Source organism: Somniosus microcephalus, chromosome 19 (assembly GCF_052327205.1).
Source record: "Somniosus microcephalus isolate GS21.2 chromosome 19, FLI_Smic_1.0, whole genome shotgun sequence".
Taxonomy (NCBI): domain Eukaryota; kingdom Metazoa; phylum Chordata; class Chondrichthyes; order Squaliformes; family Somniosidae; genus Somniosus; species Somniosus microcephalus.
The window spans coordinates 64,411,780-64,700,137 of NC_141005.1; the positions used below are offsets into that span (position 1 = coordinate 64,411,780).

General features: G+C 45.2%; 4 protein-coding genes and 1 pseudogene across 9 annotated transcripts; 3 read left to right on the forward strand and 2 right to left on the reverse strand.

The window, feature by feature from the left end:
* Positions 1 to 57,118: 57,118 nt before the first annotated feature.
* Positions 57,119 to 139,495, forward strand: lztr1 (leucine zipper like post translational regulator 1). Its single transcript, XM_085961919.1, has 21 exons — positions 57,119 to 57,403; positions 61,338 to 61,400; positions 64,816 to 64,872; positions 66,913 to 66,992; positions 68,861 to 68,969; positions 70,000 to 70,083; positions 79,958 to 80,015; positions 85,574 to 85,713; positions 91,077 to 91,278; positions 93,048 to 93,092; positions 103,923 to 104,033; positions 111,874 to 111,966; positions 112,237 to 112,332; positions 112,903 to 113,068; positions 116,351 to 116,520; positions 116,968 to 117,124; positions 118,358 to 118,484; positions 126,061 to 126,210; positions 127,401 to 127,506; positions 130,114 to 130,194; positions 137,553 to 139,495. Exons 1-21 carry the CDS (start codon positions 57,255 to 57,257, stop codon positions 137,667 to 137,669), a joined length of 2,361 nt encoding a protein of 786 aa, XP_085818045.1. The 5' UTR covers positions 57,119 to 57,254; the 3' UTR covers positions 137,670 to 139,495.
* Positions 139,496 to 153,580: 14,085 nt separating this feature from the next.
* LOC147104533 (uncharacterized) lies at positions 153,581 to 205,077 on the forward strand (annotated as a pseudogene). The gene is made up of 7 exons (XR_015072359.1): positions 153,581 to 154,105; positions 156,433 to 156,661; positions 157,327 to 157,450; positions 197,816 to 198,021; positions 198,415 to 198,491; positions 202,677 to 202,793; positions 204,198 to 205,077. The product of XR_015072359.1 is annotated as an uncharacterized LOC147104533 (transcript).
* Positions 156,637 to 192,961, reverse strand: LOC147104534 (hydroxysteroid 11-beta-dehydrogenase 1-like protein A). Its single transcript, XM_085961920.1, has 6 exons — positions 192,771 to 192,961; positions 176,952 to 177,082; positions 172,970 to 173,081; positions 168,772 to 168,960; positions 161,332 to 161,475; positions 156,637 to 159,768 (listed from the first exon to the last, which is right to left on the reverse strand). Exons 1-6 carry the CDS (start codon positions 192,853 to 192,855, stop codon positions 159,554 to 159,556), a joined length of 876 nt encoding a protein of 291 aa, XP_085818046.1. The 5' UTR covers positions 192,856 to 192,961; the 3' UTR covers positions 156,637 to 159,553.
* A 31,321-nt stretch (positions 205,078 to 236,398) lies between the features above and the next one.
* Positions 236,399 to 245,110, reverse strand: sirt4 (sirtuin 4). Its single transcript, XM_085961926.1, has 3 exons — positions 245,015 to 245,110; positions 241,450 to 242,244; positions 236,399 to 239,630 (listed from the first exon to the last, which is right to left on the reverse strand). Exons 2-3 carry the CDS (start codon positions 242,242 to 242,244, stop codon positions 239,478 to 239,480), a joined length of 948 nt encoding a protein of 315 aa, XP_085818052.1. The 5' UTR covers positions 245,015 to 245,110; the 3' UTR covers positions 236,399 to 239,477.
* Positions 245,111 to 245,170: 60 nt separating this feature from the next.
* On the forward strand, positions 245,171 to 265,211 carry ctu1 (cytosolic thiouridylase subunit 1 homolog (S. pombe)). Of its 5 annotated transcripts, none has more exons than XM_085961925.1 (4): positions 245,171 to 245,262; positions 254,373 to 254,537; positions 256,188 to 256,695; positions 260,688 to 265,211. In XM_085961925.1, the coding sequence occupies exons 3-4, from the start codon at positions 256,200 to 256,202 to the stop codon at positions 261,215 to 261,217; spliced, it is 1,026 nt and encodes a 341-aa protein (XP_085818051.1). In that variant the 5' UTR covers positions 245,171 to 245,262; positions 254,373 to 254,537; positions 256,188 to 256,199; the 3' UTR covers positions 261,218 to 265,211. The 5 variants fall into 5 exon arrangements, with proteins under 5 accessions (XP_085818051.1, XP_085818049.1, XP_085818048.1 ...); XM_085961923.1 differs by having other exon boundaries at positions 245,172 to 245,262; positions 254,373 to 254,453; XM_085961922.1 differs by lacking the exon at positions 245,171 to 245,262 and adding an exon at positions 245,271 to 245,478 and having other exon boundaries at positions 254,373 to 254,453.
* The last annotated feature ends 23,147 nt before the right edge of the window (positions 265,212 to 288,358 follow it).

Below are 288,358 nucleotides of genomic sequence, written 5' to 3' on the forward strand. Positions count from 1 at the left end.
TGCTAGCACCACAAAGGATGAACACCTCAAGCATCTCTGTGTCCTTTTTCGACGACTTCAGCAGCACGGCCTCATTGTGAACCCGGACAAATGCCGTTTCGGCCTGGCGCAGCTCGATTTTCTCGGCCACCACATAACTTCCGCAGGGGCAACGCCGCTTCGAGCTAAGGTGGAGGCGATCACGGCGTTCCCGAAGCCGCAATCCGTGAAAGCCTTACAGGAGTTCCTGGGGATGGTTAATTTTTACCACCGGTTCGTCCCCAGGGCCGCACAGCTCATGCGGCCGCTCTACGAGGCCCTCAGGGGCAAGACGGGAAAGGAGCCTGTGGTTTGGTCGCAAGAAATGGGTCACACCTTCGAGGATACGAAGACCGCGCTCGCGAACGCGACAATGTTGGCACATCCCCTGCCAGGAGCTATCATCACCCTCACGCCGGACACGTCGGATTACGCTGTGGGGGCCGTCCAGGAGCAATGGGTCGACAGCGCATGGCAGACTCTGGCATTTTTTAGCCGCCAGCTGCAACGGCACGAATGTCGATACAGTACTTTCGGCACGGAGCTGTTAGCTTTGTTTTTGGCCATCCGCCACCTCCGATTCCTCCTCGAAAGGCGCCGCTTCACTGTGTTTGTTGACCACAAACCATTGACGCTCATGATGGCCAAGACAGCTGAGCCGTGGTCGGCTCTGCAACAACGGCAGCTGACTTACATCTCTGAGTTCACCACCAACGTCAGGCACGTGGCCGGCAAGGACAACGTCGTCACTGATTGCCTCTCCCGCGCCGCCGTCCAGGCCATTCAATTAGGCATTGATTTCGCAAGAATGACAGCCAACCAGGCTGCCGACCCGGAGACTCAGGCCTTTCGTTCTGTCCCCGCCAGCCTCCAGCTGAGAGATGTACCGTTCCATGCGGCAGGTACCACTCTACTCTGCGACGTTTCGTTGGGTGCACCCTGTCCGATTGTGCCGTCCACCTGGCGCCGAGGCGTTTTCGACGCCATACACGGGCTGTCGCATCCTGGAGTGCGGGCGTCACAGAAGCTGCTAGTCTCCAAATTCGTATGGAGAGGAATACGCAAAGACGTCCACGACTGGGTGAACACTTGTGTGGTTTGTCAACAGGCCAAGGTGCAACGGCACGTCAGGGCCCCTCTGGCCACCTTCGAGGTACCGCAGCGGCGTTTCGACCACATTCACGTTGACCTAGTCGGCCCACTTCCACCATCCCGTGGTTTTACGCACCTTCTGACAATGGTGGATCGCACCATGAGGTGGCCGGAGGCGGTTCCCCTGACGTCCACCACCTCTGCAGATGTCGCGCGAGCCTTCATTTCATCATGGGTAGCCCGGTTTGGTGTCCCTGTGGATATTTCGTCGGATCGCGGACCGCAATTTTCATCGGAACTATGGAATGAGGCGGCCTCAGTATTGGGCACTAAACTACACTGCACTATGGCTTATCACCCGCAAGCGAACGGCTTGTGCGAGCGGTTCCACCGTTCATTGAAGGCGTCGCTCAGGGCCAGCCTTCTGGATGCAGCATGGGTCGATAAACTGCCGTGGGTGATGCTGGGACTGCGCACGGTGCCGAAGGAGGATCTACAGTCGACGGCCGCGGAAATGGTTTACGGTCAGCCACTTCGAGTTCCGGGCGAGTTCCTGCCGTCCCCTACGCAGCCGTGGTCTGCAGCCAGTCAGCGAGAGGCCCATCGGGACGTGGCTCAGTGTTTCCGCCCAGTTCCGACCTCGCAGCACAGTTTGCCTTCTTCCAACATCCCTGGGGAGCTGTCAAAGGCCAAGTTCGTCTTTGTGCGCCAAGACGGCCATCGTACCCCGCTCGCACCTCCTTATGCAGGTCCGTTCTGTAAAGTCTGTAGGTATTATGGCGAATTAATACACAGACTACAAGAGTAACTTTAACAGGACTTTACTATTCGAAGGTCAGGGCGAATCTGCCCAATAAATCCTGACACAGCACTTATATACCGGTGTGGTCACCGTCGGTATTACAGTATACAGCAGCCAAGATAAAGTAGTGCCACACCTAAAATAGTTCTCTTAAAGGTGGACGGTTACATACAATAGTTCTCTTAAAGGTAGAACAGTTACATACACTACAATCCTCCCTTTTTAGCTTACAACATACTTATTCCCCATTAACATAACATCATAACATATATACAACTTATGCAAAACAGTTCACAGATTCAGTCTCTCTGGAGGCTTCCTGACTCTGTCCGGATAACGCCTCGGTGGTGTAGTAGTTTTCGGCGGGGTAGTAGGTTCTTCTGGCAAGGTCGATTCGGCTTGAAGGACAGTGTCAGGTTCATCTGATTCCAGTATTACCAGATCGGAGGTAGGTGCTCTGGGTATCTCTGCTTCAACATTAGCCAGATTGGAGGTAGGTGCTCTGGGTATCTCTGCTTCAACATTAGCCGTGTAAGGTTGTGGAGTAGGTTGGTCCTTTGTGGATGACCCTATGATCTGGTCAACATGGCGCCTTATTATGCTGTCACCAATGTCCACGGTATACATCAGCGGCCCTAGCCTTTTCCCAATAGTTCCAGGCTGCCATTTCTCGGTACGGTAGTCCCGGGCCAAAACTTGTTGACCTATCTGAAAGGATCTAGTTGGCCTTTCATTCATGCCCTGAAATTGCCGGTTCTCTACGTCCCTTCTGACGTTTGGCTTAATCAAATCCAGCCGGCATCTTAGTCTTCTATTGAAAAACATCATGGCGGGAGTTTGGTTTGTGACCGCATGTGTTGCATTCCTGTACGCCAACAAGAAGTTATCTACCTTATGTTGTAGGTTGATGTCTTCATTACCCATGGCCTTTATGGCCTTCTTGAAGGTCTGGACAAACCTTTCAGCTAATCCATTGGTGGCGGGATGGTATGGGGCTGACGTGTAGTGCTTGACCCCATTCCTTTTTAAGAACTTCCTGAATTCTTCGGACACAAATTGCGGTCCATTATCAGAACAGATCTGTTCCGGCAGCCCATTCCTGGCAAATATGGTCCTTAATACTGTGATGGTTTTTTCCGTGGTGGTGGAGGACATCTTTATTACCTCCGGCCACTTGGAGTGTGCATCCACCGCGATTAGAAACATTGAGTCCATAAATGGACCAGCAAAGTCGACGTGTACCCTTTGCCAAGGAGATGAGGGCCACTCCCATGGATGCAGAGGAGCTTGTGGTGGCGCGTTTTGGACCTTCTGGCATCCTAGACAGCTCTTGGTTATTTCTTCGATGTCTCCATCAATACCTGGCCACCACACAAACGCTCTTGCTAGGTTCTTCATTTTCACTCCACCCAGATGCCCCTCGTGAAGCTCCTTTAGCACCTTATGCTGAAGTTTGGGTGGAATCACCACTCTAGATCCACACATCAAGGTTCCTCGGCACACTGACAGCTGTTCTTTTCTTTGCGAAAATGCGGGCAGCGTTGGTTTGCCATGTGCTGGCCATCCCTCCACTGTTAAATCGTAGACTCGTGAGAGAGTCGGGTCATTTCTTGTTTCATTTTCGATCATCGAATTTGTTACTGGTAGACATTCCACTATGGATGAGTGGAACATCTCTACCGGGTCCACTGTAGCCGCCTCTTCTACTACTGGCAACGGTAGGCGCGATAACCCATCAGCATTTCCATGCTGTTTGGACCTTTTGTATTCGATGTCATATTGGTGTGCCCCAAGTAACACGGACCACCTCTGTAGCCTTTGCGCTGTCATAGTGGAAACGGCCTTGTTAGGGTTGAATATGGACACCAACGGCTGGTGGTCTGTCAGTAATGTGAACTTCTTGCCCTGCAGGTAATGATTGAATTTCTTTACTCCCCACACAAGGCAGAGGGCCTCCCTATCTATCTGAGCATAATTTCGCTCAGCGGAGGTCAATGATCGGGACGCAAATGCGACTGGCCTTTCCGAGCCATTTGGTAACTTGTGTGAAAGTACTGCTCCAATTCCATAAGGGGAAGCATCACAAGCTAGACGAAGAGGTAACGTTGGGTTGAAATGAGCGAACACTTCCTCAGAGGTAATCAACGCCTTGCTTCTGCGAAAGGCCTTCTTACAGTCCTCGCTCCACTTCCATGGTACTTCTTTCCGCAACAGAGCATTCAGCGGATGCAGCACCGTGGATAGATTTGGCAGAAACTTGTGGTAATAATTAATCAACCCCAGAAACGATCTCAACTGTGATACATTTTCCGGAGCAGGGGCCTTCACGACAGCTTCTATCTTGTCAGGTGACTTGTACAGCCCCTCTTGGTCAATGACATGACCGCAGTACGAGATCCGTTTCTGGAAGAACTCGCATTTCTGGCGATTAACTCGAAGGCCATATTCCTTCAACCTGGTGAGCACCAGTTTCAAATTTGTGAGGTGTTCCTCCTCGTCTTCTCCCGTAATCAGGATATCATCCAAGTAACACTGCGTGCTTGGAATACCCTGTAAGACCTGCTCCATGGCCCTCTGCCAAATTGCTGGAGCCGAAGCTACTCCAAAAACCAGTCTATTATAACGATACAAGCCTCTGTGCGTGTTGATTGTGAGATACTGGCGCGACTCTTCCTCGACTTCCATTTGTAAGTATGCTTGTGCCAGGTCTATCTTGGTGAAGTGTTTCCCGCCAGACAATGAAGCAAAGATATCCTCAATCCACGGGAGCGGGTGCTGTACCGTGTGAAGCACCGGATTAACTGTGATCTTGAAGTCTCCGCAGATGCGGACCTTTCCCGGTCCCCCTGGCTTGTTACTTGATGAAGACTTCATGACGGGAACAATGGGCGTGGCCCACTCACTCCAGTCCACCTTAGACAGTACCCCTGAACGTGCAAGCTCTTCCAGTTCTGCCTCCACAGCAGGTCGTATCGCGTAAGGTACCGATCTGGCTTTGAAAAATTTTGGGCTTGCATGTTCTGCAATCTTGATTTTTGCTTTAATTCCTCTCAGTGTTCCCAGTCCTTGCTGGAATACCTCTTTAGCTTCGTCCAATATTCTGGACAACCGTTCAGGTTTGACATCTTCCTTTCCGGAATCTACCGTCATTGTGTTTAGTGAATGCCAGTCTATCTTTATTTTCCTGATCCACTCCCGTCCCAGAAGTGGTGGACCTCCCTTGGGCAGCACATACATGTCCATCCCTTGGTGATCTTTGTCCTTGTATCTCACCTTGACTTTTATCTTTCCGATGGGGTATACTTTGTGCCCCGTGTATGTCTGCAATACTATCTCCGTATCCCGTAGGGGAATATGTTTGAATAACTTTTTGTAATCTTGCTTATTCATGACCGTCAACGCCGATCCGGTGTCCACTTCCATCTTCACTTGGACTTTTGCAATCTGTAGTGTGACCCAGATAGTTTGTCGGTCAGCTTCTTTACTCACATTGTGAATCCTCAGACTACCCAGTTCCTTGCTGTTGGAGTCTGAGTCTGAATTCTGTTCATCTGGACTCTTCCCAGTCACCTTATGTACCTTTCTGTACTTCTTCTGCGGTGACTTATTATTGCTGGTCTTCTTTCCTGACCGGCATACCTTAGCTATGTGACCAAGCTTGCCACATTTTCTACATTCCTGGTTTTTAAACCAGCATTGGTTCTGGTCGTGTGTTGTCTTCCCACAACGATAACATTTCGTTGTACCCGAAGTCATTTGATCCACACTGAGTACCGCTGTCTTCCGCTGCATTTCCGCCGTGCCTCTCGCTGCGGCTTCGTGCGATGCTGCAATAAGGACAGCCTTATCAAGTGTAAGATCGTTCTCTTCGAGCAGTCGTTTTTGTGTTCCTTCCTTCGACATCCCGCACACGAACTTGTCTCTCAGTGCCTCTGTCAGATTTACCCCAAACTGACAGTATTTTGCTAGCCTACGCAGTTCAACCAGGTACTCCGCGTTGCTTTCCTCTTTTCGTTGCGTTCTCACGTAAAATTTTGATCGTTCCGCTAACATCAGCGGTGCGGGGTTAAAATGATCCTTCAGGACAGCAACAATATTAGTGAAAGACTGATCCGCCGGTTTAGCTGGTGATAGAAGATGCTTCAATAACCCGTATGTCTTCGCACCCATTGAGTTTAGTAAGGTTAGAGCTTTGTCATAATTTGCTATCTTATTGACCTTACAATATATCTCGATGCGTTCTACATACGTGGCCCAATCTTCCACATTGGAATCGAAACCATTGATGTTACTACGCTTAGGCATCTTCACACTCTTCCTGAGAAACAACAACGAAATATTTCTTTAACTTTTTTTTTCAAAATGGCGGTTTCCCGCGCTTGTCTTCTTTCCCCGCCCACTTTCAAAATGGCGGTTTCCTGCTTCTGTCTTCTTCCCCGCCTACTGGCGGCTTCCCGCGTTTCTTCCCCTGGCGGGAGGGGTAAGCTTTTCCCTCGGGCGACGACCGCTGGCTTTCGGGGTTCGCAGCCTGCGCGTCGGCTTCAGTGCGTTCCTTGTTCCCTTTTCTCGGCAGGGCAACCGGCGCTGGGTACAACCCGTTGACAGCGAACAGTTTCAGCCGCTGGGCTGGATCTCGCTCAGTCTCCCTCGCTCGGGCTCTGTCTCTCCCGCTCGCTCGGGCTCTGTCTCTCCCTCAGCGGCTTCCAATCGTGCCTCCCAGCCCTCTCGCAGTCCGGTGCTTTCCTCCCCGGCTGCGGCTGAGTTCTCCGCGATTTATTTATTTTTATATCTTCCCGCGCCTTACGATCCCGGTCGCAGCGCTTCGTGGCCTCGGTCGCTGCCCGGCCTTTTTCACCCCAATCGCGCCTCCCAGCCCTCTCGCAGTCCGGTGCTTTCCTCCCCGGCTGCAGCTGAGTTCACCGCGGTTTATTTATTTTTATATCTTCCCGCGCCTTACGATCCCGGTCGCAGCGCCTCGTGGCCTCGGTAGCTGCCCGGCCTTTTTCGCCGGTCGCGGTCTAGCTGTCTCACGACGCTGTTGCGTCTCCCAGCCCGCTTGTACCGCGGCTTCCGTGCTCCACGCTGCCCCAGTCTCAGCGCCTCTGGGCCCGACTTCTGTCCGGCTCCTTTCCCCCGACCGTGGTCGAGTTCACCGCCCTTATCCTCCATTTATTTTTTTTATTTTCCCTTTACTCACAGTCACCGTGGCCGACTTGCTTCTCGTGCTGATCGACTCACTCACCACCATGGCAGAAGGGACAATCAGTGCCTGTTTCTGATGGAAGGCTTCGTGTCTGAATTCTTCCTTCTTCCTTGCTCTGCAGACTCGAGTTTTCTCTCAGCAGAACGACGAGGGCGGGTGCCTCTTCTCGACACTCGTTAACTGCTTCGGAAGTATTGTTGCCGCAGGGTAAGATCGAACTCGTCGCCACTGTAAAGTCTGTAGGTATTATGGCGAATTAATACACAGACTACAAGAGTAACTTTAACAGGACTTTACTATTCAAAGGTCAGGGTGAATCTGCCCAATAAATCCTGACACAGCACTTATATACCGGTGTGGTCACCGTCGGTATTACAGTATACAGCAGCCAAGATAAAGTAGTGCCACACCTAAAATAGTTCTCTTAAAGGTGGACGGTTACATACAATAGTTCTCTTAAAGGTAGAACAGTTACATACACTACACGTTCCAGGTTCTACAGACCGGGGACAAGAGTTTTGTGATCGACGTCGGGGGCAAGCCTGATCACATCTCTGTTGATCACCTCAAACCTACGCACCTGGACCTCGAACAGCCGGTCGAACTGGCGCAGCCTCCGCGCCGGGGCCGGCCGCCGCTACGCCTAACCGCACCGTGCTACCTGCCAGCTCGCCACCTGCTCAGCGTTTTCCTCTCTGGGAATTTAGGAGTCGGTCAAACAGGCTTGTCCGACCTCCTCGGCGATTGACTTTCCTCATTAAAGACAATTCTGGGGGGGCGTATGTGGCAAAGCCACCAAAGAGACTCTCACAGTAACTTGTACAATTGTCTTTAATCATTATTGTTACCTTTTAATGTTTGCCCTGCTTAAACAGTGCGGGATCGATAAAATCGCGATCTGACGCGATGACATCATCACGTGGGTCACGTGACGTTCCTAACGGCGGGAAACGTGATGACGTCATGACGTCAGGGTTCGAGGACGTTTCCAGTTAGTCCTCGTGGAGTGAGCTAGTGTACAGACCTGTTTGGAGTTTCTCCTGCATTTTTGTTTTGTAATACTTTCACTGCATTAAAGTAAGTTTGTTAACTACCAGTTTAGTTCACAGTGTTTTTGTTAGGAGTACACAGACTCCTACATTACCCTCATTCCCATGAGCCCTAATCTTGTGTAACAACCTCTGTGTGGCACCTTATCAAATGCCTTTTGAAATTCTAAATATACTACATCCACTGGTTCCCCCTTATCCACCCTGCTAGTTACACCCTCAAAAAACTCTAATAGATTTGTCAAGCACGATTTCTCTTTCATAAAACTATGCTGACTCTGCCTAATCATATTGGCCCAGAAATTCAGGTCTCCACGGGTGAGTACGCATGGGGTACTCACCCTTAGGCCCAACGGAAGTGCCGGTTTCGTGCATGCACTGCACATGTGCGGTAAACCGTAACTTCCGTTCCCTTAAAGGAAGGGGTTCCGAGGTCGAACGCGTGCACTGGAGAAGCAGCGCGTGCGCATTGAACTTACGTTTTTTTTGCAGGTTTCTCCGGGAGGGTACGTCTCCAGGAGTTACACATGTAAAAAGCAGGCACAAGGCCTGCTTTTAACAAGGTAAGTGGTGAATTAATTAAAATTAAAACATTTTTTCCACAGGTTTATTATTTTTAATTACTTTAAAGAAAGGTAAGTTTATTTTTAGCCCCGTTAGAAAATGTAATTAATTTTTTCAAAAATTTAAATTATTGTTTAAAATAGTTATTTTAGGTAATTTATTGTTATTTTTAAAATGTGATGTTTTTTAAAAATTTATTTGAAGTTTTAGTGATGTTTTGGGGCTTATAGTATTTATAGTTTTGACAGTTCTTCCTGTCAAATTTATGAATGGGCATTCCCTGCTACCATTGGCTCTCCATGGCCCACGTGATCCCAGGGGACGCATCGAACTAACTGCGCCCCTGGGATACACAAGCATTGCGCGCCGGCAGTTGGAGCAGGCCCAGGATCGGTATCCCACGCGGGCCCACAGCTCAATGGCCAGCGCGCTAGGTAAGTGCAGGTCGGGGGCTTGCACCCGCGGGAAGCCTCCGATCCGAATTTCTGGGCCATTATGATTTTCTCTAAGTGCCCTGTTACCATGTCGCGAATAATAGATTCTAGCATTCAGGATAATACACAAGTTTATGCTCCCAGCCGGAAAAGCAATGCCTCTGTGCAGTAGTGGACACTACTTTAAACTCAAGGAAGCTTGAGGAACAAGCACCAAATCTCTCCAGTAGGAACTTTACAGCCATCTGGCATTAACATTGACTTTAACGACTTCAGGCCTTAACCACCGCTCACATTTTCTCTCCCACAGCAGGTGTTGGTAATGTAGGACAGGTACACCAGAGCAACTGGGAATGGGAGAGGTTGTGGGCTAGTGGTAGGGATGGAGATCCCCTATCTATACATGGCCAGTGGGTGGTCCGCACTCCTGGGGTCCATCTATCTTTCTTCCGCCACATTCCTGGGCCACATTGTCAGATTTTCCCTGCTTCCCTCCACCATTCTGCTGTAACCATTCACACATCCCCTGGACACATCTTTTTTGTTCCCCATAAATTCTGTAATTATCACCTTTTGCCTTGCATCATCATCACTTCTGTCACTTAGTCATCACCTGCTCTCCACCCAATCACAGACCTCTTCTTTTTTCTTTCCCTGCCCCCTTTTCCCTGGCTCAGTTCCTCTTCATAAGCCGTTCATCTCTAACATCTTCTAGTTTTGACAGAAAGGTCATGGACCTGAACTGTTAACCTTGCCTTCTCCTCGCTGCCTGACCTGCTGTGTGTTTCCAGTATTTTCTCTTTGTATTTCAGATTTCCAGTGTTTTGCTTGCTGTCTACTACTTTACAGGGGAATCTCGCTGGATTGGAGACAGCGGAGGCTCTGCACATCTATGAGCAGAGCGGTGACACCACCAGATCTTCTGTTGTCAGGCTCATTCAAATATTTTGGGCAGGCCCCCAGGAATATTTCTGCTGTGCTAGGGTGGTGTAGGGGGGTGGGAGAAGAGCAGCGGCACCTGTTGCCATGTAGCACGGCCACAGGAAGACCCCGCCCAATGTGATTTTTTTAAATGTTTTTTAATTGGACCTTGCCGAGTCCAATCAATCATTCTGAAACTGATTTCCAATTGCAAATTGGCTCTTTAACTTTCAATCACCCTCCCCCGCCACCTGAGCAACGCTGGATGCCAGGAGGGCAAACGGTACCAGCCTGCAGATGCCAGGTGGCCAATCTGCATCTCCAGGCTAGTGCCCATTATTTGCTGCTATTTTCTTCCCCCAACCCCTACCAATTCAATGAGTTTCTCCACATTCAGGTTAAAATGCTGATGCTGGAAAATACATTGGATGACGTATCATTTGAAGGCAGCCGCTGAAATAGGGCCAGATGTATACAATATCCACTATCACTTCCGGCGGTGGTCTTCGGAAGGGTCAGCAGAATGACTCCCTGTTACTATTCCCTCTCCTGACCGTCCTGCTACTGCCCAAAATTGGGTGAAAAGTCCAGACCTTAAAGTATTCAATGTGAAAGAAAGCCTGGCACTGATATGAGGGGAAATTTTCTGTGAGAGCCACAACAGAAGTGAACCAGTGCAACTCGTGCCACAGGTGCAAGGAGAGGATCTCCTGGTCTTTCCCAAGTTCCCCTCATTTAATTAATTATGCAGTGCTCTCAATGCTGATTGGGCCATGTGCTGGGAGTATGAAAGCCACGAGGGGGCCACAGCAAAAAACAGCAAATCTGCTCCCTTGTCTGCAAAGATAGGTGAGACAAAGGAGTTCTGCCATCTTTAGCTCAGAGAGCACACTCCTTAGAAGGCAGCTGTCCAGGCTTCTCAGGTCGAGTTGGCAGAGCAGGTCAATGCGTTCATGAGGTCGACAACCCATGGTGTGAAAAATGTTCAACACCTTGAAGAAGTTTTCCAAGGTGCTGAGGTTCTCTCTTTCCAGTCTTCTGGAATAGCATGGTAGCAACAGACGCTTTCACCTCCATCACCTGCATACTCACATGGGAGGCTTGCTTATCTTTAGGTAACCCTTTGACCTGTCAAGCACCATCACTAAGCAATTCACATTCATGCATGACACACCTTTCACATTCCAAGCAAACCTTTCAGCGATGGTGGGTAGGGCAAAAAGACACCCATCAACAACTACTTGCATGTTGTATTTTTTTTTGCATTACTATTTCAGGAGGCACAGAAGCCAACTGCAGAGCAATGGCAGGGCTCAGGAAACAGTCAACATTCAACAAGCTCTTTATGATTGCAGAGAAAGAGCTTCCTGAAGGGAGAGACTAATAAAAGAAAGAACCTTTCACATCTTCAGGACATCCCAAAGCCCTTCACAGCCAATGTAGTACTTTTGAAGTGCAGTCACTATTGCAAAGTAGGCAAATGCAGTAACCAATTTGTGCACAGCAAGGACCTGCAAACAGCAATGAGGTACATGACCAGAAAATCTATTTTAATGATGTTAGTTGAGGGATAAATGTTGGCTAGGACAACTCAACAACAAAAACTTGCATTTATATAGCGCCTTTAACGTAGTAAAACATCTCAAGGTGCTTCACAAGAGAGTTATCAAACAAAATTTGACACCAAGCCACAGAAAGAGATATTAGGACAGGTGACCAACAGCTCGGTCAAAGAGGTAGGTTTTAAGGAGCGTCTTAAAGAAGGAGAGAGAGGTACAAAGGTGCAGAGGTTTAGGGAGGGAATTTCAGAGCTTAGGGCCTAGGCCATCAATGGTGGAGCAAAGAAAATTTGGGACGCTCAAGAGGCCAGAATAGGAGGAGCGCAGCAATCTCAGAGCGTCGTAGGACTGGATGAGGTTACAGAGATAAGGAGTAACTCCTTTGCTGTTCTTCAAATAGTGCCATGGGATCGTTTACTCCCACCTGAGAGGGCAGATAGAGCCTCTGTTTAATTGCTCTTCCAAAGGATGGCACCTCATACAACTCCCTCAGTATTGCACTGAAGTGTCAGCCTATATATGGTCAAGTTCTGGATAAGAGCTGTTGAGCAGTGATTCAGCTCTTTTTTTCCCCAACTGTTAATTCATTAATTGATTAGCTAAGTAGTTCTGTATATATCAAATAGCGAATCACTGTGAGGGACCTGCAGCTTCCTCAAGTAGCACTCGCCACTTAACTTATGAGTATTGTGAGTTATGATGGCAGACAGGCCATTTGTTTTGCCCAAAACACTGGTGATTCTATTTATACAAAATGTTTGATTTATTTTTGTCGAGATCTAGGTCCTGAAATTCTACGCGACGTTCAGTCAGTCTGACCAGAAAATTGTGATGGAAACAGTTCCTGTTGGCTTTCTACCTACAAATCGATTCCCCCCCGAACCTCCTACTGCAACTTAGGCCTTCATGCTGAAGCCCCGTGCACTGAATTAAAATAAGTGAGGCCCAATGGTGCTGCAGCCCCCAATTTCCTGAATTTAAACTCGCAATGCACTAGGGATAAGTCAGGATGATAAATATAAAGGCACAGCTGTTGCCAGGTTCAGCTGAGACTGGCAGAAGTGAGGAGTTTTGCACCAGATGGCTACAGTGGGAATGCTAGTAGCAATTTACTTGGCGTTCAGTCTAGACAGCCTTGGACTTGTTTCTGACTGCCTGTGGGAGTGCGAGGCCACTGGGTGACCTTGACCCACCCCCCAATCCCCCGACCCTCGCCACCTCACCCACAGTGAGGGCATCTCAGGAGAAGGTATGGCATTTCCTATGGGCCCAGCTTTGTATGCCATCATGGCAGAGGAGCAGGAGAAGATGGACAAAAGAAGAGTGCGGCATCATTAAAGGAGGATGCACCCTACCAGATATTACCCCTCCATCAAAACAATGTATTGGAAGAATGCGCTTCACCAAGGAGGCAATAGGGGACCTCTGCCATCAACTGCATGAGGACCTGCAGCCATGGTCAATCTGACCAAACTTCTCTACCCTGTGGCTATGAAGACAATGACCACATGCAACTTTCATGGCACTGGGTCATTTTAGGCAGCCACAGGGGATCTCTGTAATATCAACCAGGGTGCAGTATGGGCATTTGCTCATCAGTTGATGGACCTTTCAGGGCATATGAGTGTAATGTATATACCTTTAAGGGGGGAACTATGTTTTACAGCTCATGTATACTGCAGTACCGGCAGTGACCACACCTGTATATAACACTGAGTAGTAATCTGTACAGATCAGTTGCAGTGTGAGCCACGTTGAGTAAACACCTGTTGTACCATTCTCCGCAGTCTGTGTCTCATTATACACGGACATAACATTGGCGACGAGGCAGGTTCGAACCTACCTGCAACTCTGCATCACCTCCCGGGGATTCGTTCCTGGCGATCAGTGGATTGGAGGTCAAGGCCAGAGACTCGGGCGTCGACCACGGGCAACCGCCCAGTCATCCAGCAGAGACTTGAGAATTGCGGGGGAGGCTGTTGAGAGCCAGGCTTGGCTTTCCAGTCGAGGTGGTCCAGCGAAACGGGCTTGCAACAGGTAGTGCGCAGACCCTTCCCGGACAGCGGCGGGCTAGAGCCCGACCGAGCGGCACAGCAAAGGGCCGAGCAGCGTCGACGGGGGAGAGAGAGAGAGGGCAGAGTGCACAGGGCGCAGCCGGTGTTCAGGGGCCGAGCAGCGTCGGAGAGAGGGAGAGGGAGACGCGCAGAAACCCGCGAGGCGCCGCCATTGCCACGAGGACCGCCGAGAGCGGCATTGGCAGCAGCGCAGGAGAAGCGTGCGAAACCTACAGGGCGCCGCCATTGCCACGAGAACCGCCGGGAGCGGCATCGGCAGCAGCGGGGGAGAAGGAAAGCGTGGGAGACGCCATTTTAAGCAATTGGGAGACGCCATTTTAAACCACACCCAAAATGCCGAAGAGTGGCAGTATCACCGCATTTGACAATGAAGTCAAAGATTGGACTACACATGTCGAACGAATAGAGGTGCACTGCAAGGCAAATGGGGTGTCAGATGACAAGAAAGCGTCGGTATTGTTAAATTTAATGGGTGCAAAGACGTATGGTTTATTACGAAATCTAGTAACCCCAACGAAGCCAATGGAAAAGAGTTTTGAAGATATAGTAACGATACTAAAGGAACATTTAAACCCCACACCGCTGCTGATAGCAGAAAGATTCAAGTTTCACAAACGGAACCAGCATAAGGATGAAAGCAATGCTGATTATTTAACAGAACTGCGCAAACTATCGAAACACTGCCAGTTTGGAGCGGGACGGCGCAGACACGATGGGCCGAAGGGCCTCTTTCTGTGCTGAAAAACTCTATGACTCTATGACTGGCAGATACCTTAAGGGACAAGTTTGTGTATGGGCTTCAAAGTGAAGGAACCCAGAAACGGCTTTTATCTGAAAAGGACCTTACGCTGGAAAAGGCTTTCAGCATTGCGGTATCATGTGAAGCAGCAGCACGGGACGCTGCAGAGATACAACAGAGACCGCAAGAATATGGCACAAACGAAGTGTCATATGGAACAGAGAAGTGCTATCGCTGCGGCAGAACAACACACGACCAGAATGATTGCTGGTTCAAAGACAAAGTGTGCAGACAGTGTGGAAAAGTAGGACACATAGCATGAGTCTGCAGGTCGGGAAAGAAAACCAGCAATAAGAAACCGACCAAAGGAAAGTACAAGAAGGTACATAAGATAATGGAGAATAGTTCAGACGAACAAAAGAGTGATAACGACTCCGAAAGCAGGGAACTGAGTTGTCTGAAACTACATAATGTGATCACAACGGAGGATCACCGAACCATTTGGGTCACTCTCAAGATAGCAGGAGTCCAGGTAAAGATGGAATTGGACACAGGATCAGCCCTAACAGTCATAAACCGACGGGACTACGAGCGGCTATTCTCACACATACCCTTGAGAGACACAAAAATTATTTTGAAGATGTACACGGGGCAAAAAGTCTACCCCAAAGGAAAAATAAGGGTGACCGTTATATATAACGGTAAGGAAACACCAAAACTAGACCTGTATGTATTGCAAGATGGAGGACCACCATTACTGGGACGTGAATGGATCTGGAAAATACAACTGGATTGGCATTCCATACAGGCACTGACTGTGGCTGACAAAAAGGATGATGACGTCACACCTGGGCGACTGTCAAAGATCCTAACTGACATGAAAGAAGTGTTCCAGCAAGGACTCGGAACACTAAAAGGCATGACAGCAACGATTAAAATTGAAGAAAATGCAAGCCCAAAATGTGTTAAGGCCAGACCAGTACCTTATGCGATCCGCCCAGCCGTCGAAGCAGAGCTGGAGGGTCTGGAATGTTCAGGTGTACTGTCCAAGGTAGACTGGAGCGAGATGAAAAAGTCGTTGAGCAGCACGCCTGGGGAACCAAGGAAGGTTCGCATCTGTGGGGACTTTAAGGTAACAGTGAACCCGGTCCTTCACACCATACAATATCCACTTCCGCGGATTGAAGATATTTTCGCCTCGCTATCTGGAGGGAAACGCTTCACTAAGATTGATCTGGCCCAGGCGTATCTGCAAATGGAGGTAGAAGAAGCATCAAAAAAATACCTCACAATCAACACCCATAAAGGTCTCTACCAATACAATCGGCTGGTATTCGGGGTAGCATCAGCTCCGGCTATTTGGCAGAGGGCAATGGAACAAGTCCTGCAAGGGATCCCAGGGACCCAGTGTTATTTGGACAACATCCTGGTCATGGGCAAAAATGACAGTGATCACCTTGCCAACCTGGAGCAGGTGCTCACTAGATTGCAGGAATATGGGCTCCGAGCTAACCGCCCCAAATGCAAGTTTTTTAGAAAACAGATCTCGTATTGTGGCCACGTTATCGATAAAGAGGGGTTACATAAGTCCCCAGAGAAGATTGAGGCAGTAGTCAAGGCTCCAGCACCGGAAAATGTGTCACAACTGAGGTCATTCCTCGGGCTGGTAAACTACTACCATAAGTTCTTGCCAAATTTGTCTACAATATTACACCCACTGAACACCTTACTGCAAACTGGGTTGCCATGGAAGTGGAGTGACGAATGTAGGCGAGCTTTCCAGAAGAGCAAAACACTAATCACATCGGAAGAAGTATTGGCCCATTACAACCCAGCATTACCAATTCGGTTGGCATGTGATGCGTCACCCTACGGCATTGGAGCGGTGCTGTCGCACAAATTCTCGGACGGCTCAGAGAGGCCAATAGCCTTTGCGTCACGATCACTAACCTCAGCCGAGCGTAACTACGCCCAGATTGACAGGGAGGCCCTCAGCCTAGTGTGGGGAGTGAAAAAGTTCAATCACTATCTGCACGGGCAGAAATTCACCTTGCTGACTGATCACCAGCCTCTTGTCTCCATTTTTAATCCGAAGAAGGGCGTTCCGGTGATGACTGCGCAACGACTACAAAGATGGTCACTTTTTCTAGGGGCGCACCACTATGAGATTGAATATAAGGGCACGAAACAGCATGGAAATGCTGATGGGCTATCACGCCTGCCACTGCCTACTGCGGAGGAAGCACCAGCAGTGGATCCTGTCCAAATATTCCATTCGACTATAGTTGAATACCTACCGGTAACTAATGCTTGTATCAAAAAGGAAACCCGAAATGACCCGACACTGTCTCGGGTATATGATTTGACGGTGAAGGGATGGCCAGCACATGGCGACTCACTGTTGCCAGCATTCTCGACAAGGAGAGAACAGCTGTCAGTGTGTCGGGGGACCTTGATGTGTGGATCCCGAGTGGTAATTCCACCCAAGTTAAGGTATAGAGTGCTCAATGAGCTTCATGAGGGTCATCTGGGAGGGGTAAAAATGAAAAGCTTAGCCAGGGCTTATGTGTGGTGGCCGGGAATCGATAAACAAATCGAGGACCTGACCAAGAGTTGCTCAGGATGCCAGAAAGTCCAAAATGCGCCACCACAGGCCCCTCTACACCCATGGGAGTGGCCCTCATCTCCATGGCAACGGGTGCATATTGATTTTGCTGGTCCATTCATGGACTCAATGTTTTTAATAGCCGTGGATGCGCACTCGAAATGGCCTGAGGTGATCAAAATGTCCTCCACCACCACGGAGAAAACTATTGCAGTCCTACGGACCATTTTTGCCAGGAATGGCTTGCCAGAACAGATTTGCTCCGACAACGGACCACAGTTTGTGTCCAAAGAGTTCCGGAGGTTCTTGAAAAAGAATGGGGTAAGGCATTACACATCCGCCCCGTATCATCCAGCCACAAATGGATTGGCTGAGAGGTTTGTACAAACCTTTAAGAAGGCAATAAAGGCTATGTACAATGACAACATTCTGCTGCAGCACAAGGTGGACAATTTCCTGTTCGCCTACCGGAATGCGACACATGCAGTCACCAACCAGGCCCCAGCCATGATGTTCTTTAACCGAAGGTTAAGATCTCGCCTGGATTTGCTCAGACCAAACGTACGAAGAGATGTTGAGAGTAAGCAATTCCAGCACATCCATGAGAAGCCAACAAGGAGCTTCAATGTAGGGCAACCAGTCTTGGCCCGCGACTACCGAACAGAAAAATGGCAGCCAGGAACGATATGCACACGGCAGGGCCCACTAATGTACACAGTGGACGTTGGGGAGAGCATCGTGAGACGCCATGCTGACCAGATCCTAGAGTCACAGGAACAAGTCAACCCCATGCCTCGCCCATACGTACCTGGTGATGAACCCGACGTACAGGTCGCATCTACCCCAGAAACAGTAGCATCGGAAGCTGATGAACCAACCGACGACAGGGGGCCAGAATCGCCTCCGCACCAAGAGCAAGACACTCGGGAAAGGCGCTATCCAGAAAGGATCAGGAAGCCTCTCCAAAGACTGAATATATAAATAGACTATTTTCAGCTAATGTTGCATGTTAAAAGTATTAATTGTAATTAGTTTGATATTTAATTGTTAAATGAGTGTTATGGTACTGTTAATCTAAAAGGAGAGGAATTGTAATGTATATACCTTTAAGGAGGGAACTATGTTTTACAGCTCATGTATACTGCAGTTCCGGCAGTAACCACACCTGTATATAACACTGAGTAGTAATCTGTACAGATCAGTTGCAGTGTGAGCCACGTTGAGTAAACACCTGTTGTACCGTTCTCCGCAGTCTGTGTCACATTATACACGGACGTAACAATGAGGAATTCACCCAGTTTGGCATCACAGCAAGACAGCAGCGAGATAGGGGCCATCCATTTTCATGAGGTTGCTGGCTCTCCCACGGTCCAGGGTGCAACAGATAACATCCATGTTGCTTTACGAACTCCTACCATTAACAACTTCAGCTTGCTTAACAGGAAGGGCTTAGTGTACGGATTGTGTGTGACAATATGTAAATGATCTGGCACGCCAATACAAGATTAGCTGAAAGTTGTCATGACACAGTCATCCTTTGCTGTCCAGAGTGTCGAGGCAAGAAAACGGAGTGGCTAGTGTATTACCTTGCCTGCCCTGGTCAGGTTATTGCACGTTTTGTGGTACTAGTCCATAGTTTTGAGGGTGACAGAGGTAGCACTCAATGCCAGTACCATTTCCCTCCACACGGCATGAGAACACTTTTAGTAGGTTCCTCCCATGGAGATCATGCGCTCTTACTCTCATTTGCTCAGTGTCCCCAAGGAAGGTTTGGAGATTGGTCTCACTGAAGTTGTGAGCTTTAATCCCACCAGATCCTGCAATGGAAGACATTCTTGAAAAGTGGGACAAAAATCACACACGAGCCATCGAGTGCAGCTACCCGACAGCAAACTCAGTGATCCAAACACGTTCCTCTTTACCCCAGCCTGCTGCTGCAATCTTCAGCCAGACTTAGCTTTTCTAAAGGCTGCACTCTAATTTCCAAGCACTCCCACGGACTTATTATTCTTGTTTTAGACTTGGAACCTGCCAATGGATCTGTAAATCAGCTGACCAATGAAAATCTGACACTGCATCAGAAGGTGCAATTCTAGACTCATTGGAGCAAATCTGACACAACTCACCATGTAGAATTTCGGAGCTTTGAATTTTAGAGAGTTTCATTTAGTTGCTAACTTAGATTTTCATTGATTTAGGGCAAATCTATTGCGGGGGGCTGCACGGCAAGCTTGGTGAGGTCGCTTGAAGCTGTCTGAACCTACTGAAATAGCATTATTCATTTAAACTGTCTTGGAAGTTTTATTTGTGGTCATTTACTTCTTAAAAAGGGCTAAACGGGTTAAATTATGAGGACAGGTTGCATAGACTAGGCTTTTATTCCCTTGAGTACAGAAGAATTTGGGGTGACTAATTGAGGTGTTTGAGATGATTAAAGGAATTGATAAGGTAGATCGAGAGAAACTATTTCCTCTGGTGGGGGGAGTCCAGAACAAGGGGGCAGAACCTTAAAATTAGAGCTAGGCCATTCGGGGGTGACGTCAGGAAGCACTTCTTCACACAAAAAGAGTATTGGAAATCTGGAACTTACGGCCCAAAAAATTGCTGAGGCTGGAGGTCAATTGAAAATTTCAAAACTGAGATTGATAGATGTTTGTTAGGCAAGGGTAATGGAACCAAAGCGGGTAGATGGAGGTAAGATACAGATCAGCAATGATCGAATTGAATGGTGGAACAGGCTGGGTGGTGGGGGGGCTGAATGGCCTATTCCTGTTCCTATGGGAGATCTAACAGGTTTGACAGAATTAAGAGCAATGATACACTGTGTGAAGGTGCTGCTAAATGGTCAACTGGAATTATCTTGTTCCATACTTTCCAATGACCTTGCTTAAAATATTTTCTCATGGTTATGAAGCCACAGAAATATCATCCTGCTAAATGTTGGTCAGTGATCATGAAGAGCTATCAGGCAGAATCAAATACCCTCTTTCACTCTGCTTGGCCCTGAGGGGGCAGTGTATTTTACAACTAAATCACAAAGTCTAGGCCCTAAAGGCGAACAGACAGTATTCTACCACAACACAGAGAATCTCTTTCAGCACTCAATGTATCATAATGTTTTTTCTCTTTAGAACAAACCATGTTGCTTCCAGATAAACACCTCATTTGTTTGTCGAAGAATGTTTCGCTTCAGATAAAAATGCTTCAGATAAAAAAAGTTAGTAAATTATTTTTCGACTGCCATTGAAACATTCATTCAGCAATTCAGTCAAAACAAGCTGAGAGCACACTTAGCAAAAACATCTATTTTACACAACCCCACTTCGACTCTAACATTTGCTGCTGCCTCAAGGCTATTTCCACAGTCTTGTGAGATGCTCAGGCTATCGTTAAAGAATGTTCAACATGTCACATAAATGTAGCTGTTTAATAACCTTCAGCTCACAGATTAGATCATTTGTCAATATTTTTTGACATTTGCTATAAATACTGTATCAAATTCTGACAGATATAAAAAAGAACTATGCTTCCTATGTGTGGCTTACACTCATCTCCTAGCAGCCAGTAGGGATAAGTACTGCCCTGGGAACAGGTTCTTAAGTATGTGGTGGTGCAAGGGGGAAAATCCTATAAGAAGGGAGTGATTGGGAAGAGGTTTTGTCCACTTAGATTCGAAGCAATGCAAGTGAATGGAAGGCGTTTGTTGCAATAGGATTCTGTAGAAAGGAGTACACGTTGTTCACAAAAAGAACTGGGAGGGGTTTTGTCCGTTGGACATATAATCAATGGGGATAGAGTTGAAGAGGTTTGGTTCACTGGAAATGTGTACAGAGGGATTGACTGGGAAGTGCTGAGTCCACTGGAAATGCATACAATGGAAATGGAGGGAAGAGGTTTGATCTCGAAATTGCAATTCTATCCTTCGATCAGAAGAACTACAATATTAGCCCAAGTTTATGACAGTTGTTACAGGCCAAATAGAATTGTTGCTGTACCCTTTACGCTTATGCCATCTTGTGGTCAACATTTGATAGCTTCGGTGTGATCCACCTCTCATTCTCAAAGAGTTTTATCGTGTTTATGACAAAGTGGCGAATGACCCCATTTGTTTCAGAAGTGTTAATGAGGTGGTGTTTCCATATTAAAGAAACAATGTGACCATACCAATGGAGCCACATTAAAAGTGCGATACTGTCCGATCATCTTGAGCGTGTTTTTCGTACTCCGTCAATGGTTTATTAAAATTGTGGGGTCAAAATAATACAGCTTTAGCATCAGACAGACCTGGTAATATAATAGAAACATAGAAACATAGAAGATAGGAGCAGGAGTAGGCCATTCGGCCCCTCGAGCCTGCTCCGCCATTCAATGAGATCATGGCTGATCATCCAAACTCAGTACCCTGTCCCTGCTTTCTCCCCATATCCCCTGATCCCTTTAGCCTTAAGAAATATATCTAACTCCTTCTTGAATATATTTAATGATTTGGCCTCAACTGCCTTGTGTGGTAGAGAATGATGCGGTGCTGTCTGCAATTGTGTCAATCTCAGTGATTAAAGTCCCTTTTATGGTTTGTTGTTTTAGTGAACATCAAGAGCACTCTTTAACTGGTGGAGAGAGAAAGGAAGAGAAGACAGGAGAAGGGAGAGGGAGACGAGAAGGGAGAGAGAGACGAGAAGGGAGAGAGAGATGAGAAGGGAGAGGGAGACGAGAAGGGAGAGGGGGACGAGAAGGGAGAGAGAAAAAGAGAGAAGAAAAGAGAAAATAAGAGAGAAACAGCGAAAGAAAGAGAGAGAGGGAGGGAGGGAGGAAGGGAGGGAGAGAGAGAGAAAAAGAGAAAGAGAGACAGAAAGAAAGAGAGAGACAGAAAGAAAGAGAGAGACAGAAAGAGAGACAGAAAGAAAGAGAGAGACAGAAAGAAAGAGAGAGACAGAAAGAAAGAGAGAAAGAAAGAAAGAAAGAAAAAGATACAGAAAGAAAGAAAGAAAGAAAGAAAGTTTGCTAAGGCACTGCTGTTCAGTCAATGCTGGCTGGAACAGTAGACCCTATGGGTAACATAGCACTAAGGCCAAACTGCATAATTTTTATGCAACTTGAAATTCTTTCTCCTGAAGTAGCAAAAGCACAAAAGAAGTATGAAATGATGGTACACAGGAAGGGAGAAGATTCAGGGTGGGTCTTATTGAGGTAATTTAATTGATAAAGACATTCAATGGGGTAGATACAGAGAAGCTATTTCTGCTAGTGGGGCAATCCAGAACAAGGGGGAATAATCTTAAAATTAGAGCCCGGCCATTTAGGAGTGAAATCAGGAAGCACTTTTCCACACAAAGGGTAACGGAAACATAGAACTCTAGTCCCCAAAAGGTTGTGGCTGCTGGGTCAATTGAAATTTTAAAGACTGAGATGGATGGATTTTTGTTGGGTAAGGGTATCAAGGGATATGGAGCAAACACGGGAAATGGAGTTCGGGTGCAGGTCAGCCATGATCTAAGTGAATGGCGGAGCCAGGTCGAGGTGTTGAATGGCCTACTCCTGTTCCTATGTACAGAATTAGTAAACTTCCCTAGCCTTCATAGAGTCCTCCCCCACGATCACTCTATGATCGCACTGAGTTACACAGAAGATGAAACATAGAAGATAGGAGCAGGAGTAGGCCATTCGGCCACTCGAGCCTGCTCCGCCAGTCAATGCGATCATGGCTGATCATCCACATTCAGTACCCTGTCCCTGCTTTCTCCCCATACCCCTTGATCCCTTTAGCCTTAAGAAATATATCCAATTCCTTCTTGAATATATTTAATGAACTGGCCTCCACCGCCTTCTGTGGTAGAGAATTCCACAGGTTCACCACTCTCTGGGTGAAGAAATTCCTCCTCATTTCTGTCCTAAATGGCTTACCCTTTATCCTTAGACTGTGTCCCCTGGTTCTGGACTCCCCGACCATCGGGAACATCCTCTCTGCATCTAGTCTGTCCAGTCTTGTCAGAATTTTATAAGTTTCAATGAGATCACCTCTCATTCTTCTAAATTCCAGCGAGTACAAGTCCAATCGACCCAATCTCTCCTCATACGTCATTCCTGCCATCCCAGGTATCAGCCTGGTGCATCTTCACTGAATTCCTTCCATGGCAAGAACATCCTTCCTCAGATAAGGCGACCAAAACTGCACACAATACTCAAGATGTGATCTCACCAAGGCCCTGTACAACTGCAGCAAGACACCCTTGTTCCTGTACTCAAACCCTCTCGCTACGAAGGCCAACATACCATTTGCCTTCTTAACCGCCTGCTGCACCTGCATGCTTACCTTCAGCGACTGGTGCACAAGGACACCCAGGTCTCGTTGCACTTCCCCTTCTCGCAATCTATTGCCATTTAGATAATAATCTGCCTTCCTGTTTTTGCCACCAAAGTGGATAACCTCACATTTATCCACATTATATTGCATCTGCCATGTTTCTGCCCAATCACCCAACATGTCCAAATCATCCTGGAGTTTCTCGACATCCTCTTCACAGCACAGACGCCCACCCAGCTTTGTGTCGTCTGCAAATTTGGAGATATTACATCTCGTTCCCTTGTCCAGATCATTTATATATATTGTGAATAGCTGGGGTCCAAGGACCGATCCCTGCAGTACCCGACTAGTCACTGCCTGCCATTCAGAAAAAGACCCGTTTATTCCAACGCTTTGCATTCTGTCTGCCAACCAGTTCTCTATCCAAGTCAATACCTTGCCCCCAATCCCATGTGCCTTAACTTTACACGCTAATCTCTTATGCGGGACCTTATCGACGGCCTTCTGAAAGTCCAGATACACCACATCCACTGGTTTTCCCTTATCTATTTTACCAGTTACATCCTCAAAAAATTCCAGGAGATTAGTCAAGCACGATTTACCTTTTGTGAATCCATGTTGACTTTATCCGATCCTGTCACTGTTTTCCAAGTGCTCTGCTATTACATCTTTTATCACTACCGATGTCAGGCTTACCGGTCTGTAATTCCCCGTTTTCTCTCTACCACCTTTTTTGAATAGTGGGGTAACATTAGCTACCCTCCAATCCATGGATACTGTTCCAGATTCCATCGAATGTTGGAAGATGATCAGCAATGCATCTACTATTTCTAGGGCCACTTCCTTAAGTACCCTAGGATGTAGATTATCAGGCCCTGGGGATTTATCGGCCTTCAGTCCCATCAATTTCCCTAACACCATTTCCCTACAAATACTGATTTCTTTCAGTTCCACCCTTTCATCAGACCCTATGTTCCCCGGCATCTCTGGGAGGTTATTTGTGTCCTCCTTTGTGAAGACAGAACCAAAATATGTATTTAGTTAATCTGCCATTTCTTTGTTCCCCATTATAAATTCCCCTGATTCTGACTGCAAGGGACCTACGCTTGACTTCACCAATCTTTTTCTCTTCACATATCTATAAAAGCTTTTACAGTCAGTTTTTATGTTCCCAGCAAGCTTACTCTCATATTCTATTTTCCCCTTCTTAATTAATCCCTTTGTCCTCCTTTGTTGAATCCTAAACTGCTCTCAATCTTCAGGATTATTGCTTTTTCTGGCCAATTTGTATGTCCTCTCCTTGGATCTTATGCTATCCCTAATTTCCCTTGTTAGCCACGGTTGAGTCACCTTTTTTGTTTTATTTTTATGCCAAACTGGGATGAACAAATTCTGTAGTTCATCCATGCGGTCTTTGAATGTTTGCCATTGCCTATCCACCGTCAACCCTTTGAGTGACATTCCCCAATCAATCCTACCCAACTCGCGCCTCAGACCATCATAGTTTCCTTTATTTAAATTTAGGACCCTAGTCTCTGAGTCAACTACTTCATTCTCCATCTTAATGAAGAATTTGATCATATTATGATTGCTCCGACCCAAGGGGTCTCATACAACAAGATTGCTAATTAATCCTTTCTCGTTACGTAATACCCAGTCTAAGATGGCCTGATCTCTGGTTGGTTCCTCGACATATTGGTCCAGGAAACCATCCCATAAACACTCCAGGAATTCCTCCTCCACAGTATTGTTACTAATTTGGTTAGCCCAATCTATATGTAGATTAAAGTCACCCATGATGACTACTGTGCCCTTATTGCATGCTTCTTTAATTTCCCTTTTAATGCCATCCCCAACCTCCGCCTTACTGTTTGGAGGTCTATATACCACTCCCACTAACGTTTTCTGCCCCTTGGTATTTCTCAATTCTACCCATACAGATTCCACATCATCAGAGCTAATATCCTTCCTTACAATTGTGTTAATCCCTTCTTTAACCAGTAATGCTACACCACCTCCCTTTCCTTTTTGCCTATCTTTCCTGAATATCGAATACCCCTGGATGCTGAGTTCCCAGCCTTGGCCATCCTTGAGCCACGTTTCCGTAATCCCAACCAAATCATATTTGTTTACCTCTATTTGCGCAGCCAATTCATCCACCTTATTACGAATGCTCCTCGCATTAAGACACAAAGCCTTCAGGCTTGTTTTTTTAACGCTCTTAGACCTATTAGAATTATTATTTACTGTGGCCACGTTTGATTTAAACCGTTGATTTCTCTGACTGCCACTTTTGTTTTTCTCCTTTCTATCTTTTGCTTTTATCCTTGTTTCCCTTTCCTCTGTCTCTCTGCTCAGGTTCCCAACCCCCTGCCATTTTAGTTTAAACCCTCCCCCAGAGCACTAGCAAACACTCCCCCTAGGACATCGGTTCCAGCCCTGCCCAAAGTGTCAAAAATATATTAAAAGAGTGAAAGAAAGTTGGTCTTTTCATGCTGGTTTTTCTGACCTTGATAATCTGGTCTCTTCTCAAGGGTAAAAACTGGAGATTTACAAGCAGTTGCAATCTATTAAAACTTTCCCCAGCAGTTAGTGTTTATTTGACTGCAGGATATGGCCATTTAGAACACTTCCCTACAGGGATAGCTGAGCAGTAACCTTAAGGGGGCAGGCCAGGTTAAACATATATGTATTTTGACAACTAAACATCGTAACTGTGCTGCAGACTACCCATGGCAAATGTCATGGGAGATCAGCTAATTCACAACATGAACAGAACTCCGTGTGTTTCAATGCGTTTGCAACCAGTCCCACTTTTTTCACTCATATAAATCTCACTCCAAACAGTTTTCTGATCTTGACAGCTATGTTCAAGTTGGGTTGACAACTTTTCCATTTTGTGTGTTTAGGGAATGAACATATTCATCTTGAGTTATTTTAGCTTCCAAAGCATTGGGGAGAGTGTGTCCACCTTATATCAAAATAGTGTGGCAGAGCCACCAAAGGACTCAGAGCGGTTGTACATAATCCCTTTAACAGCAATATAGTTACAGCCTGTGTCTGTACCTTTAATTACACTGTTTAACTGTACTATGTCTAGTTACCTTTACAGCGCAGTTTTAACGTGATGACGTCATACTGTTCGTCACGTGATCCCCCAATGGCAGGAAGAACGTGATGACTGTGGTAAACCACTGTTATAGTTATCACTGTATATTGTTCTCACTGTTCTCACTGTCACATCACTACACGAGGTCGCCTCTTGTCGCACTGTTATACCTGGGCTGACCACCTCCGACTCCGCCCATTACCTGCCCAGGTATAAAGGTAGCTGACTGGCTAGTATTCCTCCCTGTTGGATCGGATCACCCACGAGGGTGGGCTCTGTTATTTAGCCAATAAAAACCTTCAGTTACGTTCTTAACTCGTCGCCTTTTATTGGACTAATTGATAGGCATATCAATTTTATTGACTAAATTTTAAAGATGTCTGATAATGAACAGCAACAGCAAGGAGCTCACCCAGCAGCACAGCAACAGCAGCCTCCAGACAACGGGCCACACCAGCCGGCTTGGCTGCAAGCCTTGAAACCACCATACCTGGATCTAAACCCACAGGCACCAAACTCAGCCAACGACTTCAAACACTGGCTGGACTGCTTTGAATCGTACCTGGAGGAAGCCGTCGTCCCTCAGAGATCCAAACTAAGAGTCCTGAAAGCCCAAGCGAGCCCGAGAGTATATACACTCATCCAGGACATGACTACGTACGACGACGCCATCAACCTACTGAAACAGCAGTACCGGAGCCCGGTAAACTACATGTACACTAGGCATCTCTTAAGATCTCGCCAGCAACAGCCAGGAGAATCGATAGCTGAATTTTCACGAGCGCTGAGACAACTCGGCAGGAACTGTGACTTTAAAGCGGTGACGGCTACTGCGAACATGGAAGACAATGTCCGCGACGCCTTGGTGAGAGGCCTACGTTCCGACTACACACGGCAAAGACTGCTTGAAGCTAAGGACATAGACCTGGACAAGGCCGAAGCCCTCGCCCTCACCCTAGAGGCCACCCAGCAAGACCAGGAAGCGTTTGCCAGGTACTATTCGCGACCCTGGGACTCGGGCCCGACCCCCACCCCACCACCCTTCACAGCGCTGCCCCCGGGACCTACCTCAGCGTCTGCATCACGGATCCGACCGGGCCCGCTAGCCCCGGTACCGGCCCCGACATCAGGCAACCCCGATCGGGCCGCTGGCTGCTTCTTTTGCGGCCAGGAGAAGCATCCGAGGTCGCGCTGCCCAGCCAAAAACTCGACCTGCAAAACCTGCCTCAAGAAAGGCCACTTCTCCAAGGCCTGCAGAAGCAAATCCTCAGAAGCCAGCAGTGCCTCATGCGAACCCTGGGGGCGGCCATCTTTGTGCGGGGCAGCCGAAGCCTGCAGAGCCTCATGGGAAAACCAGGGGCGGCCATCTTTGTACGGGGCAGCCGAAGCCTGCAGAGCCTCATGGGAAAACCAGGGGCGGCCATCTTTGTGCGGGGCAGCCGAAGCCTGCAGAGCCTCATGGGAACAGCAGGGGCGGCCATCTTTGTGCGGGGCAAACGATTTAAACAGAGCCTCATGTGAACTACGGGGGCCGCCATCTTCACCGCCATCTTGTCATGACAACGACGCGCTCATCTACACCCTAGCTTCCGTGACCCTGGATCAAGCCCGCCCGCACCACCTGGCCAGCTCAATGATGGACATCAAAGTCAACGGCCACGCCACGACCTGCCTGTTCGACAGCGGAAGCACGGAGAGCTTCATCCACCCAGACACGGTGAGCCACTACTCCCTCCCCGTCCTGCCAACGCGCAGCCGCATCTCGATGGCATCGAGGTCGCACGCCACAGACATCAGCGGCTACTGTGTCGTGACATTGTCGGTTAAAGGGACAGAGTATAAAAATTTTAAACTCCTCGTACTCCCCCAGCTGTGCGCTGCCGTCATACTAGGGCTGGACTTCCAATCCCACCTCCAAAGTGTAACCCTAGCATACGGTGGACCCCTCCCCCCACTCACAGTCGACAACCAGCGAAAGTTAAACCGCCCACCGCGTAACACCTGCAGCCTATCCACCCTCAAGGTACCGCCACCTTCCCTGTTCGCTAACCTCACCCCCGACTGCAAACCTGTCGCTACTAAGAGCAGGCGGTACAGCGCTGGGGACAGAGCCTTCATTAGCTCTGAGGTGCAGCGACTCCTGAAAGAGGGCATTATTGAGGGGAGCAGCAGCCCCTGGCGTGCCCAGGTGGTGGTAGTCAAGACCGGCGACAAAAATCGCCTGGTTATCGACTACAGCCAGACCATAAACAGATACACCCAGCTGGACGCATACCCCCTCCCCCGCATATCGGACATGGTCAATGAGATTGCACAATACCGCGTATTCTCGACCATCGACCTCAAGTCGGCCTACCACCAACTCCCCATCAGCCCGGAGGACAGCCAGTACACCGCCTTCGAGGCGAATGGCCGCCTCTACCAATTCCTTAGGGTCCCCTTTGGTGTCACCAACGGGGTCTCAGTTTTCCAACGGGAGATGGACCGGATGGTTGACCAGAACGGACTACAGGCCACTTTCCCCTATCTCGATAACGTCACCATCTGCGGCCGCAACCGGCAGGACCATGACGTGAATCTGGAGAAATTCCTCCGTACGGCCCAACGGCTGAACCTCACCTACAATAAGGAGAAATGCGTGTTTAACACAGCGCGCCTTGCCATCCTTGGCTGTGTAGTAGAGAACGGAGTCATCGGCCCCGACCCCGAAAGAATGCGCCCCCTCATGGAGCTACCCCTCCCCCACTGTCCAAAAGCACTTAGGAGAACCCTGGGGCTTTTCGCCTACTATGCCCAATGGGTACCCAATTATGCGGACAAAGCCAGACCCCTCCTGAAAACCACATCCTTCCCCCTCACGGAAGAGGCATGCGCGGCCTTCTCCCTCATTAAGGGAGACATAGCCAAGGCCACAATGCACGCAGTGGATGAGTCAATCCCCTTCCAAGTGGAGAGCGATGCATCCGACTTCGCCCTAGCCGCTACCCTTAACCAGGAGGGTAGGCCGGTAGCCTTCTTCTCAAGGACCCTACAGGGCCCCGAGACCCGACACTCGTCGGTCGAGAAGGAAGCCCAGGCAATTGTGGAGGCAGTACGGCGCTGGAGGCACTACTTGGCAGGCAAACGATTTACCCTCCTCACCGACCAACGCTCGGTTGCCTTCATGTTTAATAACAAGCTGAGGGGCAAGATCAAGAACGACAAAATCTTGAGGTGGAGAATCGAGCTTTCCACCTATGATTATGAGATCTTGTACCGGCCCGGTAAACTGAATGACCCCCCTGATGCTCTTTCACGCATTACATGCGCCAGCGCGCAAAGTGATAGACTTCAGACCCTCCACAATGACCTCTGCCACCCCGGAGTCACCAGACTCTACCATTTCATTAAGGCCCGCAACCTGCCATACTCCATCGAGGAGGTCAGGACCATGACCAGGAACTGCCAGATCTGTGCTGAGTGCAAACCGCACTTCTATAAGCCGGACAGAGCAAGCCTGATCAAGGCCACCCGCCCCTTCGAGCGTCTGAGCATCGACTTCAAGGGGCCCCTACCGTCATCCGACCGTAATGTGTACTTCCTCAACATCGTTGATGAGTACTCCCGTTTCCCCTTTGCCTTCCCCTGCCCAGACATGACCAGTAACACGGTCATTAAATGCCTGAACAAACTCTTCGCCTTGTTCGGGTTCCCGAACTATATACATAGTGACCGGGGCGCCTCCTTCATGAGCGAGGAACTCCGTCAGTTCCTATTGGAGAGGGGTATTGCAGCAAGCAGGACCACCAGCTACAACCCCCGAGGGAACGGCCAGGTGGAAAGAGAGAACGCGACGGTATGGAAGGCCACCCTCTTAGCCTTAAAGTCTAAGGGCCTCCCAACCTCCCGCTGGCAAGAGGTCCTCCCGATTGCGCTGCACTCCATCCGGTCACTACTTTGCACTGCCATTAACACCACCCCCCATGCTCGAATGTTTGTCTTCCCCAGGAAGTCGACTACGGGAACCACCCTACCAACCTGGCTGACCTCTCCGGGACCCGTCTTGCTGCGAAAGCACGTGAGGGCCCATAAAACGGACCCCCTGGTCGAGAAGGTGAACCTCCTGCACGCCAACCCCCAGTACGCCTATGTGGCTTACCCAGACGGACGGGAGGACACTGTCTCCTTACGAGACCTCGCACCCTCACCCCCCCCTCCCAACCCCCCGAGTCCAGCCGAGGTAGACGGCATGCCGGAACCCCACGAGCCTTTGCCGACTACGCAGACACCAGCTTTAACACCGGATAATGTAACACCGCCGCTGCGACGATCGGAGAGGCTAACGAAGCCTCCGGACAGACTGACATACCAGAGCTGGTAATACACTTCACCCCGCCGGACTCTAATCTAAACAAGGGGTGAATGTGGTAAACCACTGTTATAGTTATCACTGTATATTGTTCTCACTGTTCTCACTGTCACATCACTACACGAGGTCGCCTCTTGTCGCACTGTTATACCTGGGCTGACCACCTCCGACTCCGCCCATTACCTGCCCAGGTATAAAGGTAGCTGACTGGCTAGTATTCCTCCCTGTTGGATCGGATCACCCACGAGGGTGGGCTCTGTTATTTAGCCAATAAAAACCTTCAGTTACGTTCTTAACTCGTCGCCTTTTATTGGACTAATTGATAGGTTAAGTCATGGCGTCAGCCATCGGACCAGCCCAGCAGTCCTCGTGGAGCCGTCAGAGAGAACAGACCTGTATTCGATGTATTCCAGCAGTTTCCAGTTAAAACCTGTTTTGTTCCATTAAAGTTCGTTGTTTTAATTGCCTGAGTCGAACTCAGTCTTTTCGTTAGGAACCTCCATTCCTACAATAGGTTATATTTTAAAACCAAGCTGAGAGAGGGTCACTCCAAATGAGTGAGAATTAACAAGTATGTTAAAGATGGCAAGGGAAACATGCACCTAGAGGGCTCCGAAAAGGTTAAGTAATTGCGAAGCATTTATAAATAACTAGATAAATAAATATCTGGTTAGCAGTGGGATTATAAGAAGTTGTACAGGTGGCATATTTGTGTGTAATATGATTGTTCCTTAAGTACTTTGGAAATGTCCAACTTACTCTTTTCCTAAGTACTGTACATCTGTACTAAAGCTGCACTGAATTGTGTATTATTGCCTTAACGTATCGTAAAGTAATGCTCTAGGTTTATTTTCTCAATTCTATTAAGTATCTTAGGTGTCAGCCACGGCTCAGTGGGTAGCACTCTCGCCTCTGAGTCAGAAGATCGTGGGTTCGAATCCCACTCCAGAGATTTCAGCACAAAATACAGGCTGGCACTCCAGTGCAGTGCTGAGGGAGTGCTGTGCTGCACTGTTGGAGGTGCTGTCTTTTGGATGAGACTCCCCTCTCAGGTGCACGTAGAAGATCTCATGTCACTCTTCGAAGAAGAGAAATTGGAGTTTTCCCCGGTGTCCTGGTCAATATCTATCCCTCAATCAACATCACTAAAAAAACAAATTATCTGGTCATTACTTCATTGCGGTTTGTGGGACCTTGCTCAGTGCAAATTGGCTGCCGTGTTTTCTACATTATAACAGTGACTCCTCTTCAAAAATGCGACATTGGCTGTAAAGTGTTTTGGGATGTCCTGAGGTTGTGAAAGGCGCTATATAAAAGCAAGTCTTTCTTTCTTTTTATCTCTATAAACTCCCCTCTGAGATCTCTCTTTTTGAGGCTGAAGTGCTTTAGCTTATCAAGTCATTTCTCATTGCTCATCCTTCTAACAATATGGATAAGTCCTGTTGCTTTTCTTTGCTTTGGCTGGGTGGCCCCCTTACCATGTGGCAACCAGATAATACACAGTTAACCAGGTGCAGCCTGACTAGAACACATAGGTGTCGATTTTCATTGACCCGTGGAGTCGGGATTGGAGGCATGCGGGGGGGTTAAAGTCCTGAATTCGGGGGTCCCGACACCATCCCACCCCCAACCCACCTCCATGTAAGTTTCAAAGGAGGTGGGTACCTGCCCCGCACTGGGAGCCGCCTACCCGAGGCGGGAAGGGATTAGTGCCAATTAACTGCCGGTTAACAGGTAGTTAACAGGCAGTTTTTAGCCTAATCCCTATTTTGAATGTTGAAGTGTGGGATTTCTGACGGCTCCAAACCACGCCAAGTTAGAGGAGTCGGGCCGTCGGGTTGAAGGACTTGGAAGGGTCGAGATGTCGGTGTTCAGGTGAGTGATAGGTGCATGAGTGCAAAGGTAAGTGTGTTTGGTGTGTCTAAAGTGTGTAAAGAAGTTTAAATTACCTGTACTTACCTTTACAGCTTTCCTTCCTTTAGGTTTCAGGAGTCCATCATCTAACCGGCACAGAAAGCAGAATGGCTACGATCTGTCAAAAGTGACAGCCTGTAGCTTTCTGTGCTGGTGAGATTTCTAACTGAGTCTGTGTAGAAGGACTCAGGTTAGAAGTAAGACTGTCGGGGGAAGAAATTGGGTGAGTAGCGCCACCTGTTAGCGCCTAAAGAGGCAGTCAGTGGCTGTAGCGCCACTGGCTGCGTCTCCCGCGCTATTGAGCAGGGGCGCTAATGGTGGCGTTTGGCATTTGCGCTGCGCCGCCACCGATGATGTCATCGGTGTGTGCAGCGCCCCATTCGTGCCCCGTTCGCGATATTTGGTAGCGAACGGCGCAGTTGCGCCGTTCGCTACCCGCGCCTGGTTCACGGGGCCTTACTGTGCCGGCAGCGGCGCAAGTTAAGGTGGAGGTGCGGGGCGGCCGCTTTTTCGGCGGCCGCCTGCCAGCACCTCCGTCCCCGGCCTCCTAACCCCCCCCCCCCCGCGGCATTGCCGGCTGTTTCCCGAGAGCCCGGCACTTATCCTTGGTGCCGGGCTCATTTGCCGGCACTCGCGATTGGGGATCGCGCTGTTGCAGGCACCTCCCCCTTAACAGTGGGAGGAAGGCCTGCAGTACCGCAGCGTGCCATGCCGCAGCATGTGGCGCTGCGGCACGCTGCGCTGCGATAATCAGTTTCAGCGCCCTAAGAGGGACGCAGAGCGCCTCGAGCCTCGCCCCGTCTCCCTCGAGGGGCACTGAAACTGAATTTCTGGCGATCGGTATCACTCCGATCGCTGCGCTAAATCCTGCGCTCAGCCGACTTTTGCGCCACTTTGGCGCCCCAACCCAATTTCTAGGCCTCAGTGTTTGACAGCTTCAAACAGCTGTGAAACACTGATATTTCATCTGTCAAAACGTCTTGACAGATGAAATTTCAGTCTGTGATGTCACCTGTTGCTGGGTGGCCCTTAATTGGCCTGCTGAGCCTGCTGGGTGGGCTCAACAAGGTCAATCAAATTAAAATCGTGTGGATTGGCCGCATCTCGATGGAGACGGGACTACAACCCCAAAAGTTGTAGTCCCGCCTCCTTCCCGACTTCTGAATGAAAATCACCCCCATAGTTTCAGCATGATTTCTAGGGGTTTCAACTCAATTGCTTTGGCACTGAAACCCTGTTCACCTGAGGCTGTGGACATGGTGAGCAACAATTCAGCCAACATCCCTCATGGCTTCCCTCATGGCAAATCCCATTCCACCGATAGAGTATACATACCTCCAACGTTTGGTTTCAATATATCACAGTACCTTACATTTGTCCATAATCGAACGTCATTTACAACCAATCAGTTCTGTCAAGCTCTTCGCTTTCTCTTCCACGACATTTACTTCCTATATGCGTTGAGAATGCAAATCCAGCTTAAGTAAGGGGACCTCTGGAGGATGAATTAAGTGGGATGGAAGGTAAAAAGGATATTCTGTAGTTTTGTTTTTGATTTAACTTTGGGAGAAAAAGAAGACATTTTCATAACAAGTTACACTTATAGGGTGCCTTCAATGTAGCAAAACATGTCAAGGTGCTGCTCAGAAAGGAGGGGTGGAAATTGGACAATGAGTAGGAATTGGGAGAAGGTGGGAGAGAAAGACTTAGGTTTTGATAGGATTGTCAACTCTAGTTGGAGGCATTCCTGGAGGTTTGATCACGTGACATTCTGACCACATGACATCTACAAATGTTATTGCATTTACCTTACAAAGGTTGGGTCCCCTGTAGTTGGGTAGTTTTGTTTATGTCTTTGTGTCAGTAGCTGTTGTGTGAAATGTTCCAAGAACCAGGAAGCCACCCGTGAGCAGGCAAAGAAGGAAACCAGAGGTGGGAGTAACTAATGGTAATTCACTGAAATGACACTGATAACTAATAGTCATACAGGTACTCAGACACTCCTCTTAACCAAAAACGCACTGATAGACTATAGCCCAGAAATTCGGGTCCCCACGCGTGAGTACGCACTGGGCACTCACATGTAGGCCCAGGGAAAGTGCCGGTTTCGTGCATGCACTGCGCATGCGCGGGAAACCGGAACTTCCGTTCCCTTGAAAGAAGGGGTTGGCAGGTGAAACGCATGCGCTGGAGAGGCAGCGCGTGCGCATCGAACTTACGTTTTTTTTGCAGGTTTCTCCGGGAGGGTAAGTCTCCAGCAGTTACAAGGTAAGTGGTGAATTAATTAAAATTAAAACACTTTTTCCACAGGTTTATTATTTTTAAATACTTTAAAGAAAGGTAAGTTCATTTTTAGCCCTGTTAGAAAATGTAATTAATTTTTTCAAAAATTTAAATTATTGTTTAAAATAGTTATTTCATGTAAGTTATAATTTATTTTAAAAATGTGATTTAAAAAAAAAAAAATATTTGAGGTTTTAGTGATTTTTGGGGCTTATAGTATTTATAGGTTTGACAGCTCTTCCTGTCAAACTTATGAATGAAGCATTCCCTGCTACCATTGGCTCTACATGGCCCACGTGATCCCAGGGGACGCTTCGAACTAACTGCGCCCCTGGGATACGCAAGCACTGCGCGCCGGCAGTTGCAGGAGGCCCAGGATCAGAATACCACGCGGGCCCACAGCTCAACAGCCGGCGTGCAAGGTAAGTGCAGGTCGGGGGCTTGCACCCGCGGGAAGCCCCCGACCCGAATTTCTGGGCCAATATATAACTGGTGGTAACGGCCTGACATCCTACCTATAAGGATGCTGGAGCACTCAAAGACCCCGCTAAGAAAGCCCTATTCAGCCTGCGCCTCACAAACAACTTGACGACTCCCAGTGATGCAGAGAAACAGAGTGCCCACAGCACCTGGTCTGCACTCAAGGCCTCCATAATCAGCACCTGTGAAGAGACGGTCGGTCACTCGACCAAGAAACACCAAGACTGGTTCGACGAGAACGACCAGGAGATCCAGGAGCTAATAAGCCGCAAGTGCAAGGCGTTCCTGATCTGGAAACAGCAACAGAACTTGAGAGCAAGAAAGCAGCTCTACAGATGCCTGAAGGCCGAGGTCCAACAAAAAACTCGCGACCTAAAGAACAGATGGTGGGTGAAGAAAGCGCAGGAGATCCAGCAGCTAGCTGACAACCAGGACGTGCGTGGATTCTTTAGCGCAGTCAAGACCATCTACGGCCCAAGCACCCAAGGCCCTACCCCTCTGCGGGCAGAGAGGCACTCATCAAGAACAGAGAGGCAGTCAGCGCCCGCTGGAAGGAGCACTTCGAAGATCTCTTTAACCGCGACTCTGTCTTCAATGCAAGTGTCCTCAACTCCATCCCGCAGCATGCTACCCGGCACCATCCCAGCACGACCCCAGCCCGGCATGAGGTTGAAAAGGCCATCCGACAACTGAAGAACAACAAAGCCTCAGGAGCAGATGGAATCCCGCCGAGGCACTAAAGCATGGCGGAGAAGCACTACTGGTGCGAATTCATGAACTCATCTCTCTTATCTGGAAGGAGGAGAGCATGCCAGGGGATCTCAGAGATGCCGTAATTGTGACCATCTTCAAGAAAGGTGAAAAGTCCGATTGTGGTAATTACAGAGGAGTTTCCCTGCTGTTTGCCACAGGGAAAGTCATCGCAAGAATCCTCCTCAATCACCTTCTCCCAGTGGCCGAAGAGCTCCTCCCAGAGTCACAATGTGGATTCCGCCCACTAAGGGGCACAATGGGCACGATCTTCACCGCACGTCAATTACAAGAGAAATGAAGGGAACAGCACAAAGGCCTTCGACACTATCAACCGTGAGGGATTATGGAGTGTCCTCCTCAAATTCGGCTGCCCTCAAAAGTTTGTCACCATCCTCCGCCTGCTTCACGACGACATGCAAGCCGTGATCCTGACCAACGGTTCCACCACAGACCCAATTCACGTACGAACCGGGGTCAAGCAAGGCTGTGTCATCGCACCAACGCTCTTCTCGATCTTCCTTGCTGCAATGCTCCATCTCACCCTCAGTAAGCTCCCCACTGGAGTGGAGCTAATTTACAGAACAAACGGGAAACTGTACAACCTCCGTTGCCTCCAGTCCAGATCCAAGGTCGTCCCATCCTCTGTCGTCGAATTACAGTATGCAGACGACGCATGCGTCTGCGCTCACTCGGAGGTCGAACTCCAAACCATTGTCAACACCTTCACCGAAGCATATGAGAGCATGGGCCTTACACTAAACATCCATAAGACAAAGGTCCTCTACCAATCTGCCCCCACCACACAGTACTGCTCCCCGATTATCAAAATCCACGACAAGGCCTTGGACAACGTGGACCACTTTCCATACCTCGGGAGCCTACTGTCAACAAGGGCAGACGTCGACGACGAAGTCCAACACCACCTTCAGTGTGCCAGTGCAGCCTTTGGTTGCCTGAGGAAGAGAGTGTTTGAAGACCAGGACATCAAACCCGGCACTAAGCTCATGGTCTACAGAGCAGCAGTGATACCCACCCTGCTGTATGCCTCAGAGACATGGCCCATGTACAGCAGGCACCTCAAAGCACTGGCGAGGTACCACCAACGCTGCCTCCGCAAGATCCTGCAAATCCATTGGCAGGATAGGCGCACCAACATCAGTGTACTTGCTCAGGCCAACATTCCCAGGATCAAAGCTTTGACCACGCCCGATCGGCTCCGATGGACGGGTCACATTTTCCGCATGCCCAATACGAGACTCCCAAAACAAGCGCTCTACTCGGAGCTCCGGCACGGCAAGAGAACCCGAGGTAGGCAGAGGAAACGCTTCAAGGACACCCTCAAAGCCTCCTTTAAAAAGTGTAACATCCCCACCGACACCTGGGAATCCCTGGCCCAAGACCGCACAAAGTGAAGGAGAAGCATCCGGGAAGGCGCCGAACACCTCGAGTCTCTTCGCCGGGAGCAAGCGGAAGCCATGCGCAGGCAGCGCAAGGAGCGCTCGTCAACCCAAGCACCCCACCCACCTGCCCCTTCAACCACCGTCTGCCCCATCTGTGACAGAGACTGTAGGTCCCGCATTGGACTCATCAGTCACCTGAGAACTCATTTTTAATGTGGAAGCAATTCATCCTCGGTTCCGAGGGACTGCCTAAGAGAGAACTAGTAGTAATCCTATAATCCACTGATAGTCACCCTGAAACAACAACCAGAATACCTCTGCGCTGCACAAGGTGCGGTCAGGCTCCCCAATCAATGCTACTTTTCATAGGCCCCATCTCTCTCCCTATGTCTGTGGACTTGGGTTCCGTGTGAAGGTGACAACTTTCAACTGGGAGCCTCAATCAGAGCCGATCTGTACTTGGACTTTACACATCAAAACCAACCGGCACAGACCAACCAGAACCAAATGGAGAGATCGCACAAAGGGCAGTGGGTTTGGTGTTTGGGGCACTTCTCACAGGGCACATCATCCTAAATTTAGCTCAGGACCAACATTACTAAATCACTTTTTGGGCTCGGACTCAAGAAGGGAGAGTTTTCATAGAATGATATAAATTATAGCACAGGAGGAGGCCATTCGGCCCGTGCTGGTACTGGCGATCTCTCCTGCAACCGCATTTCCCCTCATATCTTTTTATATTCCTCCTTTTTAAATATTTATCCCATTGGCTTTTAAATGTTGTTGTAGTCTCTACTTCAATAGACACTAGTGGTGAAGGGTTCCACGGTCTGATAGCCTTCAGTTCAAGAACCTTCCTCCTTGGTTCTTCCAATCAGAATCCTTGGTTTCCATCTGTTCCCATGTTCCCCACTTGCCCACCAATGGAAGCCACCTTTTACCCACAGTAAAGTCCCCAGGTTTCCCTCAGCCCTTTACTGGCTCCTCCTCTATTGGTACTGCTCCCACTTATCCCATTGCTGCTGCTCCCAGCTCTGCAAGGAATGCTCACCTTCACACCCACCTCATTCCACAGTCTCCCTCTCATCACCCTCCACCGACCCCCAGTCTTCCTCTCTCTCCCCACCCATGCCCTGCGACCCACAGTCTCCCCCTGCCAGAGCACTCAATCACACTCCCCCCACCACCGGAGTCCGACCCCATCTCCCTCTTTCTCCCTGCCCGAGCACTCAATTTCCCAACCCCGGGTCTCCCTCGTTCCCCCTGTCCGAGCACCCAATCCCCCCTGACCGCCAGTCTCCCACTCCCTTTTTCCTCTTAGAGCCCTAGACCCTTTCTCTTCACCGACCCCCATCCTCCAGTCTGCCATATTGCCGTTCAGCCAAGGTGGGGGACCCCAATGGGAGGCTCTCTATGCAGGAGTCCTTCCCTGTACCATTGGGATAGAATCTTAAAAATTTACGGCACAGAAGGACACCATTTGGCCCATCGTGTCTGTGTCGGCCGAAAAAGGGCTATCCAGCCTAATCCCACTTTCCAGCTCTTGGTCCGTAGCCATGTAGGCTACGGCACTTCAAGTGCATATCCAAGTACTTTTTAAATGTGATGAGGGTTTCTGCCTCTACCACCCTTTCAGGCAGTGAGTTCCAGACACCCACCACCCTCTGGCTGAAAAAAGTTCTCCTCAACTCCCCTCTAATCCTTTTACCAATTACAGGGTGAAGAGTGTTGCAGTAGGTTTTTAAGCACCTTCACGGACTCCCAAGTCGCGTGTGATTTTTGCAGCCCATGGAGTCTACGGCCCATGTCTACGTGCAGTGTGAGAGGGTGCAGCTCCTGTAATGTTGCATGAAGGGGCTGCTTCTCAACTTTTGGTCACACTTCAGCCCGGTGCGGAGGGGGGATGGGTAAGTCACAGCATCATCTCATGGGCTTGTCCCTGGGTTTGGCTAAAATTGAAATTTGTAGGTCCAGGACTTGCGGGGGCCTCTTGAGATCTGGCGGTGGGTGGGGGGGGGGGGGGTGCCTTGGTGGTGGTGGAGGAGGGGGAGTGGAGGTGGGTTGCCATGGTCTGATCCATGCCCGGGTGGCCCTGTAGAGGGAGCATGCGGATGCGATGTCCACTGGTGCGCTTGATGCTTTCTGCGACCAGTGGGCACCGCAGGGTATAGAGTTGCCAACCCCACCACCTCATAAATCAGGAGACAAACTCTTAAAAATCATGAGATTTGGTACAGAAATCATGAGTTGCTATTTTTTTCAAACATAAACCAATATAGATTGACAGTTCGTTTATAAACCTCATTAATAGCTTTATTAAACCTCTAACAGGTCACAGCTCTTTACAGAAGCTATATTACTGCATCAGAAAATGCTTTATAAAACACTTTTTTAAAAATCCTACCCGTTATCACCACATTGCCATGTTTGGGTGCTCCTCTTGAGGTTCGGGCGGGTGATTTTTCAGCATCAGGTAAGCATGAAATTATTGTATTCTAAAGAAAAATCAAGACTTTGTTACGCCCGTTTTTTCAAAGATTCAGCGACGCATGTGACAGTGCTAATGATATTGATGTGGGGTCTGACAGTGGGTGATATTTGGGCTCAGGCCGCTGTGGGCTCGGTACACAGGCCTGTCCCTGGAGCGACAGCCACAGTCCTGCTCCGCAGCTCACTGTCTGCCCTATCGGCTGTTTACCATTCCTATCGCAGCACCAACAGCTGCCTGTGCCGTCTTCAATGAATGAAGTAATACTGTGTAAGATGCTCACTGACCTGCTGTGCATGCTCAATATTTCCTGAGCGCCTCAGACCATGTGCTCCGAAGCTGCAGAATAAGTTCGACAAAGCCGCCAAGGAGTTCCTGAAACAGTCCAACGTGGTGAGCTCTCGGTTATTATAGTTACGTATTTCTACCATTTTTGATTCACATTCCTGATGTTCACAGTGTCTCCTTTGTGTCTCCTTAATGTAGGCAAATGTAAGGTCATCCACTTTGGACCTAAAAAGAATAGAACAGGGTACTTTCTATATGGTGAAAAGCTAAAAACAGTGGAGGTCTAAAGAGACTTGAGGGTCCAGGTACATAGTTCATTAAAATGTCATGAACAGGTACGGAAAATAATTTAAAAGGCTAATGGAATGCTGGCCTTTATATCGAGAGGACTAGTATACAAGGGGGTAGAAGTTATGCTGCAGGTATACAAAACCCTGGTTAGATCACACCTGGAGTACTGTGAGCAGTTCTGGGCACCACACCTTAGGAAGGATATATTGGCCTTGGAGGGAGTGTAGCATAGGTTTACTAGAATGATACCATGAATGATTCAAGGGTTAAGTTACAAGGAGAGATTACACAAATTAGGGTTGTATTCCCTAGAATTTAGAAACTTAAGGGGTGATCTGATCGAAGTTTTCAAGATATTAAGGGGAACAGATAGGGTAGATAGAGGAAAACTATTTCCGCTGGTTGGGGATTCTAGGACTGGGGCCATAGTCTAAAAATTAGAGCCAGACCTTTCAGGAGTAAAATTAGGAAACACTTCTACACACAAAGGGTGGTAGAAGTTTGGAACTCTCTTCCGCAAATGGCAATTGATGCTAGATCAATTGTTAATTTTAAATCTGAGATAGCTTTTTGTTAACTAAAGGTATTAAGAAATATGGGGCAAAAGCGGGTATATGGAGTTAGGTCATAGATCAGCCACAATCTCATTAAATGGCGGAACAGGCTCTCGACTGGCTCAGTGGCCTACTCCTGTTTCTATGTTCCTTTCATCTCTGAACGAGTGGCAGTTCCCACTCGCATCATCTCACTCGTGATAATGCTTGCAGCCCTGGAACCACACCCCACGCTCTTTCATTTGCATGATTTGTATTGAAGTGCTATGGGAAAGCAGCCCACCACATGCGGCCTCTGGCCAGGTCCCCGGCAACACGAGCCACGAGTCGGGGTGCGCGCGAAGAGAGCGCGGGCTGCACGCAGTGCAGGAATGGAACACCCATTACCGAAGGTTCCATTCCCTGTGTGCATGCCCCCCGGGGAGCGTTCCAATCTCCGTGGCTCATGCTGAGTGCACCACCGGACACTGGCCAATCGGAGTATAGCCGTGCTGTTCAACTCCCGCCCCAGCGTCATTGTATGAATCCCCAAGAGGGAAAAATCGCAAGATCTCGCTGCTGGATCATGTGCTGGGTTAAATTGTGTTGCGCAATTTAATTCGCGAGAGTTGGCATTTTGATTTAGTTGGGGAAAGAAAGAAAGACTTGCATTGAGTGTATTAGGGATGGGTTTCTTGAGCAGTATGTAACTGAACCGACCAGGGGGCAAGCAACCTTAGATCTGGTCCTGTGTAACGAGACAGGATTAATTAAAAATGTCCTAGTAAAGGATCCCCTTGGAATGAGTGACCATAACATGGTTGAATTCCATATTCAATTAGGGGGTGAGAAGGTTGGATCTCAAACAAGCGTGCTAAGCTTGAATAAAGGAGACTATGAAGGTATGAGAGCGGAATTGAGTAGAGTGGATTGGGAAAATAGATTAAAGGGTAAGACGATACATGATCAGTGGTGTACATTTAAGGAGTTATTTTACAACTTCCAAAAAAAATATATTCCACTGAGAAGAAAAGGGTGTAAAAGAAAAGACAGCCATCCGTGGCTAAGTAAAGAAATTAAGGATAGTATTCGACTAAAAACAAGGGCATATAAGGTAGCCAAATCTAGTGGGAGGATAGAGGATTGGGAAAACTTTAAAAGACAGCAAAAAATAACAAAAAGATTGATTAAGAAAGGGAAGATAGATTATGAAAGTAAATTAGCAAAAAATATAAAAACAGATAGTAAGAGTTTTTATAGTTATATAAAAAGAAAAAGGGTGGCTAAAGTAAATGTTGGTCCCTTAGAGGATGAGACCGGGAAATTAATGGTGGGAAATATGGAGATGGCAAAAACACTGAATGAATATTTTGTATCAGTCTTTACAGTAGAAGACACTAAGAATATCCCAACACTGGACAAACAGGGGGCTATAGGGGGGGAGGAGCTAAACACGATCAAAATCACTAAGGAAGTGGTACTCGGTAAAATAATGGGACTCAAGGCGGATAAATCACCTGGACCTGATGGCTTACATCCTAGGGTCTTGAGGGAAGTGACGGTAGGGATTGTGGATGCATTGGTAATAATTTTCCAAAACTCCCTGGACTCAGCAAAGGTCCCGGCAGACTGGAAAACTGCTAATGTAACACCCTTATTTAAAAAGGGCAGTAGACAGAAGGCTGGAAACTATAGACCGGTTAGCCTAACATCTGTGGTAGGTAAAATTTTGGAGTCCATTATTAAGGAGACAGTAACAGGACATTTGGATAATCATCATTTAATAGGACAAAGTCAGCATGGTTTTATGAAGGGGAAGTCATGTTTGACAAATTTGCTGGAGTTCTTTGAGGAAGTAACATATAGGGTGGATAAAGGGGAACCAGTGGACGTAGTGTATTTAGACTTCCAAAAGGCATTTGACAAGGTGCCACACAAAAGATTATTGCTTAAGATAAAAAAATCACGGGATTGGGGGTAATATTCTGGCATGGATAGAGGATTGGCTATCTAACAGAAGGCAGAGAGTTGGGATAAATGGTTCATTCTCAGAATGGCAATCAGTAACTAGTGGTGTTCCGCAGGGGTCGGTGCTGGGTCCCCAACTCTTTACAATCTATATTAATGATTTGGAGGAGGGGACCGAGTGTAACATATCAAAGTTTGCAGATGATACTAAGATGGGAGGGAAAGTAGTGAGTGAGGAGGACATAAAAAACCTGCAAGGGGACATAGACAGGCTAAGTAAGTGGGCAGAGATTTGGCAGATGGAATACAATACTGGAAAGTGTGAGGTTATGCACTTTGGCAGGAAAAATTGTAGAGCAAGTTATTATCTTAATGGCAAGAAACTGGAAAGTACTGAAGTACAAAGGGATCTGGGGGTCCTGGTGCATGAAACTCAAAAGGTTAGTATGCAGGTGCAGCAAGTGATTAAGAAGGCCAATGGAATGTTGGCTTTCATTGCTAGGGGGATAGAATATAAAAATAGGGAGGTATTGCTTCAGTTGTACAAGGTATTGGTGAGACCGCACCTGGAATACTGCATACAGTTTTGGTGTCCATACTTAAGAAAAGACATACTTGCTCTCGAGTCAGTACAAAGAAGGTTCACTCGGTTAATCCCGGGGATGAGGGGATGGACATATGAGGAGAGGTTGAGTAGATTGGGACTCTACTCATTGGAGTTCAGAAGAATGAGAGGCTGTGGGAGACTACAGTCTCCCGCATAAAGTAATAGACAACACAGCGAGCTACAAGAAATAGGTCTTTACTCCAACTCTCACAATACAGTACTGAATTCGTAAAGCCCGCGAGCCTGTGATGACTCACGGATTGGTCACCTGCTGGAACCTGATTGGTTTTCCTTCTCTCAGCAGCAGGCAAGTCTGAACATGCCTTATTCCTCTCAGCTTGCAACTGCCTTGCGGGGGGAGGGGAATACAGCAGTTAAAAGGGGATTATACAGGTTTATCTACATACACACAGTGTTTCCCCAATGTGGCAACGCCACATACGCCCCCCCAGAATCCTCGTTAACTGTAAAAGTCAGTCTCTGCGGAGGTTTGACCAAACGGCCGTAGCGGCTGTAGCAGCCATCTGGTGTGTGAGGAGGGCTGTCTGGGAGGTCGGCCGGTTGGTTCGTCGGCTGGTCTGGCGGCTGGTCTGCCGGTGGGCTGGCTGGACAGGCTGCCGGCGAAGGTGGGGCGGCGGCCGGGAAGTAAGGTTCTGGCGTGTCTTGGTCCTCTTGTGGGGCCGCCGCCAACGCGGGAGGTCTGTCCCGCCGTGGGGGAAGAGCCGGACGAACCAGGAAGCTGAGGTCCAGGTGCGCCAGTTTGAGGCGGTCTACTGAAATAAGGCCCGGCTTCCTGCCGACGTCGATAAGAAAAGCTTTGTCCCCCGTCTCCAATACTGAGAAGGGGCCGGTGTATGGTGCCTGCAGCGGGCCTCTGTGCGCGTCCCGGCGCACAAAGACGAACTCCGCATGTCGTAAGTCCCGAGGCACGTAGGACGGCTGCGGGCCGTGTTGCGAAGTGGGCACTGGACGGAATTGCTGGGCCGCGTCCTGGTGCAGGGAAAGCTGTCTGGCAGCCGACCACGGCTCCGTTGTCAGGGGGAGGAAGTCGCCTGGTACTCTGAGCGGTTGGCCGTAGACCATCTCGGCCGCGGAGGCGTGGAGGTCCTCTTTGGGCGTGGTGCGCAATCCCAGGAGGACCCAGGGTAGTTTGTCGATCCAGCTGGTGTCGGCCAGGCTGGCGCAGAGGGAGGCTTTCAAGGAACGATGAAAGCGCTCGCAGAGCCCGTTGGCCTGCGGGTGGTAGGCTGTTGTCCTGTGCAACTTGGTGCCGAGGCCGGCGGTGATGGCATTCCACAAGTGGGAGGTGAACTGGGGGCCTCTGTCCGAGGATATATCGGTCGGCACGCCGAACCGGACCACCCATGTCAAGACGAATGCTCACGCGATGTCGGTCGTGTTGGTGGAGGCGAGGGGAACCGCCTCAGGCCATCTGGTGGTGTGGTCGACGATCGTGAGCAGGTGTGTGAAACCATGCGACGGCGGCAAGGGGCCTACCAGATCGACGTGGACGTGGTCGAAACGCCTCTCGGGCACCGGGAAACACTCCAATGGCGCCTTGGTGTGCTGCTGGACCTTAGTGCACTGACACGCCACGCATGTGTTGGTCCAGTCTCTCACATCCTTGTGGAGTCCAGGCCAGACGAACTTGGCGGACATGAGTTTCTGAGACGCACACATCCCTGGATGTGAGTGGCCGTGGATGATGTCGAAAACTCGCTTGCGCCAGGCGGATGGGACGACCGGCCTAGGCGAAGGGACTGAGACGTCGCACAGGAGGGTTGTGCCGGCTGCGTGGAAGTGGATGTCGGCCAGAGTGAGGCTGGTGGTTGACGTCCTGAGGGCCTGGATCTCCGCGTCGGCGGCCTGGTCTCTCGCCATGCTGGCGTAGTCGACGCCCAGGTGCACTGCGTGGAGCGAGGGTCTTGAGAGGCAGTCGGCCACCAAATTGTCCTTGCCGGCGACGTGGCGGATGTCCGTGGTGAACTCCGAGATGAAGTTGAGTTGGCGCTGTTGGCGCGCGGACCACGGTTCGGTTACTTTCGCCATGACGAAAGTGAGCGGCTTGTGGTCCACGAATGCGGTGAACGGCCGGCCTTCCAGGAGGAAACGGAAGTGCCGGATTGCCAGGAACAGGGCCAGGAGCTCTGTCGAACGTGCTGTAGGCCTGCTCATTCTTGCGCAGCTGTCGGCTGAAAAATGCCAGTGGCTGCCACGCGCCTTCGACCCACTGTTGCTGGACAGCGCCGACGGCGTAATCCGAGGCATCCGTGGTGAGGGCGGTCTTGGCGCCCGGGATGGGGTGGGCCAGTAGTGTGGCGTTGGCCAAGGCGCTTTTGATCTGGTGGAAGGCTGTCGCCATCTCGCTGGACCAGGTGAGTTGCTCTTTGCCCGTTTTGCCCCTGGTGGCTTCGTAGAGGGGGCGCATGAGTGAGGCGACCTTGGGCACGAAACGGTGATAGAAATTGACCATCCCCAAAAATTCCTGCAGCGCCTTGACCGAGGTGGGCTGGGGAAAGTCCGCCACCGCCTGCACCTTGGAAGGTAGGGGAATGGCTCCCCTTGGCGAGATTCTGTGGCCAAGAAAGTCAATTTGGGCTGCTCCGAACTGGCATTTGGCCGGGTTGACAATTAGCCCGTGTTGGCTGAGGCGCTGGAAAAGAGAGCACAAATGCGCGATGTGCTCGGCCTTGCTGGTGCTGGCCACGAGGATATCGTCCAGATAGACGAACAGGAAGCTCAGGTCCCGTAGGACGGAATCCATGAGCTGTTGGAAGGCCTGTGCGGCGTTCTTGAGCCCGAAGGGCATGCGCAGGAACTCGAACAGTCTGAAGGGGGTGATGACCGCCGTCTTCTGGACGTCTGCGTGGTGGACGGGGACCTGATGGTAGCCGCAAATCAGGTCGACCTTGGAAAAGACGGACTTTCCTGCTAGGTGTGCCGAAAAGTCTTGGATGTGCGGAATGGGGTATCTATCGGGCGTGGTGGCGTCGTTGAGCCGTCTGTAGTCGCCGCAGGGGCGCCAGCCACCGCCCGGCTTGGGCACAATGTGGAGGGGGGATGACCAGGGGCTGTTCGAGCGGCGGATGATGCCCAGTTTCTCCATCGTGGTGAATTCTTCCTTGGCCACCGCCATCTTGGCTGGGTCCAGGCGTCTGACTCGGGCGAACACTGGTGGCCCCGTAGTGGCGATGTGGTGCTCGACAACATGCTTGGCTGCCGCGGCTGAGAAGGTCGGTTGTGTGAGCCTCGGGAAATCCGCGAGTAGCCGGGCGTAGTCGTCATCCGCCGGGGCAGAGCAGCACCCGACAAGGGCCGGGCTGTTGCTCTGCTGGCAGGCCAGTGAAGCGAAAATTGCTGCGTCGATCAGGCGCCTGTCGCGGACGTCGACCAGGAGTCCGTGGGCGCAAAGAAAATCGGCGCCCAGCAAGGGATGTGCCACCGAGGCCGTCATGAAATCCCACGTAAATCGCTGGCCGTTGAAACAAACCTCGGCCCGTCGCTTTCCAAAAGTAGCGATGGCTGCGCCATTTGCCGCCACGAGGGGTGGGCCGCTGCAGCCTGCCTGGATGTCGAGCTGGGAGGCAGGAATTATGCTGCATTGGGCTCCGGTGTCGCAAAGGAATCTGCGCCCTGAAAGGGAGTCGGTTATGTACAGCAGTTTACCTGCGGTGCCGATGGCCATTGTGGCGGCAGAGGTGCGGTCGAGCGGGCCTAGACGGCGGCGCGGGGCTGGCGCGTTGGGCCGGGCGGCCATCTTGGTTTGATCGAAAGAGCAGGGTGCTCTGCAGCGTTGGGCCTTGTGGCCGAAACGCGCGTGGTAGTAGCATAGTTCTGCGGCCTGGCGTGGTGGCGCGCGCTCGGTGGTGTCGGGGGGCCTCGCGGCTGCACAGCCGAGTTGGGCGACGGCAAAAACTTTGTCTGCGGCGGCTGCCAGTTGTACGCAGTCCGTGATCGGGGACCCTGCGAGGGCAGTCTGTACCTGCTGAGGAAGCAGGCTGAGGAAAAGGGCCCGAAACAAGAAGCACTGCGGTTCAGAGCCCAGGAGCGCAAGCATCCGGCTCATCAACTGGGTCGGGGTAGAGTCGCCGAGGCCTGGTAGTGAAAGAAGCCTACGGGCCCTCTCCTCCCCGGACAGGCCGTAAGCCTGCAGCAAGCGGCCCTTAATAGTTGAGTACTTGCCGGTCTGTGGTGGGTTCCCCAGCAGGTCGAGAACTTCGGCGGCGGTGGAGCTTGCTAGTGCTGAGACTACGTGGAGGTACCTTTCTTCATCGTCTTGAACCCTGCGAAGGGTGAATTGGGCCTCCGTGTGCGCGAACCAAGCTGGTGCTTGGTGTTCCCAGAAGGTGGGGAGCTTCAAGGACGCGGCGCCGGCCGACATCGGGCTGCTGCTGGTTGCCGTCGGGTCGTTGCTGGCCTCTGTAGGGCTACGTGAGTCGGGGGCTTCGGCCACCGACATTCGGGGTCACCAATGTGGGAGACTACAGTCTCCCGCATAAAGAAATAGGCAACACAGCGAGCTACAAGAAATAGGTTTTTACTCCAACTCTCACAATACAGTACTGAATTCGTAAAGCCCACGAGCCTGTGATGACTCACGGATTGGTCACCTGCTGGAACCTGATTGGTTTTCCTTCTCTCAGCAGCAGGCAAGTCTGAACATGCCTTATTCCTCTCAGCTTGCAACTGTCTTGCGGGGGGAGGGGAATACAGCAGTTAAAAGGGGATTATACAGGTTTATCTATATACACACAGTGTTTCCCCAATAAGGCGATCTTATTGAAACATATAAGATTGTGAAGGGGTTGGACCGGGTGGATGCGGGGAGGATGTTCCCGATGATGGGTGAAACTAGAACTAGGGGGCATAGTCTTAGAATAAGGGGCTGCTCTTTCAAAACTGAGATGAGGAGGAACTACTTCACTCAGAGGGTGGTAGGTCCATGGAATATGCTGCCCCAAAAAGCTGTAGAAGCAACATCATTACATAAATTTAAAACAGAAATAGACAGTTTCCTAGAAGTAAAGGGAATTAAGGGTTACGGGGAGCGGGCAGGAATTTGGACATGAGTCTAGGTTCGGATCGGACATGGCCCTGTGGGTAGCGGAGCGGGCCCAGGGGCCGTGTAGCCTGATCCTGCTCCTATTTCTTATGTTCTTATGTTCTTATTTATATAGCACCTTTCATGACCACCTCACGTCTCAAAGCACTTTACAGCCAATGAAGTCCTTTTTGAAGTGGAGTCACTGTTGTAATGTGGGAAACACAACAGCCAATTTACGCACAGCAAGCTCCCACAAACGGCAATGTGATAATGACCAGATAATTTGTTTTTGTTATGTTAGTTGAGGGATAAATATTGGCCAGGACACCGGGGATAATTCCCCTGCTCTTCTTTGAAATAGTGCCATGGGATCTTTTACGTCCATCTGAGAGAACAGACGGGGCCTCATCTGAAAGACAGCACCTCCGACAGTACAGCACTCCCTCAGCACTGTACTGGAGTGTCAGCCTAGATTTCTGTGCTCAAGTCCCTGAAGTGGAGGCAGCCCTTTGTGTTTGGTGGGACTGGATGCTTATTTTGGCATGCTTTAGTTTGAATGGACCATTCTCTAATTAGTGGTGCCCTGAAAGGGGCACTTGCTGTAATGATTCTGGTTTGGTGAACCTGGGGCAACCCAGTGTCGCCCTTATTAGTCCATCAAAAAAGGCCCATCCTCCAATTTCTCTCTCACCTTGCTCCCGAGCCCCCTGCAGACTGTTCCCGGTACAGCAGCAGCCTGGGCTCTGTGGCCGGTAATGTCATCGAGCCGCTGGCTTGGAAGCAGCGGTTCGGAGACGTCATGGAGCTGGGGCGGGGGGTGGGGCTGCTGAGGCGGGAAATTCAAAGTGCCAACACCTCCCGGGCTGCGAGCAGCAGCGCCTGCGAGGTCCAGGCTTCATTCCGGGAGACTCACAGGCCATCCTAGGTGTTCAGAAAGCATCTGAAGATGGGGAGAGAGATAAAGCTAGATAGTGAGGTGTTAAAGAGAGAAATTCCAGCCTGCAAGGCTCTGATGGCTGAAAGTTTTTATACTAGACTAAATCGGTATGACCTACATTGAAGTAGACCAGAAATGGTGTTAATGGTGGAAACTTGGGCCGCCCTAGTTTATTCATTTCTATGTGACACTATCTGATGTATTTTTGTGGGAGAATGGGTGATGTAATAGGGATAGTAATAGTGTAAAGGGCAGAGAGAGGGAAGAATTTCTGAAGTGTGTTCAGGAGAACTTTCTTGATCAGTATGTTTCCGGCCCAACGAGGAAGGAGGCATTGCTGAATCTGGTTCTGGAGAATGATGTGGGGCAAGTGTCAGCAGGGGAACATTTAGGGAACAGTGATCATAGTATCATAAGGTTTAGGTTAGCTATGGAAAAGGACAAGGAACAATCTTGAGTCCAAATACTTAACTGAGGAAGGCCAATTTCAGTGGGTTGAGAACGGAGCTGGACGGTTAAATTGGAATCAAAGATTTGCAGGAAAAACTGTAATCGAACAATGGGCTGACTTTAAAGAGATGGTTCGGGTACAGTTGAGGTACATTCCCACGAGGGGGAAAGGTAGGGCAACCAGCTCCCTGGATGACGAAAGAGATAGAGAGCAAGATAAAGCAGAAAAAAGGGGCGTATGACAGATATCAGGTTGAGAACACAAGTGAGAACCAGGCTGAATACAGAAAGTTCAGAGGGGAAGTGAAAAAGAAAATAAGAGGGGCAAAGAGGGACTATGAGAATAAACTGGCAGCTAACATAAAAAGGAATCCAAAAGTCTTTTATAGGCATATAAATAGTAAACTGGTAGTAGGAGGAGGGGTGGGGTCGATTAGGGACCAAATGTTCCCAATGATGGGTGAAACTAGAACTAGGGGGCATAATCTTAGAATAAGGGGCTGCTCTTTCAAAACTGAGATGAGGAGAAACTTCTTCACTCAGAAGGTAGTAGGTCTGTGGAATTTGCTGCCCCAGAAAGCTGTGGAAGCTACATCATTAAATAAATTTAAAACAGAAATAGACAGTTTCCTAGAAGTAAAGGGAATTAGGGGTTACGGGGAGCGGGCAGGAAATTGGACATGATTCTAGGTTCGGATCGGTCATGGCCCTGTGGGTAACGGAGCGGGCCCAGGGGCCGTGTAGCCTGGTCCTGCTCCTACTTCTTGTGTTCTAATTCTGTGTTAGATTTCAGGAGATGGTTCTATTCACAGGGATTAATGGAGACCTCGGGAACAGGCTACCAGCTAGGAGTCCTTCAAGAGTAAATTGGCCTGTTCCTGGCTGGGGTGGAGATCACCTTTTACAGAAGGTAAGTACTGCAGGAAATACAGGGGCAGAGTGATCTCCTGGACGAGTTTCGATCGCCTAGATGGGTCAGAGAGGAATTTCCCAGATTTTTTCTCCCAAATTGGCCATTGGGTTTTTTATCTGGTTTTTCGCCTCTCCCGGGAGATCACATGGGTTCGGGTGGGATGGAGAGTGGAAGTAGATTTGAGGTTAGGATCAGATCAGCCATGATCTTATTGAATGGCGGAGCAGGCTCGAGGGGCCGATTGGCCTACTCCTGCTCCTATTTCTTATGTTCTTATGTTCTTATTAGACCAATGCATGAAGGCAGAGGGCATGGCAGAGGTACTAAATGAGTACTTTGCATCTGTCTTTACCAAGGAAGAAGATGCTGCCAAAGTCATAGTGAAAGAGGAGGCAGTTGCGATATTGGATGTGATAAGAATTGATAAAGAGGAGGTACTAGAAAGGCAGGCTGTACTTAAAGTAGATAAGTCACCAGGACTGGATGGAATGCAAACTAGAACATAAGAAATAGGAGCAGGAATAGGCCACTTGGCCCCTCGAGCCTGCTCCACCATTCAATAAGATCATGGCTGATCTTGGGCTCAAAGCCACTTCCCCGCCCGCTCCCCATAACCCTTCACTCCCTTATCTTGCAACAATTTGTTTATCTCCACCTTAAATGTATTTAATGAACCAGCCTCCACAGCTCACTGGGGCAGAGAATTCCACAGATTTACGACCCTCTGAGAGAAGAAATTCCTCCTCATCTCAGTTCTAAAAGGGCGACCATTTACTCTAAAACTGTGCCCCCAGGTTCTAGATTTCCCCACAAGGGGAAACATCCTCTCTGCATTTACCTTGTCGTGCCCCCTCAGTATCTTATATGTTTCAATAAGATCACCTCTCATTCTTCTAAATTCCAATGAGTATAGGCCCAGCCTGCTCAACCTTTCCTCATAAGTCAATCCCCTCATCTCTGGAATTAGGCTAGTGAATCATCTCTGAACTGCCTCCAATGCAAGTATATCCTTCGTTAAATAAGGAGACCAAAACTGTACGCAGTACTCAAGGTGTGGTCTCACCAATACCCTGTACAGTTGTAACAGACTTCCCTGCTTTTATACTCCAATCCCTTTGAAATAAAGGCCAACATTCCATTTGCCTTTTTGATTACTTGCTGTACTTGCATGCTAACTTTTTGGGGTTGATTTTCATCGACCCGTGGAGTCGGGATTGGAGGCGTGCGGGGGGTTAAATCCCGAATTCGGGAGTCCCGACACCATCCCGCCCCCAACCCGCCTCCATGTAAGTTTCAAAGGAGGCGGGTACCCGCCCTACACGGGGACCTGCCTACCCGAGGCAGGAAGGGATTAGTGTCAATTAACTGCCTGTTAACAGGCAGTTTTTAGCCTAATCCCTATTTTAAAGCTTGAAGTGTGGGATTCCCGACGGCTCCAAACCACGCCAAGTTAGAGGAGTCGGGCCGTCGGGTTGAAGGACTTGGAGGGGTCGAGATGTCAGTGTTCAGGTGAGTGATGGGTGCATGAGTGCAAAGGTAAATGTGTTTGGTGTGTCTAAAGTGTGTAAAGAAGTTTAAATTACCTGTACTTACCTTTTCAGCCTTCCTTCCTCTAGGTTTCGGGAGTCCATCATCTAACCGGCACAGAAAGCAGAATGGCTGCGATCTGTCAAAAGTGACAGCCTGCAGCTTTCTGTGCCGGTGAGATTTCTAACTGAGTCTGTGTAGAAGGACTCAGGTTAGAAGTAAGACTGTCAGTGTTTGACAGCTTCAAACAGCTGTGAAACTGATATTTCATCTGTCAAAACGTCTTGACAGATGAAATTTCAGTCTGTGACATCACCTGTTGCCGGGTGGCCCTTAATTGGCCTGCTGAGCCCGCTGGGCGGGCTCAACAAGGTCAATCAAGTTGAAATCGCGTGGATTGGCCGCATCTTGATGGAGGCGGGACTACAACCCCGAAAGTTGTAGTCCCACCTCCTTCCCGACTTCTGAATGAAAATCACCCCCTTTGTGTTGCATGCACAAGGCCCCCCAGGTCCCTCTGAACTATGGCATTTTGTAATCTCTCTCCATTTAAATAATAATTTGCTTTTTTATTTTTCCTGTCAAAGTATATAACCTCGCACTTTCCCACGTTATACTCCATCAGCCAAATGTTTGCCCATTCACTTAACCTGTCTATATCCCTTTGCAGGTTCTTTGAGTCCTCCGCACAACTTGCTTTCCTACCCATCTTTGTATCATCCGCAAACTTGGCTACATTACACTCGGTCCCTTCATCCAAGTCATTAATGTAGATTGTAAATAGTTGAGGCCCCAGCACTGATCCCTGTGGCACCCCACTAGTTACCGTTTGCCAACCGGAAAATTATCCATTTATCCTGACTCTCTGCTTTCTGTTAGTTAGCCAATTCTCTATCCATGCTAATATATTACCCCCAATTCTGTGAGTTCTTATCTTATGCAGTAACCTTTTATGTGGCACCTTATTGAATGCCTTCTGGAAATCTAAATCCACCACATCCACTCGTTACCTGCTCAAAGAACTCCAGCAAGTTTGTTAAACATGATTTCCCTTTCATAAAACCATGCTGACTCTGCTTGACTACATTATGATTTTCCAATTGCCCTGCCACTGCTTCCTTAATGAAGGACTCCAGCATTTTCCCAACGACAGATGTTAGGTTAACTGGTCTACAGTTTCCTGCTTTCTGTCTCCCTCCTTTTTTAATAGGGCTGTTACATTTACAGTTTTCCAATCCACTGGGATCTCTCCAGAGTCCAGGGAATTTTGGTATATTGCAACCAATGCATCCACTATCTCTGCAGCCACTTCTTTTAAGACCCTGGGCTGCAGGCCATCTGGTCCAGGGGACTTGTCGTCTTTTAGTCCCATTATTTTACCAAGTACTATTTCCTTAGTGGTAGTGATTGTCTTTAGTTCCCCCCCTCCCTGTGGCCCCTTGATTATCCATTATTGGGATGTTGTTAGTGTCTTCTACCATGAAGACAGATACAAAATATTTGTTCAGAGTCTCGGCCATTTCCCCGTTCCCCATTATTAATTCCCCAGTCTCATCTTCTAAGGGACCAACGTTTACTTTAGCTACCCTCTTCCTTTTTATATACCTGTAGAAGTTCGTACTATCTGTTTTAATGTTTCTTGCCAGTTTACTCTCATAATTCATCTTCTCTCTCTTTATTATTTTTTTAGTCATCTTTTGCTGTTTTTTAAAAAAAATTCCCAATCCTCTGGTCTCCCACCAATCTTGGCAACTTTGGATGCCTTCGTTTTCAATTTGATACCATCCTTTACTTCCTTAGTTAGGTACAGGTGGTGTTCCCTTCTCCTAAACTCTTTCTTTCTCACTGGAATATATTTTTGTTGAGAGTTATGAAATATCTCCTTAAATGTCTGACACTGCATTTCAACTGTCTTACCCTTTAATTTATTTTTCCAGTCCACTTTAGCCAGTTCTGCCCTCATGCCACTGTAATTGCCTTTGTTTAAGATCAGGACACTGGTTTGAGATACAAATTTCTCACCCTCCAACTGAATTTGAAATTCAACCATGCTATGATCACTCTTTCCTAGAGGATCCTTTACTATGAGATCATTTATTAATTCTGTCTCATTACATAGTACCAGATCCAAGATAGCCTGCTCCCTGGTTGGTTCCACTACATACTGTTCTAGGAAACTATCCCGGATGCACTCTATGAACTCCTCCTCAAGGCTACCATGGCCAATTTGATTTGTCCAATCAATATGGAGATTAAAATCACCCATGATTGTTACCGTACCTTTTTTACAGGCCTCCATTATTTGTTGATTTATACCCTGTCCAACAGTATTACTACTGTTCGGGGGCCTGTCGACTACGCCCACCAGAGACTTTTTCCCTTTATTATGTTTTATCTCCACCCAAACCGATTCTACATCTTGATCTTCTGAGCCAATATCACTTCTCACCACTGCACTGATCCCATCCTTTACCAACAAAGCCACCCCACCTTCCTTTCCTTTCTGTCTATCCTTCTGAATTGTCAAATACCCTGGAATATTCCGTTTCCAGCCCTGATCACCTTGCAACCACGTCTCTGTAATGGTGATCAGATCATACTCATTTGTATCTATTTGTGCCGTCAACTCATCTATCTTGTTATGAATGCTGCGTGCATTCAGATATAGAGCTTTTAACTTATGATAAAGTTATGATGAATCTTTATAAAATACTAGTTCAGCCACAACTGTAGTATTATGTCCAATTCTGGGCACCGCACTTTAGGAAGAATATGAAAGCTTTAGAGCGGGTGCAGAAAAGATTTACAAGAATGGTTCCAGGGATGAGGGACTTCAGTTATATGGATAGACTGGAGAAGCTGGGGTTGTTCTCTTTAGAGCAGAGAAGGTTGAGAGGAGATTTCATAGAAGTGTTCAAAATCATGAGGGGTCTGGACAGAGAACCAGATGACACACATTTAAGGTGATAGGCAGAAGGTCCAAAGGGGACATGAGGAAAAACTTTTTTACTGCAGGGAGTGGTTATGATCTGGAATAGAAACATAGACATAGAAGATAGGAGCAGGAGTAGGCCATTCGGCCCCTCGCGCCTGTTCTACCATTTAATGAGATCATGGCTGATCATCCAAATTCACTACCCTGTCCCTGCTTTCTCCCCATGTCCCTTGATCTCTTTAGCCGTAAAAATTTATCTAACTCTTTCTTGAATATATTTAATGAATTGGCCTCAACTGCCTTCTGTGGTAGAGAATTCCACAGGTTCACCACTATCTGGGTGAAGAAATTCCTCCTCATCTCAGTCCTAAATGGCTTACCCCTTATCCTTAGACTGTGACCTCTGGTTCTGGACTCCCCCGCCATCAGGAACATCCTTCCTGCATCTAGTCTGTCTAGTCCTGTTAGAATTTTATAAGTTTCAATGAGATCCCCTCTCATTCTTCTAAACTCTAGCGAATATAAGCCTAATCGACCCAATCTCTTTTCAGATGTCATTCCTGCCATCCCAGGTATCAGTCTGGTGAATCTTCGCTGCACTCCCTCCATGGCAAGAACATCCTTCCTCAGATAAGGCGACCAAAACTGCACACAATACTCAAGGTGTGGTCTCACCAAGACCCTGTACAACTGCAGCAAGACATCCTTGCTCCTGTACTCAAATCCTCTCGCTATGAAGGCCAACATATCATTTGCCTTCTTAACCGCCTGCTGCACCTGCATGCTTTCCTTCAGCGACTGGTGCACAAGGACACCCAGGTGTCATTGCACTTCCCCTTCTCCCAATCTATTGCCGTTCAGATAATAATCTGCCTTCCTGTTTTTGCCACCAAAGTGGATAACCTCGCATTTATCCACATTATACTGCATCTGCCATGCTTCTGCCCAATCACCCAACCTGTCCAAATCATACTGGAGTTTCGCTGCATCCACCTCACAGCACACACGCCCACCCAGCTTTGTGTCGTCTGCAAACTTGGACATATTACATCTAGTCCCCTTGTCTAGATCATTAATATATATTGTGAATAGCTGGGGTCCTCTCACCGATCTCTGCCAACCAGTTCTCTATATGCACTGCCTGAAAGGGTGGTGGAGGCAGATTCAATCATGGCTTTCAAAAGGAAATTAGATAAACTTGAAAGACAAAAAATTGCAGGGCTACAAGGAAATGCCCGGGGAGTGGGACGAGGTGAAGTGCTCTTGCAGAGTGCATGGGCTCGACGGGCCGAATGTAACCATTCTCTGATCCTGTGTCACCGAGACGCCGCGGTAGATTGTGGGAGTTGTAGTTCCCCTTCTCACCAGGGAGAGCGTCCGATCCCGACCGCCCGCGCGGCGCGCGGGGAACTATGGGTGTTGTAGTCCTTTACCATACTCTCCCCATTGGTTTACGGCGCGCTTGGCCCAATGGGAACTCCATCTCCCGGCCAGCCCTGCACTCCGGCCGCTTGAGCTGGCCGGTGGTGATGATGGCGGCGTGATTCTTGCTGCGGGCCTCGGTGTTTCTCAGAGGAAATCGGAAGTGGCGGGGACAGAGTTTGTTGCCGTTGTCTCCGGGGCCATGGAGGGGAAGTCGAAGGTGGCCCCAAGCGTGGATTTCGATCACAGTTGCTCGGACAGTGTCGAATATTTGACCCTGAACTTCGGGCCTTTCGAGACAGTGCACCGCTGGAGGAGGCTGCCGCCCTGCGATGAGTTTGTGGGTGCCAGGTAACGAGAGCCGACGGCAGCGGCTTTAATCCACCATTCCGGAGCTTCTTCCACCTACTCGTCCCCTTTCCCCCAAACCCCCACCCCCTTCAGTAACTGCATAAAGCCCTCTCGCCGCAAACTCCTCCGATCCCACATAAACCCCTTACTGCACACAAATCCCTCAATAACCCCGCATAAATTCAATACTACACACCTACTGAGGAACAATAGAGGAGTTATGTTGCTGGGAGCAAATTTGCAGGCAAATTTCAGAAAAATACAAGAACTATGGAGTAGGGATAATGAGGGACCTCAATTATCTTAATATGGTCTAGAAAAATAACAATGCAAAGGTCAAAGATGAGTAGGAATTCTTGATGTGTACACGAGAACATTCTTGATCAAGATATTTCCGGCCCAACGAGGAAGGATGCAGTGTTAGATCTGCTTCTGGGCAATAAAGTGGGGAGTGGATCATGTTTCAGTGGGGGAGCTTTTGGGAAACAGTGATCATGATAACATTAGGTTTACAGTAGTTATGGAAAAGGACAAGGAGCAAAAAAATCTGAATGGCAATAGATTGGGAGAAGGGGAAGTGCAACGAGACCTGGGTGTCCTTGTGCAACAGTCGCTGAAGGTAAGCATGCAGGTGCAGTAGGCGGTTAAGAAGGCAAAAAGTATGTTGGCCTTCGTAGCGAGAGGGTTTGAGTACAGGAATAAGGATGTCTTGCTGCAGCTGTATAGGGCCTTGGTGAGACCACATCTTGAGTATTGTGTGCAGTTTTGGTCGCCTTTGGAAGGATGTTCTTGCCATGGAGGGAGTTCAGTGAAGATTCACCAGGCTGATACCTGGGATGGCAGGAATGACGTATGAGGAGAGATTGGGTCGATTGGGCTTATACTCGCTGGAGTTTAGAAGAATGAGAGGGGATCTCATTGAAACTTATAAAATTCTGACAGGACTAGACAGACTAGATGCAGAAAGGATGTTCCCGATGGTCGGGGAGTCCAGAACCAGGGGTCACAGTCTAAGGATAGGGGGTAAGCCATTTAGGACAGAAATGAGGAGGAATTTCTTCACCCAGAGAGTGGTGAAGCTGTGGAATTCTCTACCACAGAAGGCAGTAGAGGCCAATTCATTAAATATATTCAAGAAGGAGTTGGATATATTTCTTAAGGCTAAAGGGATCAAGGGATGTGGGGAGAAGGCAGGGACAGGGTACTGAATTTGGATGATCAGCCATGATCTCATTGAATGGCGGAGCACGCTCGAAGGGCCGAATGGCCTACTCCTGCTCCTATCTTCTATGTTTCTAGGAGTGCGTTGGAAGGGGCTCTGGCCCAGGTGGATTGGAATCTAAGATTGGCAGGTAAAACATTAAATAAGCATTATGAGGCCTTCAAAGAGGAGATAGTTCGGGTACAAGCTAGACATGTTCCCATGAGTGGGAAAGGAAGGACGTCCAAAGCTAGAACTCCCTGGTATAGAGAATAAATGAAACAGAAAAAGGAGGCTTATGATAAATGTCAGGATTATAATACAGTAGCGAGCCAAGCTGAATACAAAGTACGTACAGAGGAGAACTTGAAAAGGTAATAAAGGGCAAAGAAAGTATGAGAATAGATTAGTGGGTAACATAAAAGGGAACCCGAAAGTCTTTTATAACATATAAGTAGTCAAAGGGATTAGGGACCAAAAAGGAGATCTTACTGTGGAGGCAGAGGGCATGGCTGAGGTACTAAATGATTACTTTGTATCTGTCTTCACTGAAGGTAAGGATGCTGCCAACGTAACAGTAAAGGAGGAGGTAGTAGAGAAATTGGATATGCTAAAGAGCAGGTACTTAAAACGTTGGCAATCCTCAAAGTGGCATGCATCTTAGGTTGCTGAGGGATGTAAGGGTGGAGATAGTGGAGGCTCTGGGCACAATCTTCCAATCCTCCTTAGATATAGATGTGGTGACAGATGAGTGGAGGATTGCAAATGTTATATCCTGTTCAAAAAAGGACAGAGGGATTAAACCCAGCAACTACAGGCCAGTCAGCCTGACATCGGTTGTGGGTAAATTTTAGAGACAATAACCCGAGCCAAAATTAATTATCACTTGGAAAAAATATGGGTTAATAAATAACAGCAAGCATGGATTTGTTAAAGGCAAATCGTGTTTGACTAACTTGATTGAGTTCTTTTGATGAAGTGATGGAGAGGTTTATGACGGTAGTGCGGTTGATACGTATATGGACTTTTAAAAGGTGTTTGATAAAGTACCACATAATAAACTTGTTAGCAAAATTGAAGCCCATGAGATTAAAGGGACAGTGGCAGCGTGGATACAAAATTGGCTAAGAGATAGAAACCAGAGAGTAGCGGTGAACGGTTGTTTTTCAGACTGGAGGGAAGTGTGCAGTGGTGTTCCCCAGAGGTCAGAATTAGGACCTCTGCTCTTTTTGATATATATTAAGATAGTTACAGACTTCAGGGGAACATAGACAGACTGGTAAAATGGGCAGACATGTGGCAGATGCAAATTAATGGAGAAATGTGTGAAGTGACGCATTTTGATAGGAAGAATGAGGAGAGGCAGTATAAACTAAACGGTACAATTTTAAAGGGGGTGCAGGGACAGAGAGACCCGGGGCGGGGGGGGGGGCGTAGGCGGTGTGTACACAAATCTTTGATGGTGGTAGGACAAGTTGGGAAGACAGTTAAAAAAGCGTATGGGTTCCTTGGCTTTATTAATAGAGACATAGAGTACAAAAGCAAGGAAGTTATGCTAAACCTTTATAAACACTGGTTAGACCTCAGCTGTATTGTGTTCAATTCTGGGCACCTTTAGGAACGATATCAAGGCCCTGGAGAGGGTGCAGAAGAGATTTACTGGAATGGTACCAGGGATGACAGGCTTTAGTTATGTTGAATGGCTGGAGAAGCTGGGGTTGTTATCCTTAGAGCAGCGAAGGTTAAGGGGAGATTTGATAGAGGTGTTCAAAATCATGAATGATTTTGATAGAGTAAATAAGACGAAACTGCATCCAGTGGCAGAAGGGTCGGTAACCAGAGGACAGATTTAAGGTGATTGGCAAAAGAACCAGAGACGACTGAGGAAACTTTTTTTTTTACACTGTGAGTTGTTGTGATCTGGAATGCACTGCCTGAAAGGGTGATGGAAGCAGCTTCAATAATAACGTTCAAATGGGAATTGGATAAATACTTGAAGGGAAAAAATCACAGAGCTATGGGGAAAGAGCAGGGGAGTGGGATTAATTTCTTAGTAATTTCAAAGAGCTGGCCCAGGCATGATGGGCTACATGGCCTCTTGTGCTGTATCATTCATGATAATCCCTCAATAAACTCACATAAACCCCATACTGTATACAAATCCATCAATATCCCTGTATAAACCCTTTACTGCATGCAAATCCCTCACATAAACCCCATACTACATATAACTCCCTTAATAACCCCACACAAACACGTCAGTAACTCTACACTAAACCTTCAGTAACCCCAAACTGTTCAGTGCCTTCTCTCGTCTACAAATCCTTCAGTAACCCCCCTCCTACATTACGCGTTGACTATACTTCAAAAGTACTTTATTGGCTGTAAAACCCTTTGGGTCATCCTGAGGCCGTGAAAAGTGCTATGTAAATAAAAGTTCCTCAGTAATCCCATGGGCTTCCTTAGTAACCAGTTCCCCAATAAATGTTCTTGTAACCTACTTCCCTTCACTGGCATTAATAAATAAACTCCATTTCAGATCTAAGAGGTGAAAGGAGAGCGTTCTAACTCACTGTTTCAGCTGGTCCCCCTCAAAGTGATGTTCAATATCTGTTAGCTCAGTACATAGGGGCAATTATCTATGATCTCTTTTTGTTGTATATGAAGTGTGTGAAAATATTGAGACAGATACCCTGTAGAATTGTTATTGATGCTCGTGTTCTCTCTCTTCAGACGAAGCAAGCATACTGTTGTGGCCTATAAGGATGCAATCTATGTGTTTGGAGGGGACAACGGGTATGTACTGAACTAATCCCATTGAGGAACGTGAGCCAGTAGTATAAAAAATGCATCATGTAGATATAGGAACAATTCTACAACCAAAGCTGATCTTTAAGTGTGTATGTATGTTCAGTCAACCCGATATAATGTACCACAATTATAGACCCAGTGAGCAGGGTAGCGTTTGGTGCAGTGATATGGGTTGTGCCTATCACTGTACCTTACAGAGATAGATAGGGCTGGCTGAGTTTCAGGGTTGCTGTTGCAACCATTTTCAGAATAGATGATTTGAATGTAAACAATTGAGCAGAGATACATGGAAGGAAGTACTCTCCTAGCGAAGGTCTTTAGCAGTTCTAACATATTCAATTTATAATGTAAACATTTTAGTGTACACATGAACAAAGGCAACCACTTGGAATGTACAGACAAACTCCAACAAAACAGAAAATATTGGAGCCACAATATCTACTGTCTCTTAATTGACCTGTGTATGATCTCATCCAGTGTTTTCTCAGCATCCGTTTTTAGTCTTAGACTCACATTTATCCTGCTGCTACAGCATATAACGTTGTTTTACAAGGTGTTTATATAAAACAGTGCGTACTTTGACTAATCTTGATCAGTGCCACAGGAGATTCACTAAAATATAAGCACACGTCCATCATACTTGAGATGTCAACACTTTGTTACAAATGCAAAGCAATCTTAAAAGAGAAATAAAAGCTAGTCATTTCACAATATGTTTTTCTGACCTGTGGGACGGGTGAGCGATTTGCAACCTGTTAACCTCAAGAAAGCTATCACTTGCCTTCTAATTGACCCCAGGATGCCTCTCAAGAGGAATTGATCTCTGGATAATGTTCCTGTCCTTGTACAGCAATTTCCTTTGACTTGTGGTGAGCAGCGCCACGGGAGATCCACTAGTTTTTTTGTGAATCTACAGTGAATATTGTGCAGTGACATGCCAGGGAGTTTACACTTATTCCATCGCAGCGGATAATGTAAATGGCAGCATCGAAACCAACAGTAGTTGCAAGTTTAATCTTGTATTTTTGGGGATGCTCATGCTGAGAAATGGAACACTTTTCCCCCTTTTTGCCCCAGGTGTCCATATTCATCCCTTTCAGCTTGGGTATACCATGGGTTTCATGCAGAGTAAATAGGCCGCCACACTGACCCATAGTCCAGTGGTTAAAGTACATAAGATTGCCTGAGTTGTGTACTTTATAAGAGTAAAAATCATGAAACTTGGGTAAATATGTGCCGAGTTGCGTGCTTTTGTTCAGGTATGTTATGAACATTAACTGCTGGGCTATCATCCGATACTTGCAAGCCAGTTATCGTATCGGTTGTATGTAGGATAAAGCTTCCCATCACTTCCAGGAGAGCAATAGTTTGGGCTAGTTGGATGATAAGCTCCCTCAACACTGCGCGAAGTGATCTTCTGTTCTTTCTGAAAGAGGTTGTACATTTTTGATGAATTGTCCTATGGGTTTGCACCTACTCGGAATTGCTGAGTTGAGTGTATCCCAAACTCACAGGGGACCTTTATAGCAAGCAAAGAACATTTCACCCCATCAGTTTGGCTTGTATTCAAGCCTAGCAATAAATTAGCTTTTAGAAACTTTGGGCTGGAAATTCAGTTGGCTTTGCGCCCAGTTTTCGCCCAAAGAGGGCTTTTGCGCCAGTAGGGGTGGTAGCGCTGATATTGAGCGCCGCGGTAATGACGGCGGTAGCCGGTAGCGCTGCACCGGCACCGATGATGTCATCGGTGTGCGCAGTGCCCCGGTTCCGCCCCGCTACCGCCCCGACCCCCATATTTAGTTGCGGCCGCCTCCTCCGTGGCGGCTGCTACTAACATCCGGAGACCAGGGCCTTCCTGCAGCCTTAGTGGGGCGCATAAAGGTGGAGGTGCGGCCGGCCGCTTTTTCGGCGGCCGCCTGCCCGCACCTCCTTCCCCGGCCTCCTCCACCACCCCCCCCCCGCGGCATTGCCGGCTGCTTTCCGCGAGCCCGGCACTTCTCCGTGGTGCCGGGCTCATTTGCCGGCACAATCCAGCGGCGATCTCCCCGTTGCAGGCACCTCCACCTTAAGAGAAGGAGGAGGCCTGCAGTACCGCAGCCTGCCGCACTGCATCGGGTGGCGCAGCGGCACCTAGAGCGCTGAAATTCAGTTTCAGCGCCCCAAGCGGAGGCGGGCACACCCTGGAACAGCGCCCGGTTCCGACTTGGGGCGCTAAAACTGAATATCTCACGGGCGCAACTGGCACCGCGCGCAGCGCTAACTTTTGGGCGCCCGCCAGCTGGCGGGCCCAAACTGAATTTCTAGGCCTTTGAGTGCTGATGATTGTTCCATTGGCGCAAATAATCTGTCAAATTTTGGCTACAGGAAGTAAATAGAATAGCCCCATTCTGTTGAGATGAAATGTAACCATTTGTTTTCCAGTCTAATATAGCTGTAAAATACAGGACAAGAATATGATCCGAGTGTTCTTGTGCACTCGGACATAATTGAATATTACAGGATTTGAAGGACTCCAGAACACTGCGAACAATTTTTTTGGGCATCATTTTGAAATTCTTTGAGCATTGGAAATCAAGTACTTGCCAATAAAAAAAGCTAAGTTGGTAAGTATATAAAATAACAACAGAAAATGCTGGAAAAACTCAGCAGGTCAGGCAACATCCGTGGAGAGAAATTTGAGTTGACGTTTCGGGTTGGACCCTTCTTCAAAACTGGAAAGAAAAGAAACTAGATCGGAGGCAGGGCTGCGATCGGACAAAAGAATAAAAGAAACAAAAGAACTAAAAGAGATTAGAAGCTAGACGAGATAGTAATAGGCTGGGATTAGGTGTAAAGTGTACTGGCAGGGCAAAAGATAGCTGCCAGGTGTGAGAGAGAAACAAAAGGAAAGGGGGGGGGGGGGGAAAGGAGTGGAACAATTACAGGAGAAAATGAAATGGGGGCCGAGCTTATGATCTGAAATTGTTGAACTCGATATTGAGTCCGGAAGGCTGCAGACTGCCTAATCAGAAGATGAGGTGCTGTTCCTCGAGTTTACGTTGAGCTTCCGTGGAACAATACAAGAGGCCAAGGACGGTGAGGTCCGAGTGGGAATGGAGCGGTGAATTAAAATGACAGGCGACCGGAAGCTCGGGGTCACCCTTACGGACTGAACGGAGGTGTTCCGCAAAGCGGTCACCCAATCTGGTAAGTATATAGTTTGTTAAAGATACCAATCGGCATTTGCAGACTGCTGCACTGCTGTCTGGCAGAATTCAACATTGATTTTAGTACAGTTGCAGCACAGGCGTAGGTGAATACTTCAGATACACAAAAAATATATTGCTTAAAGGCGGGGGGAACCCAGTGAAACCAAATTGACCTTCCATGTTGAGTGATCTTTCAATTCTTTGTTTTTTTGCAGAAAGAACATGTTAAATGACCTGTTAAGATTTGATGTGAAGGACTGCTCTTGGTGCAGGTTTGTACAACAACCATATGCATTTATATAACACCTTGAATGGAAAAGAAAAGGCCAAGGTGCTTCACAAATAGGCATGAGGAAATGGATTCTGACCCAGAAAGAAAGCCATAAGGAGGGCTGGCCAATGGATTTAGTAGAATAGATGAGTTTTGGAAGGGAGGTCCAGATACTAAGACCAAGGTGGTTGAGTGCTCCGCCATCAGTGGTGCGGAAAAGTGTGGGGGGATACATAATAGGACAGTAGAAGATCCGCTGTATCCTATGATCTGGGATTGACTAATGAGCACCAGACACCCAGGTGTTGATTAGGTCTTTCACTTTCTTTCTCGCTCGCTCTCTTTGTCATTCGCTTGCTTTCTCTCTTCCCCAAACATCTATGATTTTGTCTTTACCTCTGGTCCAATGTTAAGGGATCACTATTTTCTCTTGCTCTCTTTTGATGTCCTGAGCGATGTCCAGAGGATATCAGTGAAAGGTGGTGATAATCCTTCTCTGAAATAAGATCTTCACCAATACACAGATTGTTACTGGATTAGGACATTTTGGCTATCTGAAATCTGTATTCAGTCCAGCATTTAAGGACTGTAATATACCTTAAGTGTGCATTTGGTGAAAAAAATCTTACTACCAATGGGATCAGGTGAACCTTAATTGGCCACTACCAATGGGCACTTTAATGGTAACCAATTATCTGCAAATAATCAGGACTCTGGTTTATGGTGGTTGAATAAATCAAATTTCATAGAATGGCTACGGCACAGAAGGAGGCTATTCGGCCCGTCGAGCCTGTGCTGGCTCTCTGCAAGAGCACTTCAGCTAGCCCCACTTTGTTTTTTATCATTTATGGGATGTGGGTGTCGCTGACAAGGCCAGCATTTATTGTCCATCCCTAATTGCCCTTGAGAAGGTGGTGGTGAGCCACTTTCTTGAACCGCTGTAGTCCGTGTGGCGAAGATACTCCCACAGTGCTGTTAGGGAGAGAGTTCCAGGATTTTGACCCAGTGACGATGAAGGAACGGCGATACACTTCTAAGTCAGGATGGTGTGTGACTTGGAGGTGGCACAGCCCTGCAAATTTTTTTCCTTCAGGAACTTACCCAATTCCCTTTTGAAAGCCACGATTGAATCTACCTCCACCACCCTTTCAGGCAGTGCATTCCAGATCCTAACTGCTCGCTGTGTAAAAAAGTTTTTCCTCACGCCGCCTTTGGTTCTTCTGCCAGCCACCTTAAATCTGTGTGCTCTGGTTCTTGACCCATCTGCCAATGGGAACAGTTTCTCTCTATCTACTCTGTCTAGACCCCTCATGATTTTGAAAACCTCCATCAAATCTCCTCTCAACCTTCTCTGCTCTAAGGAGAACAACCCCAGCTTCTCCAGTCTATCCACGTAACTGAAGTCCCGCATCCCTGAAACCATTCTTGTAAATCTTTTCTGAACCCTCTCTAAGGCCTTCACATCCTTCCTAAAGTGCGGTGCCCAGAATTGGACACAATACTCCAGTTGAGGTCAACAACGACAAAAACTTGTATTTATATAGCGCCTTTAACATAGTAAAACATCCCAAGGCGCTTCACAGGTGTGTTATAAGACAAAAAAATTGACACCGAGCCACATAAGGAGAAATTAGAGCAGGTGATCAAAAGCTTGGTCAAAGAGGTAGGTTTTAAGGAGAGTCTTAAAGGAGGAATGAGAGGTAGAGAAGCGGAGAGGTTTATGCAGGGAATTCCAGAGCTTAGGGCCTCGGCAACAGAAGGCGCAGCCCCCAATGGTTATTGCATAGGATTCAAAGACTTTTACCAGTCTTTTCAATTTTGTAGTTCTGTCAATTTTTGGTGAATATTACACATCATTGGTCTTGAAAATAATCAATACCTGCCAACTTATTAGTGTGTTTCCAATGTTTACTCCACGGTATGTAATATAAGAGCTTCGCTGTTATACAGCTAACTTTTTTTCTCTGTTAATTTTATTTTAAAGAGTAGTTCTTAGTAACATTGAAAACAATGTTGATGTGTTTCTGGCTTTCTTGGTCAGGGCTTTCACAACAGGGACTCCACCTGCACCTAGATACCATCACTCAGCCGTTGTGTATGGAAGCAGCATGTTTGTGTTTGGTAAGTCATGCTAATGGGCAGGGTCCTGGGGATACTTCATGGATTTCTGCTCTCGGGTGACTTATTTCATCCTTAAGTTTAGATTCTGACAGTTGAATATATCTGGTTACTGTTCTAAAGCTAGAGAAAATGATCACATTAGTCTGATCTTGAGGCCTTTTTTTAAAAATTCATCCCTCTTCCCTTTCCCCCTCATGCCCCACCCAGCTTTAGAGAATGAGAGTTCTGACTGATCAGTGGAAAGTAACTGGTGCATGCTTATTATTGTCATTAAAATATTCTACACTGGCGGTGCTCTGAGACCATGTCTTTTCCTGCAGACTACTGGTTTTTTTTCTGTATATTTTTCCTGTATGTGCGAATTCTGATCTAAATGTTCTGTACAGTTTCACAACCAGAAGGATTCCAGAAATGTTGCAGTTCTAGCCCTCTGTTGATTAGTAATAATGAAAAATATGTCATAAGCAATTTACTACAGGCACCAATAAAAACAGAAAATGCTGGAAATACTCAGCAGGTCAGGAAGCATCTGTGGAGAGAGAAACAGAGTTAACGTTTCAGGTCGATGACCCTTCGTCAGGTCATCAACCTGAAACGTTAACTCTGTTTCTCTCTCTACAGATGCTGAGTATTTCCAGCATTTTCTGTTTTTATTTCAGATTTCCAGCTTCTGCTGTACTTTGCTTTTGTACTAAAGGCTCCACATTGAAACATGTAGCCAAAGTAAGAGTTTGCAACCTGACCCCTTTTCTGGCAAAATATTTTTTTAGGTAACTGGGACTGGATTTTTGATAGACCTATAATGCAGGACAGCAGTGAATTGAAAAGAGCAGGACTTTAGACAGATTAAGTTAAGAAACAGTATTTAGCGTCTACCATGCTTGGGTTTCACATGCCTGTAGATGGTAGGAAGGAAAGATTGGTAGAAGGAAGGAGTTTCAGTTTTGAGGTCCTGTATAAGAAAGCTAGACTAACAGGAGATTGCAACATAAGGATGCAGGAAGACCATATAAGATGCTGTAATTTGTTCTAAACAAAAGCAACTACCAATGGCACAATGAAGGTGCTCTGAATCTTGCCTTCATTTAATGCTAACTTCCTGAAGTCGTGATTTCTGATGGTAGATAAATTGTTTGTGCACTTGAGTAAGTATAGTAGCCTTAATGTGAGGCAGTGGGCTGATTCATTGGCATTACGAGCAGATTTACTCACTGGGAAGTTTACAGGTACTTGCTGTGTTGAGCTTTTTATCAAATTAACATCAGATCTTGCAAAACCTAGAAATAACCTGCTGCCAAAAAAAACCCAAACTTAAATTATGTTATTTTAATACAGTTATAATGACTCTTTGTAAAGGAGATAAGGATTTGTAAAATTAAAGAACTTGCATTTATATAGCTCCTTTCAGGATGTCCTGATCAATGGAGTACTATAGAACTGTAGTCACTGTTGTAATGTAGGGAGAACACTGTAGGGGTAAATATTGGCCAGGACACCAGGAGAGCTCCCCTGCTGTTCTTCGAAAAGTGCCATGGGATCTTTTACATCCACTTGAGAGGGCAGATAGAGCCTCGGCTTAATGTTTCATCTGAAAGGTGGCACCTCCAACAGTGCAGTACTCCCTCCGTGCTACACTGAAGTATCAGCCGAGATTATGCGCTCAAGGCTTTGGAATTGGTCTTGGCCCACAACCTTCTGACTCCGGCGAGAGTGCTACCACTGAGCCAAAATGGTTAGATTCTGCAAATCTTGTTGAAAAAGTAAAGTGTAGCTCAAAGCAGGAAGCGATGTTCTGGTACAGGTGGAAGGGGCCTGGGTTATGATGCCTACAGTTCAACAATGATCTTGAGTTCTCTTTCCCTGTATAGGTGGCTACACTGGAGACATTTATTCCAATTCCAACCTGCAGAACAAGAATGACCTCTTTGAGTACAAGTTTGCCACAGGCCAGTGGACAGAATGGAAAGTAGAGGGCAGGTGAGGTTTGTCAGTTATTGTGCAGAGTGTTGATGTTGATCATTCTGAAGGAGAACATTTAGCACTGTGATGTGAGATTTGGGGGGGGTGGGGATAGGTGCGGTAAGGTGTTATAATGAAGCTCCTCCATCATGTGCTGCAAGGATTTCTGTTCTGGGTAAACTTCAAATCGCCTTTAATTGATTGAGACTGTTTGTCACCTGTTGGAAACCAGATATGTAGGTGCATGTTTTACCACTCCAGCAACTTAATGACATGTGGCGTGACTTTAACCACATTTTGTAGATGACTTAATTTCATTAGACAGGTTTTTTTTTAATGGCAAAGCCAGTGTATATATGATTTAAAATTCCCATTTCTTAATTGTCCCCCACTGCATGCACGTTTGTCTGCAAGAAGGCTGGCACACAACCCTCCCCAAGGCTATTTTACTATAATCAGGAATGGGGAAGAATGTTAATGTGCCATGGGGTGATTTATCCTTTGAATCCTTCACCCCCATCTCCACCCTTGAGGTAGTGCACTCATGCATAGAATGCAAACTCAAACCTGCAAAATTTACCTAAATATATATTTGATCATTTAACTGTGGGTTATTACCCAATAAGTGTGCATTTTATAGTAATCATTCATCCCTTCAATATGGATATCATTCTGCATCAAATATATGGAACAGACTAGTCATTAATGTCTGCCAGGGCACTGTCAAAACAGAACATAGCAACCCTCAAGCAGCTATGTATGAGTGATTTCTTTCAGATGATTGCTATAATCCATTCAACCTTCATGCCATCATCTGCGCTTCTTAATTAGAATCCTAGTTTGTAGCCTACTCTTCAGGCACCTCTTTCACATGTAAACCATCTGAACTCCTCAACTGGATCGATGCTGTAACTCCTTGACGATGGCCCATTGCTAGATGAATATATGTCTCCTGCTCTGTAGAATACTGCTGCATGTCTATAACAGTGAGCCATTTACTGATTTGCTATATCAAAATTTTCAGCTGCAAAATGTATTTTTAATGCAGGTTGCCAGTTGCAAGGTCAGCTCATGGAGCCACGGTTTATAGCGACAAACTCTGGATCTTTGCGGGCTACGATGGTAATGCAAGGTAAGGTGGCCATTAAATGAGAGCAGTTTCTTAAAGTGCGAGCTTGTTAGTTTAAATTACAACATTGACCAGCAATTGGCACTCAAATAACCAATTATACTGGATTCTTGTCAGGCATTAGGACAAGATGGACTAAACCATTATACAGAACCAGTCTCCATGTACTGTAATAAGGCTAACTGTGTGAGGACCATACCCAGCCTGGTTTCCCTTGTTACTGTTTGTGGACTGTAACCATATTTATTTAACAATTTGATTGCTTTCTATTTCTAGACCGACTGTTCGTTGCAGATTTAAGAAAGAAAATTGGGACTTGGTAAAAAATTTATGTGACATGGCTTTGCCAGGAATTTGCTTGCATCAGGATTGCGTATGTTGCTTGAGGCAGAAGGGTAACAGCCAGTCCCTGGAAGTACTGAAGTGATGGGTTATTAGGCTGATCCCTAGTGTCAGAGAGCTGAGTTATGTAAAAAGTAAGAAAAAATTGGACTTTTTAGCCTTGAAAAGGGATGAATGAGCAGGTACCTTTTATAGAAGTATGTAAAATACTCACTTGTTTACAGGACAGTTGCAAACTGGTAAGAGGCACGTTCAGGGCTGATGTCAGGAAGCACTTCTCACAAAGAGCGATCAATACCTGGAATGGTCTTCCAGGAAGGGTATCAGAGTCAAAACTCTGGAGTTATTCAGGCTGCAATTGGTGTTGGGAATCATTTTATGGAAGAATGAGCTAGATGGGCCAAATGGCCTACCTCGCCTTTAGTGATTCAACAGCCCCCTATTTTACTGTATTTATTCCTTTTTTGCAGCTGCTCTTCTCTAGGCTAGAGACCAGGATAGGCAGAATGTGAGAAACTCGAAAGATTCTGTTTCAGCTGCTGTTCCTTGCAGCTTCAGGAGCCACACCTGTGTGGAGTGTCTTGGTCTGAGCGCAGTGTTACACTGACCTATACTGTTGTATCTATGCTTTAATGCGTTCAATCAAGCATGTAGATACGTCGAATTAAATCAGAGTCAGGCAGACAGGCTTATAACTGCGATGTTCACTTTATTGCGTAAAATGGCCGACTGCCGTTTTCCCGGGTAATTCCCATAATGCAATGCACATTACATTACCGTATTGACTGGTGTCAAACTCGCAATCAATACACGACATCCCCCTTTTCCTTGGAAACAAACTTGCAGTTTACAAACAGTTGCTTACAATAACACTGCATAACTTATTTGGTTTATAAACTTTTTACAAACTTGTGTCTTACCACACAACTAAATAATTCCCAGGTTTAAACATTTCACATCACCCATGCAGTTCTCTCACAGTTTATGTTGTGACATAATCAGACAGTCTTTGGGGTTTTCTTTTAACCCTTTGAGGTCTGGCTGTATTGGGTATGTCTGACATGTTGGTGTCAGTGGGTATTGCCTGTGTCACAGTGGTATGTGTGTCGGTCTACTATACTGTCCTCAGTCCCTTGTGTTTCCGCCTGCTCATGGAGTGTCTCCTTTGGTCCATTGGTTCTGTATTTCTTCGCAAACGTAGTGTTTCTTGAGTAGCGTGCTCCGTCTGGAGATTCTACTACTACTTGACTCCCTGTTTTACTCTTAACTTTGTGGGGTGTGGCATTAAAAGGAGTGGTGAACTTGTCCACTTTGTCCTGCCGTACCAGCACCGTGTCGCCAACTTCCACCTCTGAGTATTGTGTTCTCCGCTGTTCATCTGCGTACAGTTTGGACTTGCCTTTTTGTTCTGCGTCCCGGTCACGTACTTCCATGTCTGCGTGCGACTCTGTGATGTCTGGCAGCTTTCCTCTCATTTTCCGTTTAAAGAGCAGCTCTGCCGGGCTCTTTCCTGTCGTGGCATGGTCAATGCTCCTGTACACAGTCACATATTTTCTAAGTTCACGTTTCCAATCTAGTCCTTCTGACTGAGCAATTCTGATTCTCTTCATCAGCGATGCATTCTGGCACTCGACTTCTCCGTTAGCCTGAGCCCATTTTGCTGTCGTTTTCAGGTGTCTGATCCCATTGTTTTCACAGTATTCTTTGAATAATTCAGATCTGAATTGGGGACCATTATCAGATTTGCAGGTGATTGGCAAACCATGACGGCTGAAGATTGACTCTAAAATATCAATAACCTTCTCTGTTGTTGTGGAGGTCATGATGTCGTATTCATAGTAGCGACTATAATAATCAACTACCACAAGAATGGAGTGGCTGGATGGCAAGGGTCCCAGTAAGTCTATAGCTACATCCTGCCTGGGGCCCTCCGGTAATGGTGTTGGTCTCAACGGTTCAGGTGGGTCGGGTCTGGCTACTATCTGACAGCCGTGGCACGCTTTACAGTGTTTTTCAGCTGCCTTGTCCATGCCGGGCCACCAAACCTTGGTTCTGATGATGTTGCTTTGTTCCAACTATTCCCAAGTGTCCTTCATGTGCTAACACCAGGGCTCGTGCGTGTAACACTGTGGGTAGCACGATGCGTGTTCCCCGAAGAACTAGGTACCCCACTACGCACAGCTGCATAAGCTTTACAGTTCTCAAAACGTACCTCAATCAGCTCTGGGTCGGTAGCAGAGGCTTCCTCCACCTCTCTAGTAGTGAGTGCTTTTGGTGTCGCACTCACAGCTACAAATCTCACGTATTCATCTGAGCCATGAGAATGTCTCTCCTGTTTTGCTGTCTCCCCCAGCAATCGTGACAGTGGGTCTGAAATGTTTTGCTTGCCTGGAATGTGTATCACCTTAAAATCGTACGGCTGTAATCTAAGTACCCATCTCTCTATATGGGCACAGGGTTTAGAGTGTGGGCCATATATCACTTGTAATGGCTTATGGTCAGTTACCAAGTTAAATTTTTGGCCATACACATATGGATGCAGCCTCTCACAAGCCCATACAAGAGCTAAGGCCTCTCTCTCTGTTTGGGAGTATTTCCTCTCTCAGTCTGTTAAACTACGACTTACATAGCATATTGGCACCCCTTGTCCCTGTTGGTCCTGAACTAGTACTGCGCCTAAACCTACAGGACTGGCATCTGCTATCACCTTGGTTGGTGCGTCCTCATCAAAATATGCTAAAGTGCCGGCTCTGGCCAACTCTTCCTTGAGTGCACTGAATGACTGTCTCTGTTGTGATCCAAATTTAAATGGTGTGTCTTTTCTCGTCAGGCGTCGCAGTGGCTCTGATAGCGTTGCAAACTGCGGGATGAATCTGCTACTGTACCCAACGAGTTCTAAGAAACTCCTCACCTCTGTAGCATTCTCTGGTTCCCGAGCTTCTGCCACCGCTCGCACTCTCTCTGCTGTTGGTCCGATACCCTTTTCAGTCAACAGGATTCCCATGAAAATCAATCGGTCCATGTTGAATTGGCACTTCTGAGTTTAGTGTCAGTCCACTTTCTATTAGTCTGGTCATGACAGCGTGCAGGCATCTGTCGTGCGTTTCCTGGTCGTGTGCATGCACGATCATGTCGTCTGAGATGTTTTCAACACCCTCTATTCCAGCTAAGGCATTAGCTATCTCGTGCTGATATTGCTCACTAGCTGAAGATACACCGAATATCAGCCTCTTGTACCTGTATACTCCGTTATGTACTGCAAACGTTGTGATTTCTCGTGACTCGGGTCAGTTCTAGCTGGTGATAACCCCATTTCGGGTCTAGCTTACTAAACACCGTCGAGCCGTTCATACATTGGAGTATCTCATCAATGGTGGGGATTGGATATCGTTCCCTCACTATTGCCTGGTTTGCTCGTCTCATGACTAGGCATAACCTTACATCCTTATCCGCTTTTGGTACAATAACCACAGGATTTACCCATGGGGTGGGACCAGTTACAGGTTCGATAATGTCCATGTCCCTCAATTGTTTTATTTTGGCCTCTACTGCCTCCCTTAAGTTGAATGGTATATGCCTGAGTGGCTGGGCAACAGGCTTCACTTGTGGGTCGATATACAAACTGATCTGTTTTGTGTTCAGCCTTCCTACTCCCTGGAACACCTTTGGATACCGCTGTTCTAGTAGCTGTCTTACATCTACCACAGCTGAGACATCTGCGCCTATTTTTAAAACTCCCAGTTTCATGGCTGTCTCCCTTCCTAGCAACGGCTCTCCATGGCCTTTAACCACAATGAACTCCGCCTGCTCAGTTCTCTTACTTATTATAATCCCACATGTGAATACACCTTTAACTGACAGTGGTCGGCTAGAAGCATAAGAGAATAACTTTCTCTCTCTTAGGGACATGTGACTGACACTTAATGTGTTCTGACTTTAATCCTTCCCATGTATTCTCATCTATCACATTACTAGTTGCACCCGAATCAATTAACATTCTCAGGTTTACTCCCCCCACACAAAAGGTAAGTCTCTCTGTCACGTTATTTCCAGTAACAGCAAATGCAAAGTCATTTTGTTCCTCTACATTGTTCACACTGTGTTTCTTTGTACCCTTTGTGCGGCATACTTTGGAGAAATGATCCTTTCCCTTGCACTTATGACACGTTTGTCCGCGTGCTGGGCATTTCGGATCTCTGCCCATGTGGTCTGTGTGTCCACATCTGTAACATTTCCTTTCGTTCCTATCGCCATTTCCCTTTGGTTTCTCTGTCGAGTTTTTCGCATAATACCCTCTTTTCTGTGTAACACGACGAACAGTATCTGTCTCCGCCTTCTCTGTACATGACATGGCTGACATCTGCTCCTCGACGTTTTCACATTGTGAGGCCAATTGTAACGTGCGGGCGAGCGTTAGACCTTGCCCTTCCTCTAGCAATTTCCTCCGCACATAGGCTGACGTGCACCTACTCAGGATAGCGTCTCTTATTTGATTATCTGCATCCCCCCCCCAAAAGCACAGTCTTTAGCAGCCTGCCGCAAGTGAGTAGCAAATTGTTGCACAGTCTCACCTGTCTTCTGGGACAACTTATGAAAAGTCTGTCTAGCAAATGCTGCGTTGACCTGGGGCACGAAGTAGTGATTCAAAGCACTAACCGCCGCCGTGTAGTCTGCTGGCTCTCCTGTGTCCGGTAGAGTCGAAAAGATATCCTGGACATCTGGTCCTGCTAGGTGTAGAAATAGAGCTCTTCTCCTCTGCTTTGTGGCACCTGTAGAGGTATCGTCGATAATGAGTCCTTCGCCGTCGGCATAAAGCTCAAAAGACGTTAACCATCTTGGACCCAACGTGGCTGGCTCGGCGAAGCATGCAAAATTTTGAATGCTGGTCTTCTCCATCCTAGCTAACTAAAACTTGGGCAACTACCTATCTAAAATGATTCCGTTCGTTATCCTCGTCGCCAATGTTGTATCTATGCTTTAATGCGTTCAATCAAGCATGTAGATACGTCGAATTAAATCAGAGTCAGGCAGACAGGCTTATAACTGCGATGTTCACTTTATTGCGTAAAATGGCCGACTGCCGTTTTCCCGGGTAATTCCCATAATGCAATGCACATTACATTACCGTATTGACTGGTGTCAAACTCGCAATCAATACACGACATATACAAGTACTAGTATTCATGCAACTGTTCTGTTCTTCCCATCCCTCCCCAGCAGTGGAGAATCCAAAGCTCAGAAGATGTAGTAAAGTAGAAAATAATAGAGGAAGTGCAGCACACTAATGCTGCAGTAGCTGTTTGGAAGCTGGACCTGTCTTTTTTGTTTAAAAAAAGAATAGTTTTTTAGTAGATGGATAACTTTTGGTTTTCTTGAACATATTGATACACAGCAGAGCATAAAAGAACCAAAAGTTAATGTATTTACCTCCTGATTCTCCCCCCCCCCCCCCCTCCCCATTATGACTGCTCCCTTATGTTGCCAGTGAGGACTGTGGGGTAGTCTGGACTGTCCTTCAAGCAGTCTTACTTCATGTTTGGGAGTCTACGGGCCCCTGAAAATCTGTGGTGTTCTGTGTACGCAGGAAGAAAAGTCAAGTAGAAGGAAAATTCACCCTTCTAATACCCAATCTCCTTGGTATCCCAACTGCTTTTTGAACATCCTGAATGTTTTTTTCCCCTCTGGTATCCTACCTAGAAGACTATTCCAAACCTATATCTGTCTGAGTAAAGAAGTTCTACCTGATGTATCTGTTTTGCATTTACTTGTTGCTAATTTTAATTCTCTAGTCCAACTTTCCTGTCTGTCTTTGAAGTAATATTCTGGCTTTATTTTGCTGATCACTTAATATTTCATATACCTTGAGATTCCTCCTGCCCCCTTAACCACCTTTTTAGCTCATCTAATCTTCCTCATACCCTTTCCCTCGCATTTAGAATGAATCTTCTCAATGCCTGTACTTTTTTTGGCATGGTGACCAGAACTGAATGCAATGATCCCATGTATGATCTGACCAGTGCAGTGTGGAGCTTTAGCATAACCTCTGTCGACTGCTACTGCACAAACTTACACTCTACTCTTCTGGCTATATATATCTAAAAATTCTAATCGATCTTTACCTGTACCCAACCTGCACAATAAACCACAGATCATCATTGGAGACTTTAATAGCCACAGTACCCAATGGAGAAGCAGTCGAAGAATGGATGGACGCTAACCAGTTTCGTCTCATCCACGATCCTAAATTGCCAGCCTCCTTCCACAGTGCCCGCTGGAAGTGTAGATATAATCCAGATCTTGCCATTGCCAGCAACGACATCGCTGGCCTCTGCAAGAAGCTTGTCACAGACCCAATACCACAGACACAACACCATCCTATTGGCATCCAGGTAAATGCAGCAGTGTTACCAACCGTCGTACCATTCAAAAGGCGCTTCAACTTGAAGACGGCCGATTGGAACGGTTTTACACGAGCACTTGACCGCAAGGTTAAACGCATTAAACTACTACCTGAGCACTACAACCTCTTTGCAAAAGCTGTCCAAAAAACAGCTAGAAGGAAGATCCCCCGAGGTTGCAGAGTACACTACATCCCTGGTCTCACCAAGGAGAATGCTGAACTCTACTGGGAGTATGTCTCAATGTTTGAATCTGACCCCTTCTCAGAGGAAACAATGTCTACCGGTGAGAGGGTGATGTTAAGTATCTCTCAAGAACGTCAAAACACCTGGAACACCTTGATAGAGACAACAGATCATACAAAAAACAGCAAGAAGGCATGGTCTCTCATACGCAAACTTGGAGGTGATCCCAAGAAAGCTGCCCAACATCCAAATGTGTCTGCTAACCAAGTTGCACACCAGTTGCTCCTAAATGGAAAAATCAACAAGAAACAACCAAGAGCACAACTAGATAGGAAGAAGTACAGCGATGATCCTGGCTTCACTAGACCATTCACCATGGAAGAGCTGGAAACTGGTACATCTAATCTAAAACACGGTAAAGCAATTGGTCTTGACAACATAGCAACGGAGCAGATAAAGCATTTTGGACAGCAAGCAAAGAAATGGCTCCTACAATTGTTCAACCACTGTCTGGCAACACACAAGCTACCTAATATCTGGCAGAAGGCACATGTAATAGCACTATTAAAGCCTGGAAAAGATCCCTCAGATCCTAAGAGTTTTCGGCCAGTTTCACTGCTTTGCCACACCTATAAGCTGTTTGAACGGCTGATACTCAATAGGATAGCACCAACTGTAGATGAGAAGATCATTCCAGAGCAAGCAGGTTTCCGCCCCGGCAAATCAACAACAAGCCAACTGCTCAACCTCCCACAACACATCGAAGATGGTTTTGAGCAAGGGATGGTAACAGGTGCTGTTTTTGTAGACCTGTCAGCAGCATACGATACAGTGAACCATAGACGTCTCCTCTGCAAGATTCTAGAGATGACAAAAGAGATTCACTTAACAGAGCTGTTAGAAAGCATGCTTCAGAATCGCCGGTTCTATGTTGAACTAGGTGGGAAGCGCAGCAGGTGGCGTATTCAGAAGAATGGTCTCCCTCAGGGAAGTGTGCTTGCACCGCTGCTGTACAACATCTACACGAATGACCAACCTATAGACGGTGTTACACGCCGTTTTATATATGCTGATGACTTATGTGTCACTGCCCAAAGCACTGATTTTAACACCGTGGAGAAAACGCTTTCTGAGGCCTTGGAGAGACTAAAATCCTACTATGAAGAAAACCACCTTCGCGCAAACCCATCAAAGACGCAAGTTTGTGCATTCCACCTCAGAAACCGTGAAGCCAAATGCCAGCTGAAAGTAACCTGGTGTGGAGCAACACTGACGCATTGCGAGCACCCTATCTACTTAGGAGTCACCCTTGACCGATGCCTCACCTTCAAGAACCACATCGAGAAGACAAAGGCAAAAGTGAGCGCACGAAACAACATCCTGAATAAGCTCACTAACACAAGATGGGGAGCAAGCCCGAAAACATTGCGAACCAGTGCACTTGCTCTTTGCTATTCCACTGCCGAATACGCCTGCCCTGCATGGGAAAGATCCACACATGCCAAGAAGATGGATGCCGTCCTGAATGCAAGCTGCCGATTTATCATGGGTTGCTTAAAACCAACAAACACCAACAGCCTATATATTCTGGCAGGTATCGCTCCCCCTGATATAAGAACAGTAGCCAGCAAGAAAGAGCGACTCCATCAAACATCAGATGAGAGGCACCCTCTGCATTGTCACACACCTACACCCAGCCGCCTAAAGTCAAGGAAGAGCTTCATGAACAGTGTTGTTCCATTACAATCAACCTCATCTGAAGCCCGCATCGCCTTGTGGAAAGACCGGCTCGCCAGTCTTGAACAACCCCCAGCAATGGAAATTTTACCTGATGAAAGCCTTCCCCCAGGAGCTAATTGCAACTGGGCAACCTGGAAGTGCCTTAACAGACTTAGGACCGGTGTAGGTTGCTCAAAGGTGTCACTAAACAAATGGGGATATTCAACCAGCCCGACAACTTGTGAATGTGGAACTGAGGCACAGACTATGCAACATCTCCTGCAATGCCCATCGTTAGAGGAACCCTGCACTGTTGCAGATCTTGCCGAATTCAACAACAAGGCGCAAAAATGTGTCCAGTTCTGGCTGGGCTATGTATAGACTGTCCGTGGACACGATAAGAAGAAGAAGAATAGATCTTTTGATCAACGTCCTCACCAGCAAATTTGATGATACAGAAAGCAAAATAACTGCAAATGCTGGAAATCTGTTACAAAAACAGAAAATGCTGGGAACACTTAGCAGGTCAGGTAGCATCTGTGGAGAGAGGAAGGTAGGGTTAGCGTTTCAGGTCAATGACCATTCGTCGGGGGTTAACCCTACCTTCCTTTCTCCATAAACGCTCCCTGACCCGCTGAGTGTTTCCAGCATTCTTTGTTTTTATATCGATAATATTACAGTTGCTTTCAGTATGCAGATCATTTTTGTTAGAAACAGGGCTCCAAGCATCGACTGTAGGATTCGAGTCCATAGCGATATTCCACATCTTGCAAGTATTCTTCATTTTTAAACCAACCTCTTTTGCTATATTCAGCTCTTAGGTACTTTTGTGCCTCTAAAACACTTTTTACCTGTTTTGGCAGCCCTATGCTTCACCCACAGTTTGCCACTCCTTCTCCCCCCCCCCCCCCCCCCCCAATATACTTCGTTCAGTTTATTTTTCTTCTTCCCATTTTAATTGCTCCATTCATTCATTCATTCTGGGGACTTCATTGTCTTGGGTATCATTTGCATTTATTCAGCACTAATTGCAGCAGAACTTCTCAGTTAATTTCTTTTAGTTCATCCCTAAGAAATGTGTCTTTTTTAAATCATCTAAGTTGTATTCCTGACTTCATACTCAAGCTGAGAACAATTGATGCTGTGATGTTTGAAACTAATTTTAGATTAACAAGGTACTGCACATCAACAGGACTGTCAACACTGAAATCTACTTATTTTTCTTCCACCAGGCTGAATGACATCTGGACCATTGGCCTCCAGGATAGAGAGATGGCATGCTGGGATGAGGTAAGAAGTTACAAACATAGTAATTAAATGGAATTAAAACCATTAAAAAAGTTTGAGAACAAAAGACAAAATACAATGAGCCCCATAGAATATTGTTTTCTGTTTGATTTTTGAAATACATTTCCTGCCTTTTTGTATCAGGGAACTCTCTGGGTGGGGTGGGGAGAAGGATTGTGGCATACATGGTATCTTTGTATGGGAGTACACAGATGCTGTGTATCGTATGTGGAAGCAAATGTACATGTATTGTTTTACCACAGGGCTGACTGAGAACTAAGGATTAATCTAGCAGGCTTCCTTTGGTGAGACCCGTCATAAGTAAACTTTCTTTATATAAAAAAAACCCCACATACAGGAAACTTTGGTTTATCTGGAGGTTAACTGTCCGGAATGCTCGAGCCACCGGCAAAAATCAGGAGCCGTTTCGTTAGGTTTTTTTCCTTTTCGTTGCTTTTTTTTCACCGGTCAGGCTCTGCAAGCTCTCGCTGAAGCTGTTACTAAGCTACAGAGACGCTTGCAAGGTACAGCCGACTGTTTAGAAGCTGTTGCTAAGCAACAGGGTTTGCTGCCAGATACGGAGCTCAAAATCTCCGTATGTTTCAACATTAGCGCTGGTTTGTCTGGCAGTTTTGATGGGACGGCAACAGCTCGGTCCCGTCGGTGCCAGATAGCACAAAGTTTCCTGTACATTACTTCCTCCCCTCCCTCGCACATGGAGAAGCAGATGTTTGTTGGCATTTGGTTCCACTAGCTGCTCTCGAGTACCTTTACCATGTGACACTTTTCCGTGTATTAGCTGAGAGTGTGCATTTAATCCCAGGGAGCATCACCTGGACCCTGATCCACTCCACAGTTGCAATCTTTTACTTTCCAACAGGCTGCAAAACCCTGTTTGTTTTTTTCACTTCCTAGCTATCAAGCACTAAAACCACCAAGCTGGCTTGAGAGAAACTGTGTCCAAACGTTGTTGGGGAACACATTCATACAGTCCAGCCGAAATCTATAACAATAGCATTAGGTATAAAAAGAAAAACAACTAGAATCATAGAATGATACAGCACAGAAGGGGGCCATTCAGCTGGGTCTTTGAAAGAGCTATCCAATTAGCACCACTCATCTGTTCCCATAGTCCTGTAAATTTTTTCCCTTCAATTATTTATCCAATTCCCATTTGAATGTTACTATTGAATCTGCTTCCACCACCCTTTCAGGCAGTGCATTCCAGATCACAACTCAACTGCGTTTATATAATAAAATTCCTCGCGTCGTCGCCTCTAGTTCTTTTACCTATCACTTTAAATCTGTGTCCTCTGGTTACTGACCCTTCTGCCACTGGGAAAAATTTCTCCTCATCTACTCTATCCAAACCGTTCATGAATTTGAACACCTCTATCAAATCTCTTAACCTTCTCTGCTCTAAAAGAACAACCACAGCTTCTCGAGTCTCTCCACATAACTGAAGTCACTCATTCCTGGTACCATTCTAGTAAATCTCTTCTGCACCCTCGCTGAGGTCTTGACATCCTTCCTAAAGAGTGGTGCCCACAATTGGCCACAATACTCCAGCTGAGACCTATCCAGTGCTTTATGAAGGTTTAGCATAACTTCCTTGCTTTTGTACTCTATGCCTCTATTAATAAAGCCAAGGATCCCATATGCTTTTTTGACGGCCTTCCTAACTTGTCCTGCCACCTTCAAAGATTTGTGTACCTACACCTCCAGGTCTCTCTGTTCCTGCACCTCTTTTAAAATTGTACCATTTAGTTTATATTGCCTCTCCTCAGTCTTCTGACAAAAATGCATCAATTCACACTTCTCTGCATTAAATTCCATCTGCCATGTGTTTGCCCATTTCACCAGTCTATGTCCTCCTGAAGTCTGTTACTATCCTCCTCATTTCTGATTACATTTGAGTTTCATGTCATCTGCAAACTTTGAAACTATGCCCTGTATACCCCAGTCCAGGTCAATAATATATATCAAAAAAGCGCAGAGGTCCTAATACTTCCCTCCAGTCTGAAAAGCAACTGTTTACTACTACTCTCTGCTTTCGATTCCTTAGCTAATTTCGCATCCACGCTGCCACTGTCCCTTTAATCCCATGGGTTTTAATTTTGCAAACCAGTCTATTATGTGGTACTTTGTCAAATGCATTTTGTAAGTCCATATATGCATCAACTGCACTGTCCTCATCAGCGCTCTCTGTTACTTCATCAAAGAGCTCAATCAAGTTAGTCAAACACGATTTGCCATTAACAAATCCGTGCTGACTTTCATTAATTAGCCTGTTAACTATTAATTAAATTAATTAGCCCATACTCTTCCAAGTGGCAATTTTGTCCCGGATTTTTGTCTCTCAAAGTTTCCCCACCACCAAAGTTAGGCTGACTGGCCTGTAGGTGCTGGGTTTATCCCTCTCGGGGTTGTAACATTTCCAATCCTGTGGCACCACCCCAATATCCAAGGAGGATTGGAAGGTTGTGGCCAGACCCGCCACAATTTCCACCCTTCCCTCAGTAACCTAGGATGCATCCCATCTGGACCGGTGACTTTTCTACTTTGAGCATGGTCAACCTTTTAAGTACCTCCTCTTTATCTATGTTTATCCTATCCAATATCGCTACTGCCAAAATGCACCTTTACTGCTACATTGGCAGCATTCTCTTCTCTAGTGAAGACAGATGCAAAGTACTCATTCAGTACTTAAGCCATGCCCTCTGCCTCCATAAGAAGATCTCCTTTTTGGTCCCTAATCGGCCCCACCCTTTCTTTGATTACCTTTTTACTATTTATGTGTTTATAAAAGACTTTTGGGTTCTCTTTTATGTTAATCGATTCTCATACTCTCTCTTTGCACCTCTTATTCCCTTTTTTTAGTTCTCCTCTGTACTTTCTACATTCATTTTGGTTCTCTACTGTTTTATCAACCTTACATTTGTCATAAGCCTCCTTTTTTCTGTTTCATTTTAATCTCTATATCTTTAGTCATACAAGGAGCCATATCTTTGGATGCACTTCCTTTCATCCTTGTAGGAATATGACTACTCTGTACCCAAACTATCTCTTTAAAGGCCTCCCATTGTTCAATTACTGTTTTGCCTACCAACTTTTGATTCCAATCCACCTAGGCCAGATCCCTTTTTAACTCACTGAAATTACCCCTCCTTTTTGTTTAATTAGCTTGATTGTCTCGTTCCTTCTCCATAACTATTCTAAACCTGATATTATGATCATTGTTCCCCAAATGCTCCCCGACTGAAACATGCACCACTTGCCCCATTTCATTCCCCAGAACTAGATCCATCACTCTTTCCTTCCTCGTTGGGCTAGAAACACACTGATCAAGAAAGTTCTCTTGTACACTTCACAAATTCCTCCCCTTCTTTGCCCTTTACACTGTTACTATCCCAATCTATATTAGGATAATTGAAGTCCCCCCCGCTTATCACTACTCTACAGTTCTTGCATCTTTCTGAAATTTGCTCCTCTATCTCCTTCCCACTATTTGGTGGCCTAAAGTATACACCCAGTAGCGTAATAGCTTCTCTATTGTTCCTTAATTCTAACCAAATAAATTTTGTCTTTGACGCCTCAACCACACCATCCCTCTCCAGTGTTATAATAGTTTCTTTGATCAATACTGCCATCCTCACCTCCTTTTTTCCTTCTCTATCTTTCCTGGATACCGTGTAGCCAGGAATATTACGTTCCAATTCGCTCCTCTTTTGAGCCAGTTCTCTTGTTATTGCCACGATATCATAGTCCCATGTGGCAACTTGTGCCTGCAGCTCACCAACCTTATTTACCAAACTACGTGCATTTCAGCACATGCACGCCAAACCCATCTTAAAGTGCCGCTGTCTGATACCTCCTATTTCTGAACTATTCTTTACTGTAGTGCCACTCGTGTCTCCCAGTCCTCTGTGCACCTTGTTTCCCCTCTCAAATGTCTCATCCTGGTGCCCACCCCCCTGTCAAATTAATTTAATTTAAACCCTTCCTCACAGCACTAGTTAACCTCCCTCCAAGGACATTGATCCCAGCCCTGTTGAGGTGCAACCTGTCCATCTTGAACAGGTCCCTCCTGCCCCAGATCTGGTCCCATTGCCCCAGAAGCCCTCTTCCTGCATCATGTCTCCAGCCATGCGTTAACCGGTTTTATCCTACTATTCCTATATTCACTATCGCATGGCACTGGGAGTAATCCAGAGATTAATAACTTTCTTAGGTCCTGCTTTTTAACTTCCTCCCTAGCTCCTGAAACTTTGCCTGCAGGACCTCGACCCTTTTTCTTCCTATGTCATTGATTCCCGCGTGGACCACGACTTCTGGCTATTCTACTTTCCCGCCCCCCCCCCCCCTCAATGTTTTGCACCCTCTCAGTGACGTCCTTTACCTTGGCACTAGGGAGGCAATACACAATGCGGGACTCGCATGAACTGCTAGTACAATAACTATAGTGGCAATGGGAAAAGTCCTCTTCAAAGCACTACAGTGATATAATTATCTTGCAGAGGAAACCTCCTTACTTAGCACTGGTGTTCCATTTTGTATATAGGTTAGGAAAATAAGCAAGTCTGAAAACGACTTGATAATGAAGGAAGGGATTCATTCAAACCCATCACAAGTAATCAAGCTCCTGTTACAATTGGAACTGAGGATCAAACTACTGTGGAATTGGTGGAGTTCTTCCTCTCCTCGGAGATTGAGGACCTTGATTGAGACTAAAGGAAAGTGTTTTTTCCCCCACTTTTTCCACAACATTTTATTCCAAGTGCAGTAGAAACCACCTCAGTGTGATTTCCCTTAATGTGTTTGAGGGCACACCTGATGGCTTATTAGGACAGCCAAATCCCATCTATCCAGTTGGGTGAGATGATTGCTGTGGCGTCTATTTAGGTGCTGTTTGTGTGCCAGTTGTGACTTTGTTAGGTGGGTCAGTCAGTTCATTGTAAAGAATTGGTTTCCACCTAGGTGTACTGACCAAATGGATTCAAGTCCAGCATTTCTTGGCAGAGCAGCCTGGTGTACATGAGAATCCAGTACAGAGCTGAAAATATTGAGTAATCAATGAGGTAATCAGCTCCATGGTCCATGGGAACTTCCTAAGGAGACTCTTGTTATTGAGGATATCCTTGACCCAGTGGCCAACTGAGGCCTATGTCCTTTTATCAAATAAGAAAACCCATAATAACAACAGAAAATGCTGGAAATACTCAGCAGGCCATGCAGCATCCGTGGAGAGAGAAACAGAGTTAACGAAGAGCAGAACTTCTTCAAGGTGGAAAATAAGAAAATCCATAACTTGTAGAAGATATAGTTAACAGCACCCCCACCCCCAATAAAATAATCAGAGGTGGCAGGTTACTCACGTCAAGTTTGTAAAGAAGGCAATAGTGTTTACCTTTATAATTGGAGTAGGTTGCCTGAAAGTCCTTAAGAGGAAAGTGGAAAAAGTCCAATAGAGAGGCAAAGGTTTACAGTGCTAGAAGAATTTGGGTTTGCAAAATAGTTCAGTAGGCTGTAATCTCATAAAATCTGCTGTGTCTGTTTTTTAGATTGAGCAGAGTGGAGAGATCCCTCCTTCATGCTGTAACTTCCCTGTGGCTGTCTGCAAGGACAAGATGTTTGTTTTCTCAGGACAAAGCGGAGCAAAGATCACCAATAATCTTTTTCAATTTGAATTCAAGGAAAAAGTGTACGTGCTCAATAATTATTCTTTCTAATCACTCTTATCCTTAATAAACTAGTGAAATGGTTATTACATTGCCAGAGGTCCTAAGGAAAGGAAACTGGGGACAGGAAAGATGTGATTTAGGGGAGGAACTCTCTTGTTTTCTCATCAAACCTTGATGTAGAAGTTCTCGGCCTTACTCAGCAACACATTTACTGCAATGCTGGTCACTTGGGAGCTGTAAAAATGTCTTTATTGAATATAAGGAATGGTGATTATATTTAGAAAAAAGATCTTTCATAACAACATTAATGTATGATATAACTTCTGAGTAAAGAGTCCATTTCTTAATAACAGAAAATGCTGGAAAAACTCAGCAGACCAGACAACATCCATGGAGAGAGAAATAGAGTCAACGTTTCGGGTCAAAACCCTTCGACAGAACTGAGAGGAAAGGCAGGAAATGAAACAAAAGGGAGTTTTGGGGCTGGGAAATGGGGGAGGGGATGAAAGAAGAGACATTAAGAGATATTCAAGGTGAGACGAGATCGTAATAGGATAGGCAAAGCAACAAACAATGTCTCTAGATGAAGTGTGAAACGCGCTGGCAGAGTGACAGACAGCTGCCGTGTGGGAGAGAGAGGAAAAAAGGAAAAGTCACAAACCAAAAGTGTGGATAAAAAATATAAAAATATAACAGGGGCCGAGGTTATGATCTGAAGTTGTTGAACTCGATATTGAGTCCGGAAGGCTGTAAAGTGCCTAATCGGAAGATGAGGTGCTGTTTCTCGAGTTTACGGTGAACTTCCGTGGAACAATGCAAGAGGCCGCAGACGGTGCGGTCTGAGTGGGAATGGGGCGGTGAATTAAAATGACAGGCGACCGGAAGCTCGGGGACATCCTTACGGACTGAATGGAGCTGTTCCGCAAAGCGGTCACCCAATCTGCGTTTGGTCTCCCCAATGTAGAGGAGACAACATCGTGAGCAGCGAATACAGTATAATAAATTGCAAGAAGTACAAGTAAATCGCTGTTTCACCTGGAAGGGGTGTTTGGGGCCCTGGACAGTGGGAAGGGGGGAGGTATATGGGCAGGAAGGTGCCGGACGAAGGGGAAGGGGTGCTGGGGGTGATAGAGGAGTGGACTAGGGTATCTCGGAGGGAGCGGTCCCTACGGAATGCTGAAAGGGGAGGGAAAGATGCGTTTGCTGGTGGGATCACGTTGGAGGTGGCAGAAATGGCAGAGGATGATCCGTTGAATGTGGAGGCTGGTGGGGTGAAAGGTGAGGACAAGGGGGAACCCTATCGTGGTTCCGGGAGGGAGGGGCAGAGGCGAAGGCTGAAGTGTGGGAGATAGAACGGACCCGGTCGAGGGCTGTGTCAGCCACGGCAGAGGGGAATCCTCGGTTGAGGAAAAAGGAAGACATGTCGGAAGCACTGGTGTGGAAGGTGGCATCATCGGAGCAGATGCGGCGGAGACGGAGAAATTGGGAGAATGGAATAGAGTCCTTACAGGAGGCGGGGTGGGAGGAAGTGTAGTCCAGGTAGCTGTGGGAGTCAGTGGGCTTGTAGTGAATGTTGGTCAATAACCTATCCCCAGAGATGGAGACGGAGAAGTCGAGGAAGGGAAGAGTCGGAGATGGACCATTTAAAGGTGAGGGAAGGGTGGAAATTGGAGGCAAAGTGAATGAAATTGTCTAGTTCAGGACGAGAGCAGGAAACAGCACCGATACAGTCATCAATGTACCGGAAAAAGAGGTGAGGGAGGGGACCCGAGTAGGACTGGAGCAAAGAATGTTCCACATATCCCACGAAAAGGAAGGCATAGCTAGGACCCATGCGGGTCCCCATAGCAACACCTTTATTTTGGAGGAAATGAGTGGAGTCAAAGGAGTAGTTGTTCAATGTGAGAACAAGTTCAGCCAGGCGGAGGAGGGTGGTGGTGGATGGGGATTGGTTGGGCCTCTGTTCAAGGAAGAAGCGGAGCGCCCTCAGGCCATCCTGGTGGGGAATGGAGGTGTAGAGGGATTGTACGTCCATGGTGAAAAGGAGGCGGTTGGGGCCTGGAAACTGTTAAAGTGGCGGAGAGCGTCAGAAGAGTCGCGGATGTAGGTGGGAAGAGACTGGACAAGGGGAGCAAAGATAGAGTCGAGATAGGAAGAGATAAGTTCGGTGGGGCAAGAACAGGCTGAAACGATGGGTCTCCTAGGGCAGTCCATTTCTTAATGTAGGCCCTTTGCCTACTCGCTATTGAATTGATTCGTGTGTGAGCTGCAGTCTAAATTGTGTGTTCCTTAAAGACCAGAATATCTGTTTGCACAGTACCAGTGTGAACAAGAGTGTGTTCACTACAGTACACATCAGTGCCACAAAGTAATAGCTTTCTAATGTCCCAGTTCTCCTCCTCCCCTCTGAAATGTGTCGTTAATTGCAAGATGACCCGGACCAGGTGCCCCGGACCACTTACCATGCTCATGAGTTGCAGTGTAACTGAAGTTATTAACATTACCAGAACACAGGCAGAAAGGCAGGAAGCTGGAGCTCTTTGGAACATTTATCTGTGGTTCAGGAGAGTAAAAGGTTCTACTTTGATAGAACAAATGTTCTTATTTGTGGCTATTCTACAAAAGGGCTCACAAATTTTAATTGCAAACACAAAGCCAGTCGAGTCCAACAAAAGGGTAAGGAATTAATTATGGTCTAACTTTGATTTTATTAATAAGGTGGTGTGCCTAATGCTGCTCAGTGCTGAAGGGACTTTAACTGGTTGCTGATACTGACCTGCAGATTGATACTTGTGATTTATGACCATTGGCCCAGAAATTCGGGGCGGGGGCTTCCCGCGGGTGTAAGGCCCCGACCTGCACTTACCCAGCGCGCCGGCCGTTGAGCTGTGAGCCCCCGTGGAATAGCGATCCTGGGCCGCCTCCAACTGCCGGTGCGCAGTGCTTGCGTATCCCAGGGGCGCAGTTAGTTCGATGCATCCCCTGGGATCACGTGGGCCATGGAGCGCCAATGGTAGCAGGGAATGCTTCATTCATAAGTTTGACAGGAAGACCTGTCAAACCTATAAATACTATAAGCCCCAAAACATCACTAAATCTTCAAATAAATTTTTTTTTTAAATCACATTTTTAAAATAACAATAAATTACATGAAATAACTATTTTAAACAATAATTTAAATTTTTGAAAAAATTAATTACATTTTCTAACGGGGCTAAAAATAAACTTACCTTCTTTAAAGTATTTAAAGATAATAAACCTGTGGAAAAAATGTTTTAATTTTAATTAATTCGCCACTTACCTTGTAAAAAGCAGGCCTTGCAACTGCTTTGTAAAAGTGTAACTCCTGGAGACACCTGCAAAAAAAAACGTAAGTTCGATGCGCATGTGCTGCCTCTCCTGCACACGCGTTCCACCTCTGAACCCCTTCTTTCAAGGGAACGGAAGTGCTGGTTTCCTGCGCATGCACGAAACCGGCACTTCCATTGGGCTTGAGTACCCCATGCGTACTCGCCCGTGGAGACCTGAATTTCTGGGCCATTAAGTAATCCTGCGGTTGCAAAAGGCTTGGTAAAATGCAGAAAGGAAACCGTTTTAGAAATAAGTTGCACAAAATATAAGGAAATAGCCAATGCAGAACAATATGTTACTTTGCTATTTGTTTTAAAAAGCTGCACAGCAAACTGAGAAATACAAATATGAAGGTTTATCTGGTCCTTTCTTGCTGCATCTGTACATTCTGCTGAACTTGCCTTTTACATTTAAGTGAACTGATGGAGCACACACACAATACTTAAGAACAATGATGGATGATTCCCTTGTTAGGAGAACCGTAGCTGATGAATAAAGTGATCAGTGACCACACAGCAAGTCTGCCTTCCTGTTCACATCGAGTCTCGTTGTAGGCCTATCCTCCCTATTGCTCCCATTTACAATGTATGATGCCAAGCTCCCTACAGATTTGGTGGCGTGAATGGGACTGCAGATCATACGATCTGTAAACTGCTGCACCTCCCCTCATACAAAGTGGTACACCGTGTACTGTCTCTCCATACCTGTCCAGGCACAATAGCAATACCACATTAAGACAAATATCTTGTTTCTAGGGATAGGAGCTTAAAAAAAAAAACCTGAAGATGTTGGTGCAGATGAAGATAGTACTCTTGGTCCAAAGTGTTTTGGCAAAGTACAGTACTTCCACAATCATTCCTAATTCAGATTGTTCGCAGCAATGAACATGAAATGCAGGGAAGCAAGGTTTTTCGTTCCTGTCTGACCTGCTGTGCCATTGTAGCTGTCAGTTTTCGATGTTATTTTATGTTCCTATTAATCACCCTCTGCATTTTTATTGTCCCTCTGCATTTTTATTGTCACTCTGCTGAGTAATATACCTCCATTATTTATTAATGGCAAGAAGTTCTGCTCAACACATTGATGGCTTCATCCAGTATGTGCAAATGGCTCTTGTTATTTTCAATTATGATGTTACCAGACTAGTAATCCAGAGGCCTGGACTAATAATCAAGAGAACATGAGTTCAAATCCCACCATGGTAGTTTGAGAATTTGATTTCAGTTTTGAAAATCTGGAAATAAAAAGCTGGTATAAGTAAAAGTGCCCATGAAGCAATCGGATTGTCGTAAAAACCCAACTGGTTCACCAATGTGGTTTCAGTGACTTCATCAGAATTTCTGGGATAAATGTTGATCAAGTGTTAGTGAAGTTTTGACAGTGTCCCAGAAAGCCTCCCGATGTGTTTCAAAAGTCCTCTTCAAACCTCCAGCATTAAGTGAATGGTAAAAGGTGATATACTTTTAAGTAGCGCTCGAAATCCTCAGCAACGACTTGTTTGCACCCAATCAGCTGGTCGCTGCTAGGAGAGCACGTTGGGTCAAGCGCTAACCACCAAAATGTCGTGCAGCCTCATTATTGAGCGCTAGCGGGCAATTTAAGTGGCGATCAGCCCGTTAACGATCCCCCGGACTGTCGTTCCGAGCACAAGCTTCAACTCCTTCACCAAGATGGCGTCTTGCACTAAACGCAGGCTAAACCGGTCTTTCGGCTCAAGACTCCATCTTGACTACCTCGGAGGGTCTTTAACATCTAAACGAGCTGGCGAAAATCACCCCCGAGGTCTTTTTTAGATAAGCAAGTGAGCTTTCTTTAAAAGTAGAATATTTTTAAATGCACATTGGAGTATTTTGAACAAAAGTACTCTAGACTTTCCTTACCCCTTAAGGTGGCATACACTCAATAAAATAAAATCACTGGGGGAATTTGTTGGCTTGAAGTTGCATCATGACTGATATAACCTGTGGTACTTAGATTTTTTTAGTTGTTATTAATTGCAAATAATTTAAATTTGTTTTGCGTTCTTATGCAGCTGGGCAAGAATTCCCACTGAGCACTTACTCCGAGGCTCCCCTCCCCCACCTCAAAGGCGGTATGGTCACACCATGGTGGCATTTGACCGACATCTCTACGTGTTTGGTGGTGCTGCAGATAACACATTGCCGAATGAGCTACATTGCTACGATGTGGACTCTCAGACATGGGAGGTGATCCAGCCCAGCCCAGACAGTGAGGTGAGTTGAATTGTGTACTCTACTCAAAATACATGTAGAAGAAATTGTCCCATTTTCATTGTGTTTTGAAATATTTTGATTGGTACACCATGATCTCATTTTTTCAATTGTTCTTTACAAACCATGGGTAATTCGAGCAATTTTAAGTTGCAAAAGATGCTCTTCGAAAGATCTCTGGTATGCCGTGTGACTTCTCATAGCAGTGATCTTTATATGGAATCCCTCCTTCCCCTATCTGTCCCCCTCCCTTAACTCGCCTCCCCTACCCATGGTCAGTGTTGAGTTCGTTCTTCTTGCCATTGGTTGCTTTCATGCCTTCGCTGCATGCTGATTACCAAAAGATACAGTAAGATGCATGAATGTTTGTGCTTTGGTGTTGGTTTTGCAGTACAATTTCCCACCACATGCTCTGTTCAGTTCTCTGGTTGCCTAAGTTATTTGTAGCTAAAGGATATTCTCATTTTGCAAATGAGGAGCACAGGACCTAAATTGAGTTATCTTGATAGGTACATTTGTAAACGACCAATGCATTGTTTGAACCTCACACACAGTATCGCTTCTTGGATTCCATGTTATACCAGAACATACTGGCAGTGATGTATTTTAATGTAGCAGTGGAAATTTTGTCTTGTATATTTCAGAACACACATCTGCGCAAAGAACATTTTGTTTTCCAAAGATTACTTTTGTATTTAACATATGAAAACGACCCTTCATTTATTTCCCCCTCTCAAAAGTCTGTTCTTCACGCATGTAAAAATGTATCCCAGCTTCTAAATAATTTCATGTTTTCCTGACCCAAACAATTGTTCACATCTATACAAGTATGACACAGTACAGATACCAAACACTCCTCCGTGTTACTAAAGGGGATGTAATTTACTCTTGAAATGCATATTTCACGTGTGCCTGACTATATTGGTCGATAGAAAGTGCTTGCAGTTACATGTTCAGTAGGAATGTTTTGTTTCAAAATGCTTTACTGAGTGTGTAAGTGAGGGGGATTTCTCCTATCTGACTGGCCAAGTTAGTGGAGGAGAGTGAGAATTGTGCAAATGGACCAAACAAGATTGTTATTTTGGGATAAAAACAGAAAATGCAGGAAGTACACAAGTAGTTGACATCCATGAAGAGAAAAGACAGCTCACGACCTTTCAGGTGTGTGCCTTTCATCAGAGGACAGGTGGACACCCGAAACGTCACAACCTGTTTTTCTCTTTGCAGTTGGTGGTTGACCGGTGTGTTTCCAGCATTTACCGGTGTTCTTTAATTTGAATGTTATTTTGGGACTTTCAGCACGCTCATGATGGGCCCAGGGTCTTCTCCATCTCAATTTCACAGCACACCACTCAGTGGTGTAATTGTTGAAACAGCAAAACTGAACATCACACAGCGTTCCGCTCAGCAGAATGTTTCCTTTGTTCTGTAAAGTAGAAACTCTTCGCTGTGATCGGAAGTCTGAGCACTTGTGTGTGTTGTGTTACAAGGCTGAAAAGATGTGAATTGCAGTAAAAAAACAACTTTCTACAGCCTTGTATTGGAAAACAGCTGATCATAATATTACATAAAACTTCATAGAATATACAGCACAGAAACAGGCCAGCTATTCTGTGCTGGTGTTTATAGTCCACACGACTCTCCTCCCATTTTATCTATCTGTAATATTCTATCTAATATGTTCCTGTATCTCATGCCATTTTTTTATGTGCCATAATATTCCAGTGTATCAGTCTCGCATTCATGTATGTTTTACTATCTTCAAAATCTAGGGGAGCAACTTGTACACAGAGGCAACTTATGATCCAGATTTTATGGTAAGTTGCTTATTCTATCAGTGCTACACTTGTATGTGTACAACACTAAATTTGTGGAGTTGACTCATAGTTTCTAAGGAAATTAATGCAAGGTTTGTGGGGGGAGGGGAGTTATTGTGTACGACCAGTTTGCAAAGTGCCCCAAGATTTAAACCAGTACAGTGTGAAAGGTTCGACTTTTCATAATATATTACCTGTTTCCCATGGGTTAAGGAAGCTTCTTTATTCACTCAGGTGCAAGTATTGTCGTCTTTTCACCCGGTATTTCCTCTGGAAGAGGAAGAGAAGCTATTATCTGTACAGTATACAGAGCTTTAAAGTCATTGTTTCGTGTTACCACTCTCATTAACAATGCACCTTCCCTTGTAAGTGGAGAGACAGCAGTCTTGCAAATTTGTTTGTTTTGGCATTAAGTCGGGTACAGCATTTAGTCACAGTACAAAATGTTTCTTCAGAGCCTTTGGGTTTAAGATAATGATTTCTTCCATCAGTTGCTGTATTGTGGTGAGGCCAATGCAGTGTTATTCTGCCAGACTATTAATGAGTCTGACACTTTTTATAAGTGACTTCAGTGTTTTTAGGAACATGCAGAGTTTGGCACGGTGTGCCAATTGGAGGAGGGAAACTGAAGGTGCATGTGGGGGGGGATACAAGCAGGCAATGATTCAGGGTGTTTGCGTCAAAAAGATGTGATCTATTTCCGCACTTGAGGCCAAAATGTTTATTGCTACAATGCGTTTGTCTGCTTTTTTTTTTACTGCATTTAATGTTTCTGTTCTGGTAAGTTAAAGATACCTCTGTATCAGAACTTGAGCTAGGGAGCCTGTCACAGTAACGTTAGCTCAAAAGCAAAAGCCGAGGTGGAACACGCAATGACTTTGGAAACCCCAGTCACAGACCACAAATAGGTGTCGTCAGTACTGCAGGGATCGATTTTTTCCATAGACCGAGTCTTGACACAGGGATTTCAATGCAATCTGAAATGGGGATATTTCGGCATGTTTAATATATAACAGGTGGACCTCCTGAGGCATTGCACAAGAAGGCAACAGTCCAGTTACTCTTGTGGTGTTCTCCATGCAAATATGGGTACATTCAATCATTGCAGTGATTAAGTTATAATGCAGATTTCAATGGTATGGCATTTTCCCTGTTGTAGATCTACACTAGCTTATTTTAAGCATCTAAAGTAGAAGCAGGAAGACTCAAACTTGCAAGACATTGTTTTTTTAGCTTATCATTGTCTTCTCACACAGTTCAAGGTTAATCTCTAAATGTAGCTGCCAAAGACAACAGTTAGTAATGGGTTTCATAACATTTTACTCTAAATGTTGAGGCTGAACAAACTGCTTTATGACCATCTCTGGGAATAACATTGCTGTGCTAATATGATTCATTCAGATTTGATTTACTTGTTTTGACGCATTAAAGCTTCACTTTACAAAACCTCGGACAACTGCCCCAGCTGTTAGCAACACTGATTTCTGATGAATTTGTAACTTCCATAATGGAACGACAGAAGTAATTAATGGGTCATTAATATCCCCTGAAACCGCTTCCCCCTTTTGCCACAAATCCACCTTGCAGCTTCGTCCTGGACCTGGCACGTGGGTCAGAGAAATCCTTTACATTGCATGCTCATAAGTTCTGAACCATCTGTTTGGAGACTAGTCTTAATAAATCTTGAGCTTAACCTCTATTGGGATTTTGCTGTAATTGCAGAAAGACCTAAGCATATATCATCCCTGTTCCACTTGGTCTTCGGAGACTAAGTCCAGGCTGAAGTTGCCATTCACCAGTTACTGATACGGAATTGGGACAGATACCCCTTGAATTTTCCAATCAATACCTTGAGATCTCCTGTTGAGCCGTACAATGCTATAATGCTGCATTTGGGGCAGTAATATTCTACCAATTAGCTCATTGCTGAAGATGGTGAGTAGGGTGCCAGCAGCACTGTATATGATGCAAGTCAACATAATTGAATAGGATGGGTGGCAGTAAGGCATCTCTGCATTATTCGTCTTTTAAGAGAGATGGGTTCAGTGGGTCTGTCATCTACGCTGTACTGGATCTTCGATCTGGAGTATGCATCCTGGATAAAATGCAACACTTGGCTTCCAGTACTGCTTTAAAGGACCTCTGCTTTCGCCTGACTGCTCTCCTTCTCTTTGCAGTTATCTTAACACTGTTTAATTGAATGACTGAACATGTACAATGTTTGCACATGTACATTTGCTCAGAAATGACTGATACCAGGATTAAGATGGAGGACCAGGAGCAAGTGCTGCCAACGACACTTTGCCTTGTCACCCAGGAAAACTACCTCCTGGGGAAAGATTCAGTACCTCTTGACAGCACTGGTGCCAGATTGTTTACACTATTGGGTTACCTCTGGCAATTTTGCTTTCAATCCAGGGTATTTGAACTGCAAACTGTCAAATGTGTGTGTGTATATATAAACAGTAATATAATTTCACTGGTATGCAGCAAGCTAGGAATAAGGGCTGCATATTTGTTACTTGGAGCTTTTCTTGTCTTCATCTTTATCTCCTCCCCGCTTCATTTCTCTACCTGTTCTATATAATATCCTCTTGCTTCCCTCTCATTTTTATCTTTGGTTTCTGGTCATTTTCCTGATCTGCCATAGTATCTGGGTGGTGGTGGGGGGGTATGGTTTACATATTTTAGACAGGTATTTGCATATTACTCTGATTTTGCTTGAAAGTTTCCATATAACAAATAATTTTATACAGGCAGGATGGTGCTGCAGCCCAATGGAGTGCGAACATGTTTACCGTGGAGTGGTGGGGAACAGGACAACATCTTTCATTCTCTACGTGCTGAATTTCTGACCTTAACTCTGCTTTCGTGGGAGATTGAGGGTAGATGCTAGATGCTTTCCCACAGGACGATGGTCACATCAGGGGCAGTCGAGTGCTGCTGCATCTCGCAATGCTTTCTTTTTGAGTCACCTGATGCCTCTGCGTCCACAATGAGAAAGAAAACAAAATCAGCGTGGGATACAATCTGCTGCCTGGCCTCTGGGCTGAGGGGTGCTTCATGATGCTGTTGCACGGGGGCTTGAAGGGGGAAAACAATTCTAAATGGATAAGTGCTTCTAGTTTGTTGTCTGGTATCGTTGAACAGCCATTCTGTTTAACTGAGACGTTAGAAGCCTGTTGGACTTTTTCTAGGAATGAGATACCCTTATCAAAGTAAAGTGAACTTGACTAGGACATAAAACTAATCATGCTTGGGTATGCTCAACTTTCTGTTTCATTCCCCACATTCCCTCCCCCGCATGACAGTTGGAAGTGAAAGGGTAAAATTATTGGTTGTGTTAGTGAAGATGATCTAGTCTCCGTTGTTTTGGTTAAGATCAAGTGTACAGTCCATGTGGGATTAAATGAGCTAGCTGTACATCAGTGGGTTATACGTTCAATCCCTTAAAGAAAGGCTAGTTGTTCTCCAGAGCGCAATTGTAATACTGTTCAGTACTTATCTGTGGAGGTGATTCATAATAACAGCCCCTCAACGTTCAGTATGAAGCTTGCTAGCACTATCCAATGGCAGGAAACTAGTACTGCATTCACATCACGAGGAGTAATCCATGTTTCAGCATTGTGCAGCTTCCATGCCATAATGGGCAAAGGTTTTGACTCGAGCACACCTGAGGCGTTGTTGGATGCTGTGCTTGGTAGTTTAGCTAAGCAAGCATAAAGGTTCAGCTACTGTCGGAGCAAATTCGACAGATTAAAAAATAATGCCATTTTTTTTCTTCCCTTTTTGATATCCTGGGGCTGTAAATAATTTCCTGGGTGAGAGGGCAGACAGACCTGCGATAATGCTGCTTTGAAATTTACCTACCAATGTAGAGCAAAAGCAATCTGAAGTGATGCTATCGCCCACATTTTCTCTCAATCGTTCTGGGCAAATGCTAAGTCTCCGAACAAAAGCCGGTTGAGATCAATACTTGGGCAGGCAATTGTGATCAGATGCTAACGGCCTTATACCACGTTGCTCCAACCCATTGCGACTGTGCCTGTTTTTGTTTGCATTCGCTGCAACGTGTAACCTTAACAGCTGTGGATTGGAGAACAGAATAAAAAAGTAAATCACATTCTTGTAGCTCAGCAAGTGCACAGGTTTGTAAGAATAGATCATTATAATTATTATGGATATAAGTCGCTACTTTTGCAGATTGAGAATGAGTTAAAAGGAGGATAAAACCAACAGAGATGGACCGTTGCCCTGGTGGGATAAAAAGAAACAAAGCTTTGCTCGCAGAAGATCATTGCGTTTTTACTCCATTACTAAAATGTGTACACATATATCTTTTCATTATTTTATTTTCTCTCTTGTGGGTCACGTGGCTTCCATAGTTGAGAAAATGGACACGCAGGTTATTTGTTCCAAAGTTCTTTGCCTGTCTGAATTTTGAGGAAGTGCGGAATACAAATCTAAGGTGACTCACCAGCTTGTCTCCATTTCTGTTCCTGCGTTTTCCCTTGCCATAGCAACATAGAAGATAGGAGCAGGAGTAGGCCATTCGGCCCCTCGAGCCTGCTCCGCCATTCAATGAGATCATGGCCGATCGTCCAAATTCAGTACCCTGTTCCTGCCTTCTCCCCATATCCCTTGATCCCTTTAGCCTTAAGAAATATATCTAACTCCTTCTTGAATATATTTAATGAATTGACCTCAACTGTCTTCTGTGGTAGAGAATTCCACGGGTTCACCACTCTCTGGGTGAAGAAATTCCTCCTCATTTCAATCCTAAATGGCTTGCCCCTTATCCTTAGACTGTGACCCCTGGTTCTGGACCGCCCCCCCCCCCCGCCATCGGGAACAGCCTTCCTGCATCTAGTCTGTCTAGTCCTGTTAGAATTTTATAAGTTTCAATGAGATCCCCTCTCATTCTTCTAAACTCTAGCGAATATAAGCCTAATCGACCCAATCTCTCTTCATACGTCATTCCTGCCATCCCAGGTATCAGTCTGGTGAATCTTCGCTGCACTCCCTCCATGGCAAGAACATCCTTCCTCAGATAAGGCGACCAAAACTGCACACAATACTCAAGGTGTGGTCTCACCAAGGCCCTGTACAACTGCAGCAAAACATCCTTGTTCCTGTACTCGAATCCTCTCGCTATGAAGGCTAGTATACCATTTGCCTTCTTAACCGCCTGGTGCACCTGCATGCTTACCTTCAGCGACTGGTGCACAAGGACACCCAGGTCTCATTGCACTTCCCCTTTTCCCAATCTATTGCCGTTCAGATAATAATCTGCCTTCCTGTTTTTTGCCACCAAAGTGGATAACCTCGCATTTATCCACATTATACTGCATCTGCCATGCATCTGCCCAATCACCCAACCTGTCCAAATCGTACTGGAGTTTCTCTGCATCCTCCTCACAGCACAGACGCCCACCCAGCTTTGTGTCGTCTGCAAACCTGGAGATATTACATCTAGTTCCCTCGTCTAGATTATTAATATATATTGTGAATAACTGGGGTCCTAGCACCGATCCCTGCAGTACCCCACTGGCCACTGCCTTCCACTCGGAAAAAGACCCGTTTATTCCAACTCTTTGCTTCCTGTCTACCAACCAGTTTTCTATCCAAGTCAGTACCTTACCCCCAATCCCATGTGCTTTAACTTTGCACGCTAGTCTCTTATGTGGGACCTTATCGAAAGCCTTCTGAAAGTCCAAATACACAACAGCCACTGGTTTTCCCTTATCTATTCTACCAGTTACATCCTCAAAAAATTCCAGATTAGTCAAGCATGATTTACCTTTTGTAAATCCATGTTGACTTTGTCTGATCCTGTCACTGTTTTCCAAGTGCTCTGCTATTACATCTTTTATAATGGACTCTAGCATTTTCCCCACTACCGATGTCAGGCTTGCCGGTCTATAATTCCCCGTTTTCTCTCTACCACCTTTTTTGAATTGTAGGGTTACATTAGCTACCCTCCAATCCATGGGAACTGTTCCAGAGTGTATTGAATTTTGGAATATGACCAGCTATGCAGCTACTATTTCTAGGGCCACTTCCTTAAGTACCCTAGGATATAGATGATGAGGTCCTGGGGATTTATCGGCCTTCAATCCCGTCAATTTCCCTAACACCATTTCCCTACTAATACTGATTTCATTCAGTTCCTTCCTCTCATTAGACCCTATGTTCCCCAACATCTTTGGGAGGTTATTTGTGTCCTCCTTTGTGAAGACAGAACCAAAGTATGTATTTAATTGGTCTGCCATGTCTTTGTTCCCCATTATAAATTCCCCTGATTCTGACTGCAAGGGACCTATGCTTGACTTTACCAATCTTTTTCTCTTCACACATCTATAGAAGCTTTTACAGTTAGTTTTTATGTTCCCTGCAAGCTTACTCTCATATTCTATTTTCCCCCCTCTTAATTAATCCCTTTGTCCTCCTTTGCTGAATCCTAAACTGCTCCCAATCCTCAGGTTTGTTGCTTTTTCTGGCCAATTTATATGTCCTCTCCTTGGATCTTATGCTATCCCTAATTTCCCTTGTTAGCCACGGTTGAGTCACCTTTTTTGTTTTATTTTTATGCCAAACAGGGATGGACAAATTCTGCAGTTCATCCATGCAATCTTTAAATGTTTGCCATTGCCTATTCACCATCAACCCTTTGAGTAACATTCCCCAATCTATCCTAGCCAACTCGCGCCTCATGCCATCGTAGTTTCCTTTATTTAAATTCAGTACCCAAGTCTCTGAATCAACTACTTCACTCTCCATCTTAATGAAGAATTCTATCATATTATGATCGCTCCTCCCCAAGGGGCCCCTCACAACAAGATTGCTAATTAATCCTTTCTCATTACATAATACCCAGTCTAAGATGGCCTGGGGTGGGCAGAGATCCAGGTCAGGGGATGGGAAATGGTCAGGTTCGTGGTTCCTCGACATATTGGTCCAGGAAACCATCCCGTATACACTCTAGGAATTCCTCTTCCACAGTATTGTTACTAATTTGGTTAGACCAATCTATATGTAGATTAAAGTCACCCATGATAACTGCTGTGCCCTTATTGCACGCATCTCTAATTTCCCGTTTAACGGCATCCCCAACCTCAGCATTACTGTTTGGGGGTCTGTATACAACTCCCACTAATGTTTTCTGCCCCATGGTATTTCTCAGCTCTACCCATACAGATTCCAGATCATCAGAGCTAATATCCTTCTTTACTATTGTGTTAATCTCCTTTTTAACCAGCAATGCTACCCCACAGCCTTTTCCTTTTTGCCTCTCCTTCCTGAATATTGAATACCCCTGGATGTTGAATTCCCAGTCTTGGTCACCCTGGAGCCATGTCTCTGTAATCCCAATTATATCATATATCCGTTTACACCTATTTGCGCAGCTAATTCATCCACCTTATTACGAATGCTCCTCGCATTAAGACACAAAGCCTTCAGGCTTGTTTTTTTAACTCTTAGACCTTTTGGAATTATTGTTTACTGCGGCCATGTTTGATTTACACCCTTGATTTATCTGACTTCCACTTGTGCTTTTCTCCTTCCTGTCTTTTGCTTCTATCCTTGCTTCCCTTTCCTCTGTCTCCCTGCCATTTTAGTTTAAACCCTCCCCAACAGCACTAGCAAACACTCCCCCTCGGACATCGGTCCCGGTCCTGCCCAGGTGCAAACCGTCCACTTTGTACTGGTCCTACCTCCCCCAGAGCCGGTTCCAATGTCCCAGCAATTTGAATCCCTCCCCCTTGCACCATTCCCCTAGCCACGTATTCATCTGAAATATCCTTCTATTTCTACTCTGACTAGCACGTGGCACTGGTAGCAATCCTAAGATTACTACCTTTTGAGGTCCTATTTTTTAATTTTCCTCCTAACTCCCTATATTCAGCTTTTAGGACCTCATCCTGTTTTTTACCTATATCGTTGGTACCTATATGCACCACGACAACTGGCTGTTCACCACCACCCCCCCCCCCCCCTCCAGAATGCCCTCAAATGCACAATTGCAGTCAGAGAACTGTGTGGGGCATTGATGGTGCAAATCCAAAACCTACTGCTCTGTGGCACGCGTTTGGGCATACCAATGCACTGCCCCACCATGCTGTCCTGCTGTTATAATTGTGCCCGTAGCCCCAGACTCTGATATGGTACTAACTTTTCACTTTTGGGGGCGAGCGAAAGAGTTCTTGCATGTGCAGTTGAGTGTTGAAGTTGTTTTTTGCTTCTGTGCTTGTGCAGCCACCTCTCCTCATTTGTGTACAGCCTATAACATATGAACCGGGATCAGGCAAGGCTGTGTCATCGCACCAACGCTCTTCTCGATCTTCCTTGCTGCAGTGCTCCATCTCACCCTCAGTAAGCTCCCCACTGGAGTGGAGCTAATTTACAGAACAAACGGGAAACTGGTCAACCTCCGTCGCCTCCAGTCCAGATCCAAGGTCGCCCCATCCTCTGTCGTCGAATTACAGTATGCAGACGACGCTTGCGTCTGCGCACACTCGGAGGTCGAACTCCAAACCATCGTCAACCCCTTCACCGAAGCGTACGAAAGCATGGGCCTTACTCTAAACATTCGTAAGACAAAGGTCCTCTACCAACCTGCCCCCGCCACACAGTACTGCCCCCCGATTATCAAAATCCACGACAAGGCCTTGGACAACGTGGACCACTTTCCATACCTCGGGAGCCTACTGTCAACAAGGGCAGAGGCCGACGACGAAGTCCAACACCGCCTTCAGTGTGCCAGTGCAGCCTTCGGTCACCTGAAGAAGAGAGTGTTTGAAGACCAGGACCTCAAACCGGGCACTAAGCTCATGGTCTACAGAGCAGCAGTGATACCCGCCCTGCTGTATGCCTCAGAGACATGGACCATGTACAGCAGGCACCTCAAAGCACTGGAGAGGTACCACCAACGCTGCCTCCGCAAGATCCTGCAAATCCATTGGCAGGATAGGTACACCAACGTCAGTGTTCTTGCTCAGGCCAACATCCCCAGCATCGAAGCTTTGACCACACTCGATCAGCTCCGATGGACGGGTCACATTGTCTGCATGCCCGATACGAGACTCCCAAAACAAGCGCTCTACTTGGAGCTCCGGCACGGCAAGAGAGCCCCAGGTGGGCAGAGGAAACGCTTCAAGGACACCCTCAAAGCCTCCTTGAAAAAGTATAACATCTCCACCAACACCTGGGAATCCCTGGCCCAAGACCGCACAAAGTGGAGAAGTATCTGGGAAGGCGCCGAACACCTCGAGTCTCTTTGCCGGGAGCAAGCGGAAGCCAAGCGCAGGCAGCGCAAGGAGCGCACGTCAACCCAAGCACCCCACCCACCTGCCCCTTCAACCACCGTCTGCCCCACCTGTGACAGAGACTGTAGGTCCCACATTGGACTAATCAGTCACCTGCAAACTCATTTTTAATGTGGAAGCAAGTCATCCTCGGTTCCGAGGGACTGCCTAAGAAGGGAGAAGGATAAACTCCTTTATCCTGTAATTTGGAAGTCTTCACATCACATCAAGTGCGGCAAGCTGAAAGTTAAGAAAACTCAGCCATACATCAAGAGCTAATTAAATAATTCCACCCCCCACCCCCCCCCACTCCTCCCGCCGGCAGAAATCCCCCCCATTCCCTCTTTTTTTTTTAAAAAAAAAAAACCTCCTTTGGGTACTTTCAATTCCTGTGCTCGCTGCTAGGGGAAATGTGAAGTAGACTTTGGGGATCAATCCTTGTTTGAATTTTCCTTTTCCCTGTGGGAAATGCTCTTTCTCCAAAAGCACAACTGAGATTGATAACTGGGGCCACAAGCTTATTATCCACAGCTTGATGGCTGAGAGCCCACACACTGTCATCTCACTGCCTTATTTGTGATTACTTTTGTAAACATTCCCACAATTAGCAACCTCAGTTTGCTACTTTTGTAGCTATTCGTATTAGCTAATCAAAGCGCTGCTTCAGAAAATGACTTTCTCACAGAGCATGAGAGCCATGCTCTTAATGTTCCCATTTAATTCTCTGCTCCTGAGCTCTAGTGATCTATTAGAAGTGGTTCCAGCCTGCAGTGATGACCATGTTGTGTTTCACCACTGGTGCGAGTGCTGCGTAGCTTTTTTTTTGGAAGGGCTTCCCCTAATTTTTGTTTGAAACAATAGGATTTTTTTTGTTCTGTGAAGCTGCCATAATTTTAATATTGATGATCAATAAATGGATGAGGACATCCATTAGCTGGGCATGCTGTTAGGAAAAAGAAGTAGGGGTGGGTTGCTGGAATTTCTGTCTACCTGTTCTCTCTTTCTCCTCCCACCCCTCTCCCTCTGTCACTCCCCAACGGGATCAAGCACTAGAGGTAGCATACTGTGGGGATTAGAAATAGTGATAGAATGAGGGGAGAGAGGAAAATGATTGTTTGTCATTGATGCAATGATGTGAAAGACGAAACGTTGCACTTGTGCAGTGGGGAACTCCTGAAATTGGGGTTGATGCACACTTATGGAGCAGAATAGAGAGATTTCTAAAATGCATTCAGTTTGTGCTATATCCAACTGACTTGAGTGCTTGATGTGATTGAATAGAGGAAGCTTTGCCTTTAACCAAACTCTTGTTCACCTGACTTGAGACAGTGGGTGCATAAAATTAAAGTTCTTCCGATTCCATTTGCAGCAACGATATCACTCTCTTATCTTCTCTAATTTCCTCCTGCACCCCCTCCCCCCCGACCCCAGTAAAAGATTTTTCACCAACAGTGAAAGGAAGAGTAGACAAGTGATCTTAAAAGTTACTTCAGCCCTGAAATGCTTTCATCCTTTCATTTTTCAGATGCCCAGTGGAAGACTTTTTCATGCTGCAGCAGTTATTTCTGACGCTATGTATATCTTTGGTGGGACAGTGGACAACAATGTGAGGAGTGGCGAGATGTATCGGTTTCAGGTAGGCAATGAGCCAAATGCTTATATATGCACACACACACTTAGTGCATTAGGCCCTATTTTATAAAACAAAGGGTGCCTGATGCGAATGATAGGCACTAAATCTCAAAGAATGGATAGTTAGGAATGTGCGACAAGACTAAAGCACTGAAGTTAAATCGTATCCTAAATTATAAAAGTGAAGCTGAAGCTGGCTAGGCATGTTCACTGAACTTCAATGTATATCACTGCTTTCAAGCACACTTTAAGTAGTTATTCCTTGTAGTATTAAACGTGTGAAGAAACTTAGAGGTTCTGGACATTCGCATGGCTCACTGTAGTTATACTGCACTGTGGGACTTCGGCAAAATTACTGTGCTGCATGATTTGCACTGCCAGTATTGTATATTTTTTATTCAGTTTCAAAAGATTAATCGCTGCAGTATTAAAGAACAAAAAAATACATAAGAACATGAGCCATTGCTGCATCATAGTGTAATAGGTTATGGACAGTTGTGGCATCACGCAAGCATCATGGCTTGATTTGTTTCTTTGTAGTTATATGAAAGTATTTTAATCAAATCATTTGCAATATTTCTTAATTTTTTGTGCAACTTTATTTTCAACAAGTTTTTTTTAAGTTTCTTGCCTAATGTTTAGTTTCTAGTTGCTGAGGAAGCTGATGCTAGATGATGCACTTTGGTAGGAAAAATAGAAACATCACCTATACCTTAGAAAATAAGGAACTGAATGGGGTAGAAGAGCAAAGGGATCTAGGGATACAGGTGAACAAATCATCATTAAGAGGAGCATCACAGGTCAGAAAAACAATTAAAAATGCTAACAAAGCACTGGGATTTATCTCTAGGGGTATAACATTCAAAATTAGTGAAGTTATGTTAAACTTTTATTGAACCCTGGTCTGGTCAGGCCACACTCCGAGTGCTGTGCACAGTTCTGGTCTCCATACTTTAAAAATGATATAGAAGCACTGGAGAAAGTGCAAAATAGATTTACAAGGATGGTACCAGAACTGAGAGATTATAACTACCAGGAAAGATTGAACAGGGCTTTTTTCTTTAGAAAAGAGAAGACTTGGAGGTGACCTGATCGAGGTCTTTAAAATTATGGGCCGGATTTTCCGACCCTCATGGGTGTGTACGAGGTGTTTAAGCACCCGTAGGGGCCTCACAAGTGCTGGTTTTAGGCATGTGGAGCACATGCGCTGAAATCCAGCATTTGCGATCTGTCAAGAATTCTCTTGTCAGATTCTCCGCCTGCCCGAGAGAAGGGCCTCCACAGGCAGGGAGTTCCGCTTTCTGCACAACTTCCACCCGCTGAAAACCTTTAAAAAAATTTACACCTGGTAAAAGCAACGTAAGTCCTGCTTTTACCAGCATAAGAGTTTAAAAAACTAAATTTTTTCACTCATTTATAATTTAAAACTACTTTTAAAAAAGGTAAATTCATTTTTAGCCCTGTTTTTAAAAAAAAAAAAAAACTTTTTTCAAAAAGTTTAGTTTTTGTTTAAAATATTTAATTGAATGTAATTTTAACTAATTTTAAATGTGATTTAAAAAAAAATTGATTTAATGTTAACTATATTTTTAAATGTGATCCCTATTATGTCCGTGTATAATTGAGACACGGACTGCAGGAGTTGATTATAACAAGTCTTTACTGAATGGAGACAACCTGGAAACAAACTACAGAAGCCTGCTAGGGCCTTTTATACAGGGGTGGTCACTGCCGGTACTGCAGTCTGAGACCAGTTATTCCCTTAAAGGTACATACACAACAATTCCTCCCCTTTTTAGATAAACAGTACATAACATTCATTTAACAACTAAATAATAACTAATTACAATTACGGTTGCTAGATACATTGGTTGAAGTTAAGCAATTATAAGTTCAGTCTTTGAGGAGGCTTCCTGATTCTGTCTTGATAACGCCTCTGGGATATCAGGTTCTTCTGGCAAGGTTGAGTCGGGATCAATGTCGTTGTTTGGTTCGTCTGCTTCCAATATCACCGATTCTGCGGTAGATGCAATTGGTACTTCGGTTTCATCGCCAGGTGTATCAGATCGTGGTGTGGAGTTGACGTTTTCCAGTGACTCTAGAATCTGGTCAGCATGGCGTCTTGCAATGCTCTCTCCAATGTCCACGGTATACATTAGAGGTCCTTGCCGTGTACAGATCGTTCCTGGCTGCCATTTCTCTGTGCGGTAGTCCCGGGCCAAAACTGGTTGACCTATCTTAAAACTCCTGGTCGGCCTTTCATTCATATTCTGAAACTGCCTGTTCTCCACATCTCTTCTGACGTTTGGCTTAACCAGATCCAAGCGGCATCGTAGTCTTCGATGGAAGAACATCATGGCTGGAGTTTGGTTGGTAACCGCATGTGTCGCATTCCGGTAGGCAAACAAGAAGTTATCCACCTTGTGTTGTAGGGGTATATCTTCATTACACATTGCCTTGATAGCCTTCTTGAATGTTTGAACAAATCTCTCGGCCAATCCATTAGTGGCTGGATGATACGGGGCGGATGTGTAATGCTTAACACCATTGTTCTTTAAGAACCTCCGGAACTCTTCAGACACAAACTGTGGTCCATTGTCAGAGCAAATCTGTTCAGGCAGCCCATTCCTGGCGAATATGGTTCGTAAGACTGTGATAGTTTTTTCTGTGGTGGTTGAGGACATTTTTATTACCTCTGGCCACTTTGAATGTGCATCCACCGCAATTAAAAACATCGAGTCCATAAAGGGACCAGCAAAATCAATGTGCACCCTTTGCCATGGAGATGAGGGCCACTCCCATGGATGTAGAGGGGCTTGTGGTGGGGCGTTTTGGACCTTCTGGCATCCTGTACAGCTCTTGGTCATCTCTTCGATTTCTCTATCAATTCCCGGCCACCACACAAACGCTCTGGCTAAGTTCTTCATTTTTACCCCTCCCAGATGACCCTCATGAAGCTCATTGAGCACTCTATCCTTCAATTTGGGTGGAATTACTACTCTGGATCCTCACATCAAGGTTCCTCTGCACACTGACAGCTGTTCTCTTCTCGGCGAGAATGCTGGCAGCAGTGGTTCGCCATGTGCTGGCCATCCCTTCACCGTTAAATCATAGACCCAGGAGAGTGTCGGGTCATTTCGTGTTTCCTTTTCTATGTTTGCATTCGTCACAGGGAGACATTCGACTATAGTCGAGTGAAATAACTCCACTGGATCCACTGCCAGTTCTTCTTCCACCGTCGGCAACGGTAGGCACGACAATCCATCAGCATTCCCATGCTGTTTAGTTCCTTTGTACTCGATGTCATATTGGTGTGCCCCTAGGAAAAGGGACCACCTCTGTAGCCATTGTGCCGTCATTATCGGTACGCCCTTCTGAGGGTTGAAAATGGAGACGAGAGGTTGATGATCAGTTAGTAGAGTAAATTTCTGACTGTGCAGGTAGTGATTGAACTTCTTCACCCCCCACACCAGGCTGAGGGCCTCTCTGTCAATCTGGGCGTAATTACGCTCGGCTGAAGTTAACGAGCGTGACGCAAAAGCTATCGGCCTCTCTGAACCATCAAGGAATTTACGTGACAGTACCGCCCCAATGCCGTAGGGAGACGCATCACACGCCAGTCTTATCGGTAGTGATGGGTTGTAGTGAGCCAATACTTCTCTTGAAGTGATTAGGTCCTTACTCTTCTGAAAGGCCCGCTTACATTCATCGCTCCATTTCCATGCTACTCCCGTTCGTAGTAGGGCGTTCAGTGGATGCAGAATTGTGGACAAATTCGGCAAAAACTTATGGTAGTAATTCACCAATCCGAGGAATGACCTCAGTTGCGACACACTTTCAGGCGCTGGAGCCTTAACTACCGCTTCAATTTTGTCAGGGGACTTATGCAACCCCTCTTCATCAATCACGTGGCCACAATACGATATCTGTTTCTTAAAAAACTCGCACTTGGGGCGATTGGCTCGTAGCCCATGTTCACGTAGTCTAGTGAGCACCTGCTCTAGGTTGGCAAGGTGTTCACTGTCATCTTCACCTGTCACTAGGATGTCGTCCAAGTAACACTGAGTCCCCGGAATCCCTTGCAGGACTTGTTCCATCGCTCTTTACCATATCGCCGGAGCTGATGCTACTCCGAATACCAGTCGATTATACTGGTAAAGACCTTTGTGAGTGTTTATTGTGAGATACTTCCTAGAGGATTCTTCAACCTCCATCTGCAAATATGCTTGTGCTAGGTCAATTTTTGTAAAACGCTTCCCTCCAGATAGTGAGGCGAAGATATCTTCTATCCTTGGAAGAGGATATTGTACTGTGTGAAGGACTGGGTTCATCGTCACCTTGAAGTCCCCACAGATGCGAACCTTCCTTGGCTCCTCAGACTTATTGTTTAACGGTTTCTTCATGACAGGAACGATGGGTGTCGCCCACTCGCTCCAGTCTGCCTTAGATAACACGCCTGCATTCTCCAGATTCTCCAGCTCTGCCTCGACGGCTGGGCGAATTGCATATGGTACCGGTCTTGCTTTGAAAAACTTGGGAATTGCATTCTCCTCTATTTTTATCGAGGCGGTTATGCCTTTAAGAGTTCCCAGTTCTTGTTGAAATACCTCTTTGGCGTCAGCTAAGATTGTTGACAATCGTCCAGGGGTGACGTCGTCATCCTTTTTACCAGCCACCGTCAGTGCCTGAATGGAGTGTCAGTCTAAACTTATCTTTCTGATCCATTCATGTCCCAATAACGGTGGTCCACCATCTTGCAGAATGTAGAGATACAATTTCCGTATTTTCTTGCCGTTGTATTCGACAGGCACCCTTATTTTTCCTCTGGGGTATACTTTTTGCCCCGTATACGTCCTCAAGACAATGGATTTCTCTCTCAAGGGTATGTGTGATAATAGCCGCTCGTAGTCTTGTCGATTCATGACTGTTAGAGCTGATCCTGTATCCAATTCCATTTTGACTTGGGACCCTGCTATCGTGAGGGTGACCCAAATGGTTCGGTGATCCTCTTTTGCGATTACGTTGTGAAGTTTGAGACAGCTTAGTCTCTTGTTCCCGGATCCACTATCGCTCGCCTGGTCTTCGGAACTACTGTCCGTCATCTTTTGTACTTTCCTGTACGGTTCCTTAGTGTAGTGATCAATAGCATGTCATTCTATAGTGGACACTAGGTGGAGCCGTATATAGCTGTATGTATATAAGACTACACTACCCAGCTGTATAGATATTAAAACTACATTACCCATGAGGCACTAGGCTACCCACAAAGCAACAGTCAAGATGGCAGCCTACACACAGGAGCACACATGCTGCATCTCTACAGATACTGTACCTAGAGAACGTGTACTGAATAAATGACTAGCTAGAAGCTAGCTGTGTTCATAATAAGAATGTCTAGTTATTAATGAACATAACACTTAGTAGCCTTTTTGTTGTCGTTGGTCTTCTTCCCAGACCTGCAAACTCGTGCAATGTGTCCCATCTTTCCGCATTGCCTGCATATTTTGTCCTTGGACCAGCAGTCCTTCTGGTCATGGTTTGTTCTGCCGCAGCGATAACATTTTGCAAATCCCCGTGTCATTTCGTGGGTGCCGTATTCCTGTGGCTTTTGTTGTATTTCCGCAGCTCCCCTTGCTGCTGCTTCGTACGATACTGCCACGCTGAAAGCCTTATCTAGCGTCAGCTCTTTCTCTGAGAGTAACCTCTTCTAGGTTCCTTCACTCAGGAGTCCACAGACAAATTTGTCCCGTAAGGTATCTGCCAGTCCTGCTCCAAACTGGCAGTGCTTTGATGGCTTGCGTAGTTCCGTAAGGTAATCAGCATTGCTCTCATTTTTATGCTGATTTCTCCTGTGGAATTTAAATCTTTCTGCTATCAGCAGCGGTGTAGGATTTAGGTGTTCCTGTAGGATAGCAACAATTTCGTTAAAACTCTTCGCCTTCGGTTTGGCTGGAGTAATCAGGTCCCGCAATAGGCCGTACGTTCTTGCGCCCATTAAATTTAGCAATACCGATGCCTTTTTCTCATCGGCTATTTCGTTTGCCTCGCAATATACCTCTACTCTTTCCACATACGTGGTCCAGTCTTCTATTGCATTATCGAAGGCAGTGATATCGCCAGTCTTTGGCATCTTGAAAATCTAAGATGGCGCCTCCCGCGCTTTGCCTTTGTCCCCGACGGATCAAAATGGCGCCTCCCGCGCTTTTCCTTCTTCCCCGCCGAGTTAAGATGGTGCCTCCCGCGCTTTGCTGCCGCTGCTGCCAACGCTGTTGCTGGCGATTATATTTATTTACTATCCTGTAATGGCGACGCCCTATGGTCTTCGCGCCTCCCCGATCGCTGCTGCCAACGCCGCTCTCCGCGGTATTTTTATTTTTCTATCGTGCTTCAATATTTGCTCCGTTAATTGAAGAACCATTCCCGTCGTGGAGCGGACACTTCCCTCCCTCTTCTTAGGTCCGAATGCTGCCCGGCTTCGAAGCACCGGCCGCGCCCTGTGTGCTCCACCCTCTCTCTCTCTCTTTGCTTCCCGACTCGCTGCCCGGCCCCGTTGCAGAGCCACCCGATCGAGCTCTAGCCCGCCGCAGCCCAGGAAGGATCAGTGCACTACCTGCCACCAGCCCGATTAGCTGGGAAACCACAGACTGGAGAACCAAGCCTGGCTCTCGACAGTTTCTCCTGCACTTTTCAATTCGATGATTTGGAGGGCGGTTGCCCACGGTCGACGCCCGTTTCTCGAGTTTCTTTGGATTATTTTTTTTTCTTTCTTCTGGCTTCGACCTTCAATAACGTCATCTGAGGTGCTGCCGAGTTGCAGGTAAGTTCGTTTCTTACTCGTCGCCAGTATTATGTCCGTGTATAATTGAGACACGGACTGCAGGAGTTGATTATAACAAGTCTTTACTGAATGGAGACAACCTGGAAACAAACTACAGAAGCCTGCTAGGGCCTTTTATACAGGGGTGGTCACTGCCGATACTGCAGTCTGAGACCAGTTATTCCCTTAAAGGTACATACACAACAATCCCCATTCATACTTTTGACAGACCTATGCGTAGATACCTGTCAAAAGTGTGAAGGGGGATTCCCTTCTTTGATTGGTTCCCCGTGGCCCACGTGATCTCAGGGGCGCTTGTGAACCACATGCGCCCCTGGGATACCTGGGCCTCTGCACATTTCGTAGAGCAGAGGCCCAGGATTGGTAGTCTCGGGATCTACGGAGCCAGCAGGTAAGTGCGTAGGTTTTTTCCGATCTGAGGCATCCGCACACAGGAACCCTCCGATCGAAAATTCAGGGCCTATGAATGGGTTGGACAGGATAGATGTGGAGCGAATGTTTCCACTTGTGGGAGAATCCAAAACTGTGGGCCATAAATACAAGATGGTTACAAATAAATCCAATAGTGAAATAAGGAGAAGTTTCTTTACTCAGATTGGTTAGAATGTGGAACTCCCTACCATAGGAAGTGGTTGAGGCAAATGGCTTAGATGCTTTCAAAAGGAAACTAGACGAGTACATGAGAGAAAGGGGAACAGAAAGACATGCTGAAAGGCTGAGATAAGGCGTCTCGTGTGGAGTGCAAGCACAGACTATAACAAAATACTGCGGATGCTGGAAATCTGAAATAACAACAGAAAACGCTGGCAACACTCAGCAGGCCAGGCTCCACGGATGCTGCCTGGCCTGCTGCGTGTTTCCAGCGTTTTCCGTTGTTATTACAAGCACAGACTAGTTGGGTCGAATGGCCTGTTTCTGTGCTGTATAATCTATGTAATTCTATGTGTTGTCAGTTGTGCAGCACCTGCACATGTTGCATATTCAAATCTCTGACTTTCAATTCCAGTTTTCCTGTTATCCAAAATGCACTTTACATGAAGATTATGGGAGGCTGTGGGAGAACAGGCAGTTCTGTGATGTGGAATTCATCCTAGGAGAGGTAAGAGATTTTGTACTAATCCTAATTCACACCAGCATTTTCAGCAGTGTTGAAATTTGGTTAATGTGGGAAGGGAAGACTGCTTTTAAAAGAAGATTGAGTGATGCAATGTGAGAACTTTGTTCTCTCAGTTCTAGAGCTTGTTGTGATCCAGTGTAGTCTGGTGATTCTTTGATAGGTTTTGTCATCTCTTAGGACCTCATCTACCCCAGTTGATAATGTGTCTTACGGGTGGAGTATTAATCATCATTGTGTCTGACCTGATACCAGAAAGAAGAGCGAGTTAAAGGGCATATAGCACTTGTCACAGCTCGAAGCAAGTGGTTAAGAAAGAAGATTGCCCAGGCCAGAGATCGGCTGAAGCAGGTAGGTAACCTATGAACTAATTGAAAGACTCTAGGATTTTTGAAAAGCCTCTACTGTGCTTTGCTGAGCTGGTCTCCCAAATGTTGCTGAAGATCGCACGATTTGAAAAAGAGGAATCCAGACATCTGGATCATGTGTTAAACCCTGATTAACATTGAAATCAATGGGGGGGAAAAAGAAAATCAGGCGCTGTGCAAAACTGGCTGCCGAATCCCTGAGCCTGTTTCACGCAACTGGGGTAGACCAATTTCTCCCCCGAAGTGTGGTTTAACCGATGCATTATGCATATCCTACCTTATTTAATTGCTTTTCTACACTGTTTAGATATTGCTAGCGTTAAGTCCATTATTACTCCTGGGTGTCTCTTTTTGAGTTACCTTGTACTAATTCTGTTTCATTCATTTCTGTATTTATGTTGCATGTTATTTTGTCCTATTGTTAATGGTGAAAATAATGGCATTTGTGAATGTTTTCTTAATGTCAGTTGGCAAATAACCAATTTCTTCCTGTACTATCAATTTGACATTGATTTTAATTTTTACCCCAATATATGCACCTCCTGGCCAACAGAAAGCCAAGCAGGAAACCACAGTTGAAGAAGAAACAGCAGGCACTAACTTGAAACCGACACGGTCCCTACTTCAGCTGGAGGTGGTGATCCGTGAAGCTGAGGCACAGCCATTTGAGATCCTGATGCAGTTTCTCTACACAGACAAAATCAAGTACCCACGGAGAGGTAATGTTCAATTTTCTGCAGCTAAATAAAATCCCTCTAAATTCTATTTTTTAAAAATTAAACCTCACCTGCCTGCTTGATTTCAGACATTGAAGGCACTCTGATTGCTTACCCCTTTCTAAACTCTGACATTCAGAATCAGTTTTATCTACAGAATTGCTCAAACTTCCCCCTTCCATCTACAAGGCACAAGTCAGGAGTGTGATGGGATACTCTCCACTTGCCTGGATGAGTGCAGCTCCAACAACACTCAAGAAGCTCGACACCATCCAGAACAAAGCAGCCCGCTTGATTGGCACCCCATCCACCACCTTAAACATTCACTCCCTCCACCACTTGCGCACCATGGCTGCAGTGTGTACCATCTACAAGATGCACTGCAGCAACACGCCAAGGCTTCTTCAGCGGCACCTTCCAAACCCACGATCTCTCACCTAGAAGGAGAAGGGCAGCAGGTGCATGGGAGTACCACCACCTCCAAGTCACGCACCATCCTGACTTGGAAGTATATCGCCGTTCCTTCATCGTTGCTGGGTCAAAATCCTGGAACTCCCTCCCTAACAGCACTGTGGGAGTACCTTCACCACACGGACTGCAGCGGTTCAAGAAGGCGGCTCACCACCACCTTCTCAAGGGCAATTAGGGATGGGAAATAAGTGCTGGCCTTGCCAGCGATGCCCACATCCCATGAATGAATAAAAAAAAAAAAATCATTATTTCCTGCGGTGACTTTGTTAGTAAAAACAGCACGTAACGGAGCCATGTAGTCAGGTTTGATTTCTAGTTTGTTATCTCGTTTTAAATAGGGTGACACGAGGGGGGGAAATCGGTCAGCATTCCCACTGCTGATCACTATCCATCAATCACCGCTGTTAAGAGTGTGGGTGTGGATATCAAGGATAGGATCTGGCCCATTTACAGTGCTGTCACATTTGAATAGCCAGCCAACACGTACTGGCTAAACTTGCGCAAAGAAAATGACCGCCTTCACATTACATGAGGGCAGCTGTGCCTGTGGAACTGCACCCTAACAGCTGAATTTATCTTTGTGGTTTTTCTTAATTTCTGGCAGATCTTATTTAAACAGAAAATAACTCTAATACTTGGCTATGATGGTGTATTATTTGGGTAGTAAATGACTGGCATAAATCTATCTGTTGCCCATTTCATTATCTGCACTTCTAAATGATGTGGCTATGCTGGATACTGTCCAGTAACCCTACAGCTTCTGAGCTGAGCATTGACCACAAATAGAACGTGATACAGGAAACTTTGTGCTATCCGGCACCCACGGGACTGAGCTGCTGCCGTTGCCTCAAAACTGCCGTACTCTCCAGAGTTAATGTTGAGAGATACGGAGATTCTTATCTCCGTATTTGACAACAAACACTGTTGCTTAGCAACAGCTTCTAAACACTCGGGTGTGGCCCTAAAGCTCTGTAGCTGAAGCTGTTGCTATAGCTACAGACCTTGCACAGCTTGACTGTTCAAACAAAGCAAAAAAAGAATAAAAAACGGCTGCTGATTTTTGCTGGTGGCTCCAGATTGCCGGATAGCTCACCTCCGGATAGCACAAAGTTTCCTGTAGTAGATTTATGGATCTCCTGTGGCATTGCACACTCCTTGTAAATTGTAAAATAGAAGACTCGCTGTAGGGCAGTTTGCCTGATGCGCTTAGATTTTTTTTTGCTTGAACTTGTGTTTCCTATTGCTATGTATGGTAGTGTAGCGGTTTTGTTATCGCACTCATAATCTTAGAGAGCATGAGTTCAAATCCCACCAAGGCAGTTGGAGAATTTGAATTCGGTTTATTAAAAAAAACTGGTATCAGTAAAAGTGACTGTGAAGCTGTCGGATTTTCGTAAAAACCCAAGTGGTTCACTAATGTCCTTTTAGGGAAGGAAACCTGCCGTTCTTAACCGGTTTTGCCTAATATGTGACTCTAGTCTCACACCAACATGGTTGACTCTTAACTGCCCTCTGAAGTAGCAAGTTCCTCAGTTGCATCAAACCATTCAGCAGCTTAAGAAGGCCCACCACCACCTTCTCAGGGCAACTAGAGATGGGCAATAAATGCCGGCCTCGTCAGTGAAGCCCACATCCCGAGAATGGAAAATAAAAGGAACCAGAATGAAACTCTAGGGGTAAGAACGTGCTCCTGTGTATGTTCCAGGTAAGTAAGGTTTTGTTTTCATCCCTGTCTTAAATATTCCCATTTTAGAGGGCCTTTCCCTGTGCGCATCATGGGCTGAGTACCTTACAGTGCATAGTATAATAGCTTCCTGCTCCTTTCACAGATGTACCTTACAGTGCATAGTATTATAGCTTCCTGCTCCTTTCACAGATGTACCTTACAGTGCATAGTATTATAGCTTCCTGCTCCTTTCACAGATGTACCTTACAGTGCATAGTATAATAGCTTCCTGCTCCTTTCACAGATGTACCTTACAGTGCATAGTATTATAGCTTCCTGCTCCTTTCACAGATGTACCTTACAGTGCATAGTATTATAGCTTCCTGCTCCTTTCACAGATGTACCTTACAGTGCATAGTATTATAGCTTCCTGCTCCTTTCACAGATGTACCTTACAGTGCATAGTATAATAGCTTCCTGCTCCTTTCACAGATGTACCTTACAGTGCATAGTATTATAGCTTCCTGCTCCTTTCACAGATGTACCTTACAGTGCATAGTATTATAGCTTCCTGCTCCTTTCACAGATGTACCTTACAGTGCATAGTATTATAGCTTCCTGCTCCTTTCACAGATGTACCTTACAGTGCATAGTATAATAGCTTCCTGCTCCTTTCACAGATGTACCTTACAGTGCATAGTATTATAGCTTCCTGCTCCTTTCACAGATGTACCTTACAGTGCATAGTATTATAGCTTCCTGCTCCTTTCACAGATGTACCTTACAGTGCATAGTATTATAGCTTCCTGCTCCTTTCACAGATGTACCTTACAGTGCATAGTATTATAGCTTCCTGCTCCTTTCACAGCTGTACCTTACAGTGCATAGTATTATAGCTTCCTGCTCCTTTCACAGATGCCAACAAAAACTTTTATTTTTACTTATTTTGAAAAGAAAATTAGGTAAATGTTCTGCTCATCAATATGAGCAATGGTGGTGGGGAATGGAAATATTTCCACTTTCTACTTTACTGTCAACATAAAGCACTTCCAGGTCTGATACTATATGGATTAAGCACCAAATCCTGTTCCTGAACAGTATTGTCATGGCTGAAATATTTACACTGTGTTGTCTTCTATGTCATGTAGGTCATGTGCAGGATGTCTTGCTGATAATGGATGTTTACAAGCTTGCCCTGAGCTTTCACCTGGCTCGACTGGAACAGCTGTGCTTACAGTACATCGAGGCCTCAGTTGACCTTCAGAATGTACTCACTGTGTGTGAGAATGCCAACAAATTACAGCTGGACCAGCTAAAGGTATGTGCCCCATGTGGTGAGGACAAAACGGCCAAATGGCTTTATATAAAAGTGCTATTTGCCATTTACAATCTCACTGTTCCTACCACAGGGAGTTAACCTGTTTGCCCCACCGTATTGCATATGCATTGAGCTACTGGGCAGTCTGTGCCCAGCAGAGATTAATACCGTCACTGTTTAATTAACTTCTGAGCAAGCTGTTTCCAGCATAGTGATTAACTTTACAGCTGGACTGGTGACTGCTTGACGTTAGCGCTTGCTACCAAAGGTACAAAGGTGTCCCATTCCCTAACACTGACTTCACTTACTTGGGATGAGTCGCATCCCTCTTCTCAAGCAGCAAAAACAAATGAGTTCTGTTCTTGCAGTTATCAGTAGTGAAGGCAAGTGGTGCTCAGTGCACACTGAATCATTTCAGCAACTGTTTCAATATCCTATTTGTTTCAGGAATACTGTCTGAATTTTGTGGTGAAAGAATCGCACTTTAACCAAGTGATAATGACCAAAGAATTCGAGCATCTTTCCACCTGCTTAATTGTGGAGATTGTAAGAAGGAAGCATCAGCCCCCGACACGGATACATTCCGATCAGCCTGTTGACATAGGTAATATGTGTGAAATAAACATTTCTTTTACGCAATTCTTTCTTATATTAGTTCAAGGCAAATATAATTTTTTCCCTTTCTGTTTTTCACCACTTCCACTTTGTAAAGATGTACAAAATATTCCCCAAGCTTGATTACTGCCTTCTGCAACTCAGTGACCTACTGGTATAACTGCTTCCGGGTTATTCTCCCCAACTGTTGCCCTCACTGTGGGGCGATACTTGTTCCTTCTCAATATTTCTTCCTGAAGGTCTGGTCAATATCAGAAACTCAGTGTGGGTTGGAAGGCACAAATTTGACCACCCTTGTTTGGGATAGAAAAAGCAAGACTGGGAGGAAATGGGAGATTCCTGGTCTGGAAGAATGAGGATTGGATCCAGGAGATGATGGGATGCAATGCAGTAGTCCAGGAGCAATGAAGCTTGAATCTGGCTCCATTTGGCCCAGAAAAAGGTGTGTCTGACTGCAGTCTGAGCACCGGACTCCCAAAGCACCTTACAGCCAATTAAGTACTTTTTGAAGTGTAGTCACTACTGTAATGTAGTACTGTAAGCAGTTCTGTTCTCCATATTATAAAAAGGATATAGAGGCACTGGAATAGGTGTAAAAAAGATTCACTAAGATGATACCAGAACTGAGTGGTTCTACCTATCAATAAAGATTGAACAGGCTGGGGCCCTTTTCTCTCAAAAAGAGAAGACTGAGGGGTGACATGATAGAGGCCTTTTAGATTATGAAAGGGTTTGATGGGGTTTCCACTTGCGGGGGAGACCAGAACTAGGGACCATAAATATAAGATAGTCACTAATAAATCCAATAGGGAATTCAGGAGAAACTTCTTTACCCAGAGAATGGTTAGAATGTGAATCGCGCTACCACAAGGAGCAGGTGAGGTGAATAGCATAGATGCTTTTAAGGGAAAGCTAGATAAACACAGGAGGGAGGAAGGAATAGAAGGATATGTTGATGGGGTTAGATGAAGAAGGATGGGAAGTGGCTCATGTGGAGCATAAACACTGACATAGACCTGTTGGGCCGAATGGTCTGCTTCTGTAGTGTAAATACTATGTATTCTCACTGCCCTCCGATTGCATGTCAGTGAACTTGAATTCTTATGGTTTATTAAATCTATTGTCAATTTGAAGAGTTTTTTTTTTAATTTTGTTTGTTGTAATTGACCAGCAGGACAAATTTTTCTTTTGACCTATAATTGTTATTTTATTTTACTGTCAGGCACCTCTCTGGTACAGGATATGAAGAGCTATCTGGAAGGAGCAGGCATGGAATTCTGTGACATAACCCTATTGTTAGATGGTCATCCCAGGCCAGCCCACAAAGCAATCCTAGCTGCCCGCTCCAGGTCAGTAACAAATGAAACATTAACTCCTCCACCCATCGCTTTGCAGGTGGCCACTGGACTTTCTCTTAGCAGCAAAGTTGGATGCCATTCGGAACTGAAGAGGTTGGGTCGTCTTAATTTTATGTCACTTGGTTTTCAGGCATTGGCCCGGAATTTGCCGAGGGTAATTTTGAAACTGACCGCAACGTCAGGATGTAGTGCATACGCGTCCTAACGCGGAAATCCTGAAGTTGTGGTCAGTCATTCACTGCTCCGACACTGGCTGCCCCCTGCCCCCCCCCCCCCCCCCCCCCCCCCACTCTGTAGCCGGCAATCAGTATCATCGGTGCAACTGACGAAAACGTGGGCTTTTCCGCGGTAATATCACCGTTAAATACATTTAAAGTTAGACCTTGTTGGATCAGGTGTAACTGAGGTTTTAACAGCGTATTGACAGCTAAACAAATGTTATGACCCTGAAAAACTCATTTAAATTTTGTGGACTGTCAAATTTCTCCATAATGATGAAAATTACAATTTTTAAGAACCTTAGGGAAAAAAATTATATATTTTAAAAGTTTGTTCATATTTATTTCAGGTTTACCTTTCCCCCATGTGAAAACCCCAATCTTTGGCTTTCTCTCTAACATTTTTTAAAAGTCTGAATAAAAGCAACATCTTCACTTCCTGGTATCCTGTCTGTGAGAATCCTGGATTGTGATTAGCTGCTTAGACAGCTTGTTGATGCCACTCCAGCTTACATAGAAACATAGAATATAGGAGCAGGAGTAGGCCATTCGGCCCCTCGAGCTTGCTCCGCCATTCAATGAGATCATGGCTGATCATCCAAACTCAGTACCCTGTCCCTGCCTTCTCCCCATATCCCTTGATCCCTTTAGCCTTAAGAAATATATCCAACTCCTTCTTGAATATATTTAATGAATTAGCTTGCACTAGAAATTCCTCACTTATCCACTCTGATCTGACTTGCGCATTGAGAAAGGCAAATTTCTCGCCACAGAGCTCTTTGTGGGCAGCTTTCTTCGGGGCCAGAGGCGAACGCCTTTGCTGCGCCGCTAATCGCAAATTCCAGGCCACTGTTTTTGGATATTTTGAATTTACTTCACCCTTGCAGCTGCCACTAAAGCCAAACATGCGGAAAAGATGAATAGATGAAGCACTTACTTAAGAGTGCCAATGGTGCCTGTTTTTTAGGATTGCCTGTTAATTTTATATGCTGTGCAGTAGCTTTTTGTTGTCATTTGCAAACTGCTACGTGTGTGACCTGAGCAGCATAATATTTTAACTAGCATGTATCTCCAGAAGAAATACAAGACTTAAAATGGATGGCGTAGTTAGATTTTCACTGCTTGAGCTCATTCCTTTATCTCTATTTCTCTATCTCCTTTTTAAAAGGCTTTCTTACATGCATGCATACATCATTGGGCACCTTTTAAAACTACCTTGTTTAATCTACAGTGACTGCACAACAAGGTGGGATTAAGTATAATTGTAAATTTCACCGTACTCCTGTAATTGTATAATTGCTATTTAACTCCATTTTACAACATGTATGTTGCAGAGACTGATCTGTAAAATCCAACTCTTTCTGGCTTTACGTTGTATATTGCTTAATTTAAACGAGCAGTAAGTTTTATAACTGTGGCTCGAAACAGACCAACTAAAGTCATAGAATCATAGAATGGTTACAGCACGGGAGAAGGCCATTCGGTCCGTCGAGCCCATACCGACTCTCGGCTAGTCCCACTCCCCTGCCCTTTCCCCGTAGCCCTGCAAACTTTTTTCCTTCAGATACTTCTCCAACTCCCTTTTGAAAGCTAAGATTGAGTCTGCCTACACCACCCTTTCAGGCAGTGTATTCCAAATCTTAACCACTCACTGCATAAAAAAGTTTTTTCTTACGTCGCCTTTGGTTCGTTTCTCCAGTTCTCTGGCACCACCCCCCTATCTATGGAGGATTGGAATATTGTGGCCAGTACTCCGCGATTTCCGCCTTCAATTACCTCAGCATCCTAGGATGCATCCCATCTGCTCCTGATGATTTATCTACTTTTAAGTACAGCCAGCCTTTCTAATAGCTCTTCTTTATCAATTTTTATCCTATCAAGTGTCTCCACTACCTCCTCCTTCACTATGTCTATGGCAGCATCCTCTTCCATGGTGAAGACAGATGCAAAGTACTCATTTAGTACCTTAGCCATACCCTCTGTCTCCATGCATAGGTCTCCTTTTTGGTTCCTAATCGGCCCCACCCTTCCTCTTACTACCCTTTTGCTATTTATATGCCTGTAGAAGATTTTTGGATTACCTTTTATGTTGACTGCCATTCTATTCTCATACCCTCTCTTTGCCCCTCTTATTTTCTTTTTCACTTCTCCTCTGACCTTTCTATAGATAGCCTGATTCTCAGATGTATTTGTAACCTTACATCTGTCATACGCGCACTTTTTCTATTTCTTCATATTCTCTATCTGTTTCGTCATCCAGGGAGCCCTGACCTTAGTTGCCCTGTCTTTCCCCCTAGTGGGAATGTACCTGAACTATTTCCTCTAAAGGCAGCCCATTGTTCCATTACAGTTTTGCCTGCCAATCTTTGATTCCAGTTTACCTGGGCCAGATCTGTTCTCATCCCACTGAAATTGGCTTTCCTCCAGTTAAACATTTTTACTCTAGATTGCTCCCTGTCCTTTTCCGTAGCTAATCTAAACCTTATGATACTATGATCACTGTTCCCTACTGACACTTGCTCCACTTGACCTACCTCATTCCCCAGATCCAGCAATGCCTCCTCCCTCGTCAGGCCGGGAACATACTGATCAAGAAAGTTCTCCTGAACGCACTTCAGAAATTCTTCCCCTTCTCTGCCCTTTACACTATTACGATCCCAGTCTATATTAGGATAGTTGAAGTCCCCCATTATTACTACTCTATAGTTCTTGCACCTCTCTGTAATTTCTCTGCAAATTTGCTCCTCCATATCTTTCCCACTAGTACTAACAATAAATACCTTTTTATATGACATTGGCTCATTAATTTTCACCTTGTACTGGAATTGTGTACATTTACAAAGAAAGCTTTTGATATTAATTATCAGAGTATTCATAACTTTTTTTTTTTAAACTGAGTGCCTGCAGAGCTGCTGTTGCTAATGTGAACATCGGAATTCAGCCAGGAAATGAAAACTTAACAACACTGGTGCTCATGAACATTCCATAAAATACTTCTGCATAGTGCACAGACTTAAAAAAACTAAATTAAACAGACTAAATTGTCAGTACTCTTACTAGCTCTAGGAAAGATGTGGCACGGATACGATAGGCCAAATGGTCTCCATCTGTGTTGTAAACTTTGATGTGGTTAAGCACTGACATTGTCAGGGAATGCTATTCCCTCTGGGAGAGCAATTACTTAGTATCACAGTAGTAATGCTCCTGAGGTTTCAAAACAACAGTTTACATTTCTAGAACTCTTCTCATGCACTTTACAAGGCGGAGAAAATATGCTGCCCTGAGCACAACAACTCGCTGTGTTTAAAAAATAAAAAAAATTAATGTTCCCTCATGTCACCTCTGATTCTTTTGCTAATCACCGTAAGTCTATGTCTGCTGGTTACCGACCGCCACTGAAAACAGTTCCTCTTTATTTACTGTTATCAAAATCATTCATGGCTTTTGAACACCTCTATCAAATCTCCTCTTAACCTTCTCTGCTCTAAGGAGAACAACCCCAGCTTCTCCAGTCTCTCCACATAACTCAAGTCCCTCATCCATGGTTCCATTCTAGTAAATCTCTTCTGCACCCTCTCCAAGGCCTTGATATCTTTCCCAAAGTGTGGTGCCCACACTACTCCAGCTGAGGCCTAACCCCCAGGTCTCTCTGTTCCTGCACCTTTTTTCAAAATTGTTCATATTGTCTCTCCTCGTTCATCCTGCCAAAATGTATCACTTCACACTGCTCTGCGTTAAATTTCATCTGCCATGTGTCTGCCAATTTAACTAGTCTGTCTGGTAGTCCTGTGGAAGTCTGTTACTATCCACCTCATTGTTCCGAGTTTCATATCATCTGCAAACTTTGTAAAGTACGCCTTGTATACCCAAGCCCAGGTTATTAATATATATCAAAAAGAGCAGTGGTCCTAATACCAACCCCTGGAGAACACTACTGTATACTTCCCTCCAGTCTGAAAAACAACCGTTCTCTGCTCTGTGCTTTAGCCAATTTTGTATCCATGCTGCCACTGTCCCTTTAACTCCCGGGGCTTTAATTTTGCTTACAAGTTTATTATGTGGTACTTTGTCAAACGCCTTTTGAAAGTCCATATACACATCAACTGCATTGTCCTCGTCAACCCTCTCCGTTACTTCATCAAAGAGCTCAATCAAGTTAGTCAAACACGATTTGCCTTTAACAAATCCGTGCTGACTTTCATTTATTAGCCCATATTTTTCCAAATACCAATGAATTTGGTCCTGGATTATTGTCTCGAAGTTTCTTCACACCGACGTTCGGATGACTGGCCTGTAGTTGCCAGATTTATCCCTTTCCCCTTTTTCAAACGGGTGTAACATTTACAGTCCTCCAATCATCTGGCACCACCCCCCTATCCAAGGAGGATTGGAAGATTGTGGCCAGAGACTCTGCAATTTCCACCATTGCTTCCTTCAGTAACCTAGGATGCATCCCATCCAGACCGGGTGACTTTTTTACTTTGAGGACTGCCAGCCTTTTAAGGACCTCCTCTTTATCTATTTTTATATCCTATCCAATATTGCTACTGCCTCCTCCTTCACTGCTACATTGGCAGAATCCTCTTCTCTAGTGAAGACAGATGCAAAGTTCTCATTTAGTACCTCAGCCATGCCCTCTGCCTCCACAATAAGATCTCCTTCTTGGTCCCTAATCGGCCCCACCCTTCCTTTGACTACCCTTTTACTATTTATGTGTTTATAAATGACTTTTGGGTTCCCTTTTATATTAGCCACTAAACTATTCTCATACTCTCTCTCTCTCTTTGCCCCTCTTATTCCCTTTTTTTAGATCTGCTCTGTACTTTGTATATTCAGCGTGTTTCTCTACTGTATTATGAAATATACAGTTGTCATAAACCTTTTTCTGTCTCATTTTAACCTCTATATCTTTAGTCATCCAGGGAGCTCTTTGGCTACCCTTCCTTTCCCCCTCGTACGAATGTGTCGACTCTGTAAACGAACCATTTCCTCTTTGAAGGCCTCACATTGTTCAATTACTGTTTCGCCTACTAATTTTTGATTCCAGTCCAACTGGGCCAGATCCCTTTTCAACTCACTGACGTTAACCCTCCTCCAGTTAAGTATTTTTACGCTTGATTGTGCCTTGACCTTTTCCATAACTATTCAAAACCTAATGATATTATGGTCACTGTTATTGGTAGACATCTCGGAGCAGGCTGTCTGCCTGCTCAAACATGGAGGCATGTCCAGGTGAGCTGCCATATGGGGATAATTTGCTTACCTTAGAGAAGTTACCAATTTAAGAAAACAGTTGTGCATTTTATTTTGTTTATCTTCCCTTTTATTCTGTTTCTCTGCCTATAGTTTAACTTATTTGAAGCATTCTTGCTATTTTGAGTAAACTGTTTTCTTCTGCTTCCCGCCAACCCACTGTCAGTTTCCACGTTGTTTCAGAAATTGTCTGTGCTTGTAAACTTCTAAAGGCAAGTTTTTCAGCCAGTCGGAAGATGGATTTTTAAAGTAGAACAACTTTTTTTTAAATTATTGGTCTGCCAAAATCAGGAAGCACAAAGCACCCAAAGAGGGCAAGGCAAAACAACTTATTTCTCAACAGTGGTACTTGGGAGGAGAGGTGGTTAAATAACTCAAAAGGAAAAAAATGTTACCCTCGCATAAATTGGCAGAGATAAGTTCAGGATAAATCTCACTGTATTCTATCTCATGTTAAAAGAATGCTCCTACTGGACTAGCGTGACATTTTCTTCTTTGAGAGTTGAAATATGGCCCATTTTGTGCTGTTGACTTTCGCCCTTTGAGTTGAGACTGCCACACCCATTTCATTTTGGTCCCTAACAACCAGCAGATCGAGGAGACTTTCATCTCGTCCGCCTACACTGCATTCAAATCCGGGTTCCTGGGTGAATGGGTAACAGAATATGTAGAGTACATGACAGAGCAAAGTGCTCATGGCTGTTGGAAAGAATGGGTTTGAAGGCCAATGTCTTTTTCCCCTTGCTCTTCAGTTTTTCTACCCCACATGCTGTGAAATTTGTTGGTGACTTGTATGTTGCTTTTATAAATATTTCATTTTGATTTTGTCTCAAAATCTGTGTTTTAAAAACTTGTCTTTTAGCAATCTATTTGGGCTGTTGATTGCTTTTCCTCTATTGATTTGGTATGATCAGCTGTGTGCTTTCCAAGGAACAATTACTGTAATATCATTTGGTAGCCAGCCTCCTGGTTCCCACAGACCTCCCAGTCTCTCTCGGCCTTGCCTCACGCTCACCCTACTCTTCAGACTTGCCTCTTGCTCATGCCCTACTCTTTGACCTTCCTGTATTTGCCTTTTGCCCGGGAGTGGGGCACTACTCCTTGGGTAGCTGCAGCCTGAAGCCACAACCCAGGTCTACGCTGCTGCCACCTGGCTCCACCAGACTTGCACCCACCAGCTCTTCCACTTTCTTGACCTCAGTGCAGGGTATCCTGCTCTCTTCCAGCAAAAGCAGTTATTTCACACCCAGGAGCAGCTGGGTGTGAAATAACAGACTAGAGAGGAGCATTCGAAGTCCAGGAAGGTGCCTGGATGGCTGGCGACTCGAGAGCAGAGACTTGTGTGATTTTTGGGAAAAGAAGATATTGGAACCTCACCACAGCTAATTAATTATATAATAAAATGGGGCCAATTTTGGTGACTTTTTTCAGTTTATAAGCAAGAGGCAGGCCCAGTGGGCCAAACTGCATTCCAGATTCATGAGCAAAGCCAAAGGAGATCCACTACTGTTAATAAAAAATCTGAATGGTAGTTAATTGTCTCAAAAGAGCCTTAAAATACGAGTCATGAAAGCTGCTTGTGGTATCACTGCTCCCCCTCCACCCCATAAAAAAAAACTGTCAGAGATTTTAGCTTTTGAAAATTATTTTCAACCAAATTTTAAAAATGTGGTCTGAATGCTGCCCCTGAGCATAACTGATTCCGCCACCACTCCGTGCTGTCTTCAGGTTGGGAACAATGGCAGCCGCAATAGTGAGGTGTATCGGCTCTCTGTGTACCATGTGCCCCTGAGGAAAGCTGGGCTGAGTGGACTGCAAGTATTAAGGAATGCACTGTTAAAGTCCCCCTTAACACAAGCAGTTCAGGTTTAATTAAGTTGTATCAAAATTAGATCATTTTACTTTTGTTTTTCATTTGGCAGATTTAATGACACAATTGTAACATTAACAGGTTTCTTTTGCAAACAGTAGCAAATTAAATCTGTCAGATTGGTTTTGATTACATTTATTGTATTTTAGAGATTTTGACCGGACAGTAAATGTACAGTAATGTGATCTTGTTTTGATTATTGGTTTTTGTCTGTGATGTTTCGTAGTTATTTTGAAGCTATGTTCCGATCTTTCATGCCTGAAGATGGGCAGGTTAATATCTCCATTGGCGAAATGGTGCCAAGTCGACAAGCTTTCGAGTCACTCCTTCGTTATGTGTACTATGGTGAAGTCAACATGCCCCCAGAGGATTCACTGTATCCTTCTTTAGCACATGGCTTACTTACACAGCAACATTGCCATCTTTTCCCTACTAGGCTTGCGCTTCTGAACAAATTAGTGGCACTGTGCACTAATGCTCTATCACGCTATACTGTGAGTAGTAAAGTACAGATTCACATCTGTAGTTCACCGCAAACTCACAGTTCTGGTCATGTTCTTAGAGGATTGGACTAGTGGAGGCTAGTTGTTTTTCCAAAGGAACCAGGGGAAAAATCGAGTGAAAACTGGAATGTGAATCACCTTGGGCCAGTCTTGGGAGCAGTGTAACCTTTTCCCCTTTGACTGGGAAATGATGGCAGGGAGATCAGAATACCTGAAAAATAACAACTAAAAGGGAATGATTTCAAAATGCATTGTAGACCTGTGAACTTTATTGTCTTGTTTTATGAAATTCCACTTTCAATGATGGTCATCCAGATCAATAGAAACTAATTAAATTAACTAACAGCTGGTGTATGATGACATGATATGAATAAGTTAAAACATAAAGAAGAAATACTGTTGAGGGAAAAACTCCTTTGTTATCTCAGCCTGTAAGCCTTTGTTTAATATATTCTGGGATTGCCATCATTTGACTGTGCTACTTGCTGAATTTATAAGTGGAACGACGTGCCAAAATGTATGTGCTGAGTAGGATATTGCTGGAAATGCTACTTGTAACACTGCTTCTGAAGTGACTAAACTTTCCCAGGTGGTTCTAGGATAGCTGCTGAAAAGATAAGACTATTTTGAACTGCCGGCACAGTGAGATCTCGATTTGAACTGCTCTGTCTGAGGGAGGAGAGGTGGAGTACAGATATCCTGCACGGAGGAGGCAAAGTGGAAGGGTGGGTTATCCAGACCATTCTCTTGCCTCTCCTAATGGCTGGTTACAGATAGCTGTTGGCAGAGGCCTGCGAGGGAAAATGGCACACATGGGAGTGGGGGGAGGAGGGAAGATAGACTCGAGAGGGAAGCTATAATTGGGTAATCGTTTTCAGCATGTATTTGGGGGAGGGGTGGGAATTGCTGAAAGGTACCCATTAACCTTGCAGCTACTTGCTGTGTAATCGAAGTAGCACAAACGGCTATTTTCACTGCATGCGACTTTGACTTGAGTTAAAATTGTACAGTCATTAATCCCATGTTCACTGTGAGACAGGTTTCTTTGACTTCTCCCTGACAGATACTTGTTTTCAGCACCTTATTATTATGGCTTCACAAACAACAGATTGCAAGCCTATTGTAAGCAGAACCTGGAGATGAATGTGACGGTGGAGAATGTTCTGCAGGTGACTTGTCTTTTCTGCTTTCATTGCAAATATGCCATCACATCCTGTTCAGACTATCATGTACATATTTCAGATGATATTCTCACTGGGTTCCTGTTGAGAATGTTGCAAATTAACAGCGCACTTGGCCATTGCTGTTACCCAGCTGAGATGGTATGTAATTTGGAACTTGTATGTGCCTTTATTTAGGAAAAAATAATTGTCATTTGTGCGTGCTTGAGAGATTAACTGTGTGTATATAGGTTTTTATTTTTTTTTAAATCGGAGACAAATGACTGAATTCAGGGTTGTAAAGTGGGGGTGGGTTTAAAGCAGTAAATTTCCATTTCCAAAATACACCATAAAATCCAGTAAATGGCTGGGTAAATGCACTGGTGTAGAAGTTGATGCTCCTGAATTGATTACATTAATAAAGTGTGATGTATGCATCAGATTTTGCAGCAAGTCTAATATAATCAAATTTAGGAGAATGTAGGGTTTTTTTTTACAGCAAAACCCTTTTCTGCCTTCCCACAAAGATTAACTACAGCTCAGAATTTCCATCCCGATTGTTAGTGCATCTGACTGTTCTACATGCAAAGCATATCTATTAAGATATTATGGTAGAACTTATCCTTGATCAGACTGTTTGTTTACTGCCTTGCTTCATCACATCTCCTATGAAGGTTTCTGTCCAAAGGGCACAAACTTGAGTGTATTTGGTGCACAGCTGCTTTAGCCATCCACCACCAGATCTGGCTGGACCATACCAAGTACTATTGAGTCTCTTGGTCCTCTGCCAAAACCGCACATTACTCCAGGATCATCCTGGAGAGCAAAGATAACTCCTGGCTTCTTTTCTTCACCAACCATCACATTAAACCCTTCTTCCCTGCCCCCTCCACCTTTACCTGTAGCAACAAATGTGAGGAGCTCATGGATGTCATTTAGATTAAGACCATCCATTGAGTTTCCTCTGCTGTTTTTGCCCACCAAGCCATACCTCCCTTCAGGCTAGCCCCGATCCAGTGTCTCCGTCGATCTTCTCTCCCATATCTCCAATGTCGTTGTCTAGCTTCATCTTGTCTATGAAACCCACCTCCTGCTTTCTTGATTCTGCCCCCACTAAACTGCTGACCACTCAACTTCCCTTCCTGACCTCTATGATAGCTAGTGTTGTAAATGATTCCCTCTCCTAAGATGTTGTCCCTCTCCCTTTCAAAACAGCCATCACCACGCCCCTCCTCAACCCCTCTATCCATGTAAACTATAGCCCATTCTCCAACCTCCCTTTCCTCTGAAGTCCTTCAGCATGTTGCCTCCTAAATCTCTGCCCATCTCTCCTGCAACTCCCTATTTGAATCTCTCCAGTCAGGTTTCCACCTTTGCCACAGCACCGAAACGGCCCTAACCAAAGTAAAAATTGTATTTTCTATGACTGTGACCGTGGTGCTTTGTCCTTCCTCTCTGCGGTCTTTGATACGGGTGACCATACCATCTGATCTAACGCCTCCCCTCCATTGTCCAGCTCAGTGTAACTGCTCTTGCTTGGTTGCCCTCTTACCTGTCCAATTGTAGCCAGAGCATCGCTAGCAATAGCATCTCTTCCTGCCCCTCACCATCATCTCTGGAGACCGACAAGGATCTATCCCTGGGCCCCCTTATCTATATTCTACCCCTTGACCAGATCATCCACATGCATGCTGACGCCATCCAGCTCTACCTCCATCACCACTCTTGACCCCTTCAGTGACTCTTTTGTCAGACTGCTTGTCCAACATCAAGATTTGGATGACCAAAACTTCCTCCATCTAAACATTGGGAAGACCGAAGCCATCATTATCAGCCCCTGCCACAAACTCCAATTCCTTGCAACCAATTTCATCCATTTCCCTGGCCACAGTCTCTGGCTCAACTAGACTCTTTGTAACCTTGGACCCCAAGCTCAGCTTCCAACCCCATATCTTTTGTCACAAAGACTGCCTACTTCCACTTCACCCACCTCTGCTCCATCCCTATCTCAGCCCATCTACTGCTGAAACCCCTAACATACCCTCGTCACCTCCACCCGACTGTTCCAATGCTCCAACGCTGGCCTCCCATCCTCTGCAAAATTCAGCTCATCCAAAACTGCTGCCCATATCCTGTCCTGTTTGCCATCTCCCCTTCCTGCTGATTTACATTGGCTCCCAGTTTCCCAGTGTCTCAAATTTTTAATGCTCATCCTTGTTTAAATCCCTTGATGACCTCAATGCTCCCTATCTCTATAGCCTCTGCCAGCCCTACATCCACCCCCAAACTATCCTTTCCTTTGATCCTGGCCTTTTGTGCATCCTTCTCTGATTTCGTGCCATACTGGTGACTGCCTTCAGCTACCCAGCTCCTCTGCTCCGGAATTCCCTCCCTAAACTCCTCTGCTTCTCCACCTCCTTTAAGACACTCCTTAAAACCCACCTTTTGGTCATCCCTCCTTGTATCTTCTTCTTTGGCTCTGTCCATTTTTGATTATGCCACCAAGAGCTGTGGATGTTTTTCTACATTAAGGCGCTATAGGAATTCAATTTGTTCAGTCAACAAAATTACAAATAATGGTGCTAAATCATTTAAGCTGGTTCCCTGTCTCTTCAGATTCTGGAAGCAGCTGATAAGACTCAGGCGTTGGACATGAAGAAACACTGCCTCCACATTATTGTACATCATTTCACCAAGGTAGGTAGGATCCTGTTTGGCTCTGTGGGAGTCTGTTGTACTTTTATACCATCTTGGCTACAGCAGTAAAGAGTCTATCCTTTCGTTTCTGGTCAGATCGATATCTGCTTTCTTGGACAAATCTGGATTAGAAAAGTTTCAAGAGTTCAGAAAAATCTGACTAAAGGTGTCTCACTGTTATGGTTGCTATCTACATTACTTTGTGTTCACTGGTTTTGAGTTTGTTTTTTAGCCCCCTCCCTCTTCCTGCTGTGCTTGTTGACTGCCAAGCATCTATTGTTGAAACTTCCTACAGCTCAACATTGGCAATACTGAACCTTTCCCGTTTAACTCTCACCAGCAACTGTGTGCTTCTGGCACTGACTCCCCTCAATGTCTGTGGCTGCTTACTTGGTTTGAGTCCAGTTGTGTACAATCTCAACATTCTCTTTGACACTGAGCATTTTACTCCACCATCTTCAGGGTCCAGACGTTGCCTGCATATCTTCCTCCCCCTCCTACTTTTGCCACTCCACTGTAAAAACCCACACTGTCATCAGCTCAAGGATTGATTTCTCCAGTGTGGTCCTCGACACTCTCTTTGCGTCCGCCCTTCACTAACTTGAGCTAATCCAGAGCTGTGCGGCCTGAGTTTTTTCACACATCTGTCATCCTCATCCAGTTGCACTGGCTTCCGGTGCCCCATTTGAATCAACCTCAAGGTTCTTGTGTTCAAATCCCTCCCATCTCAGCTGCACTTCTGTGAGGGGGGGGAAGGATAATCTCGGGGGAGAGTCACACTTGCGCTGCTCAAATGAACCTTCAAGCAGCCGCTTCAAAACAATACTGGCAGAATTCTGAAGGCGTGTTGCCTCCCTGCTTTTGTGCACAGTTAGAGCATGGCCCAGGGAGACAGAGTAAACGCTTTTAATATTAGCAAAAATAATTGTGTATTGGACTACAAACACCTCTTTATTATTTTACTCTGAGGAAAGTAGCAAATATGTTCGGCTGTATTAATTTGGCATTATTTTGGGCCTGGAATCAGTTAATAGCCTTGTGGGCAGCTTTCTCAATGTCATTGAAACCAACCAAAGACTTCATCTGGGTTTGCTGTAACTAGTAATCTTGACTTTAATCTACTCCTGGTAGATGTGCAGTAAAACAATTCACATTGCAGTGCCCTGGGGTTGATTCTGACCCAGATCAGGTCTGAATGTAGCAATGAGTAACCAGTTCCCCCCGCCCCCCCCATATTTTCCTTCCTTTGGAAAAGTCCCCAATGCTTTGTACCCAGCTCAGATCTAGAGGTCAATCAGTGACCACTTCTATTCCACCAAAGCTGCTGTGTAAGGTTGGTAAAATGTGCACTTGTCAATATGAATCAATCTTGTTGTTGATTTTTCTCCTTTGCCCCTGTATAAATGCCTCACACCTGGTCTGTCTCCCAGATAGCTCGATCTGAAATTGAGAGTTGACGGTTTACAAGCGCTCGAGTCCCAGTGCACTGTGGCGGCACATTAGAGCCCTGGGCCTCGTGTTTATTATTGCCTATGGAGAGGAGACCTCAAAGATTTAACCCCGCATTGCCCCATATTGTTAAAATCCAGGGATTCCTGGTATGAACAATACTCCGGTTGTGTTGATACCAGGCAATTTAAAAGTTTTACTTAAATTGTTAAATGGATTTTCTACTATCTGTAAACCCAGGCTGCCACACTGGCATACTGTCAATTGATCATTTATGTCACAGTGTGCAGCTGTGAAAGCTTTCAGCACAGGCTGTTGCAATTGATGGGTTTGTTAATGACTGAGGTAATGACGTGCTGCAGTTTATTTCATGTATTAAAGCCAAAAAGTAGCATTGCCATAATATTCTTGGTCTAGTGTGCTGGTAATTTGAACCTACGTCAAAGACAGCACTAGCAAGACAAAGTGGGCCCAAGAAATGCAAGATGAGTAGAGATGTCACAGTATGACTGATTATGATGTATCAGGGTGGGGTAAGTAAAGGTGTGCGTCCACTATTATGAACATTTTGAAATTAAGATCTGATAATTTGGAGTGAACTAGGATATTTACACTGGTTTTTAATTTGACGTTAGTGGTACAGTACATTTGAGAATGTGATAAACACACTTGGTGCAGAGTGCAAATATGCAACTGTGTTTGAGCACCAGTGTTTAATGAATACTGGAATTTCATCAGTTGTCTTTTTGTCCTAATTCCTGATCGGAGGACCTCATTGGGTTAGTGCGACAACAATGTATTATAGATATCTGAGTCAGTATCACATGATATTGTGACATCTGCACTTTAATGTGAAATAAAACGTCAATTATAAAAACCAAACACTTTAACAATGCAAACCTGTTTTTTCATGACCTGACCATCTCTGATATTTTGACAGCTAAAATATATATTATACCTTGTTCCCATGGTGTTTGTATGTGTGATGTAAACCTTAAAATGTTTAAGCCAAAGTATTGATTTTTACACCATTATATTTTGCCACAGTAAAAATGTATCTCTGAGCTCTTTGGCATCTCTACAATTCTACAAAAACTGATGAATGTAACATACATGCCTAACCTGATATTGCATGCTGTTGTTGCAACCTATTCTTTCCTATCAAAGTGAAACACGTTTTCTATGTGGCCTGTTGTTTGCTTGCTTGCTTGTTTGTTTGTTCTTCTGTGTCACTGAATGCACTGTGCAATTTTCCAGCAGAAGTATTTCAACTGCAGGATGTGCTGAACTTGGTTGCCAGATTAGCAGCCTGCTGCACCAAAGCACAATTGGTTTTTCACAGAATCACAGAAACCCCACAGTGCAGATAGAGGCCATTTCGGCCCATCGAGCCTGCACCGACACATATCCCACCCGATCCCCATAACCCCTACACCAACACATATCCCACCCTATCCCCGTAACCCCACGTATTTAATCCCCCTTACACTAAGGGTCAATTTTATCATAGCCAATCAACCTAACCCGCACATCTTTGGACTGTGGGAGGAAACCGGAGCACCCGGAGAAAACCCACGCAAACACGGGGAGAATGTGCAAACTCCACACAGACAGTCGCCCGAGGCCGGATTCGAACCCGGGTCCCTGGCGCTGTGAGGCAACAGTGCTAACCACTATGCCACACTGCCACCTTTTTGTACAAGGAAAGGACATAATATATTTAACCTTTCTCCTTTCAATTAGTCTCCTTCTCGTTCCTTAACTCTGAGGCATATCAGTGTCCTTGCTCTTGGATGCTTACTGCTTAGATCAAATGTCTTGTGGGTTGGGAATAAGAGCAAGAAGGGTATTCTAGGAATCTGAGACAGAATGTTCCGCAGGTTGGGAAGGTTCAAAGTTACGTGGCTGGGTAGAGAGAAGGAGGTTCTAAAAACGTTCTGTTTTACTCCGCAAAACGAAAGAATAATGTCTGTGTCCTGTGTGGAATATACAATATCTGTGCTACTGCTAGTCTCAAAATCACCTTTGACCCCCTCTGTCCTTGCAAACTACAGCCCCATCTCCAATCTCCATTTCCTCTCCAAAGTCCTTGAACGTGTTGTCGCCTCCCAAATCCGTGCCCATATTTCCTGCAACATCATGTTTGAATCCCTCCAATCAGGTTTCTGCCCTTACCACAGTACTGAAATGGCCCTCATCAAAATCACGAATGACATCCTATGTGACTGTGGTAAACAATCACTCCTCATGACCTGTCTGCAGCCTTTGACACTGTCGACCACACCATCCTCCTCCAATGCCTCTCCTCTGTCATCCAGCTGAGTGGGACTGCCCTCGCCTGATTCCATTCTTATCTATCCAGTCATAGCCAGAGAATCACCTGCAATGGCTTTTGTTCCCACTCTCGCACCGTTAGCTCTGCAGTCCCCCAAAGATCTATCCTTTGCCCCCTCCTATTTCTCATCTACACGTTGCCCGTCGGCAACATCATCCAAAAATACGTCAGGTTCCACATGTACGCTGATGACACCCAGCTCTATCTCACCACCAACTCTCTCGACCCCTCCACTGTCTCTGATTTGTCACACTGCTTGTCTGACATCCAGTACTGGATGAGCAGAAATTTCCTCCAATTAAATATTGGGAAGACCAAAGCCATTGTCTTTGGTCCTCGCCACAAATGCTATTCACTAGCCACCGACTCCATCCCTCTACCTGGCAACTGTCTGAAGTTGAACCAGCTTTCGCAACCTTGACCCCGAGAAGAGCTTCCGACCACATATCTGCTGCATCGCTAAGACCACCTACTTCCACCTTGGGAACATTGCCCGAAGACTGCGCTGCATCAGCTCATCTGCTGATGAAACCCTCATCCGTGCGTTTGTTACCTCTAGACTTGACAATTTCTGGCCGGTCTCCCATCATCCACCCTCCATAAACTTGAGCTCATCCAAAACTCTGATGCTCTTATCCTAGCGACTCAATTTTAAAATTCTCATCCTTGTTTTCAAATCCCTCCATGGCCTTGCCCCTCCCTATCTCTGTTACCTTCTCCAGCCTACAACCCTCTGGGAACTCTACATTCCTCCAACACTGGCCTCTTATGCATCCATTATTTTAATCGCTCCACCATTGGCGGCCATGCCTTCAGCTACCTAGGCCCTAAGCTCTGGAATTCCCCCTCTCAACCTCTCTGCCTCCTCCTTTAAGACACTCCTTAAAACCTACCTCTTTGACCAAACTTTTGGTCCTCTGTCCTAATATCCCCTTATGTGGCTTGGTGTTGAATTCTGTTTGAAAACGCTCCTGTGAAGCGCCTTGGGACGTTTTACTACACTAAAGGCTCTATATAAATGCAAGTTGTTAGCCGCAGAAGTTCAGTTCAACATCCTGGCACTGATTTCTGATGCTGTTCAGTTGTTCACTTTGTTGTGTTGTGAATAAACATTATGCTTTGTTAAACACATTCTATGTAATAAAGATCTTGCAAATGTTGTAACAGTATGAATCTTATAGAATTGTTTTTATGTTTGAATCTTTCAGTTAAATTAGTACTTCATTGCAGAACCTTACCCCCATAAATGACCATTGTTTTAAGTCAGAATGACGCCAAACAAAATAACCAACCATTGTCATCTTATTCTTAAAATACTGCATTGAATCTTTATGAAACTTCATATACTTGTGACTACTCTACAAATGCAGCTGTAGAACTAACTTGCACTCCTGTTTTCCTTGTATATTCCTTGAATTGAAGCCTTCCTAACAACAAACAATTTGAGGGATTCACACTAGCCTGTCAGTGTCTGCAGGATTTTTGGTTTACTTTATATCATTCAGTATAAAATCTTACACAAAGTTACTTATGTAGTTGTCATGATGACAAACTAGTCGACAGGTCACCCTTCTAGTTACATTATTGATTTATTTTTTTACTTTGTTAATCATTTTGAACGCAATTCATATGAAACTAGAGGCTGCTCAAGAACAGTTTTTTTTCCAAACATTTTTATGGTTTTGTTCTGAAAGTTTGACCAGGCAAAAATTTGTCCAAAATCTGAATTTTAAGATAGTTTTGTCATAATCTTCATAACTGATTATTACTGGTACATATTTGCTGCACCAGGTCATGATGCAAATTCCTTCATATTTCATGGTTAACGCTCCATAGTAAACATAAGTCATTAAAGGATTGTAAGGTACTTCACAGAATCACAGAAACCCCACAGTGCAGATAGAGGCCATTTCGGCCCATCGAGCCTGCACCGACACATATCCCACCCGATCCCCGTAACCCCTACACCAACACATATCCCACCCTATCCCCGTAACCCCATGTATTTAATCCCCCTAACACTAAGGGTCAATTTATCATAGCCAATCAACCTAACTCGCACATCTTTGGACTGTGGGAGGAAACCGGAGCACCCGGAGGAAACCCACGCAAACACGGGGAGAATGTGCAAACTCCACACAGACAGTCACCCGAGGCCGGATTCGAACCTTGCAGGAATTCTTTTCCTTACGAGCAAACTACATCCTAATGTATGACTTTTTCCCTTTTTACGATACCCATATAGCATCTGTTTCTTCATTTGCATTCATACCGCTTCTATAGGTATTAGTGAGTGAGAAGAAAACTTGAAAAACACATCTGCGTTTAATTTGCAGGAAGGATTTTCTTGTTTCTACTTGTAACTGATGCCAGCCAGTCAACTTTGACTTTGCATCATGCAATATTCTACTAAAGATTCCCAAGGAAAATGCAGAACATCAGCCTGAAAGACAGAAGATAATCATAACATTCTCATCCCCACCACCAGTGCTTTTGGGAGAGGGCAAAGAATGTCTTTAAGCCAGATTGGTCAACAAACCACTATGCTTGGGCAAACTCCACAAGTATTCCCCAAACCAGTGTGAGTGTCCTGTTTGCCATCTCTGAGGCATACTGCCAGGTGGAAGCAAGAATCTCCTGTGGGCGCTGGGTTAACTTAATACAAAACAATGACCAGCAAAATGATTGGTTAGTGAAATATGTCAGCTGCTATTCATAACTAGTGGGAAGAGAAAGCTAATCACAGCAAAATTTGCAGGCAAAGCATGGGCTGGCTTTTAATCGTATTGTTTAAGCAGGCATCTGCAAAGCAGTTAGATGTAGTAAACTGTTTACAGTCACCAGAATATTACATTTTGCACTTTGCTCTAGCTTCGGACATACAGAATGACAGAACCCTCCAGGTCTCTATTTTGGTTCCTAGTTGGACAGCTTTTGGGAATGTAGTCATAGATACTGTACTTGGAGACTGAATAAGACAAAAGATAGATTACTTCACTGAAGTGGTATTAGTTGTAATGAATTTATGCTCTTCTGCAAGTCAACTTACTCAACCATTCCCCTGTGCACTTGGGTCTGGATGATGAAGTGATGCCTGTGGATATAGGATCTTAATTTGTATAATTCCATATTTCATAAAAGCTGAATAGCATTCATATATCTTGTGTTCCCCTTTTGATTGCTTGTGATACCTAGTGAATATTACGTTTTAATGGGCATTTGTATTTGTGCTTTTTTCCTCCACTGTAAAATATACTGACCTGTTTTCTGCCAGACCAGAAGTTGTTTGGGGGTTGGTGGGGTGCAGGGTGAAGGGCTCATGGGAGGTCCTGAAACCTACTCTGGTATTGGATCATTGTATGTTTGTTAATCTGGCATTTTGTTGTATCTCACTGATGCAGGTGAGATATTGTCTGTTGTCCTTCATCATTGTTACAAAGAGATACAGGTGGGACAGTAGTTCAGTACTGAGTCTTTCCAGATTTTGCTAAAAAAAAGATTAATTCTGTATGAAAGCTTGCTACATTCCCCTCTTGTTCCCTATTTTCTTAAATCCATTTTTTTCTTCCCTAAGGTCTCCAAGTTGCCCAACCTACGATCCCTAAGTCAAGCGCTGCTTCTCGACATCATCGAGTCATTAGCCAATCATATTTCAGACAAGCAGTGTGCAGAGCTGGGCTCGGATATGTGACAATTAATTTTAAACGCTGATTCTCAAATTGTTTTAGAAACTTTGCTCTCTTGTGATCCAGATGAGTAGTATTTATTAAGAAAACTTATTTTATGTAGGACAGTTAGGATACAAGGTTCAAGCTGTTTTGAAATCAGTGTTTGATTCATGTCCTTGACTAATGATATTGGCTGGAAGAAAAAAGTATCGACGCCCTTCCTTTTTGTTTGCTGGTTCAAACATAAAGGTACAAGTAATTTTACTTTTTTTTTTAAATGACACATGGAGAAACTATATCGGCCTTCACTCAGAGGACTTGCACAATTTAGTCATGAAATTTAAAAAGAACAAACCAATTTCATTTTCTGTCATGTATTCTCTTTTTGTCCTTCTAAAGTTATAAATGGAATGAATAAGACTGACATTCCAAGTGTGCATGCGAAGGGCACTAGGTGGGTATCGGCCTCACTGGCTTAATTGCCCAGTAGCTTTGAGTTTGTCTAGTTCACTGTTACTGTTGTATGATATGAGTGCGCAGAGTCAGTGAGTGAGATTCCAGGATTGTAACTGGAGCCCTTTCAATTTATGTCCGCTAATGGAATATACGTCAAGTATTAATTCATTAAGACTGTGTGTAAATGAATACAGATGGTTTTGTTTAGGGGGATCTGATGTCATAAAGATCCCACTTGGTTCCCACCAGGCATCTCAATTGACAAGCTTTGTACAGCATCAAAACATAGAAACCGAATGAGCCATGGCATTGATTATCATGACTGTTGTAATAATGTTTACAGGAATTGTGTAAAGACCTGTTCATACCACATATGTAACCTGATGGCTGGTGTTCTGACAGTAAAAAAAAATCACACTATCAACAGATCTTACATATGAAAAGATCTGAAAATGAGGAACATTAATGTGGGTTAAGTTGTGGCTCCCATCTCCTCTCCTAGCGGCTAATTATGTTGAATCTTTTGCCTGGCTTTTATTTCTATTACTGTTTCGCATTATATCTTGGTGCTGACTAGAAAACTTCCTGCAGAACATCTGTTTCACTGCTGGCTATGATAAAATTTAGATGAAGAGATTTCTTTATCGCTTGTCACTTAGAAGTGAGACACAATCTCTGTCAAGTAATCCTAAATTTAAAAAATATGCAAAAAGACACTCGCAAGGAGCTGGTGGCAGATTTTGAATTTGTTGAACAGTCCACATGCTCATTGGGCTGTGCGCGCGTGGCGAATGTTCTCAGTGAATCATGGTCATTTTGCTTGTGTCTGAAGTTAACTGAAATTCCCAGGGCTTCAGTCACCAACAGTAGTTTTCAAACATCCTTAAGCAGAAGTAGTGTGTATTGGTTATTATTATTTATATCATGTTGCTATTAAGTTGCATTTACAATTTGTCATGATGACATTTATGTAGTTCTAAGTCCGACTCTGAATTGAACAAAGAAAAGCCAGTGACTGCAATTCTACATATGTATCTCACCTATAGTCGTGTAACTGAGAGGATGGCCATAACCGTTCCAAAATTATGCCCCTCTAAACACTTGGGTTAACTGCTGCATAACTTTTTGGGGGAGGGGGGCAGGGGGCAAGTGGGGGAAAAGGAGTTACGACTGAGGCAAATATATTCCAAAGCCTATTAAATAAAGTGATCAAAATTCACTTTAATACTGGTTATATATGTTACAAAATGTTTAACTGTAATGAAATTGTGAAGATTAATCAATGTGTAAAGTAACTTGTACATATCATTAATGTTGCATTATTCTGTTTCTTGTACCTAGTGTAGGCTCTGTTGTGTAGTATTCATAACACTATAAAGTAAGCTGTCATGCATTTGTATTTAACTGTGGTCATTTTTATGTAGAATAGTGGAGAATCTGGGATATGACAGAGGTATATCCTGTGCAAAGCAGTGAAACCACATATAATAGCAGATAGGTTGTATTTGTAAAGGAGCAATGAATTCAACAAAAGAGAAGCCAATAATTTAGGGTAAAAACACACATTCTGCTCATTGCAGTAGAGTGATGTTCAGTCTCTACTTACAGTTCTCTCTAATGGTCTCTCAGCTGGCCTTTTTAAGATGTAGGACCAAGCAGAAGCCAGATTCTTTCCCAAAGGAAGTGTGGAGAAATGAGACTGAGTCACCCTGGGTTACTGTCACACCCCACTTAACGACAACTACCTGTACACAGGAGAGGTCACAAGTATCTGAATCTATGTTACTGATGACTGCCTGTTGTCTTACGGCAGCTGGTAAATCCCACTTTGAAAGAGCAATACTAACCTCTCCAGCACCTTAAAGCAGAAGTTCCAGTGTTGCCAGTACATGGCATGCGGCGCAGATGGTTTATTGTAAAGTGTTCCATGAGGAACCTGTGAAGAAAACAGGTGAGTGGCAGGAATATATAAACTATAAAATGCACTGGTGAAGTGATGGGAGTTATAAATTCCAAGTTGTTGGCATGGCGAACAGATTCGGGTCTAGATACGAGTATCGATGCTGTGCTTCAGGTGGTACAGAGTGGGGACAGAAGTTTAGTTGAGATTCGACTGAGTGTAGATGCCCGATTGTGAACTGCCTTAGGAAGGATGGAGCTGGGAACTGCTTAAACCTGTGCCACTTCAGTTGCAGAGATTTCTTTAGCAAGGCAACAACTTTTCTTGGAGAGCTGCAACTTCAAAAGTAATCTTTCAGCTTGGTATCCTTCATGGGACACTGATGCTTGTGGGTTGAATAAGGAGTCACCGATGGCATCAGTTGGCACAGATGTTGATTCCAGTTAAAGGAGCAATAGGACTAAAGCCTCTCTGTGTCTTGTTAAATACAAGCAATAGGGCGGAACATGTAGGATGCTCCTTTTGCAGCATAAATTGAAGTTGACAGATGGTTTATGGAGAAAAAACAAAAGGCAAACTACTCTGCCGCCTTGTGCCTGGAAGTAAGGCACTTTAGATTTAGGTGAGGCCAACTTCAACAGGATGAGGCAGAGATTGTCCACAGTAAACTGGGCAAATCTGTTAATGGTTAAAGGGGAATTATAGACCGGTAAGCCTGACATCAGTGGGGAAAATGCTAGTGTCCATTATAAAAGATGTAATAGCAGAGCACTTGGAAAACAGTGACAGAATCGGACAAAGTCAACATGGATTTACAAAAGGTAAATCATGCTTGACTACTGGAATTTTTTGAGGATGTAACTGGTAGAATAGATTAGGGAGAACCAGTGGATGTGGTGTATTTGGACTTTCAGAAGGCTTTCGATAAGGTCCAGCATAAGAGATTGGCGTGCAAATTGCATGTGTGCTGTGAGGAGGATGCAGAGAAACTCCAGTATGATTTGGACAGGTTGGGTGATTGGGCAGATGCAGTATAATGTGGATAAATGAGAGTCGGCGGGAATTTCAGCGGCAGCAGCGGGCCTATAAAAGGCTCCAGAGACCAGGTAAGGCGTACCAGTCTCGGAACTCGGAAGGAAGGAGAGAGGTAAAAAGAAATCGAAGTGTGACGTCACCAGAAAGCAGGTAGGTGATTGGTTGGTGAGTATTTCTCTCTCTTTAAACTTAAACGCTGTGGTTTATAGTTTCTAAACTGATAGTGATATCATCTAGAATCGGGGCAGAGGGTATTTAAAAATAATAATAAATGTAATTAATTACATAGAATGGGAGAGCAGGTGATGTGTTACTGCTGCAATATGTGGGAGCTAGTGGACAGCATTGATGCTCACGGTGATCACATTTGCAGTAAGTGTTGGCTGCTCGAGGAATTCTGGCTCCGTGTTGATGAGCTGGAGTCCGAGCTTCAAACACTGAGACACATCAGGGAAGGGGAGAGTTACCTGGACTCTGTGTTCCAGGAAGTAGTCACACCAATTAGATTAACTAATTCAGATGTAGTCCGTGGTCAGGGACAGGAGGGTGTGACTATGAGTGAGGCAGGTACGGGGATCCAGGAGGTAGTTTTGGAGGAGCTGCAGCCTTTGCTCTTGTCCAACAGGTTCGAGGCTCTTACTCCCTGTGAGGACAGGAGCAGGGACTGCAGGGAGGATGAGCAACCTGGCCACAGCACCGTGGAACGGGGGGCCATTCGTAGTGGTAGGGGATAGTATCATAAGGGGGATAGATAGAGTTCTTTGCAGCTGAGAGCGAGAGTCCTGAAGGTTGTGTTGCCTGCCCGGTGCCAGGGTTAAGGACATCTCCTCTGGGCTGGAGAGAAACTTGGAGTAGGAGGGGGGAGGATCCAGTTGTCGTGGTCCATGTTGGTACCAACAACATAGATAGGACAAGGAAAGAGGTTCTGCTGAGGGAGTATGAGCAGCTAGGGGCCAAATTAAAAAGCAGAACACAAGGGTAATAATCTCTGGATTACTACCTGAGCCATGAGCAAATTTGGCTAGGGTAAATAAAATCAAACAGTTAAATGCGTGGCTCAAAGGCTGGTGTGGGAGAAATGGGTTTTGCTTCTTGGGACACTGGCACCAGTACTGGGACAGGAGAGAGCTGTTCCGTTGGGACGGACTTCACTTGGCCAGTGCTGGGACTAGAATCCTGGCGAATCGAATAACTAGGGCTGTAGAGAGGGCTTTAAACTAATTAGTGGGGGGGAGGTTTCAAGAGAGCGAAAAATAAAAATGTCAGCGGAGAAGACAATAGAGCAAAGTAGCAGTGGGGAAATTAAAAACCAGAGCGTGTCAGGAAGGGACAGAATATATAAAGGTAAAGTAGTAAAGGGGGTAAAAGCAGGAATTAATTGTCACAAAACATATTTAAAAGTTCTTTATCTGAATGCACGTAGCATTCGTAACAAAATAGACGAGTTGACGGTACAAATAACTACACATGGGTATGATCTGGTGGCCTTACAGAAACATGGCTACGAGGTGACCATGACTGGGAACGAAACATCCAGGGGTATTTGACTATTAGGAAGGACAGACCGGAAGGAAAGGGAGGTGGGGTGGCTATGTTAATAAAGGATGGAATCACTGCAATAGTGAGAAATGATATTGGGTCAAAGGATCAGGATAGTGAAACAGTTTGGGTGGAGATAAGGAATAATAAGGGGAAAAAATCACTAGTGGGCGTAGTCTATACGCCTTCTAACAGTTGCAACTATTGGTCGGAGTATAAATCAGGAAATAGTTGGGGCTTGTAATAAGGGAACAGCTATAATCATGGGAGATTTTAACTTCATATTGACTGGACAAATCAAATTGGGCAGGGCAGCCTTGAGGAAGAGTTCATAGAGTGCATTAGGGATGGGTTCCTTGAGCAGTATGTTACGGAACGGGGCAGGCAATCTTAGATCTGGTCCTGTGTAATGAGAGGATTAATAAAAAATGTCCTAGTAAAGGATCCCCTTGGTATGAGTGACCATAACATGGTTGAATTCCAAATTCAGTTGGAGGGTGAGAGAGTTGGATCTCAAACCAGCGTACTAAGCTTAAATAAAGGAGACTATGAAGGTATGAGAGCAGAGTTGACTAAAGTGGACTGGGAAAATAGATTAAGGTGTAAGACGGTACAGGAGCAGTGGTGTACATTCAAGGAGATATTTCACACCTTTCAAGAAAAATATATTCCACTGAGGAAAAAGGGGCGTAAAAGAAAAGACAGCCATCCGTGGTTAAGTAAAGTAATAAAGGATAGTATCCGACTGAAAACAAGGGCATATAAAGTAGTCAAATCTAGTGGGAGGATAGAAGATTGGGAACCATTTAAAAGCCAGCAAAGAATAACTAAAAGATTAATTAAGAAAGGGAAGATAGATTATGAAAGTAAACTAGCAAAAAATATAAAAATAGATAGCAAGAGTTTCTACAGTTATATAAAAAGAAAAAGGGTGGCTAAAGTGAATGTTGGTCCCTTGGAGGACGAGACCGGGAAATTAGTAGTAGGAAACATGGAGATGGCAAATACGCTGAACAAATATTTTGTATCAGTCTTTACAGTAGAGGACACTAAAAATATCCCAACACTGGACAAACGGGGCTATGGGGGGGGGGGGGGGAGGAGCTAAACACAATTAAAATCACTAAGGAGGTGGTACTCAGTAAGATAATGGGACTTAAGGCGGATAAACCCCCTGGACCTGATGGCTTACATCCTAGGGTCTTGAGAGAAGTAGCAGTAGGGATTGCGGATGCATTGGTGGTAATTTTCCAAAACTCCCTGGATTCAGGAAAGGTCCCAGCAGATTGGAAAACTGCTAATGTAACGCCCTTATTTAAAAAGGGAGGTAGACAAAAGGCTGGAAACTATAGATCAGTTAGCCTAACATCTGTGGTTGGTAAAATGTTGGAGTCCATTATTAAGGAAGCAGTAACAGGACATTTGGATAAGCATAATTTAATCGGACAGAGTCAGCATGTTTTTATGAAGGGGAAGTCATGTTTGACAAATTTGCTCAAATTCTTTGAGGACGTAACAAACAGGGTGGATAAAAGGGAACCAGTGGATGTGGTGTATTTGGACTTCCAAAACGCATTTGACAAGGTGCCACACAAAAGATTACTGCACAAGATAAAAAATCACGGGATTGGGGGTAATATACTGGCATGGGTGGAAGATTGGCTAACAGAAAACAGAGAGTTGGGATAAATGGTTCATTCTCGAGTTGGCAATCAGTAACTAGTGGTGTTCCGCAGGGGTCAGTGCTGGGACCCCAACTCTTTACAATCTATATTAACGATTTGGAGGAAGGGACCGAGTGCAACGTATTCAAGTTTGCCGACGATACAAAGATGGGAGGGAAAGCAGTGAATGAGGAGGACATAAAAAACCTGCAAAAGAACATAGACAGGCTAAGTGAGTGGGCAGAAATTTGGCAGATGGAATATAATGTTGGAAAGTGAGGTTATGCACTTTGGCAGAAAAAATCAAAGAGCAAGTTATTATCTAAATGGAAAGAAACTGCAAAGTGCTACACTACAAAGGGATCTGGGGGTCCTGGTGCATGAAACACAGAAGGTTAGTATGCAGGTACAGCAGGTGATCAGGAAGGCCAATGGAATCTTGGCTTTTATTGCAAGGGGGATGGAGTATAAAAGCAGGGAAGTCTTGCTTCAGTTATACAGGGTACTGGTGAGGCCACACCTGGAATACTGCGTACAGTTTTGGTTTCCATATTTAAGAAAAGATATACTTGCTCTCGAGGCAGTTCAGAGAAGGTTCACTCGGTTGATTCCGGAGATGAGGGGGTTGACTTATGAGGAAAGGTTGAGTATGTTGGGCCTCTACTCATTGGAATTCAGAAGAATGAGAGGCGATCTTATCGAAACATATAAGATTGTGAGGGGGCTTGATCGGGTGGATGCGGTGAGGATGTTTCCACTGATGGGTGAGACTAGAACTAGGGGGCATAATCTTAGAATAAGGGGCTGCTGTTTCAAAACTGAGATGAGGAGAAACTTCTTCACTCAGAGGGTAGTAAATCTATGGAATTTGCTACCTCAGAGAGCTGTGGAAGCTGCGACATTAAATAAATTTTAAAAGGAAATAGACAGTTTCCTAGCTGATAAGGGAATTAAGGGTTATGGGGAGCGGGCAGGGAAGTGGACGTGAGTCTAGGTTCGGATCAGCCATGATCCTATTGAATGGCGGAGCAGGCCCAAGGGGCCGTATGGCCTACTCCTGCTCCTACTTTTTATGTTATTTGGTGGCAAAAACAGGAAGACATTATTATCTGAACGGCAATAGATTGGGAAAAGGGGAAGTGCAACGAGACCTGGGTGTCCTTGTGCACCAGTCGCTGAAGGTAAGCATGCAGGTGGTTAAGAAGGCAAATGGTATGTTGGCCTTCATAGCGAGAGGATTCGAGTACAGGAGTAAGGATGTCTTGCTGCAGTTGTACAGGTCCTTGGTGAGACCACACCTTGAGTATTGTGTGCAGTTTTGGTCGCCTTATCTGAGGAAGGATGTTCTTGCCATGGAGGAAGTGCAGCAAAGATTCACCAGACTGATACCTGGGATGGCATTAATGACGTATGAGGAGAGATTGGGTCAATTAGGCTTATACTCGCTGGAGTTTAGAAGAATGAGAGGGGATCTCATTGAAACTTATAAAATTCTAACAAGACTGGATGCAGGAAGGATGTTCCCGATGGCCGGGGAGTCCAGAACCAGGGGTCACAGTCTAAGGATAAGGGGTAAGCCATTTAGGACAGAGATGAGGAATTTCTTCAACAAGAGAGTGGTGAACCTGTGGAATTCTCTACCACAGAAGGCAGTTGAGGCCAATTCATTAAATATATTCAAGAAGGAGTTGGATATATTTCTTAAGGCTAAAGGGATCAAGGGATACGGGGAGAAAGCAGGGACAGGGAACTCAATTTGGATGATCAGCCATGATCTCATTGAATGGCGGAGCAGGCTCGAGGGGCCGAATGGCCTACTCCTGTTCCTATCTTCTATGTTTAGTGCACTTCATCGGTATTGCACTTGCCTGCATGCATCAATGCTACCATATGCACATTTCCTGCTCCTATTTTCTATGTTTCTATGTTAAAACGACAGATCATCAGTGGGAGGTGTTCAGAAAATAATTTAAGGTGATACAGAAACAGCTTATACCCCTGAGGGGCAAGAGCTCTACGTGCCAAATAAAACAGCCATGGACACCTAAAGAGGTAAGGGACAGCATAAAACTAAAGGATAGGGCATACAAAAGTGCAAAAAATAGCGCAGTTCCTGCCAAATGGGAAAGTTGCAAAGGGTCACAAAACAGATAGTAAGAGCTACAGAAAGTGAGTATGAAAAGAAACTTTTAAGGATATCAAAATCAATACGAAGAATTTTTACAGTTACATTAGGAAAAAGAGGGTGGTCAGCAGCAACGTTGGCCTCTTAAAAACTGAAAGTGGTGATATTGTCAATGACAATGGGGAAATGGTGGACATGTTGAATAATTACTTTGTGTCAGTACAGGAAACTTTTTTATCCGACACTGATGGGACTGGCGTGGTGCCAGTTGATCAAAAAGTTCGGATTGCAGAGAGGTATACTTACTAAGGTACGAGAGCCCCGTACACGGCCACAGATCCAGGCGTTCCTGTTGCATGGCAACAAGTGCAGGAACCCCGGTTGCACGGCCACTGATATGAAGTAAAACTTAATTGAACCTACTCCTGAATTTTGCCGGTTAAGAGAGATTTCCAGTTATTTAGGTGCCGGTAAAAAGAGTATTTACAGTAGAAGAGGAAGATAGCATGCCGGAAATACCAAAGGAACTAATATTGAATCTGGGACAGGGACTCAATAAAATTAACATAAGTAAATTAACAGTAATGAAGAAAATAATGGCACTGAAGAGAGACAAATCCCCAGGGCCAGATGGTTTCCATCCCAGGGTTTTAAAGGAAGTAGGTGAGCGCATTGCAGATGCCCTAACTATAATCTTCCAAAGTTCTCTCGATTCAGGAACCGTCCCTTTAGATTGGAAAATTGCGCATGTCACTCTGCTTTTTAAGAATGACGAGAGAGGGAAACCAGGGAACTATAGACCAGTTGGCCTAACATCTGTTGTCTGGAAATTTCTAGAGTCTATAATTAAGGATAGGGTGACGGAACACCACAAACATTTTCAGCTGATCAGAGAGAGCCAGCATGGTTTTGTGAAAGGTAGGTCATGCCTGATAAACCTGATTGAATTTTTTGAAGAGGTGGCTAAAGTAGTGGACAGGGGAATGTCTATGGATGTTATTTATATGGACTTCCAGAAGACATTTGACAAAGTCCCTCATAAGAGACTGTTATCTAAGGTAGCAGCCCATGGAATTGAGGGCAAATTATTGACCTGGTTAGGAAATTGGCTGAGCGGCAGAAGACAGAGAGTGGAGTAGGTACTCAAATGGGCAGGATGTGGATTTCAATGTAAGCAAATGTGAGGTCATCCACTTTGGACCTAAAAAGAATAGAACAGGGTACTTTCTAAATGGTAAATAGCTAACAACAGTGGTGGTCCAAACAGACTTGGGAGTTCAGGTACATAGATCATTAAAATGTCACGAACAAGTACAGAAAATAATCAAAAAGGCTAATTGAATGCTGGCCTTGTGTTCTAGTCCTCTAGATATAAAGGGGGTAGAAGTTATGCTGCAGCTATGCAGAACCCTGGTTAGACCACACCTGGAGTACTGTGAGCAGTTCTGGGCACCACACCTTAGGAAGGATATATTGGCCTTGGAGGGAGTGCAGCATAGGTTTACCAGAATGATACCCGGAGTAATGTTGTAAAACAACCCAAGGCACTTCACAGGTTCGTTATCAAACAAAATTTAACACCGAGCCATTTGAGATATTAGGACAGATGCCCAAAAGCTTGGTCAAAGAGCTAGGTTTTAGGGAGTGTCTTAATGGAGGAGAGAGGCAGAGCGGTTTAGAGAGGGATTTCCAGAGCTTAGTGCCTAGGCAGCTGAAGGCTCAGCCGCCAATGATGGAGCGATTAAAATTGGCGCTGCACAATAGGCCAGAATTGGAAGAGCACCGATATCTCTGGTGATTGTAGGGTTGAATGAGGTTACGGAGATAGGGAGGGGTGAGGCCATGAAGGAGTTTGAAAACAAGGATGAGAATTTTAAAATCCAGGCATTGCTGAACCAGGACCCAATGCAGGTCAGTGAACGCAGGGGTGATGGGTGAACGGGACTTGGTACGAATTAGGACACGGGCAGCAGAGTTTTGGATGAGCTCAAGTTTATGCGGGGTGGAATATGTGAGGCCGGCCAGGAGAGCCGGTGGCTAGGGAACGGAGTTCGTGGTGGGGACCGAAGACAATGGCTTCGATCTTCCCAATATTTAGTTGGAGAAAATTTCTGCTCATCCAATACTGGATTTCGAACAAGCAATGTAAAAAATCAGAGACGGTGGAGGGGTCGAGAGAGTTATTATTGAATCTGATTCCACCACCCTTTCAGGCAATGCATTCCAGATCATAACCACTTGCTGAGTAAAAAAAAATTCTCCACGCCTCCCCTGGCTTTTTTGCCAATTATTTTAAATCTGTGTCCTCTGAATACCGACCCACCTGCCAGTGGAAACAGTTTCTCCCTATTTATCAAGCTGAGGTCTAAACAGTGATTTGGTGCATTTAGTTGATTCCCCAGTAGCAAAGAAAAGTTTCTCCAGTCTGTGGCCTTTCAAGATACATAATCATTTTCTTTTGGTCAGAGGAATGGATAAGAGCTGATAATTGGGTACATTTGATTTAAAAGGAATCAAAATTGTGGTCTGAAATCGAGTTGCTTTTCTTCAGATAGCTGGCTGTGATTGTGATACCATGTGGTTAGCTGGTACTTGATCTGAATTTGACCTGTGACTTGAAATGTGCAGTGTAGCTCCCAATTCCAATTCCAATTCCAATTAAAATGCTTTATTGGCATGAAAGTTTACAGAGAACCATATTGCCAAAGCTTACATAGCAAAAAGGTACAGTTTTCCAACATTCTGTAGGTGTCAATCGATTTGACATTTGTTGGGTACATACAATATTACTTTTAAACAATATTAATTTTAAACAGTCTTTGTACTTCATTTGGTACGTTCAATATTAATTTTAAACAGTCTTAATTTTAAACAGTCCTCAGGTTGTGACATGTTGTTACATATTTGGCCCCAAGGTATGGTCTGTCTCCTTCTCCTAGGACTAATCTCAATTTTGACAGATCATCCAATTCCTTGAAATCTGGGGTTGTTTGGCTTAGCTTGTTGAATAATATGTTTCTTGATGATGAAACTTGGGGCCCGACCTCACATACTGGTGGGAGTTCTCCTTTTCCCTCAAAGCAGTTACATTAAAATGAATAATTTCATTCTAATTATTTGTCTGCCTAAATTATTCTTAAAATTTCAACAAAATAAAGCATTTTTCAAGTGCAGTTCAAAAGCGATATGTTTTTTTTAAAGTCGTACTCGTTCAGTTTACATTTCGTACTCTGGTTGTGCCAGCTACTTGTCCAAGCAGAGTTTCTTGGAGAGACTAGTCTGTCATCAGTCGGTTACCACCCGTGTTCCTGCATCAATCGGGAGGTCCCACGCAGGCCGCTCAGCAGCTGCCGCCGCTGGAAGAGATGCCGCGCAGCAAATTTAAGGGGACCGCACAGGGGAAAAAAAAATTAGAGGAAACATTGGTTGCCACACTTCCATATTTTTAAAAAGTTTAGGGTCGGTGCTGTTCACAAACAGCTGATAGAAATTTTTGCTTGCTGTTCATTTCCCTCAGAATACTAATAGTGCTGCTGCTTAGAGGTTCCTGCAGGTTGTCCCAATTAATTATTGTTCAGTGGTGCTTTTGCAACGGGGTTGTTTCCTCGCCAGGCAGTCTCACTTCAAATTTCATTCCAGACAACTGCTGAATTAGAGATGCAATACACATTCATGCACGTGTGTGTGTGCAATTTGGGTGGCTCAAATGTTTTTCTAAGTGCTGTAGCTCTGAATACTGCAACTGTACAATATCATTGTGAAAGAAACTGACATACCTTTTGTTCTTGCATGTTGGCTTACTTTGGATGGAAATATCACTGGCGTGATATAATTTGCGTGAAGCATGTCGGACTGTCCTTTCCCAGTGCCATGTGCAACCAAAGCATGCACATTCTGTGGTACCTCACTTGCACTGTTCCTCTTGGAAGAAGTCAATGTATTCATTAAAATACTCGTCGTTGTATTCTGCTGCTTTGAAGGAGGCTAGTTAGCCCATCATGCTTGTGCCAGCTCCCTGAAAGAGCTATCTGTCCACTTATCTCTGCCCTTTTCCCTGCACCCTCTTAAATTCAAGAGGTTTTTCTGGGACTGTCCTAATGGACCTATTGTTTCAGCATGCTCCTGTCGCACGGAACCTATTTCGTCTTAACTCTTTTATCCCCCCTCCCCCATTGTCCAGTTCCTACCCACCTACATCTGTGACTCTTCTGACACCCTCTTCCACTTTAACAGATTCCAGTTTTCTGGTCCTAAATGTCTCCTTTTTCATTTAGACATACAATCCCTTTACATCTCCATCCCTCACTAGGCTGGCTTGCAGGGTTTCTTCCTTGAACAGTGGCCCAGCCAGTCTCCATCCACGAGCTCCACTGGTGGCTGAACTTGTTCTCGCATTGAACAACTTTTTCTTTAACTCCACTTACTTCCTCCAGATAAAAAGTTTTGCTATGGGAACCCATATGAGTCCAAGCCAATCCTGTATTTCTGTAGGAAATGTTGAAAACTTTGTTCAAGTCCTACTCTGATCCCCTTCCCTGACTGCTTTCTATTACACGATCAGTGCTGCCTCCTGCTTGCTCCCTCATTTAGAGAATTTCATTCACTTTGCTTCAAATTTCCACCCGTCCCTTGCCTTTTACATGGTTGACTCTTCTCTTCCATTCCTTGGCTTCTCCCTCTCCCTCTCTGGGGATGAGCTTTCTACTGACATCCATTATGCAACTTCCCACAACAGAATTTCTGAAATGTTCGAGGATTTCCCTCCACTGTGGTAGACGGGACCCTTGACCGAGTATGTCCCATTTCCTATCCTCACCCCCTTTCTATTCTCCTAACCCCCTCCCCCCCAGCATGATGGGGTCCTCATCTTTCACCCCTCCAGCCTCTGCATTTTGCTAATCATCTTCCACCATTTCCCACATGATCCCAGCACCAAGTACATTTTGCCCTCCTGCTTTGTGAAATGACCATTCCCTCTTCCACCACTTTCTCCTGGCATCTTTCCATGCAAGTGCAGGAGGTGCAACACTTGCCCATTCACTTCCTTGCACACCACTGTGCAGGGCCCCAAACACTCCTTCTGGGTGAGAGAGCAATTTACTTGTACTTCCTCCAACCTACCATACTGTATTTTCTGCTCATAGTGGAGAGGCCAAATACAGATTAGGCGACCGCTTTGTCGAACACCTGTTCTGTCCACAAGTGTGACCCCAAGCTCCTTGTCACCTGTCACTAATTTCTCATCCCATTCCCACTTTGGCCTTCTACACTGTTCCAATGAATTCAGTGCAAGCTCAAGGAACAGCACTGTATCTTTCTACTAAGCACTTTACAGTCCTCTGGCTTTAATATTGACTTTAATAACATCATATCTTAACCATAGCTCCTACTTTCTCTTCAGCAGATGTGCTGGCAATGTAGGGTGGGCATGTTGGCCTTCTGGGGTTGAGAAGGAGTGGGTTGGTGCTCAGGGTGGGGACCTGCTGTTGGAACACCATGCTGACATGGTCGTTTGCAGCCTTGCTGGCAACCTGCTTTCTTTTCTACCAGTCTCTGGACTGCTGGTTTTCCTGCTTTCCTTTCTACCATCCCCATTCCCCCACCTCTTTCAGCTGCTTACGCATTCTCTGTGTCTTGTACATTTCTTGGATTTTGCTCATTCCCCCTATTGTCTCATGCTAATGTTACTTCTGCCATTTAACCATCTATTTGCCACGCGAGCAGTTTACAGGTCACTCTATTTTCTTGTATGTTTTTCTCTCCCTTGCCTTTGTTCTGTTCCTTTCTAAATGTTGTTCATTGGTAATATCTTCCAGTTTTGACGCATGGTCTGCACCCGAAACATTTGTCTGTTCTCAACTGATGCTGCCTGACCTGCTGAGTGTTGCCAGCATTTTCTGTTTTTTCAGATTTCCAGCATCTGCTGTATTTTGCTTTTCATTTCTACACCGAGTGCTGGTAGTGAAGCACCATATGAATCAAGATTCTTAATTGTCTTTTATTTTTGTCCATTTCTACTCTTGATCCTTTTAGTTTTTCTATCTTTTCATTGTTTTACTCTTTTTTTTAATCATTTTTTTTCTTCTTGTCAATTTGTTGACTATTGTTTTTCTTGAAATGTATTTTTAAGCTGCTTCCTTCTTATACGTTGTATTATCTTTCAGTATTTTTCATACTGTTTCAATTAACTGAATGCTTCCATAACGCAATGGAAGATGTACCTTTTACTCTATTTTATTTGAGAATCACGTTTTAATGAAGGTGTTGGTTCACTCTAGTTGTTCTGAAAGGCTTAATATATTTAATTATGTTTCATTGTGTTAACATTTAAAAATAAATCCCCCATCTCTCTGTCCATGCATGTACAGATTGAAAGTATTTAAGTACGATAACATAAGAGCTGTCTTTTGTCTCCACTAGTCCTAGCGCCATCTCGTCTCGTTTTGAATACCTCTTAATGTCTCTTCTCTTTTGTTCTCTCCCAGCCCGACCTCTTAATCTATTTCATTCCCTGTGCCTCTTTAGTCTTGATAAAGGGTTTTGACCCGAAACGTTGACTCTAATTTCTGTCCACGGATGTTGCCTGGCCTGCTGAGTTTTTCCAGCATTTTCTGTTGTTATTTTGAAAGTATTTAAATTTGTGTGCTTTGCTGTAGACAGGTGAGGTGCAACAGACTTGTTACTGGAGTTCAAAAGAATAAAACACAACCATTACGGCCTGGTTCATTTTCACAGAATCACAGAATCTACAGTGCAGATAGAGGCCATTTCGGCCCATCGAGCCTGCACCGACACATATCCCACCCTATCCCCGTAACCCCACTAACACTAAGGGCCATTTTATCATAGCCAAATCAACCTAACCTGCACATCTTTGGACTGTGGGAGGAAACCGGAGCACCCGGAGGAAACCCACGCAGACACGGGGAGAATGTGCAAACTCCACACAGACAGTCGCCCGAGGCCAGATTTGAACCCTCATTTAATGGAAAACGTTTGTTGCAACTTTTTACTACGTGTTCAGTGATACTTTTCGTACCCAGATCAATCCATGGAGTGGCAACTACTTGAAGTGGAAAACGAATTCCTCATATCCTCTCTATCTGGTTTTAGGTTGGGTCAACCCTGGTACTAGGTAGAGTTGTCACCTTTTTTTACCTATGATTTCATATTCTGAAAATTCACCCAGCCCTAGACGGAACTTTGAACAGTGGGTATAGCTTGGAGAATTTTGCTGAATAAAAAAACATTACAAAGGCACAAAATATGACCACTAGCCGTCCACCCAGTGTTTTAATTTCAGACTTTTGCCATCAGTCTTCAATTATCAAAATTATGCAGGAGTCATCTTGCTGTCAGATTGCACAACGGGTGAGGGAAGCACCGTGGTAGCCTGCAGTGAAAACACTTTCCATTACCAAGATGGCTACCTTGTGACCGACAGTGCCGTATCACAAACCCTGCAACAAACTCTCTTCGGATAGGTTGGTGGTCTCCAGTTGGTCAGTTAGATTTCCGGTAGTGCCTGATTGGTTCATCGGAGGAGGAGGGAGATTTGATTTTTTGTGCCGTTTGAAGGAAGGAAGCAAAAAGGGACCGAGAGAGAGCGCGAGCGCCCGAGGACGGACAGACAAAGAGAGAGGGGGAGGGAGAGAGCGCGAGCCCGGGCCCCGATAGTGAGCGCCCGAGGCCGGAGTTATTCCCCGAATTTCCTAGAGAGCGGCAGTGGTCGCTGTTGAGGTAACGCATTTGGGGAGAACTAACAAGGCAAGGGAATACACAATAAATGGTTGGACAATGAGGAGAATCAGAGGGACCTTGGAGTACGTGTCCACAGATCCCTGAAGGTAGCAGAACAGGTAGATAAGGTCGTTAAGGCATACGGAATGCTTGCCTTTATTAGCTGAGGCATAGAATATAAGAGCAGGGAGGTTATGCTTGAACTGTATAAAACACGAGTTAGGCCACAGCTCGAGTACTGCGTGCAGTTCTGGTCACCACATTACAGGAAAGATGGGATTGCACGAGAGGGGATGCAGAGGAGATTTACGAGGATTTTTTTAATTCAATCATGCGACGTGGGCGTCGCTGGCATTTATTGCCCATCCCTAATTGTCCTTGAGAAGATGGTGGTGAGCTGCCTTCTTGAACCGCTGCAGCCCATGTGGTGAATTTACTCCCACAGTGCTGATAGGGAGGGAGTTCCAGGATTTTGACCCAGCAACGATGAAGGAACAGTGATATGCCCGTGTGCTGCAGAAAACTGGTCAAAATAACACCCTATTGAGAGAGCCCTGGCCTCCCTTCTTTATACATTTAGTGTGATTAACGGCGGCTTTCTGTGAAATGGTGTTTATTATTGAGCAAAGTAGCATCATTGCAATGTTAGCAGCATATAAAGCATCATTATATGCCCAATAAGGAGCTTGGAGCCCTGCACATCTAAGTGATTTGATCGCTGGCCCTGCCACTCCAGGATATAAATTGTTCTGCAGGATTTTCAAGTCAAAGTAGACATACAATCGTTTTTTTCTCTCTTCCTCATTCCGCAACCTCCCTGGATTTCAGGGGAAAGCCTGGGTTGACAGTAACAAGAATCTGACGATTCACTGTTTATAAATCACTGTTTATATTGAGACTGAGTCCTTGTGCGACACTCTCCTGCACTGCATGGAGGCATATTACTTGACTAGTGTCAGTTTTTGTTTGTTCTCACCACGGGTTCTCTCATTTTCTTGACTGCTGGTCTAAAGATCTGGGTGATCTCTTGAGATTCTGGAGTATCTTGCATTGAAAACCAGAATCTGTCAGTATGTCACAGCTATCAAGAGTTTTTATTTTTTCCAAATTTTTATATTCTACTTGGATGAGCATTTAAATTCCAATCATTATTTCTACTTGCTTTGTTGAGATTTAAACTTGCGCCTTCATGAACTTGTGTACTCACCTTTTTAAAACTATGCATTATTTTATGTCTTGCAAAGCTACTATCTTCCCTAGCATTTATTGTTCAGTTATGCTTGGTTTGGTGTGATGCCCTGACCTGCTAAGTTCCTATCCAAGATGAATGCAATCTGCAACAGGAAATCAATGTATTCCACCTTCCTTTATTATATTGACAGGAGTAATCAAGTTGTGCAGTCCGGCAGAGTGTATTTTGCATTATTACTTTACTAACATATTGGGTTAACTTTAAAGAGGTTACCTCAGCTCCTACATTCCCTCCACCTCCCATCTTGTCTTTACCTCAAATCAAATGATCCAATATGTCCTCCGGGCTCCACCGTTAACAAATTTCAGCTAATCAAGAACACTGCTGCCCAAGACCTTTCTTGCACAAAGACCCGCTCACCTGTCTCTCCTGTCCTCACCCACATCCACAGGCTTTCTGTAGACCACCAATTAGATTTCAGTATTCCTATCCTTGATTTGAAATCCCTGCGGATCTGATGGCACTTTTTTCTTGTAAATTCTTTTTTGGCCGTATGTCCAAATCTACACCTTCAGTTCTTTTGATGCCAGGTTGCTTCTTGTCCTTTACCCTCTTCACCCCACAGTTGGAGGACGATCTTGCAGCTACCTCGCTCTGTTTCAACGGTTCTTCCAAAACTACTATGCCTTATTACCTCTCTGCCTTCCGAAACTTCCTGGAAACCTATCTCTGACCGTGCCTTAGGTCTCATTCTAAATTCCTTTACTTCCTGCACACAAGCCCCCCATTCCTTTTATAAGTGCTCTGAGACGCTTTGTATTAGCAAAAAATGAAAAGTATTTTGCCAGTTCTGTCCGAGGGGCACAGTTTTTCTTGGAAAAACACTGGGTCAGAGTCAGCAGTATGTGGGAGTCACATCACTCAAAGTATAAGGAAGACCCTACAAAATGGGTAATCTCTGCTCTCACTCTCCCTGTTCCCCATGTCATTTTTCTAATGTGTTTGTATAATTCTGTATTTTTTCATACAGCCAAATGATACCCTAGAGAAGTTTGATGTGAAAACAGTCTCTGAGCATATGTAAAATTAATTGATCACTAAAATATATCATCTGTAATTCGTTTCCCCCACCCAGAGTTGAGATGGAAACCCTGGAGGAATTTGACCAAGAATATCCAATGAGCAAGATGTTCTGTAAGCGCCTGACCAAAGAAGAATTTGAGGCCGAAGCACTGACCTATACGGAAAAGGCACTGCAGGACTTATTTCACACTATGGATCAGAACCCATCACTGTGTGAGAAGGTGGTGCGCAAACGTAAACAGATCGAGCTGGAGAAGGCTGGGTTGAAATCCTTTATTAAGGTACTGTAAGCAACACAAACCAGTAGAAATAGGGTTCATTGCACTGGAAACCACTCCTTTTCACATTTTTTAACCAAGATACAGCTTGCTTTATTCTCTCTTCAATCCTCACTAGTGTTGCTGACAGTACTGTGTATATGACTAGCCAAGGTAACGCATGCAACACTGGTTACCTGATCAACTCCTAGCAGCCTATGGCTTAAGAAAGACTTACATTTATATAGCGCCTTTCACAACCTCAGGACGTCCCAAAGCGCTTCGCAGCCAATGAAAGACTTTGAAGTGTAGTCACTGTTGTAATTTAGGAAAGTGCAATTGAACTTCTAAAAATGCAAAAGCCTTAGACTAGATGTCATCTGCAACTTCAACCTTCAGGTCTTGCAATTTATGCTATTTGCTGTTAGATGGAACTCTAGTCTGGGGTGGCAGCTAATATGAGTGGAAGGTTACATGGACAAATGTAATAGAAAGGACGTTTTAAGAGCAGGGGTTCGCTGCAGGGTGGAATCTGAGCCAGACGTTGAAGTCCAGGCCTATCTTGAGGGTAGAGCACCAAACTTACCTGCTTCCTTTATGCGTCGTTTTCCCAAAGCTAAACTAATGCCTTCCAAGCATTAATTGTGGGTCAGGTCAAAGACTGGTAAATGTGAGCACTTTCTTTGCAGGCTAAATTTTACTCAGCTGTGGATGGTCAGATGAACCGCTGCAATGCTGTTGAAATGGATGAGTTACAAGAAAGACTCCGACGCTTGAAGGACGAGATGAGAAAAGTGCAGATGTACGCTTGTGGTAAGACCATCATCCTTAAAACATGGTCAAAGCGTCAACCCGTGTTGGGAAATGCTGGAGTCCTTCATTAAGGAAGCAGTAGCAGGGCATTTGGAAAATCATAATGCAGTCAAGCAGAGTCGGCACAGTTTTATGAAAGGGAAATCATGTTTAACAAATTCGCTGGAGTTATTTGAGGATGTAACAAGCAGGTTGGACAAAGGTGAACCAGTGGATGTGGTGTATTTGGATTTCCAGAAGGCATTCGATAAGGTGCCACATAAAAGGTTACTGCATAAGTTAAGAGCTCACGGAGTTGAGGGTAATATATTAGCATGGATAGAGAATTGGCTAACTAACAGAAAGCAGAGAGTCGGGATAAATGGGTCATTTTCCGGTTGGCAAACAGTAACTGGTGGGGTGCCACAGGGATCACTGCAGGAGTTCCTCAGGGCAGTGTCCTAGGCCCAACCATCTTCAGCTGCTTCATCAATGACCTTCCCTCCAACATAAGATCAGAAATGGGGATGTTCGCTGATGACTGCATAGTGTCCAGCGCCATTCACAACTCCTCAGATAATGAAGCAGTCCATGTCCGCATGCAACAAGACCTGGACAACGTTCAGGCTTGGGCTGATAAGTGGCAGGTAACATTCGCGTGACAGAAGTGCCAGGCAATGACTATCTCCAACAAGCGAGAGTCTAACCACCTCCCCTTGACGTTCAACAGTATTACCATCGTTGAATCCCCCACCATCAACATCCTGGGGGTCACCATTGACCAGAAACTTAACTGGACCAGCCACACACATACTGTGGCAACAAGAGCAAGTCAGAGGCTGGGTATTCTGCAGCGAGTGTCTCACCTCCTGACTCCCCAAAGCCTTTCCACCATCTACAAGGCACAAGTAAGGAGTGTGATGGAATACTCTCCACTTGCCTGGATGAGTGCAGCTGCAACAACACTCAAGAAGCTCGACACCATCCAGGACAAAGCTGCTTGCTTGATTGGCACCCCATCCACCACCTTAAACATTCACTCACTCCACCACCGGCGTACCGTGGCTGCAGTGTGTACCATTTACAAGATGCACTGCAGCAACTCGCCAAGGCTTCTTCGGCAGCACCTCCCAAACCCGCAACCTCTTCCACTTAGAAGGACAAGGGCAGCAGGCGAATGGGAACACCACCACCTCCAAGTTCCCCTCCAAGTCACACACCATCCTGACTTAGAAGTATATTGCCGATCCTTCGTCATCGCTGGGTCAAAAACCTGGAACTCCCTGCCAACAGCTCTGTGGGAGTACCATCACCACACTGACTGCAGCGGTTCAAGAAGGCGGCTCACCACGACGTTCTCGAGGGCAATTAGGGATGGGCAATAAATGCTGGCATTGCCAGCGATGCCCAGATCCCATAAACAATTTTTTTTTTTTTAATTTTTAAGGAGGAATTTCTTTTCTCAGAGGATTGTATATTTGTGGAATTCTCTACCTTAGAGAGCTGTGGAGGCTGGGTCATTAAATACATTTAAGTTGGAGGTAGACAGATTTTTGCAAGATAAGGGAGTGAAGGGTTATGGGGAGCGGGCAGGGCTGGGAAGTGGCTTTGCGCCCAAGATCAGCTATGATCTTATTGAATGGTGGAGCAGGCTCAAGGGGCCAAGTGGCCTATTCCTGCTCCTATTTCTTATGTTCTTATGAATGAGGAGATGGGCAATCCCGAAGCAACTTATGAGTGTATTTGTGGGGATGTGAGCAGTTTCCCTTGCAACTGGCATTTAAGGTTGTTACTTTCTCACTTGGGATCGACAAATGCTGACTGCATACATCAACTATGTAGTAACGTAGGGTGTGTGAATGTACGGGCAGGGCTGAGTTCGCATGCTGCAGATTTTCATGGGCTGTGATGTTACTATATATTTAATATTTTGTATGGCCAGCCTCAGGACAGTGCATGCAGCTGCTCATCCAGACAAAGGAAAGTATCTACAGTGCAATGGTGGGCAGTTTTGAAAGTGGCGTTGGGAGGGTCTTCAGTTTATAACTGGGTGGACTGATAGTTAGAATGGTGTATTTGCAATTTTATGAATTCTAAACACAGTTATGACATAAACCAGTGGACTTAGCTGATGTTCTCCAATACATAAAACCGATCAAAAAGATTTGCCAGCAGTCTTGGGACAATGTCTCTCAGTAGATTGGTCATTTTTATTCCCCAGAATGGATAGAAGACTTCTGGCATTCGTAGGACACCTGCTTTCACCACTTCAAGGGCGCACTCTTCCTTGGGCATGGCGGCAAGCTTCACTTTATTTCCAACTGCTTTTATCGCATTGTCTGTTGAAAGAAACACACACTGAAGTGGGATCCAAGTCGGTTGTCCAGAGTAGATCTTCAATGATTGGTTTGCAGTGTGGGAATAACCAATAGCCATGTTTTAAATGTATATTTGTGCAGTGTATCTCTGTATGGAGAGCAAGCGGTTTGCTTTATGACCGCACCCTTGCAGTGATTTGGTGTAGCATGCATGGGCAAGGGTTGGTGTCGTCTGTGTTACTGTTGGGGCTGTACACAACATACTTCACACTGACTTGCTTTTTGTCAATTTAGTGCCCTCGGAGTTTGTTGCTAGGCAACAGAACACTTGACTTCAGGCGTCTAGTGTCAGAAGCAAGTCACATCTATCAAAACCCATGTTTTGGCCTGCAATTTGGAATTTGGAGCTATATAAGGCTTGAATGAAGTACTTACGGTGGGAGCAACTAGAGGTGATGATTATTGAATAATAATTGTGTTGGTACTTAAACAAGTGAAGTAACAACACTCAGACCTCACATAGGGAGGGGCAATAAATGCTGGCCTTGCCAGCGACCCCCACATCCCATGAACGAAAAAAAATATTCTTTGCTCTACCTCGGTCATTACTGCACCATTGTGACTATTTATTCTTTTCTCAAACCAGCCATCCTGTGGCCTCTCAATTAAATTAATAATTAGTTCCATATATGGGGCAGTTTTGTGCAATGGGTCCATGCCCGGTTGGGGCTGGACTGGGGGACTTCCCTCAGTTATCAGTCTAAACTGGATTCGAATTCAAGTCTCCGAAGTGAACGACCATTCTCTAACCCACTGCATTATCGAGTTCCCCACAATTTGGCCCTTGTATAAAGTAGAGCGTGTGCTGGTGTACTTCAATCAACTGCCTGATAGTTCCTCAGCACAAAAAATGAGTGATGTGGTGATAAAGCTGGCATTCAGAAATGGTTTCTGCATTGCTAGGCCACATGGAAAATAGAACCAATCTGTCAGATTATAGAGTTTAAAACGGCTATCTGCATAGACTAGACTTGTAATCCCGTGAGTACAGAAGATTATGGGGTGAGCTAATTGAGCTGTTTGAGATGATTAAAAGAATTGATAGGGTAGATGGAGAGAAATTATTTCCTCTGGTCGGGGAGTCCAGAACAAGGGGGCAGAACCTTAAAATTAGAGCTCTGCTGTTCACGGGTGATGTCAGGAAGCACTTCCTCACACAAAGGGTAGTGGAAATCTGGAACACTTTCCCCCAAAAAGCTGTTGAGGCTGGGGGTCAATTAAAAATGTCAAAACAGATTGATGGGTTTTTATTAGGCAAGTGTAGTAAGGGTTACCGAACCCAGGCGGCTAAATGGAGTTAAGATGCAGATCAGCCATGATCTAACTGAATGGCAAAACAGGCTCAAGGGGCAGAATGGCCTCCTCCTGTTTCCCCCCCCCCCCCCCCTTGGTGGGTCGGCGGGCATGGGCAGAGTGAATTGTTCACAAACACTAGTCCAGTGTTTCTGATTCCAGCCCAAGTTCAGCTCACTAATCGCAAGTTTTTTCTAGTATGGTATTCTTGATAAGAACCTCTGCTCTTACCTGTATTGATGAAGCCTAAAATTGCTACAGTGATGGAAACGTTGACTTGTTGCAAGTTGTGTTCTCTGCGCAGCGCGCTGTAGAAACCTTCCACCGCAAACTTGGATGCAGAATAGACTGTAGTGAAGGGCGCACCAATCCTTCCTGTGGGATCACCAATGTGGTAAAAAGAAGGATTGCTGGATTTATTCGTAAAAGTCAATGTTGAGGTCTTTGCAGGAGTATAGTATTATGTATTCTTGTACATTCTCCCTTCCCTTGTACAGGAAACTTTGTGTTATCCGGAAGCTAACTGTCTGGAGTGCTCGAGCCGCCGGCAAAAATCAGGAGCCATTTTCGTTAGGTTTTTTTTCTTCTCGTTGCTTTTTTCCTCAACAGTCAAGGTCTGCTGAAGCTGTTGCTAAGCTACAGAGACGCTTGGACTGTTAAGAAGCTGTTGCAGCAACAGGGTCTGTTGACGGATACGGAGCTCAAAAGCTTCCGTATCTTTCAACATTAGCGCTGGAGTGTCCGGCAGTTTTGAGGGAACGGCAACAGCTCGGTCCCGTTGGTGCCGGATAGCACAAAGTTTCCTGTACATTCTTCCTTCCCTTTGCCCAATCATTGACGGCCATGCTATGAGTTGCCTGGGCCCCATGCTCTGGAATTCTGTCTCTAAACTGCTCTGCCTCTCCACCTCCCTCTCGTCATTTTAAGAGCGCCTTAAAGCCAACTCTTTTCCTACATTAAAGGTTATATCAATGTAAGTTGTTGTTGGGGTGTCTATTATAGCAAGTGTATGAAGATCTAGTTTCCATATGGTACAGTTCTCCTCAGAAGAGTTTGTGTGCTCAGAGCCAGTTTGAAAATACCAGCCATAATCGTCCAATCCTCCTTAGAAAGTGGGGTGGTGCCAGAGGACTGGAGAATTGTAAATGTTACACCCTTGTTCAAAAAAGGGTGTAAAGATTAAACCCAGCAACTACAGGCCAGTCAATTTAACCTCGGTAGTGGGGAAGCTTTCAGAAACAATCAGGGACAAAATTAACAGTCACTTGGACAAGTGTGGATTAATGAAGGAAAGCCAGCACAGATTTGTTAAAGGCAAATCGTGTTTAACCAACTTGATCGAGTTTTTTGATGAAGTAACAGAGAGGGTTGATGAGGGCAATGTGGTTCCCCAGGGGTTGGTTGTAGAACCACTGCTTTTCTTTATATATATTAATGACTTGGATGTGGATATACATGGCACAATTTCAAAATTTGCAGATGAAAAACTTGGAAGTACAGTGAACAGTGAGGAGGATAGTGATAGACTTCAAGAGGACATAGACAGGTTGGTGGAATGGGCGGACACGTGGCAGACGAAATTTAACGCAGGAAAGTGCGAAGTGATAAATATTGGTAGATAGAATGAGGAGAGGAAATAGAAACTAAAGGGTACAATCCTAAGGGGGGGTGCATGAACAGAGAGACCTGGGGGTATATGTGCACAAATCGTTGAAGGTGGCAGGGCAGCTTGAGATAGCAGTTAAAAAGCTTACGGGATCCTGGGCTTCATGAATAGAGGTATAGAGTACAAAAGTGTGGGAATTATGATGAACCTGTATAAAACACTGGTTCGGCCTCAACTGTAGTATTGTGTTCAATTCTGGGCACCGCACTTTAGGAAGGATGTGAAGGCTTTAGAGAGGGTGCAGAAAAGATTTACGAGAATGATTCCAGGGACGAGGGGACTTCAGTTACGTGGATAGACTGGAGAAGCTGGGATTGTTCTCCTTAGAGCAGAGAAGATTGAGAGGAGATTTGATAGAGGTGTTCAAAATCATGAGGGGTCTGGACAGAGTCGATAAAGAGAAACTGTTCCCATTGGCAGAAGGGTCAAGAACCAGAGGACACAAATTTAAGGTGATTGGCAGAAGAACCAAAGGCGACATGAGGAAAAACTTTGACTCAGTGAGTGGTTAGGATCTGGAATACATTGCCTGAAAGGGTGATGGAGGCAGACTCGATCACGGCTTTCAAAAGGGAGTTGGATAAGTACCTGAAGGAAAAAAAATTGCAGGGCTACGGGGAAAGGGGCGGGGGAGTGGGACTAGCTGAAGTGCTCTTGCAGAGAGCCGGCATGGGCTCGATGGGCCAAATGGCCTCCTTCCGTGCTGTAACCATTCTATGATTGCTGAAAGGTGTTTGTTGTAGTCAATCTGTCTGATTCAGACAACACCACTATAAGTACCTGTTTTGCAAGCAATCCTTTTCTCTGCTTAAAAAAAAAAGTGAGGCCAATCTAGCCCTGTAATGTATGTACCTTTAAGAGAGGAACTATCTTTTACAGCCCCTGTATACTGCAGTACCAGTAGTGACCACACCTGTATATAACACCGTGTAGTAATTTGTACAGTTAGTTCCAGCATACCCTCTGTTCAGTAAACACCTGTTATTACCGTTCTCCTGCAGTCCGTGTGTTATTTATACGCGGACACTACAGTGGCGACGAGCAGGTTCAAACTCACCTGCAGTACTGCAGCACCTCACGGGGATCCATCCCTGAAAAGAAGCTTCTTGGAGGTCGAAGCCAGGGCAACGGGCGTCGACCGCGGGCAACCGCCCAGTGATCCCTCGGAGTTCAGAGAATCGCAGGGGAGGCTGTGGAGAGCTGGGCTTGGTTCTCCAGTCAAGGTGTTCCAGCAAATCGGGCTGGTAGCAGGTAGTGCGCTGACCCTTCCCGGACTGCGACGGGCTAGAGCTCGATCGAGCGGCTCTGCAAGGGGGCCGAGCAGCGTCGTCGGGAAGAAAAAGAGAGAGAGAGGGTGGAGCGCACAGGGTGCAGCCGGTGCTCAAGAGCCGGGCAGCGTTAAAGAAAATAAAAAAGGGGGAAGGAAAAGAGACGCGCAGTGGACAGCGTCGAAGAAGAATAAAACTAAGAAAATTAATTAACAAAAGAGAAGCGCGCGAAATCCACAGGGCGCCGCCATTTTAATCCATTGGGGAAGAAGGAGGCGCCATTTTAAACCACCCAAGATGCCGAAGAGTGGCAGCATCACTGCTTTCGACAACAAAATAGAAGACTGGACCACGTATGTGGAAAGAATTGAAGTGTACTGCAAGGCAAATGAGGTGGCCGATGAAAAGGCGTCGGTATTGTTGAATTTGATGGGCGCGAGAACATACGGCCGATTGCGGAATTTAATTACGCCAGCTAAACCAATGGAGAAAAGCTTTGAAGAGATTGTCAATATCTTACAAGAACATCTAAACCCTACACCGCTGATGATAGCAGAAAGATTCAAGTTCCATAAAAGAAACCAGCACAAAGACGAAAGTAATGCTGACTATCTTACGGAACTACGCAAGTTATCGAAACACTGCCAGTTCGGAGCAGGACTGGCAGATACCTTAAGGGATAAGTTTGTCTGCGGGCTCCAGAGTGAAGGAACCCAGAAACGACTACTTTCGGAAAAGGACCTTACACTAGAAAAGGCTTTCAGCGTTGCAGTATCCTATGAAACAGCAGCACGGGGAGCTGCGGAAATACAACAGAAACCGCAAGAATATAGCACCAATGAAATGGCATATGGAGCAGAAAAGTGCTATCGCTGCGGCAGAACAACCTATGACCAGAAGGATTGCTGGTTTAAGGACAAAGTATGCAGGCAATGTGGAAAAGTGGGACACACAGCACGAGTCTGCAGGTCGGGAAAGAAAACCAACACTAAAAGAACTACTAAGGAAAAGTACAAGCAAGTACAAAAGATGACGGACAGCAGTTCAGAAGATCAGAAGAGTGATAATGACTCCGGGAGCAGGAGACTAAGTTGTCTAAAGTTACACAACGTGATCGCAAAGGAGGATCACCGAACCATTTGGGTCACCCTCATGATAGCAGGGTCCCAAGTAAAGATGGAATTGGACACAGGATCAGCCCTAACAGTCATGAATCGACGAGACTACGAGCGGCTATTCTCACACATACCCTTGAAGGACACGTCCATTGTCTTGAAGACATATACGGGGCAAAAAGTCTACCCCAGAGGAAAAATAAGGGTGCCCGTTAAATACAACGGCAAGGAAACACAGAAACTGTATCTATATATACTACAAGATGGAGGACCACCATTATTGGGACGTGAATGGATCCGAAAAATACAATTGGATTGGCATTCCATTCAGGCGCTAACTGTGGCTGACAAAAAGGATGACGACGTCACACCTGGACGACTGTCAAAAATTCTAACTGACGCGAAAGAGGTGTTCCAGCAAGGACTTGGGACTCTAAAAGGCGTAACGGCAACGATAAAAATTGAAGATAACGCAAACCCCAAAATTTTTAAGGCCAGACCGGTACCGTATGCAATCCGCCCAGCCGTCGAAGCAGAGCTGGAGAGTCTGGAGCGTTCAGGTGTGCTGTCCAAGGTGGACTGGAGTGAGTGGGCCACACCCATCGTTCCTGTAATGAAGAAATCATTGAGCAGCACGCCTGGGGAGCCGAAGAAGGTTCGCATCTGTGGGGACTTTAAGGTAACAGTGAACCCAGTCCTTCACACAGTACAATATCCACTTCCACGGATAGAAGATATTTTCGCCTCACTATCTGGAGGGAAACGCTTTACGAAGATTGATCTGGCCCAAGCGTATCTACAAATGGAGGTAGAAGAAGCATCTAGAAAATACCTCACGATAAACACTCTCAAAGGTCTTTACCAGTACAACCGACTGGTATTCGAGGTAGCATCAGCTCCGGCTATTTGGCAGAGGGCGATGGAACAAGTCCTGCAAGGGATCCCGGGGACCCAGTGTTATTTGGACGACATCCTGGTTACAGGCGAAAATGACAGTGAACACCTTGCCAACCTGGAGCAGGTGCTCACTAGATTACAAGAATATGGGCTATGAGCCAACCGCCCCAAATGCGAGCTTTTCAGGAAACAAATCTCGTATTGTGGCCACGTGATTGATGAAGAGGGGTTACATAAGTCCCCAGACAAGATTGAGGCAGTAGTCAAGGCTCCAGCACCGGAAAATGTGTCGCAACTGAGGTCGTTCCTCGGGTTGGTGAACTACTACCATAAGTTCTTGCCAAATTTGTCTACAATTCTGCACCCACTGAACGCCCTGCTGCAAACTGGAGTAGCATGGAAATGGAGTGATGAGTGTAAGCGTGCCTTTCAGAAATGTAAATGCCTAATCACTTCAAAAGAAGTATTGGCCCACTACAATCCAACGCTATCGATTCGGTTGGCATGTGATGCGTCTCCCTACGGCATTGGAGCGGTGCTGTCGCACAAATTCCTTGACGGTTCAGAGAGGCCAATAGCCTTTGCGTCACGCTCGTTAACCTCAGCCGAGCGTAACTACGCCCAGATTGACGGGGAGGCCCTCAGCCTGGTGTGGGGGGTGAAGAAGTTCAATCACTATCTACACGGACAGAAATTCACCTTACTGACTGATCACCAGCCTCTTGTCTCCATTTTTAACCCAAAGAAGGGCGTTCCGGTGATGAGGGCGCAACGGCTGTAAAGATGGTCCCTTTTTCTAGGGGCACATCATTACGAAATAGAGTATAAGGGCACGAAACAGCATGGAAACGCTGATGGGCTGTCGCGCCTGCCGCTGCCTACGGTGGAGGAAGCACCTGCAGTGGACCCTGTTGAGATATTCCATTCGACCATCGTCGAATGTCTACCTGTTACAAACTCACGTATAGAGAAGGAAACCCGAAATGACCCGACACACTCTCGGGTCTATGATTTGACGGAGGGATGGCCAGCACATGGCGACTCACTGTTGCCAGCATTCTCGACAAGGAGAGAACAGCTGTCAGTGTGCCGGGGGACCTTGATGTGTGGATCCCGAGTGGTAATTCCACCCAAGTTGAGAGATAGAGTGCTCAATGAACTTCATGAGGGTCATCTGGGAGGGGTAAAAATGAAGAGCCTAGCCAGGGCGTTTGTGTGGTGGCCGGGAATCGATAAAGAAATCGAGGAAATGACCAAGAGCTGCACAGGATGCCGGAAAGTCCAAAACGCTCCACCACAGGCCCCGCTACACCCATGGGAGTGGCCCTCATCTCCATGGCAACGAGTACACATTGATTTTGCTGGTCCATTTATGGACTCAATGTTTTTAATCGCCGTGGATGCACATTCGAAATGGCCAGAGGTCATCAAAATGTCCTCCACCACCACGGAGAAAACTATTGCAGTCCTACGGACCATCTTCGCCAGGAATGGCTTGCCAGAACAGATTTGCTCCGACAATGGACCACAGTTTGTGTCCGAGGATTTCCGGAGGTTTTTGAGGAATAATGGGGTAAAGCATTACACATCCACCCCATATCATCCAGCCACAAATGGATTGGCTGAGAGGTTTGTTCAAACCTTTAAAAAAGCAATAAAGGCGATGTATAACGACAACATACCACTGCAACACAAGGTGGATAATTTCTTGTTTGCTTACCGGAATGCGACACATGCAGTCACCAACCAAGCTCCAGCCATGATGTTCTTTAACCGAAGGTTAAGATGTCGCCTGGATTTGCTCAAACCAAACATAAGACGAGATGTTGAGAATAAGCAATTCCAGCACATCAATGAGAAGCCAACCAGGAGCTTCAAGATAGGGCAACCAGTCTTGGCCCGCGACTACCGAACAGAAAAATGGCAGCCAGGAACGATATGCACATGGCAGGGACCACTAATGTACACAGTGGACGTTGGAGAGAGCATCGTGAGACGCCATGCTGACCAGATTCTACAGTCACAGGAACAAGTCAAACCCATGCCACGATCATACGCACCTGGTGATGAACCCGATGTACAGATTGCGTCTACCTCAGAATCAGTGGTATTGGAAGCTGACGAACCAACCAATGACAATGAGCCAGAATCGACTCCGCCGCAAGAACAGGATACTCGAGAAAGGCGCTATCCAGACAGGATCAGGAAGCCTCCTCAAAGACTGAATTTATAAATGATTACTTTCAGCTGATGTATATAGTACAAAGAAAATTGTAATTGTAATTAGTTATTTAATTGTTAAATGAATGTTATGTACTGTTTATCTAAAAGGGGAGGAATTGTAATGTATGTACCTTTTAAGAGAGGAACTATCTTTTACAGCCCCTGTATACTGCAGTACCAGTAGTGACCACACCTGTATATAACACCGTGTAGTAATTTGTACAGTTAGTTCCAGCATACCCTCTGTTCAGTAAACACCTGTTATTACCGTTCTCCTGCAGTCCGTGTGTTATTTATACGCGGACACTACAAGCCCGACCCTTGTAAAACAATTGAAGGGAATTAGAGCTGGAATGAAGTCCTAACGTTTCCTGACATACCTGAGGCTGGAGGATTTGAAGGTGAATTTTCTGCTCTCCGTCTTGGTTTCTAGCACACTATGCTGATCATTGTTTTGAGTGGATTTAGTGGGGTTTTGATGAGCTGAGGTTGTATCTCTTACCGCTCAGTGATGACATGACGATGATGCTTCCCTGAGATTCCTTTAGCATGGACATGGCTGCACTGCTCAGTTGGACGTAGCTCAGAAAATTGACAGTCAGACCGGTGACCACATTTTGCATTTCGCCTTTAAAGTAGCCAAACTTCCCGGTTCCTCCAATGTGGTTTAACACCAGATAATCGAGTCCTCCTGGAAGATGAGAAAATCAGCAAAACAGAATTTCTCAGGCACAGAGACTGTTATAAATGGCATCATCATAAAGAAACTACTCGTGAAATAACACTGGACGGCCAAGGAGAATAAATACTCGGGTGTGAGCCCAGCTTCTCGGGGACATTTTGTAAGACAGGAACTAGTGAAGTACAACTAGACCTCCATGTTCTGAAACAAGTTGATTAAAGCCTTGCTTTATACTCAAACCAAGTGCGTAGTGAGTTTTATTACATCAGAAACCATCCGGATAAGTTGCTGAGACTTCATGAGATGATCATTGCCACCCAGTGCCCATGAGATTTGTTGGTGCTGGCCTGGATTCGTGCCGGCCAAGGCTCAAAAAGAAGTTTGAAATTGATGTGAAGCGGTGATTGGTAATGTTGTAATCACTTGTAATATTTTGCAGTGAAAACTGGTAGTGTCCTATGGATGAAGGTTATTATAATAGCCCCGCGTTTGGTTATTTAATTTTGGTGGGCTGGGGTTATGACCTCCACATGAGCAGCAAAACTTGTAGCCCTGCCCACTTTATTGACTCCACCGTGGTATCTGAACTCTCAGCCTTGACTCACTTTTGCTTCACTTTCATGCCCCGTTTAGTTTCTACTGTACTCATGCTTGGATTTGCTGGTTTGGAAGCCCTCAACAGAATCCTGGGAAGCCCCTGATAGTCAAAGATTAATTATTGCTCAGGGAAATTTATAAACTCAATCTACAGACGGAATTGTGATTGGGATTAGCAGTACAAGGGCTGGAATCAGATGAGTAGCATGCATCTGTTTTAATGTCTAACTGACCAGTTGGAAATGTGCATATGGTACCATTGATGCATGCAGGCAAGTGCAATACCGATGAAGTGCACTAAACATAGAAAACATAGAAGATAGCAGGAGTAGGCCATTCAGCCCCTCGAGCCTGCTCCGCCATTCAATGAGATCATGACTGATCATCCAAATTCAGTACCCTGTACCTGCCTTCTCCCCATATCCCTTGATCCCTTTAGCCTTAAGAAATATATCCAACTCCTTGAATATATTTAATGAATTGGCCTCAACTGCCTTCTGTGGTAGAGAATTCCACAGGTTCACCACTCTCTGGGTGAAGAAATTCCTCCTCATCTCAGTCCTAAATGGCTTACCCCTTATCCTTAGACTGTGACCCCTGGTTCTGGATTCCCCAGCCATCGGGAACATCCTTCCTGCATCCAGTCTGTCCAGACCTGTTAGAATTTTATAAGTTTCAATGAGAGCCCCTCTCATGCTTCTAAACTCCAGCAAGTATAAGCCCAATCGACCCAATCTCTCCTCGTACGTCATTCCTGCCATCCCAGGTATCAGTCTGGTTAATCTTCGCTGCACTCCCTCCATGGTAAGAACATCCTTCAAATAAGGCGACCAAAACTGCACACACTACTCAAGGTGTGGTCTCACCAAGGCCCTGTACAACTGCAGCAAGACATCCTTGTTCTTGTACTCGAACCCTCTCGCTATGAAGGCCAACATACCATTTCCCTTCTTAACCGCCTGCTGCGCCTGCATGCTTACCTTCAGCGACTGGTGCACAAGGGCACCCAGGTCTCGTTGCACTTCCCCTTCTCCCAATCTATTGCTGTTCAGATAATCCACCTTCCTGTTTTTGCCACCCAAGTGGATAACCTCGCATTTATTCACATTATACTGCATCTGCCATGCTTCTGCCCAATCACCGAACCTGTCCAAATCATACTGGAGTTTCTCAGCATGCTCCTCACAGCACATGCCCACCCGCTTTGTGTCGTCTGCAAACTTGGAGATATTACATCTAGTTCCCTCGTCTAGATCATTTATATATATATTGTGAATAGCTGGGGTCCTAGGACCGATCCCTGCGGTACACCACCAGTCACTGCCTGCCACTCGGAAAAAGAGCCGTTTATTCCAACTCTGCTTCCTGTCTGCCAACCAGTTCTTTATCCAAGTCAGTACCTTGCCCCCAATCCCATGTGCCTTAACTTTACACGCTAATCTCTTATGCGGCACCTTATCGAAAGCCTTCTGAAAGTCCAAATACACCACATCCACTGGTTCTCCCTTATCTTTTCTACCAGTTACATCCTCAAAAAATTCCAGTAGATTAGTCAAGCACGATTTACCTTTTGTAAATCCATGTTGACTTTGTCCGATACTGTCACTGTTTTCCAAGTGCTCTGCTTTTACATCTTTTATAATGGACTCTAGCATTTTCCCCACTACCGATGTCAGGCTTACCGGTCTATAATTCCCCGTTTTCTCTCTACCACCTTTTTTGAATAGTGGGGTAACATTAGCTACCCTCCAATCCATGGGAACTGTTCCAGAGTTGATCAAATTTTGGATGATGACCAGCAATGCATCAACTATTTCTAGGGCCACTTCCTTAAGTACCCTAGGATGTAGATTATCAGGCCCTGGGGATTTATCGGCCTTCAATCCCGTCAATTTCCCTAACACCATTTCCCTACAAATACTGATTTCTTTCAGTTCCTCCCTCTCATTAGACCTTATGTTCCCCGACATCTCTGGGAGGTTATTTGTGTCCTCCTTTGTGAAGACAGAACCAAAGTATGTATTTAATTGGTCTGCCGTTTCTTTGTTCCCCATTATAATTTCCCCTGATTCTGACTGCAAGGGACCTATGCTTGACTTTACCAATCCTTTTCTCTTCACATATCTATAAAAGCTTTTACAGTCAGTTTTTATGTTCTCTGCAAGCTTACTCTCATACTCTATTTTCCCCCTCTTAATTAATCCCTTTGTCATCCTTTGCTGAATCCTAAACTGCTCCCAATCCTCAGGTTTGCTGCTTTTTCTGGCCAATTTATATGTTTTCTCCTTGGATCTTGTGCTATCCCTAATTTCCCTTGTTAGCCATGGTTGAGTCACCTTTTTTGTTTTATTTTTATGCCAAACAGGGATGAACAAATTCTGTAGTTCATCCATGCGATCTTTGAATGTTTGCCATTGCCTATCCACCGTCAACCCTTTGAGTAACATTCCCCAGTCAATCCTGCCCAACTCACGCCTCATACCATCATAGTTTCCTTTATTTAAATTCAGGACCCTAGTCTCTGAGTCAACTACTTCACTCTCCATCTTAACATATTATGATCGCTCCGACCCATGGCATATTGGTCCAGGAAACCATCTTGTATACACTCCAGGAATTCCTCCTCCACAGTATTGTTACTAATTTGGTTAGCCCAACCTATATGTAGATTTAAAGTCACCCATGATAACTGCTGTGCCCTTATTGCACACGTCTCTAATTTCCCGTTTAATGCCATCCTCAACCTCCGCATTACTGTTTGGAGGTCTGTATACCACTCCCACTAACGTTTTCTGCCCCTTGGTATTTTTCAGTTCTACCCATACAGATTCCACATCATCAGAGCTAATATCCTTCCTTTCAATTGTGTTAATCCCCTCTTTAACCAGCAATGCTACCCCACCCCCTTTTCCTTTTTGCCTATCTTTCCTGAATATTGAATACCCCTGGATGTTGAATTCCCAGCCTTGGTCACCCTGGAGCCATGTTTCCGTAATCCCAATCATATCATATCCGTTTACCTCTATTTGCGCAGCTGATTCATCCACCTTATTACGAATGCTCCTCGCATTAAGACACAAGGCCTTCAGGCTTGTTTTTTTTAAACTCTTACACCTTTTAGAATTATTATTTACTGTGGCCATGTTTGATTTAAACCCTTGATTTCTCTGACTGCCACCTTTGTTTTTCTCCTTCCTTTCTTTTGCTTCTATCCTTGTTTCCCTTTCCTCTGTCTCCCTGCTCAGGTTCCCAACCCCCTACCATTTTAGTCTGGACTTTTGTAGCTTTGGTTTCCTGATTCTCAACCAGAAGATGTGTAGTCAACAGTATACTCTAGATAGCTAACCTCTTTCTTGGCTTTATAAGATTTTCCTGTAGGGACCTTCATTCAATATGAATATATGGTAGAATGATTACTGACCCAATTTCTCCCGCGTTTCCTTAATGACATTCTCTGCTGATGACAAATCACTCATGTCGGACAGGACGTAATCTGCCGAGGCAGCACCCAGTTCCAGGCAGCGTTGTTTCACCTGGAGTAAAAGTGGGAAGGATGCAAAAGCTGAATAGCCGTACTGTGTTTTTGTTTTGTCATTCTCTGCCAAATTTTAAATCTAACAGAGGAAAACACGTTTCATGTTGAGGCAAGTGTTGTTGACAGCAATTGCCACCTAGGGCATAACAGACTGGAATAGCCATCTCCTTGGTAGGCTGAAAACTTCTCTCCCAGAGTTGCAGCAGGCTGGAACAGGTTTTCTTTTGCCTTTAGCTGGATATCGTTAAAGCTGTGTTGAAATTTGTTGTGTCTGGTGTCCAATCACATTGTTTGGTTTGAGCTTATCTCTAGTTAGAAATGGTACTGTAGCTTTGTGAAAGACGGCACAGTTATGTAACAAATCCCATCCCACTGTGATTCATGTGCTTGGATACTCTTGGCAGCATGTTGTGTAGTACGCATTGTAACCGTGTGTTCTCCCCCTGATACCCAATCTCAGATAGATTATCAAACTGAGGAGAGGTGTCATATTTGGCCTTGGGAAGAATTTCCTTACTTGACTTGTTGTCAGAAAGTGGCATTTGTTGTTTGTTGGTTGTGGGGGGTTAAAAAGCTCGGTGAGATCTGAGAATATATCTATCCTATTACTTGAGCCTTTTCTAGTGGACTTGTCAAGTTTTAGACCTTAGATTTGCCCAGCACTGTAATAAGAGCAAGAAAGGCAAATTCCAAATCAGTCATCTATAAACCTATTGGAACTGCAGTGGCATGGTGGTGATTGCTGCCTTAGGAATGGGGTGGAAAGTGTTCTGAATGAAGGGATGGATCGGGAATGTAGTACTGTATGACTGCTCTAAAAACATCCCATGTTATAATTAACTAGCAGAAGTGAGATTAATTTTGACTAATTGCTGAGTAGAGAGAAGTGAATCTATAAATAGTGACAAGTTGATTTGTTGTGTTCACCACTCGCAAATGAGCTGGTCAGTACTTGATGTCTTTGTCCAAAAGCTGGGTATAACCTGCTACATTTGTGTCTGACCTCATCTCCCATGGACAAGATGGTGGGTAGTTATACCATACATTTCTTAATATTTTGAGATGAGCCTGATTTTTGTGCCAAAGACTGAATATTCTTGCAGTTTGGGTGGAGATAAGGAATAATAAGGGGAAAAAGTCACTAGTGGGCGAAGTCTATAGGCCTCCTAACAGTTGCAACTCTGTTGGTCGGAGTATAAATCAGGAAATAGTTGGGGCTTGTAATAAGGGAACAGCTATAATCATGGGGGATTTTAACTTTCATATTGACTGGACTAATCAAATTGGGCATGGCAGCCTTGAGGAAGAGTTCATAGAGTGTATTAGGGACGGGTTCCTTGAGCAGTATGTAACTGAACCAACCAGGGGGCAGGCAATCTTAGATCTGGTCCTGTGTAATGAGACAGGATTAATAAGAAATGCCCTAGTAAAGGATCCCCTTGGAATGAGTGACCATAATATGGTTGAATTCCAAATTCAGTTTGAGGGTGAGAGTTGGATCTCAAACCAGCGTACTGAGCTTAAATAAAGGAGACTATGAAGGTATGAGAGTAGAATTGTCTAAAGTGGACTGGGAAAACAGATTAAAGTGTAAGACGGTACAAGAGCAGTGGTCTACATTCAAGGAGATATTTCACATCTTTCAAGATAAATATATTCCACTGAGGAAAAAGGGAAGTAAAAGAAAGGACAGCCATCCGTGGCTTAGTAAAGTAATAAAGGATAGTATCCGACTGAAAACAAGGGCATAGAAAGTAGCCAAATCTAGTGGGAGGATAGAAGATTGGGAAGCATTTAAAAGCCAGCAAACAATAACTAAAAGATTAATTAAGAAAGGGAAGATAGATTATGAAAGTAAACTAGCAAAAAATATAAAAACAGATAGCAAGAGTTTCTACAGCTATATAAAAAGAAAAAGGGTGGCTAAAGTGAACGTTGGTCCCTTAGAGGATGAGACCGGGAAACTAGTGGTGGGGAACATGGAGACGGCAAAGACGCTGAACAAATATTTTGTATCAGTCTTTACAGTAGAGGACACTAAAAATATCCCAACACTGGACAAACAGGGGGCAATGGGGGGGGAGGAGCTAAACACGATTAAAATCACTAAGGAGATGGTACTCGGTAAAATAATGGGACTTAAGGCAGATAAATCCCCCGGACCTGATGGCCTACATCCTAGGGTCTTGAGAGCAGTGGCGGTAGGGATTGTGGATGCATTGGTGATTATTTTCCAAAACTCCCTGGACTCAGGAAAGGTCCTGGCAGATTGGAAAACTGCTAATGTAACACCCTTATTTAAGAAGGGAAGTAGACAAAAAGCTGGAAACTATAGACCAGTTAGCCTAACATCTGTGGTTGGCAAAATGTTGGAGTCCATTATTAAGGAAACAGTAACAGAGCATTTGGATAAACATAATTTAATAGGACAGAGTCAGTATGGTTTTATGAAGGGGAAGTCATGTTTGACAAATTTGCTCGAATTCTTTGAGGACGTAACATACAGGGTGGATAAAGGGGAACCAGTGGATGTAGTGTATTTGGACTTCCAAAAGGCATTTGACAAGGTTCCACACAAAAGATTACTGATCAAGATAAAAAAAAATCACAGGATTGGGGGTAATATACTGGCATGGGTGGAAGATTGGCTATCTAATAGAAAACAAAGAGTTGGGATAAATGGTTCATTCTCGGGCTGGCAATCAGTAACTAGTGGTGTTCCGCAGGGGTCAGTGCTGGGACCCCAACTCTTTACAATCTATATTAACGATTTGGAGGAAGGAACCGAGTGCAACATATCCAAGTTCGCCGACGATACAAAGATGGGAGGGAAAGCAGTGAGTGAGGAGGACATAAAAAAAACCTGCAAAAGGACATAGACAGGCTAAGTGAGTCGGCAGAGATTTGGCAGATGGAATATAATATTGGAAAGTGTGAGGTTTTGCACTTTGGCAGAAAAAATCAAAGAGCAAGTTATTATCTAAATGGAGAGAAACTGCAAAGTGCTACAGTGCAAAGGGATCTGGGGGTCCTGGTGCATGAAACACAAAAAGTTAGTATGCAGGTGCAGCAGGTGATCAGGAAGGCCAATGGAATCTTGGCTTTTATTGCAAGGGGGATGGAGTATAAAAACAGGGAAGTCTTGCTGCAGTTATACAGGGTATTGGTGAGGCCACACCTGGAATACTGCGTGCAGTTTTGGTTTCCATATTTAAGAAAAGATATACTTGCTCTCGAGACGGTTCAGAGAAGGTTCACTCGGTTGATTCTGGAGATGAGGGGGTTGACGTATGAGGAAAGGTTGAGTAGGTTGGGACTCTACTCATTGGAGTTCAGAAGAATGAGAGGCGATCTTATCGAAACATATAAGATTGTGAGGGGGCTTGATCGGGTGGATGCGGTGAGGATGTTTCCACTGATGGGTGAGACTAGAACTAGGAAGCATAATCTTAGAATAAGGGGCTGCCCTTTCAAAATTGAGATGAGGAGAAACTTCTTCACTCAGAGGGTAGTAAATCTATGGAATTTGCTACCCCAGAGAGCTGTGGAAGCTGCAACATTAAGTAAATTTAAAATGGAGATAGACAGTTTCCTAGCAGATAAGGGAATTAGGGGTTACGGGGAGAGGGCAGGGAAGTGGACGTGAGTCTAGATTCGGATCAGCCATGATCCTATTGAATGGCGGAGCAGGCCCGAGGGGCCGTATGGCCTACTCCTGCTCCTACTTCTTATGTTCTTATGCTTGTGTTTTGGGTTTTTCCAGAGTGTTGCAATACTTTGAGATTATGCCACTGCTGGTGGAGTTGAGTGGTCATTGGCACTGTACCTTCTGGCTTATTATTTTTCTGTGCTCTATATGTGACTATACCTTCTGTAATTGTTGTTCTCTCCTAGCAGTCACAATGACGTGTGCTCCCATCCTGGCAAAGTGATAGGCAATTTGTTCTCCAATCCCAGTGCTCGAACCAGTCACGAGAACCCGTTTTCCACGAACATTCTCTAAAATACAAAAATTTATACAGAAGATTTGAGATTGTAGACATTTTTTGAGGGAGAACGGAGGAACTTTGTGGTCATCAGAATTAATTGCATTTATATAGCGCCTTTCACAACCTCCGGATGTCCCAAAGCACATTGCAGGCAATTAAGTACTTTTGAAGTGTAGTCACTGTCTTAATGTAGGAAACGCAGAAGCCAATTTGTGCACAGCAAGCTCCCACAAACAGCAGTGTGATCATCTTAGTGACGTTGGTTGAGGGATAAATATTGGCCGGACAGTGAGGAGAATTCCCCAGCTCTTCGTCAAAATAGTGCCGTGGGATTTTTTGTATCCACCTGAGGGCAGACGGGGCCTCAGTTTAACGTCTCGTCCAAAAGATGGCACCACCGACAGAGCAGCACTCCCTCAGTACTGCACTGGAGTGCCAGCCTAGATTTTGTGCTCCAGTCTCTGGGTATGGCAAGTGCTAGGGAATTTGAATGCTTTTCTGCTCCGTATCAATATTCAGGATCAAGCCGTCCCCAGGCCTTGAATAGCACAGGCTGTTTAAAATATAAAGTGTCTTTCCCCAAGCATCCTTTTGAATTTTTATGCATTGCTGTCCCACAGATATACCCTGTGGGGGCAGATGCCCTTGTTTGTGAGGTGCGGTTCATATCAGCCCAGAAGCTTCATTTGAAAGATTTGGCCTTAATATGAACTGAAGAGTTGTGGTGAAGCAAAAGATACACGTGACAATCGAATCATTTCTGTATTTGAAATAAATTGTAACGGGCAAAGTTCTGGCAAACAACCACCTGTAGCAGGGAACTAAAGCTCGAAGGCCTGGGACTGCCACATTGAGTACAGGAAGGGAAAATCATATGGACAAGATAATGCAGTGTACTCTTGAAGGGGTCAAAGATCCTCAGGAAATTGGGATTTACTGATTTGAGAGATGTTCAATGTGAGAGAAGACCGTACTTGAACAAAGGAGGACATCTGTACTCTCAGTACTGTCCATTCTAGGCTGTCACGATGTATGCATAGTTCAAGTGTAGCAGTAACTAGGGTCAAGGACACTAAACATTTTGTTGCAAAGTACACTGTACAAAATGTACTGTTAAATAACTCTCTGAGAGTTGAGATTGTCATCGCTTTCATTTTTGTATTCTGCGACACTTCACATTCAGTCTGCAGAGGGACTTGTTTTAATTTTTACTCATAAACTCAAACAGTTGTCCAACACCGAACCAAGAATATTTACAAGCTAAAACATGTGACTAATTATTGCTTAGATGCCTGATTTCTGGTAATTAGTTTTGTTGAATAAATAGTTATACGCAGGTCCATCCCAAGGATCTATTCCCAGCCCCTTTCTCTTCCTTTATCTATTTGCTGCTGTTAACCGATGTCACGTTCGGGCAACGAGTCAGCTTTCACCACTACACTGATGATATCCAGCTCTACCTCTCCACCACTTCTCTCTCCCTCTTGATTGCCTCTCTGGTGCCAGACTGCCTGTATATTGGCATTCTGTTCAAACCCGATCAGAGCTTTAAACTCCACATTCTATCCATCACCAAGACTGCTTACTTCAACATCCAAAACATTGCCCACCCCGTGCCTACCTCTGCTGCTCAAACCCTTCAACATGCTTTTGTCTCCCCAGACTTTACTATTCTAATGCTTTCTTTGTTGGATTCCCATCCTCCCTCTTAACTCCAGCTTGTCCAAAACTCTGCTGCATATATCCTGTCCTGTTTTCCATCACCTCCATCCTCACTGGCCTATCCTGGCTCTTGGCTTTCCAACTGCATTAAATTCAAAATCTATGTCCTTGTCAGTAAATCCACCCATGGCCTTGTCCCCAACCTATCTCTGCAATCCACTCCAGCCCTATATGCTTTCCCAAACATTCTATTCCTCTGACTCTGGCCTTCTGTGCAACCCAGTCTCCCTCTGCTGCAACTTTGGTGGCAGAGGTTTCATCCGCCTCAGTCCTACACTTCAGAACTTTCTCACATTTTGGGATTTTTGATCTTTTTATTAATGGAATGGAGTTGGGAATGAGCTATTTTTAACTACTGTACTTCAAAACAAAGTCAACTTGCACGGGTCTTTTTTCAAAGGAAAAAGCCACAGCTTGCAGACAGTGAAGATATGTATTAAAGCTAGACAAGCCAGTTTGTGGAGTCTCATAACTCACTGTCTACTTCAAACAGAGCCCATGAGAATCAATTGATTCATCCCAGACTCATTAAGCCATTATAGTCCCTATTCATTTAGAGAACGGAAGATGGGGTCTTGAGACCTACCCCCCAAAGGAGGGAGAAAGAGACAGAAACCTGGGGGGTAGATTTTCCCGAACCTGTCGGGAAGAAGGTGGAACTTCCACTTTCAGGTTTTTGACCCGCCTACTTCGACGTCTGGCCAATCCGCGTGAGTTTCCCTTGATTGACCTTGTTGAGCCCGCCCAGCGGGCCAATTAAGGGCCACCCGGCAACAGGTGACGTCACAGACTGAAATTTCATCTGTCAAGAGTTTTTGACAGATGAAATATCAGTGTTTTACAGCTGTTTGAAGCTGTCAAACACTGACAGTCTGAGTTCTGACATGAGTCATTCTGCACAGACTCAGAACGCTTACCGGCACTCAAAGCTGAAGGCTGTCACTTTTGACAGATCGCAGCCGTTCAGCTTTCAGTTCCGGCTGAGTGATGGGCTCCCGACGGCTACAGGAAGAAAGGCTGTCAAGGTAAGTAAAAGTTCTTTACACACTTTAGACACACCAAACACACTTACCTTTACACTCATGCACCCATCACTCACCTGAGCGCCAACACTGCAACCCCGACGGCCCGCCTGCTCTAACCTGGCGTGGTTTGGAGCCGTCGGGAAAGCCACACGAAACCCCTCAAAATAGGGATTATGCTAAAAACTGCCTGTTACATAGAAACATAGAAGGTAGGAGCAGAAGTAGGCCATTCGGCCCCTCGAGCCTGCTCCGCCATTCAATCTGATCATGGCTGATCATCCAAATTCAGTACCTGGTCCCTGCTTTCTCCCCATATCCCTTGATCCCTTTAGCCTTAAGAAACATATCCAACCCCTTCTTGAATATATTTAATGAATTGGCCTCTACTGCCTTCTGTGGTAGAGAATTCCACAGGTTCACCACTCTCTGGGTGAAGAAATTCCTCCTCATTTCTGTCCTAAATGGCATACCCTTTATCCTTAGACTGTGACCCCTGTTTCTGGACTCCCTGACCATCGGGAACATCCTTCCTGCATCTAGACTGTCCAGTCCTGTCAGAATTTTATAAGTTTCAATGAGATCCCCTCTCATTCTTCTAAACTCCAGTGAGTACAAGTCCAATCGACCCAATCTCTCCTCATATGTCATTCCTGCCATCCCAGGTATCAGCCTGGTGAATCTTCGCTGAACTCCTTCCATGGCAAGAACATCCTTCCTCAGATAAGGCGACCAAAACTGCACACAATACTCAAGATGTGGTCTCACCAAGGCCCTGTACAACTGCAGCAAGACATCCTTGTTCCTGTACTTGAACCCTCTCACTACGAAGGCCAACATACCATTTGCCTTCTTAACCGCCTGCTGCACCTGCATGCTTACCTTCAGCGACTGGTGCACAAGGACACCCAGGTCTCGTTGCACATCCCCCAATCTATTGCCATTCAGATAATAATCTGCCTTTCTGTTTTTGCCACCAAAATGGATAACCTCACATTTATCCACGTTATATTGCATCTGCCATGCTTCTGCCCAATCACCCAACCTGTCCAAATCATCCTGGAGTTTCTCGGCATCCTCCTCACAGCACACACGCCCACCTAGCTTTGTGTCGTCTGCATATTTGGAGATATTACATCTAGTTCCCTCGTCTAGATCATTAATATATATTGTGAATAGCTGGGGTCCAAGGACCGATCCCTGCGGTACCCCACTAGTCACTGCCTGCCACTCGGAAAAAGACCCGTTTATTCCAACTCTTTGTTTTCTGTCTGCCAACCAGTTTTCTATCCAAGTCAATACCTTGCCCCCAATCCCATGTGCCTTAACTTTACACGCTAACCTCTTATGCAGGACCTTATCGAAAGCCTTCTGAAAGTCCAAATACACCACATCCACTGGTTCTCCCTTATCTATTTTACCAGTTACATCCTCAAAAAATTCCAGTAGATTAGTCAAGCACGATTTACCTTTTGTAAATCCATGTTGACTTTGTCCGATCCTGTCACTGTTTTCCAAGTGCTCAGCTATTACATCCTTTATAATGGACTCTAGCATTTTCCCCACTACCAATGTCAGGCTTACCGGTCTGTAATTCCCCGTTTTCTCCCTACCACCTTTTTTGAATAGTGGGGTAACATTAGCTACCCTCCAATCCATGGGTACTGTTCCAGATTCCATCGAATGTTAGAAGATGATCAGCAATGCATCTACTATTTCTAGGGCCACTTCCTTAAGTACCCTAGGATGTAGATTATCAGGCCCTGGGGATTTATCGGCCTTCAGTCCCATCAATTTCCTTAACACCATTTCCTTACAAATACTGATTTCTTTCAGTTCCTCCCCTTCATCAGACTCTATGTTCCTCGACATCTCTGGCAGGTTATTTGTGTCCTCCTTTGTGAAGACAGAACCAAAATATGTATTTAATTGGTCTGCCATTTCTTTGTTACCCATTATAAATTCCCCTGATTCTGACTGCAAGGGACCTACTGTTACATCGTTATTATTACATCGTTAAATGGAACTACTTGTTACATCGTTATATGGAACTACTTTGGTTAGTGTATTTATATTGCTATGTGGCGCACTGTAAAAGGCAGTGCGCAGTGCAAGGTCGGACATCTTGTATCACTGCACCATGCGGCAGCAACATCATAAAAGCAAGAAAACAACTGAGTGAAAGTCGGAAAACTAACTGAGTTAAAAGTGTCTGTATTACATAGTAATAAGAACACAAGGAGACAACATGGTAGCAGCGGTATAAGTGAGTACAACTTGTGCCATACGAACTACGAATAAGACGAAAAGTGAATATATGAGCTGATCGTGAGTGCCGGTGTCTGTGGTGATTGAGCGTGAATCGTACGGGCAACTAAGATGGCGGCTGCCGCTGCACTGACTTCGCAAATGCAACCCCTCATGAACTGGGTAGCCGGCTATATAGTAGAGGCATTCCGCAAGTTCAAACAGAAATGTGACCTTGCATTCAAAAGCTTCCTGAAGGGTACTGCCAACGAAGAAAAGGTTAGTTACATTCTGTTGTGGACAGGAGAAAAAGGTCTAGATTTGTATAATAGCTGGAGTTTGACTGAAGAGGAAAAGGAAAACCCTGCGACAATCTTTGAGAAATTCAGCAACCATCTGGAGCCTAAATCCAATCACCGTATACACAGATACAAATTTCAGAGTCTAAGACAGGAATCCGGTGAAACAGCTGACAATTTCCTGACAAGGCTGAGAAATTAAGCCAGCAAGTGTGCATTTAAGGAAATGGAGGAAAGGCTTGTGGACCAGCTGATATGGGGGTCAGCGCATACAGAGGTACAAAAAGCCCTGTTGGGGAAAGAAAAGCTCGAAATAACAGAGGCTATAGATACTGCGAGAGCTCTTGAAGCCATGAAGCAGCAAATGAAAACACTGATTTCTCAAACGGCTGACATACAGACGGCTTCTGAGACGGACAACAGAGTGGATACAGTGGGAGAAAAGTACAACACACAAAGACATGCACATGACAACAGGAGAAACATGTGCAGAAACTGTGGAAGACCGCACGATTATACAGACAGGAGGAAATGTCCAGCATATGGAACAAGCTGCAATGCATGTGGCAAACTAAACCACTGGGAAAAGAGGTGTAGAACGAAGAAAGAAGGAACATACATCAAAAACAAAGGCGGACAGCAGAACCAGAGAAAGAAACACAATATCCATGCCATGGATGAACAGGATGATGATGATTATGGTCATGACAATACACTAAACATCGAAACCATAAAGGTACAGCTTCACGAGATGTCCAGAGCGGAAAATACTCCAAAGAGAGAATTGCACACCATCATCCAAATCGAAAAGAGGGTCAAAGGTCAGCCCACAACCATCAACTTAAAGTTGAAGCTCGACACGGGCTCAGAGCAACATTCTCCCATTGAGACTGTACCAGCAGATCTTTCCCGAAAACCTGAGAGAAGATGGCTACCCGAAAAAGGGTTGTTTAAAGGCAAGTAATGTCACGCTGACAGCATACGGGGGGGAGTGAGATTAAACAACTCGGAATAACCTTTGTCAAAGGGACACATAAAAGAAAGAACATCAACTGCATGTTCTATGTCACCGACACTGAGAGGCCAGCGATCCTTGGATTAAACAGCTGCGAGAAGTTGAGATTGATCTCAGTTGAATCACGAGCTGACGGAAACGTCACTGAGGATAGACAGCAACACCCCGCTGGAGAATCGCCCACAAATCAAGAGTAAAAAAGACTTGATAGACATGTATCCGGAATGTTTCGATGATACAGTGGGATGTTTCGGAGATTTCCAATACCACATCACCATCGATCCAGAGGTGAAGCCCGTTATCCATGCTCCACGAAAAGTACCTATCGAGCTGAAGACAAAGCTTGAAAGAGAGCTAAAGGAGATGGAAGAAAAGGGAGTGATCGTAAAGGTCACTGAACCCACAGACTGGGTAAACTCAATTGTGATATGAGAAAAGCTAAACGGGCGTCTCAGAATATGTTTGGACCCCAAAGATCTAAACCAGGCGATAAAGAGGGACCACTATCCCACCCCAATGCTAGAGGAATTTACGCCATCACTGGCAGGAGCCAAGGTTTTCTCAAAACCAGATGCCAGAAATGGATATTGGAACGTGAAGTTGGATGAGGAATCAACAACACTGACAACATTCAACACACCATTTGGGCGTTACAAATTCCTGCGGCTACCATTCGGGTTAAAGGTCAGTCAAGATATCTTTCAACAGAAAGTAGACGAGACATACAGAGGCTGTGGAGGAGCTATAGGAATAGCTGATGATATTCAGATCTATGGAGCAGATGAAAGAGACCATGATATGCACCTACATGAGGCCATGGAGCGTACCAGGAAGGCTGGCATCAAGTTAAATGCCGATAAGTGCATAGTTAAAGTCAAGGAATGCCGATTCTTCGGTATGATTTACACACCAGAGGGAGTCAAGCCAAGTCCTGAGAAGATTGCGGCGATTGCTGAAATGAAACCACCCAAAGATAAGAAAGAGCTGAGGAGTTACCTCGGCTTGGTCCAATACATGAGTTCTTTCATCCCAAACATGTCAGAACATACAACAAATCTTAGAGAGCTAATGAAAGAAGACGCCGAATACCAGTGGTCTGAATCACATGAAAGGAATTTCAAACAACTTAAAGAATTGTTGTGCAAAGAAACAAGTCTGTTATATGACAGAAGAAAACCAGTCACACTACAAGTAGACGCTTCTACCAGAGGACTAGGGGCAGCTCTTGTGCAGGAAGGAAAGCCAATCGCTTTCGCATCAAAGGCCTTGACGTCAGCCGAGACGAGTTACGCCAACATAGAAAGAGAACTATTAGCAGTAGTGTATGGATGCGAGAAATTCCATACATACCTGTATGGAAGGCAGTTTACAATAGAGAGTGACCATCGTCCACTAGAACAGATCTACAAGAAGAATCTGTGCAAAGCACCGACAAGACTGCAAAGACTACTTCTAAGGCTCCAAAGCTACGACTTCATGCTTAAATATAAGCCAGGAAAGGAAATGGTGCTAGCAGATGCGTTGTCTCGATTGTCACCATATGAGAAACACGAGGTGGAGGGTCTAACAACAGTAAAAAATCCACCACCTAGTGAGTGTTACCCCTACAAAGCTCAGTCAAATCAGAGATGAGACTAGCAAAGATGAGGAATTGCAACTACTCACACAAGAAGTGATACAGGGGTGGCCGGAGAGAATCCAGCAGGTACAGGCGACAATTCGTCAATACTGGACGATTAGAGACGATATCGCAACAGAAGACGGTATTCTCCTTGCTGGATCGAGGATCATCGTGCCAAAGACGATGCAGACAGAACTTCTCTATCTAATACACGAAGGCCACATGGGAATGGAGAAATGCAAGCTGAGAGCCAGATCAGCTGTATACTGGATAGGCATGTATAAAAATATCGAACAGATGGTTTCTGCATGTGGTATATGCCAGAAATACAGAAATGCACAACAGAAAGAGGAGATGATACCTAGTGAAATACCGTCAAGACCATGGCACACTGTTGGGGCAGATCTCTTCATATGCAATCAAGAATGGTATCTCATAGTGACAGATTACTATTCCAAGTTTCCTTTTGTGAGAAGGATGAAAGATCTGAGAGCCACAACTACCACCAGAATTGCAAAGAGCTTGTTTGCTGAACAAGAAATCCCGGAAAAGGTCATCTGTGACAATGGAACCCAGTTCACATCGAGTGAATTCAGAGCTCTGGCAGAAAAGTATGGGTTCAAAATAGTAACCTCATCCCCACATTTCCCAAGGGGACACAGATTCATTGAAAGACAGATCCAGACTGTCAAGAGAACTCTCATTAAAAGCAGTGAGATGGGGGAAGACCAAGACCTTGCCCTCCTATCACTCGGATCAACACCACTGAAAGCAGACATGAAATCACCTGCGGAATTGCTGAATGGGAGGAAGTTTAAGACTACCCTACCAGCAAAAGATACATCCTCCCCAGGACCAGGAGGACTTCAGACAGAAGCTGGCAGAAACACAAGTCTTGGGGAGCAAACATTACAACAAATATGCAAAGATGCTACCAGAATTGCTGAATGGGCAATCAATGCATGTGCAAGACCCGGTGTTGAAAACCTGGAATCCAGCCAAGGTCATTGGAAAAGCTGATATTCCAAGATCCTACTTTGTAGAGACCGAACCTGGTAACCAATACAGACGGAACAGACTCCACATCAGACCTTCACCTGAACTGGTTAAGCAGCAGACAACATCGGCAACATTGACAACACCAGCTACCACAAGCAGTACAATGACAGAAACAAGCGCCACAAATCAAACAACCACGAGCATGCACACTCCAACTCCAAGTGCGACAACAACAACAAGAGCGGAACACACCAAAACACCGCAGAGAGGAGTGGTCACCACCAAATCCACAAGATGGAGGGACAATATCCAACCACCTGAGCGATATTGCGAATAAGAAAAGAAAACTCACGATTCTTTGTATTTGATAATAGTTTAGATATATTTTTTTAATTTAATTAAATTTCATGTTTTAGTTTTTTGAGAAAGAGGGATGTTACATCGTTATATTAATACATCATTAAATGGAACTACTTGTTACATCATTATATGGAACTACTTTGGTTAGTGTATTTATATTGCTATGTGGCACACTGAAAGGCAGTGCAAGGTCGGACATCTTGTATCACTCCGCACCATGCGGCAGCAACATCATAAAAGCAAGAATACAACTGAGTGAAAGTCGGAAAACTAAATGAGTTAAAAGTGTCTATTACATAGTAATAAGAACACAAGGAGACACAACACCTACGTTTAACTTCACCAATCTTTTTCTCTTCACATATCTATAAAAGCTTTTACAGTCAGTTTTTATGTTCCCTGAAAGCTTACTCTCATATTCTATTTTCCCCTTCTTAATTAATCCCTTTGTCCTCCTTTGTTGAATCCTAAACTGCTCCCAATCCTCAGGTTTACTGCTTTTTCTGGCCAATTTATATGTCCTCCTTGGATCTTATGCTATCCCTAATTTCCCTTGTTAGCCACAGTTGAGTCACCTTTTTTGTTTTATTTTTATGCGATACTAGGATGAACAATTTCTGTAGTTCATCCATGCAGTCTTTGAATGCTTGCCATTGCCTATCCACCGTCAACCCTTTGAGTGACATTCCCCAATCAATCCTACCCAACTCGCGCCTCAGACCATCATAGTTTCCTTTATTTAAATTCAGGACCCTAGTCTCTGAGTCAACTACTGTACTTCATTCTCCATCTTAATGAAGAATTCTATCATATTATGATCGCTTTGACCCAAGGGGCCTCGTACAACAAGATTGCTAATTAATTCTTTCTCATTACATAATACCCAGTCTAAGATGGCCTGATCTCTGGTTGGTTCCTCGACATATTGGTCCAGGAAACCATCCCGTAAACACTCCAGGAATTCCTCCTCCACAGTATTGTTGCTAATTTGGTTAGCCCAATCTATATGTAGATTAAAGTCACCCATGATGACTGCTGTGCCCTTATTGCACGCTTCTCTAATTTCCCTTTTAATGCCATCCCCAACCTCCGCATTACTGTTTGGAGGTCTATATACCGCTCCCACTAACGTTTTCTGCCCCTTGGTATTTCTCAGTTCAACCCATACAGATTCCACATCAATCAGAGCTAATATCCTTCCTTACAATTGTGTTAATCCCTTCTTTAACCAGCAATGCTACCCCACCTCCCTTTCCTTTTTGCCTACCTTTCCTGAATATTGAATACCCCTGGATGTTGAGTTCCCAGCCTTGGCCACCCTGGAGCCATGTTTCCGTAATCCCAATCAAATCATATTCGTTTACCTCTATTTGTGCAGATAATTCATCCACCTTATTCCGAATGCTCCTTGCATTAAGACACAGTCTTCAGGCTTGTTTTTTTCTCTGACTGCCACTTTTGTTTTTCTCCTTCCTATCTTTTGCTTTTCTCCTTGTTTCCCTTTCCTCTGTCCCCCTGTTCAGGTTCCCAACCCCCTGCCATTTTAGTTGAAACCCTCCCCCAGAGCACTAGCAAACACTCCCCCTAGGACATCGGTCCCGGCCCTGCCCAGGTGCAATCAGTCCGATTTGAACTGGTCCCACTTCCCCCAGAACCGGTTCCAATGTCCCAGGAAATTGAATCCCTCCCCCCTGCACCATTCCTCTAGCCACGTATTCATCTGAAATATCCTTCGATTTCTACTCTGACTAGCACGTGGCACTGGTAGCAATCCTGAGATTACTACCTTTGCGGTCCTATTTTTAAATTTACCTCCTAACTCCCTATATTCAGCTTTTAGGACCTCATCCTATATCGTTAGTGCCTATATGCACCACGACAACTGGCTGTTCACCCTCCCCTTCCAAAATGTTCTGCAGCCGCTCTGAGACATCCTTGACCCTTGCACCAGGGAGGCAACACACCATCCTGGAGTCTCATTTGCGGCCGCAGAAACGCCTATCTATTCCCCTTACAATAGAATCCCCTATTACTATAGCTCTCCCGCTCTTTTTCCTCCCGTCCTGTGCAGCAGAGCCACCCCTGGTGCCAGGAAGTTGGCTGCTGCTGCCTTCCTCTGATAAGCCATCCCCCCCAATCAGTATCCAAAGCCATCCCCCCCAATCAGTATCCAAAGCGGTATATCTGTTTTGAGAGGGGGATGTCCACAGGGGACCCCTGCACTATCTGCCTGCGCCTACTGCTCTGTTGGTCACCCCTTCCCTTTCTGCCTGTCCAACCTTTGCCTGCGGTGTGACCAACTGCTCAAACGTGTTATCCACGAATTCCTCAGCATCGCAAATGGTCCAGTATGAATCCAATCGCAGCTCCAGCGCCGCAATGCGGTCTGCCAGTAGCTGCAGCTGGATACACTTCCCGCACACATGGTTGTCAGGGACACAGGAAGTGTCCCTGAGTTCCCACATAGCGCAGGAGGAGCATGCCACGAGGCCGAGCTCTCCTGCCATGACTTACCCTTTAATTAATTGAAATTAAATTAAATCAAATCAATCCCACCAATTACACTACAGTTAAATGATATACTTAAGAGGCCTGGTTTACCAACAGTCCCCGCTACACCACAGAGACCTTAAATAACTATAAACCACAGAGTTAAAGTTTAAAAAGAGAGAAATACTCACCAACCAATCACTCACCTGCTTCCTGGTGACGTCACACTTTGATTACTTTTTACTTCCCTCCCTCTGAGCTCGGAGACTGGTATGCCTCTCGAGCCTCGCTGCCGCTTTTATTTACCTCCGGTGCTGCCTCACTCCAATCAGGCAGTTAATTGGCACTAATCCCTTCCCGCCTGGTTTCGGCGGGTCCCAGTGCGGGGCCGGTACCCGCCGCCCCTGAAACTTACGTGGGGCGGGGTTTTGGGCGGGATGGTGTCGGGACCCCCAAATTCGGGATTTTCGGAACCCGCCCGACGGCTGGGGGGAAATCGGGGCCCTGGTGTTACTGACAAGTCTATTGGTGAGTCACTGAACGAGGAAGTAGTCAGAAGGACAGCCATTCCACAAGCTGGGAAGATGGTCAGAAAAGAACAGGGGCAGTTATCCAGATAGGTCTACGGAGGAAGCCTGGCTTAGCAAGGGGAATTCTCTCAAGCGGAAAGGCAGTCAGGATCAGAAGACTGAGCAGAAGATAAGCGAGCACATTAATGGGGATAGTGGCATATTTTTATTATTTTTCCTTTTCTCGAGGAAGAATAGAATGTTAGTTGAATCTTGGTGAGATTTGATTGAATCTATTGCTCTGTACACTCGCTATTTGTAACATAAAGCAACTTAATGATTCATATCTGGTTTCATCTCACTAAAGTCCTTGTCTACCTTTGGAAATATTGGAGAAGTACATGTATAAAAGACATGACATTGATTTCAGATCACAAAGTGGTCTTAATGCTACCTCCGTGAGTTACATTGTCATATACTGTAGTTAGATATTGGGCAGTACAGACACACTCCTGAATGCGAGAAGTTCAGATTGCATACAGGAGTGTGTAGCAGCATTTTACCTAAGAGAACATCTAAGGCAGACCTGAAACTTGTAACAAATACCCTCCTTAAAGCTTTCTGTCTCTGTCTCATCCTCCAATAACCTCAAAACCCATCCCTTTGGCCTAAGCTTTTGATCACCCATCGGAATCTCTAACTTCCTGGCTCAGCTTCTGTTTTTCATTGTGAAGCACCTTGGGGCATTCTTTGGTTAAAGGTGCTATTTAAATGGTGTTGGTTATTGAGGCTCGGATAATGGATTTACAAAACACCTTTAGAAACTAATTTGATATCGTGATGAAGTCACCAATTTGCAGTTCTTGCAGAAAAGGTGACAAAATTGATTTGCACAATAGGATCCCCCAAAACACCGGACTATATGCAGCCTAATTACAAATGGGTGCAATTGCAGAATACAGTCGGCAAAAGACAGGTAAAAATCCATGTCTAAAAACAGAATTTGACTACTTCATTACAGAAATAGTCAAACCCGTGTCCCTGCATAAGGTTGAGTAATGTCAAATTGCCGTATGCAGATTACAGAATGAGTTTTTAAATCTTGCCAGTGTGAATTACCACTTTCAGGGCTTTGGGTTTGCTTCAGGTTTTTTTTTGTTACATGGACATCGGCCCTTTCCATTGCACATAAAATGTTGGAATTTTCATATAAATTGTAGAGGAAATGGAGCTGAACAAAGTCCTAGAATTTAAACTATTGATTTGCATTCACAGTGAGCCTCTAAGTGTTTGGTTAAAGTTCCAATTGCAAACATTGCTTAAATGCTAACCATGAGTCTGTCTGACTTTGGAAAAAGTCAACAGCAACCTCGTTAAATACAAGTAAAGGGGGCTTTTGTTAACAATAAGCAGATTTGACCACATCAGGAAGTGTTCTGCTATCTTTAACGGCTTTGTATTGCTGTTTCTTTAAAAAATCCGGGCCTTGGTGAATCCCAGAAAGCTTACTTTCAGGTCCACATATCAGGTGCCAGCCCTTTTGTGCAGGTTTAACACAACATAGAAGCAGCTTTTCAGCGAAACCAGGTGCAGCTGACAATACACAATCAAAATTAGTACAAAACAAAGATTTTGAAGACTTATGTTTTTGTTAAGGTTTCAGACCTAGTCAGAAAACTTTGTAAGCTCTTGATGTCCTCAGAGCACTGAATTTGGCATTTTAATTATGTCAGCCTTGGCTCACTGGTAGCATTCTCATCTCTTGAGGTCATAAACTAGGCTGAAACTCCAGCGCAGTACTGAAGGAATGCCGGACTGTCTGAGATGCTGTCCTTTAGATGAGGGCGCCATCTGCCACCTTGGGTGAACATAAAGTACCCATGGCACTATTTGAAGAAGAGCTGGGGAGTTCTCCTGGACAGATTATCTTGTCATTATCTCATTGCTGTTTGTGGGACCTTGGTGTGCACAAATTGTCTGCTGCCTTTTCCTAAATTACAACACTGACTATACCAGTGCAGGAGTTCCTCAGGGCAGTGTCCTGGGCCCAACCATCTTCAGCTGCTTCATCAATAACTTTCCCTCCATCATAAGGTCAGAAGTGTGGATGTTCGCTGACGATTGCACAGTGTTCAGTTCCATTCGCAAGTGCCAGGCAATGACTATCTCCAACCAGAGAGAGTCTAACCACCTCCCGTTGGCATTCAGTGGCATTACTATCACCGAATCCCACACCATCAACATCCTGGGGTTCACCATTAACCAGAAACTTAACTGGACCAGCCACATAAATACTGTGGCTACAAGAGCAGGTCAGAGGCTGGGTATTCTGCGGCGAGTGCCTCGCATCCTGACTCCCCAAAGCCTTTCCACCACCTACAAGGCGCAAGTCAGGAGTGTGATGGAATACTCTCCACTTGCCTGGATAAGTGCAGCTCCAACAACACTTAAAAAGCTCGACAGGGTGCTTGATTGGCACCCCATCCACCACCTTAAACATTCACTCCCTCCACCACCGGCTCACCGTGGCTGCAGTGTGTACCATCTACAAGATCTGCTGCAGCAACTCATCGAGGCTTCTTCAGCAGCACCTCCCAACCCCCTAATCTCTAGCACCTATGAGGACAAGGGCAGCAGGCACAGGGAACACCACCACCTCCAAGTTCCCCTCCAAGTCACACGCCATCCTGACTTCGAAGTATATCGCCGTTCCTTCATCGTCACCGGGTCAAACTCCTGGAACTCCCTACCTAACAGCACTGTGGGAGTACCTTCATCACACGGACTGCAGCGGTTCAAGAAGGCGGCTCGCCACCGTGCTAGGAATGGATTTTGTACCGAACACGCTTTAGTACCATAATTGCATTATTGTTCTCGAGGGCAATTCAGGATGGGCAATAAATACTGGCCTTGTCAGTGATGCCCACATCCCATGAATGAATTTTTTTTTTTAACTTCAAAAGTGCTTCATTGGCTGTAAAGGTGCTATATAAATGCAAGTTCATTCTTTCTCCGCACTTCTGAATAACAATTTAACTATAGCTATTCTTTATGTACCATTTCCCTCACTGGAGAAAACTTTAAAACCACAATTTGAGTTTTATTTGGTCAGTGAATTGGGTGAGATTTTCAATAAAGTTGCAATGAAATCAAAGGGTTGCGGATTTTAACCATGGAATTGATTCACTTTTGCAACAGCAAAAAGCGACAAAACCTACAATTTTAAGCTTCCAATATCCACAAGTCTCCTTGTTTAATGGCTGACTGCAACGGCACTATTTAAAACTCGTGTCTCATTACTGAGTGGCTCTGAGAGTCTAAAATTCACTGCAATAGTGTGCACTGAGAGAGATCGGTGGAGCTATGCATTTCAGTACTCCTATAGATCTGATATAAGGGAATGCAGCTACTTACCTGGACTGAAGGAGTCTGGCATGAAAAGGTAATAAGCAGCCAGCAGAACCGCAGCAGGCAGCAGCAAATTCTTTACTCCAGCCATGGTACAGGAAATCTGTGCTTCTGTGGATCACGCCCGTCCCAGAAGCCCAGCACAGTTTGGGACTTGAGCCCCTGTGCTGGCGAATGCTGTGGGAAGTCTGTGCATTCTGATGTGATAGGTTGGAAGAACTGATTGGAGCAAGTCAAGGTCCTACGAGGAGTCATTTGGCAGGTACTCAAAAGAATTGTATCGCAATAAAATCTGACTGTTTTGTAACTTGTATGACATGAGAATCTGGGGACAAAAGTCTAACTGTAGCTTTTGTGCACTGCAGGTCAAGCTGCCCCCATTTGTTGCATTTGTTCATTGGGTAAGAGCTGGTGAGCAGTATAATGCACATCTTGCATAGTCAGTTTAAAAAAAAAACCTTTGCAGATGTCAGATTGCACTTGTGGAGAACCAAGTATCTTAATACAGTGAAGAAAAATGTGATGTACAGTGTCAATAATTAAGTAACTTCCTCATGATTGTTAGTTGTGTATTACACCACTGGATCCACTAGAAATCTATTGCACTTGGATTATTTATACAGCTGGGGTACCTGGTGGGGAGTATTATCTGGTTATATTTTGGGTACACTCTGGACCATAGGCGCACTCTCAAAAGTAAGATTAATTTCCTCCCCAGGCAAGAATGAAAGTATATGGAATGTTTAAATATCAATATTGTATTTATATAGTGCCGGCCTTCCAATCTCCACCCTCCCCAAACTCCAACTCTTGCAAATCTTTGCTGCCCCCATCCTGTCCCACACAAAGTCTCATTAGCCCATCACTGCGTCCTCGACGACCTCCACTGGCTCCCTGTCCCCAACGTAATGAATTTAAAATTCTTGTCCTCATTTACAAACCAAAACCACAGATGTCAGATTGCACTTGTGGAGAACCAAGTATCTTAATGCAGTGAAGACAAATGTGATGTACAGTGTCAAATAATCTCTGGTACTGTTTTCCATCTTACTCTGGATACAAAGGTTATCTGTTTATACGTCTTGGGGGGTAAAATTGGGTCTAGCCCATTTTGGGGGCGCTAACCTCGCTGGGGTGCTAATTTTAGCGCCCCAAACTAGTTAGCGCCTCACCCCGTAAATTCAGTAGAAGCGCCCCAAGAAGGAGGTGAAGCGCCACTTCTCAATATCGCTGCGCTACGTGCTGCAGCACCATGCACGTAGCAGCGCGTCATTGCAGACCTCCTCCCCTGCCAGACCACCGGGGGGCGGGGTGCCATGGAAACAGCCCGGCACTGGAGGAGTGCGGGCTGAACCATCGCGGCTGGCACCCCGCATACAACTGTGAAAGGGGGTAGGTGTTGGCAGTCGGCCAAAGTAAAAATGGCCGCCCGACACCTTCCCTTTAAATTGCGCCGCTGCCCACTACCGCCGCTGCAAAACCGCCTCCTGATCCTGTCGCACATATCGCCCTGCAGAGTGGGGCGCTACCAGCTACTACCGCTGCTAACGTCCCACTGAATTTCGCAGGAGGTGTTAGCGGCGCCGGGCGCTAGTGTATTTGCGCCCCCAGGGGCGCTAACGAGAGGCGCAAAGCAACCCAATTTCTAGCCCCTTCTTTCTACACAACCAAAACTGAGATTAGTCAGGACATGGGTTACTATCAGATACTCGCATGGACGTTGCAACTTTAGCAAACCTACCACAACACCCTGATAGCTAACAGTAAAGGTTTTACTGGTAAAGGTGATACAAGTATAGCAGTGCAACAACATACTGCCCAGCTCAATACAACCTCACTGGTTTATAGCAAAACATTACCTTGGCAAGACTGGAAGGACAGGGAAGAGGCAATGCGCTAGAAGCCAGAGTTTAAAGGTTATGCGGTGACACTCGGGCTGAAGGAGATTTTGTGCGGTGGGGAAAGCAGGGGAGGTGACTTGGTTTTGGAGGGATTTGTGAATGAGAGAGGATTTTGAGGGTCAGAGGTCCAAATTTAGGTGAGTTGGAATGTGGGCAGTGAAGATTCGGATGAGTTGGAGCTCATGTAGGTTGCAATGTTCCCTCTGATTTTTTTTCTGGGCCGCACGGCCCCTTTAACACCGATGCGCAGTTTTACTATCTAAACACCAGCTGCGCGGGACCTTCAGAGTGCTGCGCCGCAACGCAGATTAAAGGCAACATTGGTAGGTTGGACCTCGGGTGGCAGTAGTGAGGAAAGCTTTTGAGAAGTAGAGACATAAGTTACCGAATGCACGGATGATGGTTTCAGTGGTGCGGTTGAGATTAAGATGGAAATGGGCAGTCTTGCTGACCGGATATGGGGTCAGGGTCAAGTAGGACATGGAGTTCATTTGTGTACAATCAGATTGAACCTGTGTGAACAACTAGGGAGGGCGATGGAATCACAAGCTGAACAGGATGGCTTCAATCTTCCCAATATTAAGTTGGTGGAAGTTCTGACTCGTCCACAACTTGATGTCAGATGAACAGTTAGACATCACAGTGGTGGTTTTGGAGTCGAGGGTGATGGCAGAGGGGGACAGCCGGGTGTGTTAACATGCATATGGAAACTGACACCAAGCCTCTGGGTAATGTTGTTGTGGAGCAGCATATGGACGAGGAATAGGAGGGACTAAGGATGGAATCATAGTTTGTATCGTCGTATGTGCGATTTCACAGGGAGCTGTCACAGAAATTGCTGCAGAATTTCTGACCCTCTGCATTGTTTTAAAGGAACCAAATGGCCCAGGCGATCCTAGGCTGCTGAGGGAAGTTAAGGAGGAAATCGTGGAGGTACTGGCTATAATCTTCCACTCCTCCTTAGATACGGGGTGGTACCAGAGGACAGGAGAATTGCAAATGTTACACCCTTGTTCATAAACCCAGCAACTACAGGCCAGTCAGTTTAATCTTGGTAGTGGGGAAGCTTTTAGAAATGATAATCAGGGACATAATTAAGTTACTTGGACAAGTGTGGATTAATTAAGGAAAGCCAGCACGGATTTGTTAAAGGTAAATCGTATTTAACCAACTTGATTGAATTTTTTGATGAGGTAACAGAGAGGGTTGATGAGGGCAATGCAGTTGGACATGTACTGTATATGGATTTCCAAAAGGCATTTGATAAAGTGCCACATAATAGACTTGCCAGCAAAGTTGAAGCCCATGGAATAAAAGGGACAGTGGCAGCATGGATACGAAATTGGCTAAGTGACAGGAAACAGGGAGTAGTGGTGAACGGTTCTTTTTCGGACTGGAGGAAGGTATACAGTGGTGTTCCCCAGGGGTCGGTACTAGGACCACTGCTTTTCTTGATATATATTAATGACTTGGACTTGGGTGTACAGGGCACAATTTCAAAATTTGCAGATGACACAAAACTTGGATGTATAGTGAACAGTGAGGAGGATAGTGATCGACTTCAAGAAGACATAGACAGGCTGGTGAAATGGGCGGACATGTGCCAGATGAAATTTAACGCAGAAAAGTGCGAAGTGATACATTTTGGTAGGAAGAACGAGGCGAGGCAATATAAACTAAAGGGTACAATCCTAAAGGGGGTGCATGAACAGAGAGACCTGGGGGTATATGTGCACAAATCGTTGAATGTGGCAGGGCAGGTTGAGAAAGCGGCTAAAAAAAAAGCATATGGGATCCTGGGCTTCATAAATAGAGGTATAGAGTACAAAAGCAAGGAAGTTATGATGAACTTTTATAAAACACTGGTTTGGCCTCAACTGAAGCATTGTGTCCAATTCTGGGCGCCGCACTTTAGGAAGGATGTGAAGGTCTTGGAGGGGGTGCAGAGGAGATTTACAAGAATGGTTCCAGGGATGAGGGACTTCAGTTACGTGGATGGACTGAAGAAGCTGGGGTTGTTCTTCTTAGAGCAGAGAAGATTGAGTGGAGATTTGATCGAGGTCTTAAAATCATGAGGGGTCTGGACAGAGTAGATAGAGAGAAACTGTTCCCATTGGCAGAAGGGTCGAGAACCAGAGGACACAAATTTAAGGTGATTGGCAAAAGAACCAAAGGGCTGTCGTAAATAAAGCAAACTTAATGGGGGTGGGGGGGAATACATGACCTTTTCTAAAGACTTTGCAAGGTAAAGGTTTTGTGCCACCCATTTTGGTTTTGTGCCGAGTCATTTATCGCTCGCCCTCCCGCTCATGGTTGACCACGTGGAAGATATCGACAGTCGGGACAAAAGTTGACCGGCAGACAGATGCACGCTCACTCTGTTCCTTACAGTCCATGTGAATTGGCTCGGACATCCAGAAACCAATTGCAATCTGAAAACATGTAAAATGGAAACAACAACAACTTGCATTTATATAGCGCCGTTAATGTAGTAAAACGTCCAAAAGTAAGTGTTATTTGGGCTACTGGGATGAGGAGGCCTAGCCTCTGAGGGAGTGACGGTGGTCATCTGTAAGGATAGTGTCAACCCAGCGTGTCCTAATGAGCATGAGCCACAACACAAAACTAATCACCGTTCTCCACTAAATTGACAATTTCACTCGGGGGTAGCTTATGTGGGAAATTGGAAAAACTCTCATTAATTTGATGGTGAGTGTTCTTTTGAGGTTGTCGTCGCGATGCATTCAAGCAGAGAGAGTTGCGAGACATTTAACTCTGTGTCTGTCCTGTGCAATACCTGATGGGGAATTCCTTGTTGCTTTCCATCATGCTGTCATTCCTCACTTGATGAGAAGACAAGTTTTACCCTACTCTACCCGAGCAGCCATCTCTAACCTGGGAATGCTTGGTACTACAGGTAATATGAATTATAAAGAGAAATGGTCAGTTCTGTCACACTCTGGCCACAATGATTGAGCTAATATGGAATGGTCTAGAAAGAATATGCAACACTCGGAAGGTTGCCCCAGTTCACATCTCCGAATCTCTGCACAACTTCCATTATAATTATGAAAGAATCAAAAGCTACCGTTAGTTGATTTAGGCACCGGTGTAATATCTAGTGTTCATTTTGATATTTGTGTTTTCTAGAGGCTAAAGGTAGTGCACAAAGGACATCCAAGCGACTGGCTGAAAAGAGACAGAAGGAGCAGGGTGAGGATTCTACAAGTACAAGAGCCTCACTACCTTCAGTTGCTGCCATTCCTCCTCCTCCTCCTCCTCCACCACCTCCTCTTCCATCTTCCTGTAATCTGGTGCTTAAAGCCCCTCTGAAAGAGAAGACCAACCTCAACACAGTAAGTAACCAGCCTCAAAAGGAAGCTATATAGTCGTGGATAAGTGATAAGTTTGATGCTTGCTATACATTTTTTTTTGGGGGGGGGGGGTGGTGGTGAGTTGTGGAGAAGGCGGAGGATATCACCAAACTGAAAGCTGTATCCTCTCTATACTAACCCATTAGAGTGGACCGTACACATAGTCAGAAGGAGCTAGGAAGCCCTGTGTTTTTTTACTTTTAGAAGAAAAGAAAGAAAAATTTGCATTTCTATAGCGCCTTTCGCGACCTCAGGACATCCCAAAGTGCTTTACAACTAATGAAGTACATTTGAAGTGTAGTCGCTGTTGTAATGTAGGAAATTCGGCAGAAGTTTCACGCACAGCAAATTTGAGACCTATTCCCTGTCTTGCAGAGAGAAGTGATGGTCTCAGCGACCCCAGATCTGCTGGAAAGTTACGGACTGGGCAAATTGAATCGACGTTGTAAAAGGTGAGAGGGCGGTGCATTGAATTTGAAGCATAGTTACTACACTTTGGAATTTGAATCCTGTATTTTGCTCGCATTTCTCACAATTCTCTTCAGCCTGCTTGGTCAGGTTTGTTATGTCACAGGTAAGGACACCTGGCACCCTTGACTGAGAGCCCCACTCTGGCTGCCCAGTGACACTGACTGGCAGCAAGAGGTGTTCAAGCTTTTGTCATTGTGAGCTGTATAGGTGTGTTCCACAGAGCCATGAGGACCATGTGTAAAATTTAAATCCATGTTCACATTCATTTTCCATACATCACAAGTTGACGATACTCGCAGATCTTGGTGGTCTGATTTCGGGTTTATCCACCAACGAGGCAACATTTGTGGTTGCGTTAGTGAAAGGGCATGGGGGAATGTTACAGCAAAAAATTAGATTCAGATTCTTTCTTTCTCTCTGATTTTAAGAATCCTTCACTGTGTTAAGTATTAGATACTCTGATGGAATAAATATTCCTCTAAAAGGGAAGGGCAGAGCTCTTTGGAGAACATTTTGAATTGTATAAGTTACCTGTGGTTAGGAGTTCTGTAAAGGCGTGCCAGACATGGAGATCATGTATCCTAATTTTTAAAAAGAAAATAAGATGAAAACTGGGATTTCTAGTGTACAAAGACAATGTGCTACGTTTGCCAAAATAACATGCACACCACTAGCCACTATGCATTGTATGTATTGCTCCAAGATAGACGCTCAGACCACCAGGAGGTAAGAACTCTTTGCTATACGTAGCGGCATTATAAATCTGATCCTGAAAATGTCCTTGATTTGTTACTTCTAGTGAAATCATAAAAGATGTTTTTTTTTTAGAATTTCCCTTTATATACTGATTAGAGGAGATTTTCACATGCATCCATGATCTTGCTATACAGAATGATGGAAATTCTCACTTTCATATGTGAGGTGTGAGTTCACATTGAGCATGGTGAGGATGAGTGTCATCGCCTTGACTAAGCAGAGTGTCAGAGTTCTGCATATTAAGTTCAATTGTGGGCATGGATATGCAGCACAGAATATGTGTTCATTTTCAGCTTTACCAAGATCAATGTGTAGAAATGTTCCTGGTGGAGAAACTAGGGAAGATGTAGGTGAGGCCATCCTCATTGTAATATATCACACACAAAATAACATCTCCATTAAGGGACACTGTGAAATGTACCTGAACATATTGCCGCTTAATAGGCAACTTGTAGCCATAGTTTAATCAGCAGCAAGGAATATTGCAAAAAACACTGAGCATTGGGTTTAGGGTCCAAATGTCCATGGCCTGTAGCTGCTGTGCATGCACAATCTCATGTAATTTGATACATTTTATGTCAAAGTCAAGTCCTCAAAACTTGGATCCCCAAATACCTCAATGATGGTGGAGCCCAGCACGTGAGTGCAAAAGACAAGGCTGAAGCGTTTGCAACCAACTTCAGCCAGAAGTGCCAAGTGGATGATCCATATCGGCCTACTCCAGAGGTCCCCACCATCACAGAAGCCATTCTTCAGCCAATTCGATTCACTGCACGTGATATCAAGAAATGGCTGAGCGCACTGGATACAGCAAAGGCTATGGGCCCCGACAACATCCCGGCTATCATGCTGAAGACTTGTGCTCCAGAACTAGCCGCGCCTCTAGCCAAGCTGTTCCAGTACAGCTACAACACTGGCATCTATCTGACAATGTGGAAAACTGCCCAGGTATGGCCTGTCCACAAAAAGCAGGACAAATCCAACCTGGCCAATTACTGCCCCATCAGTCTACTCTCAATCATCAGCAAAGTGATGGAAGGTGTCATCAACAGTGCTATCAAGTGGCACTTACTCACCAATAACCTGCTCACTGATGCCCAGTTTGGGTTCCGCCAAGAACACTCGGCTCCCGGCCTCATTACAGCCTCGGTCCAAACATGGATAAAGGAGCTGAATTCCAGAGGCGAGGTGAGAGTAACTGCCCTTGACATCAAGGCAGCATTTGACCGAGTCTGGCATCAAGGAGCCCCAGTAAAACTGAAGTCAATGGGAATCGGGGAAAACGCTCCACTGGCTGGAGTCATACCTAGCACAAAGGAAGATGGTTATGGTGGTTGAAGGTCAATCAGCACAGCCCCAGGACATCGCGGCAGGAGTTCCTCAGGGCAGTGTCCTGGACCCAACCATCTTTAGCTGCTTCAGCAATGACCTTCCCTCTAACGTAAGGTCAGAAATGGGGATGTTCGCTGATGACTGCACAGTGTTCAGCGCCATTCGCAACTCCACAGATAATGAAGTAGTCCATGCCCGCATGCAACAAGACCTGGACGGCGTTCAGGCTTGGGCTGATAAGTGGCAGGTAACATTCGCGCCACAGAAGTGCCAGGCAATGACTAGCTCCAACAAGCGAGAGTCTAACCACCTCCCCTTGACATTCAATGGCATTACCATCGCCAAATCCCCCACTATCAACATCCTGGGGGTCACCATTAACCAGAAACTTAACTGGACCAGCCACATAAATACTGTGGCAACAAGAGCAGGTCAGAGGCTAGGTATTCTGTGGCGAGTCTCTCGCCTCCTGACTCCCCAAAGCCTTTCCACCATCTACAAGGCACAAGTAAGGAGTGTGATGTAATACTCTCCACTTGCCTGGATGAATGCAGCTCCAACAACACTCAAGAAGCTCGACACCATCCAGGACAAAGCAGCCCACTTGATTGGCACCCCAGCCACCACCTTAAACATTCACTCCCTCCACCACCGGCGTACCATGGCTGCAGTGTGTACCATCTACAAGATGCACTGCGGCAACTCGCCAAGGCTTCTTCGGCAGCACCTCCCAAACCCGTGACCTCTTCCACCTAGAAGGACAAGGGCAGCAGGCGCATGGGAACACCACCACCTCCAAGTTCCCCTCCAAGTCACACACCATCCTGACTTAGAAGTATATCGCGGATCCTTCATCGTCGCTGGGTCAAAATCCTGGAACTCCCTACCTAACAGCACTGTGGGAATACCATCACCACACGGACTGCAGCGGTTCAAGAAGGCGGCTAACCACCACCTTTTCGAGGGCAACTAGGGATGGGCAATAATTGCTGGCATTGCCAGCGACACCCTGAACCCATAAACAAATTTTTTAAAACTCTGGAGGTCTCAGATTGAAAGAGATTTGGATTTTCAGGATGCCTGATGATGCCTTGCAGTGGGGGGTTAACAGGCCACTAAGTACTGACAGAAATCCAGTATGCTAGAGTGTGAACTTTTATTAAGCAGTGAACCAGAATTGAACCTGGCGCCTTCTGATTTATACCGTTCAGTGCCTTTTACCCACTAGACCTTCGGGGAGCTACATGAAACCTTTAACTGCAAGTAGAAACATTTTCTCTGTGGTGATTACCTCTGCCTTTCTCATCTTTACAAATGGGGATCCCTAGAGGATTACCACAGAACTTTCCTAGTATATGTTAGGGGTCTAGAAAATTCAATCCTTCAAAAATTCATCCCAATGCGGAATGTAAACTTGATGCACAAACCTCTGTTACCACCTTTCCTCTCCCTCATAAGCTCAAGGTACTTGGAAGAGAGGCATGTTCGGCTTCTTGTTTTCTTATGAATTCAACGAACTGCAGCCCTTGTTGGTAGAGTTTCCATACCTTATCTGATATAAAGATGGAATGGTATTTCATAACTGAAGTTCCTGTCTAAGATGCTGTCTCTCATCCAGCTCAAAGTTCTAGTGCTACTCCTTTCCCTGCATTTGAGGAGGAACGTCCTTTCTGTTAAGGGGATGTTGACATTTTTAATCCAGTTCCTGTTGAGCATGAGCCTGAAGCACAAAACTGCCCCTAACCTGACACTAATCCCACGCAGAGGCACCACAGGACAGCTTGTGTGGAGAATGAAACATGTCACACTGGTGTAGTAGGGGCTGCTCTGCTGAGGTTGGGGCTGATGCACATTGTTGGGCAGAGTAGAGGAAGCTTTATTCTGTGTCTGGCTATACCTGCCCTGGAAATGCTTGCTGCTGACACTGGGAACCTAAAATGGGAAAGGTTCCACTCCCCTGCACAAAACAAAGATCATTAAAATCTAGATTTCTAATATGAAATAACCATACTCGTTTCATTGACGACTGTTTGTTTTTAGTCACTTTACGGATTTACTTTTAAATGATGTGTTTGTAGTATTGGGGACCTGAGAGTTCCTGAGAGTGACCACAACATTCAACCTGTCAAAAGCATCCACTCTGAGCTGCTGGCTGCAAACCATTTTAAGAGGCTACGTTCAACAGGCATCCATAGGTATGTAGAAAGCTTTCTGTTTAAATGTTTACCTGCAAAAGTGATCTGGCAGATTCCACTCTGTTACCCCATGCCTTTTTAATTGGTGACATAATATAGAACTGTCTGCGGGTATCTTGGGCAATGGATGCTGGTGGTTTCTCATGATACACAAAGTCCTGGAGATTTTATGCTGGAGCAAGTCTGAGCATTCCCAATGCCCTAATGCTTCATGCTTAGCCCTCCATTTGAACTTCTATGTAAAAGGGGCTGAGTTCCTTGCAGATCTCTCTGCTATCTTTCTCCATCTTCCAGCTGTTAGCTCGTCCCTTCTTCATTTGTGATATGTACTGGAGTTCATATTAAATTGGGAAGTCACAAGGATTAGAGGAGATACGAATAATGCTGAACCGATTGGGAAAGTCAAAAATGGTTAATTTAAGCCACAGATCAGCAGAGTTGGGTAAAATAGGAGAGCACTTTCATCCAAGTAAACAAGGATATGTATTACTCGCAAATTGCTTGCTGGATTATTCCAAGTCGTCTTCTGGTAAACGCTGCACAACTTTTACATCACTTCAGAATGGTTTCCAGTATTGCGCACACAGTGCTTGCTGGATTATTCAAGTCTTCTTCTGGTAAATGCTGCACAACCTTTACATCACTTCAGAATGGTTTCCTGTTAACAAAAAACAGTTATTAATACTTTCAACTGGCATTGTGATCATAGGTTATTCTTGACGATGAGAAACATCTTTAGGTTGATTATATGATGATGTGGCTTTGAGACATAATCTTGAACCAACTGTTAATTTTGAATTTGCTCTATTATTAAACAGTGTTGTGAGGATTGTTTAACATTGGTACCAGTGTACTACGGGGAAAAAAAATCACACTTAAACCAATGTGCTTTAATGTGCAATATGCTTCATCTGTGATCCTCTCAATTAATCACCTCCAATTGCTTCAATTCCTACTGCATCACACCGACAATATAGCACTGTTGAAGGTCTGTATTTAATTCCTAAAATAAGGTATGCTAGCAGTAAATAAAAACAGAAAATGCTGGAAATTCTCAGCCGGTCAGGCAGCATCTGTGGAGAGAGAAACAGAGTTAATGTTTCAGGTCGATAACCCTCTCTCTCCACGGATGCTGCTTGACCTGCTGAGTATTTCCAGCATTTTCTGTTTTTATTTCAGATTTCCAACATCTGCAGTATTTTGCTTTTGTATGCTAGCAGTATCTTTATTTTTGTTGTGTGTTGGACAATAAGCTGATTGTATTCTACTAAACACCAGTGTTTACTCTACCTATGTAGTATTCATTTCCTGATGTTATCACTTAAATATTTTGTTACTAATTAGATGTCAAAATATTGCTGTTTCTTCTAAAGAACAATTTCCTGAATCTGCTTCCTCCTTTAGGTCTCCAGGTGGAACTCCATCCAAAACCCCTAAGAGCCAGCCAGCACAGGAAGGGGAAGTGAGCTCGCCTGCATCTGCCTTTAATACAACATTGCTGAATAAATTTCGCAATACAAAGAGCCCAATTGAGAGTGCTCCACGATCGCCATCCACCAGTGACAGTGACAGTGACAACTCTGGATTTGCCACACCAACAGGGACCCCGTGAGACAGACACCCTGTGTATCTCCATCTCCCAAGAGTGACTGAAACCTCTGGTTCTGCCTCTCGCCAAGGAATCATATTGAGCTGAAAAAGGTCTTACCTTAAACTTCTGAACTTGGTCAAAGATTGGTGTAAAGACGGTGTGAGCCTATGTAATAGAAGCACTCGTTACTGCTGATGATCCAAAACAACTCTAGGGAAAAATTGCTTACTTTTAAAACAAACAGCAAAAATAATTTCATCCACTTGTTCCTACTGCACCATCTGTTTATTCTACTTAAAAAAAGACCTGTTACAAAACTCAATATTAACAAGCATTACTAGCATTTGGGACAATCTTATTACTTCAGAATTCAGTGTACTTCTAAATGTATCTTTGCAAAGTCAATCGCCACGCTGGTATATCTTAAATAGCATAGATCTCCTCTAAGAATCTTAAAAGCGGTGGTTTTCAAACTTTCCTATGTAGGGAGCCCCTGTTAATATTTGAAACACTCCCGGGGACCCTTTCTCCTAACCCTTGAGTGATGTGATTCAAATTGTGCCCTGACACCCCTTAGTAATGTCATTTATTTTTACTTCTGTAATTTATCTACAGAAGCGCTAATATTGCTGCAACATATTATAGTCCATTAATTGTTCAATATTTGTAAAATACACAGCTCCATTTCCTGTTTCTCTGAGTTGTAATTTGAACAGGATTATTCCCATGGTTATGAAGAAAGCTGAGGTGGAACTTGTACAATGCCAATGATGAAGGTGCCAAAAGTGCAATTTTTCCATTTACACCTTTTCAAACTTGAGCGGGCTAATCAGTGACCAGTTTCATGAGTTACTTATCTGCCATCTGAAGTTCAAGTTACTGGATTGTGTCTGACGGGGGCATCGCAAAGGAGGGTTTTGAGGTGCAGCTGGAGGTTCCTACCATGAGAAACCAAAGACATACTCCCCAGGTCCTGAGCGTTAGATAATTGTTGCAGGACAACATGCTACCTGAACGGTAAAGCATCGTTCAAAACAATTCTTGAAATCCATCATCAGCTTCATGGTCCATCCTCTGGCCAGCAGACCACCCTACTCCTTTCTCAGTACAATCTCAAAGATGCTTCTTCGATGTGGCCTTCATTCACTGCTTTCCTTGCAGAACTCTTGGGAACCAATCACAAACTTCCAAAGAGTCTGTACCTCTCAGTTTGGAAACCACTGTTCTTGAGAGGGCTGCTGAAAAAGATTCTGTCCTTAAAGAATCTTTACTTATATAACAGTCTGTAGTATTAAGCAACAAAACGAAACCAGTGATAAATGTACAGGAAACTCTCGATTTACCGGCAAAATTCAGGAGTAGGTTCAGGTAAGTTTTACTTCATATTAGTGGCAGTTCCTGGATCTGTGGCTGTGTTACTGGCGCTCCTACACTTGTTGCTAAGCAACAGGGATGCTTGGTCTGTGGCCGGAGTTCCTGTACATGTTGCTAAGCAACAGGGAAGCCTGGATTTGTTGCTGTGTACGGAGCTCTCGTACCTTTTAAAACTATACCTCTCTGTAATCCGGACTTTTTGATAAACCGGCACCACGCTGGTCCCGTCGGTGCCAGGTACCAAAGAGTTTCCTGTAAATGCTTTTAACGGGCTTTCCAAATGATTTTGAGAACTTTCGAAGCAAGCTTTAATACGTGCACTCGTTGAATCAAATTCTGGTTTTATCTGAGGGGTTATGCCAAAGTGTTTATTCTAAATGAATTAATGAAATTCTGTTTTATATCCTGCAATCTTGCATTTCGATATATTACGCCTGCCTCATTTAATCAGTTACCAAAAATCTTTATTTTACAACTGTACCAAATATGTGTACTTGTATTAGTGATGCTTCTGCACATGAATGTACAATTTTAGTGTCCATGGGGTGCCCACTGTGTTGTATCACAGTATTGAGAAGTCTCCTGTTTTGGTCACAGTCCTTCTGTACTGAAGAATTGTTTCTGCCCATGTCCATCAGGTTTCAAAGGTATTGCTCAGTAATTTTTTTTTAACTGTACTTAACACTGTATATGTGGTGCTGTGTTGCAGGGTGACGGGATGCATGTTTGATTCCTCTATTATAAAAGCATGAGAAATAGGAGCAGGAGTAGGCCCTTCAGACATTCAGTAATACCATGGCTGATCTCCTACCTCAACTCCACTTTCCTGCGCTATCCTTTGATTCCCTTATTATCCAAAATCTATCGATCTCTGTCTTGGATATCCTCAACGACTGAGCAGCCACAGCCCTCCGGGGTCAAGAATTCCAAAGATTCACAACCCTTTGAGTGAAGAAATTTCTCCTCCTCTCAGTCCTAAATGGGCGACCCATTATTATGAGACTGTGACCCCAAGTTCTAGAGTTCACAGCCAGGGGAAACATCCTCCCAGCATCTACTCTGTCAAGCCCCTTAAGAATTTTATATGTTTCAATGAGATCACCTCTCATTCTTCTGAACTCTTAGGGAATATAGGTCTACTCAATTTCTCCTCATAGGACAATCCCCCCCATTCCAGGAATCAGTCGAGTGAACCTTTGTTACATTCCCTCTAAGGCAAGTATATCCTTCCTTAGGTAAGGAGACCAAAACTGTACACAGTACTCCAGGTGTGGTCTCACCAAGGCCCTATATAATTGCAGTAAGACTTCTTTACTCTTAAACTCCCAATCTTTTTGAACTAAAGGCTAACATACCATTTGCTTTCCTAATTGCTTGCTGTACTTGCGTGTTAATTTTCTGTGATTCGCGTACCCAGGTCCCTCTGAATACCAACATTTTCCAGTCTCTCGCCATTTAAAAAAGTATTCTGCTTTTCTAATTTTTCTACCAAAGTGGTAACTTCACATTTCTCCAGATGCCACGTTCTTGCCCACTCACTTAACCTGTCTATATCCCTTTGCAGGCTCTTTGCGTTCTCCTCACTACTTACTTTTCCACCTAGCTTTGTATTGTCAACAAACTTGGATACGTTACACTCAGTCCCCTCATCCAGTAAATTGTAAATCGCTGAGGCCCAAGCACTGATCCTTGCAGTACCTTTCTAGTTACAGTCTGCCAACCTGAAAATGACCTGTTTATTCCTATTCTCTGTTTTCTGTCCGTTAACCAATCCTCAATGCATGCTAATAAAGTACCCCTAATTATGAGCTGTGCTATTGTGGAGGGTGCTGAGCAGAGACCAGGTGCCACCATGGTGGGGGTGGAGGAGAGAAAGAGAACGCCCTATCTGCTTATGTTTGTTTCTTGGTAGTTAGCTCAGAGTAGCATTAATGGAGGTATAAAGTTGTGTGTGATGTGTAGTCGCATGGAGAAAAAAAAGGGAAAGTAGGAGAAATATCTTCAATACATAAAAGTTACAGCATGGAAAAAGGCCATTCACCCAACCAGTCTGTGTTGGCATATACCCTCCATGCAACCATATAGTTCTAATCACGTTTACACGTCCTGTTCTCGGCTCTTCAACCCCTTTTCTTCCAGCCAACTATCTAATCTAATCTTGAATGCTGACTTTGTTTCTGCCTCAACCAGTAACCCTGGAAGTGAATTCAAACAGCACCACACCTTTCTGTGTAGAGAAGTTTCCTTTTATAAATCTCTTTTATTTAATGTATCTATTGCTCCTCATTCCAGACCCTTCAACTACTTGAAACAGTCTGCTTCTCTCTACCCTGTCCCATCCATTCATAATTTTAAACACTATCATATCACCCTGTAATCTGTAATTGTTCTAGCGAAAAAAGACCCAATTTTTTTGTTGATGTTGTGAACTGTACTGTTCATACAGAATGCTGGTGCTTCGTGCTCCCTGTCTTTGTGCTTTCATTGACAAAATGATCTAACGCTGAGGTACAGAAATTCTTTGCAATTGTCCTGGAGATAGATGAAATTCAAATCCTTGCAGGAGGGTGGTCTTGTGATTTTAATGAAGCAGGTCTTCAGTATAATAAGTATCTTGATTCTACTGGCGAGTTCTGTACTATGAATTTTTAAATTAACACGGAATGTTTAAAGGAGAATAGGATGCTTGCAAGGCAACACCTGATTTGATTCTCCTCTCTCTTAACCCCTGTATTATATTCAGTAACAAAAGATTAACCGGAGTTACTGCAATGTCACAGGAGATGCTGTGGGTCAAAGAAAAATAATTGGAACGTTTTGAGGAAATCGGTGTACAGACAAATGTATAAATGGATTTTCAGAAGGCAGTTGTACAGGGCCTTGGTCGGACCCCATCTGGAGGACTGCAGTTTTTGGAGGGGGCACGGAACCTCAGGAAAGATATATTAGCCTTGGCAAGGGTACAATGCAGATTCGCCAGAAAATTAAAGGGTTAAATTATAAGGACAAGTTGCATAAACTTGGCTTGTATTCCCTTGAGTTTAGATGGTTGAGTGGTGATCTAATCGAGGTATTTAAAATGATTAAGGGACTCAGTAGGGTAAATTGGGACTTTTTAGACTGGAACATAAACGGTTAATATAATTCTCAGGTTTTCCAAATTATGAAAGGATTTTGGAGGGTGAAAGATTGTTTCCACTGATTAGCAAGAAGACTGAGGATTATTACTGGAAGGGGGTTAGAAAATATTTTGAAGCTTATTGCAACATGGAATGCCAAACCACAAATGGCTATTGATGCAGAGACTATAAAATCATTTAAAAGGGAATTGGATAGGTATTTGAAAAGGAAGAATACAAAAAGATATGGGAAAAGAACAGGTATTGGAGTACATTGTTCCAATTAGGGAACTAGCACAGGCAGGAGAGGCCAAATGGCCTCCTTCTGTACTGTAATTGTCAAAGGTGTTGTCTTTTGGAAGCGACGTTAAACCAAGGCCCCATCTACCTATTCAGGTGGACATGAAAGATACCATGGCACTATTCAAAGAGCAAGGAGCTCTTCCAGTGTCCTGGGCAACATTTATTGATCAACATCACCAAAAACAGATTAACTGGTCATTTATCTTATTTGGTGTTTGTGGGACCTTGCTGTGCGCATATTGGTTCCCACATTTGCTTACAAAATAATGGTTACGACACTTCTTAATAATTCATTGACTGGAGCACTTTGGTATGTGTTGATGTGAAAAGTGCTATCTAAATACAAGTCTTAATTTCTATAATTCTAAGATTGTGACTTTTTTATTCAACTTTTGAAAAATGGAATCTGACCATTTTACTTGTGAAAACGTTTATCGGCAATTCTCTTTATCAGATGTCTTGCAATAATTTGTACCAGAGCATCTGTGAAATTCTGCCTCAAAAGGGAAATGTAGCTGCTTTCCACGATGGTAAAGCATTTGCTCATCAGTGTGTCGTCAGTCTGCTGATCCGCTTCAGCAGACTTCAGGCAATCTTCTGAAGAAGATTCTTTTGCTTACCTCAGGCTGTTGAGACTGTTAAGATGGTTGATGCACAAATCCCTCCAGTAACCGAAGCTTTGTTCTACTGTATAATGTTGGGGGATTTACAAATATAGGATCGTGGAATCTTATGCTTGAGGATCCTCCTACAGCAGCTGCAATTACTTTTTTTAAACAAATGTCTATTAAAACTTGTGGTAAACCACTGTTATAGTTATCACTGTATATTGTTCTCACTGTCACATCACTACACGAGGTCGCCTCTTGTCGCACTGTAAAACCTGGGCTGACCACCTCCGACTCCGCCCATTACCTGCCCAGGTATAAAGGTAGCTGACTGGCTAGTATTCCTCCCTGTTGGATCGGATCACCCACGAGGGTGGGCTCTGTTATTTAGCCAATAAAAACCTTCAGTTACGTTCTTAACTCGTCGCCTTTTATTGGACTAATTGATAGGCATATCAATTTTATTGGCTAAATTTTAAAGATGTCTGATAATGAACAGCAACAGCAAGGAGCTCACCCAGCAGCACAGCAACAGCAGCCTCCAGACAACGGGCCACACCAGCCGGCTTGGCTGCAAGCCTTGAAACCACCATACCTGGATCTAAACCCACAGGCACCAAACTCAGCCAACGACTTCAAACACTGGCTGGACTGCTTCGAATCGTACCTGGAGGAAGCCGTCGTCCCTCAGAGATCCAAACTAAGAGTCCTGAAAGCCCAAGCGAGCCCGAGAGTATATACACTCATCCAGGACATGACTACGTACGACGACGCCATCAACCTACTGAAACAGCAGTACCGGAGCCCGGTAAACTACATGTACACTAGGCATCTCTTAAGATCTCGCCAGCAACAGCCAGGAGAATCGATAGCTGAATTTTCACGAGCGCTGAGACAACTCGGCAGGAACTGTGACTTTAAAGCGGTGACGGCTACTGCGAACATGGAAGACAATGTCCGCGACGCCTTGGTGAGAGGCCTACGTTCCGACTACACACGGCAAAGACTGCTTGAAGCTAAGGACATAGACCTGGACAAGGCCGAAGCCCTCGCCCTCACCCTAGAGGCCACCCAGCAAGACCAGGAAGCGTTTGCCAGGTACTATTCGCGACCCTGGGACTCGGGCCCGACCCCCACCCCACCACCCTTCACAGCGCTGCCCCCGGGACCTACCTCAGCGTCTGCATCACGGATCCGACCGGGCCCGCTAGCCCCGGTACCGGCCCCGACATCAGGCAACCCCGATCGGGCCGCTGGCTGCTTCTTTTGCGGCCAGGAGAAGCATCCGAGGTCGCGCTGCCCAGCCAAAAACTCGACCTGCAAAACCTGCCTCAAGAAAGGCCACTTCTCCAAGGCCTGCAGAAGCAAATCCTCAGAAGCCAGCAGTGCCTCATGCGAACCCTGGGGGCGGCCATCTTTGTGCGGGGCAGCCGAAGCCTGCAGAGCCTCATGGGAAAACCAGGGGCGGCCATCTTTGTGCGGGGCAGCCGAAGCCTGCAGAGCCTCATGGGAAAACCAGGGGCGGCCATCTTTGTGCGGGGCAGCCGAAGCCTGCAGAGCCTCATGGGAACAGCAGGGGCGGCCATCTTTGTGCGGGGCAAACGATTTAAACAGAGCCTCATGTGAACTACGGGGGCCGCCATCTTCGCCGCCATCTTGTCATGACAACGACGCGCTCATCTACACCCTAGCTTCCGTGACCCTGGATCAAGCCCGCCCGCACCACCTGGCCAGCTCAATGATGGACATCAAAGTCAACGGCCACGCCACGACCTGCCTGTTCGACAGCGGAAGCACGGAGAGCTTCATCCACCCAGACACGGTGAGCCACTACTCCCTCCCCGTCCTGCCAACGCGCAGCCGCATCTCGATGGCATCGAGGTCGCACGCCACAGACATCAGCGGCTACTGTGTCGTGACATTGTCGGTTAAAGGGACAGAGTATAAAAATGTTAAACTCCTCGTACTCCCCCAGCTGTGCGCTGCCATCATACTAGGGCTGGACTTCCAATCCCACCTCCAAAGTGTAACCCTAGCATACGGTGGACCCCTCCCCCCACTCACAGTCGACAACCAGCGAAAGTTAAACCGCCCACCGCGTAACACCTGCAGCCTATCCACCCTCAAGGTACCGCCACCTTCCCTGTTCGCTAACCTCACCCCCGACTGCAAACCTGTCGCTACTAAGAGCAGGCGGTACAGCGCTGGGGACAGAGCCTTCATTAGCTCTGAGGTGCAGCGACTCCTGAAAGAGGGCATTATTGAGGGGAGCAGCAGCCCCTGGCGTGCCCAGGTGGTGGTAGTCAAGACCGGCGACAAAAATCGCCTGGTTATCGACTACAGCCAGACCATAAACAGATACACCCAGCTGGACGCATACCCCCTCCCCCGCATATCGGACATGGTCAATGAGATTGCACAATACCGCGTATTCTCGACCATCGACCTCAAGTCGGCCTACCACCAACTCCCCATCAGCCCGGAGGACAGCCAGTACACCGCCTTCGAGGCGAATGGCCGCCTCTACCAATTCCTTAGGGTCCCCTTTGGTGTCACCAACGGGGTCTCGGTTTTCCAACGGGAGATGGACCGGATGGTTGACCAGAACGGACTACAGGCCACTTTCCCCTATCTCGATAACGTCACCATCTGCGGCCGCAACCGGCAGGACCATGACGTGAATCTGGAGAAATTCCTCCGTACGGCCCAACGGCTGAACCTCACCTACAATAAGGAGAAATGCGTGTTTAACACAGCGCGCCTTGCCATCCTTGGCTGTGTAGTAGAGAACGGAGTCATCGGCCCCGACCCCGAAAGAATGCGCCCCCTCATGGAGCTACCCCTCCCCCACTGTCCAAAAGCACTTAGGAGAACCCTGGGGCTTTTCGCCTACTATGCCCAATGGGTACCCAATTATGCGGACAAAGCCAGACCCCTCCTGAAAACCACATCCTTCCCCCTCACGGAAGAGGCGTGCGCGGCCTTCTCCCTCATTAAGGGAGACATAGCCAAGGCCACAATGCACGCAGTGGATGAGTCAATCCCCTTCCAAGTGGAGAGCGATGCATCCGACTTCGCCCTAGCCGCTACCCTTAACCAGGAGGGTAGGCCGGTAGCCTTCTTCTCAAGGACCCTACAGGGCCCCGAGACCCGACACTCGTCGGTCGAGAAGGAAGCCCAGGCAATTGTGGAGGCAGTACGGCGCTGGAGGCACTACTTGGCAGGCAAACGATTTACCCTCCTCACCGACCAACGCTCGGTTGCCTTCATGTTTAATAACAAGCTGAGGGGCAAGATCAAGAACGACAAAATCTTGAGGTGGAGAATCGAGCTTTCCACCTATGATTATGAGATCTTGTACCGGCCCGGTAAACTGAACGACCCCCCTGATGCTCTTTCACGCATTACATGCGCCAGCGCGCAAAGTGATAGACTTCAGACCCTCCACAATGACCTCTGCCACCCCGGAGTCACCAGACTCTACCATTTCATTAAGGCCCGCAACCTGCCATACTCCATCGAGGAGGTCAGGACCATGACCAGGAACTGCCAGATCTGTGCTGAGTGCAAACCGCACTTCTATAAGCCGGACAGAGCAAGCCTGATCAAGGCCACCCGCCCCTTCGAGCGTCTGAGCATCGACTTCAAGGGGCCCCTACCGTCATCCGACCGTAATGTGTACTTCCTCAACATCGTTGATGAGTACTCCCGTTTCCCCTTTGCCTTCCCCTGCCCAGACATGACCAGTAACACGGTCATTAAATGCCTGAACAAACTCTTCGCCTTGTTCGGGTTCCCGAACTATATACATAGTGACCGGGGCGCCTCCTTCATGAGCGAGGAACTCCGTCAGTTCCTATTGGAGAGGGGTATTGCAGCAAGCAGGACCACCAGCTACAACCCCCGAGGGAACGGCCAGGTGGAAAGAGAGAACGCGACGGTATGGAAGGCCACCCTCTTAGCCTTAAAGTCTAAGGGCCTCCCAACCTCCCGCTGGCAAGAGGTCCTCCCGATTGCGCTGCACTCCATCCGGTCACTACTTTGCACTGCCATTAACACCACCCCCCATGCTCGAATGTTTGTCTTCCCCAGGAAGTCGACTACGGGAACCACCCTACCAACCTGGCTGACCTCTCCGGGACCCGTCTTGCTGCGAAAGCACGTGAGGGCCCATAAAACGGACCCCCTGGTCGAGAAGGTGAACCTCCTGCACGCCAACCCCCAGTACGCCTATGTGGCTTACCCAGACGGACGGGAGGACACTGTCTCCTTACGAGACCTCGCACCCTCACCCCCCCCTCCCAACCCCCCGAGTCCAGCCGAGGTAGACGGCATGCCGGAACCCCACGAGCCTTTGCCGACTACGCAGACACCAGCTTTAACACCGGATAATGTAACACCGCCGCTGCGACGATCGGAGAGGCTAACGAAGCCTCCGGACAGACTGACATACCAGAGCTGGTAATACACTTCACCCCGCCGGACTCTAATCTAAACAAGGGGTGAATGTGGTAAACCACTGTTATAGTTATCACTGTATATTGTTCTCACTGTTCTCACTGTCACATCACTACACGAGGTCGCCTCTTGTCGCACTGTTATACCTGGGCTGACCACCTCCGACTCCGCCCATTACCTGCCCAGGTATAAAGGTAGCTGACTGGCTAGTATTCCTCCCTGTTGGATCGGATCACCCACGAGGGTGGGCTCTGTTATTTAGCCAATAAAAACCTTCAGTTACGTTCTTAACTCGTCGCCTTTTATTGGACTAATTGATAGGCATATCAAAACTCACAAACTGAACTCCAGTGGATTCAATATTCGGGACTTTAAATTAAATGAGCTACTCACAAATAAACACTTATCGCCCCATTTTTACATTCTGCAACATTTTATAGAATGTATTTTTATTTCCTGGATCCTTTAATTGTCTGTGACTTTATGTTGGTAAGTTTGTGTGTGAGCTTTGCAAACTAACCCGTGATTTGTCTTTGTTACGGTAGTTAATTGGCATATTGCTCTATGATAAATCTCTGCCATCCGGCTGTAAATTCTGCTAATGTTTGTGCAATTTAAACTAGCAGCCTCATCTGAACTTTGCTTGCTTCATGTAACTGCTTTTGATACATAAAAGAAATACAAGATAAAACTCTGCATATTTTATTACTTACTATTGTGATTCCCCATTAAAAACTGCTCTTATTAAAAAGTACTCAAATGGAATCTCTACAATTGGGCTCCATCTCCTAAAGGCATGGGCTGTTTGCTGGGGTTGCGGTACCCAGTGGCCTTTCTTCATTTGTGAACCTTGGTGTAAGGCTGTTGACTATTCAACTTGAGGAAGCATCACAGCCAGACTAGATGTTGTGCTCGCACAGCATCCAGGCATCCTCCCAATTGCAGCAGCGATCACTAGATCATGTTCAGGAGTAGGAACCCTAAACACATTAAATTTCATTCAGTTTAATTTTTGATGCTACTCTTGTATGGTAACTTTGGCCCTTTTGTTTAACTGAATACTGTTCTAATTGTACATTCTATCCTAGCCAATTTATTATAAAAGTAATACTTGCATTTATAAACTATTGCAGCAAAATACAGTGTATTGTCCATGGCATTTTTTTAATGTTACCTTTGGGGTAAAAACTAAGTTCACTTAAAAGGAAATAACCCAGTCTGCTTGATACAAAACAGTTTAGGAACAGATGATATGTGTGCGGTAAGTAACGGAGCCATGGTTTCAAGCCCCATTCCAGGACATAGCATAAGCTTGTAATCAAGGGTGATATTTCAGTGCAGTGCGTTGAGGGAATAATACATTGTCAGGTGCATATTTTGGGTGAGACATGGGGTGTGCATTTAATTAAAATCGTAAATACCTGCAGTACTTACTGCTGTAGGTTTTTTTTATTTGTTTATGGGATGTGGGCGTCGCTGGCAAGGCCAGCATTTATTGTCCATCTCTAATTGCCCATGAGAAGGTGGCGGTGAGCCACCTTCTTGAACTGCTGCAGTCCATCTGGTGAATACTCCCACAGTGCTGTTAGGGAGGGAGTTCCAGGATTTTGACCCAGCGACAATGAAGGATGGGTGATATACTTCTAAGTCAGGATGGTGTGTGACTTGGAGGTGGTGGTGTTCCCATGCGCCTGCTGCCCTTGTCCTAGGTGGAAGAGGTCGCGGGTTTGGGAGGTGCTGCCGAAGAAGCCTTGGCGAGTTGCTGCAGTGCATCTTGTAGATGGCATGCACTGCAGCCACGGTATGCCGGTGGTGGAGGGAGTGAATGTTTAAGGTGGTGAATGGGGTGCCAATCAAGCGAGTTGCTTTGTCCTGGATGGTGTTGAGCTTGAGTGTTGTTGGAGCTGCACTCGTCCAGGTAAATGGAGAGTATTCCATCACACTCGTGCCTTGTAGATGGTGGAAAGGCTTTGGGGAGTCGGGAGGTGAGACACTCGCCACAGAATACCCAGCCTCTGACCTGCTCTTGTTGCCACACTATTTATGTGGCTGCTCCAGTTAAGTTTCTGGTTAATGGTGACCCCCGGGAAGTTGATGGTGGGGGATTTGGCGATGGTAATACCGTTGAATGTCAAGGGGAGGTGGTTAGACTCTTGCTTGTTGGAGATAGTCATTGCCTGGCACTTCTGTGGCGCGAATGTTACCTGCCACTTATCAGCCCAAGCCTGAATGTCGTCCAGGTCTTGTTGCATGCGGGCATGGACTGCTTCATTATCTGAGGTGTTGTGAATTGTGCAGTCATCAGCGAACATCCCCATTTCTGATCTTATGTTGGAGGGAAGGTCATTGATGAAGCAGCTGAAGATGGTTGGGCCTAGGACACTTCCCTGAGGAACTCCTGCAGCGATGTCCTGGTGCTGTGATGGTTGACCTTCAACCACCAAAACCATCTTCCTTTGTGCTAGGTATGACTCCAGCCAGTGGTGCGTTTTCCCCTCGATTCCCATTTACTTCAGTTTTACTAAGGCTCCTTGATGCCACACTCGGTTAAATGCTGCCTTGATGTCAAGGGCAGTCACTCTCGCCTCACCTCTGGAATTCCGCTCCTTTGTCCATATTTGGACCAAGGCTGTAATGAGGTCGGGAGCCGAGTGGCCTTGGCGGAGCCCAAACTGGACATCCGTGAGCAGGTTATTGGTGAGTAAGTGCCGCTTGATAGCACTGTCGATAACACCTTCCATCACTTTGCTGATGATTGAGAGTAGACTGGTGGGGCGGTAATTGGACGGGTTGGATTTGTCCTGCTTTTGATACTTCTGTTCTAGGTGATGCTATGATACTTCTGTTCAATGTTGAGTCACACTCTGCCACAACAGCTGCTATTTTAGTTACAGGATATTACCCTGAGATTGTGCAGTCTGACCACTGGGTTCCCATAAATTATTTACTATTTTTGTAATTATTTTCAGCTGCCAATTTTTACTCAAACTAATTTCTACTATCTAAAACAAGGTTCTAAACAAAATAAAATTGCATTTCAAAATAACATAATTAAATTTATCCATTGAATTGTCTATTGTGTCTTTTAACAACTTCATGAAAGTTTTTACTTGAAAACCTCAGCCTCTCCCAAAGCCTAGGTTTGGACTTGATATATTTACCCAAAGCTGACCTGAATTTGGATTGTGTCCTCTGAGCATGTACATGTACCTAATCTCCCATATCAGTACTGTTCAGTCAACTGCACCGCTGGGCCATTTTTCTTTACCTCCTTCTATAGAGTAGCCTTTCTTCAAATATTTTTGAGAGGATGAATTCAAAAGTTTTCTCCTGGGATAAAATGAGTTTTTTTCCTTGGATTCTGTGTGTTATGTAAGGGACTGGGAAAAATTATGACTTCTGCTTGCACACCTGTTGTGGTTTTTGAGTGTTCTACAAACTTAAGTATTAAACTAAGGATGGGAGAGAGAGAGTGAGAATGTGCTTTCTTCGCTTAATGTTACTACAATTTTCAAAAAAATGCTGAATTTTGAAGCCAATTGATCATCTCCACCTGATAGTTGGAAAAAGTCTTTTTTTATTTATTTATTCGTTCCTGGGATGTGGGCATTGCCGGCAAGGCCAGCATTTATTGCCCATCCCTAATTGCCCTTGAGAAGGTGGTGATGAGCCACCTTCTTGAACCGCTACAGTCCGTCTGGTGAAGGTACTCCCACAGTGCTGTTAGGGCGGGAGTTCCAGGAGTTTGACCCAGTGACGATGAAGGAACAGCGATATACTTCTAAGTCTGGATGGTGTGTAACTTGGAGGGGAACTTGCAGGTGATGTTGCTCCCATGCGCCTGCTGCCCTTGTCCTTCTAGGTAGTAGAGGTCGTGGGTTTGGGAGATGCTGCCGAAGAAACCTTGGCGAGTTGCTGCAGTGCATCTTGTAGATGGTACACACTGCAGCCTTGGTGCGCCGGTGGTGCAGGGGGTGAATGCTTAAGGTGGTGGATGGGGTGTCAATCAAGTAGGCTACTTTGTCCTGGATGGTGTTGAGCTTCTTGAGTGTTGTTGGAGCTGCACACATCCAGACAAGTGGAGAGTATTCCATCACACTCCTGACTTGTGCCTTGTAGATGGTAGAAAGGCTTTGGGGAGTCAGAGATGAGACACTCGCCACAAAATATCTGGCCTCTGACCTGTTCTTGTAGCCACAGTATTTATTTGGCTGGTCCAGTTAAGTTTCTAGTCAATGGTGACCCCCAGAATGTTGATGGTGGGGGATTCGGCGATGGTAATACCGTTGAATGTCAAGGGGCGGTGGTTAGACTCTCGCTTGTTGGAGATGGTCATTGTTTGGCACTTGTGTGGCACGAATGTTACTTGCCACTTATCAGCCGAAGCCTGAATGTCATCCAGGTCTTGCTGCATTCGGGCGTGGACTGCTTCATTGTCTGAGGAGTTGCGAATGGAACTGAACACGGTGCAATCATCAGCGAACACGGTGCAATCATCAGCGAACATCCCCACTTCTGACCTTATGATGGAGGGAAGGTCATTGATGAAGCAGCTGAAGACGATTGGGCCCAGGACACTGCCCTGAGGAACTCCTGCAGCGATGTCCTGGGGCTAAGATGATTGACCTCCAACAACTACAACTATCTTCTTTTGTCCTAGGTATCATTCCAGCTAGTGGAGTGTTTTCCCCTTGATTTCCATTGACTTCAGTTTTACTAGGACTCCTTGATACCACACTTGGTCAAATGCTGCCTTGATGTCTAGGGCAGTCACTGTCACCTCACCTCTGGAATTCAGCTGTTTAGTCCATGTTTGGACTAAAGCTGGAATGACATCTGGAGCTGAGTGGTCCTGGTGGAACCCAAACTGGACATCGGTGAGCAGGTTATTGGTGAGTAAATGCCGCTTGATAGCACAGGTGACGACATCTTCCATCACTTTGCTGATGACTGAGAGTAGACTGATGGGGCAGTAATTGGCCGGATTGGATTTGTCCTGTTTTTTGTGGACAGGACATACCTGGGCAACTATCAGATAGATGCAAGTGTTGTAGCTGTACTGGAACAGCTTGGCTAGAGGCGTAGCTAGATCTGGAGCACAAGTCTTCAGCACAACAGCCGGGATGTTGTCAGGGCCCATAGCTTTTACTGTATCCAGTGCGCTCAGCCATTTCTTGACATCACGTGGAGTGAATTGAATTGGCTGAAGACTAGCTTCTGTGATGGTGGGGACCTCAGGAGGAGGCCGATATGGATCATCCACTCAGCACTTCTGGCTGAAGATGATTGCAAATGCTTCAGTCTTGTCCACCACCATTCATGACTGAATATGGCAGGACTGCAGAGCTCTGATTTGATCCATTGGTTGTTGGATCACTTAGCTCTGTCTATAGCATGCTGCTTCTGCTGTTTAGCATGTATGTAATCCCATGTTGCAGTTTCCCCAGGTTTACATTGGATTTCACAGAATCTACAGTGCAGATAGAGGCCATTTCGGCCCATCGAGACTGCACCGACACATATCCCACCCTATCCCCGTAACCCCACGTATTTAATCCCCTAACACTAAGGGTCAATTTATCATAGCCAAATCAACCTAACCTGCACATCTTTGGACTGTGGGAGGAAACCGGAGCACCCGGAGGAAACCCACGCAGACACAGGGAGAATGTGCAAACTCTACACAGGCAGTCGCCCGAGGCCAGATTTGAACCCGGGTCCCTGGCGCTGTGAGGCAACAGTGCTAACCACTATGCCACCGTGCCCCCCCGTACAGCACAGAAACAGGCCATTCGGCCCAACCAGTCCATGCCGTCATTTATGCTCCACTCGAGCCTCCGCCCGTCTTTCCTCATCTAAATCTATCAGCATAACTCTCTACACCCTCATATGCTTGTCTCGCCTCCCCTTAAATGCATCTATACTATTCGCTTCAACCACTCCCTGTGGTAGCAAGTTCTACATTCTCACCACTCTTTGGATAAAGAAGTTTCTGCTGAATTCCCTATTGGATTTCTTGGTGACTATTTTATATTGATGGCCTCTAGTTATGTTCTTCCCCACAAGTGGAAACATTCTCTCTATCCACTCTATCAAAACCTTTCATAATTTTAAAGACCTCTATTAGGTCACCCCTCAGCCTTCTTTTTTCAAGAGAAAAGAGACCCGGCCTGTTCATCCTTACCAGAAATGCGAGGGTATACATATCAGGAATCATTCTTGTAAATCTCTGCACCCTCTCCAGTGCCTCTATATCCTTTTTCTAATATGACGACCAGAACTGTACGCAGTGCTCCAAGTGTGGTCTAACCAAGGTTCGATACAGGTTTAGCATAACTTCCCTACTTTTCAATTCTATCCCTCTAGAAATAAACCCTTGTGCTTGTTTTATTTCATGGCCTTGCTAACCTGTGTCGCAACTTTTAGTGATTTGTGTATTTGTACTCCGAGATCCCTTTGTTCCTCTACCCCACCTAGGCTCGCGCCCTCCAAGTAATATGTGACATCCCTATTCTTCCTACCAAAATGTAATACCTCACATTTATCTGTGTTGAACTTCATTTTCCAATTATATGCCCATTCTGCAAGTTTATTAATGTCTTCCTGTAATTTGTTGCAGTCCTCCTCGGTATTGACTATCATCCCCCCAATTTAGTGTCATCCGCAAATTTAGAAATTGTGTTTTTGATTCCAAAGTCTAAATCGTTAATGTAAATTGTGAACAGCAGTGGTCCCAGCACTGATCCTTCTGGAACACCACTACCCACCTTCTGCCACTGTGAATAGCTACCCTTTACTTCTGCTTTCTGTCTTGAAGCCAGCTAGCAATCCATTCTGCTACTTGTACCCTGACTCTGCATTTTCTGACCTTGTTCATCAGTCTATTATGGGGTACCTTATCGAAGGCCTTTTGAAAATCTAGATAAATTACATCTGCGTTACCATTATCTACTCTCTCTGTTACCTCTTCAAAAAATTCAATGAGGTTGGTCAAACAAGACCTTCCCTTTTGAAATCCATGCTGCCTATTCCTTATTATATTTTTGGTTTCTAGATGTTCTTCTATTTTCTCCTTTAGTAGGGATTGCATTATTTTTCCTACCACCAATGTTAAGCTGACTGGTCTATAATTCCCTGGACATGTTCTATCCCCCTTGAATATAGGTATTACGTTAGCTATCTGCCGGTCTTCTAGCACTGTAACTTTTTCTAACGAATGATTAAATATGTGTAGTAATGCCTCTGCTATCTCTTCCCTAGATTCTTTTAAAATGCTTGGATGCAATCCATCCGGATGAGGGGTTTTATCCTCTGAGTTTGATTAATTTATTTAATATATCCCCTCTTTTTATTTTAAATGCACTTATCTCATTACTAATCTCATCATCCAATGTCATGTCCACCTGTTCTATCTTCCTGGTAAATACTGAAGCAAAATAATTATTTAATATTTCTGCCATCTCTCTATTGTTACCTGTGGTATTATCCTGTCTATCCCTTAATGGCCCTATTCCCATCCCAACCTTTTTTATTGAGGTGCCTGTGAAATATTTTACTATTTTGTTTTATGTTCCTTGATAATTTAATTTCATGGTTCCTCTTTGTCTCCAATTGTTTTTTTGACTTCTCTCCTAATCTCTTTGTATTCTCCCTTATCATGCACTCCCCTGCTGTCCATGTACTTAATGTATGCCTCTTTCCTTATCCTCAATTGTTCCCTTATGACTTTATTCATCCATGGAGTCTCATTCGTGTTTAGTTTGTTCTTTTCTTTAAGCAGAATATATTTTTCCTGCACTCTGTTGAACACCATTTTAAATGTTTCCCATTGCTGTTCTACATCGTTATTTGCCAATATTGTTTCCCATTTTATTTTCCCAAATTTTATTCTCAGCCCCTCAAAATCAACTTTTCTCCAATCTATCAACCAGGTTTTTGTCATACTTATGTACTTCTCAATTATCATCTTAATGTATTATATTATGGTCACTTGCCTAGATGTTCCCCTACTTTTACTACTCTTATCTGCTTTGTTTTATTCCCCATTACTGGATCCAATAGCAAATCCTCCCTTGTTGGGCTTTTTATATATTGGGTTAGAAAGGAGTCCTGTACACCTTATTCCCCTTTACCTACCTCTCCTGTCCAATTAATATCAGGGTAGTTGAAATCCCCCATGATTATTATTCGATGTTTTTTACTAATTTGTCTGCATACTTCTTCCTCCACCTCCCTTCCACTATTAGGTGGTCTGTAGACTACGCCTATTAGTGTGATTGATCCTTTATTATCTTTTATCTCTATCCACATGGATTATATTTTTGTCTTGCTGATAGCTGCATCCTTTTTTCTAATGCCATTATGTTGTCCCTAATAAGTACAGCTACTCCACCTCCCCTTTTTCCCCTCTTTTCTAAATGTTAAATCCTGCAATGTTTAATTCCCAGTCCTGATTGTTCTGTCGCCATATCTCAGTAATCCCAACTATGTCTGGTTCCTTGCAACGCATGATTGCCTCCAGCTCCCCTGTTTTATTACGGACACACTGTGCATTACTGTACAGACAGTTTAACTAATTTTTAATAGGATTTCCTCTCACTTTATGTTTAACCATCTTTTTCGACTCCTGTTCTATAACTCTATTTATTCTTTTGCCATCAAAGTCCTCCCTTTATTCTTTCCTTGGCGCCTCATTTTTTGGTATGCCTCGTGCTGCTCCTGGCATGCTCTTCTGCACTACTCATTGAACCAGGGTTGGTCTCCTGGCTTAATGGTAATGGTAGGACTGTGCGGTGGTCACTGCTACCAATGCTGTCATGGACTGATACATTATTAGCCGAGGCATAGAATACAAGAGCAGGGAGGTTATGCTTGAACTGTATAAAATACTAGTTAGGCCACAGCTAGAGTACTGCGTGCAGTTCTGGTCACCGTGTTACAGGAACGATGTGATTGCACTGGAGAGGGTACAGAGGAGATTTCCCAGGATGTTGCCTGGACTGGAGAATTTTAGCTACGAGGAAAGATTGAATAGGTTGGGTTTGTTTTCTTTGGAACAGAGGAGGCTGAGGGGAGACCTTATTGAGGTGTATAAAATGATGAGGGGCTTAGATAGAGTGGATAGAAAGGACCTATTTCCCTTAGCAGAGGGGTCAACAACCAGGGGGCATAGATTTAAAGTAAGTAGTAGGAGGTTTAGAGGGGATTTGAGGGGAAATTTCTTCACCCAGAGGGTGGTGGGGGTCTGGAACTCACTGCCTGAAAGGGTGGTAGAGGCAGAAACCCTCACCACATTTAAAAAGTGCTTGGATGTGCACTTGAAGTGCCGTAACCTACAGGGCTACGGACCAAGAGCTGGAAAGTGGGATTAGGCTGGATGGCCCTTTGTCGGCCGACGCGGACAAAATGGGCTGAAATGGCCTCCTTCCGTGCTGTAAATTTCTATGATTCTATAATCTGCAACAGGTAGATTGGTGGAGACGAGGTCAAGTGGGCTTTTCCCTCGTGTTGGTTTTCTCACCGCCAGCCGCAGTCCTAGTCTGGCAGCTACATCCTTCAGGACTCGGCCAGCTAGGTCAGTAGTGGTGCTACTAAGCCACTTTTGGTGATGGACATTGAAGTCCCCCACCCAGAGTACATTCTCTGCCCTTCCCTTGCTACCCTCAGTGCTTCTTCCAAGTGGTCTTCAATGTGGAGTACTGATTCATCGGCTGAGCGAGGGTGGTAGGTGGTAATCAGCAGGAGGTTTCCTTGCCCATGCTTGACCTGATGCCATGAGACTTCATAGGGTCCGGAGTCAATGTTGAGGACTCCCAGGGCCACTCCCTCCCGACTGTATACCACTGTGCCGCCACCTCTGGTGAGTCTGTCCTGCCAGTGGGACAGGACATACCCAGGGATGGTGATGGAGGAGTCTGGGACATTGGCTGAAAGGTACGATTCTGTGAGTATGACTATGTCAGGCTGTTGCTTGACTAGTCTGTGGGGCAGCTCTCCCAATTTTGGCACCAGTTCCCAGATGTTAGTGAGGAGGACTTTGCAGGGTCGACTGTGCTGGATATGCCATTGTCGTGTCCGAAGCCGGTCGTCCATCCGGTTTTATTATTATTGCTTTTTGTAGCGGTTTGTTACAACTGAGTGACTTGCTGGGCCATTTCAGAGGGTAGTTAAGAGTCAACCACATTGCTGTGGGTCTGGAGTCACATATAGGCGAAACAAGGTAAGGGCGGCAGGTTTCCTTCCCTAATGGACATTAGTGAACCAGATGGGTTTTTACAACAATCCGATAGTTTCATGGTCACCATTACTGATACTGGCATTTTAGTCCAGATTTTTTTATTTAATTAACTGAATTTAAATTCCCTAATCATCTCCACCTGATGGTTGGAAAAAGTCATGAGGCAGACATTCTAATTTCTAAGATTTTGGAAAACGGAGAAAGACACAAATAAAAACAAGACAGGCATGTAGTTTTTCTCATTTTAATTTGATTTATTTTTTAAAACAAGTTGAATTATGAAAGCAAACAAAGCTGCTTTGAGGGAAAATGTTGAGAAGGGATAGGAGGAAAGAAACTAGTTGAGGAGGAGGGGGCCTCTGGCCTCTCGGCACCCATCGGCAGGAGGGAATTAAAGGTAAACTGAGTGACGGGAACAGGGGGAAGGAGCGCATTCAAAGAGGGGGTAGGGGTAATTATGTTGAGGTGAAAGGGTAGGGGACACTGAGCAATGGGGTACAGGTGACGAAAACTCTGAACGTGACCTATCCCAGACCAAGTCCTCCTCCATATCGCTAACTCTCCGCATCTCTGACTGGCCTCGTGTGCATTTTACCCCCTTGCCCAACTATTTTCAGCCATGCCTTCAGCCACCTAGGCCCCATGCTCTAGAATTCCCTGCATAAGCCCCTTGGCCGCTCCACCTCATCATTTAAGACCCTGCTTAAAACCTACCTCTGAGTAAGCTTTTGGCCACCCTTTCTAATATCTCCTTTGGCTCAGCATCCATTTATTTTGATTACGCCCCTGAAGCACCTTCGGACGTATATCTATGTAAAGTGCGCTGTATAAATGCAAGTTGTAGTTGTGGATTCCTTCCCATTGCCTCCCCCAATGAAGTCCAAATGTCACGATAGAGATAGCCTGCAGTTGTCCATGTGTCAGAAATGAGAGAACGAGACGCCAGAGTTAAGGTGTATAAATTTATTTGAGAAAATTATACTCGGACAACACATGCGGCGATGTGAAGGCTGTGGAAAACCTCCCTTTACAATCACAGAGCTCAGTAGTAGCCCTCAGTCTTCCTAACTTCACGTTACATATTCTTACATTTTACACCTTAGCTGTAAATCATTACCTCATGTTAGCAGATTTCACCCATGGTTACCATCACAACAAAGGGTTGTTAGTCCAGCGATGATAACTCTGCTCAATTCCAGCCCGAGTAGTTTTGCAATCAACAAGCTTTATTTACATTGTCCAATAACAGTATTAGGTTTTATATAACTGTTCTACAATATTATATTAAATGACATGACATGCAAATAATGCAACCTGGTTCCTAGGCCTAGAGTAATCACTTTCACTCTTCTAGGGTGGCTGTGGGCTTCTGACTAACCCTGAGAGCGCTCCGACACGCAAGAGAACACCACAATCTGGTTCCTAAGGCTCCTGACAACCCCGAGAATGCTCTGTCCTTGGGGGCGGTGAGAGGGGGAGAGAGAGAGAGGGGAACAGATTCTATTATACTATCAGCTACCTTGGGCTGTGCCTCTGTACAACATAATGGGCCAGAACTTTGGGTCCCCACGGGTGAGTACGCGCTGGGTACTCACGCGTAGGCCCAACGAAAGTGCTGGCTTCGTGCATGCGCGGGAAACCGGAACTTCCGTTCCCTTGAAGGGGTTCACAGGTTGAACGCATGCGCTGGAGAGGCAGCGCGTACGCCTGGAACTTCCGTTTTTTTTGCAGGTTTCTCCGGGAGGGTAAGTCTCCAGCAGCTACGCTTTTTAAAAAGCAGTTGCAAGGCCTGCTTTTAACAAGGTAAGTGGTGAATTAAGTAAAATTAAAACATTTTTCCACAGGTTTATTATTTTTAAATACTTTAAAGAAATGTAAGTTTATTTTTAGCCCCGTTAGAAACTGTAATTAATTTTTTCAAAAAATTAAATTATTGTTTAAAATAGTTATTTTATGTAATTTAGTTATTTTTAAAACGTGATTTAAAAAAAAAAAAATTATTTGAAGTTTTAGTTATGTTTTGGGGTGATCTCTATTTCATAGATTTAACAGGTCCTTGCTACGATTGGCCCAGGTGATCCCAGGAGACGCTTCGAACTAACTGCGCCCCTGGGATACACAAGCACTGCGCACCGGCAGTTGGAGCAGGCCCAGGATCGGAATCCCACGCGGGCCCACAGCACAACAGCCGGCGCGCTAGGTAAGTGCAGGTCGGAGGCTTGCACCTGTGGGAAGCCCCCGACCCGAATTTCTGGGCCAATATGTAGATGCACGTTTGCTGAGGCCATGTATTTAAGTGTTTACCCCGCTGCTAACCTTTTTGGCCTCCAATTCTGTTCCGCAAGCTTTGTTTATGGTACTATAAGTGCGTATACAGCTTAAGCTTCATGCATTATAACATTTCAGGACCCAGGATATTACATCACATCTCTGCATGGTCAGGTTAGAGAGAAGGTGAAAACAACTCTTCCGGTTGCTTGCCATTTTAATTCTCCTTCCCACTCCCTCTGACCTCGGCCGCCTACACTGTTGCAAAGAAGCTCAGGGAACAGCACCTCCTCTTTCGATTGGGCACTTTACAGCCTTTCGGACTCAACATTTGAGTTCAACAATTTCAGATCATAACCACTGCTCCCATTTTTTCGGGCAGCAGGTGCTGTTAATGATTCTGCTGTTGCAATTTATAGCTCCTCTAAACCCATCTTTTGTTTCCCTACTTGTCCCATTATCCCCTACCCCCTTTTTGCCTTGCACTATCATCCCTTTTGTCATTTAAATCACTCCTGCCTTCCACCCCATCACTTATCTTTTGTTCTTTCCTCCCCTCGCACCCCCCCTTTCCCTGTCTCTGTACTTGCATAAAACCTGTTACATCGGTAACATTTTCCAGTTCTGACAAAACGTCACAGATCTGAAATGTTAACTCTGTTTCTCTCTCCACAGATGCTGCCTAACCTGCTGAGTATTTCCAGCATTTTATTTTTATATTTCAGATTTCCAGCATCCACAGTATTTTGTCTTTTCCTTTTGTAGATATGCTTATCTACAAAATGCCAAAGCTACACAAAGAACAAGCAGCTCTCTTCACAAATCAAGCTGGTACTAACCATGAAGTGGGGAAAGGAGGCCCATGGCCTTGAAAGTCTAGCCTTATTTAGACATGTTCCAAAAGACATGTTGTAAAAAGTAGATTATGCCTGACAAACCCGATTGAATTTTTTGAAGAGGTGACTAAAGCAGTGGACAGGGGAGTGTCTATGGATGTTATTTATATGGACTTCCAGAAGGCATTTGACAAAATCTCTCATAAGAGACTGTTCACCAAGGTTGAAGCTCATGGAATTGAAGGCAAATTATTGACCGGTTAGAAAATTGGCTGAGCGGCAGGAGACAGAGAGTAGGGACAATGGGCAGGTACTCTAATTGGCAGGAGGTGACTAGTGGTGTCCCGCAGGGATCTGTGTTGGGATCTCAACTATTCACAGTATTTATTAACAGCTTAGTTGATGGGATGGAAAGCCACATATGCAAATTTGCCAATGACACAAAGATAGGCGGCATTGTAGGCAGTGTAGATGAAAGCATAAAATTACAAAGGGATATTGATAGATTAAGTGAATGGGCAAAACTGTGGCAAATGGATTTCAATGTAGGTAAATGTGAGGTCATCCACTTTGGACCTAAAAAGAATAGAACAGGGTACTTTCTAAATGGTAAAAAGATAAATACAGTGGAGGTCCAAAGAGACTTGGGGGTCCAGGTACATAAGATCATTAAAATGTCATGAACAGGTACAGAAAATAATCAAAAAGGCTAATGGAATTCTGGTCTTTATATCTAGAGGACTAGAATACAAGCGGGTAGAAGTTATGCTGCGGCTATACAAAACCCTGGTTAGACCACACCTGGAGTACTGAGAGCAGTTCTGGGCACCACACCTTAGGAAGGATATATTGGCCTTGGAGGGATTGCAGCGTAGGTTTACCAGAATAGAGACATAGACATAGAAGATAGGAGCAGGAGTAGGCCATTCGGCCCCTCGAGCCTGCTCCGCCATTCAATGCGATCATGGCTGATCATCCAAGTTCAGTACCCTGTCCCTGCTTTCTCCCCATACCCCTTGATCCCTTTAGCCTTAAGAAATATATCCAACTCTTTCTTGAATATATTTAATGAATTAGCCTCTACTGCCTTCTGTGGTAGAGAATTCCACAGGTTCACCACTCTCTGGGTGAAGAAATTCCTCCTCATTTCTGTCCTAAAAGTCCTACCCCTTATCCTTAGACTGTGACCCCTGGTTCTGGATTCCCCGACCATCGGGAACATCCTCCCTGCATCTAGTCTGTCCAGTCCTGCCAGAATTTTATAAGTTTCAATGAGATCCCCTCTCATTCTTCTAAACTCCAGCGAGTACAAGCCCAATCGACCCAATCTCTCCTCATACGTCATTCCTGCCATCCCAGGTATCAGCCTGGTGAATCTTCTCTGAACTCCTTCCATGGCAAGAATATCCTTCCTCAGATAAGGCGATCAAAACTGCACACAATACTCAAGATGTGGTCTCACCAAGGCCCTGCACAACTGCAGCAAGACATCCTTGTTCTTGTACTCAAACCCTCTCGCTATGAAGGCCAACTTACCATTTGCCTTCTTAACCGCCTGCTGCACCTGCATGCTTACCTTCAGCGACTGGTGCACAAGGACACCCAGGTCTCGTTGCACTTCCCCTTCTCCCAATCTATTGCCATTTAGATAATAATCTGCCTTCCTGTTTTTGCCACCAAAGTGGATAACCTCACATTTATCCACATTATATATTGCATCTGCCATGCTTCTGCCTAATCACCCAACCTGTCCAAATCATCCTGTAGTTTCTCGGCATCCTCCTCACAGCACACACGCCCACCCAGCTTTGTGTCGTCTGCAAATTTGGAGATATTACATCTAGTTCCCTTGTCTAGATCATTAATATATATTGTGAATAGCTGAGGTCCAAGGACCGATCCCTGCGGTACCCCACTAGTCACTGCCTGCCACTTGGAAAAAGACCCGTTTATTCCAACTCTTTGCTTTCTATCTACCAACCAGTTCTCTATCCAAGTCAATACCTTGCCCCCAATCCCATGTGTCTTAACTTTACACGCTAATCTCTTATGTGGGACCTTATCGAAAGCCTTCTGAAAGTCCAAATACACCACATCCACTGGTTCTCCCTTATCTATTTTATTAGTTACATCCTCAAAAAATTCCAGTAGATTAGTCAAGCACGACCCGGACTTCAATGGTTAAATTACGAGGAGAGATTACACAAAGTAGGATTGTATTCCCTAAAATTTAGAAGGTTACAGGGTAATTTGATCGGAGTTTTCAAGATATTAAGGGGAACAGATAGGGTAGATAGAGAGAAACTATTTCCGCTGGTTGGGGATTCTAGGACTAGGGGACATAGTCTAAAAATTAAAGCCAGACCTTTCAAGAGTGAAATCAGGAAACACTTCTACACACAAAAGGTGGTGAAAGTTTGGAATTCTCTTCCGCAAACGGCAATTGATGCTAGATCAATTGTTAATTTTAAATCTGAGATTGATAGCTTTTTGTTAACCAAAGGTATTAAGGAATATGGGCCAAAGGCGGGTATATGGAGTTAGGTCACAGATCAGCAATGATTTAATTGAATGGCGGAGCAGGCTCGAGGGGCTAAATGGCCTACTCCTGTTTCTATGTTGCTGTTAACAGATTTTGAAGAAACTGGATCTTTAAGGTAAAATGGATTCCTTAATACAACCTTTCTTGCCAGCGCTCAGAACACACACATTCCCCACAACCCCCACCCCAAATGTTCCCACTTAAAAGGACCATAACAACTCCTTACTCAACACGTATCTCAGTTGTTTATTACCGGGTTGATGATACTCTGTGAAAAGAAATACTTCCGGACATCTAACCTAACTCTGCTTACGGATTTTATAGTTATGACCTTTAGTCCGACCCTCCCTATCCATTTCAAATTGCCTATCAAACCAGAATGTATCCAAGCCCTTCATCACTTTAAAAATCTCAATTGTATCCCCTATATGCCTACTTTTCTCTTTAATAAATAACCCTAATTGTTGGAGACTATCCTCATAACTGAGAGCTCTAAGTTTTAGTGTCATTCTGGCCATCCTCCTCTGTACCTTTTCCCCAAAGCCTATTCAGCATCCATGGGAACCATAACTGGATGCCAAACTCAAAGTGTAGGTATACCAGTCAGAGCCTTACATAGCCTAAGATAGTACTTGTTATTTTGTACTCCGTGGTCTTAGTAATACAACTTAAAACCTTATTAGCTTTCCCTATAGCCACTTCATGATACTTGTGCACCATGCAACAGACAAGATACACTGAGATATCAGCACTTCATTCATTTTGGAACAAAAATATTACAAAAATTAGGTTTGAGGACAAAATGAGCATAGGCTATACTTCGTGGAATTCAGAACGGTTAATAACAGCAAGGTTGACAATAGTCTGTACACAGCTTGAAATTTATGGGTATTTTGTTACAATTTATAAGCAGAAACAAGCTTCAAAAAGTTTAGAATACAAGTATTTTTTTTAAAGTGAGTCACAGACAAAATGCACAACCTTAACGCTTACACAGTGTTATATGCAATCAGTAGTTATCGACTGGTGTGTATATTTGCAGGATTCCTGATCCCATTAAGTGCTGTGTCCCTGGGAGATACAACTTTGGACATAAATATTCAAAGATCAGAAATGTAAGTGGGAGGAAATTGAGAGGGAAGATTTGAAGAGGGAACATAGACAAAATAAACTTGAATTTATTCCGTGCCAAACCCTGCTCCCATGAGATTCTGGATTGGGTCAAAGGTGAGAACCCAAATTGCATGAACACCATACAATTTTTCACTTTTACATGGATCTTCAGGGGTTTCCTGTGCCATGGTTAAACAGCAATGTGGAAATGTAAACGCACTATCCTCCAAAACCCAACATAGCACCCGCTCCCCACAAACAAGAGACCCCTGATTAATGAGTGAAATCAGAGGAATGGAATGGAGAGGATGGTGGAAAGCAGTTCAATGAATGGTCCAGTACAGTGTCTCAACCTAAAGATTTGAAAATGAATTTTATCATTTGTAGGTTACAAAATATTCTAGCAGACGTGCGTCACTGGTCAAATATTTATTACAAAAGTCCTCATAACCCCTTGTGCGATGTATTAAGGTAGCGAGGAGCTGAGCCAGACAGAGCAGGAGGATTCCTGGACTGTGCAGAGTTAGTTGCTCTCAACCTTGAAGAGAGTTGGAGGGCTAGAATTTGCCTCTGTCCCTCCAGCCGAGGCTGGGGAATTAGCTAGGATAGCCATTCAGTGACCCTACAGTAAGTATACGGCTCAGCTCCTGACACTGCAACTTGCTCAATGATTCTTGCAAAATCAATCCTAGGTCCCTGTTGCTTTGCTGAATCACTGATGAGGTTATGCTGGACACGTTCAATGGCAGGCTGCACCACTTGTTCGTACCTTGTGTGTGTGTTAAAGTGCCAAACAAAAACCGTAATAAAAAGTGTCTGTTTTGAGATTTTAAATAGGATTATTATTTCATTTATAAATAAAATGAATATTGTGGAGAAGCAAGGCTCTTGCGAGAATGAGGAAATGAAAGAAGTTAGTATTGGTAAAAAAAATAGTGCTGGAGAAATTAATGGGACTGAAAGCTGATAAATCCCCTGGACCTGATGGCCTATATCCTAGGGTTTTGAAAGAGGTGGCTATAGAGATAGTGGATGCATTGGTTGTCATTTTCCAAAATTCCATAGATTCTAGGACGGTTCCCGTGGATTGGAAGGTAGCAAATGTAACCCCACTATTTAAGAAAGGAGGGAAGAGAGAAAATGGAGAACTACAGACCAGTTAGCCTGACATCAGTAGTAGGGAAAATGCTAGAATCTATTATTATGGATGTGGTAACAGGGCACTTAGAAAATAATAATAGGATTGGGCAGAGTCAACATGGATTTATGAAAGGGAAATCGTGTTGGACAAATCAGAGTTTTTTGAGGTTGTAACTAGCAGAATAGATAAGGGGGAACCAGTTAATGTGGTGTATGTGGATTTTCAGAAGGCATTCGATAAGTTGCCACACAAGAGGTTATTAAAGAAAATTAGGGCTCATGGGATTGGGGGTAATATACTAGCATGGATTGAGGATTGGTTAACGGACAGAAAACAGAGAGTAGGAATAAACAGGTCATTTTTGGGTTGGCAGGCTGTAACTAGTGGAGTACCGCAAGGATCAGTGCTTGGGCCTCAGCTATTCACAATCTACATCAATGATTTGGATGAGGGGACCAAATGTAATATATCAAAGTTTGCTGATGATACAAAGCTGGGTGGGAATGTAAGTTGTGAGGAGGATGCAAGGAAGCTTCAATGGGATATAGACAGGCTAAGTGAATGGGCAAGAACATGGCAAATGGAATATTATGTGGAGAAATGTCCATTTTGGTAGGAAAAATAGAAAAGCAGAGTATTTTTTAAATGGTGAGAGATTGGGAAATGTTGGTGTTCAGAGGGACCTGGGTGTCCTTGTACACAAATCACTGAAAGTTAACATGCAGGTACAGCAAGCAATTAGGAAAGCAAATGGTAAGTTGGACTTTATTACAAGAGGATTTGCGTATAAGAGTAAAGACATCTTACTGCAATTATATAGGGTCCTGGTGAGACCACACCTGGAGTATTGTGTACAGTTTTGGTCTCCTTAACTAAGGAAGGATATACTTGCCATAGAGGGAGTGCAACGAAGGTTCACCAGACTGGTTCCTGGGATGGGGGGGATTGTCGTATGAGTATAGATTGAGTAGACTAGGGCTATATTCTCTAGTGTTTAGAAGAATGAGAGGCGATCTCATTGAAACATACAAAATTCTTACAGAGCTTGACAGGGTAGATGCAGGGAGGATGTTTCCCTTGGTTGAGGAGTCCAGATCCAGGGGTCACAGTCTCAGAATAAGGGGTCGGCCACTGAGATGAGGAGAAATTTCTTCACTCAGAGGGTGGTGAATCTTTGGAATTCTCTACCCCAGAGGGCTGTGGCGGCTCAGTCGTTGAGTATATTCAAGACAGAGGTCGATAGATTTTTGAATATTAAGGGAATCAGGGATATGGGGATAGTGCAGGAAAATGGAGATGAGGTAGAAGATCAGCCATCATCTTATTGAATGGCAGAGCAGGCTCGAGGGCCAAATGGCCTACTCCTCCTATGTTCTTATTCCCATAAAATATTTACACATGAATATTAATAAAATATTTCGATCACAGGCACGGCACAATGGACCAAATGGCCTCCTTCTGTGCTGTATGATTCTATGATTACATGTTTGACAGTTGGGAGTATATAAAAGATTCTGATATTAACATTGTCCTTATTAAGTAATTATAAAAAAGTTACTTTGGATGGTTCCCACTTAATAAATATGTATAAATATTGAACATAAGAACATAAGAAGTAGGAGCAGGAGTAGGCCATACGGCCCCGCTCCGCCATTCAATAGGATCATGGCGATCCGAACTTAGACTCCCTGCCCTCTCCCTGTAACCCCTTATTCCCTTATCAGCTAGGAAACTGTCTATCTCCGTTTTAAATTTATTTAATGTCGCAGCTTCCACAGCTCTCTGAGGTAGCAAATTCCATAGATTTACTACCCTCTGAGTGAAGAAGTTTCTCCTCATCTCAGTTTTGAAAGGGCAGCCCCTTATTCTAAGATTATGCCCCCTAGTTCTAGTCTCACCCATCAGTGGAAACATCCTCACCGCATCCACCCGATCAAGCCCCCTCACAATCTTATATGTTTCGATAAGATCGCCTCTCTTTCTTCTGAATTCCAATGAGTAGAGGCCCAACCTACTCAACCTTTCCTCATAAGTCAACCCCCTCATCTCCGGAATCAACCGAGTGAACCTTCTCTGAATTGCTTCGAGAGCAAGTATATCTTTTCTTAAATATGGAAACCAAAACTGTACGCAGTATTCCAGGTGTGGCCTCACCAGTACCCTGTATAACTGCAGCAAGACTTCCCTGTTTTTATACTCCATCCCCCTTGCAATAAAAGCCAAGATTCCATTGGCCTTCCTGATCACCTGCTGTACCTGCATACTAACCTGTGTTTCATGCACCAGGACCCCCAGATCCCTTTGTACTGTAGCACTTTGCAGTTTCCATTTAGATAATAACTTGCTCTTTGATTTTTTCTGCCAAAGTGCATAACCTCACACTTTCCAACATTATATTCCATCTGCCAAATTTTTGCCTACTCACTCAGCCTGTCTATGTCCTTTTGCAGGTTTTTTATGTCCTCCTCACTCACTGCTTTCCCTCCCATCTTTGTATCGTCGGCAAACTTGAATACGTTGCACTCGGTCCCTTCCTCCAAATCGTTAATATAGATTGTAAAGAGTTGGGGTCCCAGCACTGACCCCTGCGGAACACCACTAGTTACTGATTGCCAACCCGAGAATGAACCATTTATCCCAACCCTCTGTTTTCTGTTAGATAGCCAATCTTCCACCCATGCCAGTATATTGCCCCCAATCCCGTGATTTTTTATCTTGTGCAGTAATCTTTTGTGTGGCACCTTGTCAAATGCCTTTTGGAAGTCCAAATACTGTACACCACATCCACTGGTTCCCCTTTATCCACCCTGTTTGTTACGTCCTCAAGAATTCGAGCAAATTTGTCAAACATGACTTCCCCTTCATAAAACCATGCTGACTCTGTCCGATTAAATTATGCTTATCCAAATGTCCTGTTACTGCTTCCTTAATAATGGACTCCAACATTTTACCAACCACAGATGTTAGGCTAACTGGTCTATAGTTTCCAGCCTTTTGTCTGCCTCCCTTTTTAAATAAGGGCGTTACATTAGCAGTTTTCCAATCTGCTGGGACCTTTCCTGAATCCAGGGAGTTTTGGAAAATTACCACCAATGTATCCACAATCCCTATCGCTACTTCTCTCAAGACCCTAGGATGTAAGCCATCAGGTCCAGGGGATTTATCCGCCTTTAGTCCCATTATCTTACCGAGTACCACCTCCTTAGTGATTTTAATCGTGTTTAGCTCCTCCCCCCCATAGCCCCCTGTTTGTCCAGTGTTAGGATATTTTTAGTGTCCTCTACTGTAAAGACTAATACAAAATATTTGTTCAGCGTTTTTGCCATCTCCATGTTCCCCACCACTAATTTCCTGGTCTCGTCCTCTAAGGGACCAACATTCACTTTAGCCACCCTTTTTCTTTTTATACAGGTAGACTATCCTTTATCCGAAAACCTCGGGACCAGCCGAGTTTCGGATAAAGGAGAATTTCGGATTTCGGAAGGTGGGTCGGCAGGGGTCCGCGGGGGGGGGTCGGCGGGGGGTCGTGCGCACGACTTACGCTGACGCTCAGCGTACGTCAGTCGGGGTCGGCGGGGGTCGGGGCCGGCGGGGTCCGCGGGGGGGTCGGCGGTTGTCGGGGCCGGCGGGGTCCGCGGGGGGGTCGGCGGTTGTCGGGGCCGGCGGGGTCCGCGGGGGGGTCGGCGGTTGTCGGGGCCGGCGGGGTCCGCGGGGGGGTCGGCGGTTGGCGGGGCCGGCGGGGTCCGCGGGGGGGTCGGCGGTTGTCGGGGCCGGCGGGGTCCGCGGGGGGGGGGGGTCGGCGGTTGTCGGGGTCCGCGGGGGGGTCGGGGCCGGCGGGGTCCGCGGGGGGGTCGGCGGTTGTCGGGGCCGGCGGGGTCCGCGGGGGGGTCGGCGGTTGTCGGGGCCGGCGGGGTCCGCGGGGGGGGGGGGGGTGGTCGGCGGGGGGGGGGGGGTGGTCGGCGGGGGGTCGTGCGCACGACTTACCCTTTATCCGAACTTCCGAAACCGGAACCCTCTAAAAACCGAAGGTTTTTTCGTTCGTACGCACGACTTACGCTGAACGAAAAAACCTTCGGTTTTTAGAGGGTTTCGGTTTTCGGAAGTCCGGATAAAGGGTAGTCTACCTGTATAACTGTAGAAACTCTTGCTATCTATTTTTATATTTTTTGCTAGTTTACTTTCATAATCTATCTTCCCTTTCTTAATTAATCTTTTAGTTATTCTTTGCTGGCTTTTAAATGCTTCCCAATCTTCTATCCTCCCACTAGATTTGGCTACTTTATATGCCCTTGTTTTCAGTCGGATAATATCCTTTATTACTTTACTTAGCAACGGATGGCTGTCTTCTTTTACGCCCCTTTTTCCTCACTGGAAAAAAATTTTCTTGAAAGTTGTGAAATATCTTCTTGAATGTACATCACTGCTCATGTACCGTCTTACACTTTAATCTATTTTTCCAGTCCACTTTAGTCAACTCTGCTCTCATACCTTCATAGTCTCCTTTATTTAAGCTTATTAGTACGCTGGTTTGAGATCCAACTCTCTCACCCTCCAACTGAATTTGGAATTCAACCATGTTATGGTCACTCATTCCAAGGGGATCCTTTACTAGGACATTTTTTATTAATCCTGTCTCATTACACAGGACCAGATCTAAGATTGCCTGCCCCCTGGTTGGTTCAGTTACATACTGCTCAAGGAACCCATCCCTAATGCACTCTATGAACTCTTCCTCAAGGCTGCCCTGCCCAATTTGATTTGTCCAGTCAATATGAAAGTGAATATACTGAATATACGTTATACTAATGGGAAAAATTACATCAAATTAAAGCCATTTGAATGTGCTACATACCTGCAATCTGATCCCCAAAACACCACTAAAAACCCCAGAAGAGTTTGCCTTTTTCAGTCACCATAAATTGGTGGCCTTGACTATGATCACAGCTCATGGACTTGAGTACAAAATTAACAAGTCTCAAGTGAGACTGCAGATGGGAAGATTTTCTTTCCCTGGATACCATTACTTAAAGGGAGTAGAGTCCCAGGAAAAGTTGCTAATGTGTTAACTCCTTTAAGAAGTAAATTGATTAATATCTGACTATGAGCAGCATTGAAGATTATAACCACAGTTGATCAAACACTTCTCGGAACATTAACAGTCCTGTCTCATGTTGGGGGAGATTGTAGAACTGGTATTTGTGAAATGTAACTGGTGATGGTTGAACAAGCCATTGGTGCTGGATTTCCTTTAGGGACCAGTAAGAAATGTAAAAGAGTTTTATCTTTGAAAAAGTGCTTATGATTATTGAACTCATGTAGTTAAGTAAGTTGGAGATCATGCACGGCAATGTGAATCGTATGTGATCTGTTGAAAGAATAGAATTATCCCATATACGTGAAAGATCTACCTCTAGTGGAATATGAATAGTTTTATCAAATTAAAATTTATGGGCCACATATATTCTCCTCCCATATATTTAATGGGAATTTCCCAACAACTTGGTAGTGATTGCACTCCATTTCTCAGGAAAGCATTCTGGATCTTTATAAACACCAGATACATCTTGGGTGTATGGAAAATATACCAGCGAGTGAGAATTTGGGGATAAAAATCCCATGGGCTACTAACACCACAACTGATATGTTTTCTGTCCACCTTCAACTACCGCCCTTCCACGTGTTCCTTGCACATAAAAGGTTTTTTTTTTTAAATACTTCCATGGCACTGCTAATGGCTAGTCTGAGAGCTGCAGGCCATTTGTGACGTTCAGGATGGGGTGTTTAACGTGGCCTGTCTCTGTAAGGCTGTTGCTCAGGTAAGGAAGCACATTCCACCTAGTGGCCATTGTGTGCACTGACTTCATTCTGCTGCATTTTAACTTGATAAAACTACTTGTATTCCACTAGAGGTAGATCTTTCATGTATATGGGATAATTCAGCACCTCATACTGTTCTGCTTTAAACTGCCATGGTTATTAGACCAACAGACAGAAAGAAATACTTATATTTCATCCTTGATTACAAGAACCCATTTGCATGCTGAGTTAAAAACAGGTGAATATTAAACCAGGTGAGCTTCCAGGTGACTTTGCTGTTAAGTACATAAAGTCTAGAGAGAGAGAAAAGACTATTTGGCTTATTAAATTCACTCTGTCCAGAGTCTTATGTATGATTATGCAGGTTGGGCCTAGGCATTGGAATTTAGAAGAATGAGAGGTGATCTTATCGAAACATATAAGATACTGAGGGGGCTCGACAAGGTAGATGCTGAGAGGATGTTTCCCCTTGTGGAGAAATCTAGAACTCGGGGGCATAGTTTCAGAATAAGGGGTCGCCCTTTTAGAACTGAGATGAGGAGGAATTTCTTCTCTGAGGGTCGTAAATCTGTGGAATTCTCTGCCGCAGAGAGCTGTGGAGGCTGGGTCATTAAATACATTTAAAGTGGAGAAAGACAAATTTTTGCAAGATAAGGGAGTGAAGGGTTATGGGGAGTGGGCGGGGAAGTGGCTTTGAGCCCTAGATCCACCATGATCTTACTGAATGGCGGAGCAGGTGCGAGGGGCCAAGTGGCCTAATCCTGCTCCTATTTCTTATGTTCTTATTATTAAACCATGGAATCCTCCATTCACCCTTCCCCCCATACCTTTTGTTTCCCTATTTTAAGGAACATCCCTATCTCCTTTTCAAGCAGTGATGTTAATGTCTCTATAATCTTTAATCAACCCCCTTTTAACAGATAGTAATCCAACTTTTAAAAAGTGTCAATTCATCCCAACTACAGGGTACCTTATCTGGGAGTCTGTTCCGAATGTCCACTATTCACATGTTAAATCAATGCCCAACGAAACAGTAACTCGTGGAGAAACATACCAATAGTGGTGAGGGGAGTACCTACCACGTTAATCATTATACTTATAACAATATAAATGACTATTGTTAGAGAACTGTGTGCCACTAAGTCCCTGAAAGAAGAGCAAAGACTCCTATACTTTGCTTTCCTACTGATACACAGATAATCTGTTCTTCACAATAAAACCACAATTTTTTAATATTACCAGTATCGGAGAGTTTTCCAGTCTGCAGCATTACAATCTCAAAGGGGAAGAATACACGACAGCACCTCTCCACATTGAGCATTAATTTTCAGAGTGGCCAGTGAATCTGCTCTGGTTACCCCAATGTTGAGTAGTGCAGTTGGTAACTTCTTCTCATATGCTGCAATGATGAACCTATATCCAGAATACACCTATTTATGGAGAACAAAAAGAATCAGCAATGTTCATTTATAAGCCACCCAGGCATGTATGATGCATAAGAGTAGATTTGAACTCAACCCAAAGGCAGGAGTTGAAGACTATTCCTACACATGATATAAGTAGACCCCTGAGGTTGTGGGTTCAAGTCCCACTCCAGGGACTTGAGCACAAAATCTAGGCTAATACTCCAATGCAGTACTGAGGGAGTGCTGCACTGTCGGAGGTGCCGTCTTTTGGATGAGATGTTAAGCCGAGGACCTGTCTGCCCTCTCGGGTAGGCATACAACAGTGTCTACATTTCAACTGGTTGTAAAGTGCTTTGTGACTATCTGAGGTCATGAAAGGCGCTATATAAATGCAAGTCTCTTTTTTTTAAAAGGATCCCATGCCACTATTTCGAAAACGAGCAGGGGAGATCTCTGTGGTGTCCTGGCCAATACTTATCCCTCAACCAACACCTAAAGAAAAACTAGCTGGTCATTATCACATTGCTGTTTGTGGGACCTTGCTGTGTGCACATTGGCTGCCGCGTTTCCTACATTACAACAGTGACTATACTTTAAAAGTACTTCATGTCTTTAAAAAAGCTTTGGGATGTCCTTGGGTCATGAATATACTTTTTATTTTTGACCCAGTTACCTCAGAGAATGAGTTTGCAATTTCTGAAACGTTCACAAAAACATGACTTGTGATGTCCCAGCTTATATGGGAAATAAAATGCCAAAATTAATTTACAACTTCTAGAACAAGCATATCTCCTAGACCCATTATTACAGACTGATATAGCACAGAAGGAAGCCATTCGACCACTATTAAAGAGCTATCCAATTAGTTTAGTTTTAGTTTCATTCAATAGTCCTGCAACTAAAACCACACTGTCTACGTTATAAAGCGAACAGCCAGCAGCTCACTAGAGCCTGTGGATTACAGAACGACTAGAATAAGAAAATATAAAAGTGGGAAATCTAAATTTATATCCTTAGTAACTACTGTAATCTGTATGAATTGAATCTTGAACCAGCGTAAAAGACCTTGGAAAACACAAACGTAAGTGACTTTGGGTGTAACTCGCTTAGATTTAAAATTTCCGATCTTTTGCGCTGGTTCGGCCGATCCACCCGGATTGCACTGATATAATTAGCGGAAACTCAACCCCAAAAGTTTAAGTACATGTTCCCATCAATCTGCATATATCTCAATAAGAACATATAGGAGCAGGAGTAGGCCCTTTGAGCCTGCTCCGCCATTCAATAAGATCATGTCTGATCTTCTACCCCAACTCCACTTTCCCACACCATCCCTTGCGTCCCTTAGTATCCAAAAATCTATCGATCTCAACCTTGAATATACGCAATGACTGAGCCTCCACAGCCCTCTGGGGTAGAGAATTCCAAAGATTCACAAACCTCTGAGTGAAGAAAATTCTCCTCATCTCAGTCCTAAATGCCGATCCCTTATTCTGAGTCTGACCTCTAGTTCTAGACTCCCCAGCCAGGGGAAACATCCTCCCAGCATTTACCCTGTCAAGCCCCTTAAGAATTTTGTATGTTTCAATGAGATCACCTCTCATTCTGCTAAACTCTCAAGTTGTTCATACTAACAGATTATGGTATTCTGATTTAGGATTTATTCACCATTGAGGCAGCTCTTTACAAACCTCCAGGCCCATGAAATTCAAACAGGACAAATCAAGAAATATAAACACAAATACGACTGAGCTACCTTGGTTTCCAGGCTGGACTGTCAGGGCTAAGGGGCCACAGGTTGGACATCCCCACCATAAAGTCTTTAGTGATCGCAGCCACTCACCTGCAGAGAAGAGCCTGCCACCAGAACTGCATCCGACTCAGCCACACGCTCATAGACAAAATTCACTTTCTCTTTGTGCACCGTATCTCCAAAAAAGGTGACATCGGGTTTCAGGATACCACCACAACTCTCACATGAGGGAACGTTAAAATTCTTAACTTGTTCATTAGTCAGGAAGAAGTCTCCATCTGGAGCTATTCCGTGTGCTTCTTCAGTCCAGCCAGGATTCAGAGCTGCAAATTTTTCTTGAAGGTGAGTCCTAGGCGTTATGTCTCCACAGCCAAGACAGATCACCCTGTGAGTACAGCCGTGAAGCTCCGTCAGGCGCTGGCTTCCTGCCTTTGTGTGCAAAGCATCCACATTCTGAGTCACCAGCCAGTGCAGCTTCCCCAGGTTCTCCCATTTACTCAAAACATTGTGCGCCATGTTTGGCTGGCAAGAACAAAACTGCAGCCAGCCAACATAATTCCGTGCCCAGTACCTCTGCCTGCCCGTGGCACTGCGGACGAACTCAGAATGCTGAATGGGACGCCTAGCTGTCCGAGTGTAGAGCCCCACACCCTCAGAGCGATAATCGGGAATACCAGACTCTGTCGACACCCCTGCTCCGGTCAGCACAAACAGCTTCTTGGACCGAAACACAAACTCCTGAAGTTCCTCCAACTCAATAGAGTCCAAAGGAGGGCTAGGAGGAACAAACGCCAAATTGGAAGCAGCGACTGAACTGTAGTTCTTGCAGCTTTGCTTCATAAACAGGCATTTCTCAGCAACTGTAAATACAGACAGCAACCGCATCTAGGAATAAACATAATGCGGAGTCAGGGGACAAGTAGCTGAATGGATAGCTAGCTGGCTTCAAGACAGAAAGCAGAGAGTAGCGGTAAAGGGTAGCTCGTCAGAGTGACAGAAGGTGGGTAGTGGTGTTTCACAAGAATCAGTGCTGGGACCACTGTTGTTCACAATTTATATTAACGATTTAAACTTTGGAATCAAAAACACAATTTCTAAATTTGCAGTTGGAAGGGGGGGTAGGAGGACTGCAACAAATTACAAGAAGACATTTTTAATAAACCTGAAGAATGGGCATATAATTGGCAAATAAAATAAAATGTGAGGTATTACATTTTGGTAAGAAAAAAAATGAGGTCACATATTACTTGGAAAATACAAATCTAAGTGGGGTAGAAGAGCAAAGGGATCTCGGATTTCAAATACACAAATCACTGAAAGTAGCGACACAGGTTAACAAGGCCATAAAAAAGCAAACCAAGCACTAGGGTTTATTTCTAGAGGGATTGAATTGAAAAGTACAGAAGTTATGCTAAACTTGTATCGCACCTTGGTTAGACTGCGTACAATTCAGGTCGCCATATTTTAAAAAGGATATAGAGGCACTGGAGAGGGTGCAAAAAAGATTTACAAAGATGATACCAGAAATGCAAGGGTATACCTATCAGCAGAGAATGAACAGGCTGGGTCTCTTTTCTCTTGAAAAGAGAAGGCTGAGGGGTGACCTAATAGAGGTCTTTAAAATGGTGAAAGGTTTTGATAGAGTAGATACAGAGAGAATGTTTCCACTTGTGGGGAAGAGCATAACTAGAGGCCATCAATATAAGATAGTCACCAAGAAATCAAATAGGGAATTCAGAAGGAACTTCTTTACCCAAAGAGTGATGAGAATGTGGAACTCGCTACCACAAAGCGTGGTTGAAGCGAATAGTTTAGATGCATTTAAGATCTGGGAGGGTGAAGATTAGTTTATACAATATGCATACATAATGAAAAAGTAATTTTTGGTAAATACAGCACCAGTGTGATTATAGAGCCCTGCATGCTAGGAAATTAAAGGAACTGATAGGGTAGAGAGAAACTACTTCCGCTGGTTGGGGATCTAGGACGAGGGGCATTGTCTAAAAATTAGAGCCGGGCCTTTCAGGAATGAAGTTAGGAAACACTTCTACACGCAAAGGGTGGTAGAAGTTTGGAACTTTCTTCCACAAATGACAGTTGATGCTAGATCAATTGTTCATTTTAAATCTGAGATTGATAGATTTTGTTAACCAAGGGTATTAAGGGATATGGGGCAAAGGCAGGTATATGAAGTTAGGTCAGAGATCAGTCATTTTCAATTCATGGGGCACTGGCACCAGTACTAGGGAAAGAGGGAGCTGTTCTATTGGGACGGGCTCTACTTAAACCGGGCTGGAATCAGTGTCCTAGTGAATTGAATAACTAGGGCTATAGATAGTGCTTTAAAATAAAAAGGGTGGATGGGGGTAGGGGTGGGGGGTTAGGGGTCAGGTGAGGGGAAATTTAGAAATCTAAAGAGAAAAGTCAAGGCAATAGAGCAGTGTAGCGATTTACATAAAGACAAGCAGAGTGTAACAGGAAGGGGGAGAGTTTAACAGTAATCGTGCATCAGCGAATGAGGTGAAAGCAGGGAATAATGGTAAAAAGTTCAAATTAAATGGGCTTTATCTGAATGCACGAGGCATTCGTAACAAGATAGACAAATTATTGACCTGGTTAGGAAATTGGCTGAGCGGCAGCAGACAGGCAGTAGGGATAATGGATAGGTACTCAAATTGGTAAATTGGCACCCCGCAGGGATCTATGTTGGGGCCTCAACTATTCACAGTATTTATTAACGACTTAAGATGATGGCATAGTCATATATCCAAATTTGCCGATGACACAAAGATAGGCGGCATTGTAGGCAGTGTAGGTGAAAGCATAAAATTACCAAAGGGATATTGATAGATTAAGTGAATAGGCAAAAGAGTGGTAAATGGATTTCAATGTAGGCAAATGTGAGGTCATCCACTTTGTACCTAAAAAGGATAGAACAGGGTACTTTCTAAATGGTGAAAAGCTAAACAGAGTGGAGGTCCAAAGAGACTTGGGGGTCATAAATCATTAAAATGTCATGAACAGGTACAGAAAATAATCAAAAAGGCTAATGGAATACTGACCTTTATATCTAGAGTACTAGAATACAAGGGGGTAGAAGTTATGCTGCAGCTATACCCTGTTTAGATCACACATGGAGTACTGTGAACAGTTCTGGGCATCACACCTTAGGAAGGATATATTGACCTTGGAGAGAGTGCAGTGTAAGTTTACCAGAATGATACCAAGGATTATGTTACGCGAGATTACACAAATTAGGGTTGTATTCCCTAGAATTTAGAAGGTTAATGGTGGATTAGCCATTATCTTATTGAATGGCGGAGCAGGCTCGGGGGCCACATGGCCTACTCCTGCTCCTAATTCTTATGTAATGTCACTGAATGGCGGAACAGGCTCCAGGGGCTAGATACGGGATTAGGACTGACTTTACTTCCAAAATCGCTCTTTCTGTTTGCTGTAGTAACAGCTTCAAGAAAGAAGTGCATTTATGCTTTTTCATGACCTCAGGACGTCCAAAAGCGCTTTACAGCTAATGATGACGTACTGTTGTAATGTGATCAAGGTCAGATTAGCTGACGGTAACTCTCCAGACTGCCCGAGACTCCGAAGGGAAACCGCAGGCTGGCAAAGATCCCCACCCTTGTCTGCAACTCACCTTCGCGAGTCAAGTTTTCCACCTGACAGCAGGCCGGCGCTACCATGAAAACACTACAAGTCCCACCATGCACCGCAGCACCGTGAGCGGCTGTGGAGTGCTGCCATTGGTCAAATTGCTTGGAGCACGTGATCCGATAAAGCGCACGCGTCGTCACACTGACCAATAGAAAGCAAGAAGGGCCCTGGGCGGAGCCCGCTCCCTGATTCTGACCACTGAGGAGCCGGCGACTATCCGGGATACTTGAGGTATGGCGGCTTTCGGAGCCGGCGGATAAGATTGACATTTCTGGTTGACGGGCTGGGCAGGTCTCCGTTCCTTTGGGGTCGGGTCCTGGGACTCGCTGCGCGGCGGGGTTGCTCTCAGAAGAAGCGACAGAGCCTGTCTGGTAATGGGAGCTGTGCGGACGCGGGCCTGGTTACACGGGCAAGGCAGCGTGTCGGAGTCTGGGGCCGTGTGTGAGAGTGAGTGAAGTGTACGTGAAGACGCTTGGGGTGTGTGGCCTCTGCTGTCTGTTAAGTCTTTGAATTCTCCTCTGTTGCCCTATATATTGATGGCCTTGTCTCCTCGAATTAGTTTTAGTATTGTATGCAGATATTACATACTCCACCCTTAAGAGTACTGCGTACAATTCTGGTCACCATATTCTAAAAAGGATACTTGAGGTATGGCGGCGTTCGGTGAGAAGGCTGAGGGGTGACCTAATAGAGGTCTTTAAAATTATGAAAGGTTCTGATAGAGTAGATACAGAGAGAGTGTTTCCACTTGTGTGGAAGAACACAACTAGAGGCCATCAATATAAGATAGTCACCAAGAAATCAAATAGAGAATTCAGAAGAAACTTCTTTACCCAGAGAGTGGTGAGAATGTGGAACTCGCTACCACAGGGAGTGGTTGAAGTGTATAGTATAGATGCATTTAAGGGGAGGCTAGATAAGCCTATGCGGGAGAAGGGAATAGAGGGTTATGCTGATAGTTAGATGAGGAAAGATGGGAGGAGGCTCGAGTGGAACATAAACGCCGGCGTGGACTGGTTGGGCTGAAAGACCTGTTTCTGTGCTGTATATCCTATGTAATTTGCTACATGGAAACGGGCCAATCGGCCCAACTGGTCTGTGGGTGTTTAATCTTTACATGAGCCTCCTCCCAGTCTAATTGCCTCTTCCCACTTTGTTCCCCAGCCCTCTAATCCTTTCACAGCACTGATCTCTGGGATACCAGTCACCACTTTTTGTCAGTCCAGTATACTTTGTGTTTTGTAGCCATCTTTCAATCCATTCTGCTACCGGGCCCTGTCAGCACATGCCCTGACCTTTGTCATGAGTCTCTTACGGGACACCTTATTGAAGGCCTTGTGAAATTCCATATATATCACATCCACTGCATTGTTCTTGTTTACTCTTGCAGTTATTTCTTCAAATAATTCAATTCAATTTCAATTTTATTTGTCACATAACCAAATACAACAAGTGAAATCCACAGTAAGGTTTCTTAAGCATAACCTTCCTTTTTGAAATCCATGCTGACGTTTTTATTATGTTCTCCATCTCTAGAGGTTTTGTTATCTGATCTTTTAGCAAAGATTCTAGTATCTATCCTACCAATGATAAGCTAACTGGTCACAATGTCTGTGCCACATTGTTGAGGTCAAGATGGCGGCCGTGACGGTCCGGTGCTGAGATCGCTCTCCCTGTTTCGGGCGGCCAGCGCTCGCTCCCGCAACAGGAGCGAGGTGCTCGGCGAGTCGGGCAGCGCAGCGCGGTGAGCAGCAGCCAAGCCGACCCGCTGGAGCACATCGGCCGGCAGCTCCTCGGCGGGAAGGAATTCCGACTGGGAGGAGGGGAGCCGAGCATGCGGCCAGAGGCCGACCCGTGAAGAGAGAGAAGTAGGCCCCGGGCCGTGGAGCCGGTGAGGAGGAGGCCGCATTGGAGCATTCACATCCCGACAATGTGTTCAGCGAGTCGGGCGGAGGAGCACAGCGCAACGAGCAGCAGACTCACGACGAGCTGCAGTACGTCGGCCGGCAGCTCCATTTCGGGTAACTCGCAGTCCCGATGGGAGGAGGGGAGCCGGGCATGGTGGCCAGAGCGGGAGAAGCAGGCCACCACGCGTAGCTGTACTGTTGTTTGATAATGCTCCTGCGTGAAGCGATTTGGGACGTTTTACTGCATTAAAGACATTCTATAAATGCAAGTAGTTGTTGTTGTACTGAGAGTTCTGCATTGTCGGAGGTACTATCTTTCAGATGAGACAATATGCACTCCCGGCATGAGGCTATGCAATGATGGTGTAGATTTACTCACGTGTAGGGATGAATTTTCATCTTCGCATCTAACAGCCCCTTTTCTGTTTCTTAACTCTAACCAAGTAGATTCAGTCTTTGAACCCTCTACTATATCGTCCCTTCGTAGAATTGTTAAATTATCCTTGATCAATACTGCCACTGAGTATAGATGGTACAGCACTATTGCCAGAACACACGCAAGATTCGAGATTCAGTGTAAAGTGAAAATGTCGTTGTCTCTACATATATTCCACTAACAGAAGCAACAAAGTCGTCGTGCCGGTTTTCTTGAAAAGCGTCTTGGCTACTTCCCTTCCCTATCCCTCTTGAATACATTGTAGCCAAGAATGTTTAGTTCCCATTCCTGCCCATGTTTAAGCCAAATCTCCATTATAGCCACTATCATATAAGCCCATTTGTAGGCTGACCATGCGTCCCCGGATTAGGTAGTGTCCCCGGGCAACAACATCCCCAGTTCAAGAAACTCATCCCCAAATAGAGCTATATTCCTTGGTCCACTGGGCGGCAGGAGTTGGATTTTAACTTTATTTTTGGATAGACTTGAAAAATTCAATTTTTTTCTTAAACGCAAATGTACAGAAACCCTGGGGGGAGGGGAGCTTCTCATCCTGTTTGCACTCCGTTTGAGCTCGGGAACGGATTCCAGGAGCCGGTTGAACGGCGGCGACGATGGTGGCCTCGCCTTCCCATAATGCAACACAGCAGAGAAAAGGCCCCATCGACAGCTTGAGCCGCACTGCACTCTGGGGGATCGAGCCACCTGACCCTGTGTTTCGGCTAGTAGTGACTGGCCAGAGGGCGGAACCTTTAAAATGCGCAGGAGAAGCCAAGGGCATGGTGAGAGCTGGCGGGCGAGTGGATTTACTTCACCTCACACATCAGTATGGTGGATTGTGTGTTTTTTAATGAATAAGGCAAGCTCTAAATTCTCCCACCAGGAAGAGGTTACTGAGACAGAGGGTGTTTCACACCTTATATGGAAAATCTCTGTCTGTTTGGAACAGATTTAAAATTGAGAGATGAAGCATTAAGGTATTCGGGGACAAGTATAGATGGTACAGCATTATTGCCAGAATGTATGCGAGATTTGGTGTAAAGTGAAAATAGCGTTGCTTCTATGCGTATTCCACTAGCAGAAGCAACAAAGTCGTCATGCTGGTTTTCTTGAAATGCAACCTTGCTACTTTGCTGTGCTCCCACCCTGTGTGTCCCCAGATTCAGTTTAGAACATATGGTCACCCTACCCATGTGTCAACTTGCGCCTGTAGTTCATCAACCTTATTTGCAGCACTCCTTGCATTAACACAAATGCATTCCAACACCATGCTAGTTGGCTTTGCTTTTTTCCATCCATTTAATTCCTGCTCTATCTACACTATTCTTTATTCTGTTGCTGTTTATCCCGCCTAGTTTTCTATGCACCTTGTTTCTCCTCTCTCTTGCTGCGTCCTGGTGCCTCTCCCCCTGCCAAATTAGTTTAAAGCCTCCAGCACAGCACTTGTTAACCTCCCCGCGAGGACATTGGTCCCTGTCCTGTTCAGGTGTAACCTGTCCATCTTGTAAAGGCCCCTCCTGCTGCAGAACTGGTCCCATTGCCCCAGAAATCTGAAGCCATCCCTCTTGCACCACTTCTCCAACTGCACGTTAACCCGCACTATCTTCCTGTTTCTGTACTCACTAACACAAGGCACTGGGAGTAATCCAAAGTTTACCACCTTTGCGGTCCTGTATTTTAATCTTTTTTCCTAGCTCCTGAAACTCTACCCGTAGGACCTGAACCCTTTTTCTACCTATGTCATTGGTTCCAATATGGACCACGACTTCTGGCTGTTCCCCTGCCCCTTGCAGAATGTCCTGCACCCGTCCAGTAATAACCTTTACCCTGGCACCAGGAAGGCAGCACATCATTCGGGACTCGTGTCTGTGGTTGCAGAAACACTCATCAATTCCCCTGACTACCCAGCCCCCTATAACAACTGCATTCTTAACACTTTCTTGTGCCCCTCTGCAGCCAGGTCTCCCATTGTGCCGTGGATTTGCTTCTGACTGCACTCCCCTGAGGTGTCCTCACCCTCACTGGTATTCAACACTGAGTGGCTTTTCACAGTTTGAGTGCCACACTCCCACAGGATGTCTGCACTGCCTGCCTGTACCTCCTGGTCTGCCTGGTGGTCTCCCGCTCTCCTCCTGAACTCTCTAGCTGCGGGGTGCCTGTCTAGAAACATGCTATCCACAAAATTTAGCTTCCTGTATGCACTGTAGTGACACCAGCCACCCCTCAAACTCAGAAACTCTGAGCTCGAGCAGTTGGCGACACTTCCTACATACTGTATGTGGTTTACACAGTGTTCTGGAGTTTCCACATTGCATAGGGTGAGCATGTGATGGGCCCCAGCTGTCCAGCCATGTTAGCTATGTTATTTAAAATTCTTTGTTTGGCTTTAAGGCTACTTAACTGTTTAGCTAACACTAAAACTCTAACCAGTTTTAAAAAAAACACTAACCAATAAACAAAATACTTAAACTAACTTAACACTAACCACCAAATACTTCTCCTAAATACTTACCTGTAATTCCTCAGGTTCTATCCTCCACACTGGTTGTGATGTCGCTTCTTCAGTTTTTCTAAGCCTCTGAAAATTGTGGGCTCAAGTTACACTTCAGATGCTAGAGCACATAATCTAGGCTGACTCTCCAGTGCCAGTACTGAGGGAGTGCTGCACTGTCGGAGGTGCCACCTTTTGGATGAGGCGTTAAATCGAGGCCCCGTCTACCCCATCAGGTGGACGTAAAAGATTCCACGGCACTATTTTGGAGAAGAGCCGGGGAGTTCTCCCCGGTGTCCTGACTAATATTTATCTGTCAGCCAACATCACAAAAACAGATTATCTGGCTGTTATCACTTTGCTCTATCTGGGTCCTTGCTGTGCACAAATTGGGTGCCCTGTTTCCTACATTACAACAGTGACTACACGTCAAAAGTACTTCATTGGCTGTAAAGTGCTTAGGGACGTCCTGAGGTTGTGAAAGACACTATATAAATGCAGGATTTTCTTTTAGCTCTCTGCTGCCTGTTCTGTAGCTTTCCTATTATCACTGAGAAGGCCGAGTTCAAGGCATGGAACTTCCAAGGGCTGAAGCACAGAAACCACTGTCTGAATTTCCCATTTATGCGACCTGATGGAAATGAGGAGAACCATTCAGTGTCTAGAGCCATTTTTCTGTTGTGGATCATTGCTCTTTACTTAAAAAGGCACACACAACACAATGGATGCACAGGAAGTACAAGTTATTTCCTGGTATAGTTAAAGCTGTTGCAAATACAGAAACACATCAGATCAATAGAAAAGACATTTGCATCAGACTGTATTCTTCATAACTACAGATGAAGATAAGCAGCATTTTAATAGAATTAGAACAAAAAGGCAGAGGGAACCAACAAGAAAATAAGTTACTGCAATCACAAAGGGAAGTTAATGGGTGAAAGGCTTGCAACCTGCTTAAAGTAAAGGGTGGGTCACTTGTTAACTTCCTCTTTTTTACTGCAGTATCTGTGTGGTTTTTTTTAATTTCCCTTTGCTTTTCTTTTTTTCTGATTCTATTAAACTGCTTGTGCACCTTTCAATCTTGAGGCACTGAATGCTGCTCCTCAGCCGTACCTCGAGAAATACAATGAGAAGCAGCATTTTAATAGAATTAGAACAAAAGAGCAGAGGGAACCAACAAGAAAATAAGTTACTGCAATCACAAAGGGAAGTTAATGGGTGAAAGGTTTGCAACCTGCTTAAAGTAAAGGGTGGGTCACTTGTTAACTTCCTCTTTTTTACTGCAGTATGCAGTCCAAAGATGTGCGGGTTAGGTTGATTGGCTGATAAATTGACCCTTAGTGTTAGGGGGATTAAATACGCGGGGATAGGGTGGGATATGTGTTGGTGTAGGGGTTACAGGGATCGGGTGGGATATGTGTCGGTGCGGGCTCGATGGGCCGAAATGGCCTCTATCTGCACTGTGGGGTTTCTGTGATTCTGTGTGATTATTGCAATTTGCAAGTTACTCACTCCTTGTAACACATTTCACTGGGCAAACATGATGATGTGATACTTGCTAAATTCTCTTGACAGAATGCCCGAGTCTGTGACATTCATTTGGACCAAGAGAAAGTTGCACTAATGGGTACAAGCCTGGAGATGCAGGTTTGGCATCTGCCCACCCCTCTCCAGTGGGCTGACAGAAGTGGTGCCGCACACTTTCAGGTTTAATTCCTCCTAAAGGTTCAGGGCTTCATTTTGGGTGTGCTGTTACCAGTCTTTATCCCCTCCCTTCCTGCTATAAGCTTTTTTCCTGAAATCATGGAGAGGTTCGAGACGTTCTGACCATTTAATGAGTCCTGCCATTGCTGTGCAGTTGGCCTCTGTGCTTTCCAAAACAAGCGTACAGGAGCATGCCGTGTACAAGTGAGTGTTGGAGACTTTTATGGCCCCACCCATTATCATTGAAAAGTTTCTTTGGAGTGTGAAAAGTATGCAAAGCATGAAGATTGGTTGCCTTATGACAGTATTGCATAGCCAAAGGGTCCCCAAAAAATCACCAAGCCTTGCATGTAAAGGTGCCGCTGCTGAAAATACGTGATGCTGCCATGCCATACAAGAACGGTGGAAAGAGTGGGCTTAACCTACTTGGCAAATTTCTTAAAAGTTGTTAAAATTCTTCTACATCGAAGATATTAACCTGCTCTGCCATCTCTCTCCATTAGCCCAGCAACTGCCTTCTGAAGAAGGTGCCCCTCCATACTCAAAATAGCAAACTTCCTTTGCCTTGGCTTCAACAGTTTAACTTCTAGGACTCCATCTAAAAAGGGAACAGTGCTCCCTCCTCCCTGGGATGTGACAGACTCCTGACATTTCTACAGCTCAGTAAGAGTAAGGCTGAAATACTGAATTACTGCACAAGGGACGTGCAGGTGCCCCAGCTGCCTTTTTGAACTGCTGCTTCAGATGTTCCTTGTCCCTGTACACTCCCAGCGCAGGACATAATCCGTGCTGGGACACTGAATAATTGATCAAATGAGGGGGCATCGGAAAATGCTGGGTAGTCCCATCTTTGTGGCTGCAGATTTCCGGGTACTTGGTTTTGGAACATCTTCCCTTTACTAGTTACTCACATGCAAGGATAATGTAATTATCAAAACAATGATTACAAACAAAACAATGACCTTGTTTCCTCCTTGTCATAGCAGCAAATCATTAGCTGCCCTCAACTTACATAATGCATTACAATTGTTCTGAGTTTAGATCAAGGAATAAACTATTATGCAATCCTTTTTAATGGAAGTGGTTGGAAGCAATGTTACAGTTTTGCTCTGAGTCACATATATATTGGTTTTAAATTGGGATCACGTGGGCCTGGATTTTGCAGTGTTGCATAATTCTGGCTCACCTTCACTGGTGCAAGAGTTCTGCCCAGTACCAGGATGTGCCCTTAATCTGAGCTGATTTCCCCATTCCCCCAGCATCGAGCCACTTTGCATGTTTAGGTTGGCTTCCTAGCCTCAGCCAAAGAATTCACTGGAAAGGGAATGCGGGGGGATGGTGCAACAGGCTTTGAAAGGCCCCTGTGCTGCCTTGCACAATAATTTTAAAAAATTCAAATTGTCCAAAAAAGACACCTTAGCGTATGCGATCGGTTGTCCTGGCTGCGTGGCTTTTTGGACCTCCTTAAATATAATTACTGCCCTCCACTGTGCCTAGCAATGCTGAATGCCAGGGCTGAACTGGTATTTCTTGCACCCAGCATTGCTATGGTGCAACTGGGCGGAGCACATGGCTAGTCTATTTATCTTGAGTAGCTAGCGCGGAAAATCGGGCTGTCATTGTGGAAGTTCTTGGAGCTTAATTTTCAGCAGATTTTCAAGTTGCGCTAGTTATGCAGAGCATGGACCGATTGAGCTGAATGGCCTGTTTGTGCTGTTAATACTTTGTAGTACTTATTGCTGCATTTTGAAGCTGATTTTCCTTTTTACCCTCTCAGCGCTTAATTGTGTCAGCTGTGGCTCAGTGGGTCGCACTCTCACGTAAGCCAGAAGGTTGTGGGTTCAAGTCCCACTCCAGTGACTTGAGCACATAATCTAGTCCGACACTTCAGTGCAGTGCTGAGGGAGTGCTGCACTGTTGGTGGGTCCCGTCTTGCAGGTGAGGCGTTAAACCGAGGCCCCGTCTGCCCCCTCAGGTCGACACAAAAGATTCCACAGCACTTTCCGCAGAGGAGTTTTCCCAGTGTCTTGGCCAACATTTATCCCTCAACCATCATTTCAAAAGTACTTAATTAGCTGTAATGTGCTTTGGGGGACATCCTGAGGTGGTGAAAGGTGCTGTAAAAATGCAAGTTCTTCATGCTCAACAGCCTTTGTGCCAACCTTCTGGAAACATATGTTTATTAGAACTAGAGGATGAGCAGCGGAGAGATGCCAGGACAGGTCAGTCTGCCCAGAAGTAGATTGCACTCATCTGACAGTTTCTGCATTTACAGACAGGGACACCTACCTGAAATTGTCAGGGAGGCTCTGTCTGCAGATGCTCTAAATCACCAGGGAAGCAGTAACTGAGCGACACCATCTGCAATGGCACATGTGTCTAATATCCATCACTGCCAGTGGCAACAATGGTGAGCCCTCAAGTTCTCTGCCACCACTTCTCCGGGCATGCTGTAATGCTGTTCTATGGGGTTGGTGCCCTGGAGTGGCAACTTCCTTGTTATCCCCTCATGCAGCACCATTTCCACTTCGCCAGCTTTCTGACCAGGGATTCCAGTGTTGTGCACTCTGACCCTAGTCCAAAGGCAGTTTCCCGCTTCCATGTTTATTGTCATCCACTTTGTTTTGCCAGCTTTTTGTTACTCAAACAGTAACCTTTGTAAAGGCTACCAGGAATCTTGTCCCCATATGTGGCCACTTGGATCCTTTGAATTTTGCCTATCACCTCTTGTTAGCTGCCTTCTTCTGGTTTTTCCTCCCCTCCTTCAGTGAACGCCTAACGCACCTTTTTTTTCTTTCCCTAGGGACACAAACCAAACCCTAGGAGCTTATGTAAATGAGGCAGAATCTCAATCAAGCTGGGTCAGGACTCTGCACACTAGTAGGTGGGTTGGTGCCAATAACTCTCTGTCCAGTTGGAGGCCTGATCAGAAAATTGACCCTTTTGTCTTCCTTGTCCTGCCTCTTCTGTAAGTCTGTTTCTTGGTGAATTACACCCCAAGATTAAAGATCTTAATACGCTAATCATTTCTCAAGACTAGAATTTTAACTAAGATGGCATTTCTTTTAGACTTGGAAATAGCGTATACATTTTTGGGCTGACAAAATGTTGTCTAAGGCAGAGATGTTTGTGGATATGACAGGCTCCAGGAATTTCATTGAGCAACACTTGTGTGTTAAGAGTCTTTGAGACGTGGCTTATTAAATCATTCTTCCAAATTCTGGACACACTCTTATTTTCATTATTGTCTCTCTAATCAGTAGGTTCATAATTGATTGCACCTCCATGTTATCTTTAAAACAGTCCCAAATTTCAATTTTGCTGACTTATGGCCTTCATCTCCGTGTAAAGAGCTCAACTTAAGATTGTACTAGCAAGGAAGAAATACCACATTATGCTGAATATATTGGCTACCTCACTAATTCTCCTAGTATGTTTACTTGGCTCAGTAGTAGCACTTTTGCACCCGAGTCAGAAAGTTGTAGGTTCAAGCCCCACGGTAGGACTTGAGCACATAATCTAGGCTGGCACGTCAGTGCAGTACTTACATAGGATTACAATGGATATACGGCACAGAAACAAGCCATTCGGCCCAACCAGTCCATGCCGGCGTTTATGCTCCACTCGAGCCTCCTCTCGTCTTTCCTCATCTAAATCTATCAGCATAACCCTCTATTCCCTTCTCCCTCATATGCTAATCTAGCCTCATCTTAACAGCATCTATCCTATTTGCTTCAACCACTCCCTGTGGCAGCGAGTTCCACATTCTCACCACTCTCTAGGTAAAGAAGTTACTTCTGAATTCCCTCTTGGATTTCTTGGTGACTATCTTATACTGATGGCCACCAGTTTTGCTCTTCCCCACAAGTGGAAACACTCTCTCTCTCTCTCTCTCTCTCTCTCTCTCTACTCTATCAAAACCTTTCCTAATTTTAAAGACCTTTATTAGGTCACCCGTCAGCCTTCTCTTTTCAAGACGAAAGAGACCCCGCCTGTCTGTCCTTTCCTGATAGGTATAACCTCACATTTCTGGTATCCTCCTTGTAAATCTATTTTGCACCCTCTCCAGTGCCTTTATATCCTTTTTATAATATTGCGACCAGAATTGTACACAGTACTCCAAGTGTGGTCTAACCAAGGTTCGATACAAGTTTAGCACAACTAATGGAGTGCTGCATTTTGAGGTGCTATCCTTTGGGTGGAAGGTTAAATTGAGGCCCCTCTTAAACATTGAGTCAAATAACTCCAAGTAAAATTAAGTCCTGGCCCTGAATGATAGAAAGGAAACCTCCTTGTGCTCTTAAGTCCTGCAAATTCAAGATCAGTATCTAGGAATGGATACATTTTTGCTCTGTTTCTCATGCTTGTCCCTAATCTGGGGTTTAGGGAATGATGGGGATCACAGTCTAGATTTGTGACACCCTTGCTAGTTATGGTGTCCTATAAATAAAATCTGAGGGTGCTGTTAGTAATGAAAAGGATATGGTGTGAGGGATGTACTTTGTAATCCAGCCCTATTTTACTGTAAATGTGTACACATGTTCAAGCCTAATTGAAATAACTTTTGTTGGCTGCATATCAGATATGCCCAGTCATTTCATTTTGTTTGCTCTTTCAGATCAGCTCCAACATGCCAGTTCCCTGCAGCAGCTGTGACAAGAAGCCGGCAGCCCTCAGGCGGCCCAAAACAGGTCACTCCCTTTGCAAAGAATGCTTCTTCTGGGCCTTTGAAGAGGAGGCTCATCAGACAATTATATCTGCAAAGCTATTCCAGCAGGGAGAGACCATTGGAATCGGTGCTTCCGGTGGGAAAGACTCAACCGTCCTGGCTCACGTCCTGAAAGTCTTAAATGAGCGGTATAATTACGGGTTAAATCTGATGCTGCTCTCCGTGGATGAAGGCATCAGTGGTTATCGTGATGACTCCTTAGAGACGGTAAAGAGAAACCAGCAACAGTACGATCTGCCTCTCAAGATCGTTTCCTACGAAGAGCTGTATGGTTGGACAATGGACCAGATTGTGAAGAAAGTTGGTTTGAAGAATAACTGCACGTTCTGTGGGGTCTTCAGACGGCAAGCTCTTGACCGTGGGGCCATGATGCTGAAGGTAGACAAGGTTTGCACAGGTAACACAGCAGCGACTTCCCATTCATCTGGGCCTTTTTAACTTGAGTTGTTAGAGACGTCATCAAAATTGGCAATTAACACCTCCGTTTCCAGTTCTTTTTCTGTTTTTTGTTTTGTCGCCTTGTCCACATCAGATTTGAAAAATGTCTCCTGCTTTTTCTTTTTGTTTATGACACAAACCTATACGGCATGACACGGTGACTTCCAGATATCTGCTGGGACCAGTCCAGTTCCAGTAAGGGGATGAAATGTTGCTCCCTGACAGCCCCATCTCATCTCCATTGCAATGAGATTTTGAGCAAAAGCTCTTCTCTCTATGTTTCAGATGTTGCCTGATTCAGAGGTTTCAATATTTTAGAATGGTTGACACTCCACATGTCTTACAAAACTCTTTTTTTTCTCCCTCTGTTTTTAAGTTATTGTATTTTCTTAGTCGTAGTTAGTCTGAAACCTTTGTAAGATCTGCTCCCAAGTTTCTGCCAGTTCTATGTTGTGCTAGCTACATGGAGCTGTGTAGAGTGGTTTGATATAAGCGCCCCCACCATAGACTTTTTTACCTTCCTATTTTTCCTCCCCCACCCTTCAGAGAGAAGTGCCTTTGCTTGCTGGTTCTCTGATAGTGGGGGAGATTGGCTGTTTGGAGAATCGCTGGTGTGCATCCATGTTGTGCCACTCAATGACCCACTGTTTTTGACAGCTTGCACTTATGTGACACTTTTAACATCATAAAATGTTCCCAAAGTCATTTACCGAGTTGGCCGAGGATTAATTCCAATGCTGGCAGATAAACAAAGTAAAAATGTTAAGAGTAAATTGGAACAGTATAAAGCATTGGAGATGTGCTTGCATTAATGCAAGAAGTCGGACACTTAAGATGCGTGATCTGGAAGGTCTTGCAGGGGTTGATAGATTGGGCATCATTGGTATTCCAGAGACATAGTGGAATAAGTCCAATGAATGGAATGAATATCTGGAAGATAATTGTTTAGAAGAGGCTGTATCGGGAGAAAAGGAGGTGGTGTGGCAGTATATATAAACTCCAGGAGAGGGGGGGGATAAAGGACCAATACCACAACTTGCCTTTATATGGCAAAATAATGTGTCTGACCACTTGATAAGGGGAGGGAGGTGGCCAGGAAGTGAAGAAATTTGGGAGGAGGGGGGTGGAAGAGACCAAAAGCACTTTAGAGGAAAAAGGGTTAATTGATGGCAGGATGCGAAGCACAATGGCAAAGTTGTGCCTCTGGACAGGCTCGAGAACAAGCCTATCCCCTAGACCCATCATTATAGAATGATACAGCACAGAAAGAGGCCATTCGGCCTGTGCTGGCTCTTTGAAAGATTTATCCAATTACTCCCACTCTCCCCATAACCCTGCAAAATTTTCCTTTTGAACTATTTATTTATCCAATTCCCTTTTCAAAGTTATTATTGAATCTGCTTCCACCACCCTTTTCGGCAGTGCATTCCAGATCACAACAACTCGCTGCGTAAAATAAAATTCTCATCTCTTCCCCCACCCCCCTGGCTTTTTTGTCAATTATTTGAAATCTGTGTTCTCTGGTTACCGACCCTCCTGCCAGTGGAAACCGTTTCTGGAATGGCTGAAAGTTCTGCCTGTGAGGGTGGGACGGAGAGGCTGAGGGACAAGTGGTAATCTGGGGTCAGAGGAATGGAGGAGATTTGGACTGGAATGTGTGACTAGAAAAAAGTTCCGAAAGAGGAAGGATAAGACCATGGATGGATTTGAAAATAAGGATGCAGATCATCAACTTAATTCACTGGGGATCAGGGGCAAGGCAAACATAGAAACATAGAAGATAGGAGCAGGAGTAGGCCATTCGGCCCTTCGAGCCTGCTCCGCCATTCAATGAGATCATGGCTGATCATCCAAATTCAGTACCCGGTCCCTGCCTTCTCCCCATATACCTTGATCCCTTTAGCCTTAAGAAATATATCCAACTCTTTTTTGAATATATTTAATGAAATGGCCTCCACCGCCCTCTGTGGCAGAGAATTCCACAGGTTCACCACTCTCTGGGTGAAGAAATTCCTCCTCATTTCAGTCCTAAATGGCTTACCCCTTATCCTTAGACTATGACCCCTGGTTCTGGACTCCCCGGCCATCAGAAACACCTTCCTGCATCTAGTCTGTCCAGGCCTGACAGAATTTTATAGGTTTCGATGAGATCCCCTCTCAATCTCCTAAACTCCAGTGAGTATAATCCCAATCGACACAATCTCTCCTCATACGTCATTCCTGCCATCCCAGGTATCAGCCTGGTGAATCTTCGCTGAACTCCTTCCATGGCAAGAACGTCCTTCCTCGGGTAAGGCGACCAAAACTGCACACAATACTCAAGGTGCGGTCTCACCAAGGCCCTGTACAACTGTAGCAAGACATCCTTGTTCCTGTACTCGAACCCTCTTGCTACGAAGGCCAACATACCATTTGCCTTCTTAACCGCCTGCTGCACCTGCATGCTTACCTTCAGTGACTGGTGCACAAGAACACCCAGGTCTCTTTGCACTTCCCCTTCTCCCAATCTATTGTCATTCAAATAATAGTCTGCCTTCCTGTTTTTGCCACCAAAGTGGATAACCTCACATTTATCCACATTATAGTGCATTTGCCATGTTTCTGCCCAATCACTCAATCTGTCCAAATCGTACTGGAGTTTCACGACATCCTCCTCACAGCTTACCCTCCCACCCAGCTTTGTGTCATCTGCAAATTTGGAGATATTACATCCAATTCCCTCGTCCAGATCATTAATATATATTGTGAACAGCTGGGGTCCTAGGACCGATCCTTGCAGTACCCCACTAGTCAGTGCCTGCCACTCGGAAAACGACCCGTTTATTCCAACTCTTTGCTTTCTGTCCGCCAACCAGTTCTCTATCCAAGTCAATACCTTGCCCCCAATCCCATGTGCCTTAATTTTGCACGCTAATCTCTTATGTGGGACCTTATCGAAAGCCTTCTGAAAGTCCAATTACACCACATCCACTGGTTCTCCCTTATCTACTTTACCAGTTACATCCTCAAAAAATTCCAGTAGATTAGTCGAGCATGATTTACCTTTTGTAAATCCATGTTGACTTTGTCCGATCCTGTCACTGCTTACCAAGTGCTCTGCTATTACATCTTTTATAATAGATTCTAGCATTTTCCCCACTACCGATGTCAAGCTTACCGGTCTATAATTCCCCGCTTTTTCTCTACCACCTTTTTTGAATAGTGGGGTAACATTAGCTACCCTCCAATCCATGGGTACTGTTCCAGAGTCTATCGAGTTCTGGAAGATGACCAGCAATGCATCTACTATTTCTAGGGCCACTTCCTTAAGTACCCTGGGATGTAGATTATCAGGCCCTGGGGATTTATCGGCCTTCAGTCCCATCAATTTTCCTAACACCATTTCCCTACAAATACTGATTTCTTTCAGTTCCACCCTTTCATCAGGCCCTATGTTCCCTGGCATCTCTGGGAGGTTATTTGTGTCCTCCTTTGTGAAGACAGAACCAAAGTATGAATTTAGTTGGTCTGCCATTTCTTTGTTTCCCATTATAAATTCCCCTGATTCTGACTGTAAGGGACCTACGCTTGACTTCACCAATCTTTTTCTCTTCACATATCTATAAAAGCTTTTACAGCAAGAATGGGTGTGTACAACTTTGGGAAAGCACTGTGGGTGCAGAGTACTGGATTAGTTGAACTTGGCCATTTGTGATGTGATCCCTCCCAAATTAATAGTTACACTTGTATAACACATTATTTCAAAACATCTCAAAAGCCCTTTACACAATGAATTTGTTTTTTTTTGAAGTGCAGTGACTGTTGAGTTGCCTGGTTGGCCTTGATTTGGAGCCCAACTAGTGATGTGGGCTCCTGTCATGCTGCTGCACCGTGTCCATCCAGTGATAAATGATTGTATCTGTGGGTCGAAGGATTAACGACATCCTCCTTTTTTCCCCCCCCTTCTGCCAGGTCACAATGCCGATGACGTTGCCGAGACTGTCCTGATGAATTTCCTGCGTGGAGACATTGCTCGACTCCGCCGCTGCACCTCGATCGCCACGGGCAGCGAGGGGGCCATCCCTCGCTGCAAACCACTCAAATACGCTTATGAGAAAGAGATTGTGCTGTATGCTTACTTCAAGAAATTGGACTACTTCTCCACAGAATGTGTGTATTCCCCGAACGCGTACCGGGGCTATGCCCGGGCTTTCCTGAAAGACTTGGAGTCCATCCGGGCCAGTGCCATCATGGATGTGATTCACTCGGGTGAGAACCTGTCTGTGAAGGAGGATGTGAAGATGCCCACGCAGGGCACCTGCACCCGCTGTGGGTACATTTCCAGCCAGAAGCTCTGCAAGGCTTGTGTTCTGCTGGAGGGGCTGAACCGTGGGCTGCCTAAACTTGGCATCGGCAAGCATCACAAATTGCACAGCCGACTGCTGAACAAGGAGCCACTCACTGCAGAAGAGGAGAAGAAACTAAAAGCAGTGAATTTCTGAATGTGTGCATTCATTTTGACATTTAATTTTAAACTCTCTGCAGATTATCAGGCCGAGGCCCGCCTTAAATTGTCAACTAGCCAGTGACTAATGGGTTTACGACCAAGGTGGCAACTGTCTCTAACCTCCATCGTAATGGGCACTGGATAGAACTGCTGGTATCGATTAGCTTTAACCACCAAATATTTTACTCCTCTAGCATGTTGATGTGTGCCACTTTCTGAATATTTCTATAAAGTGAAATTTTAATTTTTAAAACAAATTGAATTGCAGGGGCTGACTGCTGTCCCTTTATAGCGTTCAGATTAATATTAGCAGGGATGTGGAACCTAGTACTGAAAAGACACTACCATTCTACACTCTTCCTACAAATTCAGCTAAAACTGGATGACTGATTCTCTTGGAAAGCGCAGAAATTCTTAAGAGGAGTATTAGATAAAAACCACGTGCAGTAGCTGCGCAGTAAAAGGTCATTTATAATTTGCACCCCCGGGTTCTGGGAATCTGTATTTGAATATGACTTGTAGACCAGCTTTTATGGTAATTCTGGAAAAAAAAAGAACTTGCACCCAGACTGATGGGATGAAAATCTCCCCTTTTTATTCTAGCTGGAAAGGTCCTATATGTGAAATAAATGCAGGTAGTCTTAACTCCGTTCCTATCTCATGTAAGCCCAGAGCACTAATCGCTACTGATTTGGCTCTAAAGTGGTGTAAAATTTGGCAAATTCACTAGGAAGTGGACACGTTTGCAATAATGCAGTGGCTGTGGGGGGAGGAGAAAGGAAGGGTTAGGGTATACATTTTGAGGCAGAGTAAGGGAGCATCACTCTGCTAGCTCTGCTGTACCTGACACGATCGGGGAGTGCGCGATAACATTGATTTTAAAAATTTGCAACTGGGTTCCACTTGCCGGCACTGAGATCTTGCGCCTTGATGAGCTCTCTATTGATGTGGGGCATTCTCTACTCACTAGATCCGAATCATGCTTGGAGCTGATTTGGGGAAGGGGTGGTGGGTAGGTGCTGTTCCCTGCAGGAGGAGGATAAATCAGAGTGCAAGTCGGCCAAGGCCAATTCTGCACTTGGCCTAGCAGTTGCCTGGGGACAGCTTGACTGGCTGCCCTCCCAGCTACACAGTAGATAGAACTTAAAGTACGGATTCAAAGAAGTAGTAAATACTAAGTATTTTAGCCTCACCGTTACCTTCTGTTCATTCTATACCCCTTTCTTATGCACTGTTCTCTTATTGGATACTGGACCATCATAGGCTGCAAAATTTACAGCTGCTACCACAGAGATGTTCCTCCTCGGGCTGAGGACTGTCCACAGTCCCTCATCACTAAGACAGATGGGCAGATTTGTGTTCATTAACATAGTCCTCATTTTGCTGGTTATGTACAAGTCTTTTGCCAATTTTAAAGTTTTTTTTTCTATGTCGTTAGAAATAAGTGATTTTAATGTTTTAGCCCTCAGTTCCAGGGGTGGGAGTGGGGGTGTTCCAGTGTTTGTTGGGGGAATGGTTTACAATGATGTCTGCACTAAACACTGCCCTGGCTATGCAGCCCAGTGTGACTATACAGGAAACACCTGTTTAACTCAGCTGGAAATAGTACAGAATCTATCCATTTAGTTTTATATTTATTGTCATTAACTTCTGGATTTATTTTAATAAAATAATTATGATTATTTAATAAGTCATTTGTTTTATACACATCCTATTAATCTACACCATATCGAACCAAACCTTGTCAGTAACCAACTTATTATTAACCTCCCACTGAAATGAGTTTCAGCAAACCCAATGCTGTTCCTGGTGGACAAAACCTCACACTTCAGAATTTGCACTGGTTTGGCACAAAATTGGCGATCTCGTTGAGAAAGGCCAGAGGTTTGGTTGGGTGGGAAATGGAAAAATGTCACCCAGTTGGTAGTAGAGTGGATCCTCTTCTGAGCTTGGGGCAGACAAGAGGGAGCTTTTCTCGACATCTACCCATGTTGTACCTAACCTGGGAGTGCTGGGTGCTGATGCTGGTTGTCTGTCTGAAATGAATAATGTCCCATTCCCCAGCACTAACATTTCTTGCTTTCACACAATTCACCAGGTAAAAGGTAAAATAAATCTCTGCCTGATTGCAGCGGCTACCCTATTAGAGGAGCTGAAACCTCATCAAGGTTAACCCCTCGACTAAAACTTGTTTTCTGGACCTGATGAGTTAGGGTTTGATTGTAAACTAGAAGTTTGTATGGAAACCGTAGATCTTACAAACTGTAATTCTAAAGCAGATTTTTATTCTAGAATTTTTTCCCCCAATTACCAATTTTCAACAAAAAAAAATTTCAATTTCTTACTATCCTATTAGTCTGAGCCCCAGTGACCAACCTTGAGACTCTCCCATCATTTTATAGATAACCTCAAGACAGTTTATCCCTGCAGCAGCTTCAGTTCTTTTATTTCTGTTGGTGTGAGATCTTTACCACTGCAGGAGAGAAAAAGCTCAAAAGGCTGCTCACTTTTTGTTCAGAAAAACCATTGCCAAATTTTTCAGAAGACTTGAGAAATGTTCTCTAACTTTGAGATACTTTCTGCCATTAGGGTCTTCATAGGTTGTAGAAAGCCATTTCTATTTGATCAGTATTTGTGCAGGGTACTTTTAGTGTCTCCTGTTGATGGACAGTTTTGTAACCAAGAAAAGACAAAGCCGCTTCAGAGGCTCGATGACATTGTTCAGACTGAAATGGTTATGTTAACTCAAGAGGGAAGGACAGCAGATGGGTGAAGAACACAAGTCCTTCTGTAAAAATCATTCACTTCCCCTGGGGACAAAACTGAGAAGATGGTGCCATTGGAGCAATGAGCTCAGGTTACAGTTCATCGTCAGGGTTGACAGGTCCTGATGTAGCACTGCAAAACATCAGAGAACAAATGTCTAAAGGAAAGTACGACTCCCAACCAACATTGGGCATTGATTCCTAGCTAGGAAGAGCTAGGTATTGCTGTGCTAACATGATCATCCTTAGTAGTTCCTGATGCTAAGTAATCTTGCTATCTGCATCAGTGTTCAGTTTGTAGCCTTGCGCATGGCAGCAAGTTAGACAGTCATTGTCTGACCACCTCCTTGGGTTGAGGGAGAACCCAATATCCATGCAGCCTTCACCTGTGGAAAGAGACAACCATAACTGCAGGGATTATCATGGGCCTCAGTGAAGAAAATTGGTGATAACCCTGTGTGGATTGTATAGGGGCTTGCAGATCAGATGAGTGAAGGTCCCTCCCCACGAGACCGGCTCAGTTAATGTTTCCCTCTCCTCCCATTCCCCTGGATGTAGAGAATACCCACGTGGTATGCGGACTACAATAAATTAAGTCAAAAGGTAGATTACTTTAGATGAATAGTTCTTTGCATGAAGGCTATTGTCCACATATCAGATTTCTCATCCTCCTGGACAGGTTTGTGAATCTCTTGACAGTGATTATTTCATTAGGTGTGATTATCCATTGATACCAATTAGTGTAGGTGTAGGTTTAATATCCCATTCTCTGCATCAACATTTTTTTACACTGTTATCCTTCGTGTCTTGTTTTGATTGGTGTTGATACTGTTTGCTGTTATTTTCAATGTATTTTAAAGGGATATCAGTACTTTCCCCAGTTGTCTGTCTTGTCTTACTCGGAGTCATGGGGGTAGATTTTCAACTTGCCACCGGGGCGTAAAACTGGCATTGCGGATCAGCTTCCATTCTGGAAACCACTCGATTTTCATTTCCATTGAATTCCTGCTATATTTTTCCAATGTTTCTCCTGAAAGAGCTGATTCAGACTTGAGTACAGTTTCATGGGTGCCTGCAGACCACACTATCTCACTTGAAGTGCCCACTCCATGTGTGAACCTTGACTGAGTGTCAGCAGTCTGCTTGACTGTGGAGAATTAAGCTTTCAATTTAATCTTGGCTTTCAAGATACACATTCTTTATAATAAAACTTATTGTATTTGTCATGTTTGTTGAGTTTTTTGTTTAAGTCAAACCTGTTGAATGTTTCCTACCCCAAAGCATTCTACCCAGTCACATTTCAGAAAGACATTCTCGATGATCGTTTCTCACCTCATTATATGCCCTTAAAATAAAATTTATTAACTAGCAATTTTTTTTAAATCACAAAATTTCACACCCAACCATGTTTTTCTGTCCACAAATAGCATGATGTACCCATTGGCTCCTTAAGAATCCTGTAATGAGAGGACACTCTCATTTCACGCCCAGTCCATACTTCACAATCCCCACTAGGCCAGCTGATTTCTGACCTTTGGAGGCCTCCTGTTCCCTGCCTACAGTTCCCTGGAGGGCCAGGGAGCCAGGGTTGCAAAGCAGATATTAACCAAACTCCCGATGCATGGAGGACTCCAGTTATCTCTCATATGAAAACAAGCTGAATTCTGCCTTTATTTTCTGAACCATATAGTTGAGGAAAGTAAATGGGGAAGCAGCCCAGTGTTTGTACAACTGTACACTAAATCAAGTTATATAGACAGCTGTGGAGAGGAGAAATTGTGAACTAAAATATCATAGGAGTGTGGGAGAATGAGGCCACAGAGATGACAGGCTTTGAGGCTGAGGGAGTAAGTGGGAGAGAGCAAGGATACTACTTCCAATCATGTGTTGAGTGAAGCCCAGCAGCTTCTATGCAAGAAGCCAATACACAGTAATCGAGCAATGTCACAGGAGATTCATTACATTACTATACTAGAAAGAATAGGGCAACAGTCATAAATGGTTTGTTAAGCAGTAAATTTAAGATTGCATTGCAGCCATGTCGGTTCCTCTGGGATGTTTATTTTATTTCACTGATGCTTTGCACTTTAATAAGGAAATGATGCAGTAATGATTGCCCTTGAATTTGAGGTCGACATAATGCAAAGTAGGACACAGGAGCTCGGCTGATTGCAACGTATGACTCATACCTACATGGCAGAACATAAGCAATGCTGTAGTTTCCAAAGGTTATTTCTGTAATCATTTGTTAATTTATCTCCTATTGAGCCATTTAATAGTCTTCATTATGAACAATATTTCACATGACATTTCCAACTCCCTTGATGGCTCTTTTGATAATTGCATTGTCCAGAGTGGGATTATGTAAATGGAACAAGAACATAAAAATTAGGAGTAGGAGTAGGCCATTCGAGCCTGCTCCGCCATTCAATGAGATCATGACTGATCTTTGACCTCAACTCCACTTTCCTGCCCGATCTCCATATCCCTTGATTCCCCTAGAGTCAAAAATCTATCGATCTCCGCCTTGAATATACTCAATGACTCAGCACCCACAGCCCTTTGGGGTAGAGAATTCCAAAGATTCACAACCCTCTGAGTGAAGAAATTCCTCCTCATCTCAGCCTTATCCTGAGACTATGCTTCCTAGTTTGAGACACTTCAGCCAGGGGAAACAACCTCTCAGCATTGTAAGATTGCAAAATTTCTACATCTCCCAGAAGGTTATTAATTTTTAAAAAGGGGCCCTGCAATGGACATTTTAAATTAAAGGGTACCCAAGATGGCTTCCGAGCCTCGTGACAGAAAGCCTGTGGGATTCAAATGTGGATTCTGCAGAGCAGACAGCTTGGGCGTAATCAAAACTCACTGCTGCAGGTTTTCTGTGAAGAAGAACTCTACCAGCCAGAACTTTGAATAATGTATCAGATGAATTGGAGTCAGATTTAAGTTTCAGTGAGGCCCATAGTTTAATACAATCAAACAGTCTGCATACATAATCGAAAACAGACTAAACACAGCCACCGAGGCCGGACAAGCCCATCAAGAAGTCACAGGACAATACAGGTCGATTATCGGGCCGGTAAATGCAATTACCGGCCATCTAAAAACAGTTAACATGGATTGCTACCCTTATTGAAAACTAGCCCGCCAGAATTAAGACAATAGAGCTAACCAGATTTGGCGCGAAGATAAGGGATTTTCGGAAAAGTATAACCGAAGGCCCCGGGTAGCAGTCATTGCTCTGGCTCTCGCTCTTGCTTTTGCCTGGCTCTCGTGGCTCTGGCCTCTTGGGCTGCCGCTCGTACTCGTGCCCCGGCCTCGTGGCGGGTTCGCTCTCCGGAGTAGATCTTCAGTAGCTAAGGACACCATACCAACTGCTGAAGAGAGGCGAGACGAAGTTGAGCAGGTAGCCCAGGACTTGTAAGTGTAGTCAGACAGATGAGACGAGACGAAGAAGACGATAATACCTCGATAAGGGCAGAGCAGAGCAGCGAGAACCGTATCAGTAATTTTAAAACCCCCAAGCGCCTAGTTATAAGCTGACGCCTGAGGGGGGGGAGGAAGTCCCTGAGGAAGACTATAGCAAGCATCTTGTTGAAAGAAAGTGGGGACGACGGCAAGCATCTTGAATAAAGCATTAACGCAGGTCTCCATGCCATAACGAATACGTAGGCATCTGGTGCATGGGCAATAAGGCCTAAACGGTAACAACTGGTGACTGTCCGATAAATATAACGTTACCGCCGACGACCGCCCAAGGGAGAAGAAGAGGAGAACCCATCGAGACGAGACGACGACGGTAGCTGAGGAGAAGAGTGTGCGTCACGGCAGCAGCCCCAGTACCGCGCCTCCGAAGCCCACGTGGCGACGGGGTACCTCAGAGGACAGAGGGCAAAAACCACAAAACCTGTTTCTTTTCCAACAGTTGACTTTGAACTCGGACTGGTGAGCATAAATTCTGGCCCCTCATAGCTTAATCTAGTTAGGTATAGGGGTGGGATAAGGATAAGGGGATTGTTAAGATTGTTGTCTTCCCTCGATGTGCCGTGTGTTCCCCATTCCCTGAATAAGTGTATTTGCATATAATATTGTAGTGGTAATTTCTTTTAAGACTGTATTAAATTTTCCTGTTCAATAAAATCTTGGTTTTGTTTGCATCCAAACCACTTGTCTACCTGAGTTTTCTATATCGCTGCCTTTACCTAAGTCCGGTGTCTAGAACCCAGGGGCGTGGGAGCGATTCGAACTGCTCACAAACAGTCAGGGGCATAACTGACTGGGCGCACCCGCCACTTCCTACAGCATCTACCCTGTCATTCCCCCTCAGAATCTCATATGGTTCAATGAGATCACCTCTTATTCTTCTAAACTCCAGAGAGTATAGGTTCAATCTCTCCTCATAGGACAACCCTCTCATCCCAGGAATCAATCTAGTGAACCTTCGTTGTACTGCCTCTAAGGCATGTATGTCCTTTCTCAGATAAGGAGACCAAAACTGCACAGTACTCCAGGTGTGGTTTCACTAAAGCCCTGTACAATTGTGGTAAGACTTCCTTACGTCCTCCAACCCCTTTGCAATAAAGGCTAACATACCGTTTGCCTTCCTAACTGCTTGCTGTACCTGCATGCTAACTTTGTGTTTTCTGTACGAGGGCACGAAAATCTTTCTGAACACCAACGTTTAATAGCTTCTCACCATTTAAAAAATATTCTGTTTTTCTATTCTTCCTACTAAAGTGAATAACCTCTCATTTCCCCACATTATACTTCATCTGCCACCTTATTGCCCACTCACTTAGCCTGTGTCTATCCCTTTGCAGGCTCTGTGTCCTCACAGCTTACTTTCCTACCCAGCTTTGTATCATCTGCAAACTTGGATACTTTGCATTTGGTCCCTTCATATAATTCATTAATATAGATTGTAAATAGCTGAGGCCCAAGCACTGATCCTTATGGCACCCCACTAGTTACAGCCTGCCAACCGGAAAATGACCCGTTTATCCCTACCCGTTTTCTGTCCGTTAACCAATCCTCTATCCATGCTAATATGTTACCCCCAACCCCATGAGCTGTTATCTTGCGTAACAAGCTTTTATGTAGCACCTTATCAAATCCCTTTTGGAAATCCAAATATACTACATCCACTGGTTCCCCTTTATCTACCCTGCTAGTTACATCCTCAAAAAACACAAATTTTTAAACACAATTTCCCTTTCATAAACCATGTTGAATCTGCCTAATCATATGATTTTCTAAATGCCCTGATACCACTTCCTTAATAATGGATTCCAGCATTTTCCCAATGACTGATGTCAGGCTAACTGGCCTGTAGTTTCCTGTTTTCTCTCTCCCTCCTTTCTTGAATAGCGGGGTTACATTTGTTACCTTCCAATCTGCTGGAACCATTGTAGAATCCAGGGAATTTTGGAAGATCACAGCCAATGTATCCACTATCTCTGCAGCCACCTCTTTTAGAACCCTAAGATGTAGGCCATCAGGTCCAGGGGATTTGTCGGCTTTTAGTCCCATTAGTTTCTCAAGTACTTTTTGTCTACTGATATTAATTACTTTAAGTTCCTCACTCTTATTAGCCCTTTGGTTCCCCACTATGTTTGGTATGCTTTTTGTGTGTGGCATAGTGGTTAGCACTGTTGCCTCACAACGCCAGGGACCCGGGTTCGAATCCGGCCTCGGGTGACTGTGTGGAGTTTGCACATTCTCCCGTGTTTGCGTGGGTTTCCTCCGGGTGCTCCGGTTTCCTCCCACAGTCCAAAGATGTGCGGGTTAGGTTGATTGGCTATGATAAATTGACCCTTAGTGTTAGGGGGATTAAATACGTGGGGTTACGGGGATAGGGTGGGATATGTGTTGGTGTAGGGGTTACGGGGATCGGGTGGGATATGTGTCGGTGCAGGCTCGATGGGCCGAAATGGCCTCTATCTGCACTGTGGGGTTTCTGTGATTTACTATGAAGGCAGATACAAAATATTTGTTTAAAGTCTCTGCCATTTCCTTATTCCCCATTATAATTTCACCTGTTTCAGCCTCTAAGGGACCAATGTTTACTTTTAACTACTCTTTTCCTTTTTACATACTTGTAGAAGCTCTTACAATCTTTTTTTATATTTCTTGCTAGTTTACTCTCATTCTATTTTCTCCCTTTTTATCAATGTTTTGATCACCCTTTGCTGGTTTCTAACGCTCTCCCAATCCTCAGGCTTACAATTATACTTTGCAACATTATAAGCCTCTTCTTTTAATCTACAGGAAACTTTGTGATATCCGGCACCGACGGGACCGTGCTGTTGCCTTCCCATCAAAACTGCCGGACAAACCAGCGCTAATGTTAAAACATATGGAAGCTTTTGAGCTCCGTATCTAGCAACAAACCCTGTTGCTTAGCAACAGCTTCTAAACAGTCGGCCGTAGCTTGCAAGCATCTCTGCAGCTAAGCAACAGCTTTAGCTAGACCTTGCAGAACCTGACTAGTGAAAAAAAAGCAACGAAAAGAAAAAAAACTTACTGAACCGACTCCTGAATTTTGCCGGTGGCTCGAGCATTCCGGACAGTTAACCTCCGGATAAACCAAAGTTTCCTGTAATACTATAGTTAACTTCTTTAGTTAGCCACGGATGGATCACTTTTCCTGTGGAGTTTTTATTTCTCAATGGAATGTATATTCATTGAGAATTTTGGAATATTTCTTTAAATGTTTGCCACTGCTTATCTACTGTCATACCTTTTAATATAATTTCCCAATCTATCTTAGCTAACTCGCCCCTCATACCTATGTAATTGACTTTATTTAAGTTTAAGACTCTTGTTTCCGACTGAAATATTTCACTCTCAAACTCAACATGAAATTTTTATCATTTTATGATCACTCTTCCCCAGAGGATCCTTTATTATGAGATTACTAATTAACCCTGTCTCATTACACAATGCAAAATCTAAAATAGCCTATTCCCTGGTTGGTTCCATGACGTATTGTTCTAGGAAACTATCTCTAATGCATTCCATGAACTCATCCTCCAGACTACTTTTGCCAATTTGATTTGCCCAGTCTATATGAAGATTAAAGCACCCCATGATTATTTTATTACCTTTGTTACAAGCTCCTGTTATTTGTTGATTAATACTCTGTCCAATGGTATAGCTACTGTTTGGGGGCCTATAAACTACTCCCACCAGTGTTTTCTGGCCCTTGTTATTTCTTATCTTGGCCCATACTGATTCCACGTCCTGATATTCCGAGCGAAGATCCTTTCTCACTACTGTCCTTATGTCATCCTTTATTATCAGGGCTCCCCCGCCACATCCTCCTTTTCCATTCTGCCTGTCTTTTCTAAACATCAAGTACCCTGGAATATTTAGTTCCAAACCTTAATCACCTTAAAACCATGTCTCTGTAATGGCTATTAGAGCAAACTCATTTATCTCTATTTGTGCCACTAATTCATCTAACTTGTTATGAGTGCTTCATGCATTCAGATAAAGAGCCTTTAATTTTAATTTTTACCATTATTCCTTGTTTCACCTTATTCACTGATGTACATTTACTGTTAAATTCTCTATGCTCTAAGCTCCTACATTTGATCCCCATTCTTTACTAAGTCAGCTGCTGTAACAGTATACTTGTCACAATCAACCTCAGAGCCTTGGGTTGGGGAGAGAAAAACATCAGCCAGGTTTCCCACTCCCGATTGCTATCCAGTGACTCCTACTGGAAATTGCATGTGCGTGTGAATGTCACTTGAGGACAGGGTCAGGCTTGGCTGTGGTGCTCCCCATGACTAGATAGCCCGCTGACATTTGCTGTCAAATTTCACATGAAGAACAGCTACTTGGACAAGATATAAGAGGGAAGCCTGGTGCCGGTAGAGCAGTACCCGAGCCTTCAGGAGGGGAGGTGATTGGACGAGATAAAGCATTAAAAAATGGTACTCGTTGTCATAGAATTTTACAACACAGAAGGAGACCATTTGGTCCATTATGCCTGTGCTGGCTGTCTCAAAGAGCAATCTTACTTAGTCCCTTTCTCCATACCCTTTAAAATTTACTTTAAAAAAAAAAAATATTTATCCACTTCCCTTTAAAATGTATTATGGGTTTTGCTTCCACCACTGTCTCTTCTGATCTGTCTACACAGTGTGTGCTTCACTCTTGCTCCTGTTCCTCTGTGTGTGTTTTTTTTTCTCTCTCTTCTGTTTCCCTTTGCCTCTTCATTTCTGGCTTGCATTTTCTTTCCAGTCATTTCTGGCTTCTGGTTTACATTCCCTTACCACCCACTTCCCCCCCCCCTTTTCCCTTTTTTTGTCACCCACCGCACTCTGGTTTTTATCCTCTTTTTCTCTTTCTGTTTTATATCCTCTGAACTCTTTATATTGCCCTAACCCCTTTCCAGCTTACATTCTCATTCCTTCACCATTTTGCATTATCTTCCTTTCCCCCTTTCTGGTTTCCTATCCATACCACCGTCCGTCGTGTTCTGCCCTAGGGCAGGTTCTAACTCATGTCACACACGTGAAATCGGTGAACCACTCAACAGGGAAGAGTAGCTGAGTTGGCTTCCCGTTGCCTTCATCGTGGTTTTAATCTTCAGTGTACTTTCTGGCTGCAACCAAGTCTAAAGAGCTCCACCTACCCTCTACCTCATTGAAACTTATAAAAATCTCATTGAAACTTATAAAATTCTAACAGGACTAGACAGACTAGATGCAGGAAGGCTGTTCCCAATGGCGGGGGAGTCCAGAACCAGGGGTCACAGTCTAAGGGTAAGGGGTAAGCCATTTAGGACTGAGATGAGGAGGAATTTCTTCACCCAGAGAGTGGTGAACCTGTGGAATTCTCTACCACAGAAGGCAGTTGAGGCCAATTCATTAAATATACTCAAGAAGGAGTTAGATATATTTCTTAAGGCTAAGGGGATCAAGGGATATGGGGAGAAAGCAGGGACAGGGTATTGAATTTGGATGATCAGCCATGATCTCATTAAATGGCGGAACAGGCTCGAGGGGCTGAATGGCCTACTCCTGCTCCTATCTTCTATGTTTCTACCATCGGATGCAAGTACCCCTGCAGGACATCAATCCAGCATTCAGAGCCAGCGCTTCTATCCACGCTCGCTCGGGCTGTCTGAAGTGGGGCCCGAACCCAACCATTCTGACTCAGAGGCGGGAATACTACCCCTGAGCCAGCGGGATCTGTTCAGGTGCAAGTACCTCACTGGATATCAACCCAGTATTTAGAATCCATATTCTAGTCTCCATTCATCCAGGTTGTCTGCAGTGGGGCTCGAACCATTCACCTTGTGACTAAGAGGTGGGAATGTTACCACTAAGCCAAAGGCTTGGTCCATCTATACTACCACGCTATCTTTAATATTATGATGTGGAGATGCCGGTGTTGGACTAGGGTGGACAAATGTAGGAAGTCACACAACACCAGGTTATAGTCCAACAGCTTTATTTGAAATCACAAGCTTTCGGAGCGCTGCTCCTTCGTCAGGTGAAGTGAAGAGAAGCATACAGGCACAGCATATATAGTCAGAGAAAACTGCCAGATGATTACAGGTAACCTTTCTAACTGCCCTTTATCACACCTCGGCAGCAAGATAATCACAGCAATCAAAGGTGTGAATGGTGTCCAAACAGGTCAGTCAGGAAAACATTACATCAAAGAACAATGAGGTGGGGTCACAAGGGGTCAAATGTTGCAGATGCTGGGGTCTGTATGAAAAACAGGAAAAAAACCAAAAAACTTTGCTGGAAATCACAGCAGGTCCGGCCGCATCTGTGCAGAGAGAACAAGCCAACGACGACTCAAGTCTGGATGACTCTACGTCAGCGCTCCGAAAGCTTGTGATTTCAAATAAAGCTGTTGGACTATAACTTGGTGTTGTGTGACTTCCTTTAATATTATGGAGGTGAGATTCAGCTTCTCTGGGGCACAAAATGGGCAGTAGCACATTGGTTGCGTATTATACATCCCACCTGATTTTTATTTCCATTGACTGCAATCGAGAGGAAAATCAGGTGTGTGTATAATGGGCGGCCGATCAGCTACCGCCCAATCTCCACCCCCGCAGAAGTTGCGTTTCATCCCCTATGTGCCTTAATTTTATCAACAAGTGTCCTAGGTGGCACTTTAACATCTCCTACATTTCCTTTACATAGATACATAGAAGATAGGAGCAGGAGTAGGCCATTCGGCCCTTCGTGCCTGCTCCGCCATTCGATGAGATCATGGCTGATCCTTTAATTCAGTATCCCGTCCCCGCCTTCTCTCCGTAACCCTTAACCCCTTTTGCCCGTAGAAATATATCTAATTCCCTCTTAAATATATTTAATGAGCTGGCGTACACTGCCCTCTGTGGCAATGAGTTCCACAGGTTCACCACTCTCTGAGTGAAGAAATTCCCCCTCATCTCTGTCCTAAATGGTTTAGCCCTTATCCTTAAATTATGTCCTCTAGTTCTGTTCTCACCCGCCAAGGGAAACATTCCTTCTGCATCCAGTCTGTCTAGACCTGTCAGAATTTTATACACTTCTATGAGGTCCCCTCTCAATCTTCTAAACTCCAGTGTGTACATCCCTAAACTACATAGTCTCTCCTCATAGGTCATTCCCGCCATTCCTGGTATCAGCCTGGTGAATCGCCGCTGCACCCCCTCCATGGCAAGAACATCCTTCCTCAGATGAGGCGACCAAAACTGTACACAGTACTCGAGGTGTGGTCTCACCAGTGCCCTGTACAGCTGCAGCAAGGTATCCCTGTTCCTGTATTCTAACCCTTTTGCTATGAAGGCCAGCATACCGTTTGCCTTCTTGACCGCCTGTTGCACCTGCATGCTCGCCTTCAGTGACTGGTGTACAAGAACACCCAGGTCTCTCTGTACTTCCCCCTCTCCCAATCTATTGCCATTTAAATAATAATTTGCCCTCCCGTTCCTGCACCCAAGGTGGATAACTTCGCACTTGTCCACATTATAGTGCATCTGCCATTTATCCGCCCAATCGCCCAGTCTGTCCAAATCGCTCTGGAGCTTCCTGGTCTCTTCCTCTGAGCCCACCCCCCCTCCTAGTTTAGTGTCGTCTGCAAATTTGGAAATGCTGCATCCGACTCCCTGATCCAGGTCATTAATGTAAATTGTGAACAGCTGGGGGCCCAGGACAGATCCCTGTGGTACCCCACTTGTTACTGCCTGCCATTCAGAAAATGAGCCGTTTATTCCAACTCTCTGTTTTCTATCTGACAGCCAGTTCCCTATCCACGCCAAAACTTTCCCCTTTATCCCATGAGCCTCAATTTTCCATGCTAATCTTTTATGTGGGACCTTATCGAAGGCCTTTTGGAAGTCCAGGTACACCACATCTACTGGCTCTCCCCCATCTATTCTACCAGTTACTCCCTCAAAAAATTCCAATAGATTAGTCAAGCACGATTTACCCTTTGTAAATCCATGTTGACTCTGTCCTATCCTGTCCCCATTTGCTAAGTGCTCCGCTATTTCATCCTTAATGATGGACTCCAGCATTTTGCCCACAACTGATGTAAGGCTTACAGGTCTGTAATTACCTGCTTTTTCCCTACCCCCCTTTTTGAATAGTGGGGTAACGTTAGCTACCCTCCAATCCATCGGCACTGTTCCCGAGTCTAATGAATTCTGAAAAATCATCCTTAGTGCATCCGCTATCTCTAGGGCCACCTCCTTCAGTACCCTAGGATGCATGTTATCAGGCCCTGGGGATTTGTCCACCTTCAATCCCTTTAGCTTCCTTAACACCATATCCTTAGAGATATTGATTTGCGTCAGTTCCTCCTTTGCCAATGTCCCTATTTTTCCCGATATCCCAGGGAGGTTTTTTGTGTCTTCCTTCGTAAAGACTGACCCAAAGTATGCATTTAGTTGATCTGCCATTTCCTTATTTCCCATTATATATTCCCCCGTATCTGACTGCAATGGACCAACTTTGGTTTTCACCAGTCTTTTCCTTTTGATATACTTATAAAAGCTTTTGGAGTTAGTTTTTATATTTTCCGCCAGCTTGTTTTCGTAAGCTATTTTGCCCCTCTTGATTATGCCCTTTGCCCTCCTTTGCTCTATCTTAAACTGTTCCCAATCTTCCGCTCTGGCGCTTTTTTTGGCTATTTTATACGCCCTATCTTTGGATTTTATGCTGTCTCTAATTTCCCCTGTTATCCACGGTTGAGTCACCTTTTTAGATTTCCTTTTATGCCAGATTGGTATAAACAATTTTTGCAATTTTGTCATTCTATCTTTAAATGTTTGCCATTGTTTATCTACCTCCAGTCCTCCCAGGAACGTTGTCCAATCAGACCTACTCAGTTCCCGTCTCATGGCATCATAATTCCCCTTGTTTAAATTCAGGACCTTAGTCTCTGAGTCAATTTCTTCGCTCTCCATTTCGAGTGAGAAATCGATCATGTTATGATCGCTCTGACCCAAGGGTCCCCGTACAACAAGATTACTGATTAGTCCCTTCTCATTGCACAGTGCCCAGTCCAATATAGCCTGTTCCCGAGTTGGTTCCTCGACATATTGATCCAGATAACCATCCCTCAAACACTCAAGGAATTCCTCCTCCTCATTATTTTTACTGATTAGGCTAGTCCAATCTATATGTAAGTTAAAGTCACCTATGATGACAGCTGTGCTCTTATTGCACGCTTCTCTAATTTCCCTCGTGATGCCCTCCCTAACCTCTATTTTACTATTTGGAGGCCTATATACCACTCCTATTAATGTTTTTCGCCCCTCGCTATTTCTTAGCTCCACCCATATAGATTCTGTATTAACTGAGTTAATATCCTTCCTTTCAATTGCATTTATCCCCTCTTTTACTAGCAATGCTACCCCTCCTCCCTTTCTTTTTTGTCGATCCTTCCTAAATACTGAATACCCCTGTATGTTAAGCTCCCAGCCCTGCTCACCCTGCAACCATGTTTCCGTAATCCCAATTAGGTCATAATTATTAACCTCTATTTCCACAGCTAATTCATCTACCTTGTTCCTGATGCTTCTCGCATTAAGGTATAAAACCCTCAGGCTTTTTTTATGCTCACATTTTTTATGAATTAGTTTGGCCCTTTGTTTTTTGTTCCTCACCCTTTTATCATTTATTTCTGTCTGCCTTTCACTTTCCTCTATTTCACTACATAGGTTTCTAGCCCCCTGCCATACTAGTTTAAATGCTCCCGAACTGCTTTATCAAAAATTACCCCGAGAACATCAGTTCCATCTCTGCACTTTATCAGTACACTCGGTCCATACCTTAAATTTGCCAGAGATAATTCTTACTGATATGATTCAATGTTAATAGTTAATACTGTTCCAACGAAGCTCACCGTAAGCTCGAGGAAAAGCACCTCATCTTTCCATTAGGCACTTTACAACCTTTTGGACTTAACATCGAGTTCAACAATTTCAGACTATAACCTCGGCCCCTGTATTTCTTTATATATTTTTTTCTTCTTGTTTTCTCACATGGTAGCTGTTAATGCTGCTGCCATCATCATTCACACCTCATCTAGAGTCATCTTTTGTTTCTTAACTTGTCCTATTACCTCTCCTTTTGCCTTGCACCATCATCTCTTTTGTCAGTCAATCTCTCCTGCCTTCCATCCTATCACAGAACTTCCCTTTGTTCATTCCTCCCCTCCTCCCTGCCCCTGCTTAAAAATCTCTCCTCCCAAACCTTTTCCAGTTCTGAGGAAGGGCCCCCGACTCGAAACATTGACTCTGTTTCTCTCTTCGATGCTGCCTAACCTGCTGAGTGATTTTCTGTTGTTGTTTCAGATTTCCAGCATCTGCAGTATTTTGCTATTACAATTAAAAGCATACAAATGTACAAAGCTTTTTAAAAAAAATGAAACTACTTGGTCTGATGTCTGTGGTATACACATCCCATTTTGTGGTCTAGTTTTTTAAAATCGCTTTCAATGAGCCTTCATGAAATTGTACAAAAATAACCGCTGATGTTTGCCAACTGATACTGACACTGTAATTAACACCTGAGGCAATGTGATAGTCACACTGTGTTCATGCCTGTTGTTCTATACTAATTATTAACAGTTTCAGGGCAATTAGAGTAGATGCCAGTTTTAGAGAAACAGAAGAACCTGCTCCTGTCTGATCTCTGGTGCTGCTTTGTATTCAGACACCACAGCCACCACAGCCACCACATTCGAGTTGCTATCATCATCCTGCATGGAGGAGGAATCCCAGCTCCTTGTGCAACACTACTGCTTGCTGTTGGTGGCAGTCATTAGCTCAATGCTGGCCTCAGTCAGTCTTTACTTATGTCACCTTGTGGTGGACTCAGTATTTTCCCTCTGCCATGAGGATAGCGAAGTCCTGGCCTGCTCAGCCTCATTGCTCTGCCTAACCTGACCAATATATTTCCTCCTTGTTCCTGTCTGCAGAGCAACGAAGCATTTAAACGCCCCCTCCCTGAGTCTGAGATAGTCAAGGAAGGAGAAGCTTAAGGGACAGGTAAGCTAAATTCAACCTCCAGACAGAAGTGGGGTGGGTTATAACTTTGTAGAGAGGCGCGCCGGGGAAGCCTTGCTTCCTTATTGTCTCCCCACCGAATCAACTTTGTGTGGTCATCCTACACCCCTTTACTGCGTTGCCTCTGCCACCAGATGGCAATGTGGTGCTCAGCTAATCTGCAAACCAGTTGGTGAGGTTCGTGGAATTTTATGGGAGCATTCATCCCAAAGCGTAGTTTGACTGCCTGCGTAGGCCTATAATGTTCATAACTCACCCCAATTCACCATGTGTGGATCAGTCCTATTCTCATTAATATAATATTGAAGGTTTCACTCTGGGTGCAGTGAGTGGTGCAGCAAGAGCCAGTGTAGGCTCCAAATTCCAGACACCAGAATGGAAGTCACTGAAAAGAACAAAACATTCAATTTTTTTTTTCCTAATCTCTCATTTTCATTGAGGAGAGAAAAATGTACTTTCCACACAGCCTTTTTCAGTGAAGCTGCCACGTATAATGACGCTCACTACTTTAGGGGATGTCGCTGCCATCACATGATGTCTATTTGTTTATTTACCTTCACTCCTCCTGACAGGAGAGATCAGTGAATACAGCTTCAGTGTTGGGAAATGCATTGTGGTGCTGGGTATAGGTCTCCCAGCGAGCACAGGCCTTCCTGTGTGCACAGGAAACCTTGTCTAAAACCTAGGCTTAAAATAGATTAAAAGATTATTCAGTCCGCCTGACCCTTGATCGTATCTCTACAGCCTTCTCGGTTCTACTCACACAGTAGGGCCAAAGGGCAATTTTAGTACCTTCTTTTCAGAATTACTAGTTGATCACCGGTGGCATTGCACAATGGGAGTCAAGACCAAGCGCGATATTCAGGTCAAACAGGACTAGAGGACGGGGGAATAACTGAACCTGGGTGAGAGTAGGGGAGAGGGTGTCGGGAAATGAGGGGGTTAGGGATAGGGTGTAGGGAGATGAGAGAGGAGGGGATGGGGAGATGGAGATGGGAGAAGAGTTGATGATGAGAAAGAAGGAGTATTCGAGATGATTGGGGAAAGGGAGGGAGGAGGAGGTGAGTAGAGGGGGAGAGTAGTAGAGGAGGAGGCGGTGAGGAGGATGGAGAAGGGAATGGGGATGGTGAAGATTGAGGGGAGGAGGAAGAGGAAGAGGACAGGGAAGAAAGAGGGGAGGGGTAAGAGAAGGAGGACGGGGGAGGGTGGTAGTTTGTTTTGGGATGATATGGTGTAGGCAGAACAATTTCCCAGGGCCCATTTTGATGCTCTGCGGAGTGGGAGCAATGGGGCAGGGATGATTTCCCTTAGTGAGGAGGAGAGTGCAGGGGTTGAAATGCTGCTGGAGAAGAGGAAAAGGTCAAAGTGCTTATCGGTGAACAGGGTGGTGGTGTTTGCAAAAACAGAGTGAGCAGAGGAACGGGCAGGGACGCTGGCGTTAGCAGGTTTACGGTCGGGTGGGTGGGAGGTTAAGCAGGTAAGTGAATGGGTGGGTGGGAGCAATAAGAGCTGGTGGGCCACCGACTGCCGAAAGTGGGCAGTGGGATTGCGGACCCATTGGGGTCTAGAGATCGGATGCTACGAGGGAAAGGTTTTTTTGGTATCATCTCTCAACATACTATGTAATAGCTATTGTTTTAGTAGCTAATTCTAGGTGACATTTAACATTAAGGGGGAAAAATTGAGTCCCACCCCCTTTGGGGCGCTAACTTCGCCTTTTAACGCCCCCAAAAAATTAGCACCCCTGCGGCCAATTTTCTCAGGTAGCGCCCCGAGAGGGAGGAGGGGCGCTACTGGAAGCACCCTAAGAGGGCGCTAACGGGAGGCGCAAAGCAACCGAATTTTTCCCCCTAAAAACCTCCATCACAGTGTTACCTACAGGCAGAACAGGTACTGCTGGTAAATGTCGGCTCTTTAAATGGCTTTTGCCACAGACAGAGCCTGATACGGGAATTCCCAATGCATTTTGAAATGGAGTGTTGCAACCCACTCAGCATTTTTAATACATAATAGATGTTGCTCAAGGACAACCCTCTCCTCACCTGCTGTCTGGATCAATCCTCTCTCAGCTGATGTGAGAACCGCAGTTTAGGAGCAATGGCTGCGCATGATCGGGATGGATTGTGTGCTTGAGTGCAAATAAACTGAATAATGACTAGCTATGAAAAAGGTAACATTTGCATTTGTAAATTACCCTCCCCCCCTAAAAAAATCACCATTTCACCTCATAGTCTTTTAGGTTGCATTTAGTTTTCACTAACACACAGGAAAGGCTGCATGGGAATATTTTGGCTTCAAATTGGATCAAGAGCTGGGAGCCCTGGGACAGGAGACAGCAATGGATTCACCGCCATCATCCCAGCTTCATGACGGGGAAATACACTGCCTCAAGACAGTATTTAAAGGGGGCATTTACACTGCAACAGCGATTTCTGATTCTCACTGGCACTAAATCTGTAAACAGGGCCTGAGCTGACTCTGGACCGAAGCTTGTTGAGATTCCCTGGAGCAGGTAATCTCACATTGCTTCACATGGGTTATAAATCCAGTGTGGTGGCAAACTCATTTGGCCCCCCCTGGGCACTTTGTGAACCGCTGGATCTTTCTATGCATTTTTATATTTTGAACTGTTGGGAGAGAGCTCAGCCTACGCCTGTATCCAGTCATGTGCACAGCTCTCTCTCTTGGGCAGGACTGTTACAGGTTCAGCCAGGCAGCAAGCTAGGTAATGTGAACACAGTTCTACCTGACCAGAACCTGCAATCTTCGAGCCATAGCTGCACGTATAAAAGTAACCTCAGTGAATCAAGGACATCAACATTTTCACACAATTATTTGTTAAGGAATTTGTGAGTTGCATGGCTAACCAACGGTAAAGTTACTGCGAAAAACACAAAAATCGCCAACTGTTGACAGCCATTAGAATATGTATTCAGGGCAAAGCATCTCAGTGTAGCCACTTTGCCAGTGCAGAATCCTTTATTCATGATTGCTTGATGGAGATGGCCGACAGCAGTCTCAATTCACGGTGAGTTACACTTGTAGTGGCTGATAATGACTTTTACAAAGTCATCTCAGATGCCCCCAGGGGTTCAGTGTCAGATTATATCAGTACATCAAATCCTCAACATTCTGGTTATTCATCACTGGCAATGTACAAAGCCCCTCTTCGGTGATATCAGTTCACATTCCAAATGGGTCACATTACGATAGCCGTAGGTTATAATTGTTCATTCTACATTCATTATGTAGTTTCTTAAAAATAGAGTTCCTATGGCTCCCTAATGACTGAGTGGGTAAATGCCCCACTGAGCCATACAGACAGTCCCAAGTTCAATCATTGCTCAGGGCTATTAGTCAGCCAGGGCAGCACTGAGGGGGCTGCAATTGGCAACTGTGTCCCTGAAATGGAGAGGGTGGGGAAAGTTAGACTGGGTTTCCACTCCTAATTGTTACCAAATAAGGTCTGTTGGAAATATGCGTGTGTGCATGAATATCTGGTAAGAATTGTCAGTCAAATAGCCTGCCAACACTCCAGGCTCACACATTAAAAAATATCAATTTTGACGCTATCAGAAGACTCCACAGAACTATACCACAGCATGTCTTCATCCTCAGGAGAGGAGGGGTATAGGAGGAAAACTTGGGGAAAAAAGGCATTCTCTCTGCTGGTTATAGGGGTCCTACATGAAAGGCATTTGGCCAATCTCATGTCAGTTACTAGGGGGTACAGGGGTACAGCACACAGCACCCACGGTTGTGCTGAGACTTCGAACTCCATTTCTTACAAGGAGCATTTGCCATTATTGAGTCCTGATCCAGGCGACCACTACACTGTGGGGGGAAAATAGTTCGGCCGTGAAATTCGGCACCTTAGCACCGGCTGTTATGACCAGTTTAAAGGATAAAATGGCGTTCGGCATGCTTCCGCCGACTTCCAGCGTGGCTCGCTGGTAGCCATCTTGGGAAGGGCAATAGAGCGGCCGTTGCCTGACTGCGCCAGAAGAAATTAAACGAGGCAGATCGTGGCGCCAATCAGCGTGTAATGCTGATTTGACGCACGACCCGCCATTTTGGACATCGCCGCTCCACTGTCTGCCCTCTCCTCAAAACACACAGCTGAACATGTGTTCACTGCATGACGGACCCCCCACAGGCGCTACTTAAAGGGACACAATGCAATTTTGAGGTAAGTTGCTCTTTGCTTTTGTAATGGTTCCTGTACAGTTTATTTGAGTAGTGCCTTGGCGGAAGACATTTAAAGAGTTGGTAAAGTGTGCAGGGCATGCTGCTGGATGTTCAGAAGGTGTTGGCTCTTAAAGGAAGTCCTCTGACTACACCACTTGCTCCCAGTCCTGGGGTCTCTACTGTCATTCCCCGTCACGCTTAATGCATGACAGGCAGATGGAGCAGAGGCAGGAGATGGAAGAGGAGGAGGAAGGGAGAAGGCAGCCTACAAATACCTGTTCTAGATGGGCTGTCTGTGAGTGCACCATCAGACTCCGGTTTCCCTGACTGAAACCCCAGATCCCCGTTGCTCAACACTTCCCCACCTTACCATCCCTCTGTCACAGAACATCACAGCGTCCTCTTATGCACAAGGCTGAAATGAAAGCTACCACAAAACAAACATTCCAAACATAATTTATAAATGAATAATTCCAATATAACATTACAAAGTTAACTAATCACCCTTGTGCATTCCCTTAGGGTTTGTCTTTCGTGTTTCTTTGCCTATTCTAGTGTTGCTACACAGTGCTAACCCAATGGCTGCAGCATGGCTGGTGGAAGGCTGCTGACTTTCTGTGGGGGAGGCTGCAGATGGCCTTGCAGGGTGACCTTGAGCAGCTCTGGGCCTAGAAGGCCCGGCTGTAGACTGCACCACCTCGGCATGGGCGGTAGCAGTCTAAGCTCACTGGCTGACAGGCAACTGCAATGGCACTGACGGAGTGGCAGGGGTGGGAGAATGATTGCTGTCACCCTGAGAGCAGGTTCTTTCTCCACGGAGCCACTCCCACTCCCTCACCTTAAATCTGTGTCCTCTGGTTCTCAACCCTTCCGCCAATGGGTACAGTTTCTCTCTATCTCCTCTGTCCAGGCCCCTCATGATTTTGAACACCTCTATCAAATCTCCTCTCAATCTTCTCTGCTCTAAGGAGAACAACCCCAGCTTCTCCAGTCTATCCACATGACTGAAGTCCCTCATCCCTGGAATCATTTTTGTAAATCTTTTCTGCACCCTCTCTAAAGCCTTCACATCCTTCCTAAAGTGCAGTGCCCAGAATTGGACAGAATACTCCAGTTGAGGCCGAACCAGTGTTTTATAAAGGTTCATCATAATTTCCTTGCTTTTGTACTCCATGCCTCTATTTATGAAGCCCAGGATCCCATATGATTTTAAACGGTTTCTCAACCTGCCCTGCTGCCTTCAACAATTTGTGCACATATACCCCCAGGTCTCTCCATTCATTCACCCCCTTTAGGATTGTACCCCTTAGTTTATATTGCCTCTCCTCGTTTTTCCTACCAAAATATATCACTTCACACTTTTGTGTGTTAAATTTCATCTGCCATGTGTCCACCCATTCCACCAGCCTGTCTATGTCTTCTTGAAGTCTATCACTATCCTTCTCACTGTTCACTATACTTCAAAGTTTTGTGTCATCTGCAAATTTTGAAATTGTGCCCTGTAAACCCAAGTCCAAATCATTAATATATATCAAGAAAAGCAGTGGTCCTAATGCCGACCCCTGGGGAACACCACTGTATACCTTCCTCCAGTCCAAAAAACAACCGTTCACCGTTACTCTGTTTCCTGTCACTTAGTCAATTTTGTATCCATACTACCACTGTCCCTTCTATTCCATGGGCTTCAACTTTGCTGGCAAGTCTGTTATGTGGCACTTTATCAAATGCCTTTTGGAAATCCATGCACACCACGTCAACCGCATTGCCCTCATCAACCCTCTCTGTTACCTCATCAAAAAACGAAATCAAGTTAGTTAAACACGATTTGCCTTTAACAAATTAGTGCTGTTTTTCCTTAATTAACCCATATTTGTCCAAGTGACTGTTAACTTTGTCCCTGATTATCGTTTCTAAAAGCTTCCCCACTACCAAGGTGCTGAGTGCTCTGCAGCAGAACTCGTGTCCGACCTCGCCCTTTGGGGAGCTGGTATCTGCGCTACCCTTTCCCTCAGCCTGGCTGTAGCCCACTCATACCCGGTGAATCACCACATGCAGATCCCACCCCTACACTACCCTCTAAAGCACGTATAGTGCAATTTTCTGAGCTGATGCCTGCGAGTGTCAGATCGAGTGACGGTGCCTCTTCTTCTCCATCACTCTCCTCATCTACTTCTTGCTGCACAGGCTGGGCTGCTGGCAGTTCTTGGGTATCTGAAAGGAGAAATGCACATGGGTCAGGTTGTGGTGAGGTGGTTGGGGGGGGGGGAAGCAAGATGTCCATGCATACACCATCAGCAGCTTGCAAGTGAGAAGAAATTGTGGGATGAGGGGAAATTGGGATGTGAGAAGAAGGATTAGGTATGAGCATACCGTCATCATCAATGCCTTCAGCCTCATCGTTCGCCACGGCCTCAATAACGGCCCCTCCAATGATTTCCAGCATAGGCTCCTCCATTGGGGTTAGGTTGTGCAGCTGTGTTTGGCCCCCGCCTGTTTGTTCCTGCTCAGTCCTGTTATAAGCCACCTTGGCCCGTAAGAGAAAGGGAAGTGTGTCAGTGAGTGTGGTGCAATGTGTTTGGGTGATGTGCCTGTCATGGTGGAATAGCTGCCATTGTGTGTAAGCTGTGAGATGTGGGTGTGAGGCTTGCAGTGGTGGTAAGTGTGTGAGCATGAGGTGAAGCTTTGTTTGTGATGTATGAGTGGTGATTGCTAGAGATTGTTGGTAGGTAAGTGATGGGAGTGTGGTGCATTGAGCAGTGTGTGAGGCTACTGGTGCAGTTAGTGGAATATGGCATTTGAAGATGCATTCACTCACCTTGACCACTCGAGTGTGGTCATTAAACTTCTTCCGGCACTGGATTCACGTCCTGGGGGACAAGACTGTTGGCACTGATGGCTTCTGCTATTTCCTCCCACTGCCTTCACACAGTGTGCCTGGAAGCCCTCCTGTCCCTCTGCGGGTAGAGGACCTGTCTCCTCCTGTACACCCCCTGCACTAAGGCTTCCAGTGCTGCTCTCTCCCCTGTTGAGACATATTGCTCCAGCACCAGCAACAATGAGGTACTTCTGTATCAGAGCACCTCCCCTTTAAGAAGTGCAGAACAGCCTTTGACTCAGCAGGCAACCTTTAAATAGAGAGCAGACTACACAGGATATTAGGTCGCCTGTTGAACCCTAAGCCAACCAGCAGCGTCTTTAGCGCTGAGTTCAGCACTGCAATCACAGGAATGAGCAGACTGCGTGAATTTCACGTGCTGCCTATACTATTTTCAATGAGCGCTGGCAGATCACAGACCTAATCGAATTTTGCCCCTTCTAGTCGCCAGTCTCGCTTTAGATTGCCCAATTTTGAACATATACTGCAGTCTTACACACATAGTGTAAGTTAAATAATCTGTTCCTGTCTACATTGTAGGCAACTTTTAGTATGTTGAAGATCTGGTCCATGTCCCATTTTTTCTATTTTTTTCTGCAGGGAGAACAAATTCAGTTTCACCAGCGCTTCTTGTAACTTTGCATTCTGAGTCCCAGAATCGTCCTTGTTGCAATTTGAACCATCTCCAATCCATTAATATAGTTTTGAAGGCAACGTGCCTATAATTGCACACAACATACCAAATGGGACCTCACCAGTGAGTTATAAAGGCTTAAAATAGCCTGTTTCAACTTGTAATCAAATGCCCTGAAGATACATTCCAGAACTAGATGCGTCTTGCTAACGATGACTTTGCATTGACTGGAGATGTTTAGTGAATGTTTGAAAATAACACGCAAATCTTGATTCTTTCTCACCTTTGTTAATGGAGTTCTATCCATCATGTAAATAAGTTTCTTGTTTCTGGTACAATGTGCCTGATCTTATACGTGTTTCAATTCTAGCCTTTCAATTTAAATTGGTCAGTCCCTTTTGAGTACTTTCATTCTCCCTGCACTGCTATCGAGCTATAATAGTGTATTTCACAAATATGACAATAATGACAGAGCTAAGCGATCCCACAATCAACGGATCAGATCATATCCAGTCATGAATGGTAGTGGACCATTAAACAACTAACGGGAGGAGGAGGCTCCATGAATATCCCATCCTCAATGATGGTGGAGTCCAGCACATGAGTGCAAAAGACAAAGCTGAAGCGTTTGCAACCATCTTTAGCCAGAAGTGCCGAGTGGATGATCCATATCGGCCTTCTCCTGAGGTCCCCACCACCACAGAAGCCATTCTTCAGCCAATTCGATTCACTCCATGTGATATCAAGAAATGGCTGAGTGTACTGGATACAGCAAAGGCTGTGGGCCCCGACAAAACCCCAGCTGTCGTGCTGAAGACTTGTGCTCCAGAACTAGCCGTGCCTCTAGCCAAGCTGTCCCAGTACAACTATAACACTGGCATCTATCCGACAATGTGGAAAACTGTCCAGGTATGTCCTGTCCACAAAGAGCAGGACAAATCCAACCCAGCCAATTACTGCCCATCGGTCTACACTCAATCATCAGCAAAGTGATGGAAGGTGTCATCGACAGTGCTGTCAAGCGGCACTTACTCACCAATAACCATCACCTCCAAGTTCCCCTCCAAGTCACAGACCACCCTGACTTGGAAGTATATCGCCGTTCCTTCATTGTCGCTGGGTCAAAATCCTGGAACTCCCTCCCTAACAGCACTGTGGGAGTCCTTCTGAGTAGGACTGCTAGTGTAGATACAGGTCCCCATGGCCCCCCTGATGTGTAGCAAGGTGCTCTCAAGCCACTTGCAAGCGCTGAGGGGTCCTGACCCATGAGAGGGAAGTTGGTGGCAGACATCAAGGAAGTGGGGGCTCCTCTCCAAGCGCTCACACTTCCATGCCACTGCAGAGCCCTCGGTCAGAGCCCCACCAGAGTCCACACCCAACTGAGATCGGCGTCTCAACCCCTGCACAGCTGCAGGAGCAGCAGACTGTTGGCGAGCCCTCACAGGTTCGCAACCCCAGAGGACGCCCGCCAAAGGTATCGAGACAGGAGCGGCAAGAAAGTGAGCAAGGGGCCTCCACATCTGCTGAAGCCACAGGGGAAGCACCACGTAGGAGCATGCGTAAGAGAAAGATGCTGCACAAATAGTCACAAGGGCAGTCACTTAGGTGAAATTTGATGTTTTATGTTAAAAAGCCATCAGATGATTACTGTAAATAAAAAATCTGATGGCTACTGCTGTAGTTGTGGCGTGTGTCATTTTGCGAATGGGACTTCCACATTGAATGCTTTGGATTACTTGCAATTGTCAGTATAGTGATCAAATTGCTAGGAATCCGCTGGTTCTTGGCCGTTGTCGATGCTCAGGTAAGAAGCTGCGAGGCAAAAGTGCTTGAGTGGCTAGGCTAAGCAAATCTGGCCAAGATGAGTGCGTTCCCTGCATCCCGGGCAGCAATGTTCTCGCGTACTGCTGCCGCTGGTTGATGGGCCTCTGCAAGATGTTCGTTTTCGCTCTCCTCCTCCTCCTTATCTGAGGAGGATATGTGACGAGCCACTTGGTCCTCAGGAATCTGCAAGCCACGACGCTGTGCCATGTTGTGAAGTGCACAGCAAACCACAACGATTCTGGAGACCCTGGCTGCTGAGTACTGCAGGGCTCCACCTGATTTACCCAGGCATCTGAAGCGCATCTTCAGCAAGC

What these genes read in the sequence shown, in the direction of transcription:
- lztr1 (XM_085961919.1), top strand. Translation starts at nt 57,255, where the DNA reads ATGGAGGGGAAGTCGAAGGTGGCCCCAAGCGTGGATTTCGATCACAGT. An exon ending in TGGAATTCATCCTAGGAGAG is followed by an intron (nt 111,967 to 112,236) that starts GTAAGAGATTTT and finishes ACCTGATACCAG; the next exon opens with AAAGAAGAGCGAGTTAAAGG. An exon ending in TTGTACATCATTTCACCAAG is followed by an intron (nt 130,195 to 137,552) that starts GTAGGTAGGATC and finishes TTCTTCCCTAAG; the next exon opens with GTCTCCAAGTTGCCCAACCT.
- LOC147104534 (XM_085961920.1), bottom strand. Translation starts at nt 192,855, where the DNA reads ATGGCTGGAGTAAAGAATTTGCTGCTGCCTGCTGCGGTTCTGCTGGCT. An exon ending in GAGAACAACAATTACAGAAG is followed by an intron (nt 173,082 to 176,951) that starts GTATAGTCACAT and finishes CTTTTACTCCAG; the next exon opens with GTGAAACAACGCTGCCTGGA. An exon ending in GGAAACGCGGGAGAAATTGG is followed by an intron (nt 168,961 to 172,969) that starts GTCAGTAATCAT and finishes CTCATCTTCCAG; the next exon opens with GAGGACTCGATTATCTGGTG.
- sirt4 (XM_085961926.1), bottom strand. Translation starts at nt 242,244, where the DNA reads ATGCGGTTGCTGTCTGTATTTACAGTTGCTGAGAAATGCCTGTTTATG. An exon ending in TGGCAGGCTCTTCTCTGCAG is followed by an intron (nt 239,631 to 241,449) that starts GTGAGTGGCTGC and finishes CTCCATAAATAG; the next exon opens with GTGTATTCTGGATATAGGTT.
- ctu1 (XM_085961925.1), top strand. Translation starts at nt 256,200, where the DNA reads ATGCCAGTTCCCTGCAGCAGCTGTGACAAGAAGCCGGCAGCCCTCAGG. An exon ending in GGTAGACAAGGTTTGCACAG is followed by an intron (nt 256,696 to 260,687) that starts GTAACACAGCAG and finishes CCCTTCTGCCAG; the next exon opens with GTCACAATGCCGATGACGTT.